At 39.1% G+C, this 288,358-nt stretch overlaps 1 protein-coding gene and 1 non-coding gene across 2 annotated transcripts; both read right to left on the minus strand.

Annotated features, from left to right (window-relative positions):
- Positions 1 to 33,062: 33,062 nt before the first annotated feature.
- TAFA5 (TAFA chemokine like family member 5) lies at positions 33,063 to 215,349 on the minus strand. Its single transcript, XM_032221863.1, has 4 exons — positions 215,233 to 215,349; positions 157,223 to 157,372; positions 39,125 to 39,252; positions 33,063 to 33,167 (listed from the first exon to the last, which is right to left on the minus strand). The coding sequence occupies exons 1-4, from the start codon at positions 215,321 to 215,323 to the stop codon at positions 33,063 to 33,065; spliced, it is 474 nt and encodes a 157-aa protein (XP_032077754.1). The 5' UTR covers positions 215,324 to 215,349.
- LOC116511920 lies at positions 97,440 to 97,546 on the minus strand. Its single transcript, XR_004255792.1, has one exon. It is a non-coding gene; the product is annotated as a U6 spliceosomal RNA (small nuclear RNA).
- Positions 215,350 to 288,358: the final 73,009 nt, after the last annotated feature.

The following is a 288,358-nucleotide window of genomic DNA, read 5'->3' on the forward strand; positions in this document are numbered from 1 at the left end:
TGTAAATTGTAGTTATGTTGAAATAAAAAAAAATATTACAATACTATTTTTGCGTTATATGAAAATTTTTGTTGCTCCGTATAAAATTTTTAATCAAGCCCCCCCCCCCCCGGTCAAAGGTGTCCCTCTTTACCTATCTGAAAATCTGGTCACCTTATATAAGACCTTATTTGAAAGATCATCTATAGACTATTATAAATACAGATAAAATTTGCCTCTAAGGATGATTATGGAGCCCTGCCTTTTTTGCTTGAAATTAAAGTCAAATAGTATGACACTTTCTGAGGAAAAAAACTTTTTAATTTGAAATCTTTCTCCTCTGAGAACTAGTTATTTGTATCATAGTCTGCTGAGGGTTTGCTCTAAAAGTTATGATAAAAATACAATAATTTACTGAAGGAACCAGTAGTGAGAATAATAATTTCTATCATTTTGTTGTAATATCTCTTGTATGTTTGATCTGAAAATAAACAGACACATCATTTTATACAGTCCTAGGTAAACTATTACTATCTACAAATTAATTAAAGCTTTGGTGAACAAACACTTAAAGTGGAGACAATTATGAACTTTAAAGAGTTGCACACTTCAAAAGGAGGTAAATTGCACAATTGAAATGAAACTTACATTTAGTCTTTCCGGCTGTTGTTTAGTCACATACTCTATATACTTTGTGTGTGTTTGTGTTTCTGTGTGCATATATGCATGTGTGGTGCAGAATATTGCCTGAGATGCCGGCAAACTATAAATCTGCAGCCCTACCATAGTTTTGCCATTGATTAAAAAAACTTTTTCAATTCATATCTGTATTCTTAAAATATTAAGGATCCAATTTTAAAACTATTGTTGGTGAAATATACTTTGATCAGAAAAAAATATTATAGAAGCCCATGTTTCATCTAAATTTTTCATCTAAATTCTGTATATGATAACAAAAGTGATGCATGCAACAATCAATTTATATGCACTTATTGTTTTACCTTTTTCTCATCACAGGACTACTTTTTTTGTTCTGGAAGAAAGAGTGAATTAAATTGTTGCAAAGAAAATCAAAGGTAGCTATCATAGCAACTAAATCTGAAGCATGAAACTTTGGTTGAGTAAAATTCTAGGATTTAGAGCTATTGTTTGTAAAAAAACAGGACTGAAGGTTCCTATTAAGTAGACAAGTTATTATTTCCTTGTTACTTATTGATACACATGAGTGCATAATTGCTTAAAGACAGTAGTACTATTTATCTTTTTGGGAAAACATTTTTGAGGCTGCATGCAAAAGATAAATCAAAGGGGAAAAAGTGCTTATGCCTTTGGCAGGTATTAATTTCAATTATTAAGCAGTCCTGGTAGTTGTCTGAAGAATTTGGCAACAAAAGTCATTACTATTCCCCACGGAAGCTGTAGGCTAATTGTTCAACTTCAATCAATTCCAGCTTGCCCAAGCGGATGTACAGTATTAGAATTTTGCTGCATTGCAATTTAGCAGACTCAGTTTCCCTTTTATGTGAGGGTTCATCAACTGACTGTTAAAAATCCTATGGGAAGAGCTGCAAAAATGCTAAGATAGAGTCCCAAAGAAATTTAAAGATCAGCCACTATTACCATGTATTGACAAATTGATTAATTTCTATGCGTGGCAAAATTAACTGCTTACAATAAGCCCATGAGATAAAAATGATAAGTTCTCTGCAGATGCAGATGGGCTCTGAAGATATAAAATAATGAGGCACTAAATAATGATATTTGAATTGGTACATTGCCACAAAAAAATTGGCAGCTTTGGTCAAATTTCTGCCAGATAGGCATGTTATATACAGCTAAATCAGCATTTTAAATCATTTGGGAACGAACTGAAAGTAAAATGTGCAGTATGTGGCGCTTAAAATGCTCTAACTATGTGACACTTTTTTCACTTCAAATCTGTCAGAATCAGGCAAGTTACTGATTAGGTTTCTAAAACATTATTATTTCTACATGCTTAAATGTACTGTTTTATAGAAATAAGTCCTATTTATTTAGAGGATTCCACTAAAGGTAATAAAAATGTGAAATATTAACCTACCTACCTTTATTTGATTGAATGTATTAAAAATAGGTAAAAGCCTCCACTCTATGTACGCAGGAATTTGGTGTGGAAATTTTGTGTAGGATGATTGAGATGTGATCGGCTCTAAGCTCCTCTGAAAATGTATATAGCAATAGCACTTAGACTTATACATACTGCTTCACAGTGTTTTAAAGCCCTCTCTAAGTGGTTTAGAGAGTCAGCATATTGTCCCCAATAATCTGGGTCCTCATTTTACCCACCTCGGAAGGATAGAAGGCTGAGTCACCCTTGAACCTGGGGAGATTCGAACTACCAAATTGCAGGCAGCTGGCAGTCAGCAGAAGTAGCCTACAGTACTGTACTCTAACCACTGTGCCACCGCGACTCTTGTATATGTAGAAAGTTATATAAATCTGATATACGTGTTTAATATGTAGACATAAGGATTGAAGAAAAAGTATGATCTGAAATGTAGGACTAATCAAATGGCCATATTGTAACTTTTTTATCTCTTGACCTCCTTATGAGTAACAGATTAAAAGGGTTGAAGACTGCATATAGTACTACTATAATACTTTCTTCCTTATGGCACGAAAACTGAAATTTGAAACAATATATTAAAAGTTTGCCATTTATCATTTCTTTGATTCTTCCCCCTTTTTTGTCTTTTTTGACAGTTTAGAGAGCTTACAAATGGTCCACATAGATACTAAGGACAGCCGAGGTGGTGCAGTGGTTAGAGTGCAGTACTGCAGGTTACCTCAGCTGACTGCTAGCTGCAGTTCAAATCTCACCAGCTCAAGGTTGACTCAGGCTTCCATCCTTCCGAGGTGGGTAAAATGAGGACCTAGATTATTAGGGGCAATATGCTGACTCTGTAAAACTGCTTAGAGATGGCTGTAAAAGCACTATGAAGCAGTATATAAGTCTAAGTGTTACTGCTATTGCTATATAAGTTACCAAAGTTTCAAACTGCCCAGAATTAGGTGATAGTAAGATGGATTGCATATAAGTGCAAACCAGAAGATTCACAGAATTTGTTCCACTTTCTTTCAAACACATGTGTTTGGACCTATCAGTTCTGAGTTTTGGGAAGCTTATTCCTTTCACCAGCTTTTCCCCACTCCCACTCAGTACATATAAAGACAGTTTGGGAAAAAAATCGACACAGTGGTACTCTGCAAATAAACAACATGTTGAGAACAGGAGTATCCACAGCAATAGGCCAAAACAGCATCCAAATTCTATCCTCTGCTATGAGCATGATGCTGATGCATGCGTGAAGAAGTGAAATTTAAATTTCATGGCTGTACCTGGCATCTTGGTTTCTATTCTCCCTATTGCATATATTCCTCTTTGAGGAAAATATCACATTTTCCTCATACTGCATACAACAAACCTGATTTGGATTAGGTCACTTAAAATTCAAGTGAAACAGGAACTTAAACAAGATTCTACCAAATTTTAAAAATTGTATAGCATGCAGTAGATCAGAGATGGCTGTAAAAGCACTATGAAGCAGTATATAAGTCATTTCCTGTTGAAATGATGTCAATCAGGACATAATAAGTTGAAAACAACTGAATGACAAAACAACAATAGATGAATAGAACGAATGAGCTGGAAGGGGCCTTGGAGGTGTTCTAGTCTAGCCCCCTGCTCAAGCAGGAAAACCTATACTATTTCAGATAAGTGATTGTCTAGTCTCTTCTTAAAAACATCCAGTGATGGAGCGCCCATGATTTCTGGAGGCAAGCTGTTCCACTGGCTAATTGTCCTCACTGTTAGGAAGTTTCTCCTTAATTCCAGGTCGCTTCTTTCTTTGATTAGTTTGATTAGATGAAGGAGTATAAAAGAAACCAATATAAATCATCATTGCAAAAACAAATACGCTATAACTTCAATCATTATGTACCTTGCCTTATTTTTTAGAGTACCATTTCAAAGTTAAAGGAAATTCCAAAACCTTTGTTCCTGAAAAGGGACCCCTTCTAAAGCAGTTATTAGGGGAAATATATATTACCTCCATTTTTTATCACTAATGTAGATTATTCAGAATGTAGGAATATCATTTTTTTTTAAAGAACAAGCTGCAATTTGCAGAATTGGCAGGGGAAAATGTATTTTGGAATACAAAATCCCCAATACAAATGGAATCTCTTTCTTCTCCGGTTACTTTTTCCATAAACCATGCCTGGGTCAGGAAATAGGTGCACAAATGTAATAATAACCAGCAAAATAGTATACTGAAATATATTACTGAATTGTAAATGGATATTTGAAAATCATGATTGATAGATAGATAGATAGATAGATAGATAGATAGAGATAGATAGATAGACAGACAGACAGAATATGCTGCATTTTCACAGAGAGCCCTGTAAGAATTACAACTACCATTTTGCTTGTAGTAACTGTAGCAAGAACTTTTTGATTAAAAAAGGATTTCTCTTTGGTTTGCACACAAACAACAGATGTGTCTTTATATATGGAGAGCAGGGAATAGAACTTGTTATATTTTGGATACAGACTTAATGGAGCTGGGACAAAACCTAACTGGCATAACTAAAGGAGGTTGAATCTATTGTTGCAGGGGGAAAAAAAGATGTATTTCTGATGTTTCACGTACTTGTCAGAATTTAGATTTAGATTAGATTTATTAATATTTGTAGGCCGCCCTTTTCCCTGAGGGGACTCAGGGCGGCTCACATAAAATCGGGGAAGGGGAGATACAGACATTAAGATAAGACATATAATAAAATAATAAACAACATACATTCATCATTCGGGAGGGGAATTATCCTTGTCCCCAGGCCTGACGGGCGAGCCAGTTCTTCAAGGCTGTGCGGAAGGCCTGGACGGTGGCGAGGGTGCGAATCTCTACGGGGAGCTCGTTCCAAAGGGTCGGGGCTACTACTGAGAAGGCCCTCCTCCTTGTAGTTGCCAGCCGACACTGGCTGGCCGATGGTATACGGAGGAGGCCTAATCTATGTGATCTTATTGGTCGCAGGGATGTAATTGGCAGAAGGCGGTCTCTCAAGTATCCAGATCCACTGCCATGTAGGGCTTTATGGGTGACTAATAGCACCTTGAAGCGCATCCGGAGATCGACAGGTAGCCAGCGCAGCTCGCGGAGGATAGGTGTTATGCGGGTGAACCGAGGTGCACCCACAATCACTCGCGCGGCCGCATTCTGTACTAGCTGAAGTCGCCGGATGCTCTTCAAGGGCAGCCCCATGTAGAGCACGTTGCAGTATTCCAGCCTAGAGGTCACAAGGGCCCGGGTGACTGTTGTGAGAGCCTCCCGATTCAGGTAGGGTCGCAACTGGCGCACCAGGCGAACCTGGGCGAATGCCCCCCTGGTCACAGCCATTAAATGGTGGTCAAACGATAGCTGTGAGTCCAGGAGGACTCCCAAGTTGCGAACCCTCTCTGAGGGGTGTAGAATTTGACCCCCCAGCCTGAGTGATGGAATATTGGTCGAATCTCTGGGAGGGAAACACAACAGCCACTCGGTCTTTTCTGGGTTGAGCACGAGCTTGTTAACCCTCATCCAGTCCATAACAGCTTCGAGGCCGCGGTTCATCACGTCTGCCGCTTCATTGAGTTGGCACGGGGCGGACAGATACAGTTGAGTATCGTCCGCATATTGATGGTATCTAATCCCGTGCCTGCGAATGATCTCACCCAGCGGTTTCATGTAGATGTTGAATAGTAGGGGGGATAAGACCGAGCCCTGAGGCACCCCATAAGTTAGGGGCCTAGGGGACGATCTCTGCCCCCCCACTAACACCGACTGCGACCTGTCCGAGAGGTAGGAGGAGAACCACCGCAACACGGCGCCTCCCACTCCCACCTCCCGCAGTCGTCGCAGAAGGATACCATGGTCGATGGTATCGAAAGCCGCTGAGAGGTCGAGGAGAACCAGGATGGAGGAATGTCCTCCATCTCTGGCCCTCCAGAGATCATCGGTCAATGCGACCAAAGCGGTTTCTGTGCTGTAACCGGGTCTGAAGCCTGACTGGAAGGGGTCTAGATAGTTTGCTTCCTCCAAGGACCGCTGGAGCTGGAAGGCCACCACCTTCTCAACAACCTTCCCCAGAAAGGGGAGGTTGGAGACTGGACGATAATTATTAAGGATAGCTGGATCCAAAGATGGCTTCTTCAGGAGGGGTCTCACCACCGCCGCTTTCAGTGCGGCATTTTCACATGAATTAGGGATATAAAATAAATCTGCCACAGATTTGTGTGGTATTCTACAACAACTACCCATCCTTTCTGTCCAAACATGCAAACAAATACAAAATCAAGAGATTTATTTTTGAGGCATGATTCCAAAAACAAAAATGTCAAAAGTAGACATTTCAGGAACAAAGAATGATAATAGAGAAATTTGCATTTTAAAAAGATATTGTTGTGTGCGTGTGTGTCGTGTGTATATATGCTGGCTTTAGCATTCTCTAGTGCTTAAACTGATCCTTAAGTCTCCAAAGAACTTTCAGTGCAGAATCCTCTTCCAATTATTTCAAAAGCTGAGGATCTGGGCTGGCAAACTGAAGCACTGGATCTGGTTCTCATCCATCCATCCATCCATCCATCCATCCATCCATCCATCCATCCAGGATGGTATACACTTACTTTCCCTACTGGTTCGCAAATGTGAGTGCGCACACCACTTCTGCACATGCACTTTTGGTGAAAAAAAGGGCCTAAATTGGATGCCATAGGGTCGGGCACGGGTGGGCGGAGCCATCCACAATTTCCGCTACTGGTTCGGGCAATCCAGTCTGTCATCTATCCATCCATCCATCCATCCAGACTTCTTTCAACCCACTCTAGGCTGTTCCCAATCAAAGATTAAAAAACATATAAAATCATATAGAAACTATAAAATTAAACCAATTAAAACATCAAAAACATGGTGCCAAATCAATCTTTGAATGTGTGACTATCTAGTCTTCTCCCAGGGCTTCGGATAAAAGTCAGCTCTTCAAAGCCGTACAGAAGGCTAGATGTTCTGTAGGGTGAGGCATGGAAAAGGTAAGTTTCCTACCTTCTATTAGAAGGCAGATTAAAGGAATCAAGGCTAAATTGTTTCAGAAATCAGATTTAGTGGGGTTGTTTTGTTTGAGTTTTGGAAAAATGTAGACACCCCTTTGAAGATTGAACAACCCAAGGATATGTTTGAAGCTTGCAAAGGAAAAATAAATAAATAAATAAATAAATAAATAAATAAATAAATAAATAAATACATACATACATACATACATACATACATACATACATACAATATTGTAAAAAAGTCCTCACTATATGCTAATAGTGCTATATTAACACAGACAGTAAAATGGAATATTCTTATCTCCAGATACCAATTCACTTAAATGAATATGTTTATCTAGATCTTTTCCAATAAGAGTTTTACTATTCTGAAAAGAGCTTATTGGCAGACTTGATCCCTGCATTACTGAAGATTACTCTTCCTGCAAAGCAATTTTGGAAGCTGTGTGTAATAAAACATTGGGATTATGATGATCATTATGGCATAACTGCATGACAGAAAATACAGACTGTCATGTTAATGAAAGTGCACTGCAATACATATGTATTTCAACAGTCTTGGAGCTTTGGAAGAACAGACTTTTTAATTGTCTATATTAAATATATTATCTACATTAAAAAGAAGCCTTGCTACTTAATTGTGGACACCAAATACACAAAAATCTTAATCAAATTTAGTCCTTCTCACCAGGTATATTTAGATTACTAAACTCAGATCTCACGGGGAGCTAGACATTACAATGGTTATGGTTGTATTGGTCCAAACATGTTTAGACAACCTGGTATCAATTTACATTTATATTTGAGTTGGTAATTAACATGACGCTTTTGTGATTTTTTTACATTTATTGTTAAGACAATGGAATGCAACATAGAAAATTTTAGGCATATAATTGATACATCAATGTAGAAGTAAAGATCAATTTTGACCCTGTATTAGTTTTTAGGAAAATGAGCTTCTTTTCCAAAGTAGTATGAAATTCTTTAATATGTAATCTCTGTTAAGCATTTCACTATATTTTTCTCACTTTTTAAGCACATATATTTTATTTGGCTGCTTTATAGTATTTTTAGAGATTACTTCATCTTGCTTTTATCTTCCTTCAAACTAAAAAATAAAATATGATAGAACAAAATTGGATCTGAGTAATTTGAAATATTATTACTGTTAGCAATTTGCATGGTATAAATTAGCTAACCTCTGCATTAGTTATATATATATATATATATATATATATATATATATATATATATATATATATATATATATATATATATATATATATATATATGTTGTAATATGGTTCCTTGTGTAGGTGTGTGTCCTCCATGGCCTAGTTCATACTAGAGCCTGCAGAGTCACGCTGAATCACACAGGAGAAAACAAACTCCGAGAAAGCCATAACAACCTGATAGTGAATAACATAACATTCTGAGATGTGCTCTACCATTGACGTCCAGGATTTGACCATATATAGAGAGAACTTTCCTGAAGCAGTAGATTAGAAATTGTACTTTTACAGGCTGTTTTTTATCACATGCTATTGCTCCTCCTGCCTTTGTCCTGTCTCAATAAAAGGAGCTCTCAGGTTCCCATCTGGGTCGCTCCATCCCGAGAAAATTTGTCTCCTGTCTTTTCTCAACATTGGCTTCATGGGCGAACAGCGGAAACTTCACATTTGGTGACCCCGACGTGATAACCTGTGTCACCAGCCTTTCACTCATCCCCGACTTGGCAAAGTCTCGCAACCAGGGCCTGCCGTTAGCGAACGGAGCACCCTCCCAATCGTGAGTATGGGCTCAGGTTTCTCGAAGGCTCAGACTGCACACCTGCAGGAGCTTCGGGAAATCGTTAAATCGTCTGTTGCAATCTCTCAGGTGACAGGTCATCCGCTTCCCATTCCCCCGAAAAAACATTTCCTCTCTCTATTGGCTTACATCTATGAGAATTGTCCCATTTACCCAGAGAAGGGCTCTCTTAAAGTTTCCTTATGGCTTCAATTGGGTGTTTATTTTCATAAGGAACCTCGAGCCCCGCCAGAAGTTCTCACTACTTGGAGGCTTCTTGTAAGATGCCTTCAAATTCATGAGGAAGGTATGCGGGGGGCTGCTTTTAAGCCCTCAGAATTATCTCCTCCGCGCTATGAGGAGATCGCCTCTCCTGCCTGCCAGGCGATGGCCCTCTCCGAGACCCCTCCACCTCCCCCGGCCCCTCCGGAAGAGAAGGTTTCTCCTCTCCCTTCCGCCCCTTCCCCCGCCCCGCCAGTGTGGCGTAGCGCTCTCCAAGACGCTCTGCGCGATGCTTACAATCAAGGGGACATGGAATTGGCAGAGGATTGTTTCCCTGTAACCTTTCAAACCAATGCGGCTGGGGTGGTTGTGCCTAATTATATCTCAATCCCCTATAGAGCTCTTAAAGATCTTAAGCAAGCAGTTTCTGCCTATGGGGTGCAATCCCCGTATTGCAAAGGACTGTTCCGAAACCTTTTGACAGGGGATCCCTACGTGCTGGAGGATTGGAAACTTCTCCTTGGCATGCTTCTTACCCCCTCTCAGTATGCCATTTGGGCCTCTGAATACCTTAAAGAGATTAACAAGGAAATTGTCAGAGGTCTGCCCAACAATGTTACCGCTCCTCAGTTACAGGGAGGGGCTGGGTTTGAGACGGGGGCTCTGCAGGCTACGACCCCCCGGGAAGCCCTTGATATAGTGGGACGGGCAGCTGTTAAAGCCTTGGAAAAGGTGGATGATCCTATGGATGGCACCGCCCGGCGGTCCTTTGCAAAAACTATGCAGGGTCCTAGCGAACCCTACTCAGATTTCATTGATCGCCTGCAAAAGGCAGTGGTCCGTCAGATTGACAATGAGGACGCTCAGATTGAATTGGTGCGGAAATTGGCTTGGAAAAATGCTAATGCGGACTGTCAGAAAGTCCTGCAGCCTGTGGCAGCCAATCCCTCCTCCACTGTAGCTGATTTCCTGAGGGCTTGCAGGGTGGTGGGAACCCAAGTTTTTAAGGTGGAAAGCCTCCAGGCTGCTCTCCAGCAAACAACTGCTGGTAAAACTGGAAATTGTTATAACTGCGGGAAGCCAGGTCATTTCTGGACTCAGTGCAAAGCCCCATGGCAAAACTCTGTTAATCCTCCCCCTCGTCAGCCTGGGGCCAAGCCTCGCACTGTTTGCCCGCGATGCAAAAAAGGTTTTCACTGGGCTAATCAGTGCCGCTCTAATCCTCCCCCTCCTCCTTCAGAGCAGGGAAACTAGAGCAGGGGCCTTCAGCCAGCCCCGCCCCAAAGGCTGAGTCAGTCAAGCTGCCGATTCAATTTCTTCTATATGCAGCAGAGACTATCACCGCTCCTCTTCCTACTAACAATTATTTTCTGCCTTTGCAACCGGACCGTCCCTGCCTCCGTTTCCTCTTTTAGTTTTTCCACTCCAGGACTTTGTTTCCCGAGGTGTCTTGACATCCCCATTTCTGAGGGATGCTGAGGATCTTTCCTCTTTAGGATTTATTTTCTCTTGCAACATTCCTTTTACGGTGATGGCAGGTGACCCGGTCGCTACCGCCATTCCATTGTCGCCTGCTATTTATTCTGCTTCTTCTCCTATGCCTGTTTCATCCTTCGCACCTTTTGCTCTTGCCTTGGAGCAGTCTGTACAAGCAACCCGCCCGATGGCTTCTTTCAATCTTAACGGCCGCTCTTTTGCTGGGTTGCTTGACACTGGGGCGGATGTCACAGTGATTCGTACTGATGAGTGGCCCCCGGACTGGGAGACGGACACTTCCCCCTCAGTTCGTGGGGTGGGCGGTTCCCAGTCTGCAAGGGTCAGTCGTCACTGGCTTTCTGTTTCCTCTCCTAAGCTTTCTACTACTGTCTTCATCAAACCTATTGTTCTACCACTTCATGTCAACTTATGGGGACGGGACCTTTTGTCTCGGTTGACTACCACACTAACGATTGAATGATTCCTCCCCCTATCCGCCTCACTTTGACCACCACGATTCCAGTATGGGTTGATCAATGGCCCATGCCTGAGCACAAATCTTCAGCATTAAAAATGCTAGTCCAGGAGCAATTAGACAAAGGCCACCTGGAAATCTCTTTTAGCCCTTATAACACTCCGGTGTTTGTGCTACAAAAGAAAACTGGAAAGTGGCGCCTCCTCCAAGATCTAAGGGCCATTAACAAAATTATTCAGCCCATGGGCCCATTGCAATGTGGCCTCCCGAATCCCAATCTTATCCCTCTGGACTATGATTTGATAGTACTTGATTTAAAGGACTGCTTTTTCTCCATTCTCCTGCATGCAGAGGACCGGCAACTTTTTGCTTTCACTCTTTTAGAATACAATAATGCACATCCTAATCGCAGGTTCCAGTGGAAAGTCTTGCCACAAGGCATGTTGAATAGCCCTACCATGTGCCAATATTTCGTGCACCAGATTTTACAACCATTCAGGGCACTTTATCCTCATTTCAGATTGTTCCATTACATGGATGACATTTTAGTGGCAGCCCCTGGGCCCAGGGGGACAGTCTTGAAGGAATTCCCAGTTCTCAGAGATCTGCTAACACAAGCTGGTTTGCATATTTCTCCTGAAAAAATACAAATGTTTCCTCCTTTTTCGTACTTGGGTCATAAACTGTCATGCTCTTTCTCCACTCCTGTTCTTCCTTCCTTAACCCTCCCCCGACAAACCACGCTAGTGCAGTTACAACAATATCTTGGCTCTGTTAATTGGGCGCGCCCCTACATGGGCCTTTCGACTGCTCAATTGACCCCCCTGTTCTCGGCTCTTAGCGCAGGCAAGCACCCTGCCGATCCCATAGCGCTCAAAGATGCACAAATGCAATCGTTGCAAACAGTCCAACGGGCTCTAGGGATGGTTTGGGTGGACCAATGTGCGACGAGCGCCCCCTTGTGCATAGTGATACTCAATACACCATCCCTCCCCACTGGTGCGATCATTCAAAAACCGCAAGATCGCACTTTAATTCTGGAATGATTACATTTGGCACATACTCCAAAAAATACAATTGTACAAAAAATAGAGCAAATTGCCCAGCTGGTTGTCAAGGGGCGACTTCGCACCAAAGCATTGATGGGCCTTGAACCAACCACTTTGTATGTTCCCATGCCGCTACATGCTTGGGAGCAGTACATGATCCACTCAGAGTCTTTGCAGGGAGCCGTTGCCGGGTGGAATGGAACGGTCTCCTGCCACCCCCCCCTTTGACTTTCGCTTTAAACTTATTTCACAAATTCCTATGTCTTTTTCTTCACTTTCTGCCACTGCACCTATTGGTGGCGCTCCGACTGTTTTTGCCGATGGCAGAAAGACGCACGGCGCCTGTGCCTGGATGGAAAAAGGGGTGTGGCTTACACAAACCACAGGCCCACAATCCAGTGCGCAGAGGGATGAACTTGCTGCCGCCATCTTGGCTTTCGACAGGTTTTCGCATACCCCCTTCAATCTCATCTTGGACAGCCTGTATGTCACTCAGATCGTCAGGACTGTCCATGGCGCCTATCTTTCACCTGCCACGGAAGCCCCGCTTATGTCTCTCTTTCTAGCCTTGCAAAAGGCTATTGCTACGCGTGCCTATCCTTTCTTTGCCGCTCATATTCGCAGCCATCAGCCCTTTCCTGGCCCTTTACAGGAAGGGAATGATCGCGCTGACGCAGCCGCAACTGCGGCAACCAATTTGGAATTTCTCACCCAAAAAGCATCATGCACCCCCTGGGAAAGCCATGCATATTTCCATCAAAACAAAAAGGCTTTGGTTAAGCAATTTGGCATCTCAATAGCGGAAGCCGCTGCAATTCTTCAACAGTGTCCCACTTGCAGCAAACAAGCACACAACCTCCCCATTGGGGTTAACCCCAGGGGGACAGGTGCGTGCCAAATTTGGCAGATGGATGTCACCAGATATCTTCCCTTTAAGCCCTGGTCGTATCTCCATGTCACTATTGACACCTATTCTGGCTTCATCATGGCTATCCCCCAGAGGGGAGAAACCACAAAACATGTTATTAACCATTGCCTGCGAACCTTTTCGGTGCTTGGCTCTCCAAAAGAACTAAAAACTGACAATGGACCCGCTTATACAAGTTCGGCATTTGCCTCGTTCCTAGCAAAATGGAACATTATTCATAAATTTGGCATTCCATATAACAGCCAAGGCCAGGCAATGGTAGAAAGGGCTAATCAGACCTTAAAAGATGCCCTAGCACGCTACACGGCCGGGGAAGGCAAAATAACTCCCCCTAATTTACCGGCCATTCAAAACATCCTTAATCTTTGCCTTCACACACTTAACTTCCTCAACGTCTCAGGCCAACCTATAGCAACAGCAGCAGAACGACATTACGCGCCTCCAGACACCAACCCAGCTAAACCTCTCGTCTACTTCCGTCAGCCTCCCGATCCGACTTGGAAAGGCCCCGCGAAATTACTTGCCTGGGGGAGAGGCTACGCTGCTGTTCAGCATGACGACACCATCCTCTGGGTTCCTGGACGAGGTGTCCGCCCGTACCACCCACCTGCTGTCGGACACACCCCCGCCAGACCACCTGCCATCCCGCTGGATCCAGTGCTGCAAAAAACCAACAACCTCACGCCCTAACTTTGGCATCATTTTGATCCTCGTGTTTGCTGTCTTCATCCTCCTGTTCCTGTTAAGTCACCGTACCGCCAGCATCTCCACTCCACACCATGTGTCCCGCAGAAACACCCTCCCTACAAGCAACTTCAACTGTAGCCAATGCATCATCAAAGTATCCAAAGGGTCGGCAACCATCAGCACGCTGATCTACTCCAATATCCCTCCCGAGGGATGTACTCAGGATCTCCCTAAGTGCATTCTTAACAAGACTGAATACAGTGTCTGTCAACAAGGCACTACAGTGACATGCCACAGCCCAGAAATACTTACCAAATACAACATCACCATATGGGCTGGTCTTGGCATTGTTGCTGGGAACGCAGGAGCAGCCTATCTTGCATACCTTAACCACACCATTCGCTCAAAAGCAGAACAATGGACTATTGACATTGATGTCTGTCTGGCCATGGACAAAAAAGCCTTCCGCTCGTGTGGCTCCCACGCCTGGCGAGAAACCTACAAACACGACCATAAATACCTTTGCACCCGTAACAAGCCAAACCCCCCTGAATATTTTCTTCACCCCTGCGCATCATGGGGAGACCCGCAAAAAACCGTTTGGCGCGGAGTTTGTGATCACACTGGTGGCGGCTACCGAGGATGCTACAACCCTTTGAACGCAGCAAAGCAGACTATTGAATCCTTCCGTCGGATACCGAACAGCAACAGGGTCTCTTTCACCCTCTCAAAAGACCATCCTAAAATTGAAGTCTACGGCCTGGGAATTGATGAAACGGGCAGTGATCCACTTACCTATATTACAATCACGATTGACAGTCTCAAAGAGTCCAGAGGCATACAATGGTCCGTTTATGACACCATCGAAAGACTTGGAACCAACGCAAAACCAATCATCTCTGACAAAGCTCGCAACCTGTTCCTGGAATTTGCCACCAAAATTGCCCAAACCCTGGGGGTAGCAAATTGCTTTGTATGTGGGGGCACAAACATGGGTGAACAATGGCCCTGGGAAGCCCTAGAAGCTGACCCAGTGTTACTAAACAACCTTTCCCGGGCTGGGAATCTCACACTACGGCCCCACGCTTCTGATACCACCTGGACATTGACTACTAACATTGTGGGTACCCACTGTTACTTCCGCAATGGTCCCTTTGCAGTGGGCACCTTCTTCTGCAAAGGCCAGTGGGTCAACTCCTCATGGACCTCGGCTGCCAACATCTCCAAACCGGAGCAGTTGAACACCACGGTTTTTTCCTACTTTTCCTCCTCAACACGAACCTGGACTGCCCCGGTGGGGATGTATTGGGTGTGTGGAAATTTTGCTTATGAGTACCTCCCTCACAATTGGGGAGGCACCTGCATTTTAGCATGGATTAAACCCTCCTTTTTCTTGCTACCCCTCACTGCTAGACAACACCTGGGAATCTCCGTGTATGATGTTTGGAGAAGGAAAAGGGCCCTAGACAAGGGGGAGGGTTTTGGGGGGGTACAGGTTGGGAATTGGAAGGATAATGATTGGCCCCCCCCGAACGCATTATTGCTTATTATGACCCCGCGACATGGGCAGAAGATGGGTCGTGGGGTTACCGAACCCCAATTTATATGCTTAATAGAATAATTAGGCTGCAAGCTGTGCTAGAATTAGCTGGTAATCGTATTGATAGGGCGCTTAACGCCATTGTCACAGCACAGGATAAGCTGCGCACTGCAGTTTATCAAAACCGCTTAGCTTTGGACTATCTACTTGCAAAAGAGGGAGGGGTATGTGGGAAGTTTAACCTGACAAATTGCTGCCTACAGATTGATGAAACCGGCAAAGTGGTAGCTGATCTCACTGCTGACTTGAGAAGATTAGTGCACGTGCCCGTACAAACGTGGATAGGGATTATGGATGATGCGGGGTTCTTGGGGGGCATCTTCCGAAACTGGAAGCAAGCCGCCTTTATGGCAGGCAGCATCTTCCTAGGCCTCCTACTACTACCTTGTTTTATCCCTGTCATCCGGAGTATAATCCAGTCCACAGTGGAGGGCATAGTGCAGAAAAGGAGTATCAACATGGCATTAACAAGCCTTGATATGCAGCAACAAAAGGCACTGTTGACAACCCTGGTAGATGAAGAGGGAGAGTCTTTTTGACAAAAAGAAAATAAAAAAGTAGGAGATGTTGTAATATGGTTCCTTGTGTAGGTGTGTGTCCTCCATGGCCTAGTTCATACTAGAGCCTGCAGAGTCACGCTGAATCACACAGGAGAAAACAAACTCCGAGAAAGCCATAACAACCTGATAGTGAATAACATAACATTCTGAGATGTGCTCTACCATTGACGTCCAGGATTTGACCATATATAGAGAGAACTTTCCTGAAGCAGTAGATTAGAAATTGTACTTTTACAGGCTGTTTTTTATCACATGCTATTGCTCCTCCTGCCTTTGTCCTGTCTCAATAAAAGGAGCTCTCAGGTTCCCATCTGGGTCGCTCCATCCCGAGAAAATTTGTCTCCTGTCTTTTCTCAACATTGGCTTCATGGGCGAACAGCGGAAACTTCATATATATATATATATATATATATATATATATATATATATATATATATATATATATATATATATATATATATATATATATATATATATATATATCAATCAATATGAAACAACCTGTTTTCTGTATAATGCACAAAAACATCAGTGATTTCTATATCCATAACCAAATCAATAATAATAAACATCTCCTTTTAATAACTCCTAATCCCTGGTGGGGTGGAGTCTGGGCAACTGAAAGGAGCTGAGTATTTACTGGCTGGATGCCCTTCCTGTCGCCAATGTGGAGTTAAATTCAGCAGATATATTCTCAATGTGCCCATAGAGAGAAATATCGCCCTCTACCTAGGATCAAACCCATGGACTCCGATCAAAACCAAATCAATAATGCTTTCAGAAAAATCTGAAGGCATGAAATGAAGGGTTAAAACTAGTTTTTGGGAGTACACAGACAATCAAATTGCTTTCCACCAAATAATTCTGTAAAAATCTCTAAAAAGGGAGACTGTGGGATGATCTGATAATGGACAGAAGGTGTCCGTTGTTTGAGAAGCTGCATGGGGATATTTTTACAGCCCCCAAAATAATGAGATGAGTGAAGCTGGAGGCTGCTTTGGAAGGTCAAATCAACAGAAATCATCATTAGCCAGGCAATAAAAAAGGATATTATCATCAGTGGAATACTTTGCTTGCTGTTTTTTTCTAGGTAGTATCAGCAAATACCTCATTGAGAAGAATATCTCTTTTTGTGACATTAAAAATTATAACAGGAATTATTGAAAGGGATGTACAAAATCAGAACCAAACCAAAGCTTCAAGGACTTCAATTGTAAGTATAACCTTACAATAAAACAATTCATGTGTCAAAACAGTCTCAGCAAGGACGTCGTTTTAATGGAAAAATTTAAGAGTTTGATTTCCTCTGTGGTGCATCGGTTTACAATAAAGCGGTGGAAAAAATTGCTTACTACAGTATTCAGGACTTCAACACAAAGAAACCAGAGAAATGTATGGGTTGAAAGTTCCTACTTCATAGAAATGAAAGTGCACCAGTCAGAGAAGTTTTTTTTGTTTGTTTGTTTTTTTAGTGTACTTTACTGAAAAGAAGAACTTGTCATGGAGGACTATCAAATACCTCTGTCAAACAGTATAAGTACCTGGACAAAGAGAAGAGAGAACTCAGATGAGAAGCTTAGAGTACTATGTTGTATTATTCTAGTGTAGTTTACTCAATTCAAGAACTACATAAAGCTTTCATTTTAGGTTCCTTTGATTATCTTACAAAACAGGGTAAACTCATAATGCAGTGTGTGGCTTTGTTATTCCTGTAGTTCTCTGGAAAGCCAAGCAAATGATCTGCTATCTCTCTGATTTTTTTAAATTTTTCTACTAAAAGTTTCCTTCATGTAGACTAACACTGCTATTATGTCGATTTAGAACTAAGTGTCAGGGTCCCAAGTAATAAATCCATAGCAAGTAAAACTCGGAGGCAGGTGGTATCCTAACCCTAAGACTTGAAGTGATGGCCATCTCTTTCCCATTCTCTTACTATTATTGAGTTCTTATATTGTAACACTCATTTTAAACCAAGGCAAATGATGTTTTCTTAAACTTTTCAACTGTCTATGCTGTGCTGCCAAGAATGAAGCTTAAAAAATTGCCTTGAATTTGAAAGTATCATGAATACTACATCTTGACTGATCTCTGGAGTAAAGTAGGATGGGTTACACTGATGATGAGCTATCTGGGAAAATCAGGACAGTTGACTAAAATTAGATAGAAACATCCTTGAAGGTGACACTGACAAACCATTTCTGTCCCATTGCCAAGTCAGTAGCTTGAATACAAGCATTAGAAGTTAAGCTTGAATGAAGGGCTTTTCTTCTTTTACAAATTGTGAATTTTATTTATAGAAAAACGAAGGTTTTTTTTAGTTTCTCCTATTGCTTTCAAGTAATATAACCAAAGGAAGTCCTATGAAAGAATGGCTGCTTAGAAACAGTTTATATCCTCTCAGCTACAAAGTAGCTAGCAATAGTAATAGCATTTAGGCTTATATACTGCCAGCCTCCGTGGGATGTGCTGGCTCAGTGGCTAAGATGCTGAGCTTGTTGATCAGAAAGGTCAGCCATTCGGCGGATCGAATCCCTAGTGCAGCATAATGCAGTGAGCTCCCGTTATTTGTCCCAGCTTCTGCCAACCTAGCAGTTTGAAAGCATGTAAAAATGCAAGTAGAAAAATAGGAACCACTTTGGTGGGAAGGTAACAGCGTTCCATGTGCCTTTGGTGTTTAGTCATGCCAGCCACATGACCACGGAGATATCTTTGGACAGTGCTGATTCTTCAGCTTTGAAACAGAGATGAGCACTGCCCCCTAGAGTCAGGAACAACTAGCACATATGTGCATGGGGAACCTTTACCTTTTATTGCCAACCTAGCAGTTCAAAAGCATTCAAGTAGCTAAATAGGTACCACATGACTGCAGAAACATCTTCAGACAACACTGGCTCAATGGTCTTAAAAGGAGATGTCCCCCCCTTTTAAAGTCAGTTAAGACTGGTGGAATAAAACCTGCAGGGATTCCTTTCCCTTTGTTGCCCCATAGTGCTTTACAATAGTCTCTGGGAGGTTTACAATGTAGAAGCATTATTTTGCATATTGCCCCCAACAATCTGGGTCATCATTTTACTGCTCTGAAAACAGGATGTTAGGTGGAGTCAATCTTAAGGATTGAACCCTCAGCTGTGGACCAGCAGTGGTTTTTTTACTTTCGGTTTGCTCTTGCACGCATGATGCTTCTTCACATGCGCATCTGGGCGGGTGTGTGGAGCCTCCTGCCACCGCTACTACCGGTTCACCCGATGTGGGCTAAACCGGGAGCAACCCACCTATACTATGGGCAGAGTTTGCTTGCAATAGTGCATTCTAACCACTGCATCATCAAATGAGTAAAGCTTATTTGGCAGCAAAAGAACAATGAATTAACCCCCCCCCCCCCGATTTTTAAAATTTGTGTCCAAAAGAAGAGAATATTTCAGTGCTGAAATTCAATTTTGTTTATTACCGGTTCTGTGGGAATGGGTTGGTGGGCGTGGCAGGGGAAGGATACTGCAAAATCCCCATTCCCACCCCACTCTGGAGCCAGCCAGAGTGGTATTTGCCGGTTCTCTGAAGTACTCAAAATTTCCGCTACCGGTTCTCTAGAACCTGTCAGAACCTGCTGAATTTCATCCCTGGAATATTTGTAGTAGTGGATCCCATCTCCCACACTTGTATGGATGCCCCAAAACAAAAGCCGGACATGATATGTTTGTTTCATTACCAGGATCCCAAAATAGTTGCCTGAAATACTGCATTCTAACTACTATGCCACCAGAGTTCAAAGTAGCTGCTTCCAATCATGAAGTTACTGATCTGATAGCAATAGTATTTAGGCTAATATACCACTCCAAAGTACTTTACATTTTGAGCGGTTCACAATGTCAACCTGCAATATTGAACTCCAACCACTATGCTAGATAAGCATCATCTTTCTTGAAACTCATTAATTTTGAAAGAATAGAAAATATTTGTAGCTTCGGTTTTCAATTTTGGCAGTGGTTTGCTTTCAAAGCAAGCAAGACATTTATAAGCTAAGGAGAATAGGAGAAGAAAACCCTGCTGCTGATATTACCTAGTCCGGTAACAAAACGTTCAGAAACTAAATTAATTTATATTTTATTGCATTTTATTGCATATATATCATGGGTGATATTCTACCAGTTTGGGCCAGTTCGCCTGAACCGGTAGTTAAAAAATGCTGAAAAATGTTTTTAAAAAGTTCTGATGATCAGCTGTGCAACAATCAGCTGTGCCCTGCAATCATCAGAACTTTTTTTAACCATTTAAAGCATTTTTAACAACCAGTTTGGGAGAACTGATAGTTAAAAATGCTTTAAAAAGTTAAAAAAAAACATTGGCCATGCTCACCCAGTCACATGATCCCCCACCAAGCCATGCCCACTAAGCCACACCCACAGAATAGATTGTGAAAACTGTTTTGAAATAACAGTTTACATTCAATTGAATGTTCCCTAGCTGGTGACTGGACAAATTAAAAATGGCTCTTGAAATGGACCAGATGGACACCAATTCCAAGAATACCCAGGATTATTTTGCACAAAAAGGGGACATAATTTGGTTAATTTTGCAGCAAGGAAGATACAAAGAAGCTCATTGGTGAATATTGGGTTAGTGCCTTGATGTTTCCTAAAGTCACAGTTTTATATGTGTTGAGATTGGTGATAGTTTTTACAATAGTATTTTAATTGTACTGATTACAGCTTGCTTGCTAGCAGTTTGGATAAATGAACTGTGACTTGATACTTAATGCTGTCATTATACTGTTATTATTATAGAAGAATGATTTGTTTTGGAGTGAAGATTATTGCTGTTACTTAAGTGGATTATTCTGATATTCTAATAATTGTGATAATTAATACACTTATAATGAACATTGTTTTTTTTTTAAATATATTTTATTCATTTTCACATTCCATTTTACAATCACTTATATACAGGGTATTTGCTATAAGAAAATAATAATAATAAAAAAAAGAAATAAAAAAAAATTAAAAAAGAAAACACAACTCATCATTCACAACCCCACCTGACAGTTCCATCCTCCATACACCCCATCTACCCCCTCCAACTTTCCTTTCCTCCCTCTAACGCTCCCCTCCTACTTCCCTTTCCCCTCAAACCTTCCTTCTCCCCTTACTCCCAACACGCCCTCCTTACATTCCCCTTACTCCAGTGATGGCGAACCTATGACACGCGTGTCAGTGCTGACACGCGTAGCCATTTGGGGTGACACACACAGGATTTCATGCGATTCATCCTCGGCTCCTGCACGGCCGCCGAGGATGAAAGAATCTGTGCTGGAGGAACGGGGGGGGCGGGACGTGTGATCTCCCCCGCCCACACTCACTTACTGTATCACTGCCGCCCCTTTCTGAGCGCAGGGGCTGCTGGTAAGGCGTGCGTGCCGTGCGCACACACGTCATCAGCGCGGCGAGGGAGGACCCACAGGAGAGGAGCGCGGGAACAGTGCGCGCCTCTCTCCAGTCAGGCCGGCACAGAGAGTCTACTCCTGGTTAGTTAAAGAATTCGTCCTCCCCCTCACTTATCTCAGTTCACAGCAGGGCTATGGAGTCTGCTGCTTCCAGCTCCACGTCCTCATCAACATGCCGCTCCGGCCCGCCCCAGCTATGAATATTCATATTCTTCACCCTCGCGTCACTAGGAATATTCATAGCAGGGGCGGGCTGGAGCGGCATGTTGATGAGGACGTGGAGCTGGAAGCAGCCGACTCCACAGCCCTGGTTCACGGCACCCCAAACAAGTTCAATAATATCAAGGGCAACATACAAAATCGACTGATGAACAAAGAAGTTACTAAGCAGGTATGTTAAATAATTTGTTTTTGGTTTATTAAATACAATTATATATTGCAATTATACATTTTTGTAGTTTAAACTATAAATTGCGCAAAATTATGTTTTTGTCGAAGTGACACACAACGCGAGTTATGCTCGATTTTTTGCCGATTTTTGACACACCACGCCAAAAAGGTTGCCCATCACTGCCTTACTCCTTCCTTACTCCTCCCTCCTCTTTCCCTCTACCTCTCTCCTTGGTGTATTCCTTTATTCAAGTGTTGTTTATTATAATCTGATAAAAAGTAAAATAAACCAAGGAAAAAAAAATATAAAGAAAGAAAAGAGAAAAAAAAGGAAAAAAGGAACAACCGTATATAAGTGCATTCTTGTTCTTATTGAGACTATGTTAACACCCACCCACCCACCCCCCATAAATCCCCATCCCTACTCCTCCCGACTTCCCAGGGCCCACACCTGGCACTGCCTTCTATCTAAAGTATCTTATGTTCGTATGGATTAAAAATAAAAGTAATATATTAAGGGAAAAAAAAACAGAAAAAAAAGAGAAAAGAACAAAGAAAAAAAAAAGAAACTCTTTGTGTTAAGCTCAGCCCCCCATCTTTATCTATGCTTAAATAGTATAAGTCATTCTATCTATATTTTATTCTCGTCTCTTGCTTCTTTGTTATTTACCCCGGCCTCCTATAGACTCTCCCATTCCTCTTCCTTAACCTTGTATTCAGATAAACATTTATCCAAATTTGTATAGACATCAATATACAATCTAGCTCAAAAATAATCCCTTCTAGTAAAATTTAAGCAGCGTGGATCATTCCACATATTCAAATATTACTTTACAGAAGAATAATCAAACTTTCCCTTCTAATAGGATTTAAACAGCGTAAATAATCTTTCTTAACCTTAATTTCAAACAGTAATTCAAAATAATCTGACCAAACTTTCCCTTCTTAGTAAAATTTAAGCAGCGTGGATCAAGTATTACTTTACACAAAAATCAGTTTGCATTCTATCTTAAAATGATCCCGACCAACTTTCCCTTCTAATAGGATTTAAACAATGTAAATCATTCCGCATGCATTTTGCCCTCATCCCTTGCTTCTCTGATATTTACCACTATCAAATTTATGCAGACATTAGTTTAAAATTTAGCTCAAAATAATTTCACCAAGCTTTCCCTTCTAATAAAAATTAAATAGCATAGATCATTCCACATATTCAAATAATACTTTCAACAAGAATCAGTTTACCTTCTGTTTTAAAGTAATCTCATGCAGCTTTCCCTTCTAACAGAATTTAAACAACATAAATCATTCTGCATTCATTTTACATATATACATTCAGTATCACCCCACCAATATACGTAAATCATTCCGCATGCATTTTACCCTCATCCCTTGCTTCTCTGATATTTGCCACTATCAAATTTATGCAGACATTAGTTTAAAATCTAGCTCAAAATCATTTCACCAAGCTTTCCCTTCTAATAAAAATTAAATAGCATAGATCATTCCACATATTCAAATAATAGTTTCAACAAGAATCAGTTTACCTTCTATTTTAAAATAATCTCTTCAAACTTTCCCTTCTAACAAGATTTAAACAGCGTAAATCATTCTGCATGCATTTTACATATATACATTCAGTATCACCCCACCAATAAATTCCGCTTTTTCTACCGGAGAGAGGTCGCAAACCCCCATTCAATCCACAACTTTGGCGAATATTTTAGAATGTCTAAATCCTCAAACTCCGCTTTTCTGCTTCTCCAAGGGAGGGGGAGCTACCCCCTCCATCTTGCAGCCATGTGGTCTGTTGCTTGCCTTCTCCTTCGGCTTGTCTCTCCTCCTTTCCAAGTGAATCAGGAAGTCCCGCCTTCAAAGTCTTGTAATAGAAATCTCGAGCCTCCGAAACAGAATTGAGACGAAGTCTTTGATTCTCAAATGTGACCGTAATGCCGGCTGGGGCCTCCCATTTATATTGAATCTGATGATTTCTAAGCTCTTTAGTTAAGAAGGTATAGTCTCTTCTTGCTTTTAACATCTGGAAAGGTATTTCTTTGAAGACAATCAAGTCCTGGCCATCAACTCTCAAACTATTATTGTAAAATTTTTGCAGGATCGCGTTTCTGGATTCTTTTGTGGAGAAATATATAATTATGTCCCTCGGGAGCTGTCGCTGTTCCGCTACCAACGAATTCTGGCGATAGATTTTCCGAATCTGCCAATCAAAGTTAAGTCCCGGGCTTCCCACCGCATGGCTGAGGGCTTCAACAAAGGTCTGTTTCAGATTCTCTCGCTCCTTTTCGCGGAATCCTCTGACTCTTATTGCGAATGCCTTCTTATTAAAGTTTATCATAACGAGCTGTTCTTGAGTGTCTCTAATTTTTTGTTGTAATATTTGAATATTAGTAGTCAAATTAGAATTAGCCTCCTCCAAGCTTTCCAATTTATTCTCTATTTCAGCGGTATAATCTGACAGGGCAGACACGGCTGCAAACGTATTCGCCTTCATTTGGTCAATTTTAGACTTTAAATCACCATATAGCTCCAATACAAATTCCTTAATTTCTTGTTTAAAATCATTAAACATTTGAAAAAAAAATTCCTGTGTTAAGAATTCTCCAGTAGAGGGCGTAGGAGACAAGGGCTGCGATTCCAGTGTAAATTCTTTAAGTTCATTCATAGATTCTTTAGGCACATTTGTAGAGAGACGCTTCGATTTTGACCTGGGTGCCATTATAAATAAACAAATAAACTGCGCTCTCGCTCCCCTCTGTTTCCAAAAAAAAAAAAATTATTTTGTTAAGGAGTGGTCTGCAGGAAGGTAAAGCCGGCTAAGTACATCCCCTATCAGTCACCAATGGAGAGAAATCGCCATTTTGAAGTCCGTTTAAACAAAGAAGCCTCTAGGACAAATGGAGCTGGTGTTTACGATAGTAATAAAAGCATAAATCTCACAGGGGTGGGACCCGCCCGTATGGATCCTAGCTTCAAACAACTTTGCTTTGTCCTGGGGGGGGGGTCGCCTGTCTGGGGCTGCAAAAAAAGCAGCTGAGAAGAACTGGCTGGAGATAAAGGCTCTGCTTACGCTGGATCTAATCTCTGTCCACAGCCAAAAAAAAAGAAAAAGGCTGTGAATTACGAATAGACCCTAACCACAGAGCTACTCCCTGCCCCTTTATAGCCAAAAAGGGGTGATATCTATGATAATGAACATTGTTATGGAATTTTGATACAGCCAGGCAAATTTAATCAGTCCACTTTGACAACTTTATTCGAGTTTCCAGGCATTGCCTTGAATCAGGGGTGAAATGCTACTGGTTCGGACCAGTCCGCCCGAACCGGTAGTAAAAAATGCTACCGGTTTGGGCGAACCGGTATTTCTGACAATCAGCTGGGCGATGATCAGCTGTGACTTGCAATTTATATTAGCTAGAATCATTAGATTTCCTGCTTTCTAGCTAATCTAAATCACATGGCACAGTGGATTCCACCCCCATTGCTGTTCAACTTACCTTTGCAGACTCGGAAGGCTTCAAAATGTTCCTTTTTAAGCACTGCACAGGCGCACCTCAGATGCGCATGCTCGCAAAGTGCGTGCTCGGTAGCAGATTCACTGAACCAGTAGCAGGCTTCAGAGGATTACATCGCTGCCTTGAATGCTTCAGTTCATATGGAGGAGATTCTTTGACATAGGAAGAGCAATCTCTCATAAGCCTAATAATATTCCTACGTTAAGAAGTGTTTCCTGAACTAAGACGCTGGGAATGAACTATACAGTTTCTTATTCTACCTTCAAAGATTCAAAATCAGTAAACCTATGACACATGTATCAAAGGTGACATACCACAATGTTTAGGGTAACACACCATATATACCAATATATGACAACAAAAGCAAGTCCCCTTGTGCATTTTTTTGCAAGCTGTGAAGACCATGTGAGAATGGAGTGTGCTTTTGCACCAGAGGCCATGCAAGAATTTCATGGCCTTGGGACCCTCCAAAATAAGGTTGTTTTACTCGTATATCATTTTGTAATTATTTGACATTTTCATAAAATACATAGCAGTAGACATGACTGGTCTGTATTTTTCTAAATAAACGAGTATATACAAATTGTTTCTCTTTTGCTTCAGTGTGTGTGTGTGTGTGTTTGTGTGTGTGTGTGTGAGAGAGAGAGAGAGAGAGAGAGAGACAGAGAGAGAGAGAGAGAGACAGAGAGAGACAGAGACAGAGAGAGAGAGAGACAGAGACAGAGAGAGAGACAGAGAAGCAGAGTTAAGTGAGGCATTTTCTGTATTCTTTACATGCCCAAAATATTCACAATCACTGTTGTAAATCCTAAAGGAAACATACAGTACTTGTTTACCACAGGTTGTCTGTTAACACTGAGAGTTCATTGGAGTTGGATAATTAATAAATTCACATAAAGTTGGAAGAAAGAAGTAATGTTGAAAGGAATACTGAACGGTGAAATTAATGAATATAAACTTCTTCCTTTTTGAACAAGTTATATAGGATTAGAGATCATTTTTAAACATGATTAGCCTCATAGCAGGCATAATTATTGTATATCTAAAAATATAGGATTATAGTGAACATCAAAAGATTGGAAGTAATAATTTATTAGTGTAGCTAATTTTGTTATCGCAGCTATTTTACCAAAGAAAAATATTTTAGCTATATTTATCACATTTTAAGAATATAGCTGTTCAATGAAATTGTGATGCTTTTTTGCTTTTTTATTAATAATTACTTATAAATACCTTAAGGAATTAAATCTGTTGTAAAATGTTACTATGAAATAAATTAACTTAAATGTATGTTTTCCGGTTTTCAGGTAAATATTTGTTCATTATACCAATACTGCATAATAAATTATTTTACAGATAGTAATTGCCATAACAAATAATATTTCCTTATAAATGCATGTGAAAGCAAATTGTATAATTTTACAATGCTCTCTTTGATAACTCTATAAAATATATAGTTGGAAATTCAGCTATCAAATGTTAATTATTAATATCAATCAAATTAAATAATCATTTTCTGATCAATCATGGTAAACTTATATTCCAAAGTTTATGTTTCAAACCTTTTTACTTTTTCTTGGAATTAATGACCTCATTAATACAGATTATTATAAAGGTAAAGGTTTCCCTCAAACATATGTACTAGTTGTTCCCAACTCTAGGGGGCAGTGCTCATCTCCGTTTCAAAGCCAAAGAAGTAGTTTGAAGTAGTTTGAACAGTCTTTTTATCATCCTTGGACCATAGCTGTTCTATAAATTGATGAATTTTATTTAAAGATTTTTCAAATAAATCTCTAATAATTTGCTTTTTTAATCTTCTTAACTTCCTCTTTGGTCAAAAAGTAGCTTTTTTTATAAGTCACTTAAGAATTGCTGACCAATCAGGAATCATAAACATTGGAAAGTTAGTTTTAGTTTTAGCTACCCACAGCAAAGAAAACCAAGCTATAAATTATTAAGAATAATAAACTAAAACCACAACTTTCTTCCCTTATATTTCTCCATCATTTTTTTAAAGATAGTCTACTTTTTCTTATTTTAGCTTGCCTTAGCAGTCTTTTTCTTTGTTATTTAGCAAGTTTAGTAAATCCTAAAAATGGTGCAGATCTTCAAAAAGGAATACCGGTTATAGCTAAAGAGAGTCTCCATTAGCTTAATAAATATTACTAGTCTTTAAAATGATTAAGAAATGAAAGGCACAACTTACTGTCTGTTTGAAAAATAAATTCCAAAATGGCTGCATTCTTTAACCACGAACTGATTGCAGCCCCCCTCCCGCTCTCAGCACCCAAACTTGCAGACTTTTAAGAGCCGAGGTGGCGCAGTGGTTAAATGCAGCACTGCAGGCTACTTCAGCTGACTGCAGTTCTGCAGTTCGGCTGTTCAAATCTCACCGGCTCAGGGTTGACTCAGCCTTCCATCCTTCCGAGGTGGGTAAAATGAGGACCCGGATTGTTGTTGGGGGCAATATGCTGACTCTGTAAACCACTTAGAGAGGGCTGAAAGCCCTATGAAGTGGTATATAAGTCTAACTGCTATTGCTATTGCTGCTATATTGGAGGATCTTGTGGGATGTTTCTAGGACTTTCCCTAACCCAGGAGTGTCATATAAATTAAAGGAATGATGATTCCTTCTGTTGATAGTTGAAGAAGATACATTTCAGTGAAAAACCCTTCAGAGATCCCTCCCTGAGCGTGTAGTCAGTTGGCCAATTTTTCATCGGAAGTCAGAAGTGTAGTTTTTCATTCTATTTTATCACTGTTATCTCATCTCATGTTTCCAAATCCAAAAATATATTTTAAGTTGTGTAGCTCATCTAACTCTGCAAGATTTCTTCACATAAACATTTCAAAATGTTTTTTCCAGTTGAAATAAAGCAGAAAAATCAACTTCTGCTCATCTTGACTTCATGGAAGATGACTTAACTTAACCTACTAAATTAAATAGCAATTTAAATCACTCTGAAACCAATGTCCCCATGCGTCTAGAAAAGTCAGGTACAATCAATTTGTTAATTTTTCCAAATCTATAATATATCATATTCTTGCACTAAGAATTAGTCGTTGGCTTATGTAGAATAACTTTGCAATGTGAATAGTACTGAGATTACATTTGTAGTATAATGCAGAACCATGAATTCAAAATAGCTTTGAACTTTGTTTCAGTTTGCTCAAGATTAGAAGTATTAAAAGATAAATGTCTGTAATGGTTAAAGTTTCATTTTCTTACAGTTTCTTAATAGTCAAAATGGTACCATTAACAATGGTAATGAATTTAACATTAAAACATCCTAAGATACCACAGTTTGGGAAAGCCTTTTGATGAATGTATCCAAACAGAATAATAATAATTTAAAAACCCCAGTATACTTCAAAATAATAATGAATTTTGGCAAGATTACTAATATAAAACAAAAACAATAGGTTGTACTGAGATTCCTATATGGCCCTATCCCAGCTGTTGAGCGTCTTTTATTAGTTTACCCTTTAATGGAGATATATCATAACATAATAATTTAAAAAAGAGGAAACACTCAAAATGTCCTTAGTTGGAATGAAAAGCTTGTAAGATCGCACAGGGTGGGCCTTCTCCAGGTGCCATTGGCTATGCAGTGCCGGCTGGCGGCTCCACAGGGGAGAGCCTTCTCTGTTGCTGCTCCGGCCCTTTGGAACGATCTACCCCCTGATATCCGGACCCTCCCCACTCTTCTGGCCTTCCGTAAGTCTGTTAAGACCTGGCTGTTCTGGCAGGCCTGGGGCTCTTGATTTTGATTGAACTTCAGCCCCTTTGAAAACTGAGTGCATGTTGTGTTTCTGTTTTTAAGCCATTCTATCTTGTGTTTTTTAATCTTTTTTAATATTTTTAAGCTGCTTTTATGTAAGCCACCTGGAGTCCTTCGGGATTGGGTGGCATACAAATCTATTAAGAGTTGAAAAAAGTTGAAAGTAAGCTATATACCAGTGATGGCTAACTTTTTTGTCCTCACGTGCTGTTCTGGGCCTAGCATTCCTCCCTGAAGCCTCCTGAGACCAAAAATGGGGTACAGGGGGCACGCCACACACCCCATAATCCCCCTGTCCCCCGTGCATGTGTGCACATCTCCTGCATGGACAACAGAGACACAAAAATTAGCTGGCTGGCGGGAGGCGTGTGCACATGCATCGTGGAGCTGAGCTGGGTGATGGCTCATGTGCCCACAGACAAGACTCCACATGCCACCTGTGGCATTGGTTCACCATCACGGTTATATACCACATAACACAAGGAACTTTACAGTGGGAGAATTAAAATTTGAAATATGAACAAATTTCCTGACTCCAAGCCATTAGGCAATGAAACAGTTTGCCTTCTGGGTTGTAAAGTGCTCCATCAGTGGAAGTAGACAAGAAAATAATGGATAGACATTTATCCAGAATGATATGAGATCCTTGCATTCAGCAGGAGGTTGGACTGTAAGACTGCCAAGGTTCCTACCAACTCCATTATTTTATGAAAGAACTGAAAAAAAAATATATCTAGATGAATGTTCCTTAAATGTGATACACATCTTTGAATTGTACAGAATTTATTTCATTGTCCTTAAGACCTCATAAACGTACATTTTTATCAAGCTACTATTATCAAACGTTTTTCCTACTTCCATAGAAATGAGTTTGAGCATCAGCAATTGAATCTAGCCCATTTATATAATTAAACTGCAGCCAGATTAGGTTGAGCACTTTAATTAAACACCACTAAGGAATTATTATTTCTCAGAAGACTGAATTAATGAATTCAGTCATTTTGCTGGGATGTTTTAGCTACATTATAAATTTTGTATTTTTAGCAGGAGATAGCATCTCTCAGTGAACAGAGCACTAAATAAGAAACACTTGTTTCACTAAGTTTTGTTCATTAACATAAAGTTTCTACATCATATTGTTTGAAAACCTACAAAACTATATTTCTCCAAAGTTATATAATTTTTTAAAAAAAACATTGCCTGAAATTGCACAAATTTATGAAAATGAATACTCAAGTGATTATGATTACTTTCTAAATCTGAGGGAGCTATGTCTTTTCATCTGGTTATTTAAATATCTAATGAATAGCTGACCACAGGGGTGAAATCAACTTACCTTCACTTCCGGTTTGCAAGTGTGTGTGTGTGTGTGTGTGTGTGTGTGTGTGTGCGCGCGTTCACTCTTCTCTCTCGCATGACACCTCTGTGCATGCATGGGACCTTCCGTGCAATGCCAGAGCATCATGCAGAACATGATGACATCCAGGCAGGTGGGCAGAGCCTCCCCCCCCCCTGCTCAACCGCACCGGATAGAACTGACTGAATTGCACCACTGGCTGACCATTTTAACACATATTCCATGTACAATATACTTGTGCAAAACATATATAGAGCAATCTAGATACATACATTGAGCCATATCAGCGCACACCTAATTGTAAGAAATCATGGTGTCTGATGAGGCCAGTTTCAACATAAGAGTCTATTTAGAATAAGCCAATAAATCACTGGGTCTTTATTAGAATAAGAATGGGTTATCTACCACAAATTAATGTGAAACAATATTTTCAAACGTAAACACTCTTTTTAAACTGCACAATATTCCTTTGGATATTTAAAAAGATTTTGATTTATATCATATTTATTCCCTGAGACTATAACAGCAAAGATCTTTAATGTTTTTAACTTTGAAGTAATGAGATGAACTTTCCAAAGTTGCAACCCTTGAAACATTGAACATGAAATAGAAACTCTCATTATTTGGCATCTAGGGGATAACATCTGAACAATATAATGGATTAATTCATAGGATATGGTCATTGTTACGTTGTGCAACTGACTCATTCTTGTTTTAAACAGTTATATTTAAATGTTGAATTCAGCAGTTTTGATTCTGAGAGATATTTTAAAAGACAATTTGGGGCTGTATACTTTAGACCAGTGGTAGTCAACCTGGTCCCAACCGCCCACTAGTGGGCGTTCCAGCTTTCATGGTGGGTGGTAGGAGTTTGCTGTAACTCTGCTTTATAAATTTTATAAAGTAAAGTTACTTCCCTACTTTATAAATCACCATTACTGTGGAACCAGTGGGCGGTTAGAAAATTTTACTACCAACAGAGATACAAAAGTGGGTGGTAGGTATAAAAAGGTTGACTACCCCTGCTTTAGACCTTGTTGCTATGTGTCTGTTTTGAGGTTAATATTTTTGACTTGGCTTTTAAATTTGTTGTAAATTACTAAAAATGGTTCTGAATTGATTGGATAGATCCACAATATGTCCTGGAATTATCTGTCTGACTGACTGTCTGTCTCTCTGTCTGTCTGTTTATTAATTTTCTATGTTGCCCATCTCCCCTACCAAGTGTCCGTAATAAAGGCAGATCATATCAACAACTGTATAAATGTACTAATTGTAAGGTAAAGGTAAAGGTTACACTCGTACATATGTGCTAGTCGGTCCCGACTCTAGGAGGTGGTGCTTATCGCGTTTCAAAGTTGAAGAGCCAGAGCTGTCGGAAGACGTCTCCATAGTCATATGGCTGGCATAACTAAAGGTTGAAGACGCAATGAATACTATTACCTTCCCACCAAAGTGGTTCCTATTTTTCTACTTGCATTTTTACATGCTTTTGAACTGCTAGGTTGGTAGAAGCTGGGACAAGTAACAGGAACTCACTCCATTACGTGGCACTAGAGATTCAAACCACCGAACTGCCAACCTTTCTGATTGACAAGCTCAGCATCTTAGCCACTGAGCCTCTGCATTCCCAATAGTACTAATTGTACTAATGTACAAATTTAGGAATATTCAATTTACTTACCTATTCCATTTTCCAATCTTGTTAGAAGGTTGTTAATGCTTAAGATACATAGATTTTTGGGCAAAACAAGAGATAAGGGGAAATATCAGAATCTGTTTTCCATTTTCTGTTGTGCAAACACAAAGGGTTTATCTTTCTGTTTCAAGATATAAAGATAGGTGACCTTCTTCTATTCTGTCTATTAAATTAGGATTTAAAATTTTAGATTTAATATACTTTGAATATCATTGCTCTAACAACAAAAAAAGGTAAGAAAATAATGGCCAAGCTTATTACATTACATGCTTTTCTAACATGATTTTATGAAATGACCCAATGAAAAATAAACAAACCAAAATAATGGTCTCATTTCTGTCTAAAAAACAGCATCACCTTGTGTTCCATAACAATTTGCAAATAGAAGAAATCTTCCTTTTCCTCTGTCCCTAATTCCAGACTTTGGTTTGATGCAATAAAAATAAAAATACCTTCCTACCCATCTCCAGGATCACCTTCCATTTCTAGCTTCTTTCATTAATGGATTAATCAAGCATGAATAGTTTTTCCCTATACTAACTACTAGTTAATTATCAACTAATTATTAATCTTACTTACACTGATCGTTCAGCGACTTAGCTTTAGGGCAAGAATTTAGGTTTAACAATAGCAAGAATTTAATGGGAGACTGGGAACAAAAATGTTGCACGGGGACCATAAATTGGCTCAGTTCTGTAGGCAATGTGCAATGAAAGCTGCCACAGCCCTATAAAGTTGATTTAAAGGGCTAAAGAACCAGCTGTAAATCAAAAACTTTTGAACTGGAATCTTTTGGCATTACAGTCATTTATACTTGGATGTGTGAGGTTCCACAGTTATGTAGATGGACATGCCACTGTATAATAACAATATATATTTTGGTATTCTAGAGATTACATTTTCTATTTCTAATATTTCTTGAATGTAAACAGATGTCTTACGCTCTGAAAACAAATTTTGTAGAGGTAAGAGACCCCCTAATATCCCTTGGGGTGCGTGTTTTGCCTTAAAATGGCTTCTACTGTACAGCACAGTGGAGCTGCCATGGCAATGGCTTCATAGTTCTCCACAGGGGGCTCCTTCTGGTAAGGTGGAAAATCCAATATTAAAAATTACGTTAGGGCCGGACATTTTCCCCCTATAAATAAATACCCGGGCAATGCTGGGTTATCAACTAGTCTCAAATAAAATGCTAAATTCTTTGAAACAGAATATACTTACATAGTGTACTGAGAATGGACAAAGAGCAGCATTATTAATTGAATTAATAATCAATTGTACATATTTTGGTGTAAATTATATGGACAAATATCCAATCAGCAATATACATACATATCACAAATTTCCTGTTATGTACATTTTTATATTTTTAGTATGTTTTATTAGCAAAATCCTGTTCTATGCTGAAATAATTATAGTTTATCTACTATAAACTATCTTTTAGTTTCTTCATGCTCCTTAATTTCTTATTTCAGCAAATTTAGCAGTAAAATCATATAAGTTTAAAAAGGTTAGCTGTTGAGGAATTGCAGAACTCTGTTAAGTATGGTAGCCAAAAATCAATTAATACTTTTCAGATTAATAGCTATAATTTTCCTGTAGATAAGAGGCAATTGAAACGTTAACTAAACATCCTGTTATACCACGGGTGTCAAACTCACAGCGTCATGTTGCCCTCACGTGATATATTGTGACATTTTCCCTCTTTGCGGAACTGGTGTAGGCACGGCCTGTATGCGAGGCATCCAGCCCATGGGCCACCAGTTTGACACTTCTGTGTAATCCTGTATCTTCTATAAGGACTCATGGACCAACCTTATAATACCTCAGCTAATAAAATACCCAGGAAATATTGATCTCTTTTATGTACAATTGCTGTTATCAGATCAATTCAAAGTGTTTTATTTGAATATTGTAGAATTCTGTTACACTGTATACAAAATTAGCTGCCGCCGATAACGCATCAATAATCATAATGTATTATTTTGTCTGGTTTTTATTATTGTTTTTAATGATCTGTAATGCTGACATGTGACTGTAATAAAAATTGTCTGGTTTAATTATAAGGCTAAATTATCATTTATAATAAAGTGATGAGGTCGCTCAGTGCCTTAAAGATGCTGGATTTGTTGGCTGGAGAAGGTCAACTCTCTGCATTCCAGCAGTTTGAGCACTAAGACCAGTGAAATTCATTTTTTTTTTACTACCGGTTCTGTGGGCGTGGCTTGGTGGGCATGGCAGGGGAAGGATACTGCAAAATCTCCATTCCCACCCCATTCCAGGGCAAAAATATTGCAAAATCTCCATTCCCATTCCACTCCATGGGAAGGATACTGCAAAATCTCCATTGTCACCCCACTCTGGGGCCAGTCAGAGGGGACATTTGCCAGTTTTCTGAACTACTCAAAGTTTCCGCTACCGGTTCTCCATAACCTGTCAGAACCTGCTGGATTTCCACCCTGCCTAGGACCCCATGATGGAGTGAGCGTCCATCACTTGCATCAGTTTCTGCCAGTCTAGCAGTTTGAAAGAATGCAAATGCAAGTAGGTATCACTCTGGTGGGACTAATAATGGAAGCAAGAAACCAACCAAAACTGAACTGGCCCAAAAGCTAAGTGAAAACTTGTAGAGAAAAAGGCCCTGATAATACTTCCATTTTCACAGAATGCCGTTAGCTGCTTTGTGTGTTTGAGCTAGTTCACCCCTTCTGGTGCACCTTGGATAGCATGCAAATGTGAACTTAAGAAACTAGCAATCTTAGGCAGCCAAACTTCTATTCTATAATAACACTGTTGTCTTCTGGCTTTCATGTATCTACACCATATGCTAAGTAAATAAATAACTATAAAATTAATAAATTTTATAAAATGGTGTAAGTTTTCATGAACTCTAGCTCACTACAGTTTATAAAAAGGTATGCCTTTTAATGAATTAATTAGCCAGAACGAATGCTACCAACTCCTGATGAGGAGTCCCAAAGGTGCTTTTTTCAAGGGGCAACAGGACTTCTGGTTTTTCTTTGAAGATGTTTCACTTCTCATTGAAGAAGTTTCTTCAGCTCTGATTGAATGGTGGGGAATGGAAAGACCATCCAGTCACAATTGAAGAAGCTTCTTGGATGAGAAGTGAAACGTTTTCAAAAGGAAAAACCAGAAAGACGTTGCGTCTTGAAAAAAGCACCATTGGGACAACCATGACGTGGATAACTGAGAATCTCCATAGACATCCTCACGAAGAGCTGATTTTAATAGGTTCAATGGCTTTAAACTTCATCAAGTAAAATGATGAAATAATAATATAACAATTAAATAGTTATGCAGGATTGATAATATACAGCATCCCAAAGATGAAATTATTTCCCCTTGTATCTTCAATAGAAGAAAAAGTGTCTACTTTTGCATGTTCTAAGTTAAATTCACTAAATGTAAGTTATTGATGAAAATTTGTATACATATACAAATTATGAAAATGAAGCTGTTCTATCTCCTGGATGCAAGCATTATACACAAATCAAGAATTTCTTACAATTTTCAATCAGATGTCTTGTAACTAGATAATCCCTTACAACTAATATTTGGAAGCAAACTGCATCCAAACCAGACATTTCTCATGCGTCTGTACATCACCGAAACATTTTGACAGAAGGGGTAGATTAGCCAGGTATCTTTTAATCCAAAAATCAAAACGACAGCAGGTTCTTACTTCAATGAGAGGTATAAAAATGTTTGGAGTTCAATTATTGTTCATGAAAATGAAAACCTGACGTTGAATGGAATTATTTTCAATTCCATTTCACATGTTACTTATAAGGTAATGAGCATGAACATGGTTTTAATAGTTCTTTAAATTTTTTATGTGAAATTAAGTTAAAAAAAAACCAACCCAGATATATCGAAGTTGTGTACATTTTAAAAATCACAATTTTTATAGCCTTTATAAGAAATTAACATTTGCTCTGAAGAACAACACACATTAATAACCAATTAAATTAAACCTTGAATAATGGCACTTCAATGTTGGGCCATATGGTTGCAGAGATGAGAAGCAAAACTAATTTCCTAGAGATGCCACCTTCAAGAAACCATTGGTTGCCCTCTTAACACCACAGGATGACATCACCAGGTCTCGCTGCTTTAGCAGAGTAAGGAAGATACTCAGAGATGATTCACACCCTGGTCAGTGTCTCTTTGCACTTCTACCATCAGGCAGAAGACATGGAAGCATAGCCAGATGAACGAATAGGTTTTAAAATAGTTTCTATCCTTGGGCTGTCAGACTCTTAAACGCAACCACGATCACTCCATGCACATGTGGAAACATGACTAGCTTTTCTCCCCCAACCCTAATTACTTGCATAGGGATTATTCTTTATACTATTTATGTTGTTTTTATTTTTGTCATGGATTGTACCAGTGATGCTAAAACCAATGTTGTATAAATGAAGTACAATGACAATAAAGTCTATTTTATACTATACTAGAGCTCATTCCAAGATGCAGAAGAGATGGAAAACAAGTGTTACTTCAACTGTTCTTGAGAACAGTCACATTTGGAATCTCCAACTTTTTCTGTTCCAGATAGTCATTATAAGACATCCTATTGCTATAATTTTAAGAACGGATGTCTGGATTTCCCTTGTCTTTCTTCTCTATTTTCTTTTGGCTCCTGTAAGTCACAGTTAAGCACTGGTGCATTTTACCGTTCCTATGTAAAATGTTATAGAGAGCATTTTTCAGCTCTACAGAAGGGGTTCAAAACTTAATCACAATATTTTAAAAAATGCCATGCCTTTTGATGTTAATATTTTTATTTTTATTTTTACAGTAACATTAAACTATAAAAATTAAGGTAACTATTGCCACTGTAATTCAGATATAAGCTTCATCAAACAGATAAGCCTATTTCACTTCCTACCATACTGGTTTTGTTTTTAATCCCACATTTCTTTCATATAGTTTATAATGACGATTTGCAAATTTGATCATGCTTATCAACAAATAAGCCAAATGCAATGGATGGTTTTACATTGCCAACTTGTATTTACACAGTACAAACTTCTCCCTGGTCCCTACTGATTCAAACAATGTTGGTTATTTATTAAAAAAATAATACATTACTAAATAATAATAGTCTGTTCTTCATGTATGCACTCCAATATGGGAAGAGCAGTGAACACTGGTGGAATGCTGCCAATTTAACAATCGGTTCATTGAGCATGTGCTTTGCATGCGCATGCGCCTAAAATGCTTATGTGCAGCACTGAAAATGGAGCATTTAGAAGCTCAGCTGCTTACCTTCCTAATCAGCAATGGTAAGTAAAACAGTGAGGGGGGGGGAATCAGCTGTGCTGCGAAATTGAAATGAGCTAGAAAGCAGGAAATAAAGGAAAGGGTAGAGCAGGGGTGGGGTGGGGCCAACTAATTGTCAGAGCTGGCCCGAACCAGTCCAAACCAGCTGAATACCACCTCTGACACTTAACAAACTTCCTCCTTTCCTAACCACAGGATTCCAGTTCAATCACATGAAAAAATAAGTTCCTCTGTAGAATCGTAGTGTGAACATGGGGATGGGTTTTCATCAACATACCTAGGAAAGGAGAAGAATGGCTCCCAAATTCTGAATTGAACATGCAAAGTTGATTCCTGGGTACTTTAATTTGTTTGTCACAAATAATAAGCAAAGTACAAGGAAATTGTTTAATAGGCTGGAGTTTTGATTTTTTCTTCTTCACGTAACTGAGATACTAGGAGGTTCTTTGACTAGTTTTATAGCAAAACCAGTGGTGGGTTACGCCCAGTATGCCCCAGTATGGGTGTACCGGTGCCTGCTGGGAGCACCAGGTATCATTCCGGTACGGTGCTCCGGTGGGCCCACCCACCCTTCTTACCTGTATTTGACCCAACTGGGCCATTTGTGAATGCACACAGAGCATACGGCGCCTGCACGATGCTCCACCGAGCAACTGGACCATTACGGGCCCAAGCGTGTGCAGCACGCATGCACGTGGTGGATACACAGCCCTGTTGCAGCGTACCAGTTGCAACGGGATCTGGAACCCACTACTGGGCAAAACATGACATGGAAATCAATTGGACCAGAAATACAGGCAATCAGAATTAAAGAATGTACATGCCAAATAGATTTCCCAGTTTGATCATGAAAATAGTTCCGGTTTTGCTAAATTTTGTAAGTTACTTAAGACAGAATAACCATCCGACTAACAGACACATCCATGTTGGAAATGGTATAAAGACAGTTAAATGACTGTCAGTTCTATCAGAATATGATTTCTACTATTTACCTTTGATACTACGACATTTATTTCCCCCAAATGCCTTTCCTGATCTAATATTTATTTGCGTGCAATCCCTTTTTATATTTATATTTGTTTTTATATTGTCTATCAAGATGGCACTCCAAGCAATTTGTAATAAAATAAAAATATCAAAACCATCATGAAAGCTTGTTAAACATTTAATTAAAAATGTCAACAATTAAAAAAGCAGAAACCAGCAGAACAAATTTGTCTTTACTAAATGTCGAGAGTTTTGAGAAACATTCTTATTGGAATGATTTTTTAAAAATCTCTAGTTACTAATAAAAAATAAACTGCATCAAATAGCATCAAATAAATCACTGGTGCTATCTTCAAAAAACAATTCACTTTACAAAGAAGACAGCCTCTAGACACAATCATTGAGCAATTGTTCATGTAAATTTGGTGCCATTTGCTCCCAAGGTTTTAAGTTGTACAGGATTCCCGCTGCCACAATTTGAATTTTCGGTAAATCTGATCTGTCATCCTGATTACTAGCACTTATAGTATCAAATAAAGAAGTTTCTCCACTATGCATAATGAGTCAGATTGCAATCAAGGATATCTAAATAATAGAATTATGGCTATGATTGTATTATAGTATTACTGTATTAATGATATGTTATTCTGAGGCAGCTTAATCTTTTACTTTTTTGTTGCTTTTTCACACCCAATTGATCACTTTTTCTACCCAAAGGATTGCAGGAAGCAAGAAAACTCACCGTGGTTGTCTTTATTCTCCCACCGGGTTGTGTACAGGTCCAGCCTGATCTATTGATTAGCAAATCACATCCTTCTCCTTCTAAACATGGAAGCATTTCACACCATTGTTTTGTTTTAATAATGCGTGCTGTTCAGAAGGAAAGAGAAAAAAAGAGAGAAAAAAATCAGTTTGCAATACATGTATTTTTCTCTCTCCAGTGTACATTTTGATGACGATTCAGTAATCACATGTGTTATTCTTTGTCCTCACTTTTCTTCACTATCATGTGAAGTACACATTGTATATCAGACATTAATACGATTGAGCGGGTTGAGATGAATCCACCATTCCTCTGCTCACAACAGAATCCCTTATGCCACCAGGCTCGAAAGTTTGGGCTTGGACAATCTGGAACTGTGCTGTCTAAAGTCCGATCTAAGCATAGTACACAAAATTATCTGCTACAGCTTCCTACCTGTCAATGACTACTTCAGCTTCAATCACAATAATACACGGCAAACAATAGATACAAACTCAAGGTAAACCACTCCAAACTCAATTGCAGAAAATACAACTTCAGCAACAGAGTGGTCCACGCCTGGAATGCTCTACCGGACTCCATTGTTACAGAATGTTGAATTTCTCTCCCTATCCTGATCTTTTATCAACTACTGAATATATCGCTTTCCTTCTTCTTCTTTTTAAACAAATCCCCTTTTCCTGCTCTTTCCACTGAGTATGTTTATATTAGTATTATCACTGCATGGGATCTGTATCACTGCAAGAGAAGGACTGTAACTGAATAGACTGTAATTGAAAATATTAACACAGTCATATGATTGAGACTTAACGGCAGGACGTCCCTCTCAAATCAAGAGTATAGATTTCAGAGGACCTGTTGGATTGTAACAAGATAATAAGTATATGGTAACCTATGTTAAATTATCATAACTCATAAAGCTTTCAAAACAGGGACTTTTTGTTTTCACAGAAAGCAGAAGTTGTACTATCTAATAGTAATAATAAAACAAATAAAAGCAGCAAGAAGAGAAAATGTACCCAGCAGACAGACAGACAGACACACACACACACACACAGAGGTGTTAGAGATGTTTTTACACACACACCCCAGTATTTGTTTCCAGAGAGTAAATCATATGTGTACCAAGTCATTTCAGCAGCCCAGGCATTCCAGAGTTATGTTGGAACACACACATGCACACATACACCGAGGGGTATTAGGTGTGTCTTATCCCCACAGTATTTGTTTCTAGAGAGTCATCTGTGTACCAAGTTTGGTTGAAATTGCTCAAGGCGTTCCAGAGTTATGCTGGAACGAACACACACACACACACAGAGGGGGGGAGAAGAGAGAGAGAGAGAGAGAAAGAGAGAGAGAGAGAGAGGAGGGAGGGAGGGAGGGAGGGAGGGAGGGAGAGAGAGAGAGAGAGAGTTAGTCTGCGATATATAAAATTGCAATGGGTCTAACTTAAAAAGACTTGAGGCTATAGTACTCTGAAAGAGATATTTCAAGGAAGTCTCATGAGTTCAAAAAGTCTTAGCTATTAAAAGCAGTTATTTGAAGTTCAGATAATCCAAAAGTCAAATTAGAAATCTAAATCATTTTAAAACACTGTTAAAAATAAAAATGGCTTTCAAAATGCAATCAAAATTCCAAAGCCTTAGTGGTTATTTTATTTCAATAAGTTCACTTTACTTTTCTTGTGCACAATGTGTTGTTTCAAATAACAGAAGAATAGAATAACAGAATTGGAAGGGACCTTCTAGTCCAACCTCCTGCTCAAGCAGGGGACCCAATGCCATTTCAGACAAATGTCCAATCTCTCCTGAAAAAAACTTCAGTGATGGAGGATACATAACTTCTGGAGGCAAGTTGTTACACTGGTTAATTGACTATTAATTTTCAGTCCACTGACTGGAAATGTCTCAACAACTCTTAAGTTGGATCTCTCTTTGATAAGCTTCCATCTGTTACTTATCCTGCCCTCAGCTACTTTGGAGAATAGATTGACCCCCTCTTTTCTGCGACTGCCCCCCCAAATATTTGAAGATTGCTATCATAACAAGAAGGACATACTCTAGTCCTTCTCTTTGTTAAACTGGACATATCCAGTTCCCATAACTATTCAGCGTATGCTTTAGTGTCCAGTCCAGTGGTGGGTTCCGGATCCCGTTCCAACTGGTATGGTTGGAATGAGCCCGGCATTGTCCACATGGATGCAGCGCGTGCATGCGTCTTACTGTCCAGCGAGGCCTCGGCAAGCCTCCGCAACACTCCAGCTACTCAGCGGAGCATTGCACAAGCACTGTATGCGCCGTGCACGTGAACGGAAGTGCTGAAGACTTTAAAGCTAGGTAAGGAGCAACGGCGGGCAAGTGGGTCCTCCAGAGCACCATACCGGAATGGTACCCAGTGCTCCGGGCAGGCTCCGGTATGCCCATACCGGGCCATACCGCCTGCAACCCACCACTGGTCCAGTCTCTAGAAAACAATGGACTCATATTTCAGTAATAATTTTCCCCCATATAATCTTATTTTAATAACAGTGTTTAGACAGATGGGTCTAGATAGAAGTAGAGTGTTAGCATGAAGCTTATTCACGTGGCCAGGATTCCCCAGGAAGAAAAAGAAAACATTAAAAACCTAGTCATGAGATCAATAGGGGTTAAATCCCAGTTAAGTGGATATAGATATGCCGAGTAAATCAGAAGAACGCACTGTAGGAAAAAGTTATATAAATCTCTATCAGTAACACTGTTATTTGTCAATGAATATATGTTATCTATGAATTTTAAAGAAGAGTGATGAAAAATACAAGAAATTACTAGTGTCTTCCCATCATAGAAAAAAAAATCTACTGGATTTATAGTCATATCCTGAGATGTTCCATGTCTCCAAATATGCTATTATGTAATACAACATGATTTGGAAAATTTGAGATCAAACATATTTTCAGCTACAAAATGCTCTTCTATAATGGAAGAGATTTCGCATAAGTCTTACAGTATTTTGTTACACATAAACCTTAGTGAATAAAATTTCCAGATATTGCTTTCCTAAGGTTTTTTTTTAAGTAGGAAATAAATTACTATTTTATAAGAATATTTAAAAACAAAGGGCCTTAAAGTTTGACCTAAACGAACTAGTCCAAGTCTTGCCAATACTGGTTTCTAATATATGCCTAATTTCTGCTTAAGACTTCTAAAGAGGAGAAAAGTAGAATGCTCAAAATGTTCCCATGTATGTATGTACATATGTCCGTTTGTGTGTATATATTAATACATGTACATGCATATATACTGACAGTGCATACTTCTAATTTTGCAATGAGATTATAAATGCAAAAATGCATCTGTACAAAATTCCTAAATGAGGAATAATTACCATTCTACCACTTTGCTTTGAAGTAGCAATTCAATCAAACATCAACTGACCATCTAGCTTGGATTACCTAGGTGACAAACGTAGGGTGAATGGCAGAGGTGGTATTCAAACGGGTTGGACCGGTTCGCCCAAACCAATAGCGGAAACTGCAGGTGGGCCTGACCACCTGGCCCAGTTTTATGCCATCCTATTGAGGCACGTTTTCAAGCCAAAACACATGGGCGGAAGGACGAGTGCATGCACGGACGAGCGTGGGTGCTCACATTTGTGAATCGGTAGGGAAAGTCAGTGAATACCACCCCTGGTGAATGGGACTTTGAAAGTGTACAGCCCCAAAACTGTAGAAATTTTAGTTTTCAGGGAAATAACAAATAAGTGACAGATAGCTTCAGGGTACTTAGTTTTTGCTGTCTAACAAGGGATGTTAATTGAATGCTTGCCTCCAGAGAAAAATCTTTGTCAGGACTCTCTGTGCTCTGTTTCTATCTCCTGCTGTTCCGCTCGGTTGTATTCAATTAGTGTATTGGAAGCAAAGTAAAATTTAAAGTGATCTCTGGCATGCCAGCAGAAACCACTGCAGAGATCAGGTTTTTAGGACATTTCACTTTGTCACCAGTATGCTGAACATGTCAGAGTTAATGGGAGCAGGAAGAAATAAACAGTGGAGGTGTTATACAAATTTAAGAGGACATAAACGGCAAAGTGCAAACTATAGAAGCACAAATTAAGGCTAAGATAGTACTGTAAAAATTAATTCTTTCATGTATGTATGCATGTGTGTATATGTATGCACACATACACACTATATATATATATATATATATATATATATATGTATGTATGTATGTATGTATGTATGTATGTATGTATGTATGTATGTATATGTATATGTATATGTATTTAGAGTTACAACCCCTGGTATGCCCAAATATGGGAGGAAGTTCACTGCTTCCATTCTCTGTCCATCGGCTCGTCACAAGAGACCATCCAGACAGAAACCCAATATTTTTACTGTTGCCTTTGTTACATTTGTGTTGTATTTGTGCTGATAAATAAATAAAGGGAGACTAGTATAGATCTATTTCAAGCTATTTAGCTCTCATCAGCTAGCCATACCCTTACTGGGATTAGAACGTGTGCTGTATTGCATCTTAGGCAGATGTGTTAACCATTAAGCCACAAGGTTCTTCTCCTTATCAGCTGAGCCAGGGGAATAGGTATGTATTTAGAGTTACAACCCCTGGTATGCCCAAATATGGGAGGAAGTTTACTGTTTCCATTCTCTGTCTATCAGCTCGTCACAAGAGACCATCCACACAGAAACCCAATATTTATTTATTTATCAGCACAAATACAGCACACACACACACACACACACACACACACACACACACACACAGAGAGAGTACATATACATATATCTCAGGCTGGGGGGGGTCAAACACTACGCCCCTCAGACAGGGTCCGCAACTTGGGAGTCCTCCTGGACCCACAGCTGACTTTTGAACACCATTTGTCAGCTGTGACCAGGGGGGCATTTGCCCAGGTTCGCCTGGTGCACCAGTTGCGCCCCTACCTGAACCGGGAGGCTCTCACAACAGTCACTCGTGCCCTTGTGACCTCTAGGCTGGAGTACTGCAATGTGCTCTACATGGGGCTGCCCTTGAAGAGTATTCGGCGACTTCAGCTAGTCCAGAATGCGGCCACATGAGCGATTGTGGGTGCACCTCGCTTCACCCACATAACACCTATCCTCCGCGAGCTGCACTGGCTACCTGTCGATCTCCGGGTACGCTTCAAGGTGCTATTTGTCACCCATAAAGCCCTTCATGGTAGTGGATCTGGGTACTTGAGAGACTGCCTACTGCCAATCACCTCCACTCGACCTATTAGATCCCATAAATTAGGCCTCCTCCGAGTTCCATCTTCCGGTCAATGTCGACTGGCAACCACGCGGCGGAGAGCCTTCTCGGTGGCAGCTCCGACCCTATGGAACGATCTCCCTGTGGAGATTCGTACCTTCACCACCCTCCAGACCTTCCGCACAGCCCTCAAAATCTGGCTATCCCGTCAGGCCTGGGGCTAAAGACTGTAACCCACCCGAATGGTATGAATGTTGTGTTTTTTAATGACGTATTGTCCTACGTGTTAAATGTTTGTTTCCCCCCCCCCCTTTTCGAGTTGTAAGCCGCCCTGAATCCCCCTAGGGAAAAGGGCGGCATATAAATAAACTTCTCAAATCTCAAATATATGCATGCACAGAGAGAGAGAGAGAGAGAGAGAGAGAGAGAGAGAGAGAGAGGGAGGGAGAGAGAGAGAGAGAGAAAATGGCTCTTTCTCTGTGTGTACGTATTCCAGCATAACTCTGGAACGCCTTGAGCAATTTCAACCAAACTTGGTACACAGATGACTTACTCTGTGGAAAATAATACTGTGTGGGTAAGACACCGCAACACCCCTCAGGATATGTGTTCTGTTAAGATACAGCCTGTTGTGCCTTTAAATGATTTCTACTGTGCTGCCATAAAATGGCTTCTATTGTACAGGACAGTGGAGTTGCCATGGTAACAGCTTCACAGTACTCCACAAGGGGGCTCCCTCTGATAAGGGGGAAAATCCAATATTAGAAGTTACATTTAGTCTGGACATTTTCCCCCTATAAATAAATATCCAGGCAAAGTCAGGCTTGTTCTATATCTATATCTATCTATCTACAGTAGTTTAATATTCAATTCTGCCAATTTCTATTTTTCAAGAGGAAAAAAAAATCACTATTCTCTTGGGCAACCTTTCTGAATAAACGCAGTCACAACTTTCTCTATTAAATTTGGTGCTACTACAAGCACCGCTAATAAGTTTTCTGTGGTGAAGCTTTCTTAATTTATAGTGTGCGGTATGAAATTCATGAATCAAGAACAAGGGATTCTGAGAAGCCCATGAATTATCACCATCTCTATAACAACAGAATCCTTACCAATGGCTTTGCTCTTGAAAGAAATTAGCACCCACCCCTCTACTGGAAAAATGAAGTACCCTGGAAAATGTTACCATAGCAGAATATTATATTTCCCTGGATGAGAAAAGGAGAAACATGTTTTAAAGACAAAGCAGCTCCCTGGCCCCCCTTTCAGGTCCAGGGTGGTGGGATTAAGGCATGGCCCTCAAGACATGATAGGATTAACACTCTACCCATCTAGCAACAGAAGTCACCACATGGCACCTGGAGAGATTGCATCACCCGGCAAGGCTCAGCCAAGCCTGGGACATAGACAGCCTACAAAGTTAGCTAAGACCCCACTCCCCTGGGAGTCTGACAATCAATGGGATACATTTCTTGGACAGGAAGAGGAAACTCTAAGGTGGAGCCCAAGATAGGGCATAAATCTATCCCTCTCTTCGCTCCATGTGGGACTCTCAGCATCTCTGCCCTTTTTCTTTCTTTATGATCTTCAAGGCATGTGATTCCCCCCTTTCTCCCCAGGACCTGTGCATCATCAATAAACCTTCTTTCCAAACAATTTTCATGTACCCAGTGTCTTTTTCCCCACTTGGAACTGAACCCTGAAGGACATTTCTTTCAACACTCTAAAAGGAGAAACCAAGGATAGGTGTCTCCCCCCACCCGCACGGCCTTAGAGCTCAACAATACAATACTGTTTATGTTACAGCACAATGTAGGGGAGCACAGTTCAGTGATAAAATAAGCTACACATAGAGATTCAGCCACCTTGTGCTCCTGTACAAAGGTTCTGTTGTTTTTCCAACATATTTGTCACTGGCATTTGGGAAGGAAATGGAAGGAAATCTTGATCAGTTAGTAGTATGTTCGAAACTGGCAGTCAGTTATTTACCATTCTCCTTCCACTATTTGTTAACCTTCAGGAATAGCTTCAATTGCCTGCATTTGGAACTCATCCTGTCATGACAGCCCTGGCTGTTATTTCGTTAAGCCTTCAGTTCTACTTATTCTTTGTCTAAAGTCTTCAACAGCCTGCCATTTGTTCTTGTACTCTCGGTGGACATTCAGCAAATGCTTTTGACATCACCTTCAATTGCTGGTGTTCTTACTTACCAATCAAGCAACAATCATGTTATGTGTTGTATTTCCATCTCATTTGTTTCACAAAAGAAATTGAGATAAAAGTCTTAAACAATTGCAAGGCACTTACTGGACCAGACCAAATTGGCTTAATTTTGAAAAAAAGTTACTCTAAAAATCCTTTAAAGCATGGGCCACGGGGTATTAGTTTTTTCTTACCTATTTTGCTTCATGTAATTTTATTTTCCATGTTATTTGCAACCTATATTCATCAGAATTAAGATGTATTATAAATGTTGTTGAATAAATGAAAGTTTCATAAGAAAAAAAATATAATTGGATTTATTTTCCTCAGCTTGGTTTGATGAAAAGATAGTAGTCAGAATGGAAATACAATAGTATGTTCTAATATGTTGATCAGCAATGTTTGCTTCTATTGAAAGACCAGCTCAGATGAGTATCAAAGTTGGAGGATAGTATGAAATTGGAGCATGAGTACTTCCCTATGTTGGTAGGTTAACTATGTGAGGGAAATATGGCTTTCATAACCTTGTTTATTTATCAAATGGCACGGAGCTAACACTTCCATCTTGATGTATGGTCAATTCCCTTTCCCCACAACTGCTAAGTATTAAGAAGGTCTCATTTCCTAAGTATGAAAGCAAATCATATCACTTTCTAAACAGGAATGTGTTTCGGTATGGATTCAAAGCCAAAAGGGTGCACAGGAGTGGTATGGACACCTACTACACCTTTGTCCAGAATGATATAGGGTTTCCTGCTTGAGCAAGGGGTAGGAATAGAAGACCTTCAAGGTACCTTCCATCATTATTATTCTGTTTTCAAACTGTCAGCCAAGGTCTTAAAAAGACCACATAATCCCGGGGAAAAATGATATCTGAGTTAAGGAGGCACTGAGAGAGTACAGTTAGCTGCTTTGAAGATGATATACTGTGCTATTAAGGTAAAGGCTCCCTGCACATGCGTGCTAGTCATTTCCGGCTCTAGGAGCAATGTTCCTCTCCGTTTCTAAGCCGAAGAGCTCGCACTGTCCGAAGATGTTCTCCATGGTCATGTGGCTGGCATGACTAAATGCCGAAGGTGCACGGAACGCTGTTACCTTTCCACCAAAGTGGTTGCTATTTTCTACTTGCATTTTTACTTGCTTTTGAACTGCTAGGTTGGCAGAAGCTGGGGAAAAGTAACGGGAGCTCACCCTGTTACACGGCACTAGGGATTCAAACTGCTGAACTGCCAACCTTCTGATTGACAAGCTGAGTATCTTAGCCACTGAGCAACTGCATCCCCTATACTGTGCTATTAGTACCCCCTTAATGTGGATATGTACTTTCTTAGGCTTATGTGCAGTGGTGGGGTGTGGCTAGGGGGGGATGTGACTGAGTGGGCATGGCCAACCTGACGTCACTCACACACACTCAGTCACATGACGCCCCCACCAAGCCATGCCCACTGAAATAGTGGTGGAAATTTTTGATACGTGTGTGTGTGGGGGTTCCAGGCTGCCACCATTGCCCTCTCCTGCCACTGCTCTTTCCAGCATGAGATGCTTGCGAGCTGCCCCTATCCCCACCGCAATATTTACCTGCATGTAGGCAGGAGGAAGCAGTGGATGCATGTGGTGGTGAAGGCAAGGCAGGGCGAGTGTCCAAGCGGGTGGAGCAGTTTGGGGGCATGGCCATCCAGCGGTCACTATCGGTTCTGCGACCCAGGCCAGCATATCACTACTAGTTCATCAGAACTGGTCCAAACCGGTAGGAACCCACCTCTGCTCATGTGGATATTGAATGAGCCCAGGAAAAGAGGCCCTTTCTTGAAAGAGATGCTAATGGTTGCCCATTCTGCAGCAATGTTACATGCTAAACACTCAAACATGAATATTTTAAAGTGAAATACAATATCTATTTAATAAAAATGGCTACTAAATCATAATTTAGTGATACATATGAATATAAACTATTTTTTCTTAGCAGTGTTTCTCCTCATAATTCTATTTTTTATTCTATTCATAATTCTATTATGAATGAGTTATTAAACACAACTCTAAATTGTATTTAAACTTCATATGTTAATCCACAAATAATCTTTATGAATTCCTGAATACATAAAGGTGCATCTCTAAATTAACCTAGATTTCCTTACTTGCAAACAAAAACAAAATGTCACAAGCTATTTGTTCATGCTGAGTAGCTGATTGCTATGTTATACAAAGTCATATTTTATATGAATTCATATTTTAATGCCTGTCTTAATTATATTACATAGCTAGCACTTAACTGTAATACCTATTTTTAACAAAATAAATTCTGAATTCTATTTAAACAACATATGTTAATCTACAAACAATCTTTATGAATTCCTGAATACATAAATATGTACCTTGTATTTGACCTAGATTTACTTTCTTGCAAACAAAAAAACAAATCCACAACCGATGGGCAGCTGATCGCTATATTATACAAAGCCATATTTTATGTGAATTCATATTTAAATGTCTGCTTTAATGATATTATATGCTCAATAGTTAGTGATTTTTTCCTTCCAAAATTAAGTTATGAAACTGCTTTTTTCAGGGTTGCCTTAGCAATAGTTATACAATGACAGAAAAGCAACTAGCTGCACTGGTCGGCATAAATCCATAGATTTATAGGCTGCTAAGCAAAAACAGAAAAAAGAAAGTAAGTTCACTTTTGCAACAGGTGACATTCCTGGCAGATAAGTCCAAACAAGTACCAAGGATCAGGGATTAAATGCTACCGGTTCAGACTGGTACACCCAAAGTGGTAGTAAAAAAAAGCTACCGGTCTGCCTGAACCTATAGCAAAAAAATGCTACTGGTTTGGGCAAACTGATATTTCCAGCGATCAGCTGTGACGCATGATTTATATTAGCTTTCTAGCTAATATAAATCATGTGACACAGCGGATTCCACCCATTGTTCTACTTACATTTGCAGGCGCACTCTGTAGCAGGCCCCGCCCACCCACCCAGACATCATCACGTCTGCTTTTGATGCTCTGCGCATGCGCAGAAGGTCCTGCGCATGCACTCACATTTGTGAACCGGTAGCAAAGGTAAGTAGATTTCACCCCTGCCCAGGATAGTAACTAAGTCAATAAGGATCCTCAACCTTCCTCTCTTTACAAAAAACTTTGCTATTGCACTAGAAATTCACTCTATCTACTCAAACAAAATTATGGTATACACACAGACACGCACACATATATATACACATACAGTGATATAAAAAAGATAACATTTCATAAATTAATACTGAAATCAAGAAATATAATTCTTTTACTTAAGACTGTTGCAGTATATAAACATCACCAGGGACTTCTGTTATTAAAACTATGTCTTCGTGTATTAAGAATTTTTTTTTAGAATGGTACAATTTCAAGCAATGTAACATCAGATAACTAACATTTTAAAAAATTGTGTTAAATGTCTAAATCTATTAAGTTGCATAAAACAGATTGTAGAAGGATTAAATATTTGTACTATATTGAAAATGCTGCTCTATTCTCTTGCAGAACACATGCAATACATGTAAAAATTTGACAACCTAAACAAAATATGAAATGTAAAGCATAGGATAAGGGCATTATATTAATTCATCATCACTTCTGATATGGTTAAAGGATGAACAGATATACACTACATTATTGACATTTAAGCTGTCATCTTTTTTGAAAAAATCATTTTGATTTGAATTCCATTTAATTTAGTAGAACTGTGATATTTTTATTACATTTTGCTTCAGTGAAGGGCAGGGTCTAAGAATTTATAGGCTTCAAATATGTAATACACAGTAACACAATACAGTTTAACATTTGAATAATAGCTATTTTGTTTATTTTTTTCTTACAATTCATTCACAGTTACTATTCCATAGACGAAATTACTGAACTCCAAGAACTAAATATTAGGAACTGGGGAAAATGAGTCATACAATAATAACTTTGTTATAGACTGACGTAAACAAAGCGTCCAATTCACATAAATTCATGTTACCAAGCAACAAACATACAGACTTCTTTTCATAAAAGAAAATTTATTGTACTGCTTAACCTATGTACAAAGCACTGAAAATAATAGTAGGGACAGACATTTCCCCATAATGATATATTAATACCTTGAAGAACAAAATATAACTAATAGTAATTTCTCAAAAGTTTCTGTCATTTTTTGCAATTTTCACCACTGAAAGCAAAATCATTTGAAATACATTAAAAATAACTTATACAAGAAACATGAAATAGTTGCCACTACTTAGAGACTGTCTATGAAATTTCTTTGAAATAGTAGGGTGAGCCATACACCAAGTTAGCTTATTATTACTATCATTATTATAATTACCAAATAAATCAAAATTATGCAGAAAATGGAGGAGACCGGTTGGCGTCGTGGTGAGAACGGCTGGAAAATAGCGGAGCACTGAGTGCCATGAAAACTAGCTGGTATCTGCATGCCGAAAGACCCTATAGGGTCAAAGCCGTCCTGGAGGGGTGGTGAAGGAAGGAGAGGCGCTTCATCGACCATGAGGAAATTGCAATTTCCTCATTAGGTCAGAAGAAAGCTGTCTCGAATGTCAGCATGGACTATGGACATTTTTGGCAAGTCACAAGCTGTGACAACTGGTACTTTAAGATCTATGCTGGACATTATATTAAGTTTGTGGACAGAGCACTGAAATTGGGTGAGACAACTTCCAACTTTTATTCCAGAGATCTAACCCAAGTAAAAAAAAATAAAAAATGATCTCCAAATGTTAAGAAAATGGCGATTAGATACATGGAGAAAGAGAAAAATTGAAGACCCAGATGTGAAAGAAATATCTAATAGAAACTTTAAAATATAGAAAGTGTGGAAAAGATTTAATAATACTCTGAAAAGTGATTATTGGGAGAAACTTTTTTTTTTATTCCAAACACCTCCCCCCATCAGTTGACAATCAGCTGTTGTTTTTTCTCACACTGTTTAATGGATTTGGAGCAGGAGAACCATCTACTGGAGAAAGTTTACTGCAGCATGGGAAATCAAATGAAAGTGATAATTACTTAAAATACACAAAGAAAAGGAATGAAAGTATATAACACCTGGAAGTCCACTTGACCTTGATTGTACTTCAGTAAGCAACTTGGAGGTTTTGAAATATATTGTGAGCTTTTTGAAGATCTTTAAGACAAATTGAATTGTAAATAACTAAAACCCTATTGAAATTGTTTACAGAAGGATTTGAAAAACTTGAGGGAATTTGATGGCCCAATTTGCATTTGGATTACTAATCCTACTTGATAGAAGATTCTATGAGGAAAAAGAAGAAAGGTGATAGAAGAAAAAAGAAAGAAGAAAAGATAAAAAGACTTTAAAATTTGGACAATTGGGAAGCTGTAAACTGGAAAATTATAAAGATTGTAAATTATCAATGTATAGCCTTTCAGGAAAAGAAATGTAGGGAACGTGGAGGAATAATTCTGGGATTGACTAAATTTTATTAATAATTTACTTCTTTGGTTTTTAGATATTGGAATATTGGAATATTAGAGGTACATTGAGTAATTTTTAATATATTAAACTTGTACAAAATGACTCAACAGAAGATAATAAAGATATATGAATATTTATGCACATATTTATGCATTCCAAAAACAACATGTTATAAAATCTATAAAGTAAACTTATTAAGAGAAGAAACATAATTCAAGAAATAAATAGAATTGCTTATCATTGTGATACCTTTGTATTTATTCCACATTGCCAGAATTTCTCTGGCAGAAAAGCTTAGAGAAGAGGGTTGATATTTCAACTATATGATGAAAAGCAAAACTATTCACAATATTTTCGTAATGTTTTTCCTGAATTTTGATCATGGTATAATAATATACTCATTTTTTAAATTAAAAACAAAGCAGCCCAAATTTAGGACTAAATTGCCTAAAGGTTTAAGAAAACTTCATTAGTTTCCAATAACCATAAACTGTAAATCAAAACTGAGTGTAACACCCCCCCACACACCATCAAAACTGCATTTGGATGCTTACCAAATTATGAAAATACTTGCAAAGCTTTTGAAAGAGAGAACAAAACCTCATCACATTATGTGTCTGGTCTTTCATCTCTAAAGTGATGCTTCTCTTTTGGCAATTACTTGCCAGCAGTGTTATGACTGTGAAAAATAGCATTCCTCTAAAAGTTTGTTGTTTCATTTCCCAATGGTACTTTATGACATATCAATATCACAAAAATCCATTCCCCGAGGCTCAAAATGGTATCAAAACATTTAGAGAAATGGAAATGATGACTAGTTTCCATCCCAATTCTGAGGTACAGTTAGGCCATGGATTTCCCTGGAATTCTAAGTTCACTGAATATTTGCATTATAAAGACCTTATATTACAGGATAGAAACAAGTATTTTGTTTTGCCCTTTAAAATATAAATCAGATATACAAAACTACCCGCCACAGATTATTTCCTTCTGTAGACCATTTTTTACAACGCTTGTACATTCTACTTTTGCACTACCACACAAGGTTGTGTTATTTCTGTACTGCCAGAATTTTTTGTAAAAATAAAATCAATTCTTAAAAATACATCTTCCCCCTTCTCTCTCTACTAGCTGTGACTGGCAAAATCCAAAGCATTCATCTTCTCAGATGCTTAGTCTATCAGTAAAGATCTAATCTATTATTGAACATATTTTGCCCCCTGGTGACGCAGTGGTTAGAATGCAGCATTGAAGGCTAACTGATCACTGCCAGCAGTTCGATACTGACTGGCTCAAGGTTGACTCAGCCTTCCACCCTTCCAAGGTCAATAAAATGTGGACCCAGATTGTTAGGGACAATATGCTGATTCTGTAAATCACCCAGAGAGTGCTGTAAAGCACTATGCAACAGTATATAAGTCTAAGCCGTATTGCTATTTGGTAGTTGGAAAATACATTTTTGTAGAATACAATTAAAAACAGGATAGTGTGTATTTCTCTTTAACCCTGTCTTTGTTTGCCATGAAGTTTGTTACATGCTCACTTCACTCTCATAAGAGTCTGAATATAAAAGATTTTATATTTTATACTAGCTGATAACCTGGCATTGCCTGGGTATTTATTTATAGGAGGAAAATGTCCAGACTGAATGTAATTTCTAAAGTTGGATTTTCCCCCTTACCAGAGGAAGCCCCCTTGTGGAGTACTGTGAAACTATTACCATGTTAACTCCACCGTGCCACACAGTAGAAGCCATTTTAAGGCACAACAGGCTGTATCTTAACAGAACATACATCCCGAGGAGTTTTAGGGGTGTCTTACCCACACAGTATTTGTTTCCAGAGAGTAAGTCATCTGTGTACCAAGTTTGGTTGAAATTGCTCAAGGCGTTCCAGAGTTATGCTGGAATATACACAAGCACAGCGATGGATGGATGGATGGATGGATAGATAGATAGCTATAGATAGATAAAAGGTGCATCTCTTCAAATAGTAATAATACATGATTAATTGCTCTTCATGCTCTTTTTATCCATTAGAACTTTATAAAGAATAAATTCTAAAAATACATGGAATTAGAAGCCTTGAATTAATATGCCTATGTTTAGTTCATCATTCTAAATATTACTTGGGTATTATGCATTAGTCTACGTTTTTATGGAATCAAATTGAAGATTTCAGCCTTGGTGAAATTGTGTATTGCTTGCTAGACTAATAATGAAGACATTAGAAAAGATATTTGGATATCCTGATTGGCTGAACCTACAAAGTTCAGAATCACCCAGGCAATAGTTTTCCCAGTGAAACTCCATGGAAGCAGTTGAGCTGAGTTTTTGAACTTTAGTGTTGGAGAAGACTGCAGAGAATACTACAGAGAGCTAAGAAAGCAAACAATTGCATCATAAAACAAATGAATCCAGAATTCTCTCCTGAGATACAACTATACAGGCTCAGAATAATCCTACTTTGGACAGGTTTACAAAAACCTTGCTCTCTTGAGAAAATTATAATGCTGCAAAAGATGAAACAAAAGGGAAAAAGGAGGACAATCAGCAGCAAGGTGGGTAAACTCAATTATAGTGGCAATTGCTACACGGTTAGGAAGACATGAAAGACCAGGCAGGGGGACACTTCATCCTGGAAAATATTTATTTATATGGTTGCTATGGATTGAGACGAAGCTGATGGGATATAGACATCAAGCATGTTGAGCATATTTCAGTTTATATTCCCCTTCATTGCAAAATCAAAATCATTTGGTGTCAATAATTGGACAGTCCTATTGTGCAAGTGATGGTGTAAAATAGCTCAAGGGATAGCTCTGATTCAGTAACTGGTTTATAATTTGTTCTGCCATGCTGTGGATTAAGGGCATCCTGAAAACCAAGAAGAATGTCAGCCTTTAAGTCCCTGTTAGCTAGAACTCAAGAGATCACTACAGAGGAAAGCACAAAAGTTTTAAATATATTGACATGGGAATTAACCTTTTGTTATGTTTTCTATTAACTCACACATACATCAGTGGTGGGTTTCAATTTATTTTCTACCGGTTCACTTGTATGCGCGCACACTCATGCAACACTTCTGTGCATGCACAGAAGTGTCCAGGCGGTGGGCATAGCCTCCCGCCACCATCACTACCGGTTCTCCCGATCTGGGGTGAACTAGCAGAACCCTACCTCTGACATACTGTATATTTATGCAAAATTATTTCTATGCAAAATAAATGCCCACAGATTTGTTAGTAAAGAATACAAAATACACCCTGATGGTCTTCTTTATATGCAAATACAGATATACCCAGAGGTGGTATTCTGCCAGTTCGGACCGGTTTGCCCGAATTGGTAGTGGCTCGCCTACCTGCCCCGGCTCTATGACCTCCCATTTCGGCATGTTTTCAAGCCAAAGAGCATACGGTGAAAACTGAGCGCATGCGTGGACGCAGATGCCCACGCTCACATTTGTGAACCAGTAGGGAAGGTAAGTGAATACCACTCCTGGATATACCATATTGCTTTCTTAAGTCAAACCAGAGCTTCTATAATTGTCTCCTCTCTATCAACCCAGCTGCACCCATATTTGAAATTATTTAAGTAAGATATGAAATCCTATTTATTCAATAAAGCAAACTGACTAATGAAAGTAATTATAAGCAGACGCAGAGAATGGCACTAGGGCTGTTTTACTGTAAATCTGATTAGCAAAATTAGATGATAAATAGGTGTAGGTTTTTTAAAATACATGCACATTATTTTCACTGTAACTGTAAATATATTACAGTATATATTTATATTATTATTTTTATATAATTGTAATTGTGATTGAGTTCCTATTTGTTAATTTTCTATTACGGTTGGACCAGAACTCAGTGGGGGGATGCATTTAATTTTTTTCTGAGGGTGGGGAACTGGTTGATTGCATTTTCTAATGACGGGGCATTTACAGTCTCTTTAGTCTCCTGGTAGCAAATACAAGATATTATTAAACAAACATGTAATGCATTTCCTCCATGCTATTTGTTTCAACAGAGAACCTGAACTTTATTTTCTACCAGCAATAGAACCTCTGTCTTTCCTTGAATCCGTTCAAAATCTAAATTGCAGCAATTTAGATAAAATATGAAGCATTTAAATCATTAAAGCATTTCCTTAGGTCCAGAACAATTGAACTGAGTAATATTAGCATATTGATATTTCATCTCAACTGGATAATATTTCCCGTAAACACCGAAGAACATATGAGAGAGTCCCACAGCATAGATGCAGTTCAGTGGTAAAAAATCATTTTTTTAACTACTGGTTCTATGGGTGTGGCTTGGTGGGCATGGCAGGGGAAGGATACTGCAAAATCTCCATTCCCACCCTGCTCTGGGGCCAGCCAGAGGTGGCATTTGCCAATTCTCTGAACTACTCAAAATTTCCTCTACCACTTCTCCAGAACCTGTCAGAATCTGCTGGATTTCACCCCTGATGCAGTTCCTCAATACCACATTCTCAATAGAACAATTGACAGAAAATCAAAAACAAAACACTGCATTCCAATTTCGAGCCTTGCCACCTACAGAAGTACTGTACATAAATAAAACCTAAAGGACTGTATTCCTTTTCTATGCATTTTCTGGCATCGCATCCATATCAAAGTCTATGTCTCATATTTCATATCCTACCTTAAACCTGATTAGAATGGTCTAGATCAGGGTGTCAAACTTGCATCATGGAAGCATCACATGACATATCAAGATTCCCCCCCTTCGCTAAAACGGGTGTGGGTGTGGTCAGACACATCTGGCCCATCAGCTGGGAGTTTGACATCCCTGGTCTAGATAATCACAATCTCTTGAATTTGTAAACCCACTATCTTCTCAGTCACTATAGTAAAGAATAGTTGATAGACACTGACCTAGAATTATTTAGTAGTGCTTGATCGAAAGTAGGTTCTACATTAAAGATATTATGAACTTTTCCTTTAAGGGGCCAGGAATATAGCCCTTTCCATGGACAATTAATAACTTTCTCTAACCAATCACACACAAGTAATTTGGCATCCAGAAAAAGCAAGAACTAATAAAATGACAGCCCTTACTCCTCCAGATAAGTTCATCGAAGTGCAAAGCATACAAAACAACTAGAGAAGTTGTTAACAATAGTGCCCTAATCTAACCTTTCCCTAACTGGGTTCCTAATTGGGAACAAAATAACCAGCATTAAAGAGTGTTCACAATAAATGCATTAAATATCCTGAAAAGAAATCTTTATAAAATGGGAGAAAGAAGAAGGTGATGGCTTGTTGGTGTGTTCTATGCAAAGATGACATTGGAAAAAAGAGATATTTTGTTGTTCTCTCACCAAAACAGTAAATCATTAGTAGGTATTTGGAGTGATTCGTCATGAATGATCTTTTACAGCATTTAAACTACTATCCCTCTTGCTACTTTGCCCCAACTCTCTTGTTATTTAACAGTGATAATTTCAATTATCCAAAATCTGTCTATATTAGATAAATTAGTGCAGGCTTTAACAATAGTACCTGACAAATGAGAAGGGAAAAAATAAGGAAATAAATTAGATTATGCCCATTATTAGTGCAGACTATTTAAAAAATTAATATTAACATTTTTGGATCTCAAAATTGAAAATACATTTCTAAATAGTCCAGGACATGAATTCAGATATCTATATAACGTTATTCCTCAACTTACAATTACAACTGCGAACAAAAGTTGCTAAGCAAAACAGTTGTTAAATAAGTTTGTCATGTTTTATGACCTTTCTTGCCACACAATTGTTAAACGAATCACTGTAGTTGTTAAGTTAGTAACATAGTTGTTAAGTGAATCTGGATTACTTTATAGAAGATCATAAGAGATACCACAACCATCATTAATATATGAAAAATGGACATAAGTCACTTTTCTCAGTACCATTGTAATTTAAACAGTCATTAAACAAATGGTTGTTGTGGTGGATACAATATCCTGAGCCAGCCTTGACTGAAAGGTAATGACAACATTCTGCAGCACAAGAATCTCCAAACGATTCACTGCTACCAGGAAGCACAACTAGTTTAATTAATTCTACTTTATCAAAAGGTTAAATCAATAGAATCTTGAAAGTACACACTTTTCACCACTACTTTTAGCTTCTAGATCCATTAGAGTGGATCATTCCCAACTTTCTTTCTTTGTCTGCAGACTCCATCTCCTCTTATCTGACTGTTTTCTAAAGGTAAAGATAAAGGTTTCCCCTGTCCAGTCATGTCCAACTCTGGGGGAAGATACTCATCTCCATTTTTTAGGCGAGGGAGCCAGTGATGTCCAAATATTTTCCTTGGTCATGAGACCATCACTATATGCCGAGATGTTCGGAACACCATTATCTTCCTACCGAGGTGGGAACCTATTTAGCTACTCATGTTCAAACTGTTAAGTCGGCAGGAGCTGAGGCAAATCATGGGAGCTCACCTCATTGAGCAGAGTGCTCAAATTTCAAACCCAGAATGTCAACTTTCTTTAACCACTAAGCCAATGTGCCCCTAATTCTTTTCTAGGTATCATCATATATAGTAGATACACCTGATATATACTTTTCATATACATATAGAAGCACATTGGCTTGAGTGGTTGGGATGCTGGGCAGGTGGTTAACAAACTGGCATTCGAGACCCAAGAGCTACTATGGGGGCAGAGTTGAACTCTCATCCTTCATTCCAGTATGGCTTGGTGGGCATGGCATGGTGGGTGTGGCAGGGGAAGGATACTGTAATATCTCCATTCCCTCCCCACTCCAGGGGAAGGTTACTGCAAAATCCCCATTTCCTCCTGATCAGCTGGAATTCCGGAGGCAGAGAACAGATGGGGTGTGACCAGTCAGAGGTGGTATTTACTGGTTCTCCAAACTACTCAAAATTTCCACTACCGGTTCTCCAGAACCTGCTGAATACCATCTGTGGTTTGTAGTATGTGCACTATACTAAATAATATTATATGTTAAAAAAAGGGACCGTAATCTGCATCTAAGAAAAGATAGAAGGGATTAATCTCAATTTAAGATCTATTTCTGATCCTTTAAACTAGACTAAGTATACCACATAGTTCCCTAGTAACTACTATCCAGAGTAATAATCAGGAAATATAATAAGTACTCAATTGGCTCTCTAAAATGAAAGAAAGTGAAATAATGGGGAAAACGCACATTACTTAAATAATAAAAAGAAAAGTGTACATACATAAATATCAATGAGATGAATCTAATGTTACACAATCGGGACAAAATTGACACTTAAACTGAATTTTGCTTTTTAAAAAACATGGTTAAAGTTTCCAAATGAAGACTACATAAAAATACCTTTTCCTCATAAAATTTACATTTATGTAAAAAGCCAAAATCTTTTTTTGCCTTTGCAATTAAGAAATTATCTCCCATTTGCTGTTACTTAGATTTTTATCATTTCAAACTATCTAAAAGAATATGAGGGGAAGATTAAACTACATTTCAATTTCATTTTTGGCACTAAAATCTCTTGCTCTAAAAGCTGCATGTACCTCAAAAATATTTAGAAGCATTTTTAGACTTTGTAAAAATATGTGCATAGTGCACAGAATCTCTCTGTTAGTCAATAAAAGTGACTCTATGTTTGTTTTTAGGCAATAAAAAGATAGTCTGTTTTGATGATTGAATTAATTTTAAGAGGAAGTTGTGTTGCAATAGGTTCAGCACCTTGAGTTATTTGTAAAAGTAATAAAAGCAGAACAATAACAACAACAACAACAACAATAATTGGAGCACTTGGCACAATACTTAAAGGGCTACCTCATTATTTGGAAATTCTAAATTTATCGGATTTGAACATTCTGACTTTACCAAATAGCACCCTACTTGGAAGAGCTTACATCCTCCGACATTACCTTAACAGTTCCTAGGTCCTTGGTTAGGATTCGAGCAGTTGAGCTACCAACCAGCCCCAAAGGCTGTGAATCTCACCAAACATTAACCACATAATAATAATAATGAGTGTTTAAAGCCATTATCTATTGCAGATAATGGTGTTGTGAAGTCAGAACTACCATCTTTTTTGGAGTATAAAATGCACTTTTCCCCCACTAAAAGAGGGTGAAAATTTGGGTGTGTCTTATACACTGAATGTAGTCCCACCCACCCACTGACCCCCACCCTTTGGCCTTTGCCTCCCAGCAATTTACTGCTTTGCAGCAAATGGAGAAAATGGTGCTTGCAGAGACAGCAATAGGCTTTGGCAATCCCTGCAGCTTGAAACAGTTGATCATTGGGAGGCCTGTGCTGAAACTGAAATTGAAAGTGAAACAGGCTGTTTACTGTTTGCTGCAAGGAGGCAAATTGCTGAGAGGCCGAGGCAGATTTTTTTTTTCTTGTGCAAATCAGGCTGAGCTGAAACTGAAACAGGCTGTTTGCTGCAAGGAGGTAAGTCAATAACTATAAATGCCTATAGAATGTTCAAATTATTAGACTTATTTTTTTAAAGACTGCTTTATTATTGTTCTAGACAACTTAACAAAATGAAGAAGCTTTTTAAAATAAATGCTTGATCTGAAGGGGCCCAGTGCTGTTGTATCTTCTTTTAAATTGCAGAGAATAATGTATACTTCCAGAAAGCCACATCAATTTTAACGGCATATGTACAAATACAGTCTAAAATGTAAAACCACAAACAATGTATATCTTCTGTACTGTTTGCTGTTTGCTGCAAGGAGGCAAATTGCTGGGAGGCAGAGGCAGATTTTCCCTTGTTTTCCTCCCCAAAAGCTAGGTGCCTCTTACACTCTGAAAAATATGGTATTTTCTTGGAATCATTTTCAAAGTGCCTACAACCTAGATGTGTGTGTGTGTGTCTGTGTGTGTGCGTGCACACACAGTTCTTATTTTATAATTTGCAGAGCTTTGTCTTCATGAACATGACAACATATCCAGTTAAATGGACCCTGATGTTTTCCAAAACCAACATTGAATACCAACTACAATAAAAATGATACAAACTCCTTGTCTTTGATTAGCATATTGTTTAGGATCTGACAAGTCAACTACTTTTCTGCCACAGAATAATCTAAGAATTTCCTTTTCACTTTTTTTGCTAGAGCTCATATTAATAAAGATATATGGTTTTGAAAACCTCCAGGCAGTAAGAGATACAATTCAATGACTGAGACGTTAGCATGAATGTAAATACCATTCACTTATTCCCACAAGAGATAGCCTTTCAGTGAGAATAAAAGTGCTAGAAATCGATCGTGTTTTTCTATCAGTGTCTTGTTGACTCTAGTTTGGTAAACAATTGTTTTCTTATTTGGAATATATAAATAATTGCACATAATAGATAATTCTATTTTTACCCATGTAAAAATCAGGTCATAGGGAGTAATCAAAACATATAATCTAAGCTTTTCTATGCAATAGTCCTTGTATCTTACGTCCTGACCTAATTATCACAACTTTTGCATGATTACATCTTAGCGTACATATTGTTATTTTGGTATCATAAATGTAAAATACATTTACACAATGTCATTTACAATGTAAATGACCTTGATTCTAAGTTTTTCATCTTCCAGTTCTGATCTAACATGTTTCCCTGAAAATAAGACAGGGTCTTATTTTCTTTTGATCCCTGAAATAAGGCTTGGCCTTATTTTTGGGGAAGTCTTATTATTTTTAGGGTGCAGGAGGCAGTGAGCTTGCAATATTTTCAGGGAGGCTTATTTTGGGGGGAGGACTTATTTTAGTGCATGCGCTCAAAAGCCCGATTGGGTTTATTATCCGGGTAGGTCTTATTTTCAGGGAAACAGGGTACTCTCTCTTTGTCATGGTCCTCTTTCTATTTGCCTAATTTTTTTGTGTGTGTGTTTGTTAAGAGTTTTTGTTTTGTCACATTTTGTTTTCCTCCTCATTAGAATTGCTGAAATTTTGTGTTTAATACTATTCTTTGTTAGGAACCCCAATATATTTTACTTCTTTTTCCCATTAACCTTTTTTGATAAGAAATATTTTTAATCATTTTCTTGTGTTTATTAAAATCCATTATCTTTCAAGTCTAGGACATTTATATTATGTTTTTCATTTCCTTTAAAATCAAGAACACCAGCATTACATAATCACATTATCTCATGTTTCTGCCTCCTCTTTGTCCAACTATAATTTTTCTATGCATTAGTATAAAGTCATCCCTGATCCTCTTATGGCTTCTTCCACCCTATGAAGGAGAAAATTGTCAGATAATTCAGAATTTCTCAGAGGGAACTGCTTGGCCAAATTTTGTCACAACAAATGTTGAATTTATTAGTCTTCTAAGATTACACATCTCTTTGAAAGACAGGAAATATATACTGGAAAGGCATCATTCACTTCCTGGGAGGGCAATGGTATAATAATATTGGTTGAAGAACAAATTCAGAGAAATGGACTTATTCCCACTTTTCCAATTACCATCAGTTGTAATGATGATCATATATGATAAGCTTCAAATACAATACTTTATATACTACACAACAGACAGCAATATTCATTTTATTATTTCCTTTATTATTTCCAGTTAATTTGTGATACTTTTAACTCAAAACTGCTTGACAATAGAATTTGTCTTGTTGATTAAGCCATGTGTTCTGGCTTCTTTTGTTTTCCAGCTGCTATTCACAGTGATGCATTATTAGACTAATTACTATGTTTATTACTGATCAGTGTGAAGTGAAACAAGTAGGACAACAAAGGATTTGGCCAAACAATTATTAAAATTGTACCCTTTTGGAAGTAAAACTCCATGTTAATAGCTTTTAAAAACTTACAACAAAATAGAGGGGAAAAAAATGAGAACATTGGAGAAAAATGACCTGAAAGCCCTAGCAATGAAAGATAAGGCAAATAACGGAAAAATTAGACTAAGAGTAAATATAAAGCCCAAATTGATGGCAATAGCAACAGGATGGCAAACCAGGCTTAGAAGGTATGCTGGTCTTATTATATTATAATGTATTGTATTAATTATATTATATATATATATATATGTTGGTGAACCTTTTCGGCACCGAGTATTGAAATGGGAACACATGCATGTTTATGTGTGTGGGAGCACCGGAAACCAGAAGAACAGTTCCCAGGCATGCATGTGTGTGCCAAGAAGCTTAGCTTCTGATTTCCGGTATGGACATGTGCACCTGTCCGATGGCATACACGCTAGAAACTGGAAGAGAGAACTGCTCTTCTGGTTTCTGGTCCTTATGCGTGTGTCAAGACCAGCTGGCCAGCGTACATGTGCCCACCAGTACCTGGAAGATTAATGGGTGGCGGCTGGTGTGCCCAGAGAGATGGCTCTGCGTGCCACTTGCGACACATGTGCCACAGGTTCTCCATCATGGGATTAGGCTGTTCAATTTAACTATCATTATAAAGGAATCAGCAGTCAAGATTAGCATTTGGTTGTGAGGGACTATGTCTCAGATTAGCAGGAGGGAGAGGAATAAGAGGCAACTCAGCCTAGAATGTAAGAGAAAGAGGGTGAAGACAATCCCTTCCCTAATAATTCAGAGAATATATTGTAGATACAGATAATATAATCTTTAATATGTCAGATTTTGCTATAGGCATGAAACAATAAAGAACTCAGTTTGGAAGGTTATTCTTGGTTTGGGCCCTGACATTAGTAGAGTAGTCATGAAGGCCTTAAAAAAAGATACTCAGATACCAGGGTTGTGACTTTATCTACAAAAAAACAGTATATGCACATAATAGCTTTTCCTGCAATATTATACAAAAGTGGTAGATGAATGTGGAGGACATCGGATAGAAAGAATATTGCAATATTTATACTTCAGTGTTGGAGAAGTCCTGACAGTATCCTTGGGCAGGGATAAAACAAACAAAGGGCTCTAAAACAAATGAATCCAGTGTTCTCACTCAAAGCACAAATGACTAGATTCAAATTTTCACATAGTTATATTATGCAAACACTAGGTCTATCAAGAAGTATATATAATACTATTCTCCAAAGCACCTGAGGGCAGGACAAGAAGCAATGGGTGGAAACTAATCAAGGAGAGAAGCAACCTAGAACTAAGGATAAATTTTCTGACAGTTAGAACAATTAATCAGTGGAACAGCTGACCTCCAGAAGTTGTGAATGCCCCAACATTGGACATTTTTAAGATGTTGGATAACCATTTGTCTGAAGTGGTGTAGGGTTTTCTGCCTAAGTAGGAGGTTGGGCTAGAAGACTTCCAAGGTCCCTTCCAACTCTGTTATTCTATTCTATATGAAAAAGATGGTTTAATCAACAAGACAAATTCTATTGTCAAGCAGTTTAAAGTCAAAAGTATCACAAATTAACTGCAAAGGAAATGATAAAATAAATATTGCTGTCTGTTGTGTAGTATATGAAGTATTGTATTTGAAACTTACCATATATGATAATCATTACATCTGACAGTAATTGAAATATGCATTACAATCCAAGTGGCTTATTTTCAATGAAAAATAAGAAAAATCCTTTTAAACCTGGAATTCTAGAATGGTAGGAAAAGGAACACCATGTCAGGCTTGGAAGCCATCTTTTGTGGTGGGCCTTAAGCCTGCCACATATTCTACTGTGGGAAACTGAGAGAGGGGCCTATATGGGGCATGGGAGCTGTGTAGTCAAAATAAGATTCTTTCTTAGAAAGTCAAAGTCATATTGCCTCGGCACCTGGAGGGCCATCGCTGGCAGGAATCTTCTTGTGGGACTGTGACTGATTGGACCATGTGGTGGACATGTGGGTGCTGGGGCAGGGTCCTGAACTTTCAGCTGGGTGGGGAAAACCTGGAAGCTCTCAGATTTGGGTTTTCCCAGATGTGCCAACATGGCTCTTCTAATAAATTGGAACTTTGAGGAATTTCTAGCCTCAAACTCTTATTTAGCACTCTGGGGGTGCTACTTGGAACCCTGACACACCAGTGCTAACCATTGAGGTATTGTGAAGGGGCACTCACAAACCACCCACAAAATCAAGTAATTAGAAATCAGTGTTAAGAAAACAATCTCAGTTGGGGTAGACTCCAAGAAGGTACTTCAAACATCAGAGACTTTCTCCTTAAATTTGTAAACACAAACAACTGCTATACTGTTCGGTTTTTTAACACAAAAGACCAATTTTCTTTTAAGGGCCTTACAGGAAATAGCTGCTATTTTTTTTCCGGTTTCATAATACAAAGTAACAACTTTCTTTGAGTCCTGCCAGAATAGCTGTCTTCATATGCTATTAACTCTTCAGCGGTTGAAACTCCAGGGACAAAAGGACAAAGGTTATGGGCTTTTTCACAGTTAGTTATTAAGTATGGTTTAAGTTCAAACTGGTCAGACAAAGTGGGGATTTTAAAAGTCAGGGAGAAGTTCTATCTATAAAAGAAATGGCACCTCTCATTTGTTAGGTTAGTTAAACATTCCCCCTATGGGTTATCATCCTTACAATAACGTAAAATAGGGGAAAAAATAATTCTGTAGCCAAAGGGGTCCTAAGAGAAGTCGACTTTATAAACAGCAAAGAAAACCTACAGTTGGGGGTAAGGGGGGTTAGCATATATATTTCCTAAGAATGTTCTCCAATGGGGCACTGATAATTCAGCAGAGCAGGAGTGTCGAACTCAATTTCATTGAGGCCAGCAACAGAGTTGTGTTTGACCTCAAGGGAGGGAAGAGAGGCTTGGCCAAGAATGATGTGGCGAGCTTGATGTCACTCATGTCACTCAGGAGCCACCCTCCTGAGCTCCATTGTTATTGGCAGAAGGACCATGGCTGGTTCTGTGCTGTTTCCAGGGCGGCCCCATGGGCCAGATCTAAGCACTCTGCAGCCCAGATTTGGCCCCTGGACCTTGAGTTTGACACCCCTGCAGTAGAGCATGTAGCTTTGTAAAAAGAAAGAGCAGTAATATCCGAAGATAGATTTGGGAACTTTGTGTTTTGAAAGTCCAGTTCTGAACTACAGTAATGCTAATTCTATTGGATTCCTCTGTTGGTTTTTCCTTTGTAAAATAATAATAATAATAATAAAATAATAAATAAACATAAATAAAATAAAACAAAATATAAAAAAAATAAAAGTTACTAAAATAATTCACTGGAAATTGTGTCAGAAGTTTGGATTTGAGTATAGCAAAAACCACTGGGACCATCAGGTTGAGAAGGTTTTAGAGAATGAGAAAGGCAAAATCTTGTGGGACTTCAGAATTCAGACTGACAGGCACTTGGCCTACAAAACACCTGACATAACAATAGTTGAAAAAAGTATGGTTCATTGACATTGCAATACCTGGTAATGCATGAATTGAAGATAAGCAGCAAGAAAAAAATCACAAAGTACCGGGACTTGCAAACTGAAGTTGAGCGACTGTGGAAAAAGAAATTGAGTGTTGTCCCGATTGTAACTGGAGCCCTTGGAGCAATACCTAAAGGGCTGCCTCATTATTTGGAAATTCTAAATTTATCAGACTTGAACATTCTGAATCTACAAAAAACCATCCTACTTGGAACAACTTATATCGTCCGACGTTACCTTAACAATTCCTAGATCCTTGGTTAGGACTCGAGCTGTTGAGCTACCAACCAGCCCGAAAGGCTGTGAATCTCGCCAAAGATTAACCCAAAAATAATTACTAATAACACTAATAATAATAATTAGTAATAATGCATTATTATTATTATTATTATTATTATTATTAATAATAATAATAATAATAATAATGCATAATAATGCATAATAAATTCAAGGAGTTAACTTCAGCCAAATACATTCGATGAATTCACAAGATATTAAAGTCCAAATTGAGTGGAGGAAACATCATAAAAGCCATAAATACCTGGGCTATACTGTGATCCGATACTCTGCAGGAATAATTGACTGGACCCAGATGGAGTTGGACAATTTGGACAGAAAAACAAGGAAGCTTATGACAATGAATCATGCTTTGCACCCAAAAGTGATGTTAACCGATTATATCTACCAAAAGTAGAGGGTGGTCGAGGACTCCTACTAGTAAAACAGACTATTGAAGAAGAAAAACACAGCTTGAATGATTACATCCAGAAAAGTGAATAACCAATGATTAAGGAAGTAAATAAAGGAGGCCTTTTAAAGACAACTAAGTCAAAAGCTGAATATAAGAAAGAAGTAATTGACAAGCGAGCTGAAAATTGGAAAAACAAAGCTATGCATAGCCAATACTTGAAAAGTATTGAAGGCAAAGCTGACCAAAAGCTAACTTGGAACTGGCTAAGATCAGGAGCACTGAAAAAAGAAACAGAAGGCTTTATTTTGACAGCTCAAGAACAAACCTTAGCCACAAACTGCATGAAGGCAAACATTCAACATGTTATCACCAACAGCAAATGTCACCTCTGTAATGAAAAAGGTGAGACAGTCAACCACTTTATCAGTGGGTGCAGCAAAATTGCACAAATTGACTATCTACAATGCCAAGCTAAGATCATTCACTGGAAATTGTGCCAAAAGTTTGGATTTGAGTACAGCAAAAACCACTGGGACCACCTTACTTGGAACAGTTTATATCCTTCGATGTTACCTTAATAGTTCCTAGGTCCCTGGTTAGGACTCGAGTTGTTGAGCTACCAACCAGCCCCAAAGGCTGTGAATCTCACCAAAGATTAACATAATAATAATAATAATAATAATAATAATAATAATAATAATAATAATAATTATGAATTATGAAATTAGGCTACCAAACAGCCAAAAAAGCTGAAAAAATTTCGCATTTACTATATATGGATGATTTGAAACTCTATGGAAAGTCAGAAATAGAAATCCAATCATTGACAAATACAGTCCGAGTATTCAGCACCGATATTTCAATGCAGTTTGGCATGGAAAAATGCGCCACTGTATCCATAAAAAGGGGCAAAATCACTGCATCTGAGGGAATTGAAATGCCCAATGGCCAACTAATTAAATGCAAAGAAAATGAAGCCTACAAATACTTAGGCATTCTGCAGTTGGATAACATCAAGCATGGAGAAGTAAAAACTATTGTCAGGCGAGAGTACACCAACAGATGATGAAGGCTCTGTGTCGGAGGCAGAGAGGGGCCAGAGCCATACACCAGTTATCAGCTGCCTTCAGAGTCAGTGAGGCAGACAAACAGCTGGAGCCTGTTCCCAGTGTGCGCATGCATAGAGTTGCCAGACAAAGGGGTCAACTTGGAAGTAAGGCAGTGGTGGGTTCTGGATCCCATTGCAACCGGTATGGTGCAACAGGGCCGGGAGTCAACCACATGAATGTGCACAGCACACACGCACATGTGCGCAGCACATGCATATGTACTTACCACCCGTGAAACTCCGCAACGCCTCCGTGATGCTTCAGTTGCTCGGCAGAGTGTCGTGTAGGCACTATACGCTCAGGCGCTGTATGCTCAGTGTGCATGAGCAGAAGCCCCAAACAGCTCAAATACAGGTAAGAAGCGCGGGCGGGCGGGAACGGTACCTAGTGCTCGCAGCGGGCACAGGTATGCTCATACCGGGGCATACCTGTTTTATCTCAATACTGGAGTAAGCCCACAGGTGAACGATGAATGGCCCCTCCCAGAGGAAATAAAATAGGAGCAAAATGTCCAGGCAGGTGGGCAGAGCCTGCTGTCGAGCGTGCCTTGAAAATGAGTAAGCAAACAACGAGGGGGAGGAATTTGCTGTGCCACGTGATTTATATTAGCTAGAAATTAGCAGGAAATCCTGCTTCCTAGCTAATATAAATCGTGCAGCACAGCTGATCGTCAGAAAAACCGGTACGCCCCAACCAGTAGCATTTTTTTTTACTACCGGTTTGAGCTGGCAACTTTGCCACCGCTTCAGACAAACCGGTCTGAACTGGTAGCATTTCACCCCGGATCAAGACATTGATAAGATTCCCTCCCATCTTTAACCCGTCAAAGATGAGAGTGGGCAAAAATCAATCCCAATAGATAGATCAAATAATCCATTATTTAATAATTGAGTGAAGCATTGTTACAGAACGAAAGTAACATATACCTTTAATCCTATTTCACTTAATTTTCTTCTTTGCAGAAAGCACACTTTATTGTCCATTTGCAATAATCTTTGTAGGAAAATAGTAGTTACACATGCTGCTTGATGGCAGAATTTGTCAGACATTTGGGTTTCTTGTGTGAAAGAACCAAATAAAAATTGCTCTCCTTAACAGCAAGCTGTCTGCATGATGAAATGAGTTCTGTGGTTAGTCAGATGATGAGGGTTAATGAGGGATAGGGTGAATTCTTCCTACTAACACACCCAAGCTGTACTCTTGATTACTGAAAAGACCTTAAGGATACTTGCCACAGTCATTTAGTGCTACTCTCTCCGCATGGATACTTTTTATTCTTGTTTTCAAAATGATTCATTAGTATATTTTTTGAGCACTGTAGCAGGCAATGTTCTATTGCTGTAGATCACACCAGAATTCTCATTTCTTTCAAAACTTTTTTTAAAAAATAACCATCCCTTTTAGAAAGTGAAAGCTTGGCTGAAAAATCTATAAAAATATGGTGGGTATAAATACAAAAAAAGGGGGGGACATGGTAGTTCAGTGGCTAAGATGCTGAGCTTGTTGATCAGAAAGATCAGCAGTTCAGCGGTTTGAATCCCTAGCACCGTGTAAAAGAGTGAGCTCACGTTACTTGTCCCAGCGTCTTGCCAACCTAGCCATTCGACAGGATGTAAAAGTGCAAGTAGAAAAATAGGAACCACCTTTGGTGGGAAATTAACAGTGTTCCATGCACCTTTGGCGTTTTGTCTGCCAGCCATACGACCACGGAGATGTGTTCAGATAGCTCTTCGGCTTTGAAACAGAGATGAAAACTGCCTCCTAGAGTCAGGAATGACTAGCACATATATGCGAGGGGAACCTTTACCTTAAATACAAAAACCAAACTCAAATGTTGGGCATTTTTATCAATGATTGCCAGGTAAAACATTTTTTCCTGCTTCTGTATATCATGATAGATGATAGAGATAGATAGATAGATAGATTAGATAGATAGATAGATAGATAGATAGATAGATAGATAGATAGATAGATAGATAGATAATCTCCTACTTCTAAATGTCCATCTCCCTCAGAGAGGGGCTCTGGATTAAATGGAAGACAGGATGACTTGGGAAAGAAAAAGGGAAAGGAAGAGTATATACCTCTTAATGATAAACAATGAAGTTAGATACTCAGCACTAGCATGAATTAAATTTTCCTGATATAAGACCTTTGCAAAATGCAAAACAACATTTTTTTTTCAAAATTTGATTTATTAGACCAATTATTTTTTGGGAGACAAGAAGGTAAGGTGTTTTCACTTGCGAGGTATTAAGAGGTAATTCTGAGACCTTCAGGAAGGCAATTAAGAAAACATGCACACAATTTAATATAGACAAAATCAAGTTTCACTGAGTTCATTGGAGCTTACTTTCAAATAGGTAACATAGGAATGCTCACATTTTAGTCACTCCACACTTTCTGTAGAAAAAAAAAAGGTATTGTTTTGTGTTAAATCTAACAAGCACAGTGTGAATAATTTGATAATAGAGAGGAAAACGGAACTGTTACATTTTTATTCTTACAAAAATCACAGCACAGGTTTAATTCTCTCACCTGCAACACCACGATTTGTGTTAGTTAATTATTATAAATAGTGACTCAAATTATGGAGGAAATAGAATACAAACTGAGTTGGAAGGGACCTTATAGGTTTTCTAACCCAACCCGCTGCTCAAGCAGGAGATCCAATACCAGGGGTACCAAACCTCTAGGCACAAAACCGGGCCGTGGAAGAAATGGGCAAGTACATCTGTGAAGCTCCACTCATGCAAGAGGCAGTCAAGCATGTGCACCTCCATGAAGCTCCACTCATGTGAATGCAGGGTACTTGCGCTCGTGCATGAAGCTCAATTTGTGTGAATGGAGCTTCGCGTATGAGCACCATCTGTTCATGTGAGTGGAGCTTCATGAGTGACTGCAAACGCCATCTGCTCCACTCATGTGTGAAGCTCCATTTGTGCAAATGAAAGGTATGCATGCACTTGTGCAAATGGAGTTGTGCAGGCGCATGTGCGCCTACCACTCACATGTGTCCCCCCAAGGGCTGGTCAAGCCACCAAGCTGGATAGGTTGGGGACCACTGCCTTATACCATTCCAGACAAACAGCTGTCCATATATGAAGGAGAATGAAAATCATTTGCGTTTTAGTAAATTTACCATTAAATGCTGCTTAAGGTTTACATTTTTCTCTCCTCTATTTGTTACTGGATTGTTTATATGGCAATTTTGCTGAAATATTTATGGTGAAGCGTCCATGGGCCAATATTCAAACCGTAGGCAATGAATTCTACACACCCAAATTTCTAAGCCATTTGAAAATCCACTTTTGAAATTTAAAAGTACTAAAATATAAATGGCTATAAACATTTATAGCTTTCACTTTCCTCCCCAGTGAAAATGAAAATTTCAGCAAATTGTTTTATGAATAAGAAGTGGGATTTTTGCAGCCATCCTCCTTATGAAGCAGTCAAGAATCAGTGAGTGTATATTGCATTAACTGCACAATAATGCCTCCAAGAAATTGTTGTGTCTCCCAATTCTCATAGCTGAATTTCTCAAGAGAAGACATTATGAATAAATTCTTCATATGGGAATTTTTCAGCTGAAAGAAGATGGAAAGGAGGGTTGCAAAGTTATACACAGATATTAGGGAAAAGTAACACTAAAACCAAGCATTAGCAGCCCACATCCCAAAAGGGAAAAATACCTTGAAAAACTAGAAATCAGATTTTTGCAATTTTATATTCATTTATATATCATATTCTGCCCATGTCAAAATGCTGTGGCAGACTTATGTACCCTAAAAACATTACTCGAAAATAACTTTGAAAAAATATAATATAATCTGTTCCATTCTTTTCTCATGCTGGTGCATTTTAGTTGTGTTCCAAAATGTCTACTTAATTGGTTAACATGCTTCATAGAAATTATCAAAGTTGTAATCTGGATACAATCATTTTATGGAAATCCTCTACTTTTCTTCTTTCTTTAAAAACTAAAAGCAAAACAAAAACATTGACTATCTCTATTTCCTTAAGTGCTCTAACATAATTGTTTAGGTTTAAGGTCTAAACTCCTTTGCCTTCCAAATTTATTTTCTAATAATTAAATTTAGCACAATGTTAATAGAGAAAATGAATAGCTGCTGTAGATTAGTATCCTTTTTATTGGCACTTAACATCATACATCAAATTAGCCTCTTGCATTCATCAAATTATTTGTGCCACATATCTCTGTACCAAATCTTTGTTCCCTCTTGGATTTAATAGAAGAGTGTTGTGGCCCGGCAGGAGCCGTTGGAGTTGCCACCAGACTCCGACAGCGAGGGGCCCTATGAGTCGGCCCTGGAGGATGTGGAGGACCCTGGACAGGGTTCCGACTCTGAGCAGGGTGCAGAGAGACTGGTTGGGCACCAGGTGGCACCTGAGCCTTGGATCAGTGGGGAGGAGAGAAGAGAGAGTGATCCAGAAACCACCTGTGAGATGTTCCGGGATGCATGGCATCAAAGGGCTACTCGGCGTCAAGAACAACTATGTAATTACAGGAGGTAATTACGCTCAGCTGATGGTCATTAAGCTCCTCTCCCAGACTATAAAAGAGACTGCTTGTGCCACGCCCTTCTTGCAGAAGTCAACATTTGGGACTAAAGAGAAACGAACTTCGCAGGCTGGATTGCTGCCAGAGTTTGTTTGCATTGCTGCCAAGGTTTGTAGGAGTTGCTCCGAAGTTCTTATCTATTTGTTTATTTGGTTTTCACCACCGAGAGTCTGGTCTTGTTATTAAAAGACATTCTATTTTATGCTTGTCTCGGCTTTCGTTACTGGACGGAGGAGGGGGTTCAGAACAGAAGACTATCTTCCTAATCTCAAAACTAAGGGAAGTTGGAAAACTCAGAATATTCTGCGCCAAGAATGAACATTTCAGATATTATTGGCTAAAAGCAAACAACAAAAAGTGTTCCAAAATTTTGCCCAACATGCAAAACATTGTTTTTCAATATCAAATTCTTTTTTTTATACAATACCTATAGAGATTTGAAGAATGTCTATGCAAAAATATTCCCATTCTTTCCATCCCTTCTGGCTAAGTCAAGAATGCATATTCTAACTTTAGGAATATTTTGTTGCTATTTGTTTGTTTGCGATTGCTTTTTTCCCTTATGTTTCATGGTTATGCTTTTGGTTTTTGACAGGCTTCCAATTCTGCATATCTGTATTAACCAAGAGTTACTGCATTCTTGAGATTTATAGTTGTCAAATGGGGAAAAAAATGCTTTAGTTGCTTGTTGAGCTTCGCAAGTAGATTAAGAAAAATGCTGAAAACAGAAACTGTTCCAAAGAAAGGTCTAGACAGTTTGAATCACTTGTCAGACCTAAGATGCCGTTGAGTCTAGTTCTTTATTTGTTTACACCCAATTCTTGCCAGACTAAAACAAAAACCTTGTAATATAATAGATATACCTTGATTCTAGAGTGTGGCTACCTTGAACCTTTTCCTTTCTATCCCATAAAATTCAGAACTGCAGTCTCTTGTTTAAGCCCCTTTCTGAAATGTGCTACATCTTCCCTGAGAAATGTGGTGCTATTGTCCACAATCCGCCCACACCTTCTCCAGCTACAAACTCTATTACATCATCTCTCCTTTTTAATACTCAGTAGTTTTATCTCAGAGTTGTTATTTTATGATAGTTTAATTTGTTTTTATTTATATAGTTATTTATATTTTCACAGAACAAGGAACTTGTTTCAAATTTTCATTTACCCCTGTAGTGTAACATAACAATGTTTCTAATTTTGCTCTTTCACAACATGAACTACTTACTCTGAGTGCTCTTATGTTGAAATCATGGCACACAGAAAACATTCTGACTGAGCTTTATAGAAGTTTTATTCTAGGCTGAGAGGAAAAGGGTTTTATGTCATATAAATCCCTTTTAAAATCCTCAATAGCCTTCTTCCACTGGAGAAGCAAATGGTGAAAGTGATCTCGAAACCATTGGCTGCAATCTCCTGGACTCCTGGATTATAGAAGAAGTGCCAGAAGACTGGAGAAAAACTATTATCGTTACAATTTTTAAAAAGGGAAATAACAGGCCAATGAAATAAGTCAATAATCTTTACGTCGATACTTAGAAAAATCCTGTAAAAGATAATGAGATTGCAAGCACTTAAAAGGGAATGATTAGAAGCCAACAAGGGATTTGTTAAAATAGATCATGCCTTAAAGGTTTTGTTTATTTGGTTTTTTTCCCCACAAAGCCACTAGATTAATAGACCAAGGCAATATTATGGATGTGGTGTACCTGGCCCAAGAAGTTTGAAAAAATGATTACAGCTTTCTTTTTGAGAAAGTGAAATGGGATGGATAATCCTACTATCACATCAGTGCACTGTTGGTTGGAAACCACATCTAGCTAGATGGAGATGGAGCATCTAAAGGCATGGAGGTTCTGTCAGTTCTGTCTTGGCCTATGCAATATTTTTTTTATATAAATGAGTTAGATAAAGGGATGGAAAAAAATTATAGATTACAGGAAACTGGGGTGGGGGGGTTGTAATATCTCAAAACCTGGAGTCAAGATTTAAAAAGAAAACCTCAGGAGACAGACTTTAGGTTCAAAAAGAGACAGAACATTGAGTCTTATCCAACAAAGTGCTGTTTGCAAGAAATGTAATATTCTGCCCTCAGGTAGGAAAAAACCGAAACATGCATGATTAACATGGATTGTTCCTAATTTGGCAGCTGCACTTAAAGGAGGATCTGTGTTCTCTCTCTCTCTCTCTCTCTCTCTCTCTCTCTCTCTCTCTCTCTCTCTCTCTCTCTCTCTCTCTCTCTCTGTGTGTGTGTGTGTGTGTGTGTGTGTGTTTCCTGTAGACCATAGATTAAGAATGAGTAGCTGTCAAAAGAGCAAATGCAAGGCAAAAGCAGGGGAGCCCAGTGGTTAGAATGCAATATTTCAGGCTAATTGCCTGCTGATTGCCGACTGCTAGCAGTTCGATTCTGACTAGTTCAAGGTTGACTCAGATTTCCATCCTTCCATGGTTAATAAAAAGAAAGCCCAAATTATTGGGGGCAAAATGCTGTCTCTGAAAGCCGCTTAGAGAGGGCTGTGAAGTGGTATATGCAAGTGTTATTGCTATCTTTGGCTGCATCAACAGACGTATAATGTTGAGATTATAGGAAGCTAAAGTTGCACTGTACGTTAGGCTGGTGCACTGCAGCGTCCAGTTTTGTACAGTTAGGATACACGTATTAATGCTGAGGGACTGGAAAGAGTACAGAGAACAGCAACAAAGATGGTGAAGGGTTCAGAGGCTTGATCGTTATGAAAAATGTTTTAATAAACTGGATATGTTTAATCTAAAGAAGGGAAGGCTAACAGGAGTCATATCTTCCAATACATGAAGCGATATCAAAAAAAAGTGTGTGTTTATTTGGTGTAATTTCTAAGAGTAAGAACCAATATTAGACACTTTCAGAGAGAGATTCAAATTCAAAATAAAGAAGAATTTCCTGTAAAGGTAAAGGTTTCGCCGCACAAGTGTGCTAGTCATTCCCGACTCTAGGGTGGCAGTGCTCATCTCCGTTTCTAAGCTGATGAGCCAGCACTGTCCGAAGTTGTCTCCGTGGTAATGTGGCTGGCACAACTCAATGCCGAAGGCGCATGGAACACTCTTACTTTCCCACCAAAGGTGGTCCCTATTTTTCTACTTGCATTTTTTATGTGCTTTAGAACTGCTAGGTTGGCATATTAAATCCTGCCCCAGAACTGTGTGTTCTCTGTCACTTGAAGCTTTCAAGCAAAGAATGGACAGCTATTTATCTAGAATAGGCTGAGAAGTTGGATTAGGAGGCCTTTAAAGTCTTTTCTAAATTTATGATTCTATATCGAATTACAGCCATTCATTTAGTGATCGCTCGAAGTTACAACAGGACTGAGGAAAGTAACTTACAACTGTATTTCACACTTACGACTGTTGCAGCATCTCTATGGTCACACAATCAAAATTCAGACACTTAGCAACTGACTCATATTTATGACAGTTGCAATGTCCGGGTGTTATGTGTCACCTTTGGTGACCTTCTGACAAGCAAAGTCAATGGGAAACTAGATTTATTTAATAATTGAATTGAATTGAATTTATTTAGCTTGTATGCTGCCCACTCTCGGAAGACTCAGGGCGGCTTACAAATAAGAAGGGAAGGGGAATACAAGAAATAAAAAACGACAATTTAAAAACTTCAACAACATTCATAACTTAGGATGGGGCTGGATAATTCAACAGCCCCAGGCCTGCCGGAACAGCCAGGTCTTGGTCGCTTTGCGGAAGGCCAGAAGGGTAGTAAGGGTCCGGATCTCAACGGGGAGATCGTTCCATAGGGCCAGAGCAGCTACAGAGAAGGCCCTCCCCCGGGGGGTCGCCAGCCGACATTGGCCGGCAGATGGAATCCGGAGGAGGCCTAGTCTGTGCGATCTAATAGGTCTCCGGGAGGTGATCGGCAGGAGGCGGTCTCTCAGGTAATAACCATGTTGCCAGCTTAACAACTGTAGTGATTTCCTTAACAACTGTGGCAAGAAAAGCTGTAAAATGGGGCAAAACCCGCTAAACAACTAAATTATTTAGTAAGGGAAATTTTGGGCTCTTTTGCAGTCATAAGTCGAAAACTACCTGTATACATTTAGAGCTATTTTCTTTTATTTTCAGACATATTCCTTCCTGGAAATTCTGCTCACACAACTCCGCAACCTTCAGCTGCCATAGTGCCAGTTTGGCATAGTATAGCACTGTGATGGCAAAACTATGGCACGTGGGCCATAGGTGGCATGCGGAGCCCTCTCTCTTAGCATGCACTCGAGCCATCACCCAGCTCAGCTCCACTGCGCAACCCTTACACCGGCCAGCTGATTTTTGGGTCTCTGCCATGCATGCAGATGTGCATGCATGCATAGGGGGTGGGGGTTATGCACACATGCGCAGGGATAGGAAGAGCATGGGGAAAAGTGGTGTGCCCCCCCCCACATCCCATTTTTGGTTCCACGAGGCTTCAGGGAGGCCTGCTAGGCCCAAAACTGAGTGTGTGTGGGGGGGGGGTTGTGCGCATGTGCAGGGGGAACAGGGGGCTCAGGGTTGTGTGTGTATGCGTGGGGGTGGGGCATTATGGGTGTGGGCACGTGTGGGCGCTGTCATACACATGCACATGATTTCGGCATGTGAGGAGAAAAAGGTTAGGCCTCACTGGTCTAGTGGTTAAGACAGCCGGCTAGAAACTGAAGATGTGAGTTGTAATCCCTTGTTAGGCATGAAAGCCATCTAGCTGACTTGGGCCAATCATTCACTCTCAGCCCAACTCTCCTCACAGGGTTATTAATGTGGAGAAAATAGATGGCAGAGTATTAGATATGTTCACCGCCGTAGGTTGTTTATATAAAGAAAAAAGGAAGCAAACAAACAAACATATAGTGCTTTTGATTCCAGCAGATCAACTGCCTTTAAGCTGTTGTTAGAAAATGTTCCCTATGCTCACCTGTCTTGCTTACTTTAAATCCCTCTTCCCAAGACTTCATGAGAAAAAAGAAATCAATTCCTAATCTCAAAACAAAATTGAAAAATGGATAGAAATATAGTATATATAATAACATTTGTAAATGCCATGCACAGTAATGGTACTGTGTAATAAAAAAATGAGGACATACATCATTGATGTTCAATTTTACATATGTTGGGCAATTAAAAATGAAATAGTTTTGATAAATATTTGTGTGAGGAAGAGAAACTAGGAGGAAATTATATTATTTCACATATTTGAAATTATATTCTTTTTATTTAGCTATGAACTAATGTTCATCCGCAGAATTTTGTTTTAGAGCACAAAAGAAAATAATCTTGGGGGCGGAGGAGTGAAGCTTGACAGGTGATGGATGGATAAAACTGAATTCCTAAAGAGAAAATTGCAAACCAAGCTCATATCTTTAGAAACAAGTAGTACATGATTATTACCATTTTCCCCATTCTTAAATACAAAAGGAGTTTCTGTCTCTAACAAACAATACATCTATATGTATATACACACTTATTATTTTAAAACCTTATAAAAATCAGAAACGCCTCAGAATAGTATTTAATTGTGACCTCTGTAGTTTAGATTAAAACAGAAAACTAAGTACAAATTATCTATACATATAAAAATGGCTCTGTGTGTGTGTGTGTGTGTGTGTGTGTGTGTAAGTTTGTGTGTGTTCCAGCATAACTCAATTTCAACCAAACTTGGTACGCAGATGACTTAGTCTCTGGAAACAAAGACTGTGGGGGGAAGACACCCCTAACACTCCTCAGCCTGTGTGTTCTGTTAAGAAACAGCCTGTTGTGCCTTAAAATGGCTTCTACTGTACTGCTGTAAAATGGCTTCTACTGTACAGTGCAGTGGAGTTGCCATAGTAACGGCTTCACAGTACTCTACAAGGAGGCTCCCTTTGGTAAGGGGGAAAATCTAACCTTAGAAATTAGGTTTGGTCCAGACATTTTCCTGGGCAAAGTTTATGTTTGGTCTGGACAAAAATACCCAGGCAACCTCAGGTTTTCAGCTAGCATATATAGATTTTACAGTATCCTTCCCCTGCCACGCCCACCAAGCCATGCCAAGCCATGACCACAGAACCGATAGTAAATTTTTTTGAATCCCACCACTTATATTAATCCCTTATGGTAGAAGCCTGCATTGATCTCATTCCTTATTTTCAATTTAAAACCAACAACTTGAGATGGTTCACAAGTCCAACTCCCCTCTTAAGAAGTAGTCAACCAAATGTTATGTGGAAAGAAGAATTCAAGAAAATGTGATCCTTAAACATGGCTTTTAGCTACAAGGACCACATGATGTAAGAAATCTGTGTACTCTGAAAGGCAGGCAGCAGCTGCCACAGTCAAGGGCTATTCTAAGCTCAACTGTGTTGGCGGCTAAATTAAAGATGCACCCAAGCAAATTAAAGCTTTTCTACAAAGAAAAGAAGACTGAGCTGGGAGAGAACAGGAATGTTTAAAATTAGAAACCCTTTTCAAAGCTGCTAACAGTTAAATATAAATGAGGAAATCTAGCAGATGACTCTTTGGTGTTTTTCAAGCAGAAATTCTAACATAGGCTACACACATTGATGCTCATTTAGCATTATCCAAAGATTGGGGTGGAGAAACAGAAGGAAGAGTTAACACTAACAGTGCTAAGACATTTGAGCAATATTATTTGATCAAATACAGCTTTATGTAATGTAGAACTAGCTTGGCTGACTTCAGCAGAGGACCCCCAGGAGTTTTTCTACAGCTATTGCTTAAGCAGCTTTTCACTTTTCACTTTTAAATGAACCAAAGTAAATAGATACTATCCAATTCTGAAATTCCAATACATTTGCAAAATGGAAAAGATGTACAGAATATTCTTCACCAGCCTCATGCAGGGTTTACCGTGTAGAATTATAAACTATAGCAGTGACCTGCAGTGAGGTTCGTGGCAGTGAAGCAAGCAGGCAAAAGCCGCCCTATGCCTGCCAGCACCAGCCGCCCCCAAAGCCTCGACACATCCCACTCTATGGCCGTCGTCCCGCTCTACGGCGGACACAGTGGCCATAGAGCAGGACATGCCGAGGCTTCGGGGGCGGCTTTCAGAAAGCCACGCCAAAGCCCTGACGCGTCCCACTTTATGGCCGCTGTGTCCGCCACAGAGCAGGATGATGGCCATAGAGCAGGACGCGTTGGGGCTTCGGGGGCGGCTTTTGGAAAGCCTCCCCCGAAGCCCTGGTGTAAAGCCCCGAAGCCCCAGCACCAGCCTGGTGGCTTCCTACCGGACTCCCATCTACGAGCTGACACCGATCCACCCGGCCTTCTCACACCCCCTGGCTGCTGCAGCTGTCCCACAGCGTCAATCCACAGCCCCGGGCTGAACCGGAACCGGGACACCCAAGATGCTGGCGGTGGTGGCGGTGGCCACCTGAGCGGCCATGATTCCCCCCTCCCCAGCCAGACAGCCCACCCAGCCACTGTTACCTCTAAGGTGCGCGCCCGTGCACATGGCTGCAATACGCCGCACAGTAGTTTCTAACTGCCGTGCAGCATCACATATCTGCTGGACACGAACTGCAGAGCGGCTACGGAATCACAATCAAAAACCCCTCCAGCTAAACCTTTCCTACTGTAGTACATTGCCGCCCGACTTCAGGATTCTCCCTAATCAGTGTGGGTCAAAAAGAAAAAAGGGAAAAGGGCGCTTAAAGGTTTAAAACACTGGAGCAAATGCTTCAGAGGCAACAGTTTTCACGGGGAATTAGAATAGAGAGCTCCCCGATTAGATTTTTGCTGGGGGGGGAAGCCCCTTGACCTCCGTCTCTTTTTCTCCCTCCTCGCTTCTCGGAGCTCCACCAATGGGGAAGCAAGGCCTAGTGCCAGGCTTTGGGCTAACACAGGGATCTGCAAAGTTGGCTGTTTTAAGACTGGTGGACTTCAACTCTCAAAATTCTGGAAGTTTGTTAGTGCCTCAGTCCGTCCCTGGAGGAAACGGCTTCTCCAGGGCGGCACCTGGGCACAACAATATCACGTGGGGTCACCCACGAAGCTAATCCTAGAAAGAACTTGAGGGCACGATCTCTCTGGGTGAATGACAACTTTATTATGTAGCAAAGCTGAATATATAAACTTTCATACGCAAATTAGGTTTTCAAACATTGCAAATGTCATTGGTTACAAATTATGCATCTGGACCAATAATAGAATTGATAACTGCGCGCTTCCTAAGTTTCATGTGTACGCCCTAGTTTAGCTGTTTTCCAAGCAAGTACAAAACAAGCAAATTCTATAGGTATCAAGAACAATTTGTGGTCGGCTACATCCGTCCTGTGTGGCTAGATGTGCAGACTTTGCAAGTCCTATCTAGCTACCTGTTTAAACCATTTCCTATAGAAGATTTTGCTGCCAGTTACGGCCTAGCAAAAAGGCCTGCTAACAGACAATAAAAGCATGAAAGAAAAGACATTCTCAGAGCATAGCAACATCTCCTCCTTTTCTTTTTATTATCTTTTTGTCAAAGAGACTCTTCCTCTTCATCTACCAGGGCTAATCACAGCATTCTACACATAAACCAATAAAAAAATCACATCATGGCAAAGGGGGAATAGACAGTTACAGCACAGCATAGGGGAGAGAGAGGGTATGTGTGGGAGTTGCTGGCTCATATAATTCATGTTACATGAGGCTGCATAATGAGTCCTGGCCGTTTAGGCTGGAAGGATGTTTCTGGTGCGATGTTTTTGCATCCCTGTGTATGTGTGTTTCAGACAGCAAAAACTGCCCTGCACACACACACCCGGAATGAATTCCAACACTGTTTTTGTTAAAAGGCAGCGTCTCCCTCTTCATTGCTGGGCATGCAGAAGGGATCTTTCCCCATGAAGGGGTTGACTGTTCATGTAACTCCATGTGGTTGACAGTGTGAATGTTCTTCTGTGGAGCCAAGCTAGAGAGTATTCTTACACATAGTGAATAAAGAGGGTGCACATTGAATACAGCAACACAACAGTATCAGCAAAGCAACAAGGGTTATAACAGTCTTGGAAACATTTCCCAACCAGTTAAAATTTGGTAACCAAGAGGTCATCCAATCCCACCAGGAGTCCAAGGCTTTGTATGTTTGTCCAACTGTTTGAACGGTATCATGTAATTTTTCCACACTGGTTTCAATTTGTCCGGACTGGTTCCAATAATGACAACAGGTAGCATTCAACCAAACACATAGCAGGGGGATCTGCGGCGAAAGACAGGACAGCCGGTCGGGGGAGTGGAGGGTGCTCTGCTCTGTGTTCCAGGTCAGAGACAGAGACAGCCTCAAGCTGTGGTTCCTGTTGGTTGGTCATGGTCAGGCTGCTTCTGTGTTTGTGTAGGTGGTTGTATAGGTGGTTTTGGCAAATATGGTCTTACGTGCCATCCTGGGATCCAAAGAACTTTGTCTTTTAATTGGATTGCAGCGTAGTTCCTTTCCCAGGTCAGCAGGTCAGCAGGTCCTCGCCACGTCAAGTCAGGCAAGCAGCGATAGTAGACAGGTGGACGGGAGGTGTCTGCAGTAGGTGGAGCTGCAAAATGACGAGTCGCTGCCGAGGATGGTGGACTGCCGGTGTATTGCACTGCTGGGAGGCCAGGGGGCATTTTCCCCTATTGCCAATATATCTGTCCAGGGCATGTTTTAATGTCTGGTTGGCGCGCTCAGCCAACGCCTGACCCTGGCTGTTATAAGGAATACCAAATTTCTCTTTTGGGCGTCCCAGCGATGCAAAGGTCCGAATCGAATGATTAATAACATGTTTGGTGGCTTCACCCCTTTGGGGGGATGCCATAATGTAGCCTGAACATGTATAACATGCATTTGCCAAATTTGGCAACACTCTGTCCCTCAGGGATTAACTCCCATAGGGAGAGGGTTTGCCTGCTGGCTACAGGTGGGGCATAGTTGAATAATTGCTGATGCCTCATTTGCAGTAATGCCAAATTGTTTTATGAGCGCTTTTTTATTCTGGTGAAAGTAAGAGTGGCTATCCCAAGGTGTGATAGCAGAACAAACATTGACATGGGGTGGGGGGGCTGATGCCGCAGCGTCAGCAACATCATTGCCCTCCTGGAGAGGCCCAGGGAAGGGCTGATGACTTCAGATATGGGAGACATGGAAAAAATAACAGCGAGAGGAGACAAGACCTTGTAAAGTGAGAAACAGAGACAAAAGTTGTGAATCAACAGAAGAAGAGAGATAAGACTCACACAAAGAAGTTATAATCTGAGTCACATAAAGACTAGCAAGAATTAAGTTAAACGGTTGTTTGTCAAATAACTGAAAGGCCAAGAAGGAAGTGGCCAATTCATCTCTTTGAGCAGATTTTTGTGGCTCTGTGAGCTGGGTGTGCCATGTACCATCCTCCTGCCAGGCACATGCTCCCATCGGCAAAGACAGTTATAGCGTCTTTGATAGAAAAAAGCTGTTGAAGGAGGCTTCCACTGGAGTGGAAGGGCTTTTGTAATTAGGGCTGCAAAAAGGGTGGGTTTCTGAGAAATAGTGGACAAGTGTCTGAGATTTTTCAGCACTCTAAAAGGGAGGGCTTCATAGACGGGAGCAGCGCCCGTTATGTCAACGGGAAAAGCAGAAAGAAGTTCCAGATCATCTGGGGTAAGAGAAGGATCGGCTCGGGCAGAAGCCAAACCACGAGCCACAGCACTGCCAGCCATAGTAGGGAGAGAGAGAGAGGAAGCAAAATAAACGCCGGCAGGACCAGAAGAAGGAGGGGGAGGTGATGTGAGCGAAATGTCAGAAACAGAAGGAGAGGGAGGGGGGGAAACAGAGGGAGAGGAGACAGACGGAACAAAACTTGAAGGGCGATCTAAATAAGGAGGTGGGGGAGTAAGATCAGGGGGTTCTATGGGAAAAACAGGAGAAGGGTCAGAATGATGGAGTCTAAGAGCAGCAAGTATGACCTTCCAAGTCAGGAGCATCGGAGTAGGAGCACGAGGTTCCTGATGGAGATATGTGCCTATTTTCACCCATGGTCCAGGTTTAAGGGAGCCATGGTGAGGATAGGAGGGACAGTTTTGCCAAATGTGTATTAACAGTTGGCGTAATTCAGATTTGGTAGGAAAGACAAATTTCTTTGTTAATTGACTTTTAGAAGCTCTGAGAATCTGGCCAAGTTCTGAGTTCCCTGCTCCTTGGACAGATCCGCCCCCATACTTACGAAAGATCAGTCGTTTCCACGAACGACGACGAGTGCGCGGGTAAGCGATGGGGTCTCAGGCACGCAGCGGTGAGGCTGCGTCGGTCCGGCGGAAAAAATCACGTCGGGGTCACCACTTGTTAGTGCCTCAGTCCGTCCCTGGAGGAAACGGCTTCTCCAGGGCGGCACCTGGGCACAACAATATCACGTGGGGTCACCCACGAAGCTAATCCTAGAAAGAACTTGAGGGCACGATCTCTCTGGGTGAATGACAACTTTATTATGTAGCAAAGCTGAATATATAAACTTTCATACGCAAATTAGGTTTTCAAACATTGCAAATGTCATTGGTTACAAATTATGCATCTGGACCAATAATAGAATTGATAACTGCGCGCTTCCTAAGTTTCATGTGTACGCCCTAGTTTAGCTGTTTTCCAAGCAAGTACAAAACAAGCAAATTCTATAGGTATCAAGAACAATTTGTGGTCGGCTACATCCGTCCTGTGTGGCTAGATGTGCAGACTTTGCAAGTCCTATCTAGCTACCTGTTTAAACCATTTCCTATAGAAGATTTTGCTGCCAGTTACGGCCTAGCAAAAAGGCCTGCTAACAGACAATAAAAGCATGAAAGAAAAGACATTCTCAGAGCATAGCAACAGAAGTTGAAGTCCACCAGTCTTAAAAGAGCCAACTTTGCAGATCCCTGGGCTAACATGATTGATGCCCTCGGAGTCGTAAAGATGCAAGAGAGCCTGGTCACATGACATCAGCTTTGTGACCACATTGCTGAGTAATAAAAATTCCAGTCCCACATTGTAATGAAGGAGTACCTATATTTGATAACTTATTGGGATTTTCAAAGTCATTGAGAATATTTTTGCTTTTAATCTAATTAAACTTCCTATCTGTCAGTTTAAAATAGTGACTTCCATAGTTAAATCATTTAGAGCAAACTAAAATCACAACTTTATAAACAAAAGGAAGGTGTTTTTTTCTCTTATTTGTTATGGTAGACCCATTTTAACAATCTATTTATATTTGCAAGTAGTATGGAGTTTAGAAATTTTTTAGAATTAAAACCTTAACTACAATATAAGTACTTTAAAGTCATCCACAGAGTTCACTGGGTTGTAGGAGGAGTAAGATTTGAAAAAAGTGTCTAAAATATTTTTCACTTCATTTTTTTTTAGAGTTTTGGATAATGCAATTTCCTATTCTGTTTAGCTATTCATTATTAGAATGTACTTGTTCCAATAGCAAGCAACCTCTGTGTGAGCATTCATAAAAAAAAAGATGTTATGAGTCAAATTATTTTTTCATATTAAAAATAATAAAATTTAATGTTTTGCTATTAGTTTTGCTATTAGATATATAACATTTTTAATTAAATGCGTATCTTGAATAAATATAACTTTGATTTTCAAATAACACTGATTTCGTTGTCTTGGGTGACATCTGTGAAAAAAATTCAGGTGCTCAGGCATGAAAATGTGCCGCTCAAACACTATACTTTTCTGCCCACACTGAAAAAAAATTAGAGGGAACATTGCACCCAGTCCATTCCTCCTCTGGCACGGTGAGCTCCAGCAGGCTGGACGCAGGTGCGAGGGGCCTGGTAAAAGAAAGAAAGTGCCAGCCCACCAGCAGAGGCAGGTAAAAGACCCGCCTCTGCTGGCGGGCTGCCCCTCTCTTCTCAAACAAGCTGCCCTCCCTGCCTCTCCCCCTTTCCTCTCTTCTCAAACAAACTCTCTCTCAAATTGAAAGTTTGTTTGAGTGAAGTAAAGAAACAAACACACACACACACACAAATTATTTACAATAAAAAATTACTTACAAATTACAATAATTTTGAATTCCTTCCCCCTCCCTCCGACCCACATACCAACTCTGCTCTTGTCTGCCATGATGAAAATGTGAAAATGTAAAAATAAAAAGGCAAGAGCTGCTGAAGCCAGGCTGGCTAGTTGCTGCTAGAGTCACCATGTGGATGACTCTGCTTAACTGTTTTAAAAAAAAGCCTCTAAAAAAATTGCCCTCTGCAGGAGGAAGCGAGAGAACCACGTGCCTCCTCTTCATAAGGAATTTTTCGCCTTTTAACCCTTGCTTAACTCTGCTCAAGTGATCATAAAGATAGACTAAAGGAGGCATGTGGTTCTCTTGCCTCCTCCTGCAGTTAAGTACTAAGCAGTCATCCACTGTGACTCTGGCAGCAACTATCTCAGCCTTTTTCCTTTTAAATTTGTTTTTCTTTTCATGATGACAGTGGTGAGGCCCTGCCTCCCCTGCCTGCACGTCCCTGAACTATAGTTTAAATCTAATGCATAAATAAATATACCTAATGTATTCACTATTCTTATGCAGCTATGGTTAGATATAGGTAGCAAAATCAAATGGAACTTTATCCTATAATCTAAGACACCTACGGAGAATTTTTACTCAATGTAATTATGTGAAAAACATGCCAACAACACTAGAAATGAGTATCTGTAAGGAAATTAAATCTCCATTACAGGTAGTCCTTGACTAACAACCACAACTGAGCCCAGAATTTCTGTTGCTAAGTGAGATAGTTATTAAGTGAATTTTGCTGCATTTTACGAATTTTCTTGTCACAGTTGTTGAGTGAATCACTGCAGTTATTAAGTTAGTAGCATAGCTGTTAAATAAATTTGGCTCCCCATTGACATGTAGTAGGCTGTATTGGTATTATCATTTTCATCTTCTCATTTCTTCTCATTTCTCATCTTTCCTACTATCTTCTTCTATTAGTATCTTATGACTTATCACTTGTTCATTGTATCTTATGACTAATAATTGTAACTATGATTATGATCTATAATCTACCACTTTGCTGTTTGTATGTACAATGAGAGCTTATGCTCTGGAGAAAAAATCCTTCTGTGTCCAATCACACTTGGCTAAAAAAGAATAAAGAATAAGAATAAACAGAGTTGTATCATAAGTTATACTTGATATTCAAAGTTCATTGTCTTTGGATTTGAAAAGCTTCTAGTAATTTTCAAGCAAGAGCAGAAAAATATCACCTTCAGTTCTTAGCCCAATTACAGAAAACTGCAACTAAATTTATTTTAGTAGAAACAGACATATTGTGATACTAATTAAAAATTGCTCTTTATGCAGTTTCAATGTTATATATGTATAATGAATTCCTGCTGTTCTGCAAGTCTGAATGACCAAATTTGAGTTACTTTTAAAGAGACAAACCATTACCAAAACAACATATAACAGAAAACCCAATGAAGCAAACCTCAACACCTTTATTTCTAAAAAACAGGAGAAAGAAAACAAGAATTTTGCCACCAAAGCTGGTCAATATAGAAGTGTCTCGTTTAGAAGAAAGGAATCTGCTTGAATTATTGTGGTTGCAATTCAGAAGTGGTATTCAGCAGGTTCTGACCAGTTCTGGAAACTGGTAGTAGAAATTTTGAGTAATCCGGAGAACTGGTAAATACCACCTCTGATTGGCCCACCCCATCTATTCTCTGCCTCCCAAGTCCCAGATGATTGGGAGGAAATGGGGATTTTGCAGTAACCTTCCTCTGTCATGCCCATCAAGCCACGCCTACCAAGCCATGCCACACCAAAGAACCAGTAATAATTTTTTTTTTGAATCCCACTACTGTTGCAATTGGACCTATTTTTTTTCTAATAGATATCATTAATCAAAATTCCTAAATTCTTTTTATTGCCCAGTCTAGAATCCAAAGGCAGAATTTGACAGCCACTGCAGATGAATTCACACGCTGCTAAATTCATCAGATTAAATGACTTGATGGGCATTGAACACCTTCACTCATTCTGTATGTTTTTTTTACTGAGTAATTGCATTACACAAAACAAAACAGGGGTAGTATACTGCAGAAATATCAGCATAACATGTTCTATTCTATAATGCACATAACATGTATAATTAGCTTACATATGTTCCAGTTTTATAAAACCTAATGCCCATTGTGTCACTAATGAATAGATCTTTGAAAATTCTGTTTCATTAATTGAAGCTATTCCCATTTTATTTTTTCCTCTTTTATTGAGAAAACAAGGGGGGGATCTGAAAATGTGTTATCTTTAAAAAAATCTTACAATAGAAGCACAGAATCTACATAGTCAGTATGTACATACACATATAACCATATGTAGCCCTCTCTCTCTTTCATCCATCCATCCATCCATCTATCTACATATAACACACACACACACACACACACACACACACACACACACATGAATGTGTATATATACAATTACCTTATTTGAAATGAAATGTGCTAAAACACACACATATACATATACATTCATATATATATATATATGTATGTATATGTATATGTATATGTATATGTATATGTATATGTATATGTATGTGTTTTAGCACATTTCATTTCAAATAAGGTAATTTTATTTCTTGGTTATTAGGAGATGGTGTTTACTTTCTCACAGATTGTGGTGTGTGACTTACCATGTCTAAATTGGAGAAAACATTCATTGTCATTGTTCTAAAGCTACACCCATAATCTTGTTCCTATAAAATGGAAAGTTGGGTAACATTTAAATTTATGAAAATATGCAAGATGGTGTAAAAGCGGCAATTGTAAATCTCTTTTTTCAAACTGGTAATGCAATGCACTAAGGGCTGGCAGGAAGAAAGAAAGAAAAGAATCAAAGCTATTGTGAAGGTAAGTTCTGCATTTATACCATAATATTCAGAATAATTAATAAATTAATTGAAGCATATAATATGCCAACGGAAAATATTAACATTATCTACACTAAGAATAGAACAGAACCGAATTTCCTTTTAAATGAAGGAATAGTCCCAGAAAGATGCTTGTTATTTAAAGTCCATTTTTTGATATTCAAAAGTTCAAATCTAGAGTATGAAATTCTCAGAGAGTCACAACTTAAAATATCAAAATTAACAGAGAGCATTTCATCGAGGCTGCCCTTGCTGGCGTTACCACAGGTAGAAACATGATAATGCCTAATATTCAAATTGTAATCGATGAAAGTCATATGTTTTGGATTATACTGCATATGATATCCTGGAAATCATTGCTTGCACTTCTGTATTTTGAAAGTGTAAATATGCAGTTATAGATGAAAAATATTTGAGCTTGTGGGTATTCAAAAGTTGTGAGCCTCTATGGCAGAGATGGTGAACCTTTTTTGGCTCATGTGCCATGGGGGGGGAGTACAGGGGAGTTGTGCGTGGGTGTGCCCACCCATAATGCAACATGCGACCCCCAGTGTGCATGTGTGTATGAGAGGCTCTCCACCCACTTTTCGATGCTTTTTTCACCCTCCCCAGGCTCCAAAGGCTTTATAGGGGCCCAAGGAGGGTGAAAACAGCCTCCCCCCCCCTCCGGAGCCTTCAGGGACCTTCAGGAGGCTTCCCTGAAGCCTCCAAAGGGCAAAAAACAACCCTATGAGCAAACCAGAAGTCACTTCTGGTTTACTCAGAGGGTTGGTTTAAACCCTCCGGAGGTTTCAGGGACTTTCAGGAGGCTTGCCTGAAGCCTCCGGAGGACTAAAAAGGACCCTACAAGCAAACCGGATGTGTTTGAAAAAGTTTGAAAAAATGAAAAAGGTCTTCTGCAGTCACGACCTAAGCCTAAGACTAAAAATCAGGCTTATCAGATGCTACATCTTTTCTATCCTGCTCTACGCAGTGGAGAGCCATTTGAAGAGACTAGAAGCATTAGAAATGTGGATTTACAGGCGACTTTATGTATAAGTTGGGGCGACAAAATCAGAAAAGAGGAGTGATAAGCTGCCTGGAAAAGCCAACATAAATCATCAAAGCCATAAAAAAGGAAAAGTTAGACTATTTTGGATATGTGATGTGATACGGCATATTTCACTTAATCCTCCAAGGAAAGATTGAAGGCAAATGAGGTCCAGGCAGAAGAAGAAAATCATGGCTTCAAAATCTAAGGGACTGGTTTGGATAAAACTCAACAGCACTTTTTCGTGCGGCTGTTGACAAAAATAGGATTGCCAACATGATCACCAATATAGGTTGATGGCTATGGCACAACAAGAAGAAGAATATATGTACAAACTGAAGAATTGGTCCAGCGTAATACAATATACTTTTAGATCAAACTGCCATATACAATAATGTATATGTTTAAAATACCATACATGAATATTAAGATGATTAAAGGAGCTGGCTAAAACAACTTGCAATTTACATTTTGTGATTGTATTTTTTTTCTCTGATACTTCTAGAGTCAACTTAACTTTATATTAAAAACATATAGAAGAATCGAAGAATTACTACAGTACTCTTTTCATCCATCATTTTATTTCTAAACTTGCATTATTTTGGCCTTTTCATTTTGCACAGCATGAAAGAAATTTGGGGTTTAAAGGAAGATTGTCAGGATCCCAAAGCACACATATATATTGAAGCCTACAAAATGGCGGCTTTTGTGGGAAACTGCTAAAAATGTTACTCACACAACCACCAGCCATCTGCTCACTAAAACAATCTGCATCAAAAACTCAGATGGCAACGGCAATATTTTGTTTGAGAAAGTAATGAAGAAACATATTTTCAGCACCAGCTCTATGCTTTTCTTTTAAATTGAACTGCTTATTTTCTCACTTTTTTAAAAAAAAAAATGTCAGGACATGAATTTCCATGAATTTCTTTCTTTTCTTTTTTAGTGACACATTCATTTAAGAACGCAGCATGGCTACTTTAGCAGAACAGCAGCTACGATTATTAAGGATCACACTACGCTTTCCCATGTTAAACATTCAGTCCCAATATACTTAGATCAGGGGTGTCAAACTCGATTTCATTGAGGGCCGCATCAATCTTGTATTTGACATCAGTGGGGCAGGGGGCATGGGCGTGGCCAGCTTGATATCACTTGTGTCAGGGGCACTTGTAGTGGGCCAAGTGCTCTGACAGCGAAAACGGGCTCCCAAGATCCATGTTCAGCTGTGACTGTCTCCACCAACTCTCTGCCGGTGAAAACAGAGCTCAGGAGGGCCAAATGCAGCTATTTGTGAGCTTGTATTTGACATGGGTAGGGTGGGCATAGCCAGCTTGACATCACTCGAGTGGCCCGAGTGCTCTGATAGCGGAAATGGGTTCCCAAGATCCGTTTTTGGCTGTGACTATCTCCTGCAATCCTCTGCGGTGAAAATGGAGCGCAGGAGGGCCACACAAGCTCTGTTTTTGCTGTCAGAGGCACTGTGGATGGGTCATTGCTGTTTCCAGAGCAGCCCATTGGGCCAGATCTAAGTACCCCATGGGCCAGATATGGCCTACAGGCCTTGAGTTTGACTTCCCCTGACTTAGATCCTCTTCAAGATCACCAATCTCTGCAGCCCAAAAACATAAATATAATGAATAATGTCAGATATTATTAATAATATAAGTTCCAAAAAAAAGGGGGACAGCCTTTGCTTGCTTTCTCATTTATCACCATCCAAATAGTATGCTGCATGAACATTCATTCTGATTTGTTTTCCAAACATGGGGGAAATAATTATTTAAATAAAGAGCAAGTATCAGATGCAGTTCATTAAAAAACCCAACTTGTATGCAATTACTATTCATTGAATGGTTTTATTACCAGTAGCTCTTTATCTAGCCTTAAACAATGATATATATATATAGCATTTGTGCTGATAAATAAATAAAGGGAGACTAGTATAGATGTACTTCAAGCTATTTAGCTCTCATCAGCTAGCTATACCCTTACTGGGAATCAAACCTGTGCTGTATTGCATCTTAGGCAGATGTGTTAACCACTAAGCTACAGAGTTATACTCCTTATCAGCCAAGCCAGGGTGAAAGGTATCTGGTGGTTAACACATCTGCCTAAGATGCAATACAGCACAGGTTCGATTCCCAGTAAGGGTATGGCTAGCTGATGAGAGCTAAATAGCTTGAAATAGATCTATACTAGTCTCCCTTTATTTATTTATCAGCACAAATACAACAAATGTAACAAAAAGACAACAGTAAAAGTATTGGGTTTCTGTCTGGATGGTCTCTTGTGACAAGCCGAAGGACAGAGAATGGAAGTAGTGATCTTCCTCCCATATTTGGGCATACTGGGGGTTGTAAACTATATACATACGTACGTATATATGTTTAAAGTCACAACCCCTGGTTTGCCCCAATTATGGGAGGAAGCTAACTGCTTCCATTATCTGTCTATCGGCTCGTCACAAGAGTCCATCACAACAGAAACCCAATATTTTTACTGTTGCCTTTGTTACACAAATACAACATATGCATGTATATATACATACATACATACATACACACACACACACACACACACACACACACACACACACACACACACACACATATTCATTCTTAAGAGTCAGTAGAAAAAGTCACATGATTCTCATTTAGTAATAACTGCAGGATCATTCACAATGGGAAAGTTTCCAAAAAAAAGAGAGAGAGATTTCTGCTTTTCTTGGCATGAATATTTATCAAGCAAAGCAAAAGAATGTGTTGCTTCTCTGCAAATAAGAAATGTATTCAGAAAGCATAAAAAAAGAGGAAAAAGCAAGCTGGATTGGAACAAAGAACCCAGGTCAGAAGCTGAAGTAATCACTTCTGTTGCTGCCACATGTAGAAGGGAAAGAAGCCTTTTTTACAACCATCAATTAACCTTCCTCTGCAACCACCTAAATTACAAAACCCAATTTAAAGACTGCATCTAGAATAACATCAGGATACATACAGAAGATGGTCACAACAATCTCCCAGAATATCACTCTACAGTTCCTATTACAGGGGTGAAATGCTACCAGTTTGGACCAGTTTGCCTGAACCGGTAGTAAAAAATGCTACCAGTTAGGGAGAACTGGTATTTCCGATGATCAGATGTGACACGCAATTTATATTAGTTAGAAAGCAGGATTTCTAAATCTAAATCGTGTGGCACAGTGGATTCCCCCCCTTGATGTACTACTTACCTTTGCAAATGCACTCAGTAGAAGGCTCCGCCCACTCATTCAGAGATCATCACATCCATTTTTGATGCTCTGCACATGTGCGGAAGGTCCTGTGCATGCATGGAGGTGGCATGTGCAAGCGGAGCAAGCGTGCACACACACGTGCACTCACATTTTCAAACCAGTAGGGAAGGTAAATAGATTTCATGTGATGCCTCTCTTATCTGCACAAATTAGCAAATTTTCTAGTACCAATTCTGGTTTTGAATCAAGGAATTACCTTCAATCAGCTTCATTAGCTTCCTAATAAGTGTAACAGAAAATCCTGTGAAGTACATATATTCTTGACTTATGACCATAACAGAGGCTAGAATTTATGTTGTTAAGCAAGGCAGTTGTCCAGTGGGTAATGTCCAATTTTACAACCTTTTTGCCACGGTTGTTAAGCATATCACTACAGTTGTTAAGTGAATCATGAAGCCTTTAATTAAATCCGACTTTTCACATTGACTTTGGTTGCCAGAAGCCGACTGGAAAACTTTTGAATGATGATCGCATGACCCTAGGATGCCACAATCATTGTAATACATGCTGGATGCCAAGCAACCAAATTTTGATCATGTGACTATGGGGATGCTGCATTGGTTATAAGACTGATTTTAAGTTACATTTCTCAGTGCTGTTATAACTTTTCATTGCCATTCATTGGTTGTACGTTGAAGAGTACCTCTAGATAGTTTCTTCATAAAAGTGATGTGGGTAGACAACAAAGGACCTTCTAAAGATAAAGTTGCTTTAATGAACTTTCTTTAAACAAATTATCTCTCCAGGGTTAAAGGGAGAGGGACAGGAGGAAGGAAGGAAGGAAGGAAGGAAGGAAGGAAGGAAGGAAGGAAGGAAGGAAGGAAGGAAGGAATGATTTTAAACTGGCTGCTTGACATAATAACAGGAGAAACTGAAAAGTAATATCACTGATTGTTTATGATTAATAAATGACTCACAGTAGCATTATTTATTTAATATTTATGTATTTAATGGAAATTTGAGGCTAGATCCTTGACAACTTTGAAAGATTATAAATAAATACAATACCTATAATAATAATAAAAATATTCTGACCATAACTATAAACCAACTATAGCAAAATGGCTGTTATAAATCTTTAATAATTTCTCAAAGAATAAAGGTGGAAGCCACAAAATTTGACATGTTTCCTGGGTCCTAAAAGATGATATTCCTTACATGATGGGACTCATCGTGCACCCACCCTTCTTGCCCTTACTGTGTGGGCAGAAAGAACTAGAGATATATGCTACATCAGACAGCCATGTCCTACTTAAAGGTGATAACCAGTGCTTTGAATTGCACCCAGAAGCCAACTGGTTGCCACTGAAACTACTATAAATTCTAGGTGATCCTCAAGAAATGCCCCATATATAGTACATTGTAGTCCAATTATGAGATGACCAAAGCATACGCAATTGTCTGAATGGTCTCTCAGCACAGGAAAGATTGCAAAAGGTGCATTGTATGTACTTCCGCAAAGACTCTCTTGGCCATAGCTGCTGCCTGCTCTTCAAGCAGGAGATGGGAACTGTTGAATATTGAATATGCAAATACCAGCTGCAACCTGATTGGCTGGTCATTTTGACAGTTGGTCTGAGTGCTAGTATAAATACCCTGACCGTTCAGGGAAGGTTCGAATCGCTGTCATCTCTGTCTTAATAAAGGTCTGTCTTGCATCCATGGCTCCTGCGTGTCTTTCCCTCACAAACACAAGTTACAATACTGGCGACGAGGATGGGATATGCGATTCCCGCAGAGCCTAAGACAGAAGCGAGGGAACAACATCAGCCAACGTGAATGCAGAAAAAATTTCTGTTCTTTACTCCATTGAGGGCCTGTCAGAGCCGCCGCCTTGGCCAGCAAGCGTCAGCAGTAGTAACACCCGCCGTGGGCCTCCGGTTTTAGCCAACCTGAGTAAGCAATCAGGCATGGCCTCCATCCGTCCGAGGGACGGGCTTTCTATGCTTAACCTCGACTGGAGCCGCCGCCGCTACTCAGGGACGAGCTATGGACCGCGACGGCTAAACCGCGCATGGGGCCGCTGCCTGCCTGCTGCCAGCTGTTCCTACGGCACTCTCAGCATTACATGGCCGTCGAGAGGCCCAAGGAACCAACCGACGCGTTCAACAAACCGCCTCGTTCCAACTGCCACTCCAACTGCCGCGTTCAGAAAACCGCCTCGTTCTCCAAGCTGCCACCTAACATGCACTGGCTACGCTCGCTTAGCCTGTCTAAATTTGAAGGGGCTCAGCCTGCATAAATTTGAAGAGCCGAAGCTTTCATCAGTAACCGAAGTTTCCACCAGTAACCGTTTTTAGCGCATCTGAAGTCTGCCCTCTGGTAGCAGCCGCTCGACCGATCCCTGCTAACAACCGCACAGCCTCTGCAACACTAGCACCCTCACTACATACACCAGACTGTCCTCTACACCATGAGCATGCCCTACACCTGTGCAATCCGCTTTGCCTCCGTCTACAGCTCCGCCGCTAGCCTCTCCAAAGCCTAGTTCTGCGCCGCTTCTTCCAAAAGAGCACTCGAGGAGCCCAGGACGACTGAAGCTCTCTCTACGCGGCCACCGCTTGCCTCTCGACCCAGCGAGAGCCGTCCAAGACTTTAAAAAAACCCAACGAGAGCCTCCCTAAAACCCAACGAGAGCCTCCCCCACCGCAAAGACCCCAAAAGACCTGATTTCTGTCCTTGTTCCCAATTTTCGCTACGTAGGACTCACCAGCAATCCAGCAACAACGACACATGCGCAGAACTGGGGGGAAGGAGAGAGTTTGAATATGCAAATACCAGCTGCGCTGATTGGCTGGTCATTTGGTCTTTAGAACTGGGGGGAAGGAGTGTTGAATATTGAATATGCAAATACCAGCTGCGACCTGATTGGCTGGTCATTTTGACAGTTGGTCTGAGTGCTAGTATAAATACCCTGACCGTTCAGGGAATGTTCGAATCGCTGTCATCTCTGTCTTAATAAAGGTCTGTCTTGCATCCATGGCTCCTGCGTGTCTTTCCCTCACAAACACAAGTTACAATAGGAACAGTGGTGGGATCCTGCCGGTTTAACAACCGGTTCAGTGATCATGCGTGTCAGCAGTTTTAACAAAACTCACCTTCCACGATATTTCTGGGGAATAACACAGCTGAGGCATGGCAATACGCTCTGCCACGTGAATCAGCTGAAAGGTTATAGGTAAGTAAGGTGCAGGGGCAGGGAAACCTGATCACCTGAATGAACCAGTTCATTCCCCAGCTGATTGTCGGAACTACCAGTTCACCCATACTGGTCCGAATGGCTGAATCCCATCCCTGGAGCAGTTCGGCTGAACTGATAGCGGTTTGGTGGCCTGGGTCGCTGAAACCGGTAGTGACCCAGGCCTGCCATGCCCCCGAACTGGTTACCCACTGCCATCTTGTTTTTCATGGCTTTCAATTTTAATTGCACTCTACATCAAGCACGCACATGCATATGAGTAAACCAGCAGTAGTGCCTGCCAGAATCCAGCCCCTTCCCTGGATGGGGGTCCAAAAGGATCACCAGATTCACAAGGTTTCAATTGGGGAAGTGCAACATATACTCTGTATATCTCATGTTTCTAAATTGCCTTAGAGTCAACTGAGGAGGCATAGAAGATGCAAGGTATTTAGACAGTGTAGATAACTATCCCCAGATACACCCAGAAAATACCAAGACATATAATTTAGACTATAGAGCAAAATATGTTTCTACCTTCTGTGTTATTCCATTGGCATTAACTTGTTGGCATTAGAACTGTTTTTTTTCCCTTCTATTATAATATTCAGCAAAAGACCATTCTGAATCTTAAAAACAATTTCCTACTTTATCCTTGAATGTATCTCTTTTTTTTAACATAGAAGATTTCCTCTAGCAAAGTGACCCAGTTGCAAGATCCTTCAAAGATCGTAACATTCCCAAAGGCTTCTTTCTTTCTGCTTGAGCATTTTTGTTAGGTAAGGCCTGTTAGATAATGAGTACTTTCTGTCCTGAGCTATTTGACTTCCTGCCCAGCTTTGCAAGTCTTTAGCCACTTCTAGCTTTCAATTAGCTACAAAATGCTTAGACTCTCCTCTCCCAACTCATCCAGCCAAGCTGAGCGGAAATGGTTTGTGTTAAAAGCAAATAAAAACATGGAGCATGGAATGTGTGCACAGTATGCCTACACATATGGACTATGTATGACTCTATTGTTTTCCAGTGTCCTTCTTTTGCTAATGCTACTCAGTGCAGTTTTACATTTTTTACCAGGATCGAACAGCAAGTAAGGGGTAGACAGATAGTTCTATGCAGAGATTGTAATCTGCTGGTTCACCAGAACCAGTAGCAGAAATCACAGGTTGCCCTGCCCACCCTCCCAAGCTCTACGCCATTTCATTTAGGCACTTTTTTAGCCAAAACACATGCATGGAATGCTGAGTGCATGTGCAGATGGGGCACCGGTAGGGAAGGTACCATATTTTTTAGCCTATACGACATACCGGTGTATAAGACGCACCAAGATTTTTTTTTTAAAAAAAGGAACGCTTCACAAATTTGCGTGTCATCCTTGCGCAGGAGCCATGCTAATCTTCTCTGTATCGTTCCAATTTTAGTATATGTGCTGCCGAAGCGAGCACAAGACGCACCAAGATTTTGAAGAGTAAGAAAAAAAGTTTTTGTCCCCCCTGACCCCCAGGAGCATGCTGCAGGCTTCAGCAGGGCTGGGGGAGACAAAAATGTCCCTGTTGTTGCAAAAAACCCGGGCCATTTTTCACAAAAACAGGGACATTTTTGCCTTCCTCCAGCCCTGCTGAAACCTGCAGAGTGCTTCTGGGGGCTGGGGAAAGACAAAAATGTCTTCGTTTTTGCAAAAAATGGGCTATTTTTTGAAAAAAAAATGGGATATGGGAGCAGGGCTTCGAGAGGCCAAAAATGGCTGTATTAGGTGTATAAGACCCACCAACATTTCTACGCTCTTTTAGTGGAGGAAGAGGTGTGTCTCATACTCTGAAAAATATAGTAAGTGAATACCAACACTGGTTCTGAGAATTATTCCATTTCAGATCTGTTAAAGATCAACACTCTGCTGACATCTGCCTAGGACTTGGGACTAAGCAAAGTAAAACCCAGCTATGAGTGACATCATTCCATCCCCAAGGTTTGCTTTTTAACATGTTACACATAGGATTGGATTGTTTGGGACACTTTGCATTGTACCACAAGATAGCTGATTATATCGAATCTGAAAGCCAACATTTTAAAGCAATCCTTAGCATAAAAAGTTATGGTTGCTTTACATTCTAGTTAACTAAAAAAAAATCCTCTATTTCTTTTTGTCCCATTCTTGAAGGAATTTGAAATCTTTCTAATTACTTAAAATATACTGATTCTAATTCCAGCCAGATCATGATGCTATAAAGCACTGCACACCAGAATAACTAGACACAAGGACAGTTTTTCCCCGAATGCCATCACTCTGCTTAACAACTAAACCCCACAACACTGTCAAATAATTTATTAAGACTGTATTACTATTATTCTTCTCTTCCTTGCTAGTATCTATCTCTTCCCACTTATGACTATAATCATATCGTTTGTATCTTTCAATTTATATTATTTTATTTGTTTGCTAGTATGATTTGATAGCTTATTAGTAACCTTGACTATCATCAAGTTGTTGTATATTTTTATTCCCGATGAATGTATTTTATTCATTTTATGTATACTGAGAACATCTGCACCAAAGACAAATTCCTTGAGTGTCCAATCACACATTCTATTCTATTCTATTCTATTCTATTCTATTCTATTCTATTCTATTCCATATATCACCCCATTAATGTAATGATATCTCTCTTAATTCCAGTTATGGTTTTGTGTTTGTTTAGTGCTAACTGGCTATACTTTTCCATGATAGAATTAGTTCATCAAATATAAGCAGTCCTTGTTTACTGACTGGTAAAAAATAATGTGACTAAACTAGACCTACAATATTACTATTGTTAACTGAACCACTGTGGTTAAATAAGACGTCATGTTCACTCCTACACTTATTATGCTTGTTGGAACCCTAACCCAAATAGAGATCACCTAACTTTGCAAACTTTCCCCCCAACTGTTTTGACTTTGAACAGTCACTAAGCAGGGCAGTCAATAAGCAAGGACTATCTATAGTCCATAGGCAGTTATAGTAAATTTCTTCCTGTGACTTAACACTTTCTAATTATTTAAGAAAACCTTAAACTATTAGCTTTTTGCATGCAGTATGCAATATAATTCAGAGGCCCAAAATGCAGCCTGTTTTTCTTTTTTTTTAAAAAAAAGTTTTTATTGTTTTTATTAAAGAAAAACACAAACAAAAATCATCTTTCATTACATCTTGTAGAAAGCGTATCCATTGGTTACAGGTACATTTTGTGCGTTTCTTCCACAATCACATATATTTCATTCAGTTTAAATTGTACATTTTAAAATTTATATATTTTACTATCACTATACCACCATTTTCATTTAATAAGAATTTAAGGACACAGCCACCTGCTGACATTTTTTTTCCCAATCTCAATGAATCTGCCGTATCTTTACATCTTTGTAACATATTCTAGAACAAAGTTGGTTAAAAAGATATCTAACATTCCCTCTCCCTTTCCCCGCCCCCAAACTCACAGATTAACGCTTCTGTCCATTTTACTTTTACTAATACAACACACCTGCTTGTATCATTAAATATTATCCATTAACATTTCTTGGTTATTATTGTAGTTAACTAAAAATTATTTACTATTTTTCTCACCTTTCCTCTCCACAGGCCCCCCAAAAAATTACCATTATAACCATCTCTAAACAGAAATGTATTAATAAGTGTTAACAAAATAACCATTTAAAATCTGAAACAATCTAAAAGATATTGACATTTCTAGTTAATAATCACCAAAAGTGTGCATTAACATTTCCTTCTTGTTATTATAGTTAAAAGAAGAAGAAAAACCAATTGTTTGCTATTTATATCACGTCTCCTCTCTTCTGATCCAAATTATTTATACCTTCATAACAAGATCTAAACAAAAAATTATAAGGTTTATAAGTCTTTTCGCCAAATCTCAATTTACAATTTGTGGCCCGGTTATTTATCCTAATTAAGGTTATCATTTCATTATTAATATCATAGTAAATTATATGTTAACGAATAAACATTCAATGATAAAAATGCAGCCTGTTTTTCTACCACTGGAGCAGGGATATCAAACTTGTGTCGACACATGTTGTATTGTGACTCTTTTACCCATCATTAAAATGGGAGTGGGGGTGACCAGCACATGACACATCTGGACCACCGGCTGTGAGTTGGACACCCCTGCACTAGAGTTTTATTTCTTGAGCAGGGATTCTGGGAAATTTGATTTTAACTGAGAGGTCCTATGACCTGAAAAATCTTTTAACAAACTGATAGACAGCATAATTTGTTCAAAGTTGGTGCATGTTGTAATAGTAGCAGCATCTGAAAACAGTAAAGAGGAAAACTTCAATACTAACCAAGAGCGCTAGTAAATCCTAAAACTTGAACAGCGAAATAAGTAATTGTCAGACAGATAGCTCTTATTATTCTAAAACCTAAAATATTCAGTATTAGAAGAATGCTTCCATGATATAAAATACATTTGCTCTTCTAAATAATTCAAATGGTTGTAGGCTATACTGAAATCATGATTAAAAAACAAACAAACACCAATAGAATACACTGAGCAGTAAATCATAAGCAGCTGTGAATAACATGAATGTTTATAATTCTAGTAGTATGAAGTACTCTCTTTTTTGCAAGTAAAACATCTTAACCTAGAAACAGTGCTTGTACAATAAAACAGATTCCCTTCATTAATATCTCCATTGTAGCATTAAATTCATTATCGTAATACAAAACTAATTTCTAAAATAACAGGAAGGAGAAATGCAATCATCAGTAAGCAACCAAAAACAACTTTCATAATGAGTTTCAAATGTAGGCTTAACTAAAATTCCTTTCCTTTTTTAACTGGCTTTTTGTGACAAGTGAACTAAAAATTACTGTTACAAATTCCACTAATGTAAAGTTGTTTAAAAGCTCCGTTTGGATATTTACGACCAGGTCTCCTGGGTTTTTCTTGTTAATAAACTTGGATTCTGGGAGTTCAATAAATGTGTCCTTTTTTCCTTCTCTTTTCAAAAAAGGTCTTGACACAACTGAAAACTTCCTGGTTAATTAAAGTAGCTACATTTTCAGCTACATTTTCAGGATCAGTGCTAACGTTAGGGTAGGTTTGGAGAAACTCCAAATCCCACCCCCGGCTGGCCCCACCCACTCCACCCCAGCCCTCCCACCCCGCCCCTCCCAGGAGTCTCCACGCAGTCCATTATGCATGCGAGATAAGGGCAGGGCCACCGCGGAGGCTCAGGGAGGAGAAAAACAGGCCTCTTGGAAGTTCCGGAAGACCAGAAACAGGCCTGGGGAAGGCAAGCCCCCCCGCCGCCATGGTGCAGGAGGCTGACTAGGCTACACCCACAATGGCCACGCCTACCAAGCAACCGGGCAGACAACCCGTTGCTGAAATTTTTGAACTCCACCCCTGATCGATGCAAACAAGTACTTTAAAGCGACTGAGGTATTGATTCACCTGATGGTTTAATTTTTTAAGTCTTTCATATTTGACCAATCTCCCACTATTGTCAGAAACCCAGCATAGATGAACTAAGTATAAAGCTGTGTATTGAATAACAAGACTTCTTAATTTCAAAAAAAGACTAGACAGGATTAGTTCCAGTGTGCAAATATAAACTTGATATACCAGGCTGAAGAGAAAAAAACATTTTGTTTGAATCCCAAACAACAATTTGATAAATAACATTTAGGAAGCAACGTTGTTATTGTAAACCAAGCTTGCTAAAGCTAAATAGAATTCCCATAAGATAAGTAGGTATAATTGGATTCTAAATGGTAACATTAATTGTAAACTATTTCCACTGTGAAGAAGTAACAATGTGGATGAGCTGAAACATCCAACATAAAAATAAGCATATTTCTATGCAATATAGAATCCATTTAATCCATTTTAACATGATTGAAACTAAAATATTGTTACAGTTCTATACCAGCAGTAAATCTCTGGCTGATTTCTGCATAAGAGTTGTAATAGAAATATTGGGTTCCAGTGTATTTTTAATCCATTTAGCACTCATCTCTTGTGCTTGTCTCCAGTACATGAATAACAACCAGATATTCAAGGAATACAAACAGCTTGAATTTTTCATATTATTTTGTTTGTTTTTTTAAAGAAACTAGAATTCCAATAAATGACCATATTGCAACTGATTTTGAATGTATTAAAAAGTTTGGAAGCAATTCCTGTTCCTTTCTGGAAGGCTTTCTGCAAGATATTGTAGGAAGTTACCACCCACCTAGTCCTCATAGAGGAATGAAATATTTTAGGAAATATTAAAAAGGCAGAATATTATGTTTCCCTGGCTGAGAAAAGACAAAGCATGTTTTAAAGACAAAGTAGCTCCTTGCAGCTCCCTGCCCCCTACTTCAGCCCCAGGGTGGTGGGATTAAGATATGGCACTCAGGACATGATAGGATTAGCCCTCTACCCACCTAGCAACATAACTCACCACATGGCACCTGGGGAGGTTACATCACCCATCAAGATTCAACCAGGCCTCAGACACAAAAAGCCTACAAAGATACCTAACACCCACGCCCCCTGGGAGTCTGACAGCCAATGGGATACCTTTATTACACAGGAACAGGAAGCTCTAAGGAGGATGCCGCCTGGCTTGTTGCTAGCCACCAGGTCTTAAGTCGAGGACTTTCCGAATCCTCAACAAAATCTATCTCTATCCACTTCATGTGCTGTTTTTGCCCAGGACCTCAAACCATGTGATCCTGTCCACCATTAAACCATCTTTCCAAGCAGTCTTTTATGTTCCCAGTGTCGTTCTTCCCACTCGGAACTGAACCCAGATGGACAATTCTTCCAACAATTTAAAACAGAGGCTACCAGTCACATTTGAGATCAAGGATAGAAAGCTTGGCTTTGCAGTTCAACACATCAGCACCTGCAGGAATGTTGTGAAAGTAAGATGGCAGCCAAAAATCTTATGATCAAAGTCCTGTTCTTTTAATTTTTATAAGCATTCAAAACGAACGCAGGCATAAAAAAAGTAGTGCTTTGACTATATGGTCACACTCTCCATTTTATCTTCTTTGCCCTCTACAGATGCCACTGCTTCAACCCCTGTCACACCAACAGTCGCCATAGCCAATGTCAAGGAACTGTGCAAGTTACAGTCCAAAATACAAAATGGATGCATCAGTTATCTGCAGGGGTAGAACCTATCGGTTTAGCAACCGGCTTGCTTTGTGTGTGCTTTGTGCATGGGCGCGCCTCACATGCCAGACACAAGAAAACAGCTGAGGCATGACAATCCACTCTGGCACGCCTATCAACTGGGCTCAAAGAGGGAATAAAGGTGAGTATACTGCAGGGGCAGGCAGGCAAGCCCAGCTGAAAGTCGGAGTGAATCGGTTCACTCCCAGCTGATATTCGGAGCTACTAGTTTGCCTGAACCAGTCTGAACTGGTGGAATCCCACTCCTGGTTATCTGTAACCGAGGGGGGGGGGGGAATTGTAAATAATGAAAGCAGATATCCACTATTAATTTGCTTTTAATTTAGTGAATTTATTAATTGATTATATGCTATCAAGTTGTCTTTGACTCTTGATCACGTAGATTTTCTCCAGGACAATTTATCCTAATCTGTTCTTCCCACATCCCCCAATGGTGCTTTCATCATTGCTAATTGAGTCCATCAACCTTGCTGCTGCTCTTCTTTTTCCATCCACCTTTCCTAGGATTACAGCCTTTTCCAAAGAGGTGGGCTTTCATGCAATGTGTCCAAAGTTGGTGAGTAATTAAGTATATTAATTAAAAGTAAAAGCCTTAATATCTTTTTTGATACAATAGGAAGGCTGTTATAATAAATCTTTACACAATTAAACAGTACTTATAAGATTAGATCAGCAGGAAGGGAACATGGATTCTAAGTGTGACTAGCTACTGAAATTCATAGTGTAATAATAACAGTACGCAACAGCATAACTGTTATTATTAAGGAACTGCTGTTAAGTACTAACTAATATGTATGGGAGATGTTACAGCGAAGAAATTAGATCTCTTACTAGTGTTGAAATTAAATGTACAGTAATTAGGTCACATTGCTTAACTAAAAATAACTAGGTATCTAAAAATGTTTGAAAAGCAACCCATTTTAACAGAACATTTCCGATAGATTGTAATGGAACTTGCCCAGGGCTGTCAAACTCGGGACCTTTGGCCCAGATGTGTCACACGCTGGTCACGCCCACACCCAGTTTAGCAAAGGGGAAAGAAGTCCCGATAACACAAGTTTGGCAGCCCTGAACTTGACTATTTCAATTGCACGTCACAACAGTCTTTAAGGGGAACACCCCCCCTAAATAATCATATTCCTTGCTCTCCCCGATGCAAATGTTAAATAAATGGGAGAGTCATTAAAAGTAGCACCGGGGTGGAAGAGGCCTATACAGGTCTTCCATTGTTGCCTGCCACAAACCTCCCAAGGTCATTCCCAACCTGTGCTCCACTTCTTGCCCCTGAAGTATTTCAAGCTTCCTTCCCACTCAGTAAGCAAGGGGGGGGGGGGGAATAAGAGCTCATGGAGTCTGGAAACACCAGCAAAGAAGGGAAGATCCCACCCAAGGACTTGGAGGACTCAATCCTGTTCCAGGGCCCAAGAATCCTCAACTTATTCAGAGTTTCAATGGAAAGGAAGCTGGAGGCTTGTAAGCTCCAGCTGATTCCTAGCCCATGGCAACCACCTGATATCCATAGGCTGGATAAATGGCTATAGGGACCCAGCAGGGTAGGGTGGTGAGTGGGTGAGTGCTGCAGTATTCCTATAGCCGGTCATAAGAGCAAACGACTCTGGGGATTCTGCAGCCATTGTAATTTGTGAAACAGGGTTGCAAATAGCTTTTGGGGAATCAGTATTAACTTTGAATGGTTGTTAATGACCTGCCATATGTTAAGGACTACCTGTATTACTGGAATGTCGAAATTAATTGTTCTATAATAGCAACAGCAATACCAAGAACCCACAGTTCTTGGTTTCTAGCCTGGTGCATTTACACCAAATTGATTGTATTATTTCATTTAGAAAACAAAGAAATAAAAAGAATTTTTAGATAGGGAATGGGTGATACCTTATTTACTGGGAGTTTGTGTGTGTGTGTGTGTGTGTGTGATGTGGCTGCAAGAAAGGCAAATTAAAAAGAGCCGAGGTGGCGCAGTGGTTAGTGTGCAGTACTACAGGCCACTTTAGCTGACTGCGATCGGCAGTACAGTGGTTCAAAGCTCACTGGCTCAAGGTCGACTCAGCCTTCCATCCTTCCGAGGTGGATGAAATGAGGACCCAGACTGTGGGGGCAAGTTGCTGACTCAATTTGCTAAAAAAAATTGTAAACCGCTTAGAGAGGGCTGAAAGCCCTATGAAGCGGTATATAAGTCAAATAAATAAATAAATAAACAAACAAATAAATAAATAAATAAAACAATACAATTTTAGGCTTAAGGTTTATAATGTCCAAATCATGGGAAATAATAGCATCATGGTATTCTGCATTGTTACAATTCCATCTCAAAGACTGTCCAGTTCTGACACTGCACTTTTCCATAGAGAATGGTAGAGTTTCAGAGAAGAGCAACAAATATAGCAACAGCACTTAGAGTTATAAATCACTTTACAGCGATTTATAGCCCTCCCTAAGCAGTTTACAGAGGCAGCCTATTGCTCCCAACAATCTGGGTCCTCATTTTATCCACCTCGGAAGGATGGAAGGCTGAATCAACTCTGGGCCTGGTGAAATTCAATCTGCCAAATTGCAGGCAGCTGGCAGTCAGTAAGAAGCAGCCTGCAGTACTACATTCTAACTACGGCACCACCACAGCTCTTATAATGAAATACTGCTGGAAATTTTATTCCAAAATACATTTTATGGATAAGTGCAAAGGACCATTATTTTTATTAAACTTCCATCTTAACTGGTTTTTAGCCATACTGATTAATTCTTAATCCAATCCTCTTTATGCCAAAAGAAATTTGAAAATCAACAAAGTATTTCTAAAAATGCAGCTTAATTATCACTGTTTCTGTTTATAAAACAATTTATTTAAGGGAGAAATTTCTACAGAATGTGTCATACGATCACTTAGAATCACTATGATTTGTACAAGTAGTCCACAACTGAAAAAAATTCAATTTTCAGTGCCGCTATAACTTCAAACAGTCACTAAATGAACTGTTATAAGTGGAGACTGTTCTGATCTCATCTCAATTTTATTGTTGCTGTTGTTGTCCCTTTGGCTGTTTGAATCTATATGTACCACCGGTGATGTCCTTGAAATAATCTCAATCTATCAGAAAAGAATTTGCCTCGCTAAAAACCATTTGCTATCCAACAAGCAGGATAAAAATTGATGATTTAAAAAAAAAAAAAAATACGAGGTTTTTTTTAATTTAAAATGGATTTTTTTTAATCAATTTTTTTTTAATAAAATGCTTTTGGAGTAAAAATCTATCTAAATTTAAGATATACTCCTAATTTAGTTTATTCAGCAGCAAATGAAGCTTAGTTCTGCAGCATGCGGCTGTATATTCTGCTATACTGGGTCTGTCAGTGAGTCAACAGAAGGTCAGAGGAGGAGCTTCTGCGGGACAGAGATTGCAATTGTTCCTTAAAAATTATGATTTAAATCGAGTTCATTTAAATCAAGCCTTTTTACTAGTGATTTAAATCGGCTTGATTTAAATCAAATCCACCCTGTTAACAAGTGTCATTTTTATATTGATCTAACCTCAAACAGTGCAACACAGCCATGGTAATGGGTACCCTGTACCTTTAATGATAACCCCTCATATGAAAAAGTGTTGTTTTGTGCTTGGTCTTGGACCACAAATACATTTTGACTGATTTGGAAGTATACAACCTTTAGGAGACTGCAACTTGGAAATCTGCAGCAGAAAAATGGCTTAAAGATTTTCAAGACGGTAAAAAAAGAAAGAAAACACAAACTGAAATGATGTGTGTCAAAACAATTATTTTTAAAATGATGCCTTTTTATGTCTTAAAATGTAAAAAGACTGCTCATATTCCGTTGTATTAGAAATGTGCAGTGGTGAAAAAGGAACTGACTGTGAGGAATATTTTTGGCAAAAGCAACTCCACATTTCAAATATCTCCTCCAGGAATATATCAAAGAAGTATATTGTTTCATAAATATGAAAAAAACCACCTAAATCTGTTATAATTTCTGATAGTATAGTCTTTGTTAATATACTATAAATGCTGCCAAAGATACATAACAGGATTACCTGTATTTAGAGGCCCACATACAAAAATACCTCAATTAACCAGAAGAATGCAATAGCTCCATGGAAACAGCTCTTTAAAATTGTCTTCTGTACTTCCAGAAATTTCTTTATTTTCAAAGTATTTGCTTTTAAACAATCTACCTAAATATTCCTTTTTCGTACAGAGCAATTACAAAGAAAAATGTACCGTATATACTCGAGTATAAGCCGACCCGAATATAAGCCGAGGCACCTAATTTTACCCCACAAAGCTGGAAAAGTTATTGACTCGAGTATAAGCCTAGGGTGGGAAATGCAGCAGCTACGGTAAATTTAAAAAATAAAAAATCAGTGTTATTTGAAACTCAAAGTTATGTTTATTCAAGGGACCCGCTTAATTAAAGTGTTCTATAATATCAGTATGACTTATAATACTGCAAGTCTGCAATATTAAAATACTTGTATAGGGGATCCCCGGGATCCCCCGAAGAGATCAAATCACAACCAGTATGCCACCTTCTTGGTATATTGTTTTTATTTTCACTGAGTTTTTAAAAATGAGCATTATTTCATCCTTTTTTTCTTTATGTTTGATTGGTATCTGCAATTTGTGTTAATTCTGTTCATACATATAATATAAATGAAAAACCCAGCTCTCTTAAAAAATATTTTAAGTTCTTTCTGGTGCTCCCTTTTAGAATTGGCCAACTAATATTTCTGTTCACCCAACTAATGTCAGGCAGAGTTAACTGAAAAAGTAATTTTTCATGAAAGGACATTTTCCTAGGATTTTAATTGTTCTTACTGTCAGATTGCTCGTTATTTCCAGCTTGAGTCTCCTTCTGACAAGTTTCCATTGCTTCTTGTCCTGTCCTCAGGTGCTATTGCTGCCGCCGCCTCCTCCTCCTCCAACAGCACCAGCACATTTGCTGCCCAGCGCTGCGGCTGAGGTGAAGCCGCCAAAGCTCCCGCTGGCGCCCCCGCAGCGTTGGGCGGATATCCGGCAGTGCTGTTGGAGGAGGAGGAGGCGAACCAGCCTGCCATCGCCGGCCACTGCCAGCCCCGCCGCTCTTCCCGACCCCTTCCAAGCCCCACAGTCCAGCGGATGGAGCAGAAGCAGCTCCGGGGCTTCGCTGCTGCTCCCCGCATTTTCTGCACGGGGATCCCTTGGAGAGGGGATTCCAGCCTGCCATCGCCAGCCACCGCTAGCCCCGCCGCTCTTCCCACCCCCTTCCAAGCCCCACAGTCCAGCGGATGGAGCAGAAGCAGCTCCGGGGCTTCGCTGCTGCTCCCTGCATTTTCTGCACGGGGATCCCTTGGAGAGGGGATTCCAGCCTGCCATCGCCAGCCACCGCTAGCCCCGCCGCTCTTCCCACCCCCTTCCAAGCCCCACAGTCCAGCGGATGGAGCAGCGAAGCCCCGGAGCTGCTTCTGCTCCATCCGCTGGACTGTGGGGCTTGGAAGGGGTCGGGAAGAGCGGCGGGGCTAGCGGTGGCCGGCGATGGCAGGCTGGTTCGCCTCCTCCTCCTCCAACAGGCAACAGCACTGCCGGATCCAGTTGTAGACTCGAGTATAAGCCGAGGCGGCTTTTTTCAGCCCAAAAAGTGGGCTGAAAAACTCGGCTTATACTCGAGTATATACGGTATGTATTTTGAAGAACAACAGAGGATTATTTTGAGTTGCAAGCTGATTAGTTAAATAAAATCCAGAAAATAAAATAATTAAATTATTATCTCTGTATGAAAATCATTTGTCGGCAGTTCAGCGGTTCAAATCGCTGCGTAACAGAGTGAGCTCCTGTTACTTTTCCCAGCTTTTGCCAACCTAGCAGTTCGAAAGCATGTAAAAAAGTAGGGAGGTAACAGTGTTCTGTGCATCTTTGGCATTTGGTCATGCCAGCCACACGACCACGGAGACGTCATCGGACAGTGTTGGCTCTTCGGCTTTGAAATGGAGATGAGCACCATCCCCTAGAGTTAGGAATGACTAGCACATATGTGCAAGGGGAACCTTTACCTTTATGCACATCATTACCCTGCAAGTACCATGAATGTGGAAGAAAACCTATATTTTCTTAAGCATATTAATGATGTTTGACAATACAGTTAGTCCTTGGGCTACAACAGCAATTGTTATTGGAATTTCTATTGGTAAGCACAACAACATGTGACTGTATCACTTAACAATGGCAACCCCTCTAATTCCAGTTGCCTAGGGCTGTGTGGATCATTAAGTGGGAAGAGGTGGGAATGCCACCAAAGCAAGTTGGCATGTGTGAGAACTGCAGTTGAGAGCTGCTGGCAGGCAGGCTGGTGCCATGGGAAAGTGTGTGGGTGCTATAAGTAAGTGCTATGGCACATGATGACATCATGCAGATGACATAGGCAGGAGCTATGGACTTATGCAGCTTATGCATAAGGATCAGACATCAGATGTCACTGCACAATGTTAAAGTGATGGCACAATAATAGACCTCATCATCCTGACATTACTATGACTTGTGATAGATGCTACTGATCACAATTCCTTAAGATTTGAAAAAAAAAAATGTATAACCTCCCTTTCAAGTTTTGGCCATGTTGCTTTCCAACCAAAGAAAAAGCATTGGAATAAGAACTCAGGTTGAATCAATGTTACTGATATAGTTTATATGTTTTTCTAGGTGCATATGAAGTATGTTCTTGCTTTGTTGATCACATAATCTCTTTAAGAATCAAATTGATATTAGTGTTAGTTGCTTGCAGGACTTGCACTTTGAGAATTGGTTCATAGCATGAAGACTGCAGCTGCCTAGACTCACTACAAAAAAATAAGAGGCCAAAAATGGAAATAAGAGCAACTACCGTATATACTCGAGTATAGGCCGACCCGAATATAAGCCGAGGCACCTAATTTTACCACAAAAAACTGGAAAAGTTATTGACTCGAGTATAAGCCTAGGGTGGGAAATGCAGCAGCTACCGGTAAATTTCAAAAATAAAAATAGATACCAATAATGTTTTTGAATATTTATTTCAAAGAAAAACAGTAAACTAGCGGTGTATTCAATGAAATACTTCACTCACCTCATGATGCTGATGTCCCGCTGTGATGATGATGTCCCGTGCAGCCGCGGGAGCGATGTCCCGCCTCCTATGACACACGGCACAGTGATTCCTATCATTGGATCACTGTACCAGAGGAGGTGGACATCGCTATGTGGCTGCTTGCCATAACAAGGAGGAGGTGGGACATCGTTGCAGAGCGGCAGGAGGGGGAGGAAGGGGAATCGTAAGACAGCCCTGCATTACATTAGAACGTGAGGAGGGGGGATGGTGCGGTGCGCGCTGCGCGGCAAACTGACACAGAGGGAGGGGAAACTCACAGGGGCACTGGGCCATTCACGAGTGTCACCCAGCGGCATGGCCCCGCCCCCTTTTCTCCTCCATTTCGGGCAGATTTTTCACTGACTCGAGTATAAGCCGAGGCGGCTTTTTTCAGCCCAAAAAGTGGGCTGAAAAACTAGGCTTATACTCGAGTATATACAGTACTTCATTATCTCTTTTCCCTATAGAATAAAGTAAAATGTCTAAACAAGGAGAGGATTATATGGAATCCTGGAGTAAGTTCTACATCAAAACTGTGTGTCATTCCCAGGAATGTGTCTGCATATTTTGAAGGATCCCTATATTTCCCTTGTTAAATATTTTGTCTCCCTATCTGCTGCAAACATGTCTTTCTACATTTGCAGTCTTTTATATGCATCCTTGGTAAACATACTATGCAAGACTCTTTCAGCTCACCACAAAGAGTTGTGGAGAAAATAGGAGGGAATGAGTATTAGATATGCTTGCTCCCATGCCTTATATATAAAAAGGGCAGAATAGAAATATAATTACGAGAATAATAGCAGCTATATAACTTGAGTCTCTTGTTTTTTGCCAGAATGCAAACGATCAATTACTCACTGTAAATTACTAGTTTTGGACAAATAAATGATCATTTGGACATTATCCAGCTGTAGGTTATTTTTTGTTGAGTTATTTTTGTCATGACATATTGTTAAGAGGAGAAAATGGGATTAATACAGGGAGGGTAAAAGCCAAGAAAAGTGACTGCAAATGGTAGTAGCAACACCCCTTCTTACTGCTGAGAAAACACAACATAATAGTCAATTAAAAAGGGGGACTTATAAAGGCAATTAAAGTCATATTAAAATCAACTTAAACACTGTTTAGGTAAAGACAATGGTCTTGGCCCTTTTCCTAAAAACAGGAAAAGCATGGATCTAATGCAATGCTTAAAAGAACATTATAATGTGTGGACTTCCAGAATTCCTCAATCCCGCATAAAGGCCTCTGGCTAAGGAGCAATGAAGCCAATTTCATTACATGAAATTGATATAACTTTATAATCACAGGCATTCAAATGAATTAAGAACTGAAATCTTATGTAATTAAATGTATAAGCTTTAACTTACTTTAAAAAGTCTTTTGTTCCTTTTTTGTCCACTACTAATATTAAAAAATCAAGTCTAAAAGGTTTCACCCATCATAGATTTGCCATGAGTGATTGTTGCAATGTTCTTGTGATTGTAACGCGGGTAGATATATTTGAAGAGGTATCTGTTAACAATCAATCTCAATAGGCTTAATCCTATCCCATTTGGCAGGGGGGAAAATACAAGTCAAATCACCGGGCATGATTAGTGTGGGAAACTTAATTGTCATACTTTCTTTGCTGACAAGGTTCTTTACAAAATATAAGGTATGGGTCTGCTGTATTTCTGAAGTTGGGGTGGGAGGGAAGTGTTACCCATAAATAAGGGCTGCCAATGAGAAGGATTGTTATGTGCTCCATGATCCATGTAACTAATGAGGAGATGGGAGAAAATTTTCAGAAAACCCAATTTCTATAACCCAATTTCTGTGGTACCTATAATCCTCAATTTATTACCACAATTGAGCCCAAACTTTTGTTGCCAAGCCAGACAGTCAAGTGAGTTTTGCCCCATTTTACGACCTTTCTTGCCACACTTAAACCACACAGTTGTTCAGTTAGCAACGTAGTTGTTCAGTAAATTTGGCTTCCCTATTGACTGCTTGTCAGAAGACAGCACAAGGTGATCACATGATGTGGATATGAAAGGGGCCTCCCTTGGCATCCCCTGGGTACTGGTAATGTCACCGGCTAATCCTTTCAACCTTAAATATGAATGGGAACGGGATCTCTATCCTATCTACAGACTGACCATCCGAAATTACAATGGGACTGAACGAAGGGTTGTATGTGTCCCTCCTGAAATTCCAACCTTTGCAGGGCACAAATATTTGGCACTTGGCAGTTTACATACCACCCTTATGACTGCATTGCATTGGAAGTCCCTATACCAGTGATGGCTAATATTTTTGTTGTCGAGTGCCAAAAGCATGTGCATGTGCACGCTATAGCACACCTGTGTGCCCTCACCCATAGTGCAATGCATGTGCGACCCCCCCCACACTTGCATCCCCCCATTCGTGTGTGTGACTTCCTTGTGCTCCCCTTCCATCTCCCGCGCATGTGCCTCACCTCCTCTTCTATTTTTTGCCTATAGGTAGGTGCAGGAGGCCACAAAGGTTCCTTTGTGTTTCTTTCTCTGCCTGTTATGCAACTGCCAGCTATACCCTCTCTGAACTATTTGTTCCCTAGGCAGAATCTCTTCCCCTGTCTCTCAACAAGATCTTTTTCACATATCATTGGGTGCTCCAATGACTTCGCTTGTAGATGGTTGCAAATTATGATCACATGACCACAGTCACAATTATGAGGTTCAGTTATAACTACTTGTTCAGTGCAGTTGTAAATTCAAAAGGTCACATTTTCCATTATTAAATACAATTTTGTTTTTACAAAATGATTCAATGTGAGCTACCATTAACAAGTGATTGCGAAATGAGCACCAGTGCAACTAAGCATAGCTAAAGGTTTTTAACTTATAGTTATACCTGACTTCATGGTAATATATACAAAGAGTAATTCATCAGTGTTAGATTTTTACAAAGGCAAGGATATAATACCTGGAGGAGGAGAATTATTTTGATTCCCCCCCCTCCTTCCCTTGGAGTATTTTCTAGGTTATTTCTTCCAAAGCTTTCTAATGAAACATCTGGAAAACCGCCAGGGAAAAATCCTATAAAATATCTGTTGTTTAGGAATCAGTTAAGTACTTTAAAGTACTTTAAAACAAAGTTTCTAGCTTTACTTGTTTACTAGAAAATGGCTAACCTTTTTAAAAGTCTTCCTTCTCACTTATCAAATAATTAACATTTAAGATAAATGTGCTTAATACCATAGGGCATAATAGTTTCACCACATTTTCTATTAGTAAGTACAATTTTGTTTTTACAAAATGATTCAATGTGAGCTACCCTTAACAAAGAATTCTCTAATAAATAGAGGAGATAAGATATTCTGAGCAAACATATCCTAACTAGGAAACAAAACAACATGAAGTAGATGTACACACATATACACACACTTTCAAGTTGCCATTTGTTTCTATGGGGAGGAGAATTAATTATGGAGGGGTTAATATATTCCAATTAGCAATTACTGTTTAAACAAGTAGCTCTGAATCCTAAAGACAGAGGGTTTAGATTCTAAAAACACAAAATGCCTCCTTCCCATACTATTTGAGGGTGTACTACTGGCATAAATACCAGAAGGTATTCCCAGTGGTGAGATTCAGCTGGTTCACACTGTTTCACACAAACCAGTATCTAACTTTTTCTGCAGCTTGGCAAACTGGCTGATCACATCATTGGCTGGCCCCGCACCACACCCCTCTGCTCCCAGCCACTGCTCACATGGATAGCTTTTTGCCTAGGTTTGTATGGCTGTGGGGAAGGAAAACGCACGAAGCCTCAGAAGGAGAACCTGTCAGTGTGAGGGGCCTGGCCAGGGACCACAAGGTTGTACTGCTCGCAAAGCCCCTCTGACAGGTGGCCCTCCCTGGCCATCTGCCAGCCATATCCCCCCAGTCAGGTGACCATCCAGCCAATCATTAGGGCAGAGAACTAGTTGTTAAATTATTTGAATCCTACCACAGGGTATTCCTGTATCTGCTCTGTGAACACAAGGAGAGTTTTCAAGATCAACATAAATACTATGTCATTGGAGAAAAATCTGTCATAGTTCAACCTCCTCCAGAGCATCTTAAGATAATAGTATTTGCCTAAGTTTCATAAACATGCCAGATAGTACAAAATGCATATCCTAAATTATAAATGACCTAATTTATGTTGATCAAACTTGGTAGAGAGAATGTTGGTCTTACCTGAACGTGTCTTTTCAGGGGAAGAGAGGGAGTGGTCATGTGTGGGTATTCTCAAAGCCTGATTGGCCCAAGACTGAGAGTAAAACTTCTTAAATGCTCCTTCCTGCCTTTCTAGCCCAGTTTCCTCAAAGGCGAACAATGGAACTGCAATAGATGCAATCAAACAACCTCCCCCCCTGGGAAAACACCTGGCCCTCCCCTTGCCCCCCACCCAAAGAAGGGCGGGGCGTGACCACTCCCTCTCTTTCCCTGAAAAAGAAACGTTCAGGTAAGACCAACGTTCTTTTTCCAGTGGAAGAGAGGGAGTGGTCACGTGTGGGACATACCCAAGTTCAGTCCCAGGGAGGGAAACAAACCATAACTAAGGCCCAAGGGGAGGATCAGCTGCCACCCTCTGCAAGACCCTCCAACCAAAGGAAGTGTCCGCCGAGGCAAAGGCATCCAGATGATAATGTCAGATGAAGGGCGTTGGAGAAACCCAAGTGGCTGCTCGACAAATGTCTTCAAAGGGGGCCCTAGTGGCCCACACCGCTGTGATAGCGGCACTTCTAGTCGAATGGGCCATAATGCCCGACGGGACGGGACACCCCGAAGCCCCATAGAGGCCCACAATAGCCTGGCACAACCAACTACCAATAGTGGCCGAAGACACCCTGGCTCCTAACGTCCAAGGTTGGAAAGAGACAAACAAGGCCTCCGACCTGCAGACCCCCGCTGTCCGTAGGAGATAAATCTGCAAAACATGACAAACATCAAGACGATGCCAGAGTCTCTGCCTATCACTAGAAGGCCCTGGACAGAAATCGGGTAGGAGATTTCATGGGCCCTATGGAATGGAGTGTTAAACTTTGGAAGGAAGGTAGGATCAAGCCGGAGGACCACCCTGTCCTAGTGAAAATGACAAAGGTCATTTTGATGAAAGAGCACCCAGCTCCCAAATATGCCTGGCTGAAGTAATGGCCACCAGAAAGGATACTTTAAGAGACAAGAACCGCATATGAACAGACTGGAGAGGTTTGAATGGAGGCCCCGTCAGCGCCCTGAGAACCAGGGGCAAATCCCATGTAGGGAACCTGTGTATGGGAGGAGGCCTGAGATTAGCCGCTCCCTTAAGAAAGCGCTTGATCAAGTGAACATGGAAGAGGGAAGAAGACCCCATACCCCCCAAGACTGAAGACAGAGCCGCCACCGAACGGCGCAGAGTGTTGTGAGACAGACCCACATTTAGGCCCTTCTGCAGAAAATCCAACACATTGGGAATAGTGGCCCTGGCCAGATCAATACCAAGAGGGGAACACCACCAAATGAAGGCACACCAGGTGGAATTGTAGATCCAGGTCGTCGATGGATGCCTAGAAGCCTCAATGGTGCGAATGACCCTGCCCCCTTCAGAAGCCACAGTTCAAGACCCAGGCGGTCAGATGGAGCCACTGGGAATCCCGGTGAACCAGGAACCCTTAGCGCAAGACCACCTCCTCCTGCGGAATCCTCCACGGAGGCGCCACCGAGAGTTGGACTAGGTCCACGAACCAGGGCTTCCTTGGCCAATAAGGGACCACCATGATGACTAGTGCCTTCTACACTACCACCTTCCTGAGGGTCCCCAGAATGAGGGAAATGGGAGGGAAGGCATAGAGCAGACCCCGAAGCCACCTGCTCCTGATAGTGTCCGTGCCCTCCGCCGCTTGGGAGAGGAACCGGATGAAGAACCGAGGCAACTGCGCATTTGCTGGGGTGGCAAGGAGGTCCACAAGCGGGGTGCCAAATCGTCGACCTATCTCCTGAAACAAGGATGGGCGAAGTTGCCACTCACCATTGTCCAGAGTCACCTGACTCAACCAGTCTGCCTGGTGATTGGACAGGCCAGAGATGTGCTCCAACTCCAGAGATGACAGGTGTCTCTCTGCCCAGGCGCCGAGCCTCAGGGCCTCAACCAGAGAGCCCGAGAGTGGGTCCCCCCGTGATGATTTATGTGGGCCTTGGCGGCCACATTGTCTGTCAGGAGAAGCACGTGCTGGCCCCCCACCAAGGTCCGGAAGTGAAACAGGGATAGGCAGGCAGCCTTCAGCTCCAACCAATTTATATTGTGTTGGAGATCTGAATCCGTCCACCTGCCCTGCGCCAAGCGAGAGCCCACCAGGGCTCCCCACCCAAACAGACTCCTGTCCATTGTGACGGTTACCCTGCTCAGCTCCCAGAAGCAGCAACCCCGACGAATGGCTGGGGAGAACCACCACCTGAGAGAGACCTTGACCCCCACAGGGAGGCAGAAAGGACAAAGAGAGTTGCTCGTCCTTCCCCTTTGGAAAGGAATGAAGGGGGCAGAGATGGAGCCTGGCCCATGGAACAATTCCTATACAAGAGACCATCTTGCCCAACAATGGTGACAACGTGAGGACCGAAACTGACCGACTTTTGTGTACCTTTTCTGCCAACAGCCGCAGGCTCACTTGACGGTCCGGGGACAGACGAACCACCCCCGACACCGAATCGATGACTGTTCCCAGATGAAGAATATGGATGGACGGGGACAGATGGCTCTTTGGGAAAACCCAAGGGTCTGGAGACACGGAATGGTAAGATGAAGGTCTGCCAACGCTCGGGGAAGGGACCCCGCCTGAACCAAGACATTGTCTAGGTAGCATTGGAGCCTTATCGGAATGGAATGGAGATGAGCCACCAGAGCCGCCAGCACTTTCATGAACATGCGTGGGGCGGAAACCAATCCGAAGGGAAGGCCCCGGTACTGGTAATGGCTCTCCCCATGGGAGAATCTCAAAAATCTGCAATGAGCTGGGAGAATTGGAATATGAAGATAGGCCACCGTCAGGTCTATCGATGCCAAGAAATCCCCCTTTCGAATACCCTGGAGAATAGACTTTAGAAAGGACATCTTGAAGCGTCTGTAAACCAAGAAACGGTTCAGCCACTTGAGGTTCAGAATTGCCCTCCAGCCCCCTGAACTCTTCGGGACCACAAACAGGTTGGAGTAGTGGCCCAGCTCCCTTTCTCCTCGGGGAACTACCTCTACCACCTGAATGTTGAGAAGGTGTTTTATGGCCTGATCCATCAGGCGCAGTGCTCCAGGCTCTGAGACGGAGGGAACGACCGGAAGAGGTTCGGGGGAGTAGAGAGGAACTCTAACCTGAGACCGTTGTGAACCGTAGACCTGACCCAGGTGTCTGATGTGATGTCGTCCCATCGATCCACATAGAGGAGCAGACGGCAGCCTATGGGACGACTCGGGTTCAAGTCACTTCCCTCTGCGGTAAGGGCAACCGCCTCCACCTCAAAAGGGCTGCCGTGATTGGTCCTGAAACCTGCCCCTGTCCTGGTAGGACGACCTGGAATACTGCCCGTCGGACCTGAAAGAAGAGGAGCGTTGGTGATGGTCATAGTCAGGAGCCCTATAAGAATGTCTACAATACAGATGAGACTGCGTCTTGGGCTTTTTCGCGTTGGATGGAAGGACCTTCTTCTTGTCCTTATTTTCAACAAGAATAGGGTCGAGAGCCTCCCCAAACAGATTGGGACCTTTAAAAGGGGCAGCCGCCAGATTCCACTTGGCCTTGTTATCTATCTGCCAATTCCTAAGCCATAAGAGCCAGCGGGAGGTAACTGAGGTGGCCAATGCGCTGGACGCAAACTTAACCGTGTCCCAGAGTCGCATCTGCTGAGAATTGAGAGGCCGCAATGATCTTGGTCAGATCCTGGTGGAGCCACTCATCCTGGATCGGAATGTGATCCTGGAGCTGATGTAGCCACATGCCAGTAGTCCTGTTGAAATAAGAGGCCGCCATGGCAGACTTAATGGCCATGCAGTGGCACTGAAATTTTTCCTCAGGGTAAGCTCATCCCGCTTATCCTCAGGTTTTAATTTGTCTGCCGTATCCCCGGATACCACCGAAGACGAGGAAACCAGAGTAGCAATGGGAGTGTCAATAGAGGGCAACTGGATTGGCTGGGCAAAGACCTGTTCCACATTGTAGAAGCGCCGGTCATTGCTACCTGGATTGGAAAAATTGTAGGAGCGGTCCCACTGGTTGGTCAGGACTTCCATAAACAAGGGGTGGCAGGAATCTCCTTGTTGGTAGCTGTGTTGGAAAACATGGCCATGTCCGGGTCCCTAGGTGGAGGAACCATGGGGTCCCCTGTTCCAATTTTAGTGGTCTTCCTAGCCTTGTTCAGGAAGGTCTTGAACATGGCTGGGGCAAACAGACCCGAGGAAGATGGAGGATCGGGAGGGGCCGCATCCTCGTCCTCCAAAAACCACATATCATAAGGATTCTCCTCCCCCATGACCGAGGCCTCGCTAACCATGGATGGGGAGGAAGCCCTATACTGGTGCCGGCCCGGCCCCCCTTGCAACCTAGAAGAATGGGAACTCCTGTCCCTTTGGGCAATGCCCCACGAAATGGCTGCAGAAATAAGCCTTTTAATACCTTCAGGGAGGTGTTCCAGGTCCTCCAAGTCCCCATAAGACGTGCTAGGCCCCTGAAGCATCAACCTGCATGAGGAACGAGGCCCCCTAGATGTCCCCTCCAAGGGGTCCTCATAGCCACTCCTTGCCAGGTGAGGGGAAGTTGCAGGAGAGGGGGAAGGAGACCTCCTTCGCCTGGGGTAGCTGCGAGGCCCAGCTGGGGAGCCTGAGGAAGAAGAAGGGCTGAAGCCTCGAGGCAAAGAATGTCCAGAAGGAGGCCTAATTGGGGACCTGGACCTGCTAGGAGAGACAGGCCTAGTAGACTTGGCCTGCCTCTGAGCCTTGGCAAAAGTTTACTCTAATGCCTTGTGCCTCCTGGCCTCCTCCCTTGTGGAGGCCCTAGAGGGGTGTTGGGCTGCCAAAGGCCTTGCTTGGAGCTCCCCAGGGATGGGGCCCTGCTCCTGGCCCACTTTTCCCCCAATGGGCCTTCTGCCCTGGGGAATTCCTGATCCCTCCTCCATCCATATTCCCCACTTACATGTCCTGGAAGGTGCGGAGGAAGAGCAGGCCTCTGTAGGCCCCATCAAAGCCTGGGCCTCCAAAGGCAAGCAAACGGCTAGGCCAATCATCCCCCCAGCCTGTGTCCCCCAATGGACGTTCAGCAAGGAAGCCTCGCGCACATGGCAGCAACCAAAATGGCCACTGGAACTCACCAACACCTGGTGTAGCAAAGAGAAGGGCCGGACAACGCCATAACGGCTCTCCTGAGTACCCAACTGTGCTCTCCATGCTCCCGGAGGGCCCGCGACACCAATGGCTTGCTCCCCCCCAAAATTCAAGACAGCACTGGCCCTTTAAAGCGCAGCACACGGCAGATGCCCCGATGCAAACGGCGGCTCTGAAGACCTCGTGGGCGCCTCAAGGCGCTAGTGGAGCTTTCTGCCGGCTTGCTAAAAGAACCACGGCCTCCGCAACCGCTGCCCTGGAGCACAGTACCCCCGCAACCCTGGGGATAGGTCTGAGGCTCCGTGTCCGCAGATGAACGCCCCACAGGGCCCTCCCCACACCACCGGAGGCAGAAAAAACTGACCCCTGGTCTGCAGCTACAAGGAATAAATTTTAAGCAATTTAAAGCAATTTAAATATCCAATTAAACCAAATGTAGAAGCCAATTGAAGCAACCTAGCAAAAAATACACAGTAAGTCTCTACTCACAACTCAAGCAGTGCTTGGACCAAGAGACTGAGAGAAAACTGGGCTAGAAAGGCAGGAAGGAGCATTTAAGAAGTTTTATTCTCAGTCTTGGACCAATCAGGCTTTGAGAATACCCACACGTGGCCACTCCCTCTCTTCCACTGTAAAATAGCAACAAATACCTTGGAATATTCAGACACTGTGACATGTCTATACTTACAAAAATCAGAATGTGCAGGCAACAGTCTTTCCTCTATGGAAATCAGTTGCATCCCAAAAAGGCAGAATAGAAAGAATATTGACACTTTTGAGTTTCAGTGTCATAGAATGTTCCTAAGAAGCCCATGATGAACAAGGAAACAAATGAATGGATCACAGAACAAATCAATCTAGAATTCTCACTTGAAGGGCAAATTGTATTTCAGCATATTCTGTCAAGTCTCACCTATTGTAAGAAGTCTATAGTGCTTGGAAAGCTGCATATAGTGCTTGGAAAGAAGCATAAAATAAGCTGTTCAACTCCCAACAACTCTAGGCACTTAGGAGTCAACATTTACTGAATAGATAAGCATAGGTTTTTTTTTAAAAAAAACCACAATGCTAACTGTATATTTTATAATATCAAAATCTTCTTTAACATTTTAGGAGATTTCACATTCCTGAATTATTTTCTACCCATTTTGCAAATGGGTATTTAAAAATACCCATTTAAAAGCTCATACAATGCATTCCTTAATGAAGACAAACAGAATGTCCATTAATAAGCCACAATCTCCCAAATGTTTAGAAAGCTGGAATGGCAGGAGATTTCTCTCATGTTTTCTCTCTATAATTATCATTCTGCCGGCTTATTATTTGTGACTTGTCCTGCCTGTTTCTTTCCAATCACATTTGCACATGTCCTATTCCTATGATTCATATGAACCAGGAAGACAAAACTCTCTTTCTCTCTCTCTCTCTCTCTCTCTCTCTCTCTCTCTCTCTCTCTCTGTGTGTGTGTTTGTGTGTTTGTGTGTGTGTTTGTGTGTGTGTGTTTGTGTGTGTGTGTGTGTGTGTGTGTGTGTGTGTGTGTAGGAAGAAGGAATGAGGGAGATAAAGATTAGGGTTAAGAATTCTATCAAAGCAGAAGGATGAAAGGAGTAAAATGACAGCTTTGATAATGTTGGTCTACAACCATAGTAATGATTTGATTTGATCTGATTTGACAGCTTTAACTGTGCATAATATATAACTCTCAAATCGTGTAGCTTTCACAATTAAAAACATTTAATTCCTCTCCAGACCCTCAGTCAAAACCAGAAGCTGCAAATTTTTCAACTACTGGGGTATTTTAGAGACCAATATCTTAGGAATCTCCTGTGGTTTATAAGCAAAGCATATATTCTCCTAATCACAATAATTGAAAGTTTATTGTAACATCATGATAGAAGGTTCACTCTTATATACTTGTGTTAAGTGTAATACAAAAGGGTTTGAATTTACATTAATACTTATTTTATCTGCTGCTCCTGGTCCTTTTTTCCTATCATCATTATAGAAATATTAGCAATTAGATTGCTTAAGCTTATGATAATTTTCTTATGGTTGGGTTATGTATTGCTTTCCCAGTGGATTCAAGAAACTTCCATTGATGGAAAAATTGTATTAAAAATAGTATAAGAAGAATAATTTTGATTTTTAAAAAAGTGATTCCTCAGTTGCATAATATCAATAGTTGCATTTCGGTTTACCAATTAATATCATTATGTAGTTTAACAGAGAATCACTGCATAAATTTGTTATAGCCCTCAACAAAGCCTATCAAAATATTACATAAGCAATGTAGATCGATATTTGTAAGGTCACCAATTTATATTTTATGTATTGTAAAAAAGAAGAGGCAGGAAGAAATACTGATCTCTCACTACAATAATCATTACTTCATTGCCTATTTTATATAATCTATTTAGTTAATCATATGGACACATATTCTGCTGTAGAACAGCAACATTGCAATTAACCATGAAATAAGTTAACATATATAACCAATGGTGGGTTTCAAATAATTTAACAATTGGTTCTCTGCCCTAATGATCAGCTGGGTAGGCATGGCTCGGTGGTCATGTGACCATGTGGGCATGGCCAACTCAATGTCACGCAGGTTGATGGGCGCTTCACCTTAGCTGTTACAATGTAATAAGAGTAAACCAGAGACACAGTTTATGTAAGCAGGGCAATACAGATTAGGCTAAAAACAACACCAAAATGTTTCCTTCCTGCCTTCCTTACATGATTAGTCCTGTAAAGTGGGAAAAAAACAAAGTAAGATTTCTTTCAACAACTGATTCTCCAAACTGCTTAGAAAGTTAACAACCGGTTCTCCTGAATAGGTGCGAACTGGCTGAATCCCACCACTTTCCTAACAGCATTCTTTCCAGTATAAATAACTGTGACTGCAAATTTTATGACATGACTGAGTTGATATTTTTGCTGTTTCTTAAAAATGTAAGATTACAATTCAGAACTGGAAACCAAGATCTAGAAAAATTGATCCACACTATGATAGCATTTAACATTCTAAGTCAGGTCCAAAAGAGTGTGCTTCTTAGAGATAAAAAAGCTGTTATACTACTAATTTACTTTTTTACCTAGCTACTCTGACATTCACCATAGAAAAATAATGTCTACATTATTGTTTGTATGGGGACATCACTGAAGAATATTCAGGAGCTACAGTTGGGAGGGTGATTGTAACATTTTGCCCTGCTTCATCTTCAAATTATGTAACTTGCACCTAAAATTTATATTGCTAAAACAGGTATTTATTTTATTGGAGCATTCTGAAAGAAAATTGCAATCATGAGTAACCCAATGATTTTTCTTTTATATTACATTCAAATTGAAAATAGAAGCAATGTCCAATAGGATATTTTTATTATTTATTGAGCAGTATGCAATAAGTTGTTTGACTTATTTGATACAATAAGGACATCCTCCCTAGGACAATGTTATTATCTAACACTGATAGCCAAGAAACTATTGAAAAAAAGTGGAAAAAATCTGCCCTGAGAGAAAATACTTTTTTGAACATTGCAGTTCAAAATCTAATTGAATTTGGAAATTATAACTGATCCAATAATATAACAGTGTAATTTAAAATTTGGATAGTCTTGGTACATTAAAAACTGTTCTGGTTTCAGTTAATTTCAACCTTACATGTTCAGACACATATTTAGATTTGTCTCAGTTCAATTTTATCAAATAACATTTAATAACATAAGTTGATTATGGTACCAAGGTAATGCTGCATCAGAATATTTCGATACTATTTGGTACTGCAGTACCAAGACTGCTAAAATAACTTTAAAAATGTAATTCAGATTTACATTGCTTCTAGAGATTAATAGATTACTTTATATCTTTAGATGTATATGAAAAGTTAAAAATGTGTTGTATCCTGAAGTCCATAATTTTGGAAGATTACTTCCATTTCAGTTAATAACTGGATGCTTATTCCATTTTGATAATCAAAGAGTTAGTATCACTATGATGTCTTGATGATGTCTACTACAGTTCCATTTGTTTCATATTTCAAAATATCAGGAAAAAATGCCATCAGGGTTTGTTTTTTTTGCCCCAAAATGACCAAATCTAAAAGATAGCTGGGTTCTTTAAATTTGATTAGTAATTTAATGTTACTTAAGATGTCCACTAGAAACAAATGACTCATTTTTCATACATATCCAAATCAGACTAAAAACATGAGCCATAGATAAAGTTAAATAGATTTCAGAATTATAATCCAATTGTTCTGCTTTAAATTTTCCACTTTTAGAATAGCTAGTAATAGTGATACTCTGCAATGTGATGGCACTTATTTTATAATTCTTTGAGTGATACAAAAGGAAAGTGAGCAGAACAGAAAAGGCTGGTAAAATGTATATGAAGACATTTATCATTTGTTTATGTGCTTAATGTACCAAAACATCATTTTTAATATCCCATTAACAGTTTTTTTTTTGTAAAGTTATAATTTAATATCTTTTTAAAAAATGGTTTCTCCCTATTGATAGCAGTGGTGAAATTCATTTTTTTTTTACTACCAGTTCTGTGGGGATGGCTTGGTGGGCGTGGCAGGGGAAGCATACTGCAAAATCTCCATTCCCACCCCACTCCAGAAGGATACTGCAAAATCCTGATTCCATCCCCACTCCTAGGGAAGGATATTGAAAAATCTCCATTCCCATCCCACTCTTGGGCCAGCTAGAGCTGGTATTTGCCGGTTCTCCAAACAAATTTTCCACTACCAGTTCTCCAGAATCTGTCAGAACCTGCTGAATCTATAGAATACTAAAAGTCTTGTCATGACATTTATTGGGGCTAAATGGCACATTGTAAGGCAATAATGTTTTTAAGCAAATACCTCAAATAGGCTAACTTACACCAAAATCCAATAACCATGACCCCCTAGGGCAGGGGTCAGCAACCCACAGTTCTGGAGCTGCATGTGGCTCTTTCATTTCTCTGCTGCAGCTCCCTGTTGCCGATTGTCACCACAATTGATTGGGCTTTCGGTTAGAACAGGTAGAAGAAAAATGATGTGCTAGGAGGAGACTCTGATGGAGGAATTCTGGTCAGCTCCAAAATTGAACGGGGAAACTTCCATTTAGAACCTTTGTGGCTCTTTGAGTGTTTAAGGTCATCGATCCCTGCCCTAGGGGATGAAATTTGGGAAAGTTATAGCTGCTTCAATGCTACTGGCTGCTGCTGTTCTGCTGCTGTTTTAGTCATGTGATCTTCAAAATTCTGTTATAGTTTTCTAGCTGGTTTTGTAATCCGCTGCTCCTTCCCTTACTCAGCAGCAAGGAGTGGTTTCATCATGTGGTTTTTAAGAAGCAAAGACTTCTTTTTTTCCCCCTTTCATGTACACATTTATTTTTCCTTTTGTTGTTGTTACTGTTGATGTATGTTTTTATTCAGCCAAGGTGGCGCAGTGGTTAAATGCAGCACTGCAGGCTACTGCTAGATCAGCAGTTCAGCGGTTCAAATCTCACCGGCTCAGGGTTGACTCAGCCTTCCATCCTTCCGAGGTGGGTAAAATGAGGACCCAGATTGTTGGGGGCAATATGCTGACTCTCTGTAAACCGCTTAGAGAGGGCTGAAAGCCCTATGAAGCGGTATATAAGTCTACTGCTATTGCTATTGCTATTGCTATTTGTATTTTATTCCTATTGATAAACATAATAAATATATACATGAAACAAAAAGGCCCAGATATTTTTATTGTTTTATGTGGCCTTTCTCTGGCATGTAAACATGGATAAGTATCTGTATCACATCTCTTTTCAGGAAGTAAAGCCACAGATATCGTAAGTCATTATCTTACATTTCCTAACCAGCAAAGTTGTGAGGTAATTTGGGATGGAAGTTCCCAAGTGAGCAGCTGTGGCTACATTGGGATCTCTCTGGTGTCAATCAAATATATTAACCACCATATCTTAAGGTAAAGGTTCCCCTTGCACACATGTGCCAGTCGTTCCTGACTTGGGGGTGGTGGTGGTACACATTCTCCTTTTCAAAGCTGAAGAGCCAGCATTGTCCGAAAACTTCTCCGTGGTCATGTGGCCGGCATGACTAAATGCCGAAGGCTCACAGAACGCTGTTACTTACCCACCAAAGGTGGGTTCTATTTTTCTTCTTTAATTTTTACATACTTTCAAATTGCTAGGTTGGCAGAAACTGGGACAAGTAACGGGAGCTCACCCCGTTACCCAGCACTAGGGATTCAAAACACCAAACTGCCGACCTTTCTGATCGACAAGCTCAGCATCTTGGCCTCTGAGCACCACACCCCTTCACCACATCTTAGTCCTTGCCTAATCCGTTTCTGTTTCAACTGCTTCCTACTATGGAACTGAGTTTAGATTGTCTCTCCTTTGACTACAGGAGATCAGGTAGAAAGGTTCTGCTAAAGCCCTCAGGATTATCTAATCCTATTTTAAAACTTTTTTTCTGAGCTCATCCCACAAGGTTCAATTGTTCTGAGAATAGCAACATACAACAATGTGCTAAATTACATATAAATTAATTTAAAAAATAAAATATTGTCAGTATAATTATGCTGCGAAAGAGAGGGAGGATGTCACAGTCAAGAGATGGCATCAAACATCATTGGAATGTGGAAAGGAGGAGGACAGATGAAGGAACAAAGGAGAGATACAGAATGAGGATACAAATAAAAGAGGGAGAAAAAGAAAGAAGAATATGTGGAAACACGAATTACTGTGAGAACTCACTAACCCAACAATACCTGCCTTCAACAACAAGACCTCAAGACTGATAGAGGGGCACAGTGCATGACTTGTACAATAAAATATTTCTGCTGAAGTTGGTGCCATGGCCAAAGTCTACCCTCAATGTCATGTGTTCTAATTTTTTTGGGGGGGTGGGGGACGACAATTTCTGTAGTATGAACAGGAAAGGTCAGGATGGGTAGTGAAATCCTCAATTTATATAGCAATCATGAATCTACTGCAAACAAGTTCGGGAAGAATACCAGACAATGCAACTGCCTCTTCCAAATGACATCTTTTGAGACCAGAGAAGTCCTTTCAACAAGGAACAGATGGAATCCTTCTGTGAATATTCAAGGGTGAATCCATCATTTCAGCAGACATTTAATGGCAGATCCCAACTGATAAGTCAAATTTATTCAACTTTATTTCATGGATCGTCAAGACACCATAGAATTGATATTGTGGCTATACTCCACAATAATGTAATTTAACATGATACTATTGAATTATTAGAGAAACAGTACTTTGATAACAAAATCCGTAAGTTGTGTCCCAATCTACACAATAATAAATTTGAGACATGCTAGATTTGTCATTGATGCTGACTGGAGACCAGCATTTGAACATGAGATATTTAATGTACCAGTTGTCAATGAAGTACGGTAGTCACTATTATAGCAAATAACACTGAAACTGAACCAAGATCATGGTACACTATGTTGAAAGAATGAGGAGGTGGTTTGAAAATAATTTCAGAATCTCATCAGTCCCGTGATTTCAATAGAAGAAAAGAAGGGAGGGAGGGAGATTTTGGATTCTATCTGCTATATTCCCATAAGAAAAATCAATGGGAAAAATATCATGGAGTTAGCTCCTACTGGTTTTTGTACACCTGAAGTCATTCTGTTTCTGTTTTTAAGTAAGAAAATACTGGTATCTCCAAAACGATGACCTAGGAAAGTATAGGTGGTCTCATAAAAATAATAATAAATATTTCACATGAATTTAAATGGGAGTTTTTATTTAAAAGCTTTTGTTCTATTTTATGTTGTGGTGGGTTGTTGTTTTTTTGCAATAATCAATTAGAATGTATAGTGAGTATTTTTAAAAAGGTATAATAAAACCAATACTCTGATGTTAGTTGTTTAAAAATGGTTTTTCTCCCCTAAATCTTGTCAAGCCTCATGCAGATGGGCACACTCAAAGGATAATTCAGAGTATAATCAGAACTGCAGAAAAAACAATTATTACCAACCTGCCTTCCATTGAGGATCTATATACTGCACAAGGCAAAAAAGAGGGCTGTGAAAATATTTACAGACCCTTCCCATCTTGGATATAAATTGTTTCAAGCCCTACCCTCAAAATGAGCACTGCACACCAAGACAACTAGACACAATAACATTTTCCCAAACACCATCACTCTGCTAAATAAATAATTCCCTCACCATTGTCAAACCATTCACTAAGGCTGCATTAGTATTACTATTAGTCTTCTCATCATTCCTATCACCCATCTCCTCCCACTTATTACTGCCCTTATGATTTATATTGATATTGTTTCCTGGTTGCTCATTTGTACCCTATGACTATCATTAATAGCAATAGCAGTTAGCAATAGCAGTTAGACTTATATACCACTTCATAGGGCTTTCAGCCCTCTCTAAGCGGTTTACAGAGTCAGCATATCGCCCCCACAGTCTGGGTCCTCATTTCACCCACCTCGGAAGGATGGAAGGCTGAGTCAACCCTGAGCCGGTGAGATTAGAACCGCCAAACTCCAGATAACAGTCAGCTGAAGTGGCCTGCAGTACTGCACCCTAACCACTGCGCCACCTCGGCTCTTGTTGTACCTTATGATTCTTGACAATGTATCTTGTCTTTTTATGTACATGGAGAGCATATGCACCAAAGACAAATTCACATTTGGCCAATAAATATTTTTATTCTATTCTATTCTCAAAGAAGCAAGAACCATACAGATTTTGCAAAGCATTCATTAATGCTAGTTTGGGATAAATATTTTTAAAAATATTTTAAATTATAAAAGGAATTTCCCTGCCTCATTCACAGTGAGCTCATTAAAGACAACATTTCCCACCACTTCTCACATAGCCTCCAGGCGTTGCACTTTCTTATACAATGTATTCAGTGCTGGTAGTTGGCAACACTTTATGAATGAGGCTTCAATTTTGTAATAGAGGTCTGAAAATGAAGAGAAAATTAGCAAAAATTACCAATTTTCTAAGGAGCCACTTAGAATTCTACATGTGTTCAATGCTGAGACCAATTGTTATTTCTTCTGGATTGGCAGTCGGGAAATACATCAAGAATTTCTTTTTCTAATTTTTGTATGTTTTTATATTCAAATTGGTTTGCATTGCCTGTTGTTCTCTTAGCAATCCACACTCATGCTGGAGATTGTTTCTGGATTTACTTAAATAAATAAGATTTCCAGCCTGCATGGAATATAAAAATATATCTGGATTTATGAAATTGCTTCCAACTTTGACAACATCTGGGAATGACTCATAAGCTCTACCATAATAGATTTTAATTTTACACAATTCTGTGTAACCTTTATAAATTTTATATTTATGGGCAAGTGAAACACAGAAATGTAATCATTGGATGTGCTCTATTGATTTTAATAGGAATCAAGCAGAGGTGGGTTGCTCCCGGTTCGGCCTGGTTCTCTCGAACCAGTAGCGGCGGCGACAGCAGACTCTGCCCACCCGCCCGGATGCTTCTACACAGAAGCACTGCATGCATGCATGAGAGAGCTGGTAGTAGACCAGCTAGTAACCCATCACTGGAATCAAGTACAACAAATTCAGATTTATCAAAATTGTCTGCTATTAAAATTGTCCCTTTCCTGAATTAGAAGGAAGTCCTCCATACATTGATTACAATATCAATCTCAAAAGTGGCACATGGTTGTTTGCCCTTCCTAGCATTTATTCACAGTTTACTAATTTACATGTGGAGTATATTCCCATTGAAGAGAAACTAGCTACAAATTTGTGGGTAATATTGGCATCCATAGAGATGCTAAAAACCAGCATAATATGGAAAGAAGGTTGTAGTCCAAGGTCTGTTTTTTTGAATAGGTCTATAACTTCAGTGGCTGATGAAAAGAATTGGAGTTTGCATCAGAATGCTCTATATGCCATCTTACTGCTTTTTACTCTTCCTTACACCTCTAACAAGGGACACAGACACTGAGCTTGTCGATCAGAAAGGTCAGCAGTTAGGTGGTTTGAATCCCTGGTGCTGCATAACGGTGTGTGCTGCCGGAGTGAGTCCCAGCTTCCGCCAACTTAGCAGTTCAAAAGCATGTAAAAATGCAAGGAGAAAAACAGGAACCACCTTTGGTAAGAAGATAACAGTGTTTTGTATGCCTTCGGTGTTTAGTCATGCCGGCCACATGACCACGAAGGCATCTTCGGACAGCACTAGCTCTTCGGCTATGAAATAGCGATGAGCACCATCCCCTAGAGTAGAACGAATAGCACATATGTGTGAGGGGAACCTTTACCTTTACCTTACTCCTCTAACACATAAGAAATGAAATGTAAAAAAACCACTAATATAAATTTATAATCAGTAGCAAAGGAGCATAACATTAAAGTTAAGAAGATACCCCAATAAAATAAAAAATCACACACATGCCTAGAGATATAAACATAAATATATGGCTCATTAATGTTTTTCCAGTAAATTCAAGATGACACTTTTTAAAAGGTCACACATTTCAAGAAGAAATCATAGTCTAAATTTCAGGCAAATGCAATACTTCTAATATGTCGATATAATTTGAGTAATTTTTGTACAGGCGTTTTCTGAATGTAAATATTATTCTTGTTTGACTGCAAATGATTCCAATAGCAAACTCTATTACCATAGCTCAGATAACAGAGCATAATTAAATGAACACACAAAATATAGATGGAATAAAGCAAATCATACCATCTGATTTACAGCTCAACACAAAATGAAAATTGCCACTTCAAATTCCATTCTTGATGTTACGGCATTTAAAAACTTAATCACAAGATCTTGTATTTTCACTTTATAGAGATGGAAACCAGCATAACATTTTAATGTGAAAATTAATGCAAATAAGTCTTGTTTATGATCACGCAGCATGGAAGTGAGAGATTTGCATTGAAGTAAGTTCAAATCCGTAACTAAATGAATAAAAATATTTTCCCCAGGTCTAATATATTACTTTCTCATCCTTGCATTTCATATTTCATACCTTAAAGACGACGAACAATACCTGCAGTATTTTAACATTCACACTTTATGGCAAACATCATCAATATAACTCTATGATTATTATTCCAGCAAGGCTCAAAAATACATAATTTATATGATATTTGCTACTTCCTCACAATACAGCCTGTGGCAAAGGCTAAATGAGACAGAGATTTGATTAAATGGTTCCAAAGGCCCAGCGAGCTACATTTGCATTGCAATTCTTTAAAGTATAATAAAACATTGCAATGAAAAGTTGAGCACCTCCAGATTGTATTGAATTTAAACTTTTCTTCTCTCAGTCTTTTCCTGAAAGTCATGATTCCTACAATTGATTAGCAATACTGTAAAAAGAGAATCAGATCAATAATTTGGAGAATGTCCATGTTTATAGAAAATTCTGGAGGTTGTGCCATAAACCGGAGATTTTCAGTCAAAGTTTCCCTTTGGTGAAAAATGTTTGTTTCTTTAGATGTTGATCAAGAAGAATTTTCAGAATCTCTCTCTCTCTCTCTCTCTCTCTCTCTCTGTGTGTGTGTGTGTGTGTCTCTGTCTGTCTCTCTCTCTCTCCCTCCCTCCCTCCCTCCGTCCTCTCTCTCTCATTCATCTCTGACATCTTTGCCCAGGGGAATTTGGCCTCTGGAGCAAGATACATTTTCTACTCCTACACAGATTAATGAAATTCAATAACTGAATTGTGCTCCTACAGTCAGCCCTTCATGGTAAGCCAAGTCAAAACTCAGACAGATCAAGGATCTCAGAAATGCTAATAAATGTCACTTGTTTGATCTCCCATTTAATGCAGAGTTTGTCTCCCAGTTGATGTCAGGATAGTTATAGTTCCCCATGACTACTGTGGAGTTTCCTGCACACGATAATTAACTGATTAGCAAAAAGTGTGTTTGTTTCTTATGCTTGGCTGGATGGCCTGTAGTATACACCTATCTCAATGTCATTCTTTTTTCTTTTTATATTAACCAAAATACTTTCAAGAAGTCTCTCATTCTTGTTTTTGTGCGTTCCTGTAAACTAAACAGATTTTAAAAACTGCTCAGTCAGCTAAGAGTGCTTATGACACTGCTATAAAAAAAAATGAGAGTGATCCTGGAAGATATTATAAACATAAAATCCGAAATTGGGTAACATTCAGGGTAGAAACAGAAGGAATAACTTAAGGCTCAGAGGCATTCAGGTGAATATAGAAAGAATGATTATTAGGATATCTTATTCCAAAAATTAATGAAGTGGTGCCAGAAATGCAACTCACTGAGAAAGATATGGAGCGTATCTGTAAGATATATTAATCTTAGGCTCATGTGAATGCAAAGATCACAAGTTTTAATTATATTTGTCAGTGCTTGGGTAAGAGATATGATTGTGTATTAAGCTCATGAGCTGGAGGAAATAAAAGTGGAGAAGATAATATATTTTCCAGGATATGAGTTGAATAATACAAAGAAGAAGAGATTTAAAACATCTTACTGAAGAACTTACAAAACAAGGAATAAGGCATAAGTGAGTGTTTCTACTTAAACTAATTATTTTCAAATCTCAAGTAAAGGTGATTATTTCCATTATTTCTGAACTTTGGCAGAGTTTGGGGGGGAAAAGCAATATGACAAATCGTTAAAAGGTAGCCTTGGATTCACAGATAATTTTATTTATTTATTTGATTAATTTATATCTCACCTTTTTATTTGTATAAATAAGTGGCAAACATATCTAATCCTCCTCTTTGCCCGACCCCCCCCCCCAAAAAAAAAACCAACAATCACATGTGGTGAACTATGAGAAAATGACTGGCCCATTGTCACCCAGCCGACTGGGGACATTAAATTACATTTTTTTTACAATTATTTTGAACAATTTGTTCACAACAATTGGGGTGACAATAACCAATTGTTTATTTCTTCCTAGCCAGTATCACTTCAGAAAAGTTCTTGTAGTATAAGTTAATATTACTACAAATAGTCCTCAATTTAAACCATTTACTTAATGAGGGTTTGGAGTTTCAAAGGTGATAATTTAGCAGTGACTTACAACTTAATCTTAAAGTTATGACCTTCGTACCATCTCCATGGTGATATGATGCCACAATTTGGGCATCTCACAACCAGTTGACATTTATGATGGTTGTGGTGTCATGCAGTTACATGACTGCTATTTGTGATCTTCCCATCCCTCTGGCTTCCAACAACCTCATGTTTCACTTAATGTCCATGTGATTTGTTTTCTGACAACAGTGATTTGCTTAATGACAGCATAAAAATGATTGTAAAATTGGGATGGTCACTTGATTAGTCAATAACCACATTGCTTAGCAACTAAAATTCTGATCCCAGTTATGGTTATAAGCCAAGAGTGCCAATATATAATTAATATATGAGAATAAGGAAATGATAATCTACCAAAGATGAAGTACTAAATATTCAACTATAATAGAACAAAATTGCTCAAAGTACACTATATTTTTCCCCAAATATGTCTGATTTCACTTACATTTCTGCACAAAGCCGTTTCAACCACATATGCATACAATATGGAACATTCAGCCTTAAAGACAGTCACTCCACCAGAGCATTACAAGTCCAATGTTGTAGTTTCAGCTATAAATGCCTAACATAAGGTGTGTGTGTGTGTGTGTGTGTGTGTGTTCTGTTATGATACAGCCTGTTGTGTCTTAAAATGGCTTCTACTGTACAGTGCAATGGAGTTGCCATGGTAACGGCATCACAGTACTCCACAAGGGAGCTCCCTCTAGTAAGGGGAAAAATCCAATATTAGAAATTATGTTTGGTCCAGACATTTTCCCCCTGTAAATAAATACCCGGGCAACACCGGATTATCAACATTAGCTATCAATACAGGAGAAAAGGTATTACAGCTAGACAAGAATGTTTTCAGACTTTAAACTGAATTATCAATTCGGATGTCTCCTTAGTAAGAGAAGAGACCATGTAGGTAGATAACTTTTATGCAATCACAATAAAAGGAATGACCATGTTCTCCGACCTAAACTGTCACGATGTATGATGTTTTGTTTATAATGACTGAGAAATCAGCTCCAGCAAGTTCCAGAGATATGATTTCTCTCCTGCAATCATTCGTTCAAAGTAGTGTTCTAGTTTAAAAGGTATTTCTAAATTTACCTTCTTGATAAAGTTGACACTCAACCTTTTCTGCTGGAGTATCTCCGGTAAGGAATATTCAAAAGCTTTTTCTTTTATACTCCAGCGACATCTTTGCACTTTTATGTTTCTAATCAAATCAGTGTTCCGGTCTACTCTAGGTTGGGGTTTTTTTAGCTAGTATTTTAACTGCTGTGTTTGATGACCTGCCAAATGAGATGGGCTTGCAATATATGCATGTTATTAGCCCTGTAGCAGCAGGACATTTGAACTAATGTTTTTCAAAGTCTGCTTTACAATCCTATTATAATATTCCAAAGAAGATTATATTGAGGCATGCATTGAAATGTCCATGAACAGGTGGAAAGGTAGTTAAAAATCTTTACTGGGCATCCTCACTGCCTCTAAAACTGGACATTTGCAGTTAAGACCACATCACAACTATGAAATTATCTTGTACTCAAGGATTATATCATCACATCCAACATGAACTGTAATATATATTTCTTGATATACTTGATAACATTTCATCCAGCCAATTACTTATTTAGAACACACAAACCTTATATTTAAAAAAGCAATACAGAAGTGTGAGCTATCACCACAAAAGCTATCACAAAGCCAGGATTTTCCTCTTTTATGTTTTCTCCTAAGAGTTGACTATTGCCCACTGAATGACTAATGCCAGGTTGTAGTATTTCTTTCCATTCCTTTGACATTAAAACCAGAAAAAAGAAAAAGAAAAAAGAGAGTTGTCAATTCAGCATGTGGACAGAAAGAAACGAGTAGTTAAATAAATCATTACCATGAAAATTAAACTGCTTCTCAATTAGCATCTCTTAGTATCGTGAAAATCACAGGTTCTGGAAACCACAACATGTAACAATGTAATTGCACAAATTGTACACTTGCATTGTTGTGCATCACCAAAATTTGCATAATTCACGTCATATTTTTGATAATATTTTAGCACACAATGCTACTGAAAGCGAAACTTTACCAATATTTTGGTAAATGCTTTATTTTTCTTACCTTTATTAATATTAATTAATTAGTGTCTTCTTGCTCCATTCCTGGATATCATTCTTACATCATACACTGTTCTATTATATAGAATTCTACTTCTATAGTACCTTTTGTTAGTAAATATATTTAGCTTCTAATTGGAACAGGCAAAACACAAACCTCTAGAAAGACAGAATACAGTAGCACTACAGATAGATAACTAAATATTTCCAGTTAAAGAAACCCTGGCAGTGTAGTTTTTACCATTGCAATTTAAAATTATTTTTATTTACAACAATAGGTTTCTTAACAATGTTTTTTCCCCAGGCATTCCCTTAAGGCAGAGACATAATACATTTTAACAAAAGTCAGCTATGTCACATATTATTGGCAACACGTTCTTTGAAAAGTGTCACATTCAGAGTAAAATCTGATGTTACATTCATTTTAAAAAGTTTTAAAATAAGTTAGCTAAATTTTTATTTGATTTTTTGTATTCAAAGGAAAAGGGATGTAATCATTCATTTTAACCTCATTCAATAAAGGGAAGTTGTTGATTGTTACTGAAAAACTAAACATCTACTCAAATACAATAGCTTCACCGGGAAACTTTCAATAGGAAAAAAAATCTTTGTGATAAAGGGCAACCATATCACAGTAGTCAGAGTGGGAAATGGGATACGGCATCATCCTAATACTTGTATATTAGTGGTTTTTTATTTGTTCTTTTGGTGCACTTTGTAATAAGGAAATATTGATTTTAAGGGCTGCTGGAAAAAGTATTCTATATCAAATAATAAAATTGCACAAGTTATTGAGCTACTAGTTGTTCCGATCATAAAATTATTTGCTATTCTGCTCATTGGATGTAGGAAAATTATCCTTAATAAAAGAATTACCATATGTTTTGGACTATAGGATGCTCTGGACTATAACACATATTAGCTTTAGAGGAGGAAAACAAGAAAAAAAAATCTGCCTCTGCCTCCATCCAGTATTCATCTGGCTAATGTCTTTGCTGCAAACAGAAAACAGCCTGGTCAGATTCAGCATGTTATCTCAACCCCAGCACGTGGCTTGTCAGGGCTCCGCCCAGTTGCACCCACCACAGATCAACTGAGATGAGCTGCTGCCGCCGCCAGGAAACACTAGAGCCTTCGCTGCTGAGCAGCTGACTGGCAATTGGATTTGCCTCCCGGAATACCACCGATCAGCTGTTCTAGATGGCGGGGATTTCCGCAGCCCATGTGCTGCCGCCTGTTTGCCGTAGCACATTTGCTGCCACGGCCCGTTGTCGCCGCCTGTTTGCCACCGCCACGGCCCATTTGCCACCACTGCAGCCCGTTCTCTGTCCCCGTTCACTGCCACGGTGAGCAGGCCACGATTGGCGGCAAACAGGCTATGGTAAACGGGCCATGGTGGCAATAGGAGGCTATAGGCAGCAGTGGCAGCGATTCCTGCCACGTGGAACAGCTGATCAGCACAGCTCCAACCCGCTCCCCCTCCGCTGCAATATTCATTCCATAAGACACACAGACATTTCCATACACTTTTTTGGGAGGGGAAGTGCATCTTCTAATCCAAAAAATACAGTATCAATTCTTGTCCTTTCTTGTCTGGCTCCAACATGTTTCCCTTAATAGAGAGCCAATTCAATAGTATAATTTTGAAAGGCTATTGTTTCAGCTGAGGATAACACACAGAGTGTGAAGAAATTAGGACAGAAATAAGTGCATGGGGAATCTCAGGAAAGCAGCATTGTTGAAAAGCACAACTGTGTTTTTTGAGTGTGCATGAAGATCTGTAGAAAATAAGTGATACATCTCTGCATCTAGTGTCTTGCACTGAAGATGGATGTACCTACAGAAGATACATGGGATATACATCAGAGTAATAATAAATAAATAGGATGAAGTAATAGCAATAGCACTTCGACTTATATACTGTTTTACAGTGATTTACAGCCCTCTCTAACCTCTTTACAGAGTCAAAATATTTTCCCCCAAAATCTGGGTCCTCATATTACCCACCTCAGAAAGATGGAAGGCTGAATCAACCCTGAGCCTGCTGAGATTTGAACTGCCAATTGCAGGCAGGCAACAGTCAGCAGAAGTAGTCTGCAGTACTCACTCTAACCACTGCACCACCGTGGCAATAATAATAAGTAAGCTTCTATTATGAGGGGAAAAAAAACAGTATAATATAAAATGACTAAGTACAATTTTCTGTTTTTAAATATGATTCAAAAATATCACAGCAAAGTATAAAATATGTCATTTATATGCACCTCATCTGTAAAAAGGTTGTTTAGCTTCATTGAATATATATATATATACATACATACATACATACATACATACATACACATACATACATACACACACACACACACATACATACACACATACATATACATACACACATATATATACATAATACATCATACATAGATAGATAGATAGATAGATAGATAGATAGATAGATAGATAGATAGATAGATAGATAGATAGATACATACATACATACATACATACATACATACATACATACATTGCCTGGAAAGAGTTGGATCCAGGTAAACATCCAGGACGCCTAATGAGAATGTGTAAATTCCATATTTAAAACAAAAAGATCTCAAGACTTGCATGCTTTCAATTCGGGGCCATTTTAGAGCAGGGATTTCAAACACAAGGCCCTGGGGCCAGATCTGGCCCATGAGATACTTAGAGATGGCTCCCGGGGCTGCCCTGGAAACAGCAGACTGGCCCATGGTGCTTCTGCCAGCAAAAACGGAGCTCCATTTTCGTTGGCAGAGGGTTGCAGGAGGCTGTGGCAACCGAAAACAGAGCTCAGGAGCCTGTTCTCGTTGGCAAAGCGCTTGGGCCGCCACAGGTGCCCCCAACATGAGTGACATTGAGCTGGCCACGCCCACCCCAGTCCTCCAAGGTCAAACACTGATGCAGCCCTCAATGAAATCAACTTTGACATCCCTGTTTTAGAGCATTCTTTTCCATCTGCAGGACAAAGTAATTCAATGAGTCATTCACTCATAAATAACACTGTTATGTTATACCAACAGTGTTGAACTAAGAAACATCTATCATCACTTAGGAAATGTTATTGATGAATTATTCATTAAACAAATATATGAAAATAAATAAACACTTGAAGTAATTGCTCTATTATAAATAAAGTAGGCATTAGTCAATTCTATTGATGACTCTATATATGTTTCTGCCTAGGTCTAACACAGAAAGCTGAATTTAAAATGGTTCAGCATTAAATGATTACTTAGCCTTCAAGCAGTAAACGGAAAAGCTTGTGTAATTTCTGGCAGTGCAAGTATGTATGTACTTGTTTCTTATTTTAAATAATATATAATAAATAGAAAAAAAACAATTTCACAAGACAACCTAATAGCATAGAAAATACAACCTATAAAAACTAGGATTACAATATCAATTAGCATAAGCCAGTATCAGCAATTGTACTCATATTTCAAATATCTGGCAATATAAATCATACTTGCTTTCCACTTCAAATGATAATATGATTGTGTTGGGGCAGCATCTCCAGTAATGTAACATCGTTCTCTAAATGAGATGCCACTGCTCAGAATTTGCAGTCTCTGACTGCCACTGATCATATCTGCAATAACAAGAATATTTGCAATGAGAGTTGGGATGAACTTTCAATATAAATGACACTTTATGTACTGTATCTTGATTCCAAAGCTAGGAAAAATATTCAGAATCTGAATCAGGAATCAACAGGAAATTACTCTAGTTTAAGCAGAGACAACTGATTTCCTATCTGAAGGTCTATTGAGTGAAATAGTAACTTAGTAGAGTTAAAAAATTTTCAAAGCTTAGTGTTCTTAAGCTGAACATTTTGCTCAATGTGACAACAAACAAGCATTATATGCATAAGTCAGCATTTTATATTTCAGGAGAAGTGGGAAGTAGTAGTGGCAAAATGTGTCACTTTGTTAACAGCACATAAATTGAATTCTGGCCTTATTACTGACTCTCACAATCACTAATCCGAAATTCAAGTTGCAAATTGCATAGTGAAGAGAGCCACATAAGGCCAATAGTTTTGCAAAACAACTTGGGGAAAAATAACTGTACTGCAGGAGTGTAACTGAGATCAACATGCTCTAAATAGTAAGTAATAAATAGTAATAGTGAATAATAAAAAGTAATACAGCCATAGAAATTGGTTGCCTTATTTTCTTTGACAATGAATGGCTATTGATGGCAGAAACTGTCTTAGGCCCAATATTCTTCAATGATTTAGATGAGGAGATAGAAGGGAAACTCATCCAATTTGCAGATAACACCAAACTAGTGGAAAAAGCCAACACTCAAGAACAGGTGTGTCAAACTGGATTTCTTTGAGGGCTGGATCAGCACTGTAGTTCTTTGCAGCGGGGGCGGGGAGCGGAGGGGGAGATGGGATGGACGCCTCCTGTAGCACCCTGCCAGACAAAAATAGGCCAGATGGAGGCCTCCTCCATATGGCCAGTTTTTGGCCGCCAGAGTGCTGCAGGAGGCCATGGAGGCTGAAAATGGGCCATGGGGTAGTCAAACACAACCCCTTTGGGCTGACAGAATCAGGCACCACAGGCTGGTCCTTTGATATTTCCAGGCCAGTCCCATGGGCCGGTTGTAAGCACTCCCTGGGCCACATCCAGTGTGCGGGCCTTGAGTTTGACCCCCCTGTTCAAGAAGATAGTCTCAAGATACACAAAGATATTGACAAACTTGAACACTGCACCCTATCTAACAAAATGAAATTCGATAGTGAGAAAAGTAAGATGCTACATTTAGGCAAGGGAAACCAAATGCACAGGTATGGAATAGCTGGTACCTAGTTCAATAGTAGAAACTATGAGAGGAATAGAACTTAACTATGAGTCAGCAGTGTGCTGCAGCTGCCAAAATAGCTAACACAGTCCTAGAGAGCATTAACAGAGAGATGGAATCAAGATCACATGAAGTCTCAGTAACATTTTATAATGCTTTGGTAAGACTACACTGTATCTGGTTTTGGTCACCACAATGTAAAAAAAAAGTCTAGAAAAAGTGCAGAGAAGAACAAAAAAGAATGGTTGTAAAAACTAGGGATGTCTAGCTTAAAGAAAAGGAGGACTGGGGAGCATGATAGCAGTGTTTCAATATTTGAGGGGTTGCCACAGAGAAGAGGAGGGTAAACCGATTCTCCAAAGAACAAGGCAGAACGAGAAGCAACTGATGGAAACTAATCAAGAATAGAACCAACCCAGAAATAAAGAGAAATTTTCTAACAGTGACAACAATTTAATCTGTGGGATATTTTGGGTGCTCCATCACTGGAGGTTTTAAAGAAGGTATTGGACACCATTTCTCTGAAATGGTATACGGTCTCCTGTTTGAGCAGTGGGTTGGAATAGAAGACCTCCGATGTCGCTTCCAATTCTGTTATTCTGATGCTGTGATATTGTATTACAATTACTGTATTTACGAAAATAATAGGATGTGTATATGTATGTGCATAGCTTTGACCATTCATTTAATAAAATATCGAGTGAAATATACTGCTAAGCATAAACATATACACATAAATTTTGCTAGTTAGAACAAATGTTCACCTTTGTCCAGGTACCTACAGTATTTCTAACAGTTTTATCACTTTCTTTATCTCCCTCCATACCAGAGATGGTATTCTATTTTTTTTTACTACTGGTTCGGTAGCGGGAGCGTGTATCTAGGCATGCACAGAACCTTCTGCACATGTGCAGAAGGTCCTTGATGATGTCAGGGTGGGTGGGTGGAGCCTTGTGCCGCTGCCACTACCAGTTCACCCGAACCGGTGCAAACTGGCAGCATACCACCTCTGCTCCATACTGATTTAGAATGATTGAGCAAAAAAGGATTGTGCTTTGATAAATTTCCCCTTAAGTTGGAGATATACTAGATGTGATAGAATCCAAAAAGATTTTCTGAAAATCCCAGTAATTTTCAGAAATATAATCATAAACATATTTAGTTTAATCTTTCCATGACTTCATACTATAAACAATAATATCTCCATTACTGACCCCCTTTTTCTGTAATTTTGCTATAGTGTTTATTAGGTGCTTTATGCATTTGTTACAGTATGTCATTTATGAAGCTGCTACAGATGTTCAGCATTTTAATATGCTGCTTTTCTTCTAATTGAATATTGCTTTAAGGTAAAAGAGGCATATAAATAGAGTAAAGAAATAAACACATAACATATGCCAGGGAATATGTCCACTGCAGTGGGCATAACTACAATTAAGTGACTGATTGATAACAACTTTTTGGTTCCATCCTACCCTTATTTTTCTTCAGTAACAGACACAAGTGAGCTAATAACAAATCTAATCAGATAATTTAAAAAGTGTTATAAAAATAGACAGCTATACCAGATGTAGCAACCACATCAGCAAAATTATACTTGGTTAATAGAACCAAGGCCTATCTAAACAAGGAAGTTTCAAGTCGAAAAGAAGATAAGAAGATGACAACTTAAGACAGAATTTTACCTAACTCCCACCTCATTTTTCTTGTCTCAATTAAATAACCTCTATCAGTTTGGACATACAGGAAACCGTCTCTACCTGCCTCACTGGTATAGAGGTATTAATCATATGTTTTCATGAAGCAACTGGCAATTTGAATTTATTCAGAAAAAAAAACTTGGCAACAAATGCAGTCTTTCCACAATATGCAGAATATATTTATGTAAGTTTCTGAACACTTCTTCCAAAAATAGCCTTAGTAGAGCAAACTGCAATGCGTAATTATATATACCAGTGTGTGTGTGTGTGTGTGTGTGTGTGTGTGTGTGTGTGTGTGTTCATGTGCATGGATCCAAAGTATGAAAATATTATGTGCTAAACTTGTAACAGATTCTCACTCATCATTATGCTCTATCAATTCTCCCAACCCATTTTCCAATTTTATGGATATTGATAAAACATACAGATAGAGATTTATATACATGTATATACATGTTTGTAGTGCACACAATATATGCAAACATATGCACATACACTCTCCAATTCAAATAATATCCACTTCCTGATCTAAATTAATGCATACATACCAGTGATGGGTTTCAAAAATTTTTTAGAACCTCTTCTGTAGGTATGGCCTGCTTTGTGGGAGTGGCTTGTTGGCCATCTGACTGGGCGGGAGTGGCTTGCCAGCCATGTGACTGGGTGGGTGTGGCCAACTTGTAAAATGTGGTGAAACTCACTTAACAACACTCTTACTTAGCAACCAAAATGTTGGCTCAGAAACTCTAGCATTTGAAGCACGCAAGTCTTAAAGTTGTCAAGTTACAAGACCGTTGCACCCCTAACCGTTTAGGAAAAAAAAAAACCTAGGGGTGTTCAAACCTGACAGCTTTAAGTCTTGTGGACTCAACTCCCAGAATTCCTCCTCTTGCTCTTCATCTTGATGATGTGCAGATGGGGGGAGGGGGGGGCTGGAACTGGTTCTAAACGGCACTGTGGATTTGTGGAACCTCTTCTATAGAAGATGTTAGAACTGGCAGGAACCCACCCCTGATACTGTGTGTGTGTGTGTGTGTGTGTGTGTGTGCGCGCGCGCGCGCACACACACACACATACACATATACAGAGTATGTAATTTAAGTATATCAATGTTATAAGCTCAGTACCACTGCACTTGGAAAAGGAACAGTCTTTTCATTTACATACTTCTTTCTTCCAAGAGTTGAAGATGAAATACATAGTAATTTTTGCTTGAATTTTATTGATACAACTGTAGCTCCATGAGTTAGTTTGGCACATAAACCCTCTAGCATGAAGTAAATAAAGAAGAAAAGACAGGACAAATTTGTATCAAAGTATGTTTCTTAATATTTCCTCACTCTTATACACACACACACACATGCATGCATACATACATATAAACCCACACTCACATGTACCACACTAGCTATCTAAAATGATTTTAGTATGATTTTGTTCTTCTATCAATATCTGTAATGCTACTGCTTCTACTTTCTTGAATTGCTCATGAATCTAAGCAGGACACCAAGCTAAAGATATATAGATATGATTTTTTTTGTCATTGCAACTGAGTAATTGCTCATCATGTGATGCTTCTTTTGAGGGGAATAGGAGATGCTACTGAGAGGAATTCTACATCCATGTATATGGTCATAAAAAAGCAAGAATATTCAAAACATATTTTAGATTTCCAAAAGACATTCAGGGTTTTGAAGAGAGAGAAAAAAAGCCAAATATTCTCTACTGACTGATATATTTTTTAATGTATCATTTTTCCCAGTAAAATAAAACATAAAAGTAGCATGTAAAAGTAAAACATATAAAAGGAAAGATATCATAACACTATTTGTATGCAAGAGGGAGAAACATCCTAAACACAAGCTAAGATCCAGTTTAAACAATTAAATACTAACATTTCCCAGCGATTTAAAATTTCACTTGTTATTACTGCTGGATTAAAACCTAAAGGAGACCACATTCAAATGAAAGATGAAGTAACTTGTGCAAAAATTTGTTTCTGATACAAGAAATAAAACATACTTTAAAGTGAATTTTATTTACTATACCGCTAACAATTATAACAGATACATATTGCAGGCTACCTGTGGAGCTGCCTTAACTTCATTAAAGGTAAAGGTTCCCCTCGCACATATGTGCTAGTCGTTCCCAACTCTAGGGGAGAGTTTCAAAGCAAAAGACCCAGTGCTGCCTGAAGACATCTCCGTGATCATGTGGCCGGCACGACTAAATGCCAAAGGCACATGTAACGCTATTACCTTCCCACCAAAGGTGGTTCCTATTTTTCTACTTGCATTTTTACATGCTTTCAAACTGCTAGGTTGGCAAAAGCTGGGATAAGTAACGGGAACTCAGTCTGTTACACGGCACTAGGGATTCAAACCGCCAAACTGCCGAACTTTCTGATCGACAAGTTCAATGTCTTAGCCACTGAGCCACCACATCCCTTACTTATACTACTGGTTAAATGGTCCATACATATATATATATTCAAAACGTATTAGTAGGGGAGTGCATCATATTCACCCAAAGCCTAGTTAACAAGATGAAATGGGACAATTTTGAAATGATATTCATTCCCCTGGTATGTAGAGGCCATGCCCTGTTCTGATCTTTTTCAAAATACCAGTTCTGATTAAAGCTCTGAAAATCAGGGAAAAAACTAAACGGAAAACAAAACAATACTGTCATTGTTTATTAAAGTAGCACTGTGGAAAGAGAAGGTCATACTGGATTCAGTGACTTGTAGGTCTAATATCAGGAATGGTTTTTGCGATCAGAACATGCACGTTTAGGAGTGAAGGAAATATGGATATTGAAAGAGGTACTAAGTTTTACAATTACTGCTGCCCAATCTTTCGTTTTGAATTATTTTAAGAAATGATTGTGCAAATGCTTTAAAAAACGTGTCTTATGAGACATGGTCTGCTATATAACTTTGATGATAGATAGATAGATAGATAGACAGATAGATAGATAGATAGAGAGAGAGAGAGAGAGAGAGATAGCAGACAGACAGTAAAACAGCTGATATTTTTCCATCCTCTACTGACTGTTTCATAAGTTGCTGTGGTTATCTCTATCTATACTCTGTGTGTGTGTGTGTGTGTGTGTGTGTGTGTGCGTTTACATATACATATACATACATACACATATGTATGTATGTATTTATGTAGTATTTGTGCTGATAAATAAATAAAGGGAGACTAGTATAGATCTATTTCAAGCTATTTACCTCTCATCAGCTAGCCATACCCTTACTGGGATTCGAACCTGGGCTGTATTGCATATTAGGCAGATGTGTTAACCACTAAGCCACAGGCTCTGATCCGTTATCAGCTGAGCCAGGGAGAAAGGTATATATTTAAAGTCACACATATATATTATATTATATTATATTAATTACATTACATTACATTACATTATACTATATTATATTATATTATATATTATATATTATTATATATTATAGGATTTGTACAGCTTTGTGATGTATTTCAATGGAAAGCACTAATTATTCCAAATACCCAGTGAGCAATTTATTTAATAGGAAGTATCAATGATGTTATCTCTTACACTTCTACCACAATATGAAGATGTGTATTGTGATACTCTTAACGCCTCACTATGTGGGTTACTTCCATATTTGGAATTATATTATGAAGATAATTCAGACAGTATGTATGCAAGCAACATTTCAAATGTAGGAAGCAATAGCTGAACTTCCTAATAATATATTTTCAAAAATTAAAGGGAACATATGTTTTATCTGCTCAAGAATCTATATATACATCTAAATTTCTCATGATGTAGGATGTGAAATTTAACATTTATTGTGATATAACAAGAGTTTTTAGACTTAACAAGCTTGTCTCATTATTATTATGTACAAGAATCTTACTACTCTTAAAGTAAATATTTACAAATTAATAATATAGTATCTGTAAAAAAAAATTACAGATCCTGAAATCCTTATTACATTAGTACCACTTACTTCACTTAAGGGTGAAAATGTTTAGTATGTTTAAAGATAATTCAAATTATTTTACTAGATATATTAAATAACTTTGATATCCAAATAACAGTCTAGTACTTAGCTAGAATAAATTTTCACGAATGACGAACTGGTAATATTACAATCTCCCTATGTAATGAAGATGCACTGTTGATCATATGATCTTCACCAAATTGGAAGGAAATCTAAGATATTACTATAGATTAATTTTACTTTATCCAAATTCAAGTTAGATGAAAACAAACAATAACTTATTGTGTATCAGTTGGCCAAGAACACACCAACTGTATAATAATCCTAAATCTTTTTTCCACCCCAGAAATATTTTTGTTTTGTTTTGTTTTAGCATTGTTAATCACTAAATACAGGTAGTCCTCAATGTATGGCCACAATTGAGCCAAAAATTACTGTTGCTAAATAACACATTTGTTAAGTGAATTTTGCCTCATTTTACAACCTTTCTTGTCATAGTTGTTAAGTTAATCACTGCAGTTGGTATGTTAGTAGACTGGCAGTTAAGTGAATCTGACTTCCCCGTTGCTTTGCTTGTCAGAAGGTCGCAAAAGGTGATCACATGACATTGGGACTCAGCAACTGTCATAAATATGAATCAGTTGCAAAGCATCTGAATTTTGATCACCTGATAAGAGCTGAGGTGGCGCAGTGTTTAGGGTGCAGTACTGCAGGCCACTTCAGCTGACTGTTATCTGCAGTTCAGCGGTTCTAATCTCACCGGCTCAAGGTTGACTCAGCCTTCCATCCCAGGAGGACCCAGACTGTGGAGGAGATATGCTGACTCTGTAAACCGCTTAGAGAGGGCTGAAAGCCCTATGAAGCGGTATATAAGTCTAACTGCTATTGCTATTGCTATCTGCAAAGGTTGTAACTTTGAAAAATGGTTATAAATCTCTTTTTTCAGCGTTGTTATATCTTTGAACAATCACTAAATGAACTGCTGTGAAGTTGAGTACTACCTGTAGTCCCTCAACTGACCATTATACAATAAGAATAATGTAAAATATTCTGGATTCTACTGGATTATCTGCAGAACCTTCTGCCTCGTTATATCCACCACAATGTCCAATAGAGAAGACACAATCTGCCCTTCTCAAATAAAACAATGCTATCTAATGGAAGCTAGGAAGCATATCTCCTCTGTTACTGTGTCTATCCTTTGGAATGGCATATTTCCTGAAATATGGATGGCTCTGATCCTAGTGGACTTTTGGAAGTCACTAAACCTGCATCTTTTTTGCCCTTTCTTAAGTTTAGTGATGCCCCTGGGATGGTAGATCCTGATTTTGGTGTTGTTTAATTGTAAAATAAAATATTGTTAATTTTCATTCTTCTTTACCACCCAGGTAACTCAAATGTTGAGTTAACAATTGAATAAATCTAAATACTGTATATACTCGAGTATAAGCCTAGTTTTTCAGCCCACTTTTTGGGCTGAAAAAAGCCGCCTCGGCTTATACTCGAGTCAGTGAAAAATTTGCCCGAAATGGAGGAGAAAAAGGGGCGGGGCCATGCCGCTGGGTGACACTCGTGAATGGCCCAGTGCCCCTGTGAGTTTCCCCTCCCTCTGTGTCAGTTTGCCGCGCAGCGCGCACCGCACCATCCCCCCTCCTCACGTTCTAATGTAATGCAGGGCTGTCTTACGATTCCCCTTCCTCCCCCTCCTGCCGCTCTGCAACGATGTCCCACCTCCTCCTTGTTATGGCAAGCAGCCACATAGCGATGTCCCACCTCCTCTGGTACAGTGATCCAATGATAGGAATCACTGTGCCGTGTGTCATAGGAGGCGGGACATCGCTCCCGCGGCTGCACGGGACATCATCATCACAGCGGGACATCAGCATCATGAGGTGAGTGAAGTATTTCATTGAATACACCGCTAGTTTACTGTTTTTCTTTGAAATAAATATTCAAAAACATTATTGGTATCTATTTTTATTTTTGAAATTTACCGGTAGCTGCTGCATTTCCCACCCTAGGCTTATACTCGAGTCAATAACTTTTCCAGTTTTTTGTGGTAAAATTAGGTGCCTCGGCTTATATTCGGGTCGGCCTATACTCGAGTATATACGGTAAATAAATGACAGATCTAACCATGACAGACCTGAAGGAGTGGTACAAGACACAGAGGCATGAAGATCCATAGATCTGATCCATAGACTGGCTGATGACAAAACAAATAAATAAATAAAGCTAGCTCTTAAGCTTATGAAGTCTTAAATCTTCACTGAAATATGTTGTCTTCGGTATATTTGGAGTATTTCTTTAAAAAGTAATGGACAACAACTCATAAAACTATTTAAGTCATATGAAATATACTTGTCACATCAGCTCAGTTCGTGAATATAGTAAGGTGAGATATTTTATTATTATTGCATTTTACTTTTACTGAATATTTACATTTAAGTTGCAACTATTTTATTTAAAGCAACTATTGGAGTTCATGCAATTAGAGACCTAAAGCCCAACTGCAGCTATAACTATTTCATAGGTCACAGTCATAGTGCATTAATTTAATTATGTATTACTCCTGCTATTTTTTAATTTATAGTGCACCATATTTTATATTGCTTCTTAGAAAGACAAATTTTAAAAAGCTGAAAAGTAAACCAGGCTGTTTGTTTTTTGTAACAGACTCATAAATCACAATTCAATTAACCATCAGTTTTGACTTATAGTTCCTTGTAGGTTTTCAAAACTAACACAGCAAGAAATAAATAAAGCTATTGAATGGAACTAATGTTGTCTCTACAGTACTCTGGTCTTATGTTTATAAATTAAATAAAAATGACTGCGGGATGAAGGTATGACGTTCTAAGCCCTCACAAGGTAAAGCAGACCAGGAAATCAACTCCACAGGAAGACAAATACAGAATCTGTGCTACATCTCCCCAGCTTTTTTATAATGCAATGAATTTGACAATTGGCAGCCAAGGTAAAAAAATACCAAGAGCAAGAAAGACATGATCAATTCAAATACTTGAAATACAACACAAATGTTACAATAAAACATATTCACAGGTTCCAACAGATACTCAGATACCCCAAGTTCAGGTACATGGCCATGTGACCATAAAAAATGTCAAAACACCAAGGGACACTGTAATCCCTGGGAGATGTTGCCCTCTTTCCCTATCCTTCTTTCTATCCATCTATCCACCCACCCATCCATCCATCCAGCTATCTCTATCCATCTATATGTCAGGGTTCCAAGTAACCAACCCAATGGAATCAAAACTCAAAGGCAGGGACGTTCCTCAAAGTATAGGTTTATTAGGCATGCCATATTGGCACACCTGAGGAAATCTATCTATCTATCTATCTATCTATCTATCTATCTATCTATCTATCTATCTATCTATCTATCATCTATCTATTGATCATCTATCTATCTATCTATCTATCTATCTATCTATCTATCTATCTATCTATCTATCTATCATCTATCTATCTATCATCCATCCATCCACCCTACCTACCTACCTACCTACTTACCTACCTTGTATCTATTGTAATATTTCTCAAGCTTGAACTTCAATGAAAAATAATTCTAAAGGACTATTCAATACATTTGGTGAATAACTGTTCATATTTATACTAGTAATTCAACCCTTATACTAGTAATTAATACTTGCATTTTATGTAATATTGTTTTCATAATAGCACCTAAATGCTTCTTGCAATGATCATGTTACAGATGTAATTTCCAGTGTCAATAGGGCAGGCGCTACAGCAGAAAAGGGCTATTTCCTGCCTCAAGCACACCAAACTCTTTAGAAACAGACCTACAACCCACCTCTTCTGCAAGGATAAGCAGATGTAATTGGGTGGTGGCTATCCTCAGATAACCTGGCCCCATGCCACTTATTCAACATAAGTAGTTCCAAAATTATAAATATAAGATGAACTACAGTATGTTCCCCATACCTATATCTGCATTTCCAGAGTAAAGATTTGCAAGATTTTTAAAACTAATCTATTCAGTGGAGGAAAGCTGGATATAAATTATTCAGCTCAGAAAATTATTTTCATTGAATATGGGGTGTCATAGAAAGGAGAATGATTAAACATAGTAAAATGTGATGGAGAATTCAAATAGCAAGCAGAAAATCAACAAGATTGAAAGCAAAACACAAAAAAGAGATTAAATAATATTTCATATTTATCTAGGTAGGCGAGCAATGAAGTACCCTTCATATTGCTTTTGATGGTAGAGGGGTCAAATTTTTATGAATTATTTATAAAAGCTCAGCACTTTTCCTAAAAAGATAGTTCAAGCATGAGACATTTAAAGGAAATTAGAAATTACTTTTATAGAATGATCCTTTTTCTTTTCTTTTCTCTGAATCACATTTCCAACATGCTATTTTTAATGTCCTATCTTCCAACAAAAAAAATATCTTGTTTTGTTTTATTTCTCTAATTGGAATTTGAATGTTTGTTAATTCATTTTCATTAGCAAGCCTGCATTGCTCTGCACCACTGCTACTATATTGGAAGAAACAGAGCTGCTCATTTGAGACATTAAAAAAAAAAGAATTTAAAATGAAATATCTTCCTCCTCCCTCCACATCAGCATTTCTGAAGCTGCAGGCAAAACACACTGCATCTGCAGTGAATCATACAAAACGACATCTTATGTGAAGGACAGGATGGCAGAAATAAAAGGTATGACATAACAGCTCCATTCTAATATCCTTTGTACTGTTCTAGCTTCTCTCCACCAACACATTAACTTTCAGGCAGGAATGCTCATCATGGTATGATTAACATTAATATAAACACCGAAGAGCATTGTACTTCAGGAATGCTGAAAATCTGTAATTTCTACTGACTTTTAGCTATACAATTATAAAACCTACGCCCTTTGCATGATGTGGGAGTAGGAATGGATTTCCAGAGGGGAAAGAAATGCAGACTACAGCAACTGGAAACACTACTCAGGTGACCCTGAGGACACAGATAAACCTCCAAGAGTGCTTCAAGGACCATCTAAAACAGTGATGGCTAAGCTTTTTGTCCCCGCGTGCCGAAAGCACACGTGCGCGCATGACAGTGTGTGCATGCATGCCCACACCCATAATACAATGTGTGTGTGTGCCCCCCCCCACACACATATACCACACATGCATGTGTGATCCCCACACCCCATTTTGGGCCTAGCAGGCCTCCCTCAAGCCTCCTGTGAGCAAAAATGGCATGCTCCCCACCCTGTGCATCCCTACACTGTTACAGGAGTTATGTCGGCCTTGTATGCAGCTTTATTCCTCTCTAGCATTCATCTCCATTGTTCAGTGATGCATTTCCTGCCTCTCTAGGATTTACTTCTATCTGCTCTTGTGAGGTACTTCCTGTTCCTATTGGATGTACGTCAATGGCTTGTATAGTGTTTTGCAGAGACCCGAAAATCAGCTGGCCGGTAGTGCATGCACGGTAGAGCTCAGTTGGGTTCGTATGCCAGACGAGAGGCTTCTGTGTGCTACCTATGGCATGCGTGCCATAGGTTCACCATCACGGGTCTAAAAGGATGCAAATGACCAGCTATCTGCAAGGAATGTAGCGTTAGCTTACCTGATACACTCATTTTTTGAAGAAGTGGAAACAGCATCCCTGTTATTCTTAAGTACATCCAACAGAACTGAGTCTGCAAAATTTAAGTCCCACCTCTTCCTGCTGAGCTTCCTCAGCTTTTTTGATGAGACTAATATGCAGACAGACGTGCGTGAACAAAATGATATCTCCCAGAATAACAGGCCGGACCTAAAAAGGGTGGGCTGGATGCTAGCTCCACTTCTTCAGAAAATGAGTGTATCAGGTAAGCCAATGCTACATTTTCCTGACTCAGTGGAGACAGCATCCCTCTGTGGGACATACCAGAGCTTGTCCAGCATCACAGTAGGGAAACCGTCCAGGACAAATCCCCTTGACTGCTGTAGGACTCTCCTCCCAAAGTCCGCATTAGCCAATGCATACCTGTGAATTCTGTAGTGCCTAATAAAGGTGGACGGAGACGACCATGTGGCCGCGCTGCAAACCTCATGCAATGGTGCTATAGTGGCCATTTTACACGTAGAGTGTGCTGTAATTTTACCTGGCATGGGCTGATCCTGAGATGAATACTCTTTTGCAATGCATGCCCTGATCCACCTTCCCAAGGAGGGAGATGATGCTCTGAGGCCCATAGATTCTGGTTAAAATGACACAAACAGGGCCTCTGTGAGATGGAAAAATGATGTTCTGTGTAAGTAGATCTTTAAGGCTCGACGGACGTCAAGGATGTGCCAGCTGTGTTCAAGGTGATGGGCCGGCTGTGGGCAGAAGTTGGGGAGAACCAACTCCTGCACATGATGAAGAGTTCACCTTGGGAATGAATGCCGGATCTACCCTGAGAACCACCCTGTCCACATAGAAGGCACACAAGTCCTGTCACATGGAAAGAGTTGCCAGTTCTGAAATCCGGTGAGCGGACATGATGGCTACTAGAAACAGAACTTTTTGTGACACATAGAGAAGAGTAGTGTCTTGCAATGGCTTGAATGGAGCTTGAGTAAGCGCCTGAAGGATGAGTGCCAGGACAGGTAAAGGGTAACGATGCATGGTAGGAGGGTGCAAGTTGGGGGCACCTTTTAGGAATTGTTGAATGAGTGGATCGATGGCCAGCGATCTGTCAAGGCTGGAGCAGAGGATGGAAGAAAGGGCTGCAACCTGTCACCGAAGGGTTTTGGGAGCCAAGCCAGCAGTCAACCCACTCTGCAGGAATTCAAGGATGTGGCACGTCCATGCCTGGAGCGGGACCACCCCTTTGGATCTGCACCAGGTGCAGAAGGCCTTCCAAGTGGCGTCATAGATTCGAATAGTGGAGGGTCTCCTGACTGCTTTGATCGTCCAAACGATGTCTGGTGAAAGACCCTCTGCTGTCATTGAGTGCCGCTCAGCAGCCATGTGGTCAAGTTGACCCACTGCGGGTCCGGATGCGTCATGGCTCCCTGTCGTAGAGAGGTCCTGGAAGGGGTTATGGATAGGGACAGGAGATACGCGAACCACAGGTATCGCGGCCAGTAGGGAGCCAGGAGAATCAACCCCGCTCATTCTTCCAGCATTTTCCTGGTGACTCTCTGGATCATGGGGAATGGCAGGAAGGCATAAAGAAGGCCTGGTGGCCAGCGACATCGAAGGGCATTGCTTCCCTCTGCGCCCGGAGATGCATACCTGGCGTAAAACCAAGAAATCTTCTTGTTGCTGCTGGTGGCGAAGAGGTCGGCTACTGGAGTTCGGAAACGCTTGATGATCTTCCGGAAATGGGCAGGATGACCTGTGGACCTTGGGGGGCAACATGATTCGACTTGTGGAGCAGCTGCTGTTGTTCTTTTGAAAGGGAAGGAGCAACCATTGGAGAGGTTTCCACTATTGCAAAACACGAGACCATCTTGTCTAGAAGCTGGGACAGCTGAAGTAGCTGTACCCGGTTCTGCCTCCCAACCAACTGTGCTAACTCCTGGAGCCCTTGCTGTCATTCCCTTGTTAAGAAGACACGACCCTGGCGGGTGTCTATGAGTGCGCCCAGATAAATTATGCATGTAGTTGGAACTAGATAGCTCTTTGAAAGGTTTATTGAGAAACCATGAGTTCCCAGCTTACGGTGTCCCGCAGATCCCTGCGGGCCTGATCTGGGGACCTGAACAACAGGAAAATGTTATCCAGGTAGTATATAATTCAAATGGGCCAGGCTCGTACGTGGGCTGCCAAGGTTGACAGGAGGTTGGTAATCACCCTGGGTGCTGATGAGAGACCGAATGGGAGGGCTTGATACTGATAATGGCGTCCCCAATAACAAAATTGCAGGTACCGTTGATGTTCGAGATGGATTGGGACATGGAGGTAGGCCTCTGTCAGATCTATTGAGGTGAGGAAGTCATTCCTCTGGACGCCCTCTAGGATGGTCAGTAACTAATGCATCTTGAATCGCCAGTATACAATGTGGCGGTTCAAGGCCTTGAGGTTGAGGATTGCTCTCCAGCCCCCTGACACGTTCAGGACAATGAACAGCAGGGAGTAAAACCCCTGCCCCTTTTGTTCCACTGGAACCAGCCAGATGGCCTGTATGTCCAAGAGGTGTTGAATGGCCTGGTCTACCAGGCCCCGTTTTTTGCAATCCCGAGATACGGGGCAGAGGTGGAAACACATCAGGGGGTAGGAGAGAAAGGCCTGTTTTCACCAGGTGTCTTTTGCTACCTCCTCCCATCGATCGTCAAAGAAGGCCAAAAACCGCTGATGAGAAGCTCCTTTCACAGTCACTTTCGCCTGCAGAAGGACGAGTGTTTCCTGAACCTCGGTATGATCTCCTGGAAGAGGGGGAATTGTTGGTAACCCCTACGCATTCTGTCCTGTTGCTGTTGGGGACCATGACATCCTGAATATTGTCTGGCTGGATGGGAGAAGCCGTATCCCCCATCCGGGGTCTGCTGATTCTCAATCCTGCAGAACACAGAAGGGCGAATTTTCCTTTTATCTTTTGACTCTATAAGTCTAGGTTAAAGGGGGGGGGGATAACTTATCCCCCGCAAATGGTTCAAAGGCCAGACACCACTTCTTTTTGGTATCAGCCTACCAAGACCGCAGGCATAATAGACATCTCACCATTATAGCCGACCCCACTGACTTGACCGTGAACCTGGAAGCATTGATGGAGGCATATGCAGAGAACTGCAGGGGTGCCTTCAGCTTGTTGAGGTCCTGATGGGACCTTGAGTCAAAATTGAGATCCTATCCCTCAACTGTTGAAGCCACAGGAGAGCGGTCCTGTTAAAGAAGGATGATGCTGTAGCTGCTCTAATTGACCAGGCGGCTGGCTGGTGACCCCTAATGAGAATGTGCTCCGCCCTTCTATCCTCAGCCTTCAGGGTATCTTCTGGATTGCTAGGGGTCACATTGGGTGAGGACAACACCGCTATCACCACCGAAGCAACCTCCAAGGCCTTGGCTAGATTAGGCCCAATATTGTAAAAGTGTTTGTCCTGGGAGGAGGGAAAAGGACCTGACCCCGGGAACTTCCATTGCCATTGGGCAACGTTCAGAAAGAAAGGGGGATGGGATGACCTCCTTCTGCACAATGGGTTCGGGGAACACCAGTCCAGATGAATCTGTGGATTTTGGTTGCCGGGGACTTAGTGGCCTGAGCTGCCTCTAGGTTGGCTATTTTCTGAGCTTTAATCAAAAGAGACCTGAATATGGCAGGCTTGAAGAGCCCAGCTAGGGGAGTCTGCTCTCATCATCTGACAGTTCAGAATGCTGAAGGGCCTGGTCCTCATCATCCTCTGAAGAGAAGGAGCTATCCGAAGACACCAGGTTCCTATCCTCCTAGGCTGCAGCCGTCCCTGATTGGCCCGTTGCCACTGTCCTCTTGCTATGTTTCTTACACTTTCTGGAGGCCTTTTGTTGGAGGCCTGCTGCACTACCCTGTCTAATGGCCTCAGTAATGATGGCCGCCATATCAGGAAGAGAAGTACTACTACACAGGCCAACAGCTACTCGTGCCATAGGGGAGACTGCAGAACCTGCAGCCCCTGGGCTGTCTGTCCCTTCCGAGGCACAGGTGAAGGGGCCTCCTCCATGTCTAGGTCCTCTATCCCAGAACCCTCACTGTCTGTAGATAGAGCTTCCTCTGGGGCCTCAGCTGGTGCAGGGGTCTCAGAAGGAGCTGGAACTGCCACCGCCTGGATCACCGCCTCCAACCATTTCTGGGCCTCCTTCTGGGCCTTAGCAATTTGCTTGTCTATGATCTTTTGCCTCCTGAGTTCTGCTCTCTGTGTGGCCTTTGACTTGCCCTTGGTTCTACCTCCCTTTTTTGGGGGGAGGGGATTTGTGCCTGCTGGGTAGGCAAAGGGTATATGGACCTTCCAGAGGGTCATCCAACAAAGGGGATGAGGTCTCTCCTGCACCTCCATCCATTCCTGTATACTATCTGACTAGACACTGAAGGTTAACAAATGGAGGTGGATATCCCAATTAAGGGCACACCAGGACACGGCTTCTGGGTAATGAGAGCAGAAGATGGTCCTCCTAGACATCTCCTATACAAGCCTCCTAGACTGGGCCTGTCTCTTGCCCACAATGAGAGACCGAATGGTCCCTGTGCCAGAAGCCTCAAGTGTTAGCGAGGTAGGGCAGTACGCTCCTCACTGAGGGAGCAGATCCAGTTGGCCAAAATTCCTAACTATCCTTATAGGAGGCCTAGGCTGATTCAATAGGCCTGATAACTTAGAGGGAGTCAGCTGGAGTGGTTAGTAAGGAATCGCCCAAGTAAAAAAAACCAGTGTTTCACAATTAGTGACCATCTCACACTTACAACCAAAATGGTGACCACAATCATCTCCAGAGCCAACAGATGCTCCTGAGTTTCAGTAACAAAGGAGAAGCCTCTCCCAAAATCCAAAATGGCAACCGCCACCTCTTCGGTGGCAAAAAATGCCGCCTGCTGCACTCTTCGGAGCTTAAAACCGCTCCGGAGGATTAAACAGGCAAGGAGGGGCTAAATATCGGGCACTCTAAAATGTTGGGCGCTGCCTGTCAGCACTCCCCAGAGCCAAAAAGAAGATGTGGACGCTCCAAAGGCACAAGGGAACCGATCCCAGCTCCCACGCCTCCAAAAAAAGACGGGGACAAAAACACCTCCACCCCCCTGGCCTTTGCATTCCCTGGGGCCCTCCGGATCACTTACAGGGCATCTGTGGCCACAGATGCCCTCCAGTGATCACCCACGCTGTTTCCAAAAGCATCCAGGCAGCTTCCAGGGATCCAATGAGGAAGGGATCTAAGAAACCTAAGGGAAAGGGAGAAAAGGGCTTAAAAGAGGGGGAAAAGGCAAGAAAAGTAAAGTAAAATATCACACTATTCAGGGAGATATCAAGAGCACGTCTGGTTCAAGTGGTGGTGAATCACAAAAGCTGGGGAAGCTCAGCAGAAAGAGGCGGGACTTAAACTTTGCAGACTCAGTTCTATTGGATGTACGTGAGAATAACCCACACAGGGATGCTGTCTCCAATGAGTCAGGAAAATATAAATGCTTCCATTCCCCACTATCCTGTCAGATCTAAAGAAGCTTCTTGGATGAGAAGGGAAACGTCTTCAGAAGAAAAAACAAGGAAGTTGCCTCCTGAAAAAGCAGCTTTGGTTCAGCAGTGCTGATGACTGCATTCAAACACTCAAGCCTTAAACAAAACGAGAGAAAAACCACCTAATGAACTTTAGGAGCAGTACTTCAAAAAATACTGCAGCGCAGGATGATCATGTCCTACTTTGTGACACAAAGCAATTTGATGTTTTGTCAATTCTGGCACAAAAACCAAACAAACAGAAAAAACACTGGTATTCTACTCCACCGTCTGGCGATCATTGCATACCATCATTGAAACGCTGACCTACAACCAATTTGTCAACGTGGTCACGCTGAGAAAACGACCTTCACATTTCTCAATTTCATCACATTGATAGAACAAGCTACAGGCTTTATACCAGGTAAAGCCTTTATATCAGAAAACAAACAGAAGAGTTTGTCAAATGAAGGCAGCAGCAAGAATTTCAAACATTGTCTCTGCATTTAAGGCACTCAATGAGCAGTTTTAAATTACTCCTTCTTACAACATGATCAAATAAACCACCTGACAACTGGTTCCATTTCAGATGGATTCTAAGTTAAGTTAAACTTCAGTTCTTACCATCTACACATGCTGGTCTCGCCCTTGTAGTTCCGGCAATCTGTCCTTTTTTACATGCACAACGAGCTGTTTGTCGGGCTATTGTTCTTCGAGGCTGACTGCTATCTCTGTCCAAAGTAACAATTTCACATGTACCTGCAGCCAACTGACCTGGAAAAAAAAATCAGCAACAGGTATCATAGTCAATAACTATTGTAATCCAAAATAGTTACGACCCAGTGTTGCAACAGACACTTCTCAATACATGGAAATTCAGAGAAATATAGATATTGGTATTAGTAATAAAAAAGCCATTTTTTTCTCATGTCTCATCTTGAAAGAAACTGGTTAAAAAAACATGCTAGTTCTATAAATTATTTCAAATTAACAGCTACGGTATTATGATAGTCACTTAGAGAATTAGGGAGAAGCAGATTGTAAAACTGAACATTCTCAGTCACCAAAGATTGATGAGTTTCTATGCCAAACCTACTCCAAAGTATGAAAAAAGGAGGAATTTAAGACTTTTGAAGAAATTTGGAATATAAATTACACCAAAAATAATTTTAATAGTAATAGTTTGAAAGAGGAACTTTATCAGTGATTGACACATTTCTAGAAAAAAGAACTAATTGGCAATCATTTTTTTTTTAATTTTAACTTCCCAAGTATTTAACTTGAAATCATCATTTTTCAGAAAATAATGTAAGACAATGTTGAAAATGAGAAAAAAAGTGCCTTTTGTAAAATGTGATGTTACACAAAATTAGACAATATTAGAGATTGTATGTGTGTATACACACATATACACACACACTGTATATAATATTGCTATTAAGAGCAACTGAAAATTTACAATCATTCCAATTTTTATAAACCTACAATTTTTCTATGTTCTTTCATAATAACTGTGAGCTGAGAAAGACTCTAAAAAACACTACATTAAACCAAGTGTATTTAGCATAATGTAGAGCACACACATATAAAAATAAAAGATGGATTAGCAAACTAATCAAGGAGAGAACCTAGAACTAAGGAGAGATTTCCTGACAGAACAATTAATCAGTGAAGTGATTTGCCTCCGGAAATTATGGGTGCGACAACACCGGTTTTAAGAAGAGATTGGGGAACCATTTCTTTGAATGCCTGAGCAGGGGAATTGACTAGAAGACCTCCAAGATCCCTTCCGACTGTGATTCAGTTTTCTGACCAACTTCTCTCAACATATAGTTGTCAAATATAACTACATCTACATGAAGGACAGCATGTAGTAAGGTAACCCAAGATTCTGACTTAGGCCCACGTCTTCGTAAATAATTTAGACAAGGTGATAGAAGGGTAACTCATCAAATTTGCAGATAATATCAAGCTGGGGAGAATAGTCAACTAGAGCCAGAAGGATATTGACAGACTTGAACACTACGCCCTATCCTGGAAAATGAAATTCAATGTGAAGCAAAGTAAGTTTTTACCCTTAGGCAAGAAAAACCAAATGCACAGGTATAAAATAGGTGGTAACTGGCTCAACAGCAGTAACTTAAGGCAGTGTTTTTCAACCACTGTGCCGCAGCACACTAGTGTGCCGTGACATAGTGTGAGGTGTGCCGTGGGAAAAACACTCGCCCCCCCTCCCCAAAAAAATCGTTTTTAAAATGCGCTTTCTGAACTCTGCCTCTGTTGTCTTGGGAGCCTTCGGGGTGAATTCGCTTAATCTCCCGCCGCCGTGGCGAAACTGAAAGTCGAGGAAAAGCACTTCGTCCCTTTCACCCGAACCAGAGCTAGGACAAGCCCCGTGGCCGTTGCACACGTGCGCGATCCTATTTTCTCCAGGGGACGACGAGCCCGAGGAAGAGGGAGCCGCGCAAGGGTGGGGCTTGTCATTGCAGGCTCTGGGCTGACCCTGTTAGCTGCTAAGCAACGCGTGGCCTTCGCCGGGACTGACAGCCGCGGCGAAAGCAGCCCCCACCGGCCGGCCCTCGCTTTTGTCTGCTGGGTAGTGAAGGCGGCGGCGGCGGAGGAGGAAGCAGCCCGGTGTCGCTGCTCGCCGTGCGCTCCCTTGCTCGCGGCCGGGCTTTGTTCCCGCCTTTCCCGCTCTGTGCGTGGGAGAATGTGTGTGTGTGTGTGTGAGAGAGAGAGAGAGAGAGAGAGAGAGAGATCCTTGATTGAAAAGGAAGAAAATTGATTGATTGGAAAGTCCCAGCTTATTGCCATCTCCTGTTGTTTCTTTCTGGAAAACATTCTGGATTTCTTTGGAGCCATGAGACATATACCGTAGGAAGAGGAAAAGGCAAGACTTGTCTGTTTTCCAAAAGCTTCGAATTCAAATCATTTTTACTATTCCTGAAAGTGCCTGCAATAATTTTTTTTAATTAACCTCAGCATCTAAGGAAATGTTTTGAAGGGTTATTGCATCTTATGTTATTTATTTTCTTAATTCCATGTAAATAGGTAAGACGCTGTGAATTCTATTGGTATTCTTCAAATCAAGACTCTTCCTTTCTTCTTTAGGTATAATATCTGTTGTTGATGCAAAGCATGGACTACAGGTAACATAAGATGGTTATTATCAGTTACACAACAAAGAAAACAAACTGATGATTTTTGTATGCCTAATAAACTAGGATGCTTGACTATGTGTGCCTCTTAGAGGTAGTCCTTTACTTATCACTGTAATTGAGCCAGGAATTATGGTTGTAAGTTGTGGGTAAATGGATCACCGTGTGATCCCACCTTATTTTATGACATTTTTTGCAGCAATTGCTGCAGTCATTAAGTGAATTTGTTTTCTCCAATGGATGCTTTTTATTGGACATTGGAAGTAAATGGCAGGAACTGACCAAAAACAATGGCAAAAATCACAGTCACACGATCCCCGGTCACTGCAAATGGATATAAAAGTGAGCTGGTGGTGGTGTTGCAGCCAGAATTTTGAAAATGAGCCATAAGTGGTTCTAGGGCAGTGTTTTCCAATCACTGTGCCGTGGCACACTAGTGTGCCGTGACATAGTGTAAGGTGTGCCGTGGGAAAATTACTTTATATATAGTCAATATAGGCACAGAATTAAAAATTTTTAACATTTTCTAATGGTGGTGTGCCTCGTGATTTTTTTCATGAAAAAAGTGTGCCTTTGCACAAAAAAGGTTGAAAAACACTGACTTAAGGGATCCAGGAGCCCTTAAGTATCAGCCAGTAATGCTGCTGTTGCCAAAAAGCCAATGTAGTCCTAGGCTGCTAAACAAAGGAATACCAGCAAGATCACATGAAGTGTTAATACCATTTTATACTGCACTGGTAAAAAACAACAACACACACTTCATCCAGTTTTGGTGACCACGATAAAAAAAAAAAATGTTGAGACTATAGAAAAAGTGAAGAAAAGAAACAAAGACTGGAAACTAAACGGTGTGAACTGAGTATGTCTAGTTTAACAAAGAGAGGACTAGAGGTGACATGAAAGCAGTCCTCCAATATTTCAGGATCTATCAGAGAGATGAGGGGTCAACCTGTATTCCAAAGCACCTGAGGGCATGACAAGAAGTAATGGTTGAAAGCTTAACAAAGAGAGATGCAACTTACAACTAAGGAGAAATTTCCTGACAGTGAGAACAATTGACCAATGGAATGGCTTGCCCCCCCAAAGTTGTGAGTTCTCCATCACTGGAGGTTTTAAAGAAGAGATTGGAGAGCCATTTGTCCAGAACGGTATAACGTCTCCTGCTTGAGTCAGCAGTTGGACTAGAACATCGTCGGGGTCCCTTCTAACTCTGCTATTCTTTATTTAAAATGCTGGGCAGTCATTAGAAAGATCCTGAAGCTAATATATCCATAGCAGGGGTGGGTTTCTGTACCGGTTGGTAGCGGTTCACTTCACATGGACTTCACGCATGTGCAACACATATTGCTCACACATACTCAGTTGACAGAAAATTGTTCTTTGTTTGCGGAGAAACATGCCAGCAGGAGAGACCAGGGAACCGGTTCAGGGGTGTGGCCAGCCTGCGTCACTGCTGGTTCTGTGACCCAGGCCAAATCACCACAACCAGTTTAGGTCGAGCCAGGACAACTCACCTCTGATCCACAACCACTAAAGCTTTATGAGTGAGTTTGGAACAATTACTCTCTCTGTCTGCCCGATCAATCTCATGGAATTGGTGTAGGAAAAAAATGACACTGTGGAAACTGTTTTGAGCAGAAAGAGACATTTATATCTAGTAATGTAACATAGGATAAATTAAAATAAAATAAAGCAGTAGAAATAGTCTGCAGCAGGATTTCATAACTATTGAAGTTTCAAAAAATTTAATGTATGTTTATCAGCGAACGAGAATCACAGCACTAGAAGTTTGTGTAGGTTTGTATTTACTGAGCCCAAGGCCATTTTTTCTCCAAGATTTTTTTTTTGTAGTCCATCTTTTATTTAATTTCTCTGTGTAGCTGTTCCTTACCCTTTAATTTTTTTAAAATGTTCATTCCTTCCTCCCTCCCTTCCTTCATTCCTATTCCTTTCTCTTTGCATTTGTGAATGAAAAAGGGAATTGTCTGTGTATGCATGTTTCCTAGTTTTAAATTCAATTAATTTTAATCATTAGTTATTAATTCAATTATGAATTCTTTCACACAAGGGGACAATTATATTCTTTGTGGGTTAAAAGCTTGGAAGCCAAGGTGATTCTGCAATTATTATTATATGGCTCCAGGCCTATACTTTTGATTCACTTAAACCATTTCTGCTAAATTCCCCCCTCCCTCTCTCTCTCTCTCTGTGCGTGTGTGTGTAAAAGTATACATGAACAGTCTTCATCTTTAATTCTCCATAGAACTGTACTTCCCCAATCAAAATTGTGTGCAACGTATGAATTCAAGACTACCGATTAAACAGCCAGTAGCCAGGTAGAACTTTGCTGAGATTCACCCTGTTTATCCATTGCCTCCTTCACTTTACTTTCTTATTGAAAGAAAAAATGTTTTTAGTAGACAAGGTATGTTAAATATACTGCATAATTAATTTCATCCATTCACTAGAATTATCAGTCTTCCCTGTTCTTGGAAGATAGATCAGTCTTGTGAGGATTTTAAAAAATCAAGTTTTATTAAAATAAAGCCATCAGCAAAGGACCATTGACTTACCTGAAGGGTCATTTTCAGGGCGCTGCGAAGGAGAGTCCAAGCAAGGGTTAAATACAGCCAAACTGCCCAGAACTGAATTGAAACTTTAAGCCACGACTCTGGTGCTTATTATCTTCAGATTTTTTCAATGAAGACGTGGAACTGTTGCGCGCTGAGAAGTCCAACAATGAATCCGAAACTACACTCAATAATAACAAGTCCAACAGGAACTGCCAACTTGAACCAAGGCCAGCGGAGCCAGACCCCCGGGTGGGATGGACTCTCCTTCGCAACGCCCTGAAAACAACCCTTCAGGTAAGTCAATGGTCCTTTTCCAGGCTGCTTAGGAGAGTCCAAGCAAGGGACATACCCAAGCTAACTGTCACTAGGGCAGCATCAGTCAGGGTCTCTCCACTGGTATGAATGCCCTGAAGCACATGCCTCCCAAAGGCCCCTTCCGCTGAAGCGAACTTGTCCAACTTATAATTCCGTACAAATGGAGATAACAAAGTCCAGGTGGCCGCCCTGCAAATTTCCTCCATCGGAGCCCTGATTGCCAGGCCGCCGTGGTGGCAGCGCTCCTCGTAGAATGCACCATGATACGACTAGGCACCGGTTTAGACTGCAGAACATGAGTGATGGCGATGCAGGCCCTAAGCCACCCACCAATCGTAGAAGATGACACCTTCCTGCCCTGGGAAGACGGTTGGAAAGAGATGAAGAGTGATTCAGAATGATGAAAACTGGCCGTACATTCGATATATCTGCAAAACACCCTGCGGACATCCAGCTTGTGCCATCGTTTCTCCCTGGGATGTCTGGGATGTGGGCAGAAATCAGGGAGAATCACCTCCTGAGCCTGGTGAAACCCAGAGTTGAACTTAGGGATGAACGATGGATCCAGGCGAAGAATCACCCTGTCCTGTTGAATCAAGCACAAGTCCTCACAGACAGACAGGGCAGCCAGTTCAGAGATACGCCTAGCAGAAGTGATGGCAATCAGAAAGGCGGTTTTAAATGTAAGATGTTTCATGCTAATAGACCGGATAGGCTCAAATGGAGGTTCAGTGAGAGCACACAAGACAACGGTAAGATCCCAGGTCGGATATCTATGAACCATCGGAGGGCACAGGTTGGTAGCTTCCCTGAGGAAGCTGCAAATGGTGGGGTGATGACCGAGAGAAACCTGCCCACCGGAAGCCAGAATGGTGGAAAGAGTTGCTACCTGACGACGGAGAGTGTTGGGCGCCAACCCTTTGTCAAGGCCATCTTGCAGGAAGTCCAGGATGACAGGAACCGAGGCCGAGGAAGTTGACAGCTCTCGGGCAGAGCACCAGCTGATGAAGGCCCTCCAGGTAGCGTCATAGATATGGGTCATGGAGGGACACCGAGACGCTTGGATGGTACCGATCACCTTGGTCGAAAGGCTGCCCCTGCTCAGGAGATCCCTCTTGAGTGCCAGGTGGCTAGTTGAAGCCACTGGGGTTCCGGATGTTGAAGATTCCCCTGGCTGAGAGAGATCTCATGCAGAGGAATCCGTCAAGGGGGCTCGACGGAGACTCACCAGGTCCGCGAATCAGGTTCTCCTGGGCCAAAACGGCACCACCAGCAGGACCTCTGCTGCCTCCGACAGGATCTTCCTGATGACCCTGGGAAGAAGAGGCAATGGCAGGAACGCGTAGAGCAGGCCTCTTGGCCAAGGGGAGTGCAGAGCATTGACGCCTTCCGCACATGGGTCATAGAACCTCGTGAAAAACCTGGGGAGGTGACAATTGGCTGCAGTGGCAAACAGGTCTACCTGCGGACACCCGAATCTCTGGGACAAGTGCTGGAAAAGATGAGGATGCAGGTGCCACTCCGAGTGGTTGACGGTGGCCCTGATCAACCAGTCCGCTTGGGTGTTGGCCGTGCCGGAAATGTGTTCCGCTTGAATGGAGAGAAGGTGCTTCTCCGCCCACCGACCCAGTAGGTCAGCCTCCAACATCAAGGATCTGGAGTGCGTGCCTCCCTGGAGGTTGATATGCACCTTCATCACGACATTGTCCATCAAGACTCTCACATGACGTCCCCGGATGCTGATCTGGAAGTGAAGCAGGGCCAGCCTGACCACCCTCAGCTCCAGCCAATTGATGCTGTGAGTGGCCTCAGTTGGAGACTAGTGCCATGAGCCAGCTGGTTCTGGAAATGGGGCCCCCAACCGAATAGGCGGTGAGACGTGTCAGCTCCTTGAACAGGGATCCCTTCGACAGAGCTGGAGACATCCACCACTTGAGCGACTGATGTACCTTGACAGAAACTGGAATGAGCCTTTTTGAGCTGCTCTCGTTGGCCCTCTGGTAAGGGAGCAGGAGCCACTGAAGCGGCCGGGAATGGAATCTCGCCAAGGATCGATGGACAGGCATGAAATCATCTTGCCAAGGAGCTGCGAAAGCTGAACCACCCTGGCTTGGGGAAGCTGTTGCACGTGTGCGACCTTCTCCCTGAGGCTTGCCACTCGCTCCGGTGACAGGAAGACCTGGCAGGCGACAGTGTCGATGACTGCACCTAGATGTTGTAGCCTGGTCGTCGGCTGCATATGACTCTTTTCCATGTTTATGGAAAACCCGTGAGCTTGAAGCACTTGGATGGTGTGTTCCAGGTCCAGAAGCGCCTGCTGGGCCGATGACGATTGAATGAGGACATCGTCCAGATAGCAGTGTAGTCTTACTGGATGGGATCTGAGGAAGACCGCTACAGCCACAAGTATCTTTGTAAACGTCCTGGGCACCAAGGACAGGCCGAACAGCAGGGCTCAATACTGGTAATGGCGCCCGGCGTAAGCAAACCTGAGGTAGTGACGATGGGCTTTGTGAATAGGAACGTGGGGGTAGGCCTCTTTGAGATCTATGGAGGTCAGGATGTCTCCCGGTCTGATGCATCTCAGAATTGACTGCAGGGACTGCATCTTGAACCTCCGGTAAGTGATGTGATAATTTAGCCTTGATAATTTAATCTTGATCCAAGATTCCCCTCCACCCCCCTGAATTTTTGGGGACCAGGAAGAGGATTGAATAAAACCCTGTCCCCTCCTGGCCTGGCAGGACTGGTTCTATGGCCCTGATTTTCCTGAGATGCCTGATCTCTTGTTCCATAAGAGCCCTTTTTACCAGGCACGATGGAACTGGGCACCTGATGAAATGGTGGGGGGGAAGGGAGAGGAATTCCAGGGTGAGTCCTAGTCTGATTGTTTGCAGGACCCACTGATCCGACATGGTCTGCTCCCACTGGGCGCTGTACAACTGGAGGCACCCCCCTATGGGAGCTGAGCTGTGATAGTCACTTGTATCTCCTGAAGGGACGGGAACCAGACCCCCCCCTGAAAGGGACGTTTGGAGTAGTCCTGCTGGCGATCCGTCACAAAAGGACTGATGGTCCTGGGAGCAGTCTGCCTGCTGGGAATATGGACAATGGGGTGGGGCGGAGCTAGTAGACAGCTCCGCGTTCCAAAAAGGCTGCCTCCTATAGGAGTAGGGGACCTTCCGGTCAGACCTCTTAGTGACTGAAGGCATTACCTTTTTCTTCTCCTTGTTCTCTACTAGGACCGGGTCTAGGACCTCCCTGAAAAGCTTGTCCCCTTTAAAGGAGGCGGAGACCAGCTTCCATTTGGAGCACATGTCCATGTTCCAGTGCCAAAGCCACAAGAGGCCCCTGGTAACAACATTGGATGCCAGAGCCTGCGAGGTGAATTTGGCTGCGCTCAGAGTGGCATCGGCAGTATACTCCGTGGCCGCCATGATCTTATTAATATCCTGCCTTAACTTAGTATCCCTGGCCAGAATCCTAGTTAACAATTGCCTCAACCAGAGCAGCCCTGGAGAGAAAGGAACCTGAAGCTGAAGTTTTAATTGCCAAGTGGCTGCCTGGTGCGTTTTATGACAGGCAGTCTAGATTTCTTATCCACCGCCTTGAGACCTTCCAACAAATCAGGCGGGAGGATGGAGGTTGAGGTAAGGGCCGCCACAGGAGGATCGATAGGAGGGAGCTTAAGCAAGTCCTCCAGACTGGCATCAACTGTATATAACTTCTTATCATTGCTACTGGGGGTAGCCATGGTGGCAGGCTGCACCCATTGCTTCTGAACCATATTAAGAAATAGCTTGGGGATAGGCACTATCTCCTGGGGCGAGACAGGCTCCTCAAAGAGGTCCCCGGAAAGATCATCCGGTTCATTGGGCGCCTGAGCTGGGGGCTTGGACCCCATACGGGTCGCTATCTTAGTTTTATCCAAAATGGTTTTGAAATTGGCCAATTTAAATAGGCCGGAAAGGGAAGGCTTCTCGGAGGTACCGCCTTCGTCCCTGGAGAACTCAGCCTCCTGCCTGGGTAAGAGATCCCCCTCCTCCTCCCATTCTGAATCCTCAGAGGCCATGGAAGAATGGGGAGACTGAGGGTCTTGGGAGACAGAAGCCGCTCTGGGAGCCACCGGGGGCTGCAGATGTCAGGTCTTGCAAGTGCACTTGCCCCTCTGCTGCATGCCTGCCTTGACAGCTTGAGAAATGGCTCTATTAATGACCTCCTGCATTTCCGCTGAGAGATCAGGTCCCCAATCCTCAACACGGCATAGCCTGGGATCTGGCCTCGAGGGCGGATCCTGCGGTGCCAAGAGCCCCATGACTGACCTTTCCTTCAGGTCAGGACATGCAAACAGGTCCACCTGGTCCAACATAGACACACCAGGGGAAACTCCCATGGCCAAGGAAGCCATGGGTGAAAATTCCTGGCCTTCCTCATCACTGTCTTAAATAGGATGGGCTTGAGCAGAAGGGACTCCCAAGGAGGGCTCCTCAGGAGACACCGGTTGAGAGGCTTGGGTCTGCTGTTTGGCCTTGGAGAAGTGTTTTTCAAGGGCCTTCTGGCAGCGCAAGGCATTCTTATCAGGCCCCGATCCCTGCTTAGGCCCAGGTCTGGCATAGGTTTTGGAACCCCTAATAGCCTCCCTGGCAGCCATGCCTGCCTGACTAGAAAAGGCCTTGGAGGAGACCCTGACTGGCCAGGTTCCTCTGGGATCTGATCTGCCATGGCACCAACTCAATCCAATAGATAAGGGGCACCCCCACTCACCACCTCACAAAGGCCCACAGTCAACCAGAGTGCTCACTGGAGAGACATAGAAAGGCGAAGGACCAAAGACAAAGTGAGACTGAAGCCCGAGCAATCTCAGCTCCCAGCGCCTGCAGGAATAACAATTTGTGACCCAGGTGGCCTCAAATCCCCGCCGCTGTGAGTGAAAGGCTTTGGAGGAAAATTGCCAGCCAGGCCAGACAACAATAGCTCCACGCGGCTCCTGCGATGAGTCAGGCTTCAGGCAGCTGCGGTATGTGCAAGGAGATCGAAAGCGAAACAAGCAGATCAGGAAAAATGGCAGGCAGATTCTTCTCCCACTGTGCCTGTGCTTTAACTAGCTGGCTGAGTAAATGAGCGACCGGAGAAGCCGCGCTGAATGCCGGCTTCAAAAGCACGGACGACAGCCCAAGGAGCTCTCCGTGGGGGATTCAACCGCAGCAGGGTTGCTGTAGCAGCGCTGGCATCGACACTCTGACCCACACGCCCTCCCCCCAACAGTTGCCTGTGTCCTCCCCCGCAGTGCCTAAGGTATCCAGGACACCAGGAGGACTGGAAGGGAGAGAATGGCCAATTAAATTAATTAAAGAGACCTCTTGTCTTTTGCTCTCCAAGCCTGCTCCAATACAATCAAATTTAAACTACTTACAGATAGAGAGTCCAAGCAAGTAATAGAAATGAAGAGAAACTCTAAGCACGTCCACTGGGCTAGCTGAATTGAAAAAAACTGAAGATAATCAGCACCAGAGTCGTGGCTTAAAGTTTCAATTCAGTTCTGGGCAGTTTGGCTGTATTTAATCCTTGCTTGGACTCTCCTGAGCAGCTCCCTGGAAAACTATATAAGACCACCTTTTCATGTTCAAAATGTTAACATTTGAAATCTATAGTTTTGCAGAAGCTTTCTAATTTATGCCAACGGAGAAACTGGTGAAATTTTTTAAAAAGTATTAAGTAGATTTAGTATTTGGATATGGGGAAATTATCCAATGGGGAAAAAAAACCCAAGCTTCTTTATGGTTTAAATACATTGTGTGCATCCCAAATAAAATATTATCTGCTGTTAAAATAAGCATGTCATCAGAGGTGGGTTCCTACTGGTTCGGACTGGTTCAGCCAAGTAGGTAGTAGCTCGGCCTGCCATGCCCCTAAACCAGTTCTATCAGCGGCACCATCTTTTTTTTTTGCTTCTGCGCATGCACAGAAGCATTATTTTAGTACTATGCATGAACGTATAGCACGCATGAAGTGTGCACATGCACAGTGCGTCCCTGAGTGAACAGTAGCAGCAGCTGGAACCCACCCCCTGCATGACATAGAAGGGAGGCAGAGTAAATTGATCATAGGGAGGGAGGAGTTCTGTCATCCATAACTTTAGGAAAGGAAATGCAAACTAGTTATTTGTCAAGCTTGAACTGTACAGGAGATAAAGATCTATGTTATATTTATCATTAGCTAATAACCTGGTGCTGCCCGGGTATTTATCCTTCCATGAATGTTACCACAATTTCTAATATTGGATTTTCCCCCTTACCAGAAAGAGCCTCCTTGTGGAGTACTGTGAAGCCATTACCATGGCAACTCCATAGCACTATACAGTAGAAGCCATTTTAAGGCAAAACAGGCTGTATATTAACAGAACACACACCCCGAGGGTTGTTAGGGATGTCCTACTCCCACAGTATTTGTTTCTAGGGAGTAAGTAATCTGTGTAGCAAATTTGGTTGAAATTGCTCTAGGCGTTCCAGAGTTATGCTGGAACACAGACATACACACAGTCATTTATATATATATACAGATTTTACTGTATAAATTTATAGTATACTCCAGCAGTGTCTCTTTGCAGGAATTAGCTCTCAGAAATATTAAAGAGCAGGAACAAGAAAAAGCAGTTCCTTTAAGTGGATATAACAAATATCTTGAATATACCCCAAATCCTGATGGCAAGCTGTGGATACATTCAATGAAACTAAGTGGGAAGCCATATTATCACACACATAGGACAGATGTAAGATATCAATGTAAAAAAGGCTATAAAACTAGCATAATGGACTGGTTCAAGAACTGAGGCATAAATCAGTATACTCCTAGTCTAAATCTGTTCCAGTCATAAAACTTATGTGGTTTTAGGAAATCCATCATTCTACACTCAGGTTGCAATAAAAAGATAATAAACAAGCTACCTTTTTATGAATAATACAAGCATTCTAAATATATATACAAGAAACATTTAATTTATGTGAACCCTTTAAAGAAATCATCAGCATCAAAGACCAAATGCATCTCCCCCCTCCCCCATTGGCAACAATTCATTTTTTTAAGCACCCAGATAGAATTTATCTCTGGTGATTAAGAAGCTCCATTTCATTATATGCAAATCTGTCTGACACGTAACAGCATTTGAGATCTTACTTTTTAGGTCTAAAAGAAACATTTATTTTTTTTGTATAACATATCCTACTTTCTATGTAATGCAGCTCTACTTTTTTGCTACTTAAACAAAAGCCTTAAAGATAAATTTGTTTTAGCTCATATAAAGTGATTAGATACTATATAAAGTATTGTTTTAATTGTGGCTGTTAATCCAAAGCCTGGCTTTTGACAATAAATTAATAAAAAACATTTATATGATTTGGTTTTGTACAGGTTATTAAAACCATACAAAACCTTTGTACGTTTAAATAATCAGAAAAGTTGTTACGTACTTTTAATGATTACTATTTAAGCTGTAAAGGACACATGCATATGTCAATAGCAATATTAGCACCTAGACTTATATACTGCTTTACAGTGCTTTATAGCCCACTCTAAGCGGTTTTACAGAGTCAGTCTATTGCCCCCAACAATCTGGGTCCTCATTTTACACACCTCGGAAGGATGGAAGGATGAGTCAACCTTGAGCCTGATGAGACTCGAACTGCCAAATCGCAGTCAGCCGGCAGTCAACAGAAATAGCCTGCAGTACTGCACTCTTAACTACTGCGCCACCATGGCTCATATACATATATATTTGCATAAACACACAGACACATACATTTATACATACATATATACATACACACACATATATACATATGTGTATATGTAAAAGTTGTTACATAACACACACACACACACACACAGAAATCAATGCCTATACACATTTCAGTAGTATTCTGAACTTTTTTGATTGTAAAGATATTGCACACTGAATTTTTCAAACAATATAACAGATAAAACTTGGATTTAGGATCAGTCTTTTTTAAAAAAAAATTAAAGCAGTTTCCGATATATTTAGCTCGCTTCAATTAGAGAAAGACTGCTGTGTATGACCATTACATTACTAAAAAGGTGAATCACTCTACCATATAATGACTTTCTAATGAAAACCAGGATTAAGTCATATGTTTTTGTGAACAGCAGCATCTGCAGGGAGTCTAAATGCATAATTGGTGGCACATGGGAAGATCCCTTGAGGAAGTTAAAGCAGTATCTGCTATCAAGGTAATAGCCGTCCATGGAAGTGACAATTTTCCCAAAAAAAAACCATAGTATTTTATATGATACAATTCATTCAAATTACTTTGTGACCTGACTTTCAAGCCAATTCAGTATCAAAGTGCAATTAAAATACTATAGTTGGTAACCTGCACGTCATCTTTCATAGCTGCTTGATTCTCTGAATTCAATAATCCCTTAGAAATGTTATGTAATAAATGGCTTGGAAATGTTTTATAAAATAATATATGCAAGCATTTTAAAATAGGAAATTACAAAAAAATAAATGTTGAAAATTACAAAAAATAAATGTTGTATTACAGACAATAACAATATTTTGTTATAGAAGTAACAACTTCCTATTCCATAAACCTGGATCTGGCTGTTTCTTTTTGAGAGTGAAAGCTGCTAAACAAAAATGAAAATAAAATTATGCTGAAGATCTAAAGAATGCCACTGTTAGTGCTCTTGCTTGTTCATCGTAATAAATGTTCAAAATTCTAAGCACACTAGAAGCCAAATGCAATATATTTGATAATATTTGATTTCCACACTGAATTACTACCACATTCTTCACACGTCTGATTTTAATAATAAGGCTATTAGCAAAGGTAAAAATTGTTACTTAATATTGAATGACTATGTTTATTTTCACAACTGGTTTATTTTCAGTGACATACAATTGATTATTTGCTGTCACTTAGGAAGGATCCATCAGTTCCTATAACCTTGATTAGATGATAGATAGATAGATAGATAGATAGATAGATAGATAGATAGATAGATAGATGGAGATAGACATAGAGAGATAGAGGTATCTATCATCTATCTATCTATCTATCTATCTATCTATCTATCTATCTATCTATCTATCTATCTATCTATCTATCTATCTATCTATCTATCTATCTATCTATCTATCTACCTACCTACCTACCTACCTACCTACCTACCTACCTACCTACCTACCTACCTACCTACCTACCTACTTACTTACTCAAGGTTATATATATACACAATATATAAACATACTTTGGCTCTGTTTTGATTTTAAAAAATATAGAATATATTATTACTGAAAGCAACTTCTGGAGACCAAAGGCAAGAACTAACAAAGAAATGTCTGACACACACTAAAATTACATTTTTTTTGGGGGGGGGGAGGAAGTATTCAATGAAAATTTAGAAATTACAATTCTCTGTGATGTTGTTGCCTTCTTTGCACAGTTGCATTCACTTGTTTCTTTAGTGCCATAACTGCAGCCAATATAGACTTTAAGCTAAAACAATCATCAGGCAAAATAATTTAAGAAATTAAACACTAAAACCCTTAGATTTAAATACATTTGGAAACATACATCATTGACCCAAGATAATAAAACAGTTTCATAATATCATTTTAAGACTCGGATACCTACACAAAACAGTACAGTATCACCCTTTGCATTTAAGCATAATCAATTCCTGCTTGTTGAATGATAAAATAATATATTTGAACTGGTTGCATTGGTATGGAAAACAGTGACTTATTTAAGCAAATTTTCAGTTTGTTGAACTGTCTGGTTTCATGCTACTCCTGGCTGTTGTCAGATCTTCAGGGAAACTAAGGTACATATTGCCCTTTCTAGTTTTGCTGTAAGGTATGTCACATTCCTGAGTGTGAAGTCCTATGAGAGATAAGATGAAGCTTTGGGTTGCTAAGAAAGGCTTTGCTATTTATCTCAAGCTTTAGCTGAGCACAAGCAATAATCACCATTGCCTAAAATATACTGGACTGAAAAATATATGGGACCATTCATGAAAGTTCATCAGCATTCAGGAGGCACACCACACAACTGCAGTAACTGAATACAGGTTCAGTCTACTGGCTTTAATCTTCCATCTCATTCATTCAGCCTTTACTTTTGGCACAGCTGTATGATAAACATTCTTACACACTGCAGTTGTGGGATTCCTTAAGAGGGTGAACAAGCAAGAATGCAGGCTTAATGTATTTAAAAATGCATTTACATGTATTAATGAGAGGGGGAGGGAGAAAAAAAACATTAAAAGGAATGTACAACTCACACATACTTTGTATTCATACAAATTCTTAAGAGAAAGGATAAAAATGAAACCAGCCATAGATTAAACAAATTAAATAAAATGGTGGCGTATGCATAATAAATATTAACACAGAAATTGGCGAGGAATGTTTAGGCTGCAGAAGAGGTTGTTGATGGGGAATATCAATCTTTAAACATCTGAAATATTTACTTTAGAGAGACTGCAGCTTATTTGTTCTGTGTGGCCTGGAAGGACAGATTGGACCCAGTGGGTTCAAATACTAGGGAAATAGATGCGGATTAGATATTAGGAGGAATATCCCTATTGAAGGAGCTTTCAACTATATGCTTCGTAGTATGCACTTCTCTCCTGGAAATCCTTAAACAGGGGTTAGATATACACCTGCCTGATTGAATTTGTTTACTTGAGGTCAAAGACTAAAATAATCTATCCTTGTGAAAAATTTTAGCAGGGTCTGCACCAAACAGGAGATTGGGCTAAATCAGCGATGGCAAACCTTTTTGGCACCAAGTGCCAAACTGGAACATGGGTGCATGTGTGTGCCTGTACATGTGCCAGAGTTCCGCAAACCGAAAGATCAGCTAGCCGGTGCGCACATGCCTATTTTTTGGCTGTTTTTCGGGCCATTTTCCAAAAACAGTGCATTCATAATAAACTACATAGCAGAGAAATAACTGTTTTTCTAGCCTACTGTGCTTTCCCACTCACTCACTCACACGCACAGACACATAACTGTGGTTTAGTCAGTATATTCATATTCCCCAGCAATTCCATTCATAAAAAACCCCAGAACTGTCCCAATTAAGTCCCGCCATGAGCAGACCAATGCTAGTTCACAAACCAATGGCCAAAGAGTCCGTAAAGCACTTGAAAGTTTCTCAATTAGAACATTGACCAGGCGAACTTAAATCCACAATGAAAGAGTTCACAAGGCAAGAAAGGTCCATAGTTTCCAAGGCATGAACCAAGTCAAGGCACAATCCAAACCGAGTTAGGAATTATAACCAGAAAACACATTGCTAGGAAACAAACATATTGTCTACTCTGCTAAATAGCCAGATTCCTATACTGTCCATCAAGAATGGTGAGGTTTTCTCCTTGCCAGTTATCAGGCTGGCCTTCTCTGCTCCTGCCTTTTCTCTGGCCTACATTTTCTTGGATCAGGTGTAGAAGGCAGTTCCTCTTCCATCTCACTGACTGGCTGCAGCTGCATGCTTTCCATACCTGAAGCCTCACAGACGGCTGTTCAGAGCCATCAATTAGCTCCTGACGTGCCAAGAACTGGTTCATCATCTTCTGAGCTGACTTCTAGAGAGGTATCTGGGGAAGCATCCCTGGGAATCATCACACCGGTACGGGTGTACCGGTGGCTGCTGGGAACACCAGGTACCGTTCCAGTAAGGTGCTCCAGAGGGCCCACCCCATTTACCTGTATTTGAGCCGATCAGGGCTTCCTCGCATGTGCACGGAGCATAAGACACCTGCACAACGTTCTGCGGAGCAACTGGAGCATCGCAGGCGGTAAGTACGCATGTGTGCACTGTGCATGTGCTGAGTGCATACATGTGGTGGACGCCCTGTCCCAACCCACCACTGCACCTGCCCAATGAAGAATTTTTTATGGTGACTCATCCTTAGTAGCAATAGCAATAGCACTTAGACTTATATACCACTTCAGAGTGCTTTTTACAGCCCTCTCTAAGCGGTTTACAGAGTCAGCCTATTGCCCCCAACAATTTGGGTACTCATTTTACTGATGTTGGAAGGATGGAAGGCTGAGTCAACCTTGATTCTCATGCAATTTGATCTGCCAAATTGCAGGCAACCACTGCAGTCAGCAGAAGTAGCCTGCAATACTGCATTCTGACCACTGTGTCACCGCAACTCTAATATCACCATACATCCATAAAATGTGCCCAAGATAATTGAAAGCTCTCAATTTTCTGGAATTCTGTTATGTTAGCTGTGTTTTTGAATCTCTGTAACGTGAGATGTTGAGATATGCATGCAAAACAGATACTTTCCTAGTAAACAGAACTATCAGGAAAAAAATCTGCATTCTGCATTGTATGTATCGTAACAATTATATGTTTGACTAACCTGTGTTTTATTCCAATCTGATTTAACTATGTTTATCTAAAATATTCAAAATCAGAATGAAAGTTACCCAATGTATGGTTTTACTTTCCTCTTACAGTTACATTTCTTTACATACACTTTAATGCATGTTGTAATTGAAAACTATTATAGATATGAATATTAGAACTATTAAAAATACATTTCTCTTTCTATTTATCATTAATTACCACAAGATGTATTGCTTCCAAATTTCATAGGAACAAAAGAAAATTAGAAATGGACAAGACTCTGATGATACTACCACAGTCACCATTTTTACTTCCCTTTTCATATGGGAGTCTTTTTCGATGCCAGGATACCTTAATGAGTGGCATTAGGAAATGCTGTTGCAAAGTGAGGAAGGAAGGAAGGAAGGAAGGAAGGAAGGAAGGAAGGAAGGAAGGAAGGAAGGAAGGAAGGAAGGAAGGAAGGTCAAGTTTGTTGCACAAAAGGAGTAGAAAAAAAGTATAATAATTTGAATCTTGATTTTATTACAAATAAGGCTTGCATTTAAGAAACAGCAGTTGGTGGAATTATTCTATAATTATTTCATTAGGTTTTACAATTATCTGATATTTACTTCCTTGAATACTTGGTTGTGTCTGTTTCAATTTTAGCATTTTGTAAAACAAGTGCATAAACAAAAAGAACTCTGCTAAACCACATTATTCTGGGGGTTAGTTCACAAAATGATTCTATTGAGCCCTTTTGAGCCCTTTAGGGCCAAACCGCTGCTTGGTAGTTCAAACTGCTTCCATTTCAGAAGATTTATTTCCTGAAATTGATGAACGACCCCCAGAGCAGCAGCATCTAGAGGTGGTTTGCCATGATCCAGTGGTGGGATTCAAATGTTTTTACTACTGGTTCTGTGGGCATGGCCTGGTTGGCGTGGCTTGGCTTGGTGGGCATGGCAGGGAAAGGTTACTGCAAAATCCCCATTCCCTCCCAATCAGCTAGGACTCTGGAGGCAGAAATTTGAAATTGAAATTTAATAAAATTTGTATGCTGCCCACTCCCTTGGGACTCTGGGCGGCTTACAGACAAAATAAAAAGCATTTAAAAATTAAAGGTAAAAAATTAAAGGTAAAAATACAATTGTTAACATTGCACACCATCCATTCTGTTTGAGTGGGGCTGGACATTGATCAACAGCCCCAGGCCTGCCAGAACAGCCAGGTCTTAGTGGCTTTACGGAAGGCCGGGAGAGTGGTAAGGGTCCGGATCTCTACAGGTAGATTGTTCCACAGGGCTGGCGCAGCTACAGAGAAGGCCGTCCCCTGGGGGGCCGCCAGCCGGCATTGTCCGGCCGCCAGCACCTGGAGGAAGCCCAATAGATGGGGACAGGGGCAGTCAGAGGTGGTATTTACTGGTCCTCTGAACCACTCAAAATTTCTGCTACCGGTTTCCAGAACTGATCAGAACCTGCTGAATACCATCTCTGCCATGATCTGAAATAAAAGCAAAGCATTTCAGAGTTCTCCAGAGCATTCCATTTTGAATTTGAGAGTTTCGCATTGCTAAACCAGCATTTGCTGGTTTTTAAATATGCTTATTAAAGAATAGGAGAGGGGAAAAATAGAATATATGTACATTACAATGAACTGATGCACACAATGAGAATTCTCTAGAGATTAGTGCTTAATGCATTTAATTTTTTAATAAATTGTCAAAAACTCCACAAAGATGTTTCCAGACTGGAAAAAAGGACCCTGCAAGATAAATTCAAGGCCAAATAAGCAATTGCAAAATGAACTTTGCTGGCTCTGAAACCCCAAATTTTAGAGATGCATCCATGGACTTGATAATATTTAATTTCAAAAAAGTCTTTCACAATTATGATTAACAGTTTCAAGACTATGACTATGTACCAAGCTATAAGAAAGCACATTCCATGCAAGGAAGATAACTGTTTATATGTTCCAGGATAACTCTGGAACGTCTTGAACAATTTCAACCAAACTTGGTAGACAGATGACTTACTTTCTGGGGAAAAAATACTGTGGGGGTAAGACACCCTAACACCCCTCGGGGTATGTGTTCTGTTAAGATACAACCTGTTGTGCCTTAAAATGGCTTCTACTGTACAACACAACGGAGTTGCCATGGTAATGGCTGCACAGTACTCCACAAGGGGGAAATCCAACATGAGAAATTATATTTGGCCCGGACATTTGTGAATGTCTAATACAGGACTGGGATAAACAAATACCTGGGCAACACCGGGTTAACAGGTAGCAAGTTATAAATATATAAATTGATGATGTTGCACTTTTTGCAAAAATAGATATAAAAAATAAAGGTTGTTTATCTCGGGGGGGGGGAATATACTGAAAGGCAACTAGAATAATTAGGGATTTATAGCCAGTTTAAAAAGAACACGTCTGCAATGTTTGGGTCCTTTAAAACAAAAGAGACCAAGCACAAAAGAGATATAATTGAGGAAACTAAAATGCTAATGAACAAGAGTAGTAAAGGGTTATCACTTTTCTACATATACAGTATATTTGTGAGTTTCATAAATATATGTGATTGCCACCAGATAGTGCAAGCTCTGTTCAGTTAATACATACAGATGCACTTGAGATGGATTGAACAACCTAATTCCGTCACATAGCATTAACTGACTTCCACAACTACAATTTGTCTGTTAGCAACCTATAAAGTTTCAGTGCAGAATTTTAAACACACAGCTCCCATATGAGTTGGAACCATGACAGCATTCAGGATTACATGGACATTTTCACATGTCAAATTTTACATGCAAAGGAAATCTTAAGATGCAAAGGCTAGGCCACCAAGCCAATCATGTTTTTTTTCTAGTGGAAAACTGACAATGGGGTGCAAATTTATAGATGGGAATTCATTTCTACTTGAGCGCTACATGAAATATTATCTCAACGAATGTTAAGATTGTGATACGCAGCCTGATCCTGCAGAGCTTTTGCAGACAACTGCTCTATGCATAATTAATTTCATTAGCAGTTGGAATGTATTATAGAGAACAAACTTCGCCAATTAAAAGAAAAAAAAATTGGTTGAAGATTATAGACAGAGAGACAATTTGCTGTATGTACCATTGATGAAAATAACTTCCTTCCTGGGATCTAACTAAACTTCACTTTTATAGGTACTAAATGGCTTGGGTGGGCACTTACTATCCATGTTATTATGGCACAACTAATGAGATATAAATATTTTTAAGGGAAAGGTATAATTGTATATATTTTCACAAAGATATATGAAAATAGGTGGAAGTGTTAAAACTTACAGGAGATATAGGGACTGTAAAATTATGCATATCACATAGCGCAAAACCGATGTGTCATTGATACAATCCTATTTATATCTGTTCAAAAGTAATTCTATATTCAGTGGGGCTATATTGCAGCTTTAATGAGATGTATTTTAAGAACAACTTTATGCTTGTAAAGTTATCAATAGTTATTTTTAAGCAAGCACTGAAATTATTAAAGATTTCAAGAAATCAGCAAGTAAAATTCTAATAGAAATATTTCTTCCTTCAAGGTCACTAGGCTGTATTAACATATTGAAATGATATGTATTATCATCCAGATAAACACAGATATTTTAAATAGGAGCCGAGGTGGAGCAGTGGTTAGGGTGCAGTACTGCAGGCCACTTCAACTGACTGTTATCTGCAGTTCAGCGGTTCTAATCTCACCGGCTCAAGGTTGACTCAGCCTTCCATCCTTCCGAGGTGGGTAAAATGAGGACCCGGATTATTGTTGGGGGCAATATGCTGACTCTGTAAACCGCTTAGAGAGGGCTGAAAGCCCTATGAAGCGGTATATAAGTCTAACTGCTATTGCTATTGCTAAATAAAAATACAGGGCCCGACCAAGATATGGCTCACAGGTTACATTTGACCTGCCATGTGTGTAACCCACCATTTTTTTAAAAAAAAAAGTAGTAAATTTACAGCTGCCTCTGCCACTTTTTTACTTTCATCACTCTACTAGCATGGAACAGCTGATCGGAATATTTCTTTATAGTACACCATTTTTAAAAAATCAACATGTCCCTTTCCTTGCATACGTTAGGCAGCATGATATTTCAATGAGGGATAATAAAACAGTTACCCATCTTTTTTTTTTGCAACTTTAATTGACTAGTAATGTTTTTTAGGTATTGTTTTAAATTTTGTTTCATTTTCTTTTTAAATCATTTTTGGCCTGTACTGGCGGGATATTTTCCTAAAGTGGTTTTTTTTGGGGGGAGGGAGGAGCAGAGTGCCTTTGAATAAGGCTTGAGTTCTAGCAACTATCCACACAAGTTCCTGCAGTTTTCTTCACAATATTTCAGAAGCAGGTTGAAACTGCCTTCTTCCCAAGACAACAAAATGGTTGTTTCCTAAAGTAGTACAGAGAGATTCTTGATCATTGCCTAAGGCCATGATGGTGAACCTGTGGCACACAGAGCCCTCTCTGTGGACAGGTGCGCCATCGCCAGATGCTCTTCTGATTTCTAGCACATGCATGCATGTTGGCCAGCTGACCTTTGCATGTGCCAGAGCCCTGGAAACCTGAAGACGAGCTGGCGAGTGCACATGCACTCGCTGGCCAAATGGTTTTTGGGTTTCTAGGGCATATGCACACCAGCCACCTGGTCTTCATGTTTTCAGGGCTCTGGTGCATGGATCCACAGACTGCCATTCCAGTTTGGGCGCTCGGAGTCGAAAAGGTTTGTCATCACTGGCCTACGCCCTAGGGAGCTTATTTATTTAAACATTTGTATGTTTCTTCTGATTTAAACTGATCTCAAAGCAATTCAAACTAATAATTACAATTCAAAGAAGAAATTAAACTATATACATAGAGATTAATAAAAGAAAGTATTTGGGGCAATGGTAAATTCTAAGAATGAGTACATTTCAATATAAGCTCTTTATGTTATAAATGTCATAGATAGGTAAGGCTGAACCGAGGGTATAGATAAATAGGTGGAAGGTGCAGCCTCGACTTGTGTGGTTAATCTGGAAAGTCTTGACATGCTTTGCTTTAACAAATTCAAGAGAAGCTGAAGATCTTAGAAGGCAAAAAGAGAGGAAAGAAAAGAGAAGAAAGAAAACACCATAAAATTATGAGATTTTGAAACTGGTCCTAAACATGATTTAGACTGTTAATAAAATCATTGGATTAATCAAAAATAATACTACATGCCAATGAACGGTAATGAATGAAAATATATCTGTTAAAACAACATGGCCCACGAACCTTCCAAAAATTACAATGGCATCTGTGTAATTTGTTTATGAATGTTGCTGAAATTCAGTTCGAACCTAAATATGCCAAAATAAAGCACTGGAGGAAAGGCAAAATGACGATAGGTAAAGGTACATATGTGTACCTCTGTTTCAGAGCCGAAGAGCCAGCGCTATCCCAAGATGTCTCTGTGGTCATGCGGCCAGCATGACTAAATGCCGACGGCACACAGAACGCTGTTACCTTCCCACCAAAGGTGTTCCCTATTTTTCAACTTGCATTTTACATGCTTTCAAACTGCTAGGTTGGCAGAAGCTGGGACAAGTAATGAGAACTCACTCCGTTATGTAGCGCTAGGGATTTGAACCGCCGAACAAGCTCAGCGTCTTAGCCACTGGGCCACCGTGTCCCTAATAAAATGACAATAGCTATGATTAATTATAACCAGAAGGTAACTATGGAAGGATCAGTCCATGCAATATGGATAAAGTAAGGTCCTGCAACCTCATTCTTTCCCATTCCTTTTAAAGGACCCACAGTTGTTGACACTGACGGTATTACCAAGAGCAGAAAAGATATTTAAGAGACAGTTCCCCCCTTCTTATTTGGAACTGAAATGATACGGTGGTCGCTCCATTCAAGAAGCTACAGTAGATAAATACAAATGCATTCACAATGAGCAGGAGTGTTAAAAACTGAGCATTCTGAAGACCCAGATAATGAATTGGGGGACAAGAAATAGAGCAAACTCTTAGAGCTTCCCTGCAGCTATAGAAGAAAGAAAAAAGCAATGGAGAAAACAGACCAATGTCAGTCAACAGCAGGATGGCTTGGATGACACAGCAGGAACGGGCATCCAAATATCATGATCAAAACTATGGAAAAAGCCAAAAGCAAAAGTGACAATGGCAATGGTCCAGCTCATAAAACACTCAGCACAAAGTGTCAGTTCAAACGAGGTAAGATTGGGCAGCGAGATTTTTTGGATGAGTGTTGTGTGAGATAGTGAGAGGTCTGCCTGAGAGAGCGGCTACCTCACTGAGAACTGCTCCAGAAAGGTTATCTGCAAACTGCTCACTCTGACCTTGTTAAATATGGTGACATTTTCCTTAATACCATTACAATTGAGGGGAAAAATGAGTGGAGCTAGAGCGGGGGTGGCAAACTCGATTTCATTGAGGGCCGCATCAGGGTTGTGTTTGCCCTTGGGGGATGAGCAGGAGGATTGGCCAGCTCAATATCCATTTTTGGCTGCAACAGCCTCCTGCAGCCCTCTGCCAGCAAAAAACAGAGCTCAGGGGATCACATGTGGCCCTTTCGAGCTCTGTTTTCGCTGGCATAGGGCTGCAGGAGGCTATCACAGTCAAAAACAGGCCCTACCGAGTTCTATTTTTGCTGGCAAAGGCACCACCGGCCAGTTCTCAGCTTTTTCCTGGGTGGCCCGGTGGGCCAGATCTAAGCACTCAATGGGCCAGATCCAGCCCACAGCTTTTGAGTTTGACACCCCTGAGCTAGAGCCTAGGAAGGCAACTTGAGGAAGGAAAAACTGTAACCAATTATATCCCAACTGCTAATCCAGTTTTCAGAACTGCCCAATTTATTAATCTTATGATTTCAGATATATTCATGGTAGTTGGAAATTTATCTAAAGCAGGGGTAGTCAACCTTTTTATACCTACTGCCCACTTTTGTATCTTTGTTAGTAGTAAAATTTTCTAAGCGCCCACCAGTTCCATATTAATGGTGATTTATAAAGTAGGGAAGTAACTTTACTTTATAAAATTTATAAAGCAGAGTTCTAGCAAACCCCTACCGCCCACCATGAAAGCTGGAACGCCCACTAGTGGGCGGTAGGGACCAGGTTGACTACCACTGATGTAAAGTATAAGACTACATGTATTCACAATACTATTTTCCCCTCCATGTTTTCCCTATGCTAGGAATGTATTGTACTCTAAATTATCCATGGATCCCTTTCTAGAAATTCAAATTGACAATATCCTACATAAAGCAAAGTAACAGCAAGGACAGAATACTAACTTATCCAAGTAAGCAGTAGCTGTAAACTTTGTACATCAATAATTTAATACAGAGTAAGAATACCTCCAGCGGCATTAAGCAATCAAAAAAATTAAGCAGATATGATGTAAAACCCTTGTTTCAAAATATAAACACTTTTTTTCTAGTATCTTCAAATTCATGTTCTGCCAATGTACATTTTTTCTCTCCTTTGTATGCATCTGTTTTAATTAAATATTTTTAAACATGGATCCCACAATACAGATAGTCCTTGGTTTTCAACCACAATTGAGGCCAAAATTTCTGTTGCTAAGTGAAGCATTTGTTCAGTGAGTTTTTCCCATTTTACAACCTTTCTTGCCACAGTTGTTAAGTTAATAATTATAATTATTCTTAAATTAGTCAAACTGTTGTTAAGTGTATCTGGCTTCCCCATTGATTTTCTTTGGCAGAAAGTTGCAAAAGGGAATCAAAGAAAGAACGCAGTTTATAGATCAGCATGGTTCACCGACAAAAGCGCGCCCGACGAAACCACGGTGACAAAACCGCGAGTTCTAAACTGCACCGACGAATGAGCGCTGAAGCACGCCGACAACAGTGCACCGACAGAAGCGCGCTCTAAACCTAACCCCAACCCTGACCCTAACCCCTACCTTAACTTAAATTGCACTTCTGTCGGCGCGCTGTTGTCGGTGCATTGATGATGTTGCAGTTTTAGTGCCACGGTTTTGTCGGCGCGGTTTTGTCGTGCACACATTTGTTGGGTCACGGGTCAGCATATATTCTCCCCTTACTAGAGAGATTGCCAGGGAAGGCAGACAATTTTTATGTAGGCTTTCGGGTCCAGGACCCAAACTACCATGCATGCAGTGGCAACATTCTGTGTTGCTGCAATGTCCACAAAAAAAATGGTTATAGAATTATAGTGGTTAACTTGTATACATTTTTTGGAGATATCTCTAACAACTTTTGGAACATTGTATTTACTGACATACTTAACAGCTTTTCATCCTCGTAAACTAGGGAGTGACCCTAACAGTTTGAGAACATGTATTTTCTTAACAGGGATGCTATTATCCACTATTAATGACAGTACTATTTTTTAAATATATTGTAAAAAGTGGTGTCTATTGCTGGTCTATGACCGTAATAAAGATATATTCTATTCTATTCCAAAAGGGAACCATGTGATCCTGGGACATTGCAACCATCGTAAATATGAGTCAATTGACCATCAAGATGATACAACAGTTGTAAGTGTGAAAATTGGTCTCAAGTCACTCTCTTCAGTGCCGTTGTAACTTTGAGCGGACATTAAAGGAATAATTGTACGTTGAAGACTACCTGTATTTACAATATGTACAGTACAATAGAAAACTGGATACTTATTTTAGTTTCACTATTTTGCATTATGTCTAATATAGGAAATAAACAGGACAAATTAGATGCATTATCATTCCTCTGATTAAATTGTATGGGTTGGATTCATGGAATTCGTAAGTATAGGAAAACAAACACATCAGGAGTAAATTCAGCAGTTCACCTGAATTTAAAAGACACAGGCCACACTTTTGAAGACAACAAAGTCCACATGTTGGACAGAGAGCACCTCTGATTTGAAAGAGGGGTCAAAGAGGCCATTTATGTCAAAACTGAACAGCTCTCTCTTAACAGAGGGAAAAGGATATGACATCATCTCTCTCCAGTCTACAACACAGTCCTTTCAATAGTTCCAAGAAGGCTCCACACCAGTGGTGAAATTCAATCTTTTTTACTACTGGTTCTGTGGGAGTGGCTTAGTGGGCATGGTGTGGCTTGGTGGGTGTGACTTGGTGGGCATGGCAGGGGAAGGATACTTCAAAATCTCCATTCTCACCCTACTCTGGGGCCAACCAGAGGTGGCATTTGCCGGTTCTCTAAACTACTCAAAATTTCCGCTACCGGTTCTCCAAAACCTGTCAGAACCTGCTGGATTTCACCCCTGTTGCACAACCATTTGCACCACTCGGGGTGACCTGATGACACACATAAATCTCCAGGTGACCTTAACGGTTCACTAAAAGAATGCAAATAACCAGCTATCTGCAAGGAGTATAATTTTTTTTCCATTCCCCAACATTAAAGTCAGAGCTGAAGAAGCTTCTTGGATGAGAAGCAAAATGTCTTCAAAGAAAATCCAGAAAGTCCAGTTGCCTCTTGAAAAAGCACCTTTGGGACAACCATGACCTGGATGACTGAGACTCTCCGTAGACATTCAGGGAATCAAGCAGTTTGTTTTACATGTTGAAAGAACATTGGCATTTCTTTTAAAACAGCCACTACTTCACTTAGCTTTTAAAATCCAGGCCAGTGTGAAAAGCAATATCACAATGTAAAAGATGTGTTCATGTGAAATAACATTAACAACGTCAATAAATTGTTCTTTTTTCATTTGAAGAATGCAGCTATAAATATCTATACATTCTTTGAGGTTGACATTGCTCCTAGCATGATAGTATTTTCCTGCAGAAACAAGACAAAAAGCTTTAAAGCAAACCATGATGTCGCACGATATGTGGACAAAGTACCAATGTCAAAAAAGCAGTGGTGGGATTCATATAATTTAACAACTGGCTCTCTGTCCTAATGACCAGCTGTGTAGGTGTGGCTCACTGGTCATGTGGCTGGGTGGGCCTGGCCAACTCAACATCACTCACATCGATGGGCGCTTCACCTTAGCTGTTACAATGTAATAAGGGCTAACCAGAAAGGCATTTTCTGTAAGCAGACTAGAAACAACAGCAGAATGTTTCCTTCCTGCCTTCCTTACAGGATTAGCTCTGTAAAGTGGAAAAAAACAAAATCAGATTTCTTCCAACAACCAGTTCTCCAAACTGCTTAGGAAGTTAATAGCCAGTTCTCCCGAGTAGGTGCGAACTGGCTGAATCCCACCACTGCAAAAAAGCCACAAGTGGGTAAATTACAACTGTGCTGCTTGGTGGAGAATATCTTATATTATTTTATAATATGAGATCCACTGATGGCTGTGTGTGTGTGTGTGTGTGTGTGTGTGTGTGTGTGTGTGTGAACTTATGGAAGGTCCATTCCAGGCTTTTTGTTATTTTTAGAGAGGTAAATTAATCCTGGTCATTTAAGAAATGAACAGGATTAATGAAAAGCTGTTTCTCAGACAATGTGAATATTAGATGGTCAGAAGTGTAGACTATGGTGCAGTTTTAGTCAGTAGGTAAAAATATATTTACCCAGAGATAGGATTCAAGTGTACTGACTCCTGCTTCCCATCAAAATATTACATTTGGGATACAGTGAGGTAACCTGAAAGATGCTTCTCAAAATGTTTGATTGAATTTTTAAAATGTATTTCAAACAGAGAAAGTCACTTTAACAAAGGTATTTGTTGTCATACACTAACCAAATAGAAACTTTATGCCCTTGGATTCTTTGATGGTAGAAATTTCAAATTTCAAAAGGGCTACTAGTCCCACTGCCAGACTTTTAATATTATGGTTCACTTTTCCAAACTGAAGATTTTTAGGTATTTACTATTATTTGCTAAATAAATTAGAATGTGGGCTGTAATTCTAAGATACACAAGACTTATTATTTTCCAAATAGGATCAATTATATTCATAATCTTCACTATAACTTACACTACTGATCACCAAAACTCCATACACACCTGCAGCAATCTTGAGGCTTATTGATCTTATCTGTTCTCTTGGTAAACTCTTGCAGTCAAGCAATTCATGGTTTAACATATTTTAATTCTCTAAATCTTCAAAGGCTTTGCATGATGCCATCATTTCGCCCGTTAATATACCAACATTTTATTGAGAGACATTAAAGGAAGTCTGGGTGCTTTTATTGTTGTCCTTGAGGCAGAAAATACTGCATTGAAAAGGTTCATTATTAAATATTTTACCACTGTCCATCTGGCTTACAGTCAATTACATTCAGTTAATGTGCATATTAATGAAGATCTTGATATCCATTAGAAACTGCATTCTCCAGTGTCATTTTTAACACAAGTTTAATACTTAATTGGCATACTTTTATAAACACTTTGTCTTTATATTAGCATTCATTACTAGCAGGAAGACTACCGTAAAATAAACATTCTACATTCCATTTTATAAACTGGAACATAGAGTCAATTATGAATCATCAATAAGTTTTAAGAAAACCCAAAGTTCCATAGAAAACAGTTTCAAAATACTTATTCATTTAACAATAGCTTTTAATTGCTCACCTATGAATAATTGCTACATATAATTACAATAAGTACTTACACCGGCATTTATAATTAGCAAAGCAGTAAAATTCACCAATTATTATAAGACACTTTAGATAGAATTTTTCATTAATGTTGAGTGCCAGAAGGTAGTATTAGGCATCTACTCTACCTTCCAAGAATGAGACCCATTCCTAGAATCTCACTATAGAATTAGAATTAGAATAAGTTTATTTATAGGCCGCCCTTTTCCCTGAGGGGACTCAGGGCGGCTAACAACTTATACAGTATGTAGCTGTCAGCACTACATATTAACATTTGTAGTATCTGTACCTTCAAACTTTCCAACTTTCATTCCTCCTTTAAATCCTAGGCATCATCTAACACAGGGGTGTCAAACTCGATTTCAATGAAGACTGTTTTTGATCTTGGGACAACCGGGGGGGGGGGAATGGCCAGGGTGTGCATGGTCAGCTTGATGCCACTTGTGTTGGGGGCGCCTCTGGTGGCCCAAGCACTCTTGCCTGTAAAAACTGGCTCCCAAGCTCCATTTTCTGCTTTGGTGGCCTCCTGCAATCTTCTGCTAGTGGAAACAGAGCTCAGGTGGGCCACACACAGCCCTCCTGAGCTCCATTTTCATTGGCAAAGTCAGCACAGGCCAATCCTTCACTGTTTCCGGGGCAGCCCCATGGATCAGATCTAAGCACTCTGTGGGCCTTGAGTTTGACACCCCTTATCTAATATGACCACATTACACAACAGCAATCAACTGACTAGCCTTAGCTTACTGAAAGTCCATTATTTTCCCGAAACTGCTTCTGTCATGACATGCTATCATCACCTGCAGGGGATGCCTGGCTGTTACAACCCACCCAGCTATGCTCACTGTCACCCCCTGTGCATTACTTATGCCCCTTACTAAGCCCTAATCCCAGTGGGACTAACAGAAAGTGCAATACTGTTCTATGCACATAGTCTCTATAGCCAGTTTAAGATATAAGCAAAAACACAATGCAATAGATCAAACTCAAGGCACGTAGTCCGAAACCAGCCTGCTGGGTGCTTAGATCTGGACCGCGGCCCTCCCAGGCTTTTTGGCCACTACAGCCTCCGGCAACCCTCTGCCAGCGAAAACAGAGCTTCGTGGGGGGGGGGGTGCATATTTCCACTGGCAGAGGGCTAGCGAAACAAACTAAAAACAAAACAAAAGGATAAATGTTTGCCCTTTTGCATTTGAGCATGCAAGAAGGGAGAGGAAATGAGAAAGAGAAAGAAGAAACACAAAGAAAAAGAAGGGAAGATGGGAAGAGAGCAAGGAAGGAAAAATAAGGAAAGAGGGGAAGGGAGAAGAAAGGAGAATGAAGAGGGAAGGGAAAAGGAAGGAAGGAAGAAAGGAAGGAAGGAAGGAAGGAAGGAAGGAAGGAAGGAAGGAAGGAAGGAAGGAAGGTTATAATTAGTGAGGGAGGGCCTGAAGGAAGTCCTGCCTTAGCACTTGGCCACCAGAGGTGGCCCCAACACAAGTGATGTCGAACTGGCCAAGCTCAATCTGGCCACACCCACTCCAGGCCCCCAAGTCAAACACAACCCTGATGCGTCCCTCACTGAAATCGAGTTTGACACCCTTGCCATAGATGCAATAAACCTATAAACCTATGGCCCAATAGATCAATCCAACAAACAACCTTTGGAAATGTGTTCTTCAGAATGATATACTGGTAAGCAGGAACCTATCGATTTCCAGTTAGCCACAAGGTTCAGGTGAATCTAGTAGTCGCACCTTTGTCTATTCTTGGTGCCCAGACTGTTCACCGCAGCATATTTTGTCTCCACCTGCCAGAAGTCTGGCCTTCTCTAACTGCCAATTGTCCTGCCACCATGACATCTTCTGGCTGTCAAAAAGGCAGGTTATTCAATCATATTTGCAGCATTAATGTGTATTAATGTTGGTAACAAACTGCATATCATTAGAAGCCAGAGGCAAATTTAATATTATGGCCAAGCTTAGAAAATACTGATTAAAGGGGGGGGGGGGAATACATTTTCCAGCCAAAACGAGTACCTTCAGATGAGACTACCAGGCATGTCTGAGAAAAGAACTCTCAGTCTAACAGTGTGAAACAGGAAATACAAAAATGCAAATCAGGAATGATTTAGTTACCATACTTGATGATTAATAGTTGTCTACAGGCAACTTGTTTAAACATATTTAAGATAAGACCACAGAACAGATGCTTGATGTAAGCAGTTCCCAGAAACAGAAATAATGTAAGGTTCTTCAGGCAATAGTAGGTTGTGATTTTTTTTTTTCAATTCACAATGTAATGTTTAACCACAATACCTAATTCAAACCTAATGATAAACAACATAAGCTTTGTTTTTTTTTTTTGCTTATCATAATATGTAAATCCAAACCAAGAAAGAAACTATGAGTTGCTAATAATTTCAAGCTTTTTTGTTTGCTCTAATGAACAAGGATTTTTTTTAAATTTCTGAAGACTTATACATATATGTATTTGATGCAAAAAGAAACAAAAAAACCCGCAAACCCGAGTAGTATTCCTTATAAACACATTATTAATTCAGACAACAAACAATTTTAATTTGAAAAAAAAATGTTCATTGCAAAATAGACTTATATAACATCCTTCTAGCACAAAATAATGATTAGCTTAGGAAAGTAGATAAAAGTACCAAGTGAAGGTCAGCTGTTTATTCGCATAAATAGAGTAGAGTAGAGTAGAGTAGAGTAGGATAGAATAACACAGATGGAAGGGACCTTGGAGGTCTTCTAGTCCAATCCCCTTGCTTAGGTAGGAAACCCTACACCACTTCATGTGTACGGATATAGAGATAGCCAGTTTGATCTAGTGGCACCAGGCTAGAAAGCGGGAACCATGAGTTCAATTCCTGCCTTCAAAGCCAGCTGAGTAACTTTGGACCACTCATTCTCTTTCAGTCCAATACACTTCACAGAATTGTTGTTGTGGAGAAAATAGGAGAAGAACTAAGATTGTATGTATTCTCTGCTTTCAGTTATTTGTAAAAAATACATAAAGGCTGGAGGAAAGAAAAAGAAACAAGGAAGGAAGGGAGGGAGGGAGGGAGGGAGGGAGGGAGGGAGGGAGGGAAAGGAGAAAGGAAAGAAGGAAGGAAGGTAGGAAGGAGGGAAGGAATTATTGTGTTTAAAACTATAACACTGTCTTATGTCTAGTTTACAGCTTCTCCCTCATTTCAAACTATTCAAACTCCTTTTTAAGCTACATTTCAAAAGACTCTTATAAATACAAATATTTAATTGTTTTAACAAGTCAGGGATCAACATCATTTGCATGCACTTCTGCTCCCTGTGATACCAGTTCAGCCCCATAATTCTGGCCTCTTTAAACAAAAGCTGCCCTTTAAGCCAGAAATAGAAAACATCAAATTAATGTCAGGTTACTAGACTGAACTTCAACCAAGAACATCTCACGGTGAGTCAATAACTGTGCAGAGGCTGATAAACAAAGTGACTCCTTGTTAGTTAACTGACATTAGAGTTCCTATTTACAATGCAGTGGGGAATTGCAGTTTGAACAAAGCAAAATGTTAGCACCGAAGATGGAACATAAGGGAAGGAGGCAAGAGAGGAACATGCAGGCCTAAAAGTAGTCTCAGATAAAATCAAAAATAGTCAAACACTATGTAACATGTTGAACATGATGCCTCATAGGCAACCGTTCTTCATGTGACTAGCCACCACTGAAGAGATGAAAAGAAATAGGAGCAGAAGGATTATTATTATTAATTGTTCTCACCCAGGCTTCCTTAAAAAGCAAGAAGCAGAGTCCTGGACCAAAACCCCTTTTATTTACATGACTGTGAATTCCTTTCCTTCACAGTCAGCAAGGCAGTTTTTCAGAGGAATGTTTATCAACACGAACCTTATCACTTTTGGAGAGCTGCCAAATAACTAGTTTCCAAATGCAGGCAAGGCAAAACTTGGCACAGAGTCTCTTATCATCACAAACAGAACTTTCCACTCTTGAAACGACCAAATGAATGAATCGTTCCCTGAAAAAGTACACTCCCCATTCGTGATTCTTTTGTTTCCTATGGGAAGGGCCAATCACCTCCAAGGTGTGGCTTTACTCCGAAGTCAAGTTTACTCCCGGCTTTCTTAGTTGTTCTTGGAACAGGCTCCAGCTGTTCTTCTGCCTCACTGCTGTCCAGCTCCCTCTCTGCCTCCAATGCAGAGCCCTCATCTGAGCTTTCCTCAGCCCTCAGGACTGGCCCATGTTCCTCCCCAACCTCCTCACTGCCTGACTCTGCTGCCAGCTCTGCTGGCTGCTGCTAGGGCCCCAACAACAAGAAGTAATTGCCTAATGGTGAGAACAATTCACTAGTGGAACAGCTTGCCTTCAGACGTAGTGGGTGCTCTGTCACTGGAAGATTTTAAGAAGAGACTAGTCAGCCATCTCTGTGAAGTGGTATGGAGCAGGGATGTCAAACTGGGTAGCCTGTGGGCTGGATGCCAGCCCAGCTCCGCAAAGGAGAAACATCACATGACGACAATGTGACACTGTGAGTTTGCCACCCGTGGTATAAAGTCACCTGCTTGGACTAGAGGACCGCCAAGGTCCCTTCCAACTCTATGTCTGTTGTAGACATATCAACTTGTAACTTTCAGGCTACCAAGCCCCATAGTGGCTGCCTCTTTATAATTCATTGCAAAAACATAGTACAGGTAGTCCTTGGTTTACAATAGTTTACTTAGTGACTGTTCAAAGTTACAATGGAAATGAAAAAGTGACTTATGACCATTTTTCACACCTATGATCGATGCAGCATCCCCATAGCCACATGATTTACATTTAGATGCTTGACAACTGACTCACATTTATGAAAATTGCAGTGTCCCAGAGTCATGTGATCACCTTTTGTGACTTTCTGACAAGCGAAGTCAACGGGGAAATCAGATTCACTTAACAACTGTGCTACTAACTTAACAATGGCAGTGATTCATTTAACAAATGTGGCAAGAAAAGTCTTAAATTGGGACAAACTCATTTAACAAATGTTTCACTTAACAACATAAATTTGGGGGTCTATTGTGGTCGTAACTCAAGGATTAGCTGTAATAGTAATATTACAAAATAATATTTTTGGATATTGGAGTGGGCTTAAAAAATAGAATGTGATTACTGATTCTTTTTTTAAAAAAATATTTTTTAAAAAATATTTTTAAAAATATCTTTTTAAAAAATCTTTAGAAGAGAAAATATTGTACCATATGTTTCCATTTCATTTGAATGTTTCCATTTGGAAAAATATATTTTATCCTGCTTTTTATATGACACAATAGTTACAGGCGTATAGATTGTATAGAACTCAAGGTAACAAATGTGTGAAAAATGTATTCTGAATACAGTTACACATCTCTGAACGTGTGACATTCAGGAAGTAGGCTGCTCTGGGAAGAATAAACATCCTTAAATTATTCAAAACCAGCTTTGTTTTTCATTGCTTCTTTCTGTATGACTGGTTCTTACAATAAATAAACTTGTTTCTTCTACATACAGTATTAAGCTGCAACCAGCAAATCGTTAGGGTAGTGTGTCTCCATCCATGTGGTATATATGCATACATATATGTGTGTTTACGGCTTGCCTCTAATTGCTCCAATAGAGTGTTATTTCAGCTTGGAAGCAGAAAACAGCATAATGATTCATTCATTTAGTTTGGCAGTTTAATGGAAACATTTGTGTAATTGTTAGGCTAACAATACAATTTCTTTTTTAAACTGCTGCTTGTTTTGTTACTTAAAATATGTAATTACTATATCTTGAATATAAGAATCACTCTCAGAATTATCCAACCAGAAAGTGTTCAGTTAAATATAAAACTTCAATAAATCTAAAATGATGAAATTATTATTTAATTGGAATAACTTATATTTAATTTTGTGACCATTGAGTCACAATGATGTTATTCCCAACATAAATAAAATTAAAGATCACATGTCTTACCAATTAATACTCAAATGCTCATAGCTTGAATAAAAAACAAATCTTGAAATCGTATTTCTAAAAATAAAATGTCTGTATCTTCAACTATCTATACCTTCCCCAGACCAAAACCCTAGACCATATCTAGAAAATGTGCAACATAGTTTAACATTTAAAAAATCATAGCTCAAAATAATACTGTTTTCTGTATTACAGGATAATTCAAGCTATTCTTATTTCATCCAATATTTGTTTTAGCTCAAAGTAATGAAAAGTGACAAGACATACTTCACTTATGGCTATACACAGAAATAATAAAGTATTCTAATAAATATATATATATATATATATATATATATATATATATATATATATATATATATATATATATATATATATATATATATCAAGATGTATCATCTTAAATGGAATCATATGACCTGAAAAGATATGCTACATTACTTCCTGATATGATTATGCAAGTCTGAATTTTTGAAACTGTCAAAAAATTAACATTATATCTGAACTACTCTTACAAATTATAGATATTAAACATATGAAATCAGTATGCATACATAGCTTTAGCAACAAAAACAAATGATAGGCAGAAGATGCTAAGCAAACCTCAATTCAGACTGACTACTAAATTGATTCAAAATACTGTTTGAAATCTTTCCATTCTATTATTGTATATGATATTTATACATTTATAGCAGATGGAACTGTAAACAATTTTTTCAAAATTCAGAACAAAAATCTCCACTAGCTTTATAATATTCTTATACTAACCAACTCAACTTAATTATTCTTTATGTTCAAGTGAGTGCTTATGAAATTATTTCCCATTATAGAAAAGAGCTTACTTTCAAACATAAACTCACATTTTGAGCTGTATAAATCTTAAGAGGTATTTTAGGATCATATATGAGTGCAATTCACAACAATTCAGTTATGATTTTTCAACTAGGAAGTTAGATAGTTTGTAACTCCTAAATGTGACTTCAGTTGTAAAATAAATTTACTCAAGCTCCCATGAATATATATATTTTTTCAAAATCACTGAAAATTTAACTGTACTGCAAAGTGCACAATTTAATAATCCTTCCCAACTAATAAAATATATTTTCATTTTCAGAAAAAAAATCACATTTGGAAGGAATTTAATTTTTAAAAAAATCAGAATAAGCTTGAAAGCATTTTTATTTCCTAGAGAGAAAACTTGGTATTAAAATTCTACAAGAATTTTAATACAAATCTTTCCCACTGCTGAATACCTAATTCTTCTACCATGTTTCCCCGAAAATAAGATAAGGTCTTATTTTCTTTGGCGCCCAAAATAAGCGCTTGGCCTTATTTTCAGGGAAGTATTATTTTTGAGGTACGGGAAGCAGCGAGCATGGTCACCCTCATGGCTGCTTCTGTCTTGCAATATTTTCAGGGAGAGCTTATTTTCAGTGGAGGGCTTATTTTAGCACATGCACTCAAAAGTCTGATTGGGCTTATTATTCGGGGAGGGTCTTTTTTCAGAGGAACAGGGTAGCTGGGTCGATGGTTACATTCCCACCCCATTGAATAATTCCACCTTCTCTCTCTATAAGGTATGCACTGTATAGAATAGAATGTTTTATTCCATGAGCACTTAATTGCAACTGAAATTGAAAAATACATTATCTACCCCAGAGGTGGGTTGCTCCCAATTTTCTACCGCTTTGCTTCCCTTTGCACAGTTCAGTGTAAATTGTTCTTTCCGCATGCGCAGAACAATTTACAGTGAATTGCTCATGTACGCATACTACTAAACAACAAGCTGGCAGTGGAAGTGGTGACCAGGAAACCATTCGGGGGCATGAGTCGCTGCAACCAGGGAACTGGTTCTGCAACCCAGGCCAAAATACCACTACCGGTTCAGGTGAACTGGGAGCAACCCACCTCTGATCTACCCTCAGATTAGCTTCCTAAAATAAGTTTCACAGCATTCAGGGATGAAAATGTAGCACTTGTCTCCAATCCTTCAATGGAACTACTTCATATCCAGAGCATGTAGTATCTGCAAAGGCAGTCTCTGAACTATCTTTTTCAAATTATTTCCAAAATGCTGCACAGCTCTAATAAAAATACATTTTTTTCACTGTGCTGCCTTATTCTTTATGTAAGGAAATGTATTTCTAAAAATATCAATGAGAGAATGCACAGAAAATGTAGCACAGTTTCTATGCTAACCATAAGAAAAATCTAATTAAGAATAGATGTTGGCATTTTCCTGATGACTCATATTCTCTGCAGAACCATATTGATTTCTATTTTATGTTTATGTTTTTTCTCAAGATAACGCTCTGTGAAAACAAAAACCTTTGCATTAGCATTAATAATTAGATATTATGTTTGTCCAATTCCTCTGCTATTTCATTATAGCAACTGCAACTAATACTCATGCCATCAAAAATATTTTATTTAACAATCAGATATTAATTCCATAACAAAACTTTCCCTCCAGCTCTACTATCTGGATCATCTTATTTCTTATCACTAAGTGTGAATTGGAGAGCCTGATTTTCTTTCAATATCTGGAATACAATAATTCAGAAAATGGAACTTGCTCACATTCAGAGCATAAGAGTGATAGGAAAAAACTGAAGTTGTGCTTCACCTTGCCTCTTAATTTTATAGACTTTCTTCCTAAAAGGAGATGCTGTTGCATTTCCCTCCTTTCTTTTAAAAATAAAGACATTTTATATATTTGAGGACTTACTTTGGCAGAGAAGGATGAGAGCTTTTCCTATCTTTGTGACAGAGCTACAGTATAGTCCACTTTTAATGTTGCTAGTAGGGTGAGTTTAAGGTACATCTATTTAAAAAGTATATCTTTGTCTTTCTACTGGGCCCAATCTAATATTCATGTCAATGGAAAATCTTGTTCTTACTGTCTTGCAGAAACAAACTATATTGTCAAAACTCAAACCGTAACCATCTACCAGAAATCTAAATTCAGGCATTTCCCCACAAAATATTTAATTAAAAGCAAGTGCTTTCCAAATTTGTACATTGTATAGAGGTGTTAATAATGCAGGAGAGAGAAAAACATTGAAAAAAATGTCTAAACATTGTTGCATATACTGTATATGTAAGACACATACAGTACAACAAACACTGAGCACCGAGAAAGAAACACTGAGCTGTGGTGGCACAGTGGTTAGAATGCAGCATTGCAGGCTAATTCTGACTGCCAACTGCCATTTCAGCAGTTCGATTCTCACCTCAAGGTTGACTCAGCCTTCCATCCTTCCAAGATCGGAAAAATGAGAACCCAGATTGTTGGGGTCAATATGCTGACTTTGTAAACTGCTTAGAGAGGGCTGTAAAAGCACTATGAAGTGGTATATAAATCTAAGTGCTATTGTTTTGCATGATAATACTTATTTTAAAAAGTATTGAAAAAGATTTCATACAAAAGGCAAGAACCCTGAATGTTCTCATCTAAAAAAGATTTCTAACTCAAGTTAATTTTTTCATTTAATAACATTGACCTTTCCTTAAAACATTTTTTTGGAAGAGTTGAGATCTCCAACAAATACCATGCTTTGTTAATTCAATAATCATATCAAGTCATAATTAATTCCCTTAGCTATAGTCTGGCATTAGACATGACTTAAGCCTCATAATTAAAAAAGTATTAATTATGCATAAATACATTAAATATATAACTAAATGTATTTAGTAAACAAATTTAAGTAACAGCCAGTAAGTAGCAAAAACATTTGTGCTGAATCCAGATAAATCATTGAAGATGCATTCTTTAGTTCCCAGCTATCAGTGTTAAAAGATAACAATGGCTATCTTAAACATTGCTAATGGTCCTGACTTTTTTTATTTATTTACTTTGGCTTTCTCAGTTATCCAGTATTGCATTAGTAATGTCTCATGTTCCTCAGTCTTTTCTAAATCCAGTTTGAACATCCAGCATCTTTTCCCACATAGAGTTCTCATTTGCATCGAGTGATCTTATGCATTATTTGATTAGCATGTAAAATTAAGAATACACTACAATAGTTTGTATGCTCTGAGAATTTTTCTTTTGACAGTCTGACAAGAAGCTTAACTATAAATTTTATATAATTCAGCAAAGCAATCTGTGGGCTGTTCTCTATCTTTGGGTAATAATTTTCTGCCAGTGTATTTTTATACATTAAAAATAATGTATAACATATCACTTCTTTTCTTCTCAGAAAAAAATTGAATAAGGAAACAAATAATTGAATAATACTCTGACTAAAATCATTTTTATTATAATTCTTCCAATAACAATAGAGAAAGGTTCAAGATTTTATCATTTATAAAGTATTTTGGTGTGTTCAAATTCCTTCATATATATTGCTACATGCTATTCTAAATTATAACCTATGTAATATGATTAGAGCCAATTTGATGTAGTGGTTAAGTCATCAGATTAGAAGCCAGGAGATAGTTCTAGCCTTGCCTTAGGCACAAATCCAGCTGGACAAACTTGGGCCAGTCACTTTTTCTCAGCCCTAGGAAAGAGGCAATGGCAAACCACTTCTGGAAAACCCTTGCAAAGAAAACTGCAGGAACTTATCCAGGCACTTTCCAAGAATTGGTTACAATTAATCAAAAGAAAGAAAATGATTATTACGGATATGAATTTTCCAAATTTATTAATTTGGTTTAACAAAAAAAGAACTAACTGGAAAAAGCAGATGAACATACCCTAGGTAGATTGTATAATAAAGATGAAAAAAGGAGGAATTTTAACTTGTTCATATCTTCAGAAAAAAACCAGTGAAATATTGTGAGATAGCAATGCCTTTTGAAAGAAGCAAAATGCTTCTGCCCTTTTTATTTTATGTGACACTTTAGTATGACAAGAAAAAAACATAAAATTAGTTGAACACAGTAAGAAACATTTTATTACTGATAAAATAAGAAGAAAGAGGTTCAAGAATGAATGGCTACTGAAGAATATGGACTGAATATTGAATAATCTTACAACTACTTTTTTTACAGAATTAGCACTTTAGCAATATAAACACATATTTTTAAACTTTTATTTCTCATACTGGTTTACCTTGTGCTATATTTCAATCCTATGACTACAGTACTTAGTTGTAAGTCTAATTACAAACAAGTGTAAATAAAATTAGTTCCTGCTATCGGTACGATTACTACTTCAAATAATAATTTACTTGGAAATTAACAAGTGTTTAGAACGTATATGTATTGTGTTTGGAAAAGTAGATTTCTTTGTCACTTAATCTAATCAATCAATTTTAGAAAAAAAAATCTAATTCCTCCGTTTAAGATACATACATTATACATGCACAGTAGTTAGACTGTGAGACTGGTCTCAATGGAAATATTGCCTATGTATGTCTAGATAGCTCCAGAAGCAATTGTGCAAGACTTTAGGCTACCACTGCTTTGAAAAGTACTCACATTAACAAATGTTGGGACATGATTTTAATTGTTTTGCAGAACCCTGGTACTTCTGTAGAAACAGTCTGATCTGAAAATACCAAGAGCAAGAGCACTTGGACTTGTATACCGCTTTACAGTGCTTTACAGCCTTCTCTAAGCAGTTTACAGAGTTAGCCTATTGCCCCCAACAATTTGGGTTCTCATTTTACCCACCTCGGAAGGATGGAAGGATGAGTCAACCTTGAGCCTGATGGGATTTGAACTGCCAAATTTCAGGTAGCTGGCAGTCAGAAGTAGCCTGTTCTAACCATTGTGCCACCGAGACTCATGTTACTACATTGAAAGTCACTTCAGAGTTGTGCCTTAACCACAAAATAAAGCCTATCGTGTTTTCTAAGTTGTTTTCCAACTTGGAAGATAAAAATGATGTCTTCTGTTCCATTTTATTTCCAAAATGTTCCTACGTCCTATAATTAGCCTTGACAAGCTACAGATATTATTGGCATAGAAGGCAAAAATTTTCACCTCTACTGCCATTGGCTGAAATAGGTGAGGGGAGTATAGCAGGAGTATGAAAGACAATCATATTAAAGACAGATTCAGAGATGGAGAAACTGCTTGGATAAAAAACAAACAAACAACCGTTTGTCAACTCGCAAAGCATCCCTGGCCTCCTCTCGAGTTGCTATAGGCAGCAGAAGGGAAAACTGATAGAGCAGCATGGCAACCACAACATAGAAACACATTCCACACATACCTTTCTCAAGGCTGTATCCCAGGATACCTGCAACAGTAGGGGCTTACCTGTAAGCCCCTGTAGGGATTAAGCCCCTCTTACCCAGAAGGGCTTAATCCCTACAGTCCGTGAAAGTGCTGTGTTGGAGAATATGATTTATGACAAACCCTGGGAGGAGGGGGAAAACATAGTCATAGTTGGGCCATAAATTACATAGGGGCAGAGCTGGCTTCACCTGGGCCCGTGCCAACATGTTGCTCCTAATAAATAACTGGATTTCTTTTGAAGCTTGGCTCAAGGCTCATGATTTAATTAGGGCATCCGTTCAAACCCTGACACCATTCCTTGACTGCTTGGTCTGTAAGCTTATTGGTGTTTTATTTTGGTTTGCTGTGGGAAAATTAGAATTAGAGGGTACATTCGGTATGTTATGGTTGTATTTTTAGGGAGCTGCAAATTTGAGTACACACATACATTAACAGGTGTTGCTATGGTTTTTAGTTGCCAAATACAAAACCATATTGCTTTGGTTCTTTGATGAACATGGCAGACAGATTACCTCCTGAAGAAATGTGTACTGTGCTAAGCATTAGGAAGAAGCATCAATCCAATTAACTCCTAAAAGTGTATTTTTGATTTTATTATATGTTCAAGAACAGTACTGAATTCATTGTTGTTACTACTTTGCTTTTTCTGGACTCAGTTCTGGAGTCGTTTCTGTTTCTGCATGCTATAAAAAGCAAACTTAGTTATTTTTACTAAGTATGTATGTTTAATACATAACAAATATATAGAAATGCATACACATATGCATGCATGCATGTATTAATGTTATGTATTCACTAGACTTGCATCCTACTCATCTCCCCTGTTTGCTCTGGAAAATATAATTCAATTTGACAATTTTTCTGCAGCTGAAGTGGTATGTAGCACTTGTTCTGGACTGCCATGCCACCTATTCTTATAAAACAAGAGATTGTGTCTGCTTCTTGTGGTGGATCAATCAAAATGCTTTTAATACATGCACCCAAAATCAGTAAAGAGTTAATATAATTGTGACTAAGTTAAGTGCGCCAAAGAATTGAGGCCTTTGAACTATGGTGCTGGAGAAGACTTCTGCGAGTCCCTTAGATTGCATGGGGATCAAATAGGTCAATCTTACAGGAGATACCAACTCTGACTGCTTTTTAGAAGGCCAGATCCTGAAAATGAAATTCAAATACTTTGGCCACCTAATGAGAAGGAAGGATTCACTGGAGAAGAGCCTAATGCTGGGAAAGATTGAGGGCAAAAGAAAAAGGGATGACAGAGAATGGGGTCGCTAGATGGAGTCACCGAAGCAGTAGGCATGAGCTTAAATGGACTCCAGAGGGTGGTAAATGACAAGAAGGTCTGGAGGAACATTGTCCATGGGGCTGTGATGGGTCAGATATGACTTTGCTACTAACAACAACAAAATTAAGTCACTAAATCAAGTAAGTTGTCATTGATTTCAATGTGTGTTCCTTGGTACCAATTAAGCTAGTATCCAACCTATTATATGGCTATGAAACTTGTCCTGGGATTTACAACATCAAAATCAGTCATCCCATTGTAATACAACAAGGAACTAGCTGTCCAATTACTTGTGTGATAATACCTTACAAATGTTTTAAACATATTTAAAGCCGAGGAGCCGAGGTGGCGCAGTGGTTAAATGCAGCACTGCAGGCTACTGCTAGATCAGCAGGTCAGCGGTTCAAATCTCACCGGCTCAGGGTTGACTCAGCCTTCCATCCTTCCGAGGTGGGTAAAATGAGGACCCAGATTGTTGGGGGCAATATGCTGACTCTCTGTAAACCGCTTAGAGAGGGCTGAAAGCCCTATGAAGCGGTATATAAGTCTACTGCTATTGATATGGAAAGAAAGCACAACAAAGCCATTTCTCCCTTTCTCTGACTAGATACCAACATAATACATCATGTTACCAGAGCCTTTAAAAGTTTTTTTCCACATTTCTGCTTTTATTTTTCCTTCTCACTTCATGTGACCCTTATTCATTTTTTTAATGTTCATAACATAAACTGTGTCACTCAATAAATGCTCGGGGGCTCTGTAATACTTACAAATATGTAGGCGCACACAGAGACATTTTCCCTTCCGACTCATGATCATCCCCTCTTCTATAACTAGCCTAATTCCCATCTCTCTCTCTCTCTCTCTCTCTCTCTCTCTCTCTCTCTCTCTCTCTCTCTCTCTCTCTCTCCCTCCCTCCCTCTCCCTCCCCCCCTCTCTCTCTGATTTTCCATTCAGAATCCAGCCTTCCTCCTTCTTTTCTACCACTGATACTTCTCCCCATTTTTCTGCTTTGTAGACCATGATATAGATCTTCTCAAGCCAGGATACAGCTTTCTGCTGCTGCGTTACTGCTGCCTCAGTTGGTGGAGATAGCAATGAAAGTAAAAGTGACTGCAGTAGGGAATATAAATGCAAGTAGGTGATTACAAATGCATGCTTTAGATTTTAGTGACTGCACTAAAAGAAGTATATGAGTTTAACTGCATTTCTGAATGGGTAAGAGCCATGGTGGCACAGTGGTTAGAATATAGTACTGCAGGCTATTTTTGCTGACTGCCGGCAGTTTGGTAGTTCGATTCTCACTGGCTCAAGGATGACTCAGCCTTCCATTGTTCCGAGGTAGGTAAAATGAGGACCCAGATTGTTGGGGGCAAGATGCTGACTCCGGAAACCGCTTAGAGAGGGCTATAAAGCACTGTAAAGAGATATATAAATCTAAGTACTATTGCTATAGTTTTGACTAGGAATATTCCTGGACTAATCACTTTGTCAGTCTCACCTATCTCAAGCAGAAAATAAACGGCAGGCACTAATATTAAATCTTGTGTTCTCAGATAAACTGTGGATTATAAATACATAGATATGCATATTTGTATCTTGCACACATTAAAAAGGGTTCTTCTTTTAAGAAGTTATAAATATAATTCAAAAGATAATTCATCAATGAAAACATGCAGGTATTCAGTGGTATACAGAAGACGGGTATTTGTAAATAGATGTATAAAATTTCTCTTTTGATGCACATTGCAATCAGTAACTAAGCTTATTGTTAATCCCACTTTTCATAACTGACAGATGCTCATTTAAGAATTAATTCTAATATAAGAGCAAGTTCCATCTGTCCTTGTGTTATAATAATGCCTAGAATTTTAAAAAGTATCTTTCTTCATCCAGTTATTTTTAAATCAAAATTAGAAGTTTAAAATACATTAATAGATCAATATTCATATACTTTCAAATTATTTCAGTCATTAATATCCAATAACAAATATGAAACTAATATACTAATACATCTATGAGGGATTCAGAACAAACCTTATCTAGTATTTTATCTAGTATTATCTAAAGTATTTTTTTTTAGATTGACCACATGAAAACTTGTTATTAACTCCTTATATACTATTGTTTGTTTCATTTTTGCAGGAATGAATGGAACAGCAAAAGTGGAAGACATTTCTTTAGCAATCTAGCTTCTCTTGGACTTGGGTTGAAAACTTCAGTACTGTAGGAAGTTATATAAGATAAAAGACAAACTAACATAAACGATCCTGAACCCTGAATAAGGAATGAAACTAGATATTACTTCAGCAGCATAGTATAAGGCAGGTGTCTGCACACTTAAATACTCAAAGAGCCACAAAGCTCATAACTGGAAGCCCTGCATTCAATTCTAGAGTGGACTGGAAGTCCAGTTTTCCCACCATAGAGTCTCCTCCTAGCGTGGCAGTCTTTTTCCTCTTCCTATCCTAACCAAAAGTCCTATCAATTGTGGAGTCAACTGGCAAAGGGAGCAGCAGCAGAGGGATGAAACAGCCATATGCAGCTCCAGAGCAGCAGGTTGTGGTCCCCTGGTATAAAGGATTGGTGTAAAACAACACTAACACAATCCCAGTACTCACATAACCATAGATATCTTTCTTAAGTACAATGTCAAAACAATGATATCAAGATGTCACAAAAGATTCTCCTCCCTTCTGCGCTTTTCATTGCAAAATGGACTACTAATATCTAAAGAGCAGAATTAGCTCTCCAACCACTGGCACATGGCAAGTGACATTTTGTGATGGGTTTCTGGAGATGTCTATGCATGCAAGTCCAGAAAAAGTTAATAATCTTAACATAGTCCCATAAAGGATAAAGAAAATGCCAAAGTGTAGCAGAACAGAGTCAGAGATGATATAAATTCTGATTGTGATGTGGAATTTGAGAGTCAGAAGACGTTTACAGGATTTTCCTTACATTTCTTAGACCTTTGTTCTTGAAATTACTTTTCAGGAGAATAGTTTTAATGTTGATGGCCCTGAGAATCTAGTTTTTAGGCGGGGGGACTCTAAAAATAATTAATTTAGCAACCTGTAACTTTGTCCTTTAGACTTCCTGTCCCTGACCATCTAAATTATCAGATCTATCCTTCAAAGCCAGCTTATTAGAAATTGTTCATTCCTTAAAAGAAGAATAGAATCATCTAAGCACAACTGAGTTCAAAGAAGAATAAGGCAACCAGATGGAGGAAAGAATTCAGAGCACATTCCTGACATCCAGAACACATAGACAAGAATCAAAAGCTGCAAAAAACAATGAAATAGACCCAGAACTTCCCTTCCCTCTCCTTTACATAAAGTATACACAACTGCAAAAAGTGTTGTTTGTTCATATTTCAGAGCACTTGAGAGTGTGTATGAATTTTGCAGTTTAAATGATTTTATTTTGTTTTTCTTCTCTAATTTGACATCCCTTTCCTTTTGGTTAAGTACCAAGAAGAAAACACATCCCAGAATCAGCCAATAGGCACTTAGGAATGCATATTTAGCAGTTACCATGACAACAGAATTTTTAAAATGACATTTTTTAAAAAACTGTTCCTTTCCCTTCAGATCTTTTTTTTCTTGGTGGGCGAGATAGGCAAACTGGGACAACTGGTTTAGGTGTGTGAGAATCTCCTACAATACTGCAATGCAGACTTTAATATTAGAAAGGCTACATCTGTTTAGAACTAAATTTAATCACCAGGCTTATTTGAATGAGTAACTAAACAAACTTTTTTTTTAGTTTCCTCTACCCACAAACCTCTTTTCTTGATCCCGGGGCAGACACAGAACCTAAACATACGGTCAAACACTTTAAAAAGAAGAGGAGACGGGTGGGGGGATGAGAGGGGAGGGGTGGGAAGAGGAGAGGGCATGAGAGGGGTGGGGAAAGGAGAGGAGTGAGGAGAGGAGAGGGGAAGGGTAGGGAAAGGAGAGGAGAGGGGAAGAGAGGAAAGAGGAGAGGGGAGGGGAGGAAAGAGGAGAGGAGGAAAAAATAAGAAAAGAATCAATATTACTCATTACTGATGTACAAGACTCATTGATTCCGGAATGCATTATTCCAAGAATATTTGAATGCCCTACTTTCCTCTGGATCATGCTGAAACTTCTCTGCACCATGCTGCTCCAGAGCCATTTAAAGATTTTCAGGAGTAATTCTTCAAAAGTGGTTTTGTGGGTTTTGGATAGTCCAGTTCCAAAGCAGATGGAGAAGGGAGAAAAATACCCAGTCAAAAGGTACTGCGATCTAGTTTGCCAAAAAGCCAATGTGCAACATTTTTTTCTCTATCCATCTGCTTAGCTTGGAAACCTTTCTTCTGTTTGTTCATCTCCTCAAAGGCTTGTTCCCCTTTGGGGTTTGCCATGTAAAAATCATGTATCTGAACATTACTTCAAATAAATATTATTAGTATCTGACAGGAATTATTAAAGTGAAACAATGCAAACTAACCGCATAACAATATGGGGTTATGGGGCTACGGAAGGGTTTGATATGATTAAGAAGTAATTTCTACATATCCCTATGATTGAAGGTTGTACTTTTGATATATTAAACATTACATTACATCTTCATATATCCTCTGCATAGCAGAATACTAATAGTTCAAAACTCTGTTCAGAATTAAGTAAAAGATGCTTTAGCATATAAAATATTATTTTAACCTTGCTGCAACTAGTCTCCCAAGGTAATAGCTCCAGAGGGGGGAAAATATAGATAGTACTTTTCAAGTAACAAAGTAAGCTCTTATGAGATAATACAATATGGTAAAAGGGCTATAGCCATACCATCTATACATACATACATACATACATACATACATACATACATACATACATACATATTTACAACTCCCATTATACTTAATGGACATTAAGTCAAAATGGAAGTGGCAGAGTAAGCACATTAGGCAGGACTGCACTACGTAATGGTGTTAAAAATAATCTTAAGAGAAATAGCATTTTTAATTTGATCATCATCATCTAACTTACTTATAAATTTCATTTATGCGTGAAACAAAATTCATTTTTCAAATTACTTGTTAGTGTAACTCTATCGAGTAGCGATTTCTTTATTACTATACAGATCACGTTCAAATTACAAATAGTTCTTAGGCGGTATAATTTGCATTATGAATTACATTCAGTCAAATGGGTGGTTTTTTTTATTAAACAAAACAGTTTAACAAGGCAATAGAAACTCCTAATCATAAAAAGAGGATATCCAATCAGTTCCATATAGAAAAGCATGATGACTTAAAGTAGCAAAAGAAAAAGAACTATTCGTCCTAAAACAGGTATAGGAAAGAACACTTTTTTTCTTTTTAATGAAACACAAAGCTACTAAAGTGCTATGATTTTGAAGGGTCTAAGCAGTGATGGGGAACCTATGGCATGCATGCCAGAAGTGACACAAAGAGCCATCTCTCATGGCATGCCAGCCGTCGCCCGTTGGTCTTCCGGATTCTGGTTTTCGTGTGTGCATGTGCACCAGAAACCGGAAGACCAGGTGACCAGCGCACATACACACGTCACAAACTAGAAGCGCAGCCTCCTGACGCACACGAGTTCTGAGGAACTGCTCTTCCAGTTTCCAGTGCTCCCCAGCGCATGGACTGGGGAAACTCCCGTTTCAGCACTTGGTCTACAGGTCGTCCTTGCATAACAAGGATAATGGGGCTTGGAAGGTCCATTGCTAAGCAATGAGGTCATGCAGTATGCCATCACGTGACCAGTTTGCTTAGCAACAGCAGTCCCAGTACCATCATTAAGTGAAAATCCTAGGTTAATAAGCAAGAGCTTCATATGATTGCAATTTGTGACTTCTTGTCAGCCTCTCAGGTTGGGATTCAGTCAGTTTGGACCAGTTCAGGCAAACCGGTAGCTTCAATGATCAGCTGAGAGCAAACCAATGGTCAGATTGGCCCGCCTACCCTTGCACTTTACTTACCTATATCCTTTCAGATGATTAGCGTGGCACAGCAGATTGCTGTGCCTCAGCTTGGTTACTCACCAAGAAGTAGTGTGGAAGGTTAAGTTTTGGTAAAGCTGTGCATATGCACAAAGTGTGCACGTAACACGTGATTACCGAACCGGTTGTTAAACCGGCAAGATCCCACCATTGCAGCCTCCCACAAGGGAAGTCAATGGGGAAGCTAGCAGGAAGTTGCAAAAGTCCCAGGCACCTCACAAGCTGGTTGGAGGAATCATGAAATGAGGCAGCTATGTGGGCTGGGGAGAGGTTGCTGTGATACCATACAAGTCTGTGTTGTATTCAGATAACTGGCTGCAGCTGATAAGGATTGCTGCAGCACTGCACAAGTGCATGAGGATTGCAGAAGGGTGCTGCAATGCCATGTGACTACATGCAGGCTATGGAGGGAGTGCTGGGGAATAAGCACACTCCTGTGAGCCCCTGAGATTTTCTTGTATTCTGCAATGGAGGTCCTTGGAAAAAAAGTTACAAAATGGCAATCACATAACCACAGGATACCGCAACCATTGTAAGGGTGACTTAAATGCCAAGCATTCAGCTTGCAATCACATGACCCTGGGGCATGCAATACTGGAACCTCAAGGACTGATTATAGTCCTCAACCTAAAGGTAAAGGTTCCTCTCAAACAGATGTGCAAGTCGTTCCCGACTCTAGGAGGTGGTGCTTATTTTCGTTTCAAAGCCGAAGAACCAGCGCTGTCCGAAGATGTCTCCATAGTCATATGGCTGGCATAACTAAAGGTTGAAGGCACAATGAACACTGTTACCTTCCCACCAAAGTGGTTCCTATTTTTCTACTTGCATTTTTACGTGCTTTTGAACTGCTAGGTTGGCAGAAGCTGGGACAAGTAACGGGAACTCACTCCGTAACACGGTGCTAGGGATTCGAACAGCTGAATTGCCAATGTTCTGATCAACAAGCTCAGCGTCTTAGCTACTGTGCCACTGCATCCCTGTCATCACCTTATCACCACAACTGAGCCCAAAATTTCTGTTATTAAGCGAGCCATTTGTTAAGTGAGTTTTATGATGTCTCTTACCATGGTTGATAAGTGAATCACTGCAATTGATAAGTTAGTAACATGGTTGTTAGATGATTCTGGCTTCCCCAATGATTTTGCTTGACAAAAGGTTGCAAAAGACCTTTTGACCTTGGGACACAGAAACGGTCGTAAGTATGAGTCAGTTGCCAAGACTCAGAATTTTGACTACGTGATATAGATGTGAAAAACAGTCATAAGTCACTTTTTTTCAGTGCCTTGTAACTTTGGATGGTCACTAAATGGACTGTTGTAAGACGAACATTACCTATATTGGTAGCTGTCATTCAGCACTCCCACAATTTCAAAAAGGTAATTAACACTACCTGTATTATAATAAGTATCACTAATAAAAACAATGGGAAAATTTGAAACTGCATGAGAAATTGAAGACAAAATTATTTCCAGTAAAAATTCAAATCTAAGCTGAAATAATTCATTTCTTATTTCCTGTTTTATAAAAAAAATAGTTGGATTTGATTATTATTATTATTATTATTATTATTGGTCATGATAGAATAATGGAGAATCTTTTTTTGTTTTGTTTTGTTTTAAAAAAAATACTTTTTAGTGTCAAATTTTACATCTCCTTCATGGAAACATACAGAAGTACAGAATCTCCTAAACCTAATGTCATTACCCAAAATGTTAATGCCTTCAGAAAATTCATAATCAGTTACATTTCTTAATGCTAACAATTTTATCTTATCTGTCAGATATATCATAAATCTTCCTTAAAATCATGTACAACTTATAACCTGGAAAGAATATTAAAAAGCTAATGAATCAAATAAAAATCCCCTTGTCAAAATTGTTAACAACCAGAGTAAATAGTAAGTGCGAAAACCAAAGGTTCAAACTGTAATCCACAAAGGTATAGAAAACTAGTGAGCTTTTCATTTTAAAAAAAAGCATTCTTGAAAAGTCAATAACTGCAACTTTAACAGACTTAAGTCATTTCAACAATTAAATATTTTTTTAAAAAAAAACAGATTTCTGTATGGAGAGGTTCTGTCAGCATCCCAAATTCCTTCGGAATTGCACTTTAATGACCTAATAATATCAGCTGGACTTGAATATAAATTTGTTATAAACTACTGACAGAAATAAATATTAGGTAAATTTTATTTAGAAAAAATGCCTTTGGGAAGTAGTCTAGTTACTCTATTTTAAATCAATTCTAACTTGCAGGAAGCAGGGGATACAAACCAACGGAAGAGAAACTACCTGGCATATAATCAAAAAATAATAAAATGTTCCTCTATATATAGTTATCCAATAGCTAGACAAGATTTAAAGCACTTCCAAAATAAAGCTTTATCTTAAAGGGGAAATGTTCTGGTTAATTTCCAGATGTACAATAAGTTCCGACTATAAAATTAGAACGTGTCTGCGATAAGATGCTGTATGTATATATAGCCTTCACTCATTCTATTTATTGTCCAAAGATAACCAATAAAACTAATTTCTATTCACTATTCTTTTCATCCAAACCTAGATTTTCAGATCCTGCTTCCTTGACTGTAACTATTATGTTCCTGCAATTCTTTGTTAACTTACTTTAAAGGTAAATTTCTTGGCAAAATAAAGTTTGTTCAAAGTATATTTTATACAAATTTTCCAAAATAAACAGGATTTTAACAAGCATTTAAGCCTTATGAAAAATTGCAAGCTAAGTAATCGATAAATCTACCCATCAATGATACTGTGCAGGATGTTGAAATAAACTGCAATATGTTTCTAATTGTTTTTAAATTTAAGCATGAATTAAGTTTTAGTTTCGAATTTTAAAACCTTGATTCCATAAATTATATTTAGCAGTACGCATTCATCCAAGACTTACATGGGAAAGAACAAAATAGAATTAAGTTTGATTTTTACACTTTATTTAAATTTTTCCTCCTCCTTCCCCAGAGTTGGTTCCTGGAATAGCCTCTTTATTTGGGGAGGGGGAGAGATAGGAGGAAGGAGTGGTTTATTTGAAATGTTCATGACCACTTACTCAAAATAATAGAAACTTTAAAAAAAAAACAGAAAAGCTTGTCATCTTAGAATTTTTGTGTGTGTACAGTACAGGGTAAAGAGTTTTCCCTTAATTGCCCTTGAGCTTCTGTACAATTACTGAAAATCTAGCCATTGGTTTTAATTAAGTTAAGCAAGAAGGCATGGAACTCTAATAGCAATAGCAATAGCAATTAGATTTATATACCGCTCCATAGGGCTTTCAGCCCTCTCTAAGCGGTTTACAGAGTCAGCATATTGCCCCCACAGTCTGGGTCCTCATTTTACCCACCTCGGAAGGATGGAAGGCTGAGTCAACCCTGAGCCGGTGAGATTTGAACCGCCGAACTGCCGAACTAGCAGTCAGCTGAAGTGGCCTGCAGTACTGCACTCTACCCACCGCGCCACCTCGGCTCTATGCTAATAATTAGCATAGATTAGCTGTTCGACAATAATGAGTACACGCCAGTGTTGGCTAACCTTTTTGGCACTGAGTGCCGAAACGGGAGTGAGCGTGCGGAAGGAAGAGGAGCTCCCCAGCATGCACATGTGGGAGCCCCGGACACCAAAACAGCAGTTCCTATTCTGAGCTGAGCTTCCAGTTTCAGGCGTGTGTATGCATGCTGGTCACCTGGTCTTCTGGTTTCTGGGGCACATGCATGCACGAAGACCAGCTGCTGGAGCCCGGAAGAGCAATGGGCAACGGCTGGCATGCCCTGAGAGATGGCCCTGCGTGCCACTTCCACATGCATGCATTAGGTTCGCCATCATGGGTATATGCAGTCTTACGGGCCTTGGGGAAAAAAATCATCTAGCTTAAAAAAAGCCCTATAATAGTGAATAATAATAATTCAGGGTAATATATGATCTGCTTGCAGCATACTGCACTCTATCTCATAGGTGGCAAACTCACGGCATCACGTTGCCATCATGTGATCTTCGTGACATTTTTCCCCTTTGCAGAACTGGGGTAGGCGTGGCCTGTGCATGATGCATCTGGCCCGCAGGCCGCCAGTTTGACACCCCTGATCTATGTGTAATGGCTAATAATATGCTTCTGGGGAGCCTATCCGTTGACAAAACAGAAGAGGCTTTGAAACTATTTCCTATCAAGGCCTTCAAAATGACATGCAGTCCTCATGCTCTTCTATTCTTCTAGCATGGATCTGTGCTTGGTTGATACTGCTATATGCTAACTAATAAACGGCACAATCAACAACACTGCTTTTCCAAAAGAAATTTTCCTTATTCTTTCCAACCATATGAAGCGCTGGAAAGAAAATAGGTAAAGCATTTCTGAACTCTTATTCATCTGTCTTTCAGTCAACATCACTCTCTGAAAATTTAACACAATGGGATTAAATTTGATCTGGAGAAGAATTGCACAAAAATAAAAATAAAAATAGTAAATTAAAAAAAGGATTAAATCAAGTATCCTCTCTAACAACCTGGACTGAACTTTATAGGAAGCAGTTGGAAAGAATTCCAGAAAGCATAATCTGCTTGCTTCTCCTACTTTCTTACATATTTTCATATTATTACATAATTATTTTATTATATATTATATAATTATGCCACATAAGTCTTTCGTTGGATTCTGCCAAACTATATGGTATGTGTATATATCTATGTTAATATCAATATCATCTATATCTATCAATTGATCAATAGAATCTTTTGAGAGTTTATGTTTTGACGAGAGAGAGGGGGAGAGAACATAAACTCTCAAAAGATTATCAACATCAATAGATAGATCATCACTGGACTGATCATTCTCTTTACAAATTTATATGGCTTAGCTATTTTAACAAGCATGTTAAAAGTATATGAGATAATTCACCAAATACATCAAAATACTATCTCAAGTTGCAAATGCAATAAATAAAAATATATGTTACCTTCTTGCAGTGAGATAATGGTCTACAGTTCAACTTGCAGGAAGATAAATGTCTACAATTTCAAAGCTTTTTTGTGGCTTTGGTACAGTATGGTTTGCCTTCAAAGCAATGGTTCTTTAAAGTTTAACTTTTCATACAACCACTTCATTATAGCACAGCACAACATTCCACTATTCAATGAGAACCTAACAACATCAGAAACATACACGGTAAAGTAAATATTCTATTAAAATGAAAGACTTCAAAAATAAGAAAATAAGTAAGCTATAGAGCAAAATGTGCTTTGGATGGAACAGTAGAATTCATCTCAGTCTCTAATTAAGATGTTCAACACAGAAGGCATACAAAAATTATCTCCCGCTCTTTCACGGTCTTTCATTGCCATTGGTATTGTGTTATCAAATAGATGCTATGGGGTATGGGGGAAAGTGTGTTACTATTTTGCCAGAGGAAGAATTGCTCCTTATAATGTTTATTTAGTTCTCTTTTCTATTAAAGATAATGTCAGAGAAATGATACATGGCTTTGAACAAGAAAAAGCTAATCAATATACCATGTCCACTTTTAATTTTCTATAGCAATTGCTAAATGTTTTAATTTTTAACTCCTTTTAAAACTGAAAGGAGCCAACTGAATATGTTAAAAGTGCTTTGTATGAAGATCAGACAGGCATGGAACTGCAATTATATATCACAATAGCCTTTTCTTGGTTCAGAGCTCTATTCATCTTTTCGAAACAGTGAAAGGCAGATTGGACATAAGGAAATGGATTAGCCACAGGATGACCTGTGTTTCCACACAAAAACCCAAATGTGGAAAAATGGCACCCTGTTAATACCTTCCTTCATTTTGGGGAAGAAAGAAAAAACCCATATTCATGGAAAAAGTCAAAACAGTACTTTCTCACTCATTTCAGGACAAATCTAATCTGTTTTCTTATCACCTAATATGCATAGCGTCATCCTCTGTTGATGTGAATTGATTTGTACTCCTGCTAAGTATAATGCTACAACAAAGAAAACAAATATGTTGAAATTAACCATGTAGCTTTTGCATAGGAAGCCAATGCAGAAAATGTATTGTATACAAAAGTAATATGGCAAATACCATTGTATTTCCATCAGGGTCTCTTTCCAGGAAAACATATACTGACATTTCCTAGGTATTAATGATAATTAAATCCAAATCTTGTTTACTGAGAATATGCAGAGATTGGGTTGATTCTTAGATTACCCATCTTAATAAGCACATTCAGTGAAATATATGGAACAAATCTGTAAAACTAACTCACGTTTCACTGACTTGATGGACATGCTGTAAACTAATCCTGAAAGAAGGCAGTGGCATACAGCTTATCATTGCCAAGAATCTACATGAACTTTTCCATGTAGTCACCAAGCAAGTTCTACTGAAGCAATTATTTTACCCTTACTACAAAGACAATTTAGTTTGAAGCCATATTATTATATTTTTGCTACAGTTCTATAAGATCTGCTCTAACAATTATTTTATAAGTAAGTTAACCAGTTATTGTATTCCATTAAAATGTATTCTCTATCTAAATCAGATGATGGAATGTATCTATACTTACAAAAATCAGAATCGTGCAAGCAACAGTTTTCTCTGTTATAGTTTATGGGAGCTAAAAGCTGGACTATAAAAGCACAAGAACATTTTGAACCTGGGTGATGGGGAAGACCCCTGAGAATACTATGGGCAGCTAAGGAAAGGGATAAAAAGATAACTGATAATAATATCAACCTAGATCTGGTGGGTCAAGGCAGAAATGATCAGGTTCAATTAACATATTGCAGATACATTATGCAAAGACCCAGATGTTTGGAGAATACTGCTGGGAAAATTGGTAAGAAAAAGAAGAAGAGACAATCAGTAGAAATGATGGTGCACCTTTGGAATAACTGGTCCAGGATGGGATAGATTTTCCTGGTAACTCTATGTGGTTTCTAAGAGTCAACATGAATTTGATTCTTCATAATCAGTTGATCTACCTCTACCTAAAACAATTTTTAAGCAACAGCTAGCATACTAGCCTATTTTACAGTAATTTTATTTTGTATAGCTTTTTTTTAGAAATCATATAGTTTAGAATCCTCTGCAAAGATTTCTGAATGTCTTAACAAAGTTTGAGCAATTCAACCTCATTGTACACTAAGCTGAGATATTGTACACTTAAATCTCGGAAGATTGTAAAATCAGACTTGTTTCTTTTTTTAAAAAAATATACAGGTATGAATCCCTAATATCTCCATTTAGTTATATATTTATCTTTGGTTGGCAAAAAATGAAGCCTTTTAGCAACCATTGACTTTAGTCCTAAACATAGCATAGTATTAAAAATCAAGCTTTTTGCCATGTCATATTCTCTATCCTCATTTGCACTGATCTAAAGAAGAAAGTAGAATCTGAATTCTAATTGGGCAAAAATTTCCCTTCATGGAGAACCTCCCTTTAGGATAAGCCATGAAAGGAACAGCCATGCTCCAAACTTGCAGGCAAATAAAACTTGCTTTCAACATGAAATTACTTCCAGACTTATTCAACTCTGTAATGTTACTAGAGCCCATCAATCATTTTAAACCATGGCCTTAACAGAATTGTTAGTTTCAAAAACAAGTAGTATCAGAAACTTAGAATCAACATTGCAGTTCACATTAAAAAAATATATTCCTTACTGCATATGATGCAAAATATAAAATGACATAGGTAAATATTATTTTCTTCCAAAGTCTGAGACTTAATTTATCTTCTTGTAAAACTAATTTCATGTGCCACATAGTGTTTAATGTATATGCCTGGTTAAGTAAAGGATTTTACTTTTAAAAGATAGTCCACTATTTGAAATTTATAGACTTAGTTTTATAAATTTCAAATAGTGGGCTAGGTTTTAAAAGACAACATGAATATTTAAATTAGATTTAAATACTGTATTTCTCCTATTGATAGAGACACGAGGGAATTTTTACCCAAATAAATAATGTATGGAGAATATTTCTCATATTATTGTGTTGTTATTGTTATTTTTAAAATGAATTAGCTTCTGGGAGATAAAGCAAGGCATTGAAAACATCTGAACCTACAAATAAAATTGTAACTAAAAACTATGTTTAATTCAAATTTTAAAATTGTATTTCATCCCAATCAGCTACATAATTTTAAAACAACAATAATATAATGAGCAGCACATGTAGAATAAGAATGAAGTTATTACAGTGGTAAGTTGGATGGGTTTTTTTCCCTAAGATGAACTGAAAGTTCTTATGAGTCATCTGACTCTGTATTTATCATTTATAAATATGGGTGTGAACTTTATTTTGTATGTGTGTTTGTATAAACAAACACTGGCTATAACAATGAAAGAGAGAGAGAGATACAGACATATATAGCATTCTATAATATACAGTATCATCTTATTCGACACCTGCAATATGCTCATACTTAATTATGAAATAGCACGGTATTTCTGAAAGAAATTAAAATTATCAATGAAGAAAAGGATCTCGATCCATTAATAAAGTTTTCAATTGATGCTGCTCTGTGTCCGAATATAATGCATGTTTTAAATTATTGGGAAGTAATTTACGCTGCTTGCAAATCGCTCCCTTTCCTTATATCATAATTTCATATTCAACTGAGAAATCCTAAAATTAGGCAGAAAGGCCTTTTCCAATTTTAGAAGGTGAGGAGGAGGAAGCAGCCTTCAGCCCAAAGAGCTCCTCCTTTTGCCCTGACCATAGAACATGAGTGCCATCTATTGAAAATGGACTGAATTGGCTTTTTAAAAGAAGGATTATGCATGTACACAGAGAAGCACACACACACACACACACACACACACACACACACACACATTCATATACATATTATTTACTTTTCTGAGTAATGTATCATTAATCTTATATGAGAACTCCTATCTGTTGACTGAGTAACTTGGCCATTCCATCACCCATCAACAAGGAAATACAGCCAATGTATCCATGAACATCAAATTCCAGCATTCCTCAAAATACACCATAAAATGTGCTCCTTGGCTTTCCATGACAACTTTGCCAGTAAAATAAAGTTTTTTTTAAAAAAAAAAACCTGAGAGAGAGAATTATGGAATGAGAATATATTGGACATGATAAAAATAGGCACTCCAAAATATTAACCTCGGAGTCAGCATTTGGAAAAAATAAATAAAAAGGAGGACAAAACCCAGTCTATGCAGGCATGCAGAGATATAATTACCTTCTTTAAGGAACTGGGAGTGGATTACAAATATAAGAAAACAGCAGATAGCTGTTCCTGCTAGTGCCCATAAAGCTTTCAAGAACTGCATCTCGGGTTGGAACTCAGCAAATACCAAGAAAGTCACACAATGAATTTCCAGAGCGAGGCATCAATGTTTCTCGGGGTTTTGAGCCAGTCAGTAAAAGCCACACTTCCGAAAATCAGAGGGGGGGGAAAGGCGAAACGATCGGAGGAGATAGCGATTTTTCCCCCTCCCTCCCTTTCTAAGGCTGGGAGAGGGGAAGAACTGGGAAGGGGGGTTCAACACAAAGTCTCAACCAGCAGCGGTAGCAGCAACATGATCTCCCCATAGAGAGGACTAGGGGGAAGAATGGTTCGGGGCTCCATGAATCAGCTTTCTGTTTCCTTGCGAGTTGAGCAGCATGGGGGGGGGGGGGAGGTCGAGAAGAAAGGGGGAGACAATCTGGGTAGAATTGCGCAATCGCTCCCCCTTATTCGGATGAGGGCTTTTTTCTTCTTCCCCCACCCCACCCCCCCGCTGCTGGTTCTTCTCCTCCGCGATGGCTTCAGTTCAGCAGCTTAGCAGAATGCGGGAGGCGATCCGATCTTTCCCCCCGGAAAGCCGATGCCCCATGGGCAAGGGGAATCTTGTTCGCTGCCACTGTTCACCCAGGGCTGGCAGGCTGGCACAGTCCAGTTAAGGCGAGAAAGGGAAAAGTGCGGGCTGCGGGAAGGGTTTTCCTGCGTGGAAATGGGGGGGAGGCGGAGAAACGGCTCGCTAAATTTCCTGCAACTTCCCCCCCCGACGCCCGCGGTCTGTGCTTCGCCCCCGCGAGGCTCCCGGATAGCCCCCTGGCTCTTCCTCCCCCAATGCAAAGCAATTCAATTAATTCTTCTTTAAAAAATAATAATAATCGCAGGTGCCAGCTGGCCCAAAGCAGGGCAGTTTCTCGCCGTTCTGCGAAGCTGGGAAAGGATGCGGGAGTTTCCTTCTTCTTCCTGCCCCCCTCCGGCTCCCCGCTGCCACCTTTCAGTCTCCCCAGCCTCGTCCGGGAGAAGCGGCTTGGTGGCTTCTTCCTTTCGTACCCCGGTGCGCCTCCCTCGCCACCGCAAGTCGCCTTTTGCCCCCCCCCCCAAATAATAATACTAAATAAGCAGGTGCGCCGCTTGGGCTGGCTTGGCTTCTCGGTTAGATAAGACCAGCCGGTGTCCCCCAACCCTCCTTTTGCCGGTTTATTTCGTCGTCATCCGCCACCCCCAGAAATCCGTGCAGTTCGAAAGCTGAGCGAGGCGAACGACCCCGGTGAGGGTAGCAGCAGCGTCTGAAGAAGAAGCCTCCCCTTCGCAAAGGCTCTTCGGCTTCAGCCAGCCAGCGGCTTCCCCGGGCTGCCTCGATGGGCACTGGCGAAGGGGCGAGAGAACTGCAGGCGGCTCGCTTTCCCCCGAGCTTCCTTCTCTTCGAGGGTGGGGAGGTTGGTCGTGGCTGGGTCGCCGGCTGTAATCTCCTTGGGTTTGCGCGGGTGCCAAAGCTGCGTGGACGGCTTGCAAGCTGGCCGAGGTACGCCCGCAAGCGGCAGACCCGAGTACCCTCCTCTGGAAGGAGAGGGAAGCAGAGAGGAGCGAGGATCGGATCGTATGTGTCTTTATGGAGGGGAGGGGGATCCGCCACTTCTCTTCCCTCTTCTATAGAAGGCGGCTGGCTGTGTTGCCGGATCGTCTTGCCCGATCCGCGGTAGCTCAAGCGGCCCCTCCTCAACGCGCTCGATCCCAGCTGCTCGTTTGAAAGATTGCTAGCGCCATCGAGTAACTTTCCCACAGCCTCGCTTCTTCGGCGCGCGGGGCTTCTTCGCTATTAATGAGCATGCCCAAGAGGCGAGCCTGCGCGCTAGGCGCAAGGAAACCGCACGGATTCCGATCTGGTTCCCCTGCAGTCAGCTCTCCGGGTGTAAACAAGGGGAAGATGAGACGGGCGGGTCTTTTGGTGGTTTAACCCAGCTTCGGGTTTTCTTGGGAGGTCTTGGAGGCTCAAGGCCGCAGGCGGAAAGGCGCGACGTAGCCATGGTGTCCAAAATAGGTCAAGAAGCTGCGTGATCCCCAAAGCCAAGTCGATCTGGATGAGAATGATCCAAGTGAAGAACTTCAACGCTTTTGGTTCTGTCAACCAACCGACTGGCCAAGAAATAGTTTCGAGTTTTGAAAAAAAGGCAACAAGCAAACCTGTTTCCCAAAGCAGGGAGATAAAAGTAAACAGTAAACAGTAACAAGAGTTGTAAGGGTATCTTAGCTTGCAGAATGTAAAACAGATCAGTATGTATAATAGCAGTGAGGCAAATAAAAAAGGGAAGAAAAATAGTCTTGACGTCTACTATGCCAGCTCTGCATCCCCTTTTTACTGTTTAACATGGTTTGATTTCATTTCTCTTCCATCCCCGTTTCCATTAGTTTCTTTCTAACAATATTCTAACCCAATTCTAGCAATCCTGTCTTTTTATGTACTGAGCATATTCACCAAAGGCAAATTCCTTGTGTGTCCAATCACACTTGGCCAATAAAGAATTCTATTCTATTCTTCTATTCTATTTTATATTGCCTGTGTGCCATCTGCAGTTTATTGCTGCCTTCCTGCTCACCACTTGCTACTCAAAGCTACCCACTGATATCCCAGCAGCTCCCAGGGGAGGTTTTTTTTTATTATTATTATTGGCATTTCATCTCCTTATCATAATTTCTTAACACTGCACATTATCTACCTCTCAGTGACTGTCACTAAAATCAATAGGACTTACTTCATTGAAATTAATAGGACTTACTTAACCATTTTCCCATCAATCTTATTGCCTAGGTAAAAGATTGTAAAAGCCATTGTTATACATATAAAAAGCTGTGTACCAAAAACCATTAAGGTGTTATGAACTCTTGAGTTCACAACCAAAAAAGAACTGGTTGCTTACCCTTTAGGATTATCAGTACAAAAGACGAGATAGAGTATATTTTGTGCGGAGTGGGATATGGCTTAGATTTTATTTCAGCAATCACTGTTACTAGCCTACAGAACAGACCAAAAGAGTTCAGTTTGAATTGTCTTTTTATGTTATACAGTGCAGAATTATTCAAGAATGAGCTTGCAGAATCACATGGAGGACAAATATCCTGTTTTGATACCATCTCTAGTTTTGGAGATTTATATATTGTGGAATGTAATCCTTATTCTGTATGTGCTGGTCACATATGGATATTTAAGGCAAACTGAGGCTGAAATTCTATTCACACTTGGGAAGTTAAATATTAATAAGTAAAATATGCGGGAATAGTTTATTGGGCTTATTCTTGGCAAGAATGCTCTCTTCAAATATAAATTGAAGAGTTTAAAAGTTAATATCTTGATGCTATAAAAAGAAGTTGTGACGTCTAATATTCAGTCTTTGGGAACCATGCTAATATTAAAACAATAAGATGATCATGCAGGTCTGACAACTGGGGAATAGGTGGAAAGTAGTCATTTTTTATCCCATTTTTTATAAGTTTTATAAATAACTCAGACGAAGATAGCTAATACTCCTTCATCTTTTTATTTTCCACACAACAACAGCCCTTTGAAGTGGGGTATTGACCTGTTCAGTTTTTAATTTTAATGAATTTGAACATGAACATGTGAAAATCAAGAGCTTTGTTTAGTTATGAAGAAACTGTTAGGAGGAAGTTAATGATATGCAGGTAAAAGCAAATATATCATTTGTAACATGAACTATTGGTACAATGCATAATACAAAGGAAAAATTATAGTTTTAGTAACCCGTTGATCAATTGCAGCAAGGAAAGAGATAATTGTTATATATAAAATTACTAGAGGGGGGGGTTAAGAAAAGATGGAAAAGTTATTTAAGAATACTAGAAAATCTTGCAATGTAACTAATTAACAGAAAATATACTTTTTGCAATATATACAGCAATGAACTAGGAAAACAAAGCTAGTCTACTATAATTAAAATGTTAATGTATTCAATACAGGCTATTCATGAGGTAAAGTAATTGTTGTTGTTGTTGTTGTTGTTATTAACCAGAGGTAGTATTCAGCCGATTCAGACCATTTTGGGCGAGCCGGTAATGCCAATAATCAGTTGGCCCCACCCAACTGCCCCTCTCTATCCTGTCCTTTATTTCCTGCTTTCTAGCTTATCTCAATCAGGCAGCACAGCTGATTTCCCCCTTGCTGTTCTATTTACTGTATTTTTCGGCATATAAGAGGCACTGGAGTATAAGACGCACCAAGATATTGAAGAGGCAAATTTAAAAAAAAAAGATTTTGCACTCTGCAGACCTCCCCAAAATGGGCCATGGGCCCGTTTTTCTTTTTAAAGGCATGCATAGCTTTTAGGAGGCTTGTACAGTGCTCCGGGGGGGGGGGAGGCAAAAACAAGCAAAAAATTACCCATTTTTTAATTCATTTTTGCCCTCCCCAGCGCCCAGGAGCACTCTGGAAACCTCCTAAAGGCTATGCACAGCCATTTTGGTGAAGGGGGCGGGGTTTCAGAAGGCAAAAAATACTGTATTCAGTGTATAAGATGCACCCAGATTTTCAGCCTCTTTTTTGAGGGAAAAAGATATGTCTTATACTCTGAAAAATACTTGGAAGGTAAGCAGCTGAGTTTCTAAATGCTCAATTTCAGTGCTGCATGCAAGTGCTTTAGGCGCACACACACACGAAGTGCACACAAACTGAACCAGTTGTTAAACAGGCAGCATCCCACTGGTAGGAACCTACACCATGTTTTCTGTAATTCTCTGGGAAGGAGATGAAGCATCAACATCACTTGATATCTCCAGGTTTGGAACTTATAGAAAGTAGGCTTGCATCAGAGGTATTGAAAGAAACAGAAAGGTATTTATTGCTTTTAAATGCAGGATGCAGCTGATGCCAAACAAATTCTATGCAATCATTAGTTTTTGGGTCACAAAAACTTCAGTGAGTTCTACTAACATTCTACTCCCCTATAACACTTTGAATCAATCCTTACACTGAAACAAACTAATTTTCTCCATTTCTCCAATGAAATAGGATTAAAAGCAATTGCTAAAGCCTTAAAGCCAAAGGGCACCGTCGTGGGTTAAATATTAGGACAGTTTTTTTAAAAAAAAAAAAATTCGAAGGATACTTTACAAAGCACCCCATTGCTCAGAGTACTGCAGCAGCCACATTGTTTAAATGCTTAGCGCAATGACTTCAAGCCCCTTTTGTAGTTGTTATATGCAAAAACTCCAGAAAAAGAATCTTCCTTGATACTAAGCAGTGCAACAACGGTCTAAAAATGTGTTCGCCATCCACATTTCTTTACAACTAGAGTTAATTCCATCAGTGATATCTTCTCCAGTTCTCAATATCAGCTATCATTTCTTCAGTGTTTTCTTTCCATCAACAAATTATATTATGAATTATTCCAGCATTTCATATACTATGTATTTTATCTGGGTATTTCTTTTACAGATTCATAACATTTAAGAATAAAAAAAAAGTTTTCACAGAATGAATGTCTTTACTGTTCTAAATTGAGGACCTGTATGCTTGTCCCCAATATTGCTCTTGTGATTTGAAGTACCATTATGTCACCAGAAATATATTCACTCATTAATAATAATATATCCATCTAGTGTATAATCTATTTTACTATCAAGAAGAATAAAATTGCAGTGTATGTATTTTCCAATATCGCTTGATCTAGATGTATCTGTCTAACATGCGAACATCTCTTTAAATAGAGCAGAGTTGAGTAATAATAGCAATAGTGCAGAAACATTAGTCATTAATCACTTTCATCCCCCTCTTAAAAACAATCTCATAACTGAAGACAAGAGCCCCTGAAAAAATCTACACATAACCAATACTACCGCAATGTAACCATGTCTAAGGTTCATTGTGATGGCAAAATCTAAAGAACAGATGATAGCGTGCAAGGCACCTTAAAGCCATTATTGGGTACAATATTGTGATGGAAAACAATTAGAAGAAAAATATGTGTACTATTTCCAGATCATATTTATACCATTGTTAATATTCACCATTATATAAATGTCTTTACATTAGAAAATATTGAGAACCTGCACTTACTTGGGTCTTCAAAGCACAAATAATATGCATCTAGGTCAACAAGTAGATATATTTATATACCAAAACAGATGTGAATTGTCTTTCAGTGTAGTTTTTCAATTTTTTGTTTCAATCACAAACCAGAATTAAAAATTAAAACATTAAAATGAAATGAAACAAAAAGTATAAGAGGTTCCAAGCCCAAATATTAATATATGCACTATTCTACCTTCAGAATAAAAGAATGTAAACATGGGACAAAATAAAGTATCACGTGGTAATGTGAAGAATTGCTTAATCTTTAATAAATAAAAATATATTATGGAATATTAGTGAACTGGAGTTTCCAGAAGACAGATTTTACAATGTATCAAGATTCCAATTATGTACTGATAATATAGAAGAAAACCAATTTGGAATCAAAGGAAATAAATACATTGTCAATTGGCAACTAATGGTGTAAACTAATGCATTTCCCACATTGCATCTGTTTCTTGTAAACAGGAAGGAGAAAAAAGTCATGCATACTGTCATAAAATTGCTTAGCAAGGATATTTGTGGAAGTATTTGTTTATTATTTATTTATCCATGCATTAAATTGATACAGCTGGTCTAGGCAGCCAGCAATGAATTAAAAAAAGATTTAAAAAACCACATCATCAAACAATAACACACTGTGTCCAAGAACCAAGAGAAAACCAACCAAGACAATCAACATGATTATATAATCATGCACTTAGGATGATGGGCTTGGTAACAAAAACAGGTCTTTATAGCTCTAAAATAAGCCAGTAGGGTCCATGCAAGCTAATCTTCAGAGGAATAGTGCCAGGAGAAAAAGAGACTTTCTGGATCTCAACAGATGATGCTGTTCTAACCTAGGCTTCCCCAAAAAGCAGAAGCAGATTACTGGTCCCGACAAAACCCCTTTTATTAAACAAATGTGAATTCCTCCCATTCACATTCAGGAAAGGCCTGATAAACAGTCTTTCAAAAGTGAATTTATGACCACCAACCTTATCTAGTTTGCAAGGAAAGACTTGGCACAGAGTCTCTGACGTTCACCGACAGATCTTCACACTCCTGAAACGAATGAACTAATTGTTTCCTGCAAAAGCCCACTCCTTTTGCTCCTCTTTTGTTTCCTATGGGAGGAGCCATTCACTGTCTACCTGTGGCTTTACTCCCAAGGTGACCCTGATTTCTGAGCTGTTCTTCTGGCAGCTCTGTGCATGCGCAAACTGGGAACAGGCTCCAGCTGTTCCTCTGCCTCATGCTGTCTAGCTCCAAAGGCAGCTGAGAACTGCCAGATGGCCTTGGCCCCATCTCTGCCTCTGACACAAAGCCCTCATCTGAGCCTTCCCCAGCCTCCAGGACTGGCCCATGTTCCTCCCCAATCTCCTCACTGTCCGACTCTGCTGCCAACTCTGCTGCCAGCTCTGCTGGCCGCTGGCGGGTCACAACAGATTCTCCCCAATAGTTAGGAATTGGAGCATGCCTTCCCTACCAGATCTAACAGGACAAGTATGTACAACCAGGAAGAGATGGTCCTGCAATTAACATGGTAACAGGAGAAATACCTTTTCAGTTACATTGAAAACTAGAATGCCTGTACAATTCTGAATTAATACCATGTTTATCAGCAAGCTATGTATATCTTAAAAACCTTGATCTCACCAACTAGGTATTAATGTGCAACATAGTTTATTGGCATAAGGATACAATGCATTGCCAACAAATAATCTCAAGATAGTTTATGTCTAGAAGCTATTAAGTAAAATACTCTTAGGGATGCGGTGGCTCAGTGGCTAAGATGCTGAACTTGTTGATCACAAAGAGCGAGCTCCCTTTACTTGTCCCATCTTCTACCAATCTAGCAGTTCAAAAGCATGTAAAAATGCAAGTAGAAAAGTAGGAACCACCTTTGGTGGGAAGGTAACAGTGTTCCGTGTGCCTTCGGCATTTAGTCATGCTGGCCACAGGACCACAGAGATGTCTTCAGAGAGCGCTGGCTTTGAAACGGAGATGAGCACCAGCCCCTAGAGTCAGGAACAACTAACACATATGTGTGAGGGTAACCTTAACATACTCTTGCAAAATAAGAACAGGGATGGTAATTTTATCCACCATGACCTTCAATATCCACTTCCCCCTCTATAATACAAACCATTTTGAGTTACCATCATGAAATTATATACAACACTTTACAATAAGAAATCCAGCTAGCACATTGTTATTTGAGATAACTCAGTTACATTCCTACTCCAGCCCCCACATATATTATTTTCATAACTGTTTGATAAGGTATCATCTTAATATATAGATTCATCTCCCTGAAGTCTAAATTAAAGAAAAATGTATTGTAGTGGCATTCACATTTTCTGTATTACTTGCATACAAAGGCATTTAATAGATTAATTAAGCAGCCATTTAGGACTAGAATGTGTGAAAAACAAACATTATTATTATTATTATTTATTGTCGGTTCACAACATATGTACAATGAGATTGGTTGAGCGCCATATAATGGAGACAGTATGTATAAAATTACACAGTATAATCAAAGCTAAATCAGCATAAATTAAGTAGCAGCACAGCTCACTTTCATTTCAAATATGAAACTCCCTTGAGATTCATTTCGTAGCAACATATCTATAGAGAGAAATATCCTAATGTGTTTTCCTCATTTTGTAATAAGATCAGTATTTCTTTCATTCCTATTGCTGTATTAGGATATTTAAATTGTGCATCAATTAAATATTAAAAATAAAATATATAAGCAAACTATTTGCCATTTTAAATCTTAACAGGTTTTGTAACAACATACATTTTGCTAAGCGTTGTTCTAATGGACAATCCATTGAATAAAACCTGAGCTGCATTACCAGGGGAAATTGCCCTAATCTAACTAACAGTACCACTCTGTAAGTTTATCAACAATTGGTAATCTTTTAAATATACTAATATTTTGCATAACAACCACAATTACAACTAGTGCTTTATTTTACATGTAGTGTAAAATGTAAAATGTACTGTATATAAAGTTTCCAAGGTATCTTACAGAGGAAAGTTCAAATCATGATAGGATAGAATAGAATAGAATAGAATAGAATAGAATAGAATAGAATAGAATTCTTTATTGGCCAAGTGTGATTGGACACACAAGGAATTTGTGGATAGATAGATGATTGATTGATAGATAGATAGATAGATAGATAGATAGATAGATAGATAGATAGATAGATAGATGATAGATAGATAGATAGATAGATAATAGATAGAAGAAAAAGAGAAAGAAAGAGAAAGAGAAGGATGATGGAAAAAGATGAAATATAAAATAGTAACAATGTGACAAAATGATCACTTAATTTAAAAACAAATAAATCAATTAAAAAAGAAAGAAATAGCCAAGGTTTTACTGAAAATGCACAGACATTCAAAAAATGCAAAGCCTTTTATTGCCGTATTACCAAGAATAATGATCAAATTTGCCCTTGAGTTCTGTGTGGGAAATTGCTATCCATTCAGAACTACAGAAGAAAATCCACGGTATTGGAAGAACCACAAATTCAAAGCCATTTAATCTTGTTAAAGTTCTGTTTAATTCCTTTGCTCTCCAGGACAAGATCTCTACAGCCCTGCTTGCTTTTCCCTCTCTTTCCTATTTCTTATTTTCAAGCAGATAAGTTTATGCTAAAACTATTTCTGATACAAAAATGTTATAGTTGTATTGTTTACATAAATTCTGCTCAATATCCTAGTTAAAGAGCTTTTTGAGAATCGAGGCACCGAAATTTGAAGATGGCTTGTTCAAAATTTATTCATATTCTGTTTACATTGCCATCTATTGCTTTATGAATGAATATTGGACATGAAATGAGGATTTGCTTGATCTAAAATGTCAAATAACTTCTTTATTTGAACATAAGCAATATCCCAGAAGATCTTTTTTTTCCTCTTTGCATATCTGTTTCGTATCATTTTATTCATAGTACAAAAACCATTCCTGTATGCATTGTTTTTACCCTCGAAATGAGGTCTGCTTCTGATGCATGCAGATTGAATATAATTTAAGAAAATGATGGATATAAACATTGAGAATGCTTTAACTCCATAATACAGTGCAAGACTGATGTAGAATACTGCAGTCAGCCAAAGGCTGACAGTATCTTAAAAACATGCATACATATGTACGTACGTACATACACATATACACACACACACACATATATATATATATATACACACACATGCATACATGCATGCACATATCAAAATATAATAAAAGAAATGAGTACTGTACTAATTAAGAAATAGTTCTTAATAATTTATATAGTATATAATAATTTATATAGATAAATATGTAAAGCAATGACTTTTAAAGAATGTATCTGCAGATGCACCAATGCAATATGTGTGAATTTGAAACAATTAAGCTGCGAAATATAGCAAAAGCAATTGTTAGATATCAGAAACACTCTATCCTGAAATTATAATGATTTCTCTCTATGAAGACTCTGAGATTAGTACTGTGGTTATGTAAGTGTTTAAACGGAATAGTACTGTATGTGAAATTATGTATTCATAATTAAAATGTATTATACTATAATGCTTCAGCTCTTTCCACGACTTCTTGGCTGCCATACTGATTGAAAAGCAATATTTATTCTGATTATTTCTGGGCACAGTGAAAAGGAAAGAGAATTGTATTGATAGAATTACACTTCTGTCCCATCCATATTCCATATTTGGGATAGCTTACCATGAATATAAATAATTCATGCATGTGGATAAGTTGAAAATATAGAGGAATGCAATTCAAACATCTCACTGAAATCAACCATGTAAATAGGAGAGCTTTTATTTACTTCTGTTCCTGTGATATACCCTCTTTTAAAACTGGTTATTGAAATGTATATAATAATCCTATTCTGATTTTGACACCACTGGAATTTAAAAAAAGACATATCAGGCTAAGACCTATTTTTTAAGGTAGTGTTCAAAAATGCTAGGCAAAAGAGAAACTGAAAGAGAAACATAGATGGATTTAAATTATTTCACTCTCAATCAGTTTTACAATGGAATAAATTTACTATGCAGATATTATGGCACACAGTTGTCTTTCATTTGTAAACTGGATATATGATAATTTACTTTTTTTCTTGATTTACAAAATTCATAAAATATAACGATTAAAATGGCCTTTGGAAATCAGCTAATCTAGTATCCTACTTAGTGTAATAATGTCCTGCTGTACAACTCCTGAAAGATGAACATTTATTTTATTTTTTTCATTAATTTTGTGGTCACCTGACTCTTTCATATACAAATGATATGCAAAGCTCTAGAAAACTTCTTTTCTTCTGCAGGATTATAGGGAATAAAATTACACTGCGTAATTTTCAGAATCATGTTTAACAATTTATTACCCTAATAAAGAGCCTGAATTATTCAAACAGTACTGCCAAATCCATAGGGACTTGGGGGACAGAGCACTAGGCTCAGTTGGAAATCTGGCAGCCCAGGTTCAAGACCCAACTGCCATGCGATAAGATGAGCTCCCATCTTTGCCTCAACTGTCGCCAACCAAGCCTTTCAAAAGCGTGCAAATGTGAGTAGCTAAATAGGTACCATTTCACTGAGAAGGTAACAGTGCTTTGTGATGTCATTCTGGTTATATGAGCGTGGAAATGTGCGAGGACCCAGGGCATGGCATGGAAGCAAGACAGCTAGAGAACATGTCTAAGTCCCCTTTATTGCTCCAACTTTGCACCCAAACGTCCCCACATTAACCACAAATCATGGTGCCAAGCTCTCCCATGCACCTTCAACAGCCTCTGGCTGTGTGTAGTCCAGTAAGCAACCTAAGCAAAGCATTAACCAAGGTCAGCAGTCCAGTAAGCAACATAAGCAAAGCATTAACCAAGGCCAGCAGTCCAGTAAGCAAGGTGAGCAAAGCAGTAACCAAGGCCAGAAGTCCAGTGAGGTAGGCAAACTGGGCAAGGCACACAAGACAGAACACAGTAATCTCCAGACGTCAGCAAGTGCACATGACGCTCCACAGATTTAACACTTGTTCCCGACAAATGCCCCTTCCCACAGCCTCTCCTTAAGTCTCAGTCCCCAGGTGTGACTTATGAAGAACGGCGAAGTAGCCAGCTCAGTCTGCACTCTACTCACCTTCTCTCTTCTCTCCATGCTCAAGGATCTGGAAGAGGTGGTCCTTGCTCCTCACAAGCTATATCTCTCCTGCTCACTGTTGGTCCTCCTGCCCCTCTTCCTTACTGCCTACAAGCTGTTCTAATCCTGAAAAGCTCATCAGGACTAGAAAAGCTCTGCCTAACCCTAACCCTAATCCTTCCCTGTTTTTCTCTGAAGCCAACGGAGCCATTCCCTTGCTCTCTGTCTACAGTTCCAGCTCATCTTCCCCCCACAGATTCAGGCTCTGACAGGGGCATGACAAAATTTATAGTTTGCCCTTCATACTTTCTCACTCAGTTAATTATTTAAGAATCCTTCTTACTGTTTTTTCAGTACCTTAGTTGTCTCCAGCCTACTGGCCCTAGTAAATGTAAATGTAAACTATTTTACATTTCTATATTTTTACAAGACACTATACTGCATTGGATTATGCCTTCTTTTTCATGGGTTTTCTACTCCACCAAGCATATATAGCATACAGAGACAGTTTTGCTACCATAGTAGCAGCATTTTTCTCCTCCTCCCCCATGTACGCTAGGATTGTTCTGTAAACTTTTTAAATAAAGAGGTAAAAAATTTCCCATGAAAATATTTGGACTAAAAATTACCCAGGTGGCCTTTCTTATTCCAACACATGAAACTGCGAAAATCCATTTCCAATTTATTTTGAAACACTATTCTACATCATTCTGTGAAGACACAGAAAACAACAGTCTAAAAATAAATGTAACTGCATCCTATCATGGACAAATGTATTTGAGTACAAAACATTGATATGGAATAATGTCCATTGCAAAACCTCACCCAAGGCAATTTGATCAGTCATAGTAGGATATATGTATTTATTTCTAGATATTCCAACACCAAAATCACTTGCCCAATGAAACAAATAATATGAAACCACTAAGGAAAATATTTATTATAAAATTGTGGACACTTCAAAATGTTTTTGTAGATGTGCTTCAATAGTGGGTTACGACAGGTATGCCCCAGTACAGGCGTACTGGTGCCCGCCAAGAGCACTGGGTACCATTCCGGTATAGTGCTCTGGAGGGCTCACGTGCCCACCCGTGGTCCTTACCAGTCTTTGAGTTTGTCAGCGCTTCCATCGACGTGCATGGAGCATACGGTGCCTATGCGACACTCCGCCAAGCAGCTGGAGCATCACAGAGGCATCGCAGGCAGTAAGTACTCATGCGCGCACTGCATGCGTTCATGTGGTGGACGCCCAACCTCATTCCACCATACCAGTTGCAACGGGATGTGGAACTCACCACTGATGTGCTTATGAATGTCATGCAATGCATTTATTCATTTATTTATTCCTTCAAACTTCATTTAAGAAATTTAAAAAATCTGAAACCAAAAATATTTCAATTCTTTGCAGGCACATTCTCAAGTGCTCAATTAATGTGGAATCTGAAATTTCAGTAATTAGCATTTCCAAACTCATGCAGTCAGATATGCTCGACTAGCATTCATGCAACTATTAATAAGGTACAAAATCAAGATGATTCCCTAAAATTGAAATATTTGGTAATTTGAATCATATGTGATGTGGCAAATGGACATATTATTTTCACTGCTGCTTTAGCAAAATGAAAACGCCATATATTCTTCCAGACCAAATAAAAGCAAAAGAAGCAAAACAGTAAACAAGAAAAAAGAATATATGCTATGACAGGCACCTTTATTGCAATAACAGTGCTATCATTTCAGCACAACAGCCACACATATTTGTTGGAATGTTGCAACTACTTTTCTGTATTTTGACCCTTCACACATTTATGAGGAATTTTATTTGGTATTTCAATCTACAAAGCAAAGTAAGCTTTTCAAGCAGAAGATGAGCTGCTATAAAAAATAATAGAGAAATGTGAGACCTGAAACTACAGTATGTTCATAAATAAAGATGCATTTTAAAAGCCAATGTTTTCACATATCTAAAAATGGTCTTTTGAGGATTAGGAATAAAAGGCATATTTGAAAAGTTAAAAGAAAGATTGTACTGAAAACACAATGCTAAAATTTATATATTCATTTTTCATTTGAAACTTTGACGTAGATTACTCAAAATTTTAATATCAGTATTCCTAAATTATATTGACGAGACTAGTAACAATATTTCAACTTAAGGTAGGAATACTGCCTCCAGTTCTGGTTGCCATGATACAAAAAAGATATGAGACTCTAGAAAGAATGCAGGAAAGAGCCACAAAGGCATCTGGAGGCTAAATTGTATGATGAAAGATTAAGGGCTGACATGATAGCAATCATCCAGTATTTGAGGGGAAGTTACAGAGGACTTATTTGCCAAAGCACCTGGAGGTATGAACAATTAACCAATGAAACAGCTTGCTTCCCAGAGTTGTGGGTGCTCTGGTTGTGCAGGCCAGCAGCCAGCGGAGCTGGTGGCAGACTCAGGCGATGAGGAGGTTGGGGAGGAACATGGGCCAGTCCTGGAGTCTGGGGAAGGCTCTGACGAGTGATCTGTGTCAGAGGCAGAGATGGGGCCAGGGCCGTCTGAGTTATCGGCCTTCGGAGACAGATATCAGTGGGGCAAAATAACAGCTGGAGCCTGTTCCCGATGTGTGCATGCCCAGAGCTGCCAGGAGAAGGGAACAAGGGCCGACTTGGGAGTAAAGGCACAGGTGGACCTTGAATAGCCTCTTCCATAGGGAATAAAGAGGCGCGAAAGGGGAGGGGAGTTTGTAGGAGACAATTAGTTCATTAGGGTGAAGATCTGTTTCTGACTTCTTGCCAAGTCATTGCTGCTACAGTGTGGCATTTGGAAGATATCGGCCTGGCAACTCTCCTGATAAAGGCTTGTAGTTGGGAAATCTCATGAAAGACTGTTTGCCGGGACTTAAATAAAAGATTTTTTTTCAGGACGAGGAGTCTGTTTCATGATCTTGGGAAGCCTAGTTTAGAACAGCTCCATTGCTGGAGGTTTCTAATAAGATTGGACATTCATTTGTCTGGGATGGTATAAGGACTCCTCCCTTGGGAAGTGGGTTTTGAGTAGAAGATCTCCAAGGTCTCTTCCATCCCTGTTGCTAAGATATATTATCTCAGTAACAAAAATGTTGTATGTGCTAATGATTTTTTTAAAAAAATGTATAGAACCAACAGGAGACCAATTTAAAGAATACTTCAAATAAAGTGGGTGGTTATATATCAGAACAGAATCTAAGTAAGGTGCAGGACATTTTAAAAGCACTGTGAATTTATGTGCCGAGAATCTAAACCGGTAAAATAAATAAATCATCTTAATTCCTAGAACTAATAAAAAAGCCTAGAATATCAAATGGTCTGGTTAATCAGTCATTGATGGCTGAAGTGAAACCTATGGTGAGCAAAAGCCTCAAGGTAAATTCTCTTTCTAAATATTAAAGAATCTTATGGGAAATGTATAAAAGGATACTGACATTTTTCTAGATTCCTATGGCAAACGAAAAAAAAAGCATACTCATAAAATAACCTTCCTAGCCTGGGGAACAAGAAAGTATTCAAACTTCCCTGCTTATATTCACCAGGCTGACTAGTGAACTTGAAATTCTAGTCCAAATGCATCTTGCATCAAACAATAAGATTTTAAAATGTGCATGTCAGATATAACATCAAGAACTTCCCTTTCAGTAAATGCTGAAATACATTTCAATTTAACCAACATTAAATATGTTATAGTGCCATATTAGGAATTATATTTTTTTCTGTTGTAAAATCTTCTTTAAAATATAATAAAGTATAATGTATTCTGCACCAATTTCTTTGCATTATTATTTTGTTCCTTTCTAGGGAGTTTGTCTAGGGAAAAATAGACAGAGTCCAGAGCCCTCTTACATTTCCAAAGAGAGACGGTTACATAATTACGTAAAGGTAAATGTTCCCCTACGTGCTACTCGTTCCTGACTCTAAGGGGCAGTGCTCATCTCTGTTTCTAAGCCAAAGAACAGTGCTGTCCAAAGACCTCTCCATGGTCATGTGGCCGGCATGACTAAATACCAAAGGCGCATGGAAAGCTGTTACCTTCCCACCAAAGGTGGTTCCTATTTTTCTACTTGCATTTTTACATCCTTTCGAACTGCTAAGTTGGCAGAACCTGGGGCATCTCTCTGTTATGTGATACTATGGATTTGAACCTCCAAACTGCTGACCTTTCTGATTGACAAGCTCAGCATCTTAGCCACTGAGCCACTGCATCCCTTCTACATACTTATTTACTACATATTTATCTGCCATCAATGATTCAGAGAAATCTCCGAGACGTCTTTTGCACCCTAATATAGTGCTTAAGTAGGGTCATTCTCTCCATCTTCCCTCCAGTGTTTAAGCTTTCTGTAACTGCTTACTACTATTGGAGATTCAGCCCAATTTCCCAATTGTCAAAGTTGTGATCATGGTGTTTTATACAAAAGTGTGTGCAATTAGCAAAGTCTAGTAAGGATTAGTGGGGAAGACCTGAAGAGTGAAAGAAGGAGAAAGCTTCACATAAGTAGTCAGTCCCTTTAAATTGATTAGCAATGAATGCTGTCAGTTACTGAAATACTTTTATATCTTCCCCAATCTGTTCTTCCTGGATCAGTTTTGATACTCCAGCGGAAACCTATTCTCACACTGCACCACATTCATAAGGTTATTGCCTTTATCATTCCTTCACACCACGCCCATCAAAATAAGATTCTTAATTTGTTTAGGTGGTTCACATGTTACCTTATTTTTATGTTGCATCATTAAGTTCATTCTGCGCTTGTTATCCTCTAATTTTTAACCGTTTATTACTGAATTTCTATGAACAAATCTTTCTGATTCAGGGATTCTAATAATTAGAAACACAAGAGAGCAGATATGTATTATCCTGAAAAGAAGAAACCATCTTCCACAATTAAAATATCAGCATCCTTAAAACTAACAGGACAGATAAGTCTAAAATGTTATTTGAATTAATTAGCATTGCAGAGAACTTAGATTAGGGCAGGCATTCCAAAACTCTTGAACAATCATAGACACTATTTCACTGACCACTGTTTTTATCTATTACTGCATCTGACTCCTCTTCCACAAGGTATAGCAATAGCAATAAGACTCATATACGGCTTCACAGTGCTTTACAACCCTCTCTAATTGATTTACAGAGTCAGCATATTGCCCCCAACCATTTTGGGCCCTCATTTTACTGACCTCGGAAGGATGGAAGGCCCAGTCTGTGAGACTTGAACTGCCAAACTATAGGCAACTGGCAGGCAGCAGAAGTAGCCTGCAGTACTCAATTCTAACCACTGCACCACCACAGCTGTATGGTGGTATGAAGAAAGAGTTAAATATCTTTGTAGGCTCTACATGATCAAATAGCTAACTGCTTTAATTTAAAAGAAATGAATACATGAAGTCCTGAATGTAGAACTGTTACATCATGTGTTCTTGGTTTAGAAAAAACATCCTGTAAAATATATAGTGTCGTCTCTAGCGTGATAAAAATGATCTTCAATTAATAAAAAGCTTTTTAACCCCATGACCATAAGATCACCAAAACGTCTTCTTTTAGAAGTACTGATACAATGCAATGAACATTTAAAGCAGATGCTTTAGATGCTGTTAATTGCTTTCAAAGAAATACGCACTCAGAATAATCTGATTCCTTAATCCACAGCCAATTAATAAAAAAAGCATATTTAAATATTCCCCAAGAATCTGTTTCATTTTCCTCTGAAAAAATTAACTGAACAGATTTGATTAGCTGTATTTGGAAAACTATGCATACCCCAGAACTGCAAAATATGCTTCGTTATGTATTTCTAGAACCTGTGTTTATTCATTATATTTTTCCCATTTCTTAAAGGAGCTCCTATTATTCTCTCCTTACTATTTCACCCAGTGAATAGAATAGGATACTATAGTAACTAACACAAAGTTTCTTAATTATTTCCATGGCCAAATGAGGATCAAAAGTAAGGTAGAAATGCTTCAAGCTAAACTCAGCACCAATGCCTTCTGGAATTTTTTTTTTAATTTCAAATCTTGCCTGTAGCTCTAGAATTCATTGATAGTCTTCCATCCTTGTATCAACTAAACACTGTTGCAACAGTACTACACTATACTAGCTCTCCTTTACTATATACCAATAGCAATTATACTATAACTGAAGGCAATGCCAGAATTTTACTGAACTCAGTAATCAGTTTTGACACTGCTGGTAATTTCTGTTCAAATGGAAATGAAAGAGGTTATATATCCCTTTACTTCCCTTGGGAATGTGATTGTATGGTGCCCCTTACATATACATCTGAAAAAAAATTACAAAAGCCGCAGACCATTTCTAAGGGGGAAAAAGAAAAGAATCTATAAACATTTCAGGCAATATGTTCACTATGGATACAAACTGGTCATATTCTGTTACTCAGAATTCTATGTTGTTCTGATCCAAAGACGTGAGAAAGCAACATATTTCTTATAGTTTAATTTATAATTTTTAACCATATGGAAAGCCAAGAGAGATGTATGAGTTGATTAATAGGGCTTCCAGTCATATATATTCTTTCTGACTCACGAAACTGCTTTACATAGGTTTTTACTGCTTTCCTGTTGCTCTCCTTAACTCTTATGTAAGTCTGAAAAGTATATTGCTATATCAAATAAGTGTAAACATTCAGTGTTCTAAGAATTATTATTGACTCTCTTTTTAAAAAATAAAGTTAAATTACTTCTAAACGCTGCTTCCTTCAACAAACTTTAAATGTCTCCCTTTCAGATATACTAATGAAATTGTTACATCATTTCATGCTTCTGGTAGTCGCTATAGTAATATTTAAAACATTTATGTTTAATCTAGTGACACTACAAAGACATTTATATATTATTTTACTGAAGAACATACCATACTGCATCATAAACCAAAGATGTATAATCTGGGAACCAAAACTATGCATCCAGCCTTCTACAATCACAGATACACAAAGGTCCACACACAAACACACACAGCCATGAAAACACACATGCACACATGTAGTGCACAGGCTTTAGACCCAAGAGACAAATCAAAATGTTAACTCATAATAGCAGAGGATGGGAAATTCTACTTCTAAAAAAGAACTTTTTATAGATCTCACCAAGAACTCTAATGCAATGTATTAAAATAACTGTGAAGACTGAAAAGTTATATTTGTCGGTCAGTTTGCTTTCCGGTTTCCTGAAAACCTGGCAGGTCTGCCATGGTACATAAAATGAATAACAATCAGCTGTCATCTACAAAGAATGGAAAGGGAATGAGTTGGGTATATATGAAATCTACGGTAGCCAGTTATTCTAGATACACTGTAGCAACAATTTACTTTTCATCCAGGCTTGCAATATTTAATCATTTCACAGTAAAAATATATAAGCTTTTCTAAAGCTTATTCAGAGCCAATATTTATTGAATGCAAGGTTTATTATATGATCATTCATCACACTTCAATTAAAGCACATCACGTGGAACTCCCTACTGATTTAGTCAAATGACTACAACACTAACAAAAATTAAATGTTAAACCGAACAGCAATTCTACCTAAGATTCTGAAAGAAATTACTGTATTTTTTGGAGTATAAGGCACATCTTTTTCCTTCAAAAAAGAGGCTGAAAATCTGGGTGCGTCTTATACACTGAATACAGTATTTTTCGCCTGCCGAAACCTCGCCTCCTTCACCAAAATGGCTGTACATAGCCTGCATAGCCTTTAGGCAGGGACATGCAGTCAGGGGAGGCAAGGCCTCACCACTGTCATCATGAAAAGAAAAAAAAAATAAAAGGAAAAAGGCTGAGGTAGTTGCTGCCAGAGTTGCAGTGGATGACTCTGCTTAGTGCTTAACTGTTTAAAAAAGCCTCTTAAAAAGTGCCCTCTACAGGAGAAGGCAGGAGAACGATGTGCCTCATCTACGTCAGGAAAAACCCCAACCTCTGACCTCCGAGTGGCAGTGTGCTACTTTTCACTTTCTAATATTTATCTCTGGCTTATAGGAAACAAGATTTCTTTTAGTGAAATTTAATAACAAGGAAGAATTGTTAAAATAAGAAGGAAGGTTTTAATCCAGAAGTCAAAAAATAAAGCATCAAAAAGCAGAAGAAAAAAACAAACCGTTCACTTTAAGAGGAGAAATGAAAAACGTTGCAAGCACTTCAATCCACAAAGAATAGTTACAAAGAAAAAAAAAAGCTTTCCACAGCAATCCAATTGGGGTTAATTTTGCCGCTCAGTTCTTTTGCTTAAGGATCTAATTTGGCTTTAAAGAAAAATTTCTTTGGGTAGTCTTTCGCAAAATAGAAAAAAATACCTCACAAGATGGACTCACGTTCTCTTTTCACTTCCTTCCTTCTGGAGCATCCCGATTTCATCAGCCTGGGGGCTGCCTGTTTACCTCTGCCTTGAAGTGCTTCCCTTGGGTCGATCAGGGACTTTGCAATGTCCCTGAGACCAGCAAGGCTTCGTCTTCCTGATCCCCATCTCTACTGGACGGTTTCGGTCTCAGTATACCATCCAGCAGCAAAAGTGTCAACGGTGGTCTCAGAGTATCGAGACCGCACATTGTGACATTGTGACGTGGCTCCTCCTTCTCCTGGCTTCCTTCCTTATAATCTTCTTCAAAGTCCAACTTTTGCTTCCGTGAAGCATCACAGGGAACTTTGCATTTTAAGGAAGGCCAAACCCCATTATCTCTTTATTCCCCCCCCCCAATTCTTCTTTCTATACACTGAAACTCAAACTAAAATGGTCCAATGAACTGTATGTGAAATCAGCAATTGAAGGAACAATTTACTGATTAAAAATATATTAATTCAGACAAATTATTGTCCTGAACTTCAGGTGTTTTGGAGAATAGGTTGACCTCTTCTCCTCTGACATAGCCCCTCAAATACCAGAAGACAGTTATCATATACCCCTAGTTCTAATAGTCATTTTATCAAAGAAGACAATTAAGTTTTTCCTGCAGGATTTCTTTTTAACAAATACAGGCTTCTAGTAATCACCTTGATCGTTGTTAGGTGTTCACAAATCTGCTGTCTGATTATCTTTCCCAGGATTTTCCTGGTTACTGAAGTCAAGATGATTGGTTTATAGATTCCTAGATCCAATTTTCCCCCTTATTGAAGAATGGGACCATATCAGCTCTTTTTCTGGCAGTTCTCCAGTGCTCCAGGAGCCCTGAAAGCAGAGGTGGTATTCAGCTGGTTTGGACCTGTTCCAACGAACAGGAAATGTTGAGTAGTTTGGAGAACCGGCAAATACCACCTCTGGTTCACCCCGCCCTCCTGCCCCCGTCTTTCCCTGCCCTATATTCTCTTATTTTTTTAGCTCAGCTGATTTACATGATAGAGCAGATTGCTAAAACACAGCTGAGCTAAAACACAGCTCTGTTCACCAGCCCTGACACCAAGGGCAGCCTTTGAGTGCTGCACATGAGTGTGAAGCAAGGTCTCATAAAATTGGTAGGAAAAGATTTGGAATCCCACCACTTCCTTAAAGGCATGGTTCTGAAATCATGTCTGTCAGCTTCTTCCTAACTCTGGGGTGTAAATTGTTTGGTGCTGGTGATTTGAACTGCTCTAGAATGGATGGTGCTGCTTTTTGTAGGTCAGACTTTTTTCCCCTTCTGTGTGAAGACAGATGCAAAGAAGGAATCAAGCAGTTCTGCTTTCTCCCTGATACCCATTACTTCCTTGTCATTTTCTTCCTTTAGTAGATCATTTCTTTGACTTTCTTCTTGGTCCTCTCATATTGGGAAAAAAAACTTTTTTGCTCCTATTTTTAGCTTTTACTTTTCCGACTCCATTCTTTTTTAGTTTCCCGACTCCATTCTTGCAGATTTGGGGTATTTGCTGCTATTCTTTTCTAGTTATATGCCCATTTCCAATTTTTATCTTTTTTGTCCCTTAATTTGTCAGAGTTCTTTATGCAGCCATGCTGATTTTGTCAGGGATCTCTTGTTTTTCTTTATGGTGTTTTGTTTGATAAGATTCAATAATCTTATTTTTCAGAGTTTGAATTGTTTGTTTTTCCCCTTTAGGATTTCCATTCATGGAAATCTTCCTAAACTCACAGTTTATTGAAATCAAATCTCTTAAGTCTAACACACTAGTTTGACCTTTGTACAATTAGCTGTGCCTGCCTTATGTTGAATTCTACTGTGACAGTCACTCTTCTACAAAGTTCCTACAACTTTTACCTTTTCTATCATTTCATCCCTATTAGTCAGAATTTAGACCAATGTAGCTGTCACTCCAATTTCCTCTTCTACCTTTCAGTTGTCAAAGTTGTCAGCTAGGCACATCAGCTGTTTAATCTCCCACCTTGCTGCAGAGATTGTCCCCCAGTTGATGTCAGGGTGGTTAAAATCTTCCACAATTAGAGTGTTGTGTCTCCAGTATACCTTAGTTAACTGATTATCAAAAAAAGTTCATCTTTTTCCTATGCTTGGTTGGGTGGCTATAGCAATGTCATTTTTTCCCCTCTTATTTTCACCTAAATGAATTCAAGAAGGCTTTCAATCCTTGATGTTGTATATTTCTGTAGAGGTATAATGATTTCTTACATGCAATACAACTCCTCCAATTCTTTTGTTGGGTCTGTTTCTTTTGAACAATGTATTTATAAAACAAATAAGACACTTCATCAAAACCCCACTGAAGATGTTATCTAGTTTGATAAAGAAATGTCTGGGAGTCAAGCAGCAAGCTCGGAGGACAAACATCTGCCTAAATGTATTTCCTTCTAGTGGTATGTTCCAAACACGGGTTCCACTCCACTAAGTTTCAGTAATACTAAAAATATTGGACCTGCCCTCATCTACTAATATATTCTTTCTGGTTCTTGTGAGATGAAGCTGTTAGAAATATAATCTAACGGTTAGGTTGGCAATATATAAATCATATAGCAATGTTATAACTGTTTATTTAAATCATACTGTAAAATGTGATTGAGTGCTGTTTTCCTCAATCGGCCATAAGAGGGAGCCAGAATGACTGTTAGCTCTCTGTTCGTTAGATGCTGGGCTGATCTGATCTGAGTGTTTTGTAAGCTGGCTGTTAGAAAGTGCCGTGAGCTATTGTAAGTTTTGCAACTGTTAGCAAACTTTGAGAACCAGACTGATTATATGATACTGGACTATGTTATTTGGATTATCCCTTAACTGAAAGACATTGATGACTGACTGTCTTATCCGTGTATGACTTGGACTGTTTGATGGACTCTGATACCTCTATTTCCACGAAAGTAAAAGCCTATTTAAACTGCAGTGTCTCTGTATGCTGGTTTGTGTGTTCTCCAACACAACTCTCACAACATTTCGCTGAATGTACTTGCTCTCCCAACGGGGAACTTACCTAAGAGAAGCTTTCCAGAAGCCCTTTCTATGGGTAATGTAAACCAGTGTCTAGGAATCCAAGAATCTCTTGACAGCACCATCCCTTAAGCCAGCAGATTACTTCTAGAATCATCCATTCCCTCACTGGATATTGATCTTCCATTGGAAATACAGATGAGAACATTACCTGTACTCCTAACTCTTTAGTTTTCCTGCCTAGCTGCTAGTCCCTTGATGTTGTTTTAAGGCTTTTTGTTGTATCATTCATCCAAAAATGAAGGAAGAGAAAGGTTTAATAATATGTGGGTTTGATTATTTTAATAAGACTTTCAGTCACCTCTTTGATTTTTGCTGCTGGGAGACAATATACATTCCTAGATTGATTGTCTGGTGTATAAATCCATTCCTCTGAGAAGTGAGTCTTCTATCACCAACACATGACTTCCCCCCTCCCTCCTTGGGGAAGTCTCATTATGTCATTGGTGCACTTGATGCACACTTTTACAGGTGTCTGCATGTTTTCATCCAAAGGGAGGATATGAAATTGATTGCTCAGCTCTATTGGGCTGAGATAGTGCCTGCTTGTCAGAAGCTGGCTATGAAGAACAGAAATGGAAATCAAGTAACTGTGGTATGCTACAATGGCCATACACAACTGTCAGTTGCAATGCACCCAAATCTCAGTCACATGACTGCAAGGATATTTGGAATTAGGAAGACATATTTGGAATTAGAGGATAAACCAGAGGAAGATTGAATTTGTCCCATTTTTCACTTGACAAAGCAGGCTTTGGACATATGTTATTGGCCTCCCAAAGTTGCTATGATATTATGGGCAGCCATATAAATACATTTAAATTTTAATAAACAATAGCCTATTTTATCCATATATTCTTACAAGGAATGAAAAAGATCATCTAATAAACCATAGAAGTTTTTTTAAAAAAACACAAAAGGACAGAAATGATTGCAAACATTTGATTTGCTCAAACATGCAGAATCTTATTAATTATTGTAAGTTAGCATTAACTCAAGAATCAATAGAGTTAATATAATTGCATGGTACTGACTTAGTACAAGCTTAAATTCTTTAAATTTGCTCTCATGTACTATCTAACATGGTTTCCCATAGATAATTTTCATCCATCACGAAATTGATTCGGGGTAAAATTTTGTTAAAAATATAATAAAATTCAATATCTTCTGAACTGATATGTTTACAAAATGTACATTCTGTCCTATCACCAAAAAGGGTTCTAAAAAGCTTATAACATAATAGATAAATGCAAAGCATAATATAGAAACAAAACAATCAAATCAAGAAAACAGGTACAATCAACTATATTTATTAACAAGCCAACTTTAAGAACAAAAGACTGTCTGTGTAAAAATGAGTGTGCCTGCTATTGAAAGATGATGTTAGTAATAATCAGAGAAGCCAAAATATGAGAACAGAAAACACATAGAGTGATTTTTTTAGGTGATAATCTGTTTTGGTTGTGAAGTTTCTTATTTCCAGTGTATTATGGACACGATTATGAGGCTAAAAGAAGGGGATCAGTTTCTGGAAATTTCTTTTTTTTCCATATGTGAAGTTGGTTTTTCATTAATTATTTCCTTTTCTTCTTTAAATGCAACCTCCATTGAATTAATTTCATAGATACTTCCACACAATATTGTTGGCAATTGCACAAAAATACTGGTACTGGTATTTCTTTTAGGATGCTTTTGGCTTCTCAGCCTAGCTTATAACACTATTTCCCTTAAGTATGTCCCAAGAATTAAATAGGTCTTCACTGCTTAGTTCCAAGACATCATTCAGGCACTGTCATACACTCAGCCTTTTATCTTCTTTTCTCCTTACATTTTGTAATAACAGTTTCTTTCATACTTTCTTGTTATTCAATAAGCCCTAGATCAGGGATGTCAAACTCAATTTCATTGAGGGCCACATCAGGGTTGTATTTGACCTAGGTGTGGCCAGGGTGGGTGTGGCCAGCTTGACGTCACTTGTGTCAGAGGTGCCTGAGGTAACCTGAGCACTCTGCCAGCGCAAAACATCTCCTGAGCTCCATTTTAGGCTGTGACAGCCTATTGCAACCCTCTGCCAGCAAAAATGGAGCTCAGGAGGCCCACACTCAGCTTCGCAGTCCAGAATGCCAGGATTTGTGCTGCAAATGCATGCTCAATTCAGAGAATACTTACCCTCTGGATTGCTGATTTGGAAGTAAAACAGCTGAGGCACGGCCATCCACTCTGTTGCACAACTCAGCTGTGAAGATAAAGGTAGGTAAAGAGTAGGGGCGGGCGAGCAGGCGGCCCCACTTGCTTATGGGAGTGAACCGGTTTGCTCCCAGCTGATCTTCAGAGCTTCCAGTTCGCCCAAACCGGTTTGAACTAGTAGAATCCCACCCCTGTCTAGGAGAGACCTTGAAGGTCTTCTAGGCCAATGTCTTGCTGTAGAAAGGAATCCTAGCCCCATCCCATACAAATGTTGTCAAATCTTTTCTTGAAAACCTCTAGTGATGGAGCACTCACAATTCTGGGAGACAAGCTGTTCTATTGACTAATTGTTCTCACTGTCAGGAAGTTTCTCCATAGTTCCAGGTTGGATCTCTCTCTTACACACACTAGCTTCACTCATTGCTTCTTGTTATGCTCTTAGATGCTTTGGAGCATAAGCCAACATCTTTGCTCTCTGTGGCAGTCCTTCAAGTATTGGAAGACAGCTATCATTTCACCCTGAAGCCTTCTCTTCATTAGGCTAAGCCTACCTAGTTCTCTTAGCCATTCATTGTATGGCTGGGCCTCTAGATGACTTATCATCTTTGTTGTTTCTCTCTTTTCTCTTTTATTTTTTTGGCCTCAGAATCTTTTTGTATCATGTCCAGAACTGGACAACAATATTCCAAGTGTGGGCTCACTAGCACAATATAGAGTGGTACCGTCACTTCTTGATGCTATCCCTCCGTTGATTGCATATATTAGGCATTAGCATCACAACATTAGATTTTTAAAGGCAATCAGGGAAAAAACCAATTCATTTCTCTTTTCCCTTTCGAGTTAATAAATTTGGGTTGCTGGATATATGATCACATTTTATGGTGCTCAATAACTTTTTTTCTCAGCTGTTTGTCCATTTTGTTTATTATAAATTTTAATATGGCCTTATAAAGTGTTTTATTTTTTTAAGCTGGCGACATCTATAATGAAGCTTTACCTTAATAGCCCTGGAATTATTTTAAATTAATAACAATATGTCATCAAAGGTAACAAAACACCATATGACAGTGCTTCATGGGAAATTGACCGTCCGCATTTTAAGTTGCAAGTTAAGAATTTCAGCTGCACAAGCAAGATTTATTTAGTAAACCCTGTCATTTATTGTCATTACATATATCTGAAAAGGTAGTGCCCTCGGGCTCTGCCAAGCCTCAGTCTCCAGCTTTTTACAACACCGTTGTATCATATGCTGAAATACACAATGAACTTCTGGTTCTTCTTAGCCCCAGGCAAGACTCCTTACAAAGGTTGTTCTTTCTCTGCCCTACTTTCAGTTCCTTTTATCATGCAGAGCTTAAAGCCCTTCTTCTAATTTATTTATTGGTCTGAACACCAAGGAAGCTTTTTATTGTGATCTACAGCCATGGCAGCTTTTGAAATATTTTTTTACCTTAATATCCTGCAGAATCCAGCAGCAACAATACTGCATCACTATGGAGGTGGATTAAGTGAACTAGCTTGATAATATTTTCTTCAACAGGCATGGAACACAAGTATAGTTGTATTTTCTATAGTAAGTGTATATATAATAGATATAGGTAAAGGTAAATGTTCCTCTCGCACATATGTGCTAGTTGTTCCCAACTCTAGGGGGCAGTGCTCATCTCCATTTCAAAGCTGAAGAGCCAGCGCTGTCTGAAGACATCTCCATAGTCATGTAGCCGGCATGACTAAAAACTGAAGGCACATGGAACGCTGTTACCTTCCCACTAAAGATGGTTCCTATTTTTCTACTTGCATTTTTACATGCTTTCAAACTGCTAGGTTAGCAGAAGCTGGGAATAGTAATGGGAGCTCACTCCATTACGCAGCGCTAGGGATTTGAACTTCCAAACTGCTGACCTTTCTGATCGATAAGCTCAGCGTCTTAGCCACGGAGCCCCCACATATATGTATGTATTAATGTTTTTAACATTCTTTAGGATGTTTACAACATGAGGATTCCAAAAAGAGCGTCAAAAGAACTATGCCTAGAAGAGGAAAGGGCAAGTCATCTTTTAAAAGCACAACTAGAATATTGCATCATTTTCTTCTTCGCAACCTTCTAATCAGCCGAAGTTCAGGAAATACTTAGAAGTATTAATCAGATGATTTAAACCAAAGAAACATAAATACCATCTATGAATAACAATAAGGCTAGCTGGTGTTTCTTTGCATCATTTCCCCCATAAATCATAATCCTGACAGGCACAATTTCCTCTTTTCCCTTTCCCCTGTCATACTTACTAGCTCCAGGAGAATAGAGAGGAGGAAGAAAGAGAGTTCTTTTGGCATAAAATAATAATTTTCCTTTTAGGAATGACAGCATGGAGGAAGAAGGGATCGCAGTAGTTTTTGTCAGTAATATGGGACTTCTAAATCAAAACTTGTCCTGTACACTGCATGAGTCAAAAAGAGGGCTGTGAAAATATTTACAGACCCCTCACATCCTGGACATAAATTGTTTCAACTCCTACCCTCAAAACAATGCTATAGTGTGTCCAATCACATTTGGCCAATAAAGAATTCTGTTCTGTTCTGTTCTGTTCTGTTCTGTTCTGTTCTGTTCCACTCCACTCCACTCCACTCCACTCCACTCCACTCCACTCCACTCCACTCCATTCCATTCCATTCTATTCTAAACCAAAACTTTCTCCTTTCAGGGAAATTATCTGGTTTCATTAAAAATAAAAAGTAAATTAATCCCACACTCCTGTCAGTGGTTTTGTAATTTGACCCTAAATCCACAGGCTAAAGATACAGTTTATGCTCACAAGCTACACAGAGAAAAGGTGGAATATGGTCAGCCCTTTCACAAGACCAGAAGCATGAACTATGTGTACTAATCCTACCTTTATTGTAAGATTCCAGTAACAGAATCTTGCAATTCTGAAATAATCTCTCCCTTTCTTCACTTTTGCTCTCCTAAAAACTAGGGAAGGTCTCTTCTGAGACACTTTCCCCACCCCTCCCCCTCCTTCAGAATCAGATTTTCTTCATCAGACAGACTGTTGCCTAGGCTGCAAATCTTCCTCCTGACTTTCAAGGTCATTCCCATTTCCTATTGCAAGTGTAGAATGAGACATAACTTAGTAGAAGCAAAAAATGATCAGGAAACAATTCCTTCAGAGGAATTTAGAGTAGTCCTCCCTTACTTACTATAGTTGGGACTCGCAACTCTGTCACTAAGTGACATTAAAAAAAAAGAAACATACTGTAGAATTGTAAACCATGCAAACATAAGGTTGGAAGGGACCTTGGAAGTCTTCTAGTTCAATTCTAGTCCAAAGGGGTAGAATCAGAATCACGTGAAGTGTTAATACCACTTTATAATGCCTTGGTAAGGCCACACTTGGAATACTGCATTCAGTTTTGGTCACCACAATGTAAAAAAGATGTGGAGACTCTAGAAAGAGTGTAGAGCAATAAAGATGATTAGGGGACTGGAGGCTAAAACATATGAAGAATGATTGCAGGAACTGGGTATGTCTAGTTTAATGCAAAGAAGGACTAGGGGAGACATGATAGCAGTGTTCCAATATCTCAGGGGTTTCTACAAAGAAGAGGAAATCAAACTATTCTCCAAAGCACCTGAGGAACACAAGAAGCAATGGATGGAAACTAATCAAGGAGAGAAGCAACCTAGAACTAAGGAGAAATTTCCTGACAGTTAACAATTAATCAGTGGAACAATTTGCCTCCAGAAATTGTGAATGCTCCAACACCAGAAGTTTTAAGAAGAAATTGAATAACCATTTATCTGAAATGAGGGGTTTCCTACCTAAGCAGGGGATTGGACTAGAAGACCTCCAAGGTCCCTTCCAACTCTGTTATTCTATTCTATTCAATCTCCCTAAGACAGGAAACCTTATTGCATCCTGGCTATATTTTCGTGAAGACCTCTAGCAATGGACTACCCACCACTCTGGGAGGCAACCTGTTCCATTGATGAATTGTTCTTAGTGTCAGGACATTTCCTCTTAGTTCCAAATTGGATCTCTCTTTAATGATCTTTCACCCACTGCTTTTTGTCCTTCAGGTGATTTGCAGAATGAGTCGAACCCCCCCCCCCCCTCTTTGTGACGGCACTTCAACTATGGAAAGACAGCTATCATGTCACCCTAATCCTTCTCTTCAATAGGCTGGACACAGTCCCTTTAGTTTTTCATCATTTGCCAGACATCAAACAAATATTAAGAAAATGGATAGCCAAGATATTTTGTAAGTATTGAATTTTGTAGATGCTTTAGGAGAAGGACGTAGAACTTTTGAGAGAAGAATAAATAAGTAACAGGATTTCTCTCAGCAGCCAGACAACAACAGAGATCAAGGAACGAAGGAAAGAAGAGGTGGGGGGAAGAAGTTATATTTCTAGTCTTTGAAATTAGAGTTATGGTCCAGAATAAGGTAGAAATACTGCTATTTAGATTCATTAGCAAGCCAGAGAACTTGCTGCTTACAGTGGACCAAAATCAAAGTGTAAAATTCCGACCAAAGCATTAAGAAGTATGAGGCACAGGGATAAAAGGACTCAATGGCAATGATACATGTTTATAATTTACCATTATTCCTAGGACAGATAAAAAGATTGTTCTGACCAGTGAAAAGAAACCCAGGTATCAAATGACTTATGTGTCTAGGCAGTCTCCTAATCCACAAAGTGGTTCCTGCAATTACTCTGTTCCAATTTCTCTATTAGGGGTCTATTATTTGGGTTAATTTAATTCAAAAGTTTTCTATGTATCTTTACTAATATGATTCTTACAGATTAAGAGAGTTGGAAGGGACCTTGTAGGTCATCTAGTCCAACCCCCTGCCCAAGCAGACCCTACATCATTTCTTAATAAATTATTCTAGTCTCAAGTTATATCTAGCCATACCCATCACTTTCACCTAACATTCTGACCAATCCAGGAAATATGCAGATGTCTCAGATTCAAACAAAAATCTTAAAAATCAGGAGCACAGAGCTGCATGCTTTCTCAAAAACAGAAACATAAATATCAACAAACCCATAGATTTAAATACAAATTAGGCAGAACATTCTATTCTAATTAGAATTAGATTGCAATATTGTGACATTGTAACTCAATTGTCCATGAGGTATACAGGCAACAGTAATCACAAGTTCCTTTCAATAGAGTCAATGTGTTTAGAACAAAAATGGAAACAAAAGTAAGTTTGAATCAAATTTATAGATCAAGCAACCAGAATGCACCAAAACACACATGAACATAAAATATGTTCCTCTGAGCAAACAGAACAAAATATAGAAAATACACTGGCATCCATGTTACTAACGTTGTGCATGCTTTAAAAATGATGGAGAAACACTAGAGTCTTTGTTTTCCAAAAAAAGATGCCTAAAACCTTACCCATTTACCTGATATCCCAAAGGAAAAGAAGATCCAAATCTCACAAATAACATATTGTTTATGTAAAGTTATTTTATTTTATTTTAATTGTGAACAATGTAGTACAATCCCATCTGACTGAGAAGTAGTTTACTTAAGGCCATATTGTTAACCAATATAGGTAGTCTTCAATTTATGACCACAATTGAGCCCAAAATTTATGTTGTTCAGGGATAAATTTGTTAAGTGAGTTTTGCCCATTTTATGTCTTTTCTTGCCACATTTATCACTGCAAAGTCACTGTTAAATTGACTTTGCTTGCCAGAAGGTTGCAAAAGATGATCACATGACCTCCCCCCCCAAAGACACTGCAGCCGTCATGAATGTGTGTCAGTTATCAAGCATATGAATGTAAATCATGTGATCATCGGGATGCTACAATGGTCCTAAATGTGAAAAATGGTCATAAGTCACTTTCTCCTATGATGTTGTAACTTTGAACTGTGACTAAATGAACTGTTGTAAATCAAGGACTATCTATACATACATGGAGCAACTAGTCCATTTCATCTAATTGCAAGAAACTAATCAGGATTGGACTAGTCCTGCAAGCCTGGATAGAAAATCAACTGAAAATGCTATGGTTGCTAGTCAGAAAAACAAATGAAACGAAGTCAATGACTAATGTAGTGGTATTCATGGCAAAAAAGCTACATGAAAGTATCCAGGAAGTCAATCTGCCTTGAAAATTTCACTTTTTTTTCTTTTTCATATTACACTTACATTCAAAGAACACAAAAAGGCATTTGGGGAAATGTTGTCTGTAGATTTGTCATCTTTTTAAATGGTGATAGGCTTATGCTAATAATGTTGTTGCTATTTATGCATTACGGTTTTAGTTCTTTCTTTGCCTTCCAAACAATCCTCATGTTTTCCATATAATAGACAGGCCTGGCACTCTATTATATGTCTTGCAAATGCTGTTTTCTGTTTTGCTCACTATAATGAAGATAAGGATGTTCAGGCGCCAATTAAGATCCTCAGCTGTCTTTTTTAAAGAAAACAGGTTTGCATATACAATAATCTGGCCTTCTTCTGAGTCAGTCAGTTCTGAAAGACCCTAAATATTATGCCCCATTGGGTATCCAACCCTTCCTTACAAATGGAATCTGTTTGATTTAAGTATTCTGTTTCTACAATTTACTTGCCCCCATAACAAATTAGGGTCTACACTGATAATAAATTTAGAAAAAGAGCTGTGCTGTTTCCCCTCTGCAGGAGAAAAACAGGATTTATGTCAGATTTCTGAGAACTATTATTTATAAATCTATTCGAATATAAATCTGTTTTTATTAGCTGAAAAATCACTGCAAACTGAATTTCTTTTAGTTTACTAAAGATCTTCCTATTTTTGCATTCTTTTAAATGTCCCAGCATGAATGACTGCAGTTTTTATTCTAGTATTAACATTAAGAAATTCAAAAAAGTGAACTTTAGCCATGGGCTTGCAGTGTTCCGTTTTATAGAAACTTAGTGACATGTCCCATGGAAAGAAAACAGAGAAAAAGTGGTAAATCACATTAGTATGCAGGCGTGTCCCTATGGCTTTCTTGTGTTATCTGACACACAAGGGACAAACAGAAACGAGGAGTCCAATTGTGTGCTTTACGACTCAGTCATCTGCCAGCAACTATGCTTCAATCCCACCATGCTTTCTCCTCCTGGAAAATCTAATTTAAAAAGGAGAAGAACAATGGTGCTCCATGATTGGCATCTCAGCTAACAATGTGTCAGTTGTCACCTAGTTTACAAGTTGAGGGCAGGAAACATTGCCATCCCACTTTATGGGCAGCACTGCCAAGAAGAGCATGTTTTTGTCAGGAGTGAACTACTGTCAACGGGAGTAGAGAACACACTTTGACAAGCCATCCTCCTGATGAAAGTCAGTTGCCAATTATGTGCCATCCATTGAGCAAGCTTTTCAAATTATCCAAATTAATTGATAAGTAATTATAGGGAAATGAAAATCCAGGAGCTGACCCAGTGCATTGTCATTCTGCCTTGAATGGTTTTACCTAATTGACTATCCGATTAGGCATCATATATTAATGATAAGTTATCAGTATGAATATAGAAAGCTTGCTTTATCTACACAATCAAAGGTTTACTTTCATATTCTGCTCCAGCAACTGTTTCCATTGTTCGCATTAAACAAATCTGGAACTGAAACAAGAGTAGATGGAATTACTGCAATTTTATCTCCATCCTACTGGTTTTCAAGACCATCTCATCCTCCAATTCTCTAAAAACAATCTCCAAAAGTGTGCTTCCCAATTATTTTTTAAGGATTCATGGGGATCCAGATTATTATTCTCTTCTGTTTAGATCCATTTCGTCCATTTTTTTTCTTTCCAAAAACAAGTATATAAAATAAAAATGGTTTGCAATATCTTTCAATCGAAAAATGCTATCAATCAGTTGTTTAGCTCATGGGTGTCAAACTTGATTGCGTCATATGATGTGTCAATTTTGCCTTTGCAGATCTGGGGTGGGTGTGGCCTGTGTGTGAATCATCCGGCACATGGGCCACTATTTTGACAGGCCTGGTTAGTTAAAAATATAGAATAGATACCTGAATTTTTCCATCTGCCTTTTTAAGTGGATAATTGATGAACATCCAGAAGTGGAAATATATTCAACATTTATATTTAATAAGCAACAGTATCTTTTGAATTATTAGCTCTGAATTTCATGAGTAATTTATGGTTTAAAATAAGTATGTAAAGATGGTGGGAGAACTATACTTTTAGACTTGCAAGATTGTTGTCAGCTTTACCACGTAGATCAGACAAGAAACGTAATTTACTGTGATCTATTATCCAAAGCACCTGAGGGCAAGGCAAGGAGGAACCTGTGGATCCAACCTAGAATTGAGAACAAACTTCCTGACAGGGAGAAGAATCCATCACTGGAATGGCTTACCATCACGTGAGATTTTCAATAAAAGACTGAACAACCATTTGTCCAAAATGGTATAGGCCAGGGTCTCCTGCTCTAATAGAAGGTCGGACTAGAAGATCTCTAAGGTCCCTTCCAAATCTGTAATTCTATGTTCTATTTAAAAGAAAGAAAGAAAGCTCCCCATAGATAAATTTACTGATTTATTTATTGGAATATCAAGCTTGAAAATAAGGAATGTATAATCTATTTAATTTTAGCAATTAAAATAATAAATTGCCCAACTTTGGATGGGGATTGTACTAAAACTTGGATGTGTGGCTAACCTCATGCATTCAAACATATTGGGCATTAAAGTAAGATTCTCCAACTTAATACTCATTGCAAGTTCTAGGAAATCATGCATTTGAAAAGCGTTACACTGGAAAAGTCTATACTGTAGTAAATTATTAGACAGATGGTATATTGCCGTTAAATATTTTTGAACACTCTAAATGAATACAACATGCTGAAAGTAATATATATATATATATATGCAAACTCTAGATAACATAAATAAAATGTAATTGATTGATAATACTGACTCTCAATCAGAAGCATTAATCTTAACTGATTTATTGTTGACCCAGCAGAGTACAAGTAAAACTTGATTGTAATATTAACCATGCTGATTATGTCAAAATATACACTCCAGTCAGCACATGCATATTTACAGTTTATATCCAATACTATTAATTGAGGCTACTACTTTTGACTACGAAGTTTCTATATTGGATTTAATGAGTAGTATTAATCATACAAACATCAATATTCTGGTGAACATGCCAAAAAAAAAAGATAAGAAATTCTAAACAGGAGCAGATTCTCAAAAAGAAAAAAAAAATAGTTAAGTTCTGGGGGGGGGGGGAACCCAACTTCTTGCATTTGTCCAGATATTCAAATGTTTGCTTCTTAATAAAATATCTGGCAAATAAGTGCTAGCATAAATTTTTGACAACATATAGTCTTCAACAGCTCAGCTATGTCATACATGTACAGTGGGAAGTATGTAAGTAAAACATCTTCCTTAGACTTTGTATTGCTAATTCAATATTAGTCATAGGAAAAATATTTTTTTTAAAAAAATGTCTTTTTATATATACTTACACATACATACACACACACACACACACATATCTTCATATATATACTGTCTCCTAGATGTCAACTAATTGGGAGGAACTGAAAAAGGGACCATCTATATTGATGATGGCGAACCTGTGGCACAGAGCCCTCTCTGTGGTCATGCACACCATTGCCAGCTGCCCTTCTAGTTTGTGCATGTATGTGGCCAGTTGGTCTTCATGCATGCCAGAAACCCAAAGACCAGCTGGTCAGCATGCGCATGCGCACATGTTCTGGTTTTGGCAGTCAGTGCCGAAAAGGTTCGCCATCACTGACCTATATAGTACAACTTATGCAACAGAGTCCATCAACATTAAGAATTCTTTTAGGGCTATAATGTAGTTTGTTAGCAAATTAACTCCTTTTATTCAGCTACTTTCCTTTATTATGGCTTTCCTGTTATAATCCTCTCAAACGCAAGACTTAAATTTACTCAGATGAATTTGTAAGAAAAGTTATAAACTCAAATCTAAATTAAGTCCATGCTCTTGGGGGGAAAATTATGCCATTATGCCGTTATGCCATAAATGAGCAATTTATTCAAACTGTTCATGATCACAATTAGATAACATGTAGCATTGGCAGCAAGGCTGAACGATTCTTTAACTCCAATATCTCAAAGAGGTTTGTCAAGTGTGGAGAAGTGTGAATGTGTATATCCAATCTGCCAAATCTTAAAGCAAATTTGTCTTAAGGTATTGTGCACAGGTATTATACTCATGATGCACACCTTCCAAAGAAAAACTTGCAGAGACTGAATCACCTGAAATGCTGCACAGACTTTATAAACAATATCCACTACTTACTTCTTTTGTTATAGTATTGATAGGATTCACCAACAACTTAAATGTAAATCATTTCAAAGTTAAGTCTAGGGAAATGGTAGTAGCTAGCAGGATAGGGTTGCAGAAAGTTCTACATCAATCATTGAAGAGGAACCTCAATCAATGACAAGAGATATAACAAGAAAAGGAAAGGGGAAATATTCCCATAAACTCCCCCCAAATAATTTCCCAGAGCAGCATAAACTTAATTATTGCACTATTAAAATACAATGATTGTCATAATAAATTAGTTAAATGAATATATAATTTATTACTTAAACAGCAATGAATATACTGTAAGGTAAATTGAATAAATATATCTAACTAGTAGAAGGTTTGAACAACTAATAAAACATTTTAGAAATTCCTGAGGCTCCTAGGAATTAATGAGCATTTTGGAGAAAACTCAACAAACAATTAAGCTATTAATAGACATTTCTAACCTGAGATAATGGATTTAGAGTATACTTGGTTGAAGAACACATCATAAATCTAATACAATGGAAATAATGAAATACTATCATCTCTCAATATTCAGATTTCACTCCATGTTCAAGGAAAGTAGAACTAGAAACATCAAAAAGAACACCTTCATGCACACAGTTATAGTGTTGACAATACTAGACCCTCAAATTAATGTAATATTAAAGGCATACAATATTCATTAATCTGGCCAATACATCTGATCTGCTCTTGAAAACAGAAGGAAGTCATGGAGTATAAATTTAGTAATGAATTACTTCATTTATCTGCTTGCTGTCTAAATAAATGCATCTTCCAATCCCAACACAGATGTTAAGGAAAGATAAACATACATAACTATATTTTAGAATAATTCCAATGTAACTAATCAAAGGGGAAGTGATTATAAATGTAAAACTAAATTCTGCTCAAGCCCTTAAAATTGAGCATTGGTGAACTATGATCATAGAACATGCATTTCAATTATAAATAGATGAAAATTTGTCAACAAAATCCAACACTTACTTCCCTCATAGTCATGTACAAAAATAATTTATAGCAGCTCTTCAGAATTAAATGTTGAATTCATAATTTTCTTTTGAATATAATAAATTTATTGGTCATTACAAGAAGTGACATCTTTCTGAGTTTATACATTCATAGAAAGTCAGTTCAAATTGATCTTTTATAATATGATTAGGTCATCTAATTTTAATGCCGATACTTCCAGAAATCTACTGTCCTTTATTGTATATCAAAACTATTTAGTCAAACTAAAATGACTACATTTAGTTTGATCCTTGTCAACATATGGCAACATACGGCAACATATGCAAAAAAAGAAGAAGGGAAACATTAAAATGTCAAAAAAAATTGGCTCAGAAAGGGGTTCTTTTGGTTTCTTTTCAATGATGTTAGAAACTATCCAAATAAATCTTAGAAAATATCCTAATCAAAGAAAACTAATCAAAGAGATATTAAATCTCTCAGGCCATCTCTCTTTGCCACTATATCACTGAATGACAACCTACCCTTTTTATTAGTTGCTAGCTGATAACCTGGTGCTGCCCAGGTATTTATCACAACCCTCCTTCCATGAAGGCAGCTGCAATTTCTAATGTTGGATTTTCCTCCTTATCAGAGCAAGCCCCCTTGTGGAGTACAGTGAAGCCATTACTATGGCAACTCCATAGCTCTGTACAGTAGAAGCCATTTTAAGGCAGAACAGGCTCTTAACAGAACACAATATGTATATTGTGAATACCAGGTATGTGCAGTCATGGGAGGCAGGGGAGACAGAGCCTCACCACTGTCATCATGAAAAGAAAAAAAATGTAAAAGGAAAAAGGCGAGAGCTGAGATCAGGCTGAGCTAGTTGCTGACAGAGTCACCGTGAATGACTCTGCTTAGTGCTTAACTGTTTAAAAAAGCTTCTAAAAAAGTGCCCTCTACAGGAGGAGGCAGGAGAATGACGTGCCTCATCTAGTCTGTCTGACTTGAGGCGTTTTATGATCACTCGAGAGAGTTAAGCAAGGGTTAAAAGCTGAAAAATTCCTGACATCTTTTCATGATGACAGGCAAGAGCAGAGTTGAAATCGTCTCTGAAACAGCTGGAAAAAGTATGTGTGGGTCGGAGGGAGGGGGGTTCTCTGACCTAATCAAAATTTCCACTACTGGTTCTCCGAACTACTCAAAATTTCTGCTACCAATTCTCCAGAACCTGTCAGAACCTGTTGAATTTCACTCTTGGGTTACATCAGGAAAATGCCTGTGTTGCTAAGCACCCAGCCCCTCTGTTGCTAAGCACTCAGCCCCACCCCTGTTCCTTGCTGCACAACCAATGCAGGAATACAAGGAAGGCATGGACCAGTAGGCCAGAATTGGGTACTAAGCTGATGTCTCTGAAGGTATCAAAGGATGCCATACCTTATTTGAGGTGTGGCTTTCCTTACATGTCTCTTTTGTATATGTTTGGAATGGTTTATCCAGCTCTTTGCTTGGATCAAATTAAATGCTGATTCTTTCTCAAGCCTCTGCTTAAGTTCTTCTTTTGGCCTATCGTTGACTTAAGCACATCGCCAAACCCCACAGCACCATAACTCGTGACACAAATGTCATAAAATTAATTTGTTATACTCTATAACCAGCTATATGAAAAACAATCTTATATTGACTAATCTTCAAAGTGACAAGCCTTCTGCCATCAGAGATCAGGATGGACGTGATCCTGCTGGCTTTTTTCATAAAACCTCAAGATCTAATTCTATGCCTGGGCCTGAACTCCACAATGGGTGAAGGGATGCATCTCCTAAGTGTTTGAGCAGCTAAGGGTTGTGTGATATTTTCCTTGGCTGCTATATTTTTTAATTTAAACTGTTTCCATTTTTATTTTAATATTGTTCCCTGCGCAGAGTAACTTATTGAGATGGATGGCTATACAAATTGATTACATGAACGGATTTTTTTAAAAAATAATTAATTAAATCCCTTTGCTTCATTCTCTAGATTAACTTCATTCTTAAAATTAATTCACAGATTTCATTGTTTGGCCAGCAAAGCCAAAGAGCCATGATTAATGTGATGCGACTACCTATGAAGAGAATATACAAAAGGCATTAAGGGTTGTTAAATATATATCTTTCAACTGCCATGTTAAAAAAAAAAAAGAAGAAAAACAGCTGGATATCATCACTTCCACACTTCTGTCAACATCTATTTCAGAGGAGAAGTTTACACAAGCGAGCATTGCTGAATTCAGCAGTAAAAGGTGGCTAACCATACAAATTCTAAACAAATGCATTAAGACAGCTAGTTACCATTTCAGGAAACCATGGAGCAGGAAGAGGGTGAAGTGACATGAAAATATTAACATAGCTGATTTTAAGAACTTTCCTACACAAGTCCTTTTTACTGGATCAGAAGGCAGCAATTTCAATTATGATTTTTTTTAAAAGATACAGCTTCTACTGTAACTGATGTTGGACCTGGAAAATGGATTTGAAGCTTAGAAATTATACTAGGACAAACTGACACTCTTTGACACTGAACATTTCTTCGTATAACATTATCAAGATCTTCCTAAACATTATTGTACGTTTCAAAATGAACCTGACATGTACTTAAAGGTTCTCTATAATATGAACTCTTCCTCCATCACAGACTTCATGCCATTTGATAAGAAACCAGATATAACATTTCAAAGAAATTTCAACTGCAGTTTACATATACATTATTTTATTTTATTCGTTTATTTAAAATATTTATATAGCTACTCATAACCAAATTGGGTGAGGGGGCCGCCAAATGTTAAAACTGCATACAAAATCATATTAATATCCCACTTACTATCCCACTAACCTGGGAGCAAGATCCACTGAATATGTTTGTGAACAGATACATATAGGATGTATCTACCGTGTTTCCCCAAAAATAAGACAGGGTCTTATTTTCTTTTGACCTCCAAAATAAGCACTTGGCCTTATTTTCGGGGAGATCTTATTATTTTTGAGGTGCAGGAAACGGTGAGTGTGGCCATCTCATGGCTGCTCATGTGTTGCAATATTTTCAGGGAGGGCTTATTTTAGCACATGCTCTCAAAAGCTTGATTGGGCTTATTATCGGGGGAGGTGTTATTTCAGGGAAACAGGGTAGATCAGTGGTGGGTTTCAATTTTTTTTTAGAACTGGTTCGCTTCTGCGCAGAAGCATCCCGCAGGTGGGCAGAGACTCCCGCCACCACCACTGCCAGTTCACCCGATCCGGGAACAACCCACCCCTGATCTAGATGCATTAGAATGAGCCATCCCCCATTTAAAATTCTGCACCTTTAGAAAAGCATCTGAATGTAAATCCCGTGATCATTGGGATGCTGCATAAGTGGTCATAAGTGGTGAAAATGGTCATAAGTGGGGAAATGGTCATAAGTTACTTTTTCCATTGTAACTTTGACTTTTCACTAAGTGAATCGTTGTAAGCTGAGGACTACTTGTATGTAGCTATACTGCAAGTACATATCTACAAATACAGACCCTGCATAATGTTATCAGATTTCATTTAGTGTCTCCTTCCCAATTACAACTATTTAAATTGCATTCAATATATCAACAGTTAAATTAATTGTCATATAATAAGCTTATCTACTGCTTTACATGTTAATTAAAAGTAAGAAAGTAGATTTAGCTACTAATAGGTACATTTAAAAAGTCTTACCAATAAGTTTCCAAATGCTATCCATGAAAGTACTAATACCAATTAATGTAGAATTATTCCCAGCACAGAAATTCTGCATGGCTTTAAAGTAATATTTATTCTAAGGTAATATAATAATTCTCAGGTTCAAGATATAACATACATAACAACAGAATTGGAAGGGACCTTATAGGTCATCTAATCAATTTTATATCTTTTATTACCAAGAAATGCCATTCAGGTTAAAAAAATTATTTACCTGAACTTTTTTTCTGTCAGTCTCACGAACAAAAAATAATGCATTTCTCAAGATATTCCATTTAACTGTATTATTTTGAGCAAATTTCTGAATTTGTGATAACAGGATAATTAGAAAGATCAAACCTATTAGAAATTGTAATATGATGGTAATTCAAAGTTTGAGACCTTCAACAAATTCCCATTTCTGGAACTTCCTATATTTTAGTATTCAATGAAATAATTCAACTTTAAAAAAATAAGTGTCCTCATTACTGACTACTTCAATATTTGTTAGTTTGAACTGCAACATGAATAATTATTGAAGGAACTACTTGCTCATCATTTTAGATAAATACCACTAAATAAAGGCCAGAGATTTCCAATATTATGCTTTAAATGCTGTGAGAACCTTAATGCCAGTTTGACCTTATTCCTGAACCTTAAACCTTGTAAAACTTTCTGGAAATTCTAATCTTTGAATGAATCTGGCAAAGATTTGCTATTTGTGGACTTAATTTCTAGACTTGACTAGATTACAATTTGCTTTTTAACTATTCTTCCTCAATTTTGCCCTCAACTTTTGCCCACTTTTGGTCAGCATGATAGAAAAAAGATGGTGAGACTCTAGAAAGAGTACAGAATAAGAGCAACAACAATGATTATGGGACTGGAGGCTAAAAGAATACTTGTGTGAACTGTGTATGGCTAGTTTAATGAAACAAAAGGACTGGGGGCGACATGATGGCAGTCTTCCAATATGGGGCTGCCACAAAGCACCTGAGAGCAGGACAAGAAGCAATGGATGGAAAATAATCAAGAGAGATCCAGTCAATAAAGAGAAGTTGTGGGTGCTCCATCAATAGAGATTTTTAAGGAGACATTGGATAGCCACTTGTCTGAAATGGTATAGGGTCTCCTGCTAGAACAGGGGGTTGGACTATAAGACCTCCATGGTCCCTTTTTATTCTGTTCTGTTCTGTTCTGTGCTGTGCTGTGCTGTGCTGTGTTGCCCTGCCCTGCCCTGCCCTGCCCTGCCCTGCCCTGCCCTGCCCTGCCCTGCCCTGCCCTGCCCTGCCCTGCCCTGCCCTGCCCTACCCTACCCTACCCTACCCTATCCTAATTTCAAATGCCTTATTTTGGCTATTGGTAGCAAAACATATTCCTTCTATTTCATTGTGAATTGTCACGTGGAATCATGTGTGCTGCAGTAAGTGCCTAGACTGGAAAACAAAAGAGAAAAAGATACAGATTGAATCCTTAAATCCAATTAAATCTGTTAAGTAATTGAACATTAAATATTTACCATGTGTAAAAAGTTATCTACATTACTTTCATACTGTACCTCTAATTAACTTTTAGTACCAAAGCAAGAGGAATGTCCTTTGCAAGAAACTTCATTCTCTTCTTGAATGGTCAAATGAAAGTGCTGATTTATCACAGGCTGGTAAATGAACTCCTCCGCAGGAAAATTCCAGCGAGTAAAGGATGAGAGAAAGAAACAGTGAAGTAAATCAATAATGAGGAAGGAACTAACTTTGAAATGGTTGTCAACCAGCATCTTCTTACAGCCCAGCTATTGATTGCTACCTTTGAACAACTAACAGCAATCAGAAATAATAAAGTAAGCAAGCAAGCTTAAAAGTCTTCTTTTAACTCTGTTCAGTAAAAGTGTGTTATTGCAAATGAATAATAAACAGAGATTGGCTTCTGGAGACAGTTGCTTAAGTTGTTTGTGAAATAAAAAAAAAGACACTCAACTTTTAAGCAAATTAAATGTCAATCTGATAGATATACAGTAAAAAAGAAAAAAAATCACAAAAACCTCCAATTAGGTCAAATTTTGCTCCCCATAATTCTTAATAAAGCTAATGGAATATGATAATCTTCACAGAAAGTAGTAGTACATAATATTTGAGCCAGTTACTCCATTCTCAACTTAGGCAAACTGATTGGTGTAATAACAATCAAAAAGAACCGCAGTTGGCACAGTGGTTAGAATGCAGTATTGCAGTCTCATTCTGCTGACTGCCAGCTGCCAGCAGTTCAATTCTTACTGACTCAAGGTTGAGAGAAAAGGAAGGAGAGAGGGTAGGAAGGGAAAGATGAAGAATAGGAGCAAAGGAGAGGTAAGGGAAGAAGGAAGGGGAAGGAAGGAAGTAGAGAAGGGAGAGAGGGTGAAAAGAAAGAGGTAAGGAGAGGAGAATGGAAAGGAGAGAAAGAGGAGGAGAGAGGGTAGGATGAGGAAGAGCAGGAGTAGGAGAAAGGTACAGAAAGAAGGAAGGGAAGGGAGAGCAGGAAGGAAGAAAGTAGAGAAGGGAGGAAGGGAGAAAAGAAAGGGAAAATAAGGTGGTGTTATAACGGGAGGAAGGGATGGTAAATAAAGCAACCCAAACTGTATATTATAACCTATTAAATGAAATAATAAATGTATAAGAATGATAAATGCTAAAATACTTGTAACCAAATGACATGATATATGTGATGATGGCTTTTTTCCTGCTTTGTTTTTTGTTTTTGTCTTTTTTTTTTCTTTTCATTGTTGTAGGTATGTGTTGTCTATGTAACAAAATAATAATAATAATAATAATAATAATAATAATAATAATAATAATAATAACAACTCCGCCGTTGCCGGTCCCAAGCCCGGATGAGAAAGGAGGAAGGTTGGGATCAGGTTGGCATCTGGTCCCGTAAAAAAAACCCCGCCAACCCATACAATATGGTGAAAAAAACGAATAAGAATTCCATACCGCATCGGTCGTCGCGCGGGTTAACAAGGGCCGCGGCGGATGTTGGGGTCCCTGGACATCCGTCGACAAGTGGGCTACAAGTGGACCAGCCAACAAAACGACAAAAATATAGTGCAGATGAAAACCGTGCCATAATGGCCTGTTACTACAACTCAGAGCCAGAAAAAAGAGGATATTTAAAGCGAATGTATGAATTATGGAAACAACAATATCCAGATTCAAATGTTAGTGAACAACGACTAGCAGATCAAAGGCGATTTATTATACGGAATAAAGTGTTTAGTGAAGTTGAACATGAGGAAATTCAGGCAAATTGCAAAACCCAAAAAACAATATCACAAGCGGAAATAACTGATATTCAAGACACAACTAAAGACACTATAGTAGAACTCCCAGAAGAAGCTCTCAGGGAGGAAATAACATCACCACCACTAGAACCAGTTATCACTGAACCAACTGATGAACTAACTCAAAAACAAAAGAATTGAAGGATAAGATCATGGAGCATTTTCTGCTTAATGAGGAAAGGCAACGTTTACCATCACTAAAAACTGTGCCTAAGAAAATTTTGGCCCCTATCATGAAAATGGTTAATGCAGTGTTTTCAACAATTGAACCGGGATCCATCTTGGAAACAAACCAGTTAATGTACAGCGCAGCTGTAATAGTCACTAACGAACTAGGCATTAAAATTAAAGTACCTAGTCACACAACAGAAAAAGCATCAAAGCCAAAGTGGAAAATACGTCTAGAACAAAAAATCAAAAAATTAAGGGCAGATGCTAGTAACTTAAAGAACATGCATGAGCAACGGCTTAAAAACAACAAAATCATAGATCGGCTAATCAGAAGATATAGATTGGATACAAGAAACATCAATGAAGCTGTAGAGATTGTAAAACAGCAGATAACAGCAACAGCTAGAAAAATTGAAAGATATGAGGCACGAATCATCCAATATAAACAAAATCAGCAATTTCGATCAGACCAACGGCGTTTTTATCAAAGTCTTAATGTGAATGGTGACACCAAAAGTGAAAAACCAGAAAAGCAGGCCACAGTTGAATTCTGGAAAGAATTGTGGGAAAATGCAAAGGACTACAAGAAGGAAGCAAAGTGGATACATGACTTTGAGAAAAGCATTGGCAACAAACAAATGCAAGTATTAGAAATAACAACTGAGATGATCAAAAATCGAGTTAAAAAGGTAAAGAATTGGACATCACCTGGAAAGGACCAATTACATGGTTTCTGGCTCAAATATCTGACCAGTTTACATGCAATATTGGCCAGGCAACTGAATGAAATTTTACAAAAGGGCCAAATTGATGAATGGTTGACAACTGGAAAAACATACTTGATTCAGAAAGATCCAACTAAAGGAACAACACCTGAAAACTATAGACCAATAACATGCTTGCCAACAACCTTCAAATTACTCACAGGCATTATTGCAGATAACATGATGGATTATTTGGAAACAAACAACATCTTGCCAGTAGAGCAAAAAGGCAACAAAAGAAGGAGCAGGGGCACAAAAGATCAGCTTCTAATTGATAAAATGATATTAGAAAATTGTAAGAACAGAAAAACGAACTTGAATATGGTTTGGATTGATTACAAAAAGGCATTTGACTCACTGCCACATAGTTGGATCATAAAATGCTTAGAAACAACTGGCATTAGCAAAAATATTACATCCTTTACTGAAAAGGCAATGAAACAATGGAGAACTGAGTTGGCAGTAGGGAATGAGAGCTACGGAATGGTTAATATCAAGCGAGGAATTTTCCAGGGTGATTCACTTTCACCTCTTCTCTTCATCATCGCAATGATCCCACTATCAGTAATCTTAAAAAAAATGAAATTAGGCTACCAAACAGCCAAAAAAGCTGAAAAAATTTCGCATTTACTATATATGGATGATTTGAAACTCTATGGAAAGTCAGAAATAGAAATCCAATCATTGACAAATACAGTCCGAGTATTCAGCACCGATATTTCAATGCAGTTTGGCATGGAAAAATGCGCCACTGTATCCATAAAAAGGGGCAAAATCACTGCATGTGAGGGAATTGAAATGCCCAATGGCCAACTAATTAAATGCAAAGAAAATGAAGCCTACAAATACTTAGGCATTCTGCAGTTGGATAACATCAAGCATGGAGAAGTAAAAACTATTGTCAGGCGAGAGTACACCAACAGAGTTAGGAAAATTTTAAAATCTAAATTGAATGGTGGAAATACAATCAAGGCCATAAATACCTGGGCAATACCAGTTATAAGATACACAGCTGGCATAGTTAACTGGACACAAGCTGATTTGGACCTTTTGGACCGAAAAACCAGGAAACTAATGACAATACACTACAGTTTACATCCACGTGGTGATACTGATAGACTATATCTGCCCCGAAAATCAGGTGGCAGAGGATTATTACAAGTGAAGCAAACATGCACTGGCTGATTATTTAAAAGACACTCAAGAACATCTATTAATCGAAGTAAAGAACAAAAATCTACTGAAGGCCCAACAGACAAAACAAGAATACAGAAAAGATGTGATAAAATCAAGAATGGAGAGTTGGCAGAACAAAGCACTGCATGGTCAATTTCTGGAAAAAATAAAAGATAAAGTGGACAGTGAACAAACTTGGTTATGGTTAAAAACAGGTACATTAAAGAAAGAAACAGAGTCACTAATCCTGGCTGCGCAAGAACAAGCTATCCGCACAAATGCCATTAAGGCCAAAATCGAAAAATCCTCTGATGATGCCAAATGCAGACTTTGCAAAGAAGCTGATGAAACTGTTGATCACATACTCAGCTGCTGTAAAAAAATCACGCAGACTGATTATAAATTGCGGCACAATTCAGTAGCACAAATGATCCATTGGAATTTGTGCAAAAATTATAATATTAAAACAGCAACAAACTGGTGGGAACATCAGCCTGAAAAAGTCACCGAAAATCAGATGGTCAAGATCTTGTGGGATTTCCGTATACAAACCGACAAAATACTGGCGCATAATACACCAGACATCACACTGGTTGAGAAAAATAAGGTCACAATCATAGACATCGCAATACCAGGTGATAGCAGGGTCGCCGAGAAGGAACATGAAAAAATCGCAAGATACCAGGACTTAAAAATCGAAATTCAACGACTATGGCACAAACCAGCAGTGGTAATTCCAGTGGTAATTGGCACACTGGGTGCTATTCCAAAAGCACTGGAATTACATTTAAAACAGTTAAAAATTGACAAAATCACCATCAGTCAAATGCAAAAAGCCGCACTGCTTGGATCTGCACGCATATTACGAAAATACGTTACGACGTCCTAGGCCCCTGGGTGGGGCCCGACTAGTAACCAATGCCAAATCCGGCGAAACAACTGGCTGCTGTGATACAATTGTACAATAATAAATTTTATTTAAAAAAAGGTTGACTCGGCCTTCCATCCTTCCGAGATCAGAAAAATGAGAACCCAGATTGTTGGGGGCAATAGGCTAACTCTTTAAACCGCTTAGAGAGGGCTGTGAAGAGGTATATAAGTCTAAGTGCTATTGCTATTGCTAACAAGTGGGCAACAAATTGTCCCCTCAGAATGTGTTTTCTTTTCTCTTCCAAAGTACGAACCCACTTAAGTTACTCCAAATGAAAATAATTATCTTTATATATTTCCAGTTTTATCAAAGCAAATTTTCCATAATGGGGTTGGGGAAAATGACCTATGCAATTGTTAAGGATTCACTTGCTATCTGTTGATAACTGCAAGAGTTTCTGTATTAGCACATAATCTGAGTAAAATATCAGCATTACCTCCAAACTTCATTATTTCCAAAATGTCATGATTATTTCCAGATTAGTAAAATGATGCAAACAATCAAGAAGGCTAATAGCCCCCCCAAAAGTTCATCAACCTTCTGCTTTTTTTTTTATTATCAAGAAATGGGAAAAAAGCCTATTTGGCTCAATTCCACATTAACTGTTATCTGTGCTACTACTGCATCACTTAGCTGTTGCTTATCAACAAAAAGAGTGTTTTGATAAGTGTTTTTTAAACATTTTTTTAAGTTTATAAGACAGCATACAAAGAATATACAAAGTAAATAATAGGGAAGTTAGGGAAGGGGAAAGGAAAGAGAAAAGTGGGGAAGAGCAAGGGGGAAAGAAAAAAAAAGGAATTGACTTCTGATTTCCTTTGGTCTAGTACAGTGTTTCTCAACCTTGGCAACTTGAAGATGTCCAGACTTCAACTCCCAGAATTGAGAATTGAAGTCCGGACATCTTCAAGTTTCTAAGGTTGAGAAACACTGGTCTAGTAGAATAAGGCATTAACATCAAACCTCAACTTTTTACTTTTACATAATAATATAAACCGGAGGTGGTATTCAGCCAGTTCTTACTGGTTCGGGCGAACCAGTAGCGGTGGCTGTTGGTGGCTCCGCCCACTTGCTTCAACATAATATGTGACCTTCTGTGCATGCGCGCTTCTGCACATGTGCGCTTCTGTGCAAGCATGCTCACATTTGCAAACCGGTAGCAAGTGAATCCCACCGCTGGTATAAACTATCCATTTCTAAAACAACAAACCTACAGTATATAATCAGTAAAACCCCAAATCAAAGTTTCATTTTTTTCCACCTCAAGCACAAAGTCAAGAAGCGGTTTCCAAGTAGAAATAAAATAAAATACAAATAAAAACATTTGTATTTTTTTCTTTAACCAAAACAATTTAACCATCTCTGCTAACTCCATCCATTGTCTGGATAAGTGTTTTCGATACTTTTAATAAAGCAGATGAAGATACATCTATAAATCGATCTAATCCAAGTGCACGAACATCTTGACGGATAGGTTTTGCTGGGACACAGCAACTTTTAATATTCTAAAACATAACTGATTGTTCTGCTTTAAAATCTGATAGATTTTCTCACTGCATCCTCAACTTGGACGTAGTTTTGTTTCAAATAACCTGGGTTCAGGAGGAAGGGGATCTCAAGTGTTTTTTCTGCATTTTGATGGGTTTTCACAAGAAACAGCAAGAGAAGTAAGTTATGTCATAAAATATATTTTACAACATTACTAACATAACCAAATGCTAGACTTCGACATCCTTATTAAAAATTAGAATGGCTTGATAAAATGAATATAGAAAGAAAGAAAGAAAGAAAGAAAGAAAGAAAGAAAGAAAGAAAGAAAGAAAGAAAGAGAAAGGGAGAGAGAGAGAGAGAGAGAGAGAGAAAGGAAGGAAGGAAGGAAGGAAGGAAGGAAGGAAGGAAGGAAGGAAGGAAGGAAGGAAGGATGAAAGGAAGGAAGGAAGGGAGGAGGGAGAGGGAGGGAGGGAAATAGATAGGAAGGAAGGAAGACCATGCCTTTAAAACTGCACATTATTGACTTTCGCATACTTTTGAATTCATATTTACAAACTGGATCTGGAGAAATTTGGACCAATCCTTCATAAATGGATCCCTCCTATTAATCATTCAACAGTGTAGTACACCTATACAGTGGTTCACACCATTGTTTTATACTATATGTACACTTGTAGTTCTACTTTTCAGGTTCTGCCTGAAATTATGTAAATTATGATTATTTTTTAGTTGGAAAAAATAACTTTTCAATTGTGTCTATCATTTCCCCAGGTTTGTCTCTCTTCCCGCCATATGCAGTAGAGGTGGGTTGCTCCTGGTTCGGCCCAGTTCAGCTGAACCGGTAGTGACAGTGATGGGAAGTTTTCCCTGATGCACGCATGAGCGAACCAGTAATGAAACCAGTATAAACCCACCACTGATATGCAGGTACTACAGTTCTTTCTGACTACAGTTCTTTCTACAGTTCTTTTCAGAGCTGCAGCTCTGAAAAAACTTTGTGGGTTGCATGCAGTGCATGGAAAACAGATGGAAAAATCTATTAAATATGGGGCTGTCTCAGTAACAATACTGATATCAATAACTTGAATTAAAAACAAGCAACGTTATGGTTTATTTGTACTGTATGTTATGTATGTATGTATGTATGTATGTATGTATGTATGTATGTATGTGAAAAGTCATGCTTCGCATGGAATCATATACTTTTTTCTTTTCTTTTTTAACAAAAACCAAGTGACATTCCTTGTATCCTTTATGGAAAAAAACCTTGGATTTTGTCTATAGAAACCTATCAAATTTTCTCCCTCATTTAAATTGCTGTTATATTAAGACTACTAAACTTCATAACTATTTGATATGGTCAGAAGACTAAATAAAGTTTCTTAATCTGTTACACTGAAACATAAGTAGTGAGGCAAAAGGAAGAAAATGATGATCTGTAGATTTGATGATTGAGGCAGACTCGGATTAAATGAGAGGCTGAAAGGACTTGTACGGCATCCAAGAGGGAAGAGAGACGATAACTGTAACTATCTGTGGAAAAGAAGATCATGCATATATTTCTTAAATTCTGTTTTTCTTCTCTTTTATGTTGTTTGTCTTCATTTGCATTTAATGACCCCTTAATCCCTTGCGGGGTGGAATCTGGGCAACTGAATGGAGATAGCAGAATGTTTTAATGGCCGGATGCCTTTCCTGTCACCAATGCAGAGTTTTGTTCAGCAGATCTATATTCTCATTGTGCCCAGAGAGAGAAATATCTGCCTCTACCTAGGATCGAACTCACAGCCTCCTGATTGTGAGGTGACAGCTTCACCTTTAGGCTACCACACCACTCCTTTTCTTTTATGCTGTTCTTACTTGCATATTAAACTTGAATGCCACACATCTCACAGGAGAAAAACTCTAAGGGGTTTATTGACATTCAACTAAAATGCTCTACACATGTTAAAACAATAATCAAGGGTCATAAAATTCAATTAAAATAAAACTAATCAGGGTAGAAAGAAGAACGGAACAAAGAGAGGATCTGAAATGGTATCTATCCTGTTGTGACTCAGCAGACATTTGCTGTGAGTTGAGTCGGGATGCAGGAATAACAATGCAGCTGGGGCTCGTTAGTGTGGTCTTCTGGAAATAAAAGGACTGATGGTGCCACGCCCTGGTTGCAGAAGTCAACGTTCATCGTTCGTTCGTGGTGCATCGTTCATCGGTCGTGGTTTGTTTGTGAGAGGCACTTGGATAAGTGGTTTGCTTTCTTTCTGAACACCTGGTTTTGCCGTAAGAGATCTTTGTTTTTGCATTCTGTTATCTTCTTGCCAGAGACTTTATGTTTATTTTGGGCTCGCAGTCAGCAGAAGCCAGGACTGATAAAGTTATTTCCTTTTAAGTCTGTCTGCCTGTCATCTGTGAACGAGCGAAGAAGGGGGGACAGAACACTATCCCATTAGCTATATCTAGTGCAGGGGTGGGTTCTGACAGGCACTATTACCAGTTCGCTTATGGGTGTGCTGCACGCACATGTGCAGTGCAATAAAAATTGTTCTGCGCATGCGCAGAAGCAAAAAACAAGACAGCAGCTCCTATGGCACTGCCCAGAGAACCGGTTCAGGGTCGTGGCAGGCCTGGTTCGCTGCCGGTTCCAGCGACCCAGGCTGCCAAACCACTACCGGTTCATCTGAACCGGTCTGAACCGGTAGAACACACCACAGATCTAGTGCCACATAACCGTGCAAATCTTATCTGGGGTTGGGGCATGAAGTTCAAGAGGGCAGGAACCATATAAGAAAAGGCTCTTCTTCTGGACACTGCCTGCCAGAATTCCTTGGCAGATGAGCTCCAATGCAGTGGTGGGATTCAAAAGGTTTTACTACCAGTTCTGTAGGTGTGGTTGGTGGGCATGGCAGGGGAAGGTTACTGCAAAATCCCCATCCTACTAACCTGCTTTACAGCTCCCTTCTCCCGTGCAAGAGCAGCGGAGCCAGCCAGAGGTGGTATTTGCCGGTTCTCTGAACTACTCAAAATTTCTGCTACCAGTTCCTTAGAACTGGTTGAATACTACCTCTGGTTCAATGCTCCTTCTCCCAGTGCGGTGGAGCAAGCTAATGCCATGTTTCACTGTCTAGAGCAAGATCTTTTCTCACTACTGAGATGCATTTTGTTGATTAGGGCCTAATGACTTGAGTTACTTTATTCTTTCCTTTTATAATTTATCTTTTATTGTCTACAAAAAATGTGAATAAATATAAATTTTAAAAAGATGTGCAAGTATGTAAATCTAATTAACATTTTATTAATTTGAACCTGCATAATTTAGTGCCCCTAGAAAATCATTAGTCAAGAACTTATTTTTATCTTTCGTATCTCGGTTCTGCAGTTAACTATCTTTCATTTCTGTATGACATATTTAGATTTAACTGATTGTACTCATGAATATTATAAGCAAGAAACCTCAGGCTCTATAATGCTACTGATCTTAGACAAGTTGATATACCGTACATACAGAAAAATGGAAAAAAGCTAAACCAGTAAGAAGTAAATTAGTCTGCTTCAGGTTCATGTTACTTAATTGAATATATCTCAATATATTCTGTTTTGATAGACAAGAGAAATATTTCTGAATTTTCATGACAGTGCCTAGCCAATTTAATAACAATAGAAATAGCATTTAGAATGGAATGGAATGGAGTAGAGTGGAGTAGAATAGAATAGAATAGAATAGAATAGAGTAGAATAGGATTCTTCATTGGCCAAGTATGATTGGACACACAAGGAATTTGTCTTTGGTGCATATGCTCTCAGTGCACATAAAGAAAAATAACATAGAATACATTCATCAAGAATCATAAGATTCAACACTTAGTGATAGTCATAGGTAACTAATAAGCAATCAGGAAAAAAAAACTGTCCTTGTGTCTAATTGTTCTGGTGTGCAACACCCCGTAGCATCATTTTGAGGGTAAAAGTTGAAACAATTTATGCCCAGGATGTGAGGGATCTGTAGATATTTTCACAGCCCTCTTTTTGACTTGTGCAGTGTACAGGTCCTCAATGGAAGGCAGGTTGATAGCAATTGTTTTTTTTCTGCAGTTTTAATTATCTGTTGAAGGCTGTGTATATATTACACATATATACCGCTCCCTAGTGCTTTACAGCATTCTCCGAACAATTTGCAAACTCTGTCAGCATATTGCCACAACAATATGGGTCCTCACCGAGCCGTGGTGGCGCAGTGGTTAAATGCAACACTGCAGGCTACTTCAGCTGACTGCAGTTCTGCAGTTCTGCAGTTCGGCGGTTCAAATCTCACCGGCTCAAGGTTGACTCAGCCTTCCATCCTTCCGAGGTGGGTAAAATGAGGACCCGTATTGTTGTTGGGGGCAATATGCTGACTCTGTAAACCGCTTAGAGAGGGCTGAAAGTCCTATTACTATTCTCATTTTACCAACCTCAAAAGGGTGGAAGGCTGAATCAACCTTGAGCCAATAGGATCAAAGTCCTGGCAGTGAGCAGAGGTAGCCTGCAATACTGTATCCTACCCACTGTGCTACCATGGCTCTTCAGCAACTACATCAACCAAGACATTTCAGACATTTTTAATATGGTAAACTTTCCTGATTTATTTATTCTATCTACATCATCTCAGGAGAGTCAGAGTCATGCTTTATACATATATATGTAATTAGTTACAGGCGGTTCTAAAAATCTGTTAAAGTTTCATGAGATAATCCTGCTTGGAAGCTTCCCTCTCTATATAAACATCAATTTCCAGCAGACACATTCCTAACATCACTTGAGATACAGTTCAGGTTAGCTGCATTATCTGCACAAAATGAGTATTACTGGTCTATTAATCAGCATAATGGGGGGTGAAATTCTAGATTTGGCAATGCTTACACCATGGAAAAATTGAAAAGGTTCCAAGGTTCCAAAGGTTTTTGAATAAGTATTGAATGGGAAAGAGAAGATACTCTCATATTTCACAGCAGATCTATACAAATTTATTTTCATAAAATTAGTGTAAGGAAACATCACTTTAGCAGGAATTTACTCCCAGAATCTGTTTCAGAAGATGAACAAAAGCAACATAAAATTTGTCTCAATAATGAATCAACATTTGAAGGAGGAGCCAACGTCACGACGATACGGACCTGTGGTCTCGATGCTCTGAGACTGCAGCTGATACTTTTGCTGCTGGGTGGTCCAATCGGACCTAAACCGTTCCTCAGAGATGGTAAACAGGAAGAATATGTCTTGCTGATCTCAGGGACATCGCAAAGTCCCTAATCGATGCAAGAGAAGTTCTTCAAGCTGGCAACAAAAAATCTAGCCAAGGCTGATGAAGTTGGGGTGGCTCCAAAATGGAAGGATATGGAAAGAGAAAGTGTTTCCAGCTGGTGAGGAATTTTTACCGTTTTAAAAAGACTGCCTATAAAAAACTTAAAATTAATTTAAATTGGAGAACAGAAGAAATAAGCGGCGGAATTAAATTTGGAATGGTTTTGGACAGTGGGTTATCTTACTTTTTAAATGCTACTTTCATGGGTGGAATTTATGCAAGCCTTTAAAATGAATGGATTAACTTTTCTTCTTTTATTTTATTTTTTTATTATTCTCTGTAACCTATGGACTAAAATTTTTGTCTTCCATTACTGTGGGTATTCTCCTAACTCATTCAAAAATTGATCTTTTTTAACTTGAAATACAAAAAAGAAACAAAGAAACAAGGAAAATTGCAACAAAAACACTGCTACTCAGAAACTGGAAGGTTTGTGTTTTGGAAACTAAACACTCTTATTTTTCTTACTGATTATTTTGGCTTGGCACTACAAGGTTTCACTGCTTGGTTATAGAGAGCGATAAGAAGGAAAGCATACAGATGTCCCTTTGAAGTATATCTTTAACTAGAGAAAAGTGAAAACAAAATGTTATTGTGAATCTATGCCTAATCTTATTATCCTTCCAAGCTAGAGCAGCTGTGTTTGTTAGCTGGAGATAATGGCACAATTTCAACAGCAGAAAGAAACCTCAAGTCTGCAAAAGATATTCTCAGAAATACAGAAATTATCAAATACATATGAGAGGATAGAGAAGAAGCTGGAAGACTTAGAGCATCTAACAGCAAAATATGATGAAGAAGTTGAAGATGTTTATCAAGTGGAAAATGTGGTGGTTAAACCCAAAAAAAACTGAAGTGGAAAATGAACATAAAGAAATTAAATTTGCTGATATTTATGGTGGTTATTTATGACTGGTTTGTCTCTGAAAATGGAAAGAGTGGAATACTGAAAGAGGAACTAAATGGAGGGGTAATTTACCCCAGATGGCAAGATACAGAAGAAGAAAAAAAAAGAATTTATGGATTTAAGGAGAGAAATTTTATTAGCAATATCACTGATAACACTACTGACAATCAAAAATAAGCTGATTAAGGAAACAGAAGAAGGGCATCGAGATTACATGAGAGATTTTATAAGCAAGGAGTTGCTAAAAGGAGTCCATACAAAGTTGATTAAGGAGATGATTAGAGGACTGACACCACAAATGGCAGAAGATATGAGACTGTTTTGCTACTGGAAAGGTACAGGTTGATAGATAGAAGAGTATAATTTAAAACTAGTTAAACTTAGTTAAATTTAGTGATACTAGATATAGTTAAATAAATAATTGATAATGTTACTAATGTATACAATGTGTAGTGTCATAATAATAATTGGATATGAATATTGAATGGTACCCATGGAAGGAAGATTAGAAAGCCCTTTGTATTATATATAAAGGTTAATTAAAAAAAGAACTAAGTTAGATACAGTTAAAGCTTTGATTATTAGAGGGAAAGTGTTATGATACAGGATATAGTTAAATAAAGGAGGGATAAGGATAACAATGTACATATAGATATGGGTATAACATAAGGAAACTGGATGTAAATTGTAAACAGTGATTTGGAAAGGAGGATTTGAAAATTTTGTTATTAAATATTATGGATGTTTAGCTAGAATAGGACCTAAGGATTCAGTGTGAATGGAGGATTTTAGAAATAGTAAATGAAAGGCCAGTATGTGGTTATGTATTAAATCTTGGTATATTTTACGATGAAGTACGTTTAAATAATTATAGTCAAATAAAAATGGAGATATGATGATGGTAACATGTATAAATATCTGAGTTAAAATACTTGAGTTAATATGAATTATGTTTGTTGACTGTGGAAGAGATGCACGAAAGTCTTTTTGTAACCAACTGATACACATTCTACATCATGTGTTGTGTTTGTTTTGGAAATAAAAAAATATTAAAAAAAATAATGAATCAACATTTGTCTTTAGCAACTCAGTTGAAATGAAGTTTTCTCTGTGGCTCATTTTTAATTGTAAAATGAGTTTAATTGTAAAATGAGTTGGCAGCCTCAGATGGGAATGGAAGTGACTTATTTGCAATATAACTATCCCATACAATTTGTTCACCTTGTTTGGGAATGATTAGAGTTCCTGGGCTAAGATCTTGGAAATGGGGCAAAAACAGTGATTTCTATGGTGGTCCTTCTTTAATGGAACCAAATCCCTCTGGAGGTCAGACTTGACTGGAACCAAATTTGATGGCTCTTTGATAACCTGCCAAGATATAAATTTTCATCAGGGAATATGAAAGTTAATATTGCCCAATATGACTTGGTATCATCATATTGTTATGTTATGATATGTTGTGTTTTAATACAACTATGAATTGTATAATTTTGGTGGTAAATAAATGAATACACAAGGAAATAAATGAATACAGTAGCATCACAAAAATATAAATATATTTTATTCAGACTCAGTAGAAATCATACTATGTTGCTAAGCAGGAATTTTAGAGAACACAAATACCACAAAACTGCAGAAAGCATAGGAATGATTTCCTTTTACTTTGCTACCAAAGATTCTTAGAGTGAACAATTTTCAAAATACCTCGCCATTCATTGAGTAGGAATAGCACTTTAGTATCACTTATATACCGTTCATAGTGCTTTACAGCCCTCTCTAAGGGGTTTACAGCATCAACATATTTCCCCCAACAATCTGAGTCCTCATTTTACTGACCTTGGTAGGATGGAAGGCTGAGTCAACTTTGCCAGCAGGATTGAACTGCTAGCAATTGGCAGAGTTAGCCTATAATACTGCATTCTAACCATTGCACCCCACTGCTGTTATGATGTTAGGAGGGGTGTTAGGAGTGTTAGGAGTTGTAGTTCACTAACTTATAGATGGCCATGTGATTCATTCCTGTTTTAACAGAATGTTACCAGATTTTAAAGCATTTGTTTTGTTATACGTGTTAGCAAAGTTTTGCAATTAAGCAATTATAAATGTTAAGAGTACTGCAATTTTTAAGTATCATTTAATGACATGTCAATTACCCTGTGCTGTCATGATAAAATAAATCCATAATGCACCTGTATAACTAGGACTATGATGCAAATATGAAGACACTCTGGCAACAACAAACTATATAATTGGTTTTGGAAAGTTCGGAATCATTCTAAGGTACAGAAGGTTCAATGAGATAAATAAACAAGTTAGGAAAACAAAGCTGCATTTTTTTCCTAGCTCTAAAAGTAGCTCCACTATGGGACACCTGAGCAAGAAGGAGGTAAGCTTAGAATGGGGAAGAAGACAGCAGGGGGATTTGGGGAATTATTTTCCTTTCCACAGCCTCTGGATTGATCAGGACCATTTGTTAATGTGATCTTTCATTATCTTTTTCCTCCTACCAAAAATTTTTTTAACCTGTTGTACCTTCAAAAAACAGAGCCCCTCGCAGGACGGAGATGGTGTTCTGGCCTAGGCTTCACAAAATGATGAAGCAGACTCCTTCTCCCAACAAAACCCCTTTTTATAAAGCTAATGTGAATTCCTCTCATTCACATCCAGCAAAGTCCCAGCAAACAGTCTTTCAAGGATGAATTTACAATCACAGACCTCGGAGAGCTGCCAAGCAGATATCTTCCAAACACAATACTATACAAGAAAATACTTGGCAAAGAGTCTCTGAAAGTCACGAACAAATCTTCACACTAGTTAAATGAACAAATTGTCTCCTGCAAACTCCACTCCCCTTTCGTTCCTCTTTATTCCCTATGGGAGGGGCCATTCACCGTCCACCTGTGCCTTTACTCCTGAGTCGGCCCTTGTTCCTTAACTATACTTTTCTCCTGGCAGCTCGGAACACATACATCAGGAACAGGCTCCAGCTCTTCTTCTACCCCACTGATGTTCGACTCCGAAGGCAGCTGATAACTGTCGGATGACCCTGGCTCCATCTCTGGCTCCGATGTAGAGCACTCATCGGAGCCTTCCTCAGACTCCAGGATTGGCCCATGTTCCTCCCCAACCTCTTCACTGCCTGCCACTAGCTCCGCTGGCTGCTGACAATCCACAACAGATGGGTGGCTAATAGCAGTAGACTTATATACCGCTTCATAGGGCTTTCAGCCCTCTCTAAGCGGTTTACAGAGAGTCAGCATATTGCCCCCAACAATCCGGGTCCTCATTTTACCCACCTCGGAAGGATGGAAGGCTGAGTCAACCCTGAGCCGGTGAGATTTGAACCGCTGAACTGCTGATCTAGCAGTAGCCTGCAGTGCTGCATTTAACCACTGCGCCACCTCGTCTAAGAAGTCTGAAAAAACAACAACTAATTATTCTGCTAATAGACATAATTCTAATCCCAATTGTGTTTTTAAAACATTCCAGAGTTTTAAAAAAAACAACACGGTAAGAAAATACATTGACATATTTTCTAGAATTCTTATCTAACCTCTTTGCCATACAAGATATGAAAAGATATCCTCCTTGCTATCCCACTCTCTTTCCTATAGAGATATAGTTGAAGAACTTTTAATGATTTTCCCCCTACATCCCCCTGCTCATTTTTAAACGTTGGTTCTCACACTGATAGAAATTCCACTAGTAGTTTAAAAATAATGATCTGATCCATAGTAAGGCCAAAAGAAAATGAATAGAGGTTTTACTGCCATCCATGGGAGCAAAATGTGAAAGTAAATTAGTTGCTGGAACTTTTGTGTTGCAACCAGAAGTTTCTTTCTAACACATGTAATATTTGTTCTTTGGATTAACTTTTTCTCTCCAGGTCTCCTAAGAGGGAAAACTGGATGCTACTTTCACCTTCATTCTATCCTTTTGCTGTTTGCCTCCATACACTAAATTTGCTCCTTTTCTGTTCAGTTTTTAGTTATTCTGATGAAAATAAGAGTCCACAAATTTTTCAGGAATTTCTTTTTGACATTTCACTGCATTAGGTTGGGGAGGGGGGGAGATGCAGAGTGAGAGAAAGAGAGAAATTCACAGACACAATTGAAGAGTGGCATGCAATTGAAATTTTAATAAATTAACTGAATACACTAATAATCAAGCACAAGATTTGCTTGATACAATGACAAAAGTCTGCTTTCATATTATTATTTTATCTTTGCTGTGTAGGTAAAAATTGAAATATTTTGGAGTAATATCCTTATACTCCACCAGCATACTTAAATTTTTTTTTAATAAAAGCAAGATGGGCATTTGCAAAACTTCCAGTTTCAAGTTGTGCCATTTTGTACATAAAAATGCTAACCATATGGAGAAATGTTATTAGACATTGTTGAAGTTATATTACTCCTAGCTTCTATTTAAAATGTTCACAAAAGGCCATCTGGTTTCTCAACCTGTTATTAGCTACATCATTGTAACAGAGGAAGCAATTCCATAAGACGATTAGATATTAATTTAAAGAACCTTGGTGTAACTGAATAAGCTTGAGCCTGAAGACATACAAATGCAAAATCCACTTGCATTATTTCATAAGCAATGAAAAAACTCAGTTTTCCAGAACTGCTAAAACACTTTCCATTGTACATAAGTCTATTTCACAGACATATCAAATCTGGTTATTTTTGAATAGAAACAGCCTTGCTTACTTTAAATCATAGTGCAATAAATACTTACAGCATTTATGCATAAAATTCTTACTAGTGACAGTGAAAGATGAGAAGAATACTGAAGTCTCTTGTCTCCAACAAATATGTAACACAATTTAAATTCAATCTTATTCAAAATCATTTACCTCTTACTATTGTGCAGAAGTATACTGTCCATCAGTTCAGAATACAGATAACTCTTAAACTGAATAAAAAATCACTCTGTCCCTTTTGACTGAATGCTAATTTTCAGTGTTCTTTTTTTAAACAGAAGAAATCTATCTCCATTTTATTTAGATCACCATATAGTAACTTATTAACATCATCTTACAACCATATCAAATAAAATAAGATAAGCAAAATAAAAGTAAAGTACAGGATCGAATTCCAGGGTAAAATGTGTAAAAGAAAAAATAGAATGATGAAATACTGTACATATTCAGTAAACACAAGGAAAGAATACTCAAATAAATAAATCACATTTACATTATACCCTGATCTATTCACTATTATGGGTTCTCAGCTTAACTGCCCTATCTAAAAAACTTAGCAGTTCTGCTCACAATATATATGTAAGATTCAGATCCCAATGGGCTTTCAAGTGGGAATATTAAATATCTAAGCCTAAAAGGGGCATAGGAGTGATAGCCAAACAGTATCTTCAATGGCTGGCGCACTGCATATATATGTCTTCTCATGATAAGACAAGGTCATGGAAGCACTCATAGAATCCAACAACCCAAATCTTGCTCTAGAATAGGATCTTCCTAGAACTTGCATTCCTCATTGATGTATTTTTTTTCCAGTTTGGAAAATGGGGTATTATTTTTAACCAATCAATTTAAAGATGTAGGAGAAGAACAGGCTGACCTGGAAGGTGGAGTTAAACATGTCATTAGTTTGGAGTCATTGTGTTGCCACAAGAGAACCAAGTCCAGCCCCATGAATTCTGTTGAGCTTTATCTAGCACCAATTAAGCTTGTTACTGTTTAATAGACTCGATTCTTGTGTATAAATAACACTAAGAAACTCTTCTGTGCTTTGAACTCAACAAATGTTCCTGATTATTTGTGCCTAATGAAAGATTTAATTTTGTCAATAACTCTATGGGTATTTAGACCGGAAATCTAATACTCTCTCTTTAAAAATGCCCTTTGTCTTTGGCAGTTGAGAATAAATATTGGGTAGAAAATCCATGCTATACCAGGTAACTTTGGTAAGTTGGCTTACTCAGGAGATGGGATGAGCCATAATTATCTATTCAACTAAATATATTTTAAAGTAACCTAACAGTGCTCATTGAATGAATCACTATAGGAAGCTCAATTGAACTAATTAGGTAATAATATTTAAATTTTAAATTGTAAATACAATATCTGACACATGTATGTGTTAATCTCTATCATGCCTTCAAGCAACCCTAAGAGAAGAAAATGAATTTTATTTTAATTAAATTTAAAAGTTGCAGTTACATTGTATACTGTGGATTTTTATTTTGTCAGCTTTTAAATTGCTCCTGCAGATTTTTCACAAGAAAAAATTTAAAAGCATATAATTCACTTCCTTAAGTTTATTTCCAATAACCAGTACAGTCCTTTCTGGTTGCAAGATGATATTTTATATAGCAAGCACTGCAAAATTAAATGTCATTTCCATTAAATTGGAACTATGAAGAGAAAACTATACCAGCTCTGTTACAGATTAATATACAGGATTCCAAATAATAAACAATAGTAGCTACTAAACATTGCACACATAACCAATTTTATAAATAGACTAGTGGAATTTCTGTGCATGCTTGCACATCTAACAGAAACACTCATACCTAAATAATTTCACCTACTAGCCAAGAATTTGTGAATATGATTGAGATTAAATAATATATTGAATTAAGTCACTATCTGTCTTTGTGTGTCTCTGTGTGTAAGTAGGGAATTACCTAAATAGGTATCAGATTTCACCCCCTTTTATCTTACTTCCTTACCTCTTCTACTCCAAACTGGAATACATTCTGATGGCTTAATAATATGGTTTTCAATATGTTCCTAGTCAGGTGTGCAATTCCACATACATTGGCTGACTGAAAATTAATGCCTACAATCTTTATATTTTCATTAAAAGAGGAAATTTTAACAGAAACACTATCCTTGATTTGAGGTCATTTGTTACATGAATTGACTTTTTAAATATAATTAGTGTCGTTTGCTATAACTTCTTACAACAATGGACAAACTTGTTAAGAACTCTATTCTGACAATTGTTTCCACCTATTCATTTGATCAAAGAGCAAGGGTTTTCCTTCATGTTTTGAAAAATCAGAAGTCACGACGCAGATCTATACTATATAGTGGATAGGGCAGGGGCTGGCAACCTTAAACACTCAAAGAGCCATTTGGACCCATTTCCCACAGAAAACACTGGGAGCCACAAAACTTGTCTGACTATTTTCTGAGTGCCCACAAAACTAGCATATGTATTTGAATTAAAGGTTCTATTTCACTGTTTCTCAACCTTGGGCGACTTTAAGTCCTGTGGACTTCAACTCCCAGAATCCCCCAGCCAGCACAGCCAGCACACACAACATTGGTGATTGCGACACATATTTTGAGCAACAGGGAGCCACAGCAGAAGGATGAAAGAGCCACATGCAGCTCCAGAGCCATGGGTTGCTGACTCCTGGGACAGGGTAAGACAGTGAGATCCAACTTCAAAGTTGCCTTTTGAGAGGCTGGTGAAATATAGGGTCTAGTGTTATCATGTTGCAGCAAAATTTCATTCTCTTTCTGAACTTCATTAACTCATTATTTCAAGGTTTTGAGTTTCGAAAAGTAGTACTTGAGTTGACAGATGTGCCAGGTTGAGGGAAATCCATGTGAATAAAATGAACTGCATCCCAAAAAACTGTAATCATAGTCCAAGCCAGAGTTTCGAGGGCTTTTTCCCATTGCAGGTAGCTTTATAATAATATTCCACGGACCGCTTCTTCATTTCTGAGATATAAAGATGAGTCCATGTTTAACTGGCTCTCATAATACTGTAAAGAAATATTTCACTTAATTCTCATAGCATGACATCTGCTGACACATTTCCATTCTTGAAACTTTCATCTCAGCTCTCCACATGCAAGAGGCACAGTTTACACAAATCTTCAAATATTAAATAATGTAATTAGAGGTAGTACTTGACTTATGACCACAATTGAACTCACAATTTATGTTGCTAAGTGAAACATTTGTTAAGTGCATTTTACCCTATTGCCTATTACAACCTTTATTGCCACTGCTGTTAAATGAATCACTGCCATTATTAAGATCGTAACATGGTCATTAAGTGAATCTGGCTTCTCCATTGACTTTGCTTGTCAGAAGGTTGCAAAAAGTGATCACATGACCCTGGGACACTGCAACCGTCCTAAATATCAGCTTGTTGCCAAGCATGCAAATTTCAATCATGTGACCACGGGGATGCTGCAACAGTTGTTTTTTTCAATGCAGTTGTAACTTTGAACGGTCACTAAATGAATGGTTGTAAGTTGAGGGCCACCTGTGGAAACTTGGCAGCTATTTTCTTTTAATTTGATCAACCAATGAGAATGGAGATGAAAGGGACCTTGGAGGACTGTTTATATAGCCAAGGATTGTATTAGCTTTTTTATTTGCTGCTGCTGCACACTACTGGCTCATATTGAAGTGATCATCCATTAGGACTCCAAGGTCCCCCTCACAGTTACTATTTTCGAGTCAGGTTTCATCTAATCTGTACTTGTGCCATGGTTTTTCCTGCCTAAGTGTAAAACCTTGCTTTTCTCCACATTAAATCTCATGTTGTTGGATTGCTCAAGTCTGTCAAGATCCCTTTGGATCCTGAGCTTGTTTTCAGGGGTGTTGGCTATTCCTGCCAGTTTAGTGTCATCAGAAAATTTGATGAGTTCCCCTTCTATTCCCTAAACAAGTCATTTACGAAGATATTGAAGAGTACTGGGCCTAAGACAGAACCCTGTGGACTCCACTGTATGTAGTGTAGTACCATTAAAGATGACTCATTGAGTATGGTTTGTCAGCCAATTACAAATCCATCTGGTATTGATGCTGTCAATCCCACAATTTTCTAACTTACCAAGAAGTAGGTTGTGGTATACTTTGACAAATGCCTTGCTGAAGTCTAAATAAACTATGTCCACACCATTTTGCTATGTTCTTAATAAATTCAGCAATCTTTCTCATGCCAAACTATTTGCTATTACAAGTCATCCTTTTTAATCTTGATCATATAAATCCATTTTTCCCAGTTCACCATCTTGCACTGTAGTCATTTAATGATCATAAATAATCTGCATTCAGGACTGATTTTAAACTGGAAGGTCTCTTTCAGTAGTCAAATATTCAATCATATCTGTTGCCTAAATGTATTGATCAATCCTTGTTACAGGTTTCCATTTTAGAATAATAGCAACACAACTTTTCTTCATAGTGACTTCAGATGAAAGTGAAATAACAGATACTAAAAAACACACTATCTATTGAGAACCTATCTGAGACATTACTTATCACTCAACCCTCTTATTGAGCTGAGCATATCTGTAAAACAGGTGAATAGCTAAATTCCTATTTAACACATGGACCTTAATAACTATTATTCGGGCTCAAATTACAGGAATTCTAGATAAGTCCCTTTCTTGATCCATTTTAGAAAGGAAGTGTATTTCCTTGTTCACACCTTCGTTAATGTGGATTTTACTATTTCTTATCCATCTTAAAAGGTATTTTAAATTAGGGTTAGGGTTGGCTTCTTTTGTGAAGCCAAAAAATATGTATGTATGTATGTATGTATGTATGTATGTATGTATGTATACATACACATACATATACATACACACACTTGCACACCCAGTGAAGATAGATGATAGACAGACACACAGACAGACAGAATGAGGGGGAGAAGTATTTGATCCCCTGCTGATGTTGTATGTTTGCACAAATAAGACAGAGTCTTATTTTCTTTTGCTCCCTGAAATAAGCACTTGGCCTTATTTTCAGGGAGGTCTTACTATTTTTGAGGTGCAGCAGGCAATGAGTGTTGTCACCTCATGGCTGCTGCTGTGTTGCAATATTTTCAGGGAGGGTTTATTTTAGCGCATGGCTCAAAAGCCCAATTGGGCTTATTATCTGGGGAGGTCTTATTTTGGGGAAAACGATGTTTGTTTGTGTGTGTGTGTGTGTGTGTGTGTGTGTATTTCTGTGTGTGTCTCTGTGTGTACTTATATGAATATGTATGTGTGTGTTTATGTATGTAGGTATGTGTTTATGTATGTATATATAGTGTGTGTATCTACACACACGCATGCATACAAACACACACAAAGCTGTTTTGCATATCTCTCACTATGCTCAAATATATATTTTGGAAAGATAAAACATTCTCTTTCATTCAGCTTCAAAATATTAGAATATAATACTTTGCTCATCAATTCATGCAGCACAAATTACAAGACCTTTATAAAGATGAATATTAATACATAATATAATTGATACTGCTATATTATTGAGCCTAGAAGCTTTCCTCTCAATAAAACTCAGCAACCAATGTAATGAATCATTCACATTCACAACTCTTGGCAATTTATCATATTTAAAAAAAATTCTATAACATGAAACATCACAGCGTCAAATGTAGTCCTGTAAAATAAAATATTAATTATCTCATAGTGACATCACTCCAGATATTTAAAAAAATCCTATCTTTATTTTTACCTGGTTCTGAAGTGATCTCTCATTATAATAAAAAAAGCAAATAAAATTAATGGACTTCTTTTGGGATGGTAAAATTCCTTAGATTCTTTAAAACACATTAGTGTCATTAAGGTAAAGGTAAAGTTTCCCCTTGCACCTATGTGCTAGTCGTTCCCGACTCTAGGGAGCGGTGCTCATCTCTGTTTCAAAGCTGAAGAGCCAGTGCAGTCTCCATGGTCATATGGCCAGCCTGACTAAATGCCGAAGGCACACGGAACGCTGTTACCCTCCAACCAAGGGTGGTCCCTATTTTTTCTACTTGCATTTTTACTTGCTTTCAAACTGCTAGGTTGGCAGAAGCTGAGACAGGTAATGAGAGCTCACTCTGTTATGTAGTGCTAGGGATTTGAATTACTAAACTGCCAACCTTTCTGATTGACACGCTCAGCGTCTTAGCCACTGAGCCACCACATCCCTTAGCATCATCAGTGCATCATTTTTTTAATCTTGACTAATTATTTTCTTTATCACCTTTGCACCAATCTAAAGCAATTCTGGCTTTGTTACATGTACTTGAAACTTTATCCATCTTTATATTCATACCACATATACCATTATAGGATGTATTTGTTCCTTTATGCTTCGTTTTAAAGTCAATATACAACCAGGCAACAGGCACATACCATCTGCTTTCGTTGCATTTTGAAATATTCACTAAATGTTTCTGCTCTGGGATATTCAAAACCACTGTGTTCTCTTTGGGACATGTTAAGTCATTTCAAAGTGCTCCAAAGCAGATAAGGAGACATTATAACCTTGAAAGGAAGCTGCTTTGCTTTGCCTTGTTTTTGTTTTTTTTTGTTTTTTTTTGTTTTGTTTTTGGAAAATGCATGAATCTGTTATTGGAATTAAAATCCCTATTAGTACACTCATTCTAATATTACAAAAACCGTACCATTATAGTTTTGATGCTAGGACAGTGAATACCAGGGGTGTCATTTCATTGTGGGCTGCATTAGGGGTGTGTTTGATCTCAGGGGCTAGGGTAGGCTTGGCCAGGTCAACGTCACTCATGTCGGGGGTACCAGTGGTGGCCTGAGCCCTCTGCCAGTGAAAACGGGCTCCCAAACTCCATTTTTGGCTGCGATGGCTTCCTGCAACCCCCTGCAAGCAAAAATGGAGCTCGGGAAGGCTACATGCAGCCTTTGTGAGCGCCATTTTTGCTGGCAGAGGCATCACAAGCCAGTCCTTTGCTGTTTCCAAGATGGCCCTGTGGGACAGATCTAAGCACCCCATGGAGTGGATTCAGCCCGCAGGCCTTGAGCTTGACATCTGCAAAGGTCTCAAAATCCTTCTTCATATTGGTGTTTTTTTTCCCCTACAGTAAGGAACCCTGTTTCTTACCTCTCACCATTAGCACTTTCCTTTCTGTTAAATGTCTGATGCTAAAGACTTATTTCACTTTGATTTAATTTGTAGATTTAAAGAGAATTCTGAATTCTGAATTATGTTTGGAGCCTGGCACACAAAGGACAAACTTCAACAGAAAATAAGATGGTTTTTTCCCCCCCCTGCTAAAATATCTAAAGCAGTAACAAATTTTATTGCTTGGCTTATGCAACCTGGTCGGAGGCCAAAGCTGATCTGCATACATAATTCACACATATGCATGGCTTTTAAATAGCCAGAACAGAATTTTGATTTAAAGTCTTTAGAAACTGATACAGGATTCATAAGGATTATAATTAAAACATACATCAAATAACACCTATATGCAGTATTAGATTAGCCAATTTAAACTGGAAAAATGTAAGTGCTTACAGTAAATTCCAAATAATGTCTCACTGTATCAAAAGTAAATTATCAAGATGATAGTATGTGTTAAGCCTTCTAATATCTTCAGGCAACATTTGTCCATCCATCAGTTAAAAATACAGCCCTTTTTGCTCCTAATTTCATTACAAAAAAAGTAAATGATTATTAATCCTAATTGGGTGGCGCTTACATTGTTAACAGTAACATAGAAAACTGATGGCAGAAAAATCCCGATGGTCCATTGAGTCTAGATGATGATGATGAGGACGACAATTTTAATTTTTGTAGGATGATGGACATGTTTTTATCCCAACCATATTTACCGTAATCATATTTAAACAGTTATTGATTATTGACCAACTATCTCCAAAGTTGGATTCAATCTTCCATTACTCTTTCTGTGAAGTAATACTTTCTAACATTACTTTTGGATTTCTCTGTCACCTTGACGTTATGCTCCTGTGTTCTTGATTTTTGCTTAATACTGAAAATACTGTCTTCCAGAACCTTATTTACACCCTTAATATATTTAATGGTTTCAACCATGTCCCCCTGTACATATTCAGTTCCTTCAATCTCCCCTGATACATTTTGGCCATCAGATCTTATCTTATTTTCGTTGCCCATCTCTGGACTCGCTCAATCTTATCAGTACCTTTTTTAAGTGAGAACTTAAATAGTATTTAAGTTCTATTTAACTGGAATAGTTTTTTTTTTCCTATAATATTTAACTGGAATAGTATTTTTTTAATAGTAGTATTTACTCATTTTGCAATACTTTAGTCTGCTATGAGCACCCCCAAATCCTTTTGTTTCTTTCTTTTTTAAGATTTTATTGATTTTCTGTTGTTTACATTTTGTTAGTGCTAAATTAACATCATGTTGTCTGGGTTATTTAATTTGCTTAACAATACAGATTACATTCTTAATCTCCACCTCTTTTTTTCCAACCACTGGTAAAATAAAGTCTATCTTTGATAATATTTCTGTTTAATCTTCAGCATAAGTCTGTGCAATCTAGTATCTTCCTAATTATTTTCATTTTTCAATATTGTGCAAATATAATTCTTGCTGCTATTAAGACCCAAATCTTTTTTTTTCCTGATGTTCTGTTCTTCTTCTGAAATTTCCAATCTATTATTTTAATTATTTTCATTGGTGATGGGTGTTTTTTAAAAAAACATGTCTCACTTGTAAAGAAAATATAAATTATTGATTAGCCAAAAGCAGTTCTCTAGCCACTTACATGCAATCTTCTGCATGTTTATTCAGAAAGAAGTCTCAGTGAGCCTAACAAATAGAAGACTAAAATCTGGAGTGTATGGGACTGCAGTCTGAGTCAATGGACCACCCAAAAATGAAGGCATGACAAAGAAATGTGATAATTCAATCCTAAAATGTATATTTCCTTGAACAGTTTCTGGAGACATATAACAAGAAATCCTGGAACAAGCAGCTTATAGGTTTTGATGACAAAATGTATCGCATACCAAATAGTATTTTGGAAAATGTATCTTATCAGGTAAGTTATTACAGTTGAATGAAAATTATGTGGAAATGCTAATTATAAAATTGGTCTACTATTTGCAAGGAAGAACTACTGAAATTTTTCTCTGCCTAATATGAGCTAAAATTTCTGTATCACTTACAGCCCATAGTTCATGTTCTTTCAGTTTGTTTTATGGCACAATATCATGAGAATATATGTATAATGAGATATGCCACAGAAATGGCACATTTTACTGATTTGAAGCATTGCATTATAGCTTATTTGACTGGTCTACACTTTTTTCCCCTTTCCAATTTGTTCTATTAAAGGTTATTATGGAATAAAAATATCACAAGCAAACCAAGGTAAAAGAAACAGGCATTATTCTCAAAGATCTATCTTGATACATTATCTGTCTTTCTGTAAAAAGACCTGCACCTATATTAGAGAACAAATGAAAATATACAATTCCATCAAGCGAGTGAAAGAATGGAAATGAAAATGGGCTGGTCACACAGCAAGAAGAACTGCCGGCAGGTGGACCAAGGCAGTAATAGGATGGATTCCACTTGGTAAAAAAACTGCCCATGAAAGAGATATAAAACAAGATGGATCGATGACATTAGCAAGTATTGCAGGCCCAATTGGCAAAAAAAGCTCAGGACTGTTTTGGTTGGAGACATGCAGAAGAGGCCTTCATCCTGCAGTGGATAGACAATGGCTAAGATGATGATGATGATGATATTTTGCATCTGCTAATTCTACCAATAGGAACAGTCCTATCATAAGCTATTTAGTCATTTACTTACTCATACAATACCATTTTACTCTTCTCATATTCTTCAATTAGTCTTCTCATCGTTCCTATCACCCATCTCCTCCCACTTATACTGCATGACAATAACTTTGTTGGTTGTATCCTTACAATTTATATTTATATTGATCATTTCCTGATTGCTTATTTGTACCCTATGACTATCATTAAGTGCTGTACCTTATGATTGTTGATGAATGTATCTTGTCTTTTATGTACACTGAGAGCATATGCATCAAATACAAATTCCTTGTGTGTCCAATCACATTTGGCCAATAAAGAATTCTATTCTACTCTACTCTACTCTACTCTACTCTATCTACTCTACTCTACTCTACTCTACTCTACTCTACTCTACTCTACTGGTATTGTCTAAGCAGGTTTCATCCAAATACTTTTATTACAATAACCACAAGTTTACTGAATAAGCTGTAGTATTGTCCAAAGATAATCCTAAATCATGAATCATGATTGTAAACATGTACACACATCAGGCTAAACCAAAAGGAAATAAATTACAACAAAACTATTGTTTGTGATGACATATGAACCTATCTATATTACTTAACCAAGTCCTTTGTTTCATTTTTGTTGCTCACTGAAAAGACTGAAAGTCAATTAAAGATTGTATAGGATACAGAAATGATAAAGGAACAGGCAAATTATTAACATTTCAGCTTTTCACATCACCCTCCAGATTGATTGTCATTTCACTAACCTATTCAATGCCACTAAATGATATATTGTAATTCACTTAGACTAGCATTTATTCCAGATGGTGAAAAACTATTCAAAATTATTTAGTTTTTGAATAAAGTATTCCAAACAAGTATATCTCACTTTATGCATCTAGTCAAATCATGAAGCTATCTTATTACATGAATATATTTTGGTCATTTTAAATTCTCAATCTTAAATTTTTATACAGTCTAACAATGACAAATGATGCTTCCTTTGCTGTAAATTCCATTACATGCATTTTAAATTTATACATATCACACACTCGGTAGCATTCTACACATAATAAATCATAGTGAATTTTATACCTTAAGAATAAATTTATCATAAGATGTGGAAGCAAGGAAGAATGTGTGTGTGTGTGTGTGTGTGTGTGTGTGTGTGTGTGTGTGTACGTGTACAGCATGTATGCAGTGCATGTATGTATCTATACTATTATTCTACTTCATTTCTATCTTAAGGTACTTTGTTGTAAAATTTGAAATTATCCCTGACTTTTTTCTGTATTGCACACCATCTTTTGATGCCAAAAATTAGTCTTAGTACCATTATTAGATAGGAATTGAACATTTGTATTACAGGCACATCTTTCTAGAAAGGCAAAGGACATTTACAATTGGTTTATTATGCTCAGATTTGTTTAATGGAGTCCTAGTTTTGCAATTAGATTTTGAAGCACGTGGTTTACTTTTAATGATAGCATGTGAGTTATAAAAATACATGGGATGATGTTAGGTTTTATTATAATCTTACTTTTATGATAATCAGCACATTTGGAATTTTGAAAGCTTTTTAATGGGCATGCTCACGAAACAGCTATCATAATCCATTCACAAAGAATAAATCTATCAAAAGCAAACTAATGGAATTGCTCGTGGCTCCTTGTTTTATTTCTCCATCTTTTTTCTAGACACTTTATAAAATACAGCAATGGACACATATGCACCATCATTACTATCATTTTTGCTTCCTAAGAATTTTGTAGAAAATGTACAACACCCCAAAGCAATCCTGGAAATACAGATTATTGTAGAGGCTGATACTTTGCTTTTCAGTTTACAAGTTTTCTATTTCATATTTTAAAATTAGCATAAAGGTAAAGGTCCCCCTTGCACATATGTGCTAGTCATTACCGACTCTAGAGGGCGGTGCTCATCTCCGTTTCAAAGTCGAAGAGACAGCGCTGTCCGAAGACGTTCTCCATGGTCATGTGGCCAGTATGGCTAAACGCCGTAGGAACAGAGAATGCTGTTACCTTCCCACCAAAGGTGGTTCCTATTTTTCTACTTCAATTTTTACATGATTTCGAACTGCTAGGTTGGCAAAAGCTGGGACAAGTAATGGGAGCTCACTCCCTTATGCAGCACTAGGGATTTGAATTGCCAAACTGCCAACCTTTCTGATCGACAAGCTCAGCACCTTAGCCACCGAGTCACCGTATCCATTTTTTTAAATTACAAGAATCCAAATAGATAACGAAAGGATCAGGTGAAAATTGAGTCAAGCAGACAGAATGGTGTAACGCCTGCAAGCAAATTGGTACCTCAGAATGGAAACTGAGGCACTAAAACATCTTCAGCTACAAAGAACTGAAAACCACTGCTATGCAAGTTGCAGATTTTTCTGCAGCTTTTATTTCTTTTCCATTCCTTTAATGGCAGGCAATCACCCTTATTCCGAATCAAACTTGTAGTTTATCTTGAAAATAGGTGAAAAAAGGGGCTCTCCTTCCATTTCATGGGAAACAAAACGGATTGCATGCAAACTGAATCTCTTTTCCAATCTGGAAGGCTCAAAATATAATTAGCAAGGCAGTATGGCATTATTGTGTCTTATGCCACAAAAAGAAATAGTGACAAGTCACTACCAATAACAGGAAATAGGCGTTTGTTGTTCTCTTCTAAACATCTGTTGCACAAAACATAATTTGCTCAGTTATTCACACTATACATCCTATGATTCAATTAAGCATTATTCTCAGTGCAAATGCATTCTGTTTTAAAAGTCTGTTATTCGAAATAGATTAATCTAAACACTCCAAATTATTTCCAGTATCTCCAGTTATCTTCAAGATTCTGAACTGCTCAGTAAATATGGAATTGGTTATACATTATCAGAAAATAATTACCTATAGCATTTTTCAGAAAATTAAATCACTTAAACACCCTCCCCACACAAAACATATGCTGTTTTACTTAATTTTGATCAACTTAAACATAAAAATGCTTATATGCTTGCAAGTCAGCTTAGCAGACCATATGGTTTAATTACTCCGTTAGGTACAATGCTGTAAAGTTAATAGCAATAATGTTGCTAAGCCATCAGAATGAATGCCTCCATTACAATATTTGACTGAGGATATTTGCTTCATGCCCGATGACTGTGAGGTCAGAGCGATAGTTTTCTGCCTGGGTTGCATTACTGCTACTAGTTAGCAGATGTCATCTCTGAACAAGTCACAAGTCACTGAACGTTAAGATAAAAACCAATAGAGCAAGGGAGCTGCAGTCTAGTAACTTAAGTTTTGCCTTTAAATGGTTTCATTTTTCCTAAATTCTTTGAGAATTTTTGTTTATTATATTTGTAAAATATTTTAGGCCAGTTTAGGAGGTTATCTCTGTATGCATGCATGCATATATACTTAGGTCTGCAATGACGAACCTGTGGCATCCTTTAAGAATCTTTGGCCTGCCACACTCTTATTAAGGGGGGGATTTAGCAAAGAGTCAGAATGATGTTAGCTTTCCAAATACCATGTAAAATTAAATCAGAGTCTAAGCCAAAACTATGCTTAAAGTTCCAATTTAATAAAGCAGGCATGTTGGCATAGTGCTATGGGATTCCGACTCTGGTAGTTACATCAGAATCCCACCCAGTTA

The sequence above is a fragment of the Thamnophis elegans genome, chromosome 7, assembly GCF_009769535.1.
Source record: "Thamnophis elegans isolate rThaEle1 chromosome 7, rThaEle1.pri, whole genome shotgun sequence".
NCBI classification, from domain to species: domain Eukaryota; kingdom Metazoa; phylum Chordata; class Lepidosauria; order Squamata; family Colubridae; genus Thamnophis; species Thamnophis elegans.

What these genes read in the sequence shown, in the direction of transcription:
- TAFA5 (XM_032221863.1), bottom strand. Translation starts at nt 215,323, where the DNA reads ATGCAGTTCTTGAAAGCTTTATGGGCACTAGCAGGAACAGCTATCTGC. An exon ending in GAGACCAGCATGTGTAGATG is followed by an intron (nt 39,253 to 157,222) that starts GTAAGAACTGAA and finishes CCTTCTGAACAG; the next exon opens with CACGCATTATTAAAACAAAA. An exon ending in GGAGAATAAAGACAACCACG is followed by an intron (nt 33,168 to 39,124) that starts GTGAGTTTTCTT and finishes CCACCTTACCAG; the next exon opens with AAGGAGCCCCCTGTGGAGAA.